The sequence below is a fragment of the Chiloscyllium punctatum genome, chromosome 37 (genome assembly GCF_047496795.1).
Source record: "Chiloscyllium punctatum isolate Juve2018m chromosome 37, sChiPun1.3, whole genome shotgun sequence".
In the NCBI taxonomy this organism is placed as follows: Eukaryota; Metazoa; Chordata; class Chondrichthyes; order Orectolobiformes; family Hemiscylliidae; genus Chiloscyllium; species Chiloscyllium punctatum.
Window position 1 is genome coordinate 31175071 of NC_092775.1, and position 258512 is coordinate 31433582.

Genomic DNA, 258512 nt, shown 5'->3' on the forward strand with positions numbered 1-258512 from the left:
ATCTCCTAACAGGGAGATCCAGTTGAGGCATGGAAAGTCAAAGAAAAGGAAGGAATATTACTTTTACAATAGGTTCAGCCCTTGTCCACAGAGGATCTGAGCGCACCATGACATCCAGAATGTGTTGCTTGAACTATGCCCCAACATTGAGCCACACAAGATTTTCTAAGTGTGTGAGGTAGGCAGGCAAAATTCAACAATATTTTCTTCAGAAGAAGCATTGCCAGTCAGGATAGTCAAGTATCAGGATAGTCCTCCATGGAAGTCTGGGGCCAGAAATTCTTTACTTAAATAACTTAGAATTACATAGAGCTTCTAACATTGCAAAACACCCCAAGACACTTCACAAGGGAGATACAAAAAAGAACATCAGTCATAAATATGTTATGCACAGGGTTAAAGTGTTCCTCTTATCAAAGAGTGCATTTTAGCCAATGCTGAAGAAAAGAGGTGACGATAAGAATTACGCAGCCAAGTTGAGTCTCTGGATCCCAGAAGTGTGCCTTCTCATCTCCTTTTCTAATTTAATTCTGACATTTTTAGATTTGTTTGAATATCCCCTAAGGCTTCATTTATATCCTGTTAAGTACTAGGTTCCTAAATTTCCATTCAACTTGGATTATCAATCTGAAATACTTATTCTAAAAGGTAGAACAATGATAGTAGCAGAAGAAGTGTTAAAATTAGACATGTTCTAATCAACATGTTCAGCAATGTTACTACATACCTCTGCAGTAGGTGGGATTGAACACAAGCCTCCTGGCTCAAAGTTAGGGACTATGCTATTGCATCACAAGAGTCACTTGAGTTTAAAGTTAAGCAACTCTCCTTTCCCAATACTAGCTGTGGCCATTTTAATGCTGGGCAGTTAATATAATCTACTTGAGTCAGACCACTTTATCAATATATATTAATGAGGATTAAGACTCAAGTTAGGGTTACAGGACACAGATCTACCCTCCGGGCATCCAATCGCTGCACAAATGCATGTGTACAATGGCTACAAACTTATGACTTGCCAATATAATTAATTCTGAGGACTGGAATTGTAAATACAACACTGAATTGCTTAAGTAATATTCACTGGTAATAACAATATTAATAACAAACATATGCAGTATAATTAATAACAGTAATAATTTAAAATCAATGTGCCCATGATTGGAACAATTAGTGTTTATACTTTTGTCCATTTGTGACAGCATGCAGAGGTGTATTATTCCCCAAGCATATGTTTTGCCATTCCTCTGAAAATTTCACACTGTCCATTTCTTGACTGTGCTTTTCCTTTCTCTAAATCGTAATTGTCATGGAGCAAACATGTATGAACATTGCTGCATGGTATGGAGAATATGTCAGAGCAATTTTCTTTATGTTTGTCAATATTTTGCCCCAGGCTCTGCTGAAAACAAAATCACTGCACTGGCAATACTTCATCTCAAACAAAGAAAAATGTTTTCCACAAAGCCAAATACTTCACATGACAGATCCATGTTAATCCTTTTAAGACTGTGTGCTTGAACACAGTCACAGAATTCCTCAAATGACATATCATTTGCAAATGCAAACTTGAACATTATGCTGTGAAAGTTGTTTTCAGACAAGTCATATCTATCAAACAAGTACCTCTTGATTCTTTTGAAACAAATTTCTAAAGTCTCTCACATTTTCCTACCATAGTTTCATATTTCATCGTGAACCTTGTCCAGAATTCTTCCTCCAGGTTCCTCATGGCACTCATCAGCTCTGAGACTGAGAGGTTACTGAATAATTTTGCCCTCTAGAGCTTCAACACAGTCTGTGGATACTTTCAGAACATTACTGAGAAAATTAAAGTAAACTCAGCCTCTTCATTGATAAACTATCATCCAAAAAATCTTTTCCATAGCATTTCAAGGCAAGGTTGGTCACCTACACTCTGAACATCATTTGTATCTAGTTTTCAGCATATCAACATCTGGCAGTAGCTGGCATTAGAGAAGGACCACTGATAACCCACAGCATCGATGCATTCTTCCACCTCAGTAAGGTCACTGAAATCCCTCATTTGTTTGTTCTACTCCGAGAAATACTTCAAATTAAATCACACCTTGAAAATAATGTTTTCTGCATCAACATCAAGGTTTCTAACAATGAACCATTTTGCATTGTAAAATATAAGAACCAAACAGTTGGCTGTAACAATGGCTTTATGAGTTCGATTTGAGATAGCTTTGTGTTTTCTGAAATTAAAATTCATTGTGAGCTGAATACTGGAAAGTTTCCCTCAGGTCCAGATCAAAGATACCAGCTTTGGATACTCCTATTGCAATTGCTTCCAAGGTTTCCTTGGTTTCTATTAGATCCAAAACTAAGTGCGAGACTCTCTTCTTAAAATTGAAATGCTGTACTTCAAAATTTAGACAAACACTTATGAATCATGGAATCCCCACAGTGTGGAAGCAATCCCTCTAAAGGGCACTCCACTTATACACACCCAGCTACCCCATCCCAGTAACCCTGCATTTCTCATGGCTAATCCACCTAACCTGCACAAATCTGGACTGTGGGAGGAAACCTGGAGGAAACCCACAGGGAGCATGTGTAAACTCCACACTGAGGGTGGAATCGAACCCCGGTTGCTGGCAGGTGTCAGAGCTAACCACTAAGCCATATGCTGCCTTCTGCCACTGTCCTGTATCACCACCGCACACCCCCCCACCTCCCATGCTCCCCCCACCCCCCCACCCCCCAACCATCACTGTTGGTTGCAAAGGAAGAAAGAGTTTATTGGCTTTAATGGCATGCATAGCTCTATAGAAAATATGGCATTCAAGACTCGCTTAATATTTTTGTGGTTTTCACCCTGACATATTAGGTCTCTCACCACAGAGGAGTCATTGTTGATTTCTTCATCAACTTTTACACTGCGGTTGATATACTCCTATTAGACAGGTGGCTACAAGGTTTCACACCATGGTAAATGTTACAGCTCATCTGCAGTCACTTTTCGGACAACACAGTTGATTTGAAAAAGGAGCTCAACGATGGTGTCTCCGCATTTTGAGTGGTAAGTTTGTGCTGTTTTGATAAAACCTGCTGATTCAAATCTCCCTTTCCTCAGTGGTTGATCTTGATATCACATTGGCATAAGGTAGAGAATGTATAATGCTCTCCCTTTCTGCTTTTTTAATATGAAAACATATTCTCCTGACCATTCTGAATTGAGCAACATCTTTCTCATATGCATTATGAATTGGTGAATGGTCGTGATGGGAATAACATGAAAGAATCTTTTCTCATGGAATTTCCTGACTTCAAAATGACTTTACATAACTGACATTGACACGAGCTAATGAATCTCCTAAGACAACAGCTCAATATTCAACATGATTGTTGAGGGCAATATCTTAAGAATCCATCCTAAGCAGTTGAAAAGAAAGAGAGTGAGCAATGATCTGTTGATCTTCATGAAGGTCAAATTCCCTCTCTTTGAGTTCAAAATGCAATAGTCTTCCTCCACCACAAACCAGATCATGTGGTTTCTCTCTGAAAGCTCTCCAGTCTGTATGACTCCATCTGAGCTCCCTGCTCCTTACTCATGCAAGACTGTTGCTGTTGTACCCAGTGCCTTTTCCTTAGCAAAGTATCCTTTGTTTAAAAATTCAAGACATACTTTATGAATGCATCATCCTTTGAAATTTTTTTTTAGAACTTTATAACAAATCTCACCAGTCAATAATTGACAGTGAATTGGGGAAATGATAGTCCAGTGGTATTATCGCTGAACTATTACTCCAGAGACCCAAGATTCAAATTCTGCCATAGTCAATGGTGGAATTTGAAGTCAATAAAAATCTGGAATTAAGAATCTAATGATGACCAACCTAGTCTGGCCTAAATGTGATTCCAGCAATAATGGTTGACTTGTAACTGTCCAGTGAGCAATTAATGACAGACAATAAATGCTGACCTAGCCAGCAATGCTGTCATCCTGTCATTCGTTTTTTTTGTAAAAGGTACCTGTGAATGATAAACCTTTCCCTCAGACTACCATGTTTTGAACTTAAAAGTACCATACCTAATTGATGGGGGTCAGACGCACTAAAAGTTGACTGTCTGGCACAATTCAGCCACCTTAACTGGGATTTCATTGGAGTGGGATCTTAAAGCAATTTAGCCAGCTTGATGATTAGAGTGACACCATGGTTACTCTGTAACTTTTCGTTGGTCAGACATGTTTTTAAGGCTTCATGCAGATGTAAAGATTTATTTTGTGGGGTTCTGGAGTACTTCTCCAAATTCCATGTGCAAAGTTTCCTGTCGCACTGAGATATCTTTCCCTGACTCCTCTCCCACACTCCACAATGTCCAAGGACAAAACCATTTGAAACCCCATTGCCCTTTCTCCCACAACCAATGGTCTGTGGACAGCCTCTGAGCCATGAAGTTTTTGCTGCATTGAACTTGGACTGACATTAAAATTTAAGGCTGGATTTTCATTTTTAAAGAGAAAGGAATGCTGAGAACAATATGATCAGAGATATTATTTGTTAGCAATAGTAACACATATTTATCCTGCACCATTAATGCCATTCTCTGAGCACTCCTAAAGTGCTTTCCAGGGGCACTTACATTTAGCATTGCACCATTTTCTGTGTTTTGCTAAAGTTATCAGTAAAGAAAAAAATATGGTCCAAGATGTGTGTGAAGGGCCCAAAGTAATTTCTGTTTTATACTGTTACCTAGTCTCAAGTGAGGCAATATTAGGGACATTTTGTATTCTGTGTTTCTGATAGAAGAATATGAAAAGGGGGTTGTTGCTCCTGGTCACTACGGGATTCTGAGGAAAATGTAATCCCAGCCAACAGCCTCAGTTGCTTGTTAACAGCCACCATTGATTCTCACTCAAGAGTAATGGTCACTTTGCCAATGTACAAAGGGACAAGCAATAATCAGTAAACTCCTTCAAGAAAGGAAAACGAATGTGTGCAAAGTAAAAGAAAAAATATATATAAACAGGCAAAAACATGAAGTATGATCATCTAGGTCAATGTTTCTCAATCAATGGGATGTGTCCCACCAGTTCATCTAGGTAGGAGCCCAAGAATTGACATGCAACCACATGCTTCTCACTAATGATGAAATCAATATCTTAGTTTGTTTTTAACAATTTAGCAATAAAACTTACTCTCAGAAAAATCATTGCAATTTTAAATATTCTTCCAAATTTTCATCAATGTCTAGTCTAATGGTAAATGCATGTAAACATTAAAAATACATTTCTTGGAAAAAGTGAGGGTTTGTTTGTTATGGTGAGGCCAGTGTTTTTTGTCAAAATGTTTAGTGGTACGTATGATGCAAAAATGTTTGAGAATTGCTGAAATAGCCAATTGAGTCCATATCTTTCAAAAGAATATCTGCATGTTACAGGAGTTATCTCCAAATTTTCAATGCTTTGAAAGAAATGAATAACTAAAGGGCAAACTACCAAGAAGAGAAATTTTCGTGAAATTTCTCCCTGACTGACAAAGTGAGGGGAAGTTCCAAACTATTGATCAGGTACAGCAATTGGCATTACTGTTAATTTAGCTTTGCTAAACAATCCTTTATTTCCTCTCCTGAAATTAAAATGTTCAACCAAATAATTCACCATTAATATAGACACATACCTTTAGAACTTTCAGTCATGTTTGTAATCAGATATTTGCACAGTTTACCTTTTAGAGATCTTCATCATCATATCATGACTTTTAACCTTTCTTTGAAAAGGCCTAACAGGCCACCACCACAATAAAATAGGAAAAACCCCATATGGACAACCAAAACCTAATTAAACACTAGACATACCAAAGGCAATCCCAGTTCAATCAACCCTGTACAGTCTTTCTCACTAACAATTGATAGCTTGTGCAAAAACTAATAGATCTTCTCCACATAATAGTCAAGTAACAACCTGACACTGTTATATCACAGAATCATACATTTCGACCAACATTCCAGACTCTTCTCCCCATCTCTGGAGTATGCTTTGTCCCACCAGCAGGCCAGACTCACCAGGAGTATCAGCACAGCAATGTATATTTGGGAGGGAGTCTCTTTTTATTCAGTCAAGTGGACACTGCTGGCTGGGTCAATATTTATTGGCCACTCTTAGCTGACCTCGAGAAGGTGGTGGTGAGCTGCCTTCTTGAACCGCTGCAGTCTATGCGTTATACCCTGACCTACAATGATGTTACTGAGGCAGTTCCAGGATTTTGATCCAGTGACTCTGAAAGGGACCTGAGAGTCCTCAACAGTACATTCAAGCAACATGAAGACACATTGTATCAGGACAAATACAGGCACGGAAATCAGTAATCTTTTTTTCCCCTAGCTCATGAGTCAAAACTCCTCTCCATCATTAAAAGAATTTACTTCTAGTTCCACAATTTCGGCCAGCTTCCCCTTTTGCACCGCAAGATATTACGATCTGTATTTTGATTTGTTCAGGCCATTCACTCATCACTTAAATGTTCACTGACTTACAGTTGCTCTTTTTCTGGAAACATTTCAATTTTAACATACTTATCCTCAGTTTCAAACCCTCCATTGCTTCAACCCCACTATATCCCTGTGACTCAGTCTATCAATTCTTTGGAATAACAGTATTCCTCCAATTCTAGCCTCCGTTGTAGCTTTCATTTTCATAATTCCATTGTCACTCATATGATAAGTTGCCTACTTATTAAGTTCCATATTTGCCTTCCTGGACCTCTTTCTGTCCTTCTTTAAGATGCTCCTTAATACTTACCTCTTTGATAAAAATATTTCACCTGCTCCAGTACCTTCTTATGTGGTTTGGTATCAAATTTTGTTTGACAGTACTTCAATGAATTTTCTATTGTGTTAAAGGTGCTACATAAATGCAACTTCCTATTGTAAGTAACCCACAAATTTGCAGATCTCAAGTTCCCACAAAATTGAATAATGGTGTTATATATATTGATTAAATAGTCTCTCTTTTGATGATTTTTGCTGTGGAAGAAAACTTATCTATGATACAAAGAATATTTTCCATTTTATTTCAAATGGTACTCTAGAGCTGTTAGGACCACCTGAAAAGGCAGATGGGTTTGAGTTTAACATCTGCTGACAATGACTTCTCTGACAATGCAGTCTCTTGTAACTTGACTAGGTACTAGCAAAGATTATGCACTCAAGTTTTGGAGTGTAACATAAGGCTAAAGACTTCTAACCCAGAGAAAAAAAAAGTGCCACCAACTGAGTAAAGCTGACATGGCCCTTAGTGGAAATGAAAAGAAAACCTAAAAATGGTAGAAACTGAAATGGAAAGAAAATGCAGGATGTCCTGCTAAAATATTGACATTTGACTTTAGAGATATTAAACGAGGAACGATGTGCTTCCAGTATTTTCTATTTTGCTAAAGACTTTTAATGATATAATTATATATTATTTTATTAATAACTAAGACCTTTCAATGAATGACCATTCCAAATCATTGTTAAATAATAATTCTGACATCTACTTATATGGGAAATAACAAATTGCTGAAGATCTCCTAAAGTTAATTAAAATGAATGTTATTATAGCTCACAACTGTAAATCTTATTTTGCTGTATGTTCTAGCATATTCCAAGCTGCTAACTATGGGTTGTTAACACTTTCCAGTTTTTCTCCATAAGATTAGGTCAATTAAGTAAATGCAAAAGACAAATAACAGATTCTCTATCCCAGGCTGTCAACTCATTGAGGGGTGTTAGCTGTTGGCTGATCCAGAGCTACATCCATGCTTTGTAAATTACAAGTAACTAAAAGTACAGCAGCACCTTGAGGAGAACCATCTATAAACAACATTTGACGCACTTAGCTCAAGTCTTCGGTAAATAAACAGCAATTTGATGCAATAAGTTCATGTTTACTTGTAAAGCAATCTGCTATAAACATCATTTAGGATGATTTTAGGTTGAATGAATCAAGGTATCAAAAAGTGTCAAAAGCATGACAACTGTAAGTGGAACTGAACTAAAATGAATAAACATATTTAAAACTAAATATATTAAAACACAGAGCGAAGAAAATTGAATATCGCATTTCAAAATAACTAGGGTAAGTCTGTGATCTATTTATTATTATGTTCCTTTATTTGATGCTCCTTTGTAATTCTCTGTTTTCCATTCTCCACCAAACTATTAACAATCCTATATTTTACTTAAGCATAAAAACAGTTTATTTTCAAAAAAAAAGTATGTACTTGAATGAGACGTTGCTCATCCAGGGTCACACTCCTGCAAAATGTCATGGGTTTAACTGAAAATAATAAACCGTAGCGGTCATGTTTTGCAACACAACTCCGTGCCGATTCTGACATAAATTATACTCATTAATCATAGCGCTCACGTTTTACATTTTTTGAGAACCAAACAACCCAATTGATGTGTTTTAACAGACAGAGCGTTTACCTGGCATTAGCATTAACGTGTGCCTCAGAAAATGCAGGGAAGAGCTGCCCCTTTTAATAATGCAGTGTGAACTATTGTTTCCCCCTCAGCTTGATAATTTCCATTTGGGGGGGAATCCTTCATTCTGAAAGTACCGGTTGCCATGGATTTTACACAAACCTTCTGAAAGAGCGAGCACGTCCTCCTGGTGGTGGCGTCAGCGGAGTCTTGCTGGAGACGATTTGCCTGCAGCCTGTTGGCTCTGATCCTCTTCCACTTTACATACCATTTCCACTCTCAATACTTTATATGGGCAGGCGCTGGGCGCAAAGTGTGATAGCTGCGAGTTTTTTAAGTAAGAAAACCGCTGTATAAAGTAACTTTATCAAACAGAAACCCAAGGAACTTTCGGCGCGTGAAATTATTTTCCTGGTAAGGCGTAAGTGTTCAATATGAATTACATGTTACAATTGTTTTTACTTTTTCTCTGGATGACGGGGGTGGTATTCGAAATAAACTATTCCCGGTTTAAGAAGGAAACAGGGAACCTGTTTCAAACTTTAAAGCTACTTAACATGAGGAGGCGAGTGGGATAAGCACCTACACGTTCAGTGTTAACCGTTACGTACAACCAATTAATTCCAGTTAAATAAAGCTTCCTAGTATCTAACATGGATTCTTTAATCTTGTACAGACTTGTCATTCTGTTGATCAACTATCATTTCGTTCAGTTTCTAGTAAGAGACATACTTCACATCATGAAGTTAACTGAACAACTGTCCTGCCGCTTGTCTTTACTGTAGTTCGTATTAACCTGTTTCTTGAGGATGTTCGATCGTGTTTTTATCCCTAATCGCGGAAGCAGCACCATCACAGTTAGTTTTGGATTATGATGGCGATGCTCGTTTCGCATGTTACTGCGTACCAGCTTGTGGTGACAGAATATAATGAATCGTGTTTATTACTGAGCGCAGTGTTTAAAAAGCAGACATCTCGCTCAGCAATCTGTAGGTACAACAGGTGGGGAGATAAAATAAACGTGTATTCGTGCTTTGACAATTAAAACAAATCTCTGGAAGTAAAACCATCGCGTTAAAAATAAACTGGTTTGATTTGAAGTTTAATTGAGTCAACAAACGAGGATCTCGCTGGATTTGATTTTATTTATTTTTCTTTTCATTTGTTATCGTCGTGAATTCAGTTCGACTAAAGTCAGTAATTGACAAAATGATGCGTTTGAAAAGCTTAAAGGTACACTGCTGCTTTTTGGCTTTGTTGCATGTGACAATGTTTGTTTAACTAGAGGCCCTACAGAGAGCTGCAAGCTGTCGCTTGTATTCCTTTTAGAATTAGAAATTTACATAAAGAGACCAAGTTCGAGATTTTCAGTTGAACCGTAAAAAACGCTCTGTGATTTATTAATCTTTCAGAAGTTGTTTCAAACTGAATGTCCACACAGCTGAATGTTGCATCCAGTTCTTAGTGTAAGAAATTTTCTGTTAAGTTACTTGGAGCTTCAGTGGGTACTGTGTAACATCTTCAAAAAAAAGTTTTAACTTAAACAAAACTTGGATTTTATTTTTGTATAGTGCTTCTTTCAAAATTGCATTGAGTCTTTTGGAAAGCATCCATACAGATAACAAAATAATTCATTGGTATTGACTTCATTTAGACAAATTTATTGCAATTGACGCCAGATATCCTGAAAAAAATTCATTAATCTTTTGGAACTCATGTGAATTATTATAACTAAAACTGCTGAAGCCTCTTAATGGAACTTTCCAGAAAATTCTGCTTTAAGTATTTTATTAAACATAAATGAATATTCATTGAATAGGCCCTGAGAAATATAGAACAGTAACTTCCTTTTACATTAATAGTTTTACAAATCAATGGAAAAAAAATTCCCTGAATGTATATAAGATTTTTACTTGCATAACACTTAGAATAAAAATGTTTTAATTTTATAAGGATCTGTGTGGAATGATTTGTATCTCATGATTTATCTGGCATGGTAATTCAGATTGGATTAACAATTGAATGTTTCCAAAACAGCATAAGTTTGAAAGGAACTTGGTTTTGTGCACAGAGACCTTTGGAAAACGATTTAGATTCTCCACTGCTAATGACCATTTCTCCTGAGTTTTCACATACGATTGATTACAATGTATCGTATGACTCTTTAAGACACAAGGGTAACTAGCCATGCATGATCTATAGTGGCCTCACATGCTAAATATAAATATTCACGAGTGATTACCTGGCATTGTCAGTGTCTATCTAATTTCTTCTAGTTTGCTGCACTTTCCAAATGCACTGGGCTCGAGTGATGTGAGGAGCTGTATTCAGGATGACGCTGCTGGCAGGAGACAGTTCAGATTATGATTACAGCGCCCTCAGCTGTGCCTCTGACAACTCCTTTAATCAAACAATCTACAATGAAACACAGACTCTGAAAGGTGTGTTTTACAATAGAGCTCACCTCATACACTCTCAAGACTACTTGTATAACCGTGCATTCCCAGAAGACCGCAAGCACCATGTTATAATAAATGTTGGGGGAATAAAATACTTATTACCATGGACCACACTGGATGACTTTCCTTTAACACGTCTGGGGCAGCTGCGATTTTGCCACAATTTTGATGAAATAATGAAAATCTGTGATGATTACGATGTGACATGCAATGAGTTTTTCTTTGATCGGAACCCAGGCACATTTAGGACAATTTTGACTTTCCTTAGGGCTGGGAAATTGAGACTTTTGAGAGAAATGTGTGCCCTTTCTTTCCAAGAGGAATTGTTGTACTGGGGCATTGAAGGTGACAATCTAGAGTGGTGTTGTCGACGCCGATATCTGCAGAAACTTGAAGAATTTGCAGAAATGAATGCTATTGAGGAGGATCTGGCAGAGGGCGAAAGGATGGGCGATTTTGTTCAACCATCGGGATGTAATCACTTCATGACAAAACTTAGGGATATGGTGGAAAATCCTCAGTCGGGGCTCCCAGGAAAAATCTTTGCCTGCCTTTCTGTTATTTTTGTGACTATTACTGTAGTTAATCTATCCATCAGTACCATGCCTGACCTCAGGGCTGAAGAGGATAAAGTAAGTTTGTTTCTACACTTTAATTGCAATGATTCATAATATTATAAATTTACAGTTAAATAGTACATTTTCAAATATTACCTTCTAAATATAATTTATGATTTGGTCTCAACACTTCACAGAATTATGCAATCCCACCATTTAGGAATTTACAAATAAAATCTTAACTCACTTAAATATTTGATTAAATTTATTATTTATTACTATATTCAGCTGAAGTCAAATGTTTAGATATAAATCATGTTCCATTGCATAAAGATTCTGCATTCATTTATTAATTGATGTTATAGAACCTTAGAATCCTACAGCACAAAAATAAGCCATTCAGCACCCCATGCTTATGCTAGTTATTTGTCGAGCTACTCAATTAATCTCACTCCAATATCCCCAATATATTTTACTGTTTCAAGTATTTATCCAATTTTCTTTTACATTACACTTAAAGTTGCACACTCACTTATAGTACTTTTCTATATGCCCTCCCAAATGCCTTGATTTCTCACGATTGAAAAGTGATTTGGTTTGTTTTCCCTGATGTTAAGTGAATGGACTCTCATTTTCCTGTGTTGAGCTTCATCCACTCACTTAGTCAATTTGTAATGTTATTGCAAATTGTGCCCTATATTGCAATCTTCTGTGTTTTGAATAAAGTAAATTAGGCATAAGAGTCAGCCCTGTTTTCCGAATGGGAGTGTAGATTGGATTTGTGAGACATCAACATTTAGTTCTCCAAATTAAAGCCAACTTCTTGAAGAGAACCATTTCGAGTCTCATTTTCCATATTTCTTCCATATTTCTTAATGGATGTGGGCACCACTGCCTAGATTAACTTGTGTGTTACTCACCATAAATTCAACTGAATAACCTGAGGTGAGGGGGCGCTCATACCGCCAGAGGTGTGTGATAACGTTCCTAAACATGTTGATCAGGAAAATAGGTTCAATGTTAAAAAAAAGGGCATAGCTGCTTCCATAAACCACTGTAGTTCATGTGGTTAGATGCAGCCAGTTCTGTTAAGAAGGGTGTTCCTGGTTTTGAACCCAGTGATAGTGAAAGAATGTGGATACTTGTATCTGTTTCCCTTGTCTATTTAGGTGCTAGGGTCTATGGATTTGGGAGCTACTGTCATAGGATGTTTGATAAATTGCTGCAGTGCATGTTACAGATGATGCACATTGTTGCCATTGTGTGCCAGAGGCAATGTTCCCATTGTTTCCGCTGCATGCGTCTCCAGGATCCATGCACAGCAGTGCCTTTCAACAGCAGAAGTCAATGCATCAGCCACTGATCAGCATGCACAACCTCCCAGCAACTGAGAGGAAACACTGGTCTGAGGCACAGAGAATGAATTTTTAAGATAGGGGATGGAGAGCTGCTAAAGAAGGTGCTTTGTCCCAGATAGTGACGAGCTTCTTTGTGTGTTGTCAGAGCCACACTCGTCTAAGCAACTGGAGACTATTCCATCATGTTCCTGACTTGTGCCTTGTAGATTGTGGACAGGCTTTTGGGAGACAGGAAGTGAGTTGCTCATTACAGAATTCCCAACCTCCAAACTTCTCTTGTAGTCATAGTGTTTATTTATATTGGTTTTAGTATAAATAAAGTTATTGACTGACAGTCCATAAATCAAACAAGCACATGTCCATTACATATGCAATTCGAACACTTTATACCCATTCAATGCAAATTTAACCAAATTCATTTGCCTTGGAAGCATGTGGGCTTGGGGGGGTGGGGGTGGGGGGAGGGGGCGGCATGGAGGGGCGGGGAAGGCGGTAGGGATGTGGGTACCATTTTTCAACAGATGCAAAGGAAACCCCTCAGATTATTCAGACACAGGAGCTCTCATCTCTTACATTCCCCAGAACATCTAGAGTAGGGCCTGAATCCATAACCTGGGCAGACCAATGGCACCAATCCACTGTGATTCTGCTTGACATGGTCTTTCTTCTGTGTGGCAGGTGCCAGATGGGGCAGTGAGGAGGCAAAAGACTGTGACTGGGGAATAGGCAGTGACCAACAATGACCATTGGTTTTTGTGTAAAGCCAGGAGGAACAGTCCTTTTGTTTTTTTTTTAAAGACTTACTCTTTTGGGGGCCAGGCTTCAGCATTATGACTCCTGGTTAGGCCACAGGTTAACTTTGACTTTCAGTAAGCAACTGGGAGATGGACCAGACCTACCTCCCACAGTGATTACTGGGTAGAACATTCATGTGCCAGATGGCTGTACAAAGTCCACAGCAGAAGAATCTTAACACCAGTGACTGTACTTTTCATTTTCAGTGAGTGCCTAAAGCAGCAATAGCCAATCCAATGGATTTCTTGTACCATTGAAATCAATGAAAAGGAAACTTGGAGAAGATGTCCAACAGATGACTGATCCTGTCTCTGCCCAAGTTGGAAGTTCAACACTAATGATGCAAACAGATATCGTCATCAGCTTAATATTGGCAGGGGTTCCATTTCTGTCCTCCACATCATTAAGTCATATGTTAAAGACAAAATAAAAGCTGTTTTAATGATTGCACTGATAATCATGTGCATAACTCAGGATAAACAAACAACTACAAATTTAACTAATAGTAGTTGTTCGATAACATGGACTCAAGCCCTTGAATTGCATAAAAGCTAATGAATGGCGAAAACCTAACCCCACTGAGCTACGTTATTGTGCCACTGGCATGGATCCTAAGATGATACGTACTTTTTCATTAGCAATTTTTAAAATAGAGTTACTGAAATTTTTAGGTGTTGTAGATAGTGTTGGGCCCATTATCATAACATAAATTAGTTTGTGCTTGAAATTCAGCACTTTGTAATGTTCAATTCAGTTTGTACTGTTTCTTCGTACAAAACATTTTGAATTCATGGGCTTGTATTTCAAGCTTCAGATATTGGTGCAAAGCTTTATCTTGTAGTACAGATGCTTTGGCAACTCTCCACTGATGCCAACATAATAGTAATCAACCCAGAGGCTGAATCAGCAGGCAAACAGTACATTGGGACTGAAGATGGCATAATGAGGGAGACTTGATCTTTGCAGATGAAGACTGTTAGGGGATCAAGAGATATCTGTGGCCACACACTGTTCCAGTAGAGCCTAGAAGAAAATTCATGCTCTTCCTGTTCCTGTACATTTTTGGCATATCTTATCCTTCGCCACTTGATTCAAGAGGATTGCACATTGTTACGAGGATCTGGGTGAGTTTAGGGTGTAGGTTTGCTCACTGAGCTGTAGGTTTGATATCCAGACATTTCATTACCTGGCTAAGTAACATCATCAGTGGCGACCTCCAAGTGAAGCGAAGCTGTTGTCTCCTGCTTTCTATTTATATCTTTCTCCTGGATGGGGTTCCTGGGGTTTGTGCTGATGTCATTTTCTGTTAATTTTCTGAGGGGTTGATAGATGGCATCTAGATCTATGCGTTTCTTTGTGGCATTGTGATTGGAGTGCCAGTCCTCTAGGAATTCTCTGGCATGTTTTCGCTTAGTCTGTCCCAGGATAGATGTGTTGTCCCAGTCGAAATGGTGGGTTTTTCCATCCGTTTGTAGGGCTACGAGGGAGAGAGGGTCGTGTCTTTTTTGTGGCTAGCTGGTGTTCATGTATCCTGGTGGCTAATTTTCTTCCTGTTTGTCCTACGTAGTGTTTGTGGCAGTCCTTGCATGGAATTTTGTAGATGACGTTAGTTTTGTCCATGGGTTGTACTGGGTCTTTTAAGTTTGTTAGCTTTTGTTTAAGAGTGTTGGTGGGTTTGTGTGCTACTAGGATTCTGAGGGGTCTTAGTAGTCTGGCTGTCATTTCTGGGTGAGTCTTAATGGAAAACCCCAGAAATATGGCAAAGAAGTGGTGCACAAGAATAAGCTTGCTTTCATCAGGTTGCCCTCATTCGAAGAGAATATTTTAAAACACAAACTACTCTGAACATCTTTCAATTAAGGAGAGCTACCTTATTAAGGCACTGGTGCTTGTATTTTGCCTGGGATGTTGAAAAGTTAAATACTTTGACTTTTTTTGTTTGTCTGATTTGCAGACAACTCCTACTAATATCTTGTATCCTTTATGTTGTTTAACTCCTAGGGTTTCATTTACCTGTTCACTCTTCCTGAAATCCCTCAATTCTACTGTGATAATTGTGTCTTTTGTCAATGCTACTGTCCATCTTTGCCAAAATTTCCTGATCTTTTTAACAGGCCTATTGCCCAGAATATTTAGCTTCCAGCCATGGTTCTGATTCAAATATTTATCTGATGGGATTGAGTATTGAGGTTTTTAAAATGAAAAAAATCAGCAATTTTATAGCATGCATAAGGTTTAACAAATTGAAAGTCAACAGAAAGGTTGATCCTGCTCTGGGTTGAATCTCAGATACCAGTTTGCTGAAGAAGCTTTTGGTGTTCCAGAGTGTGAGCTTCACCAAAGCAGAACATTCAAGCTAAACAGTCTTTTTTTAAAAAAAAGGAATAGCAAGACATCTACAAAGTACATTCCTCCACTGACACCCATCCCCTCCCCTGGCCACCCCCCATACCTTATATATAGACTCTTGGAAGCAGGATTTTGATCTCCAGCCTAGTTGGGAATGGAACTAGATGAGAGATAAAAGCTCCACCAATTATGGCATACTGGTTTCTTTGCTCTAATCCTTCAGCTCATTATTCTAGATTATATAATGGATGGGGTGGTGGGGTTACTCATCTAAATCTGTTACTCGTCATCAAGTTGGCACATGAAGAGGTCAAAACATAGAGTATAGGCGTTGAGATGTCATGTTGCGGCTGTGGAAGACAGTGGTGAGACCATCTTTACAATTCTGGTCTCCCTTTTATAGGAAGAATGTTAGAGGGTGCAGAAAAGATTTACAATGATGTTGCCGGGATTGGAAGGTTTGAAGCTGCAGCTTTTCTCCCTGGAGTGTCAGAGACTCAGAGGTGAACGTAAAGAGGTATATAAAATCATGAGGGAATATGGATAGGATGAATAGCCAAAGTCTTTTTCCAAAGATGTGTGAGTCCAAAACTAGAGAACATGGGTTTAAGGTGCAAGGGAAAGATTTAAAAAGGATGCAAGGGGTCACTTTTTCACGCAGAGTGTGGTATGTGTATGGATCAAGCTGCCATAGGAAGTGGTGGAGATGGGTACAATTACAACATTTAAAATGCATCTCGATGGGTAATATGAATAGGAAGGATTTTGAGGCATATGGACCAAATGCTGGCAAACGGGACTAGGTCAGATTAGGATGTCTGGTCAGCAGAGATAAGTTGGACCAAAGGATCTGCTTCTGAGCTGTATGACTCAATGCATGGTCCTCTCCATGTTATCCTTTCCACTCAATTTCAGCTCCCACCTCATTTGTTTTATTTCACATGTGTATAGAACCCTGAGCCATGTAATTGCTTGTACAACTCTCATATACAGTGGCCTTTTTCTCACACATTTTGACTTGTACGGATTTCTCTTGCCCATCTATACTTAAGAATTATTGGTAGTTAACTGTGGCTTGCTGAACTGACTTGTACCTACCTGTTTGGATTCGAACAGCATTTTCAAAAAATGCTCCTTTAAGGATCCGCAGAATTTGCTGCATAATTAAGTAACACTTTAAAAAGGAAACCAGACCATACCATAAACTAATAATTGTTTATTAATTAGAATTCAATCACAAATAATTAGCAGAAAGGTTAATTATTTAAATAAGAGGATCAAAAGGCAAGTCAGTAATGTCACATTATCTGCTTGCTGATTATCAATTTAGCATTGAAATCAGTATTTGTAGTTTTTAAACCAACGTGCTCAGACATGTTATGACATATCTGCATGGCTGATGGGACTTGAACTCAGACCTCAGCCCTAGACGAAGGGACTCTTTGACCTTGGAAAAAGCCGCTCTAGATGAGGCATAAACTCAGTACTATGTGAAACACAGTAACTGATTTTGGTAGTTAATTGGTCGAACATATTATGACATACCTCCTGGAGCAGGTGAGACTTAAATGTGGACACTGTGAAGCTCAGTATTTAAGATTGGTAGAAGTTCTTAAGATTAAGCCTTTTTGCACGTTGATGGACTTGCACTCCTTAGCACTGCAAAATAGATATGATTCAAAGGAGTTGTGGTAAGCTGGATTGGAATTCCTCCTTGGATCTCAGAATAAATTAGGTGAGTTGTGGACAGCCATGTGATTAAATTCTGAGGTGATTGAGTTAGAGATGAGAGTGGTCTTAGAGCTGTCTTCCAACCCTCTAATCCTGCCTGCTTTGAAATATTCCCATAGTTTTAACTTCCCATATGAAATACCACAAGAGGTTAACTAGAATTTTTATATATTCACGAGGGATAATTTTACAATTTTGTTATTTTTTTTAATAACAGAATGTAACATTTTTCTACCTATTGATCAGTCATTACATCTTATAGTTTCTATTCATTCCAGTGCTTGACTTCATGACATCTCAAGCTTTCCTGTCAGTTAGAAGCAGTGCTGGGTTTTGACTCCTCTAATAACTTCTTAGGTTTTTTTTCCCATTTTCACAATTCTTTGTTATGGTAGTGATTGAATAATTTTTCTGTAACATTAGTAAAACTTGACTCCTGCTTTAATCAATAACATAACTTGTTGCGAGCTATCATTGTAAAAGTTAAGGCCAGCAATATATATCTTGTCCATAGATATCATGTTCATAGGACGGCTGTTTTAATCACAACCCTCAATCTGTCTCAAACTTTCAGCAGATAGATGAAAAATAATAGTAACACCACCTGAGTAGCAAAGATGGAAGTTTGCCCCATAAGAAACCTAAAAGTACAATTTTTGTATTTCTGTACAGTTTCACTACCATACATTGACATTTTGCTGGAATGTGTTGATATTGACAGACCAAGGTACTTAAATGCTGCTCAAAGGTTTTCACTTAAACTCTGTGACCATAAGCTTCAGCATATCCAAAAAATATGTTTTTGGCATTTCAGTTCAAATAAACTACATTTTTTAATGTTCGTTAATCTGACAGAAATAGTTTGATAGATTGTGAAACGTGTTTCAGAATCTGTCAATCTCTTTAATTTTTACAAACTGTCAGTAATATTCAAAATTTGGTTGAAAAAAAACTATGTATTGCAAAAGCCATAAGGACTTAAATTGAGCATTCAGCCAAATAGAATTTTACATTGGAGGAGAAGTTGAGAGTGAATTCTCTACCCCATTTAGAGATTTATGGTTATAAATGAAGGAAATTTTGACTTATTAAGGACTGGATTAGGATAGAAAAAATGTTTGTGTGAGAAGGGGCTTTATTGTACTGTGTTTTCTCAAAGCATCAAGATCAGATATTCAAATAAGGCCTAAAGTACATTAAACATCAGGTAGCAATGTGTGTATACAGTGTTGAGAATTTTAAAATTAATAAGTAAATATTTTAATGCTTATCAGGCAAAATATAAAGTGAAAGCTAAGCACAACAAAAGAACACATTGAATGTGAAATTCCAACATTAAGAGGAACATGAGGAAAAATGAATAAAAAGTACACATAAAAGCTGATATAGATTCCTTCTTAAAGGCTCATTAATATCCATTGATATCAAGAATAAATCCTTCCACTTTTAAAAGACCTTTTCTAAAATATATCTATTCAACTATTTAACAAACTTCAGGTTATGTTTCCTGACTCTCATATTCGTTTGTTTTATTGCTTATCTTTTTTTTCTCCTCATAGGGGTGAAGCTTTGGAATTCGGTACCTCAACTGGGACATGGGGTAAATAGAAAGAGGAGAGAGGCAGATTTTTAATTAGTAGTGGACTGGGGAGTCAGTAGAAAAGTGGAATTGAGGCTGAGGTGAGATCAGCCATGGACGTATTGAATGGCAGAGCAGGCCCAAAGGGCTGAATCACCTACTCCTGCACTTAGTCCTCATGTTCGACATAATATTAGAAAATTCTATATATTTATTTTCATTTAAACGGCACTGTTTGATTAAAAGAGCATTACAAATAGACCAATGAGACATCAAAGACACAAGAAAATGATTTGGTTACTAATCAAGTACTTGTTTAAGTATTCAGAAGATGTAGATATTAACATTATAGAACTACTATCATGAACTATATTCTCAAAAAGGAAATGTACCAAAGAGAGAGAATATGGTTGGGATTTTTACCTCTTTTCATAAACACTGCGCTTAATGTTCACAAGAACTTTTAGACTAGTTTCACCAATGCTAAGGAGTTTTGTACAATTTTGATTTATCATGTTTGCTTTAGAGTATAGTTGTTATGTTTTGCTATGACATGATGCTATGATTCATCAGAATGGGATGCAAGTTTAAATAATTTGGTAAGTATAGCAGTCTTAGGTTTTAATCCATGACAGAATTTGGCTTAGCTATGATGGTTTCTCCTAACTACAACTATATATTCTGTTACCATTAACACATGAAAAATGACTATAGGTAACATACCCCATAACGAATAAGCTTCTTCAAAAAGCAAAAGAATGAAACATTAGAAAATGACCACTAGAAACCACAACTAATAGTGGGATGAAAAATATATTTATCCAATTAAGAAAAACCCATAATTCCTGAAGAATGTGGTAAAGATAGTGTAAAGTGTGACAAGACCTTGAAATGTAAAAAGAACCTTTGAAAACAGTCATTTATTTATTGATCTTTATTTGTTTTTTTTACCTGCAGGGAGTATGCTCACAGAAGTGCTACAATATTTTCATTGTGGAAACTGTCTGTGTAGGCTGGTTTTCGCTGGAGTTTGCGTTACGATTCATTCAGGCTCGCAGCAAATTTGTCTTCCTGAGGACTCCACTCAATATCATTGACATTATAGCCATCTTACCCTATTACATTACCCTTCTGGTGGACACCACATCAGTGGAAAATGGAAAACCTGGAGGAGGAAGCAGTTACCTTGACAAGGTGGGCCTTGTTTTGCGAGTCCTCCGTGCCTTGAGGATTTTGTATGTGATGCGGCTTGCCAGGCACTCCCTGGGACTACAGACACTGGGGCTAACAGCACGCAGGTGTACCCGTGAATTTGGTCTCCTCCTTTTATTCTTGTGTGTGGCCATCGCACTCTTTGCCCCTTTGCTTTATCTTATTGAAAATGAAATGTCTAGCTCGCATGAGTTCACAAGCATACCAGCATGTTACTGGTGGGCTGTTATCACCATGACGACAGTGGGCTATGGAGATATGGTGCCTCGAAGCATTCCAGGCCAAGTGGTAGCATTAAGCAGCATTTTAAGTGGCATCCTTCTCATGGCCTTCCCTGTAACTTCCATTTTTCACACTTTCTCTCGCTCATATGTGGAGTTAAAGCAAGAACAGCAAAGAGATCAGAGAAGGTTACAGATCATGATTAAACCTAAACCACAAATGAACATTATTTCACAAGAAAATGAGAACTTATTTTCAAGTCTGTCTTCTGAACCAAGAGAAAACTAAACTACGTTGTTTTGAGTTGAAAAGCAGTTACGAGAAACAACTTTCATTTGTGAAACATGGTGCATTTTCTTTTTGCAGGGAAAGAAATTTGAGTAGCAATCTGATATTTATAATTCATACTTATGAATACGGTTTTTTGAGAATGTAGCAATAGGCCAAATGCTTAAGTGTGATTTCTAGGCATATTTTCTTCAAATCTAACCTAGAACGGATTAGTAAGACAAATTTACATAGTTTTGAATGCTGGGAAGATTTAGAGTGAACAAGCTGAAGAGTTGTTTCAGCATTGAATGTCACTCTAAGCAACCTAGAAATCGTTACCAAATCAAAATCATAACTGTATATTTGTAATAACTCACAACACATCACACCAGTGACTGTCGAAAGTAAAATGTAACCACCTACCATCATTCTACATTAACATGATGTTGATGAGGATTGTCTGAAATATCTGAGGAAGCAGTAGACCTTTTTTTTTAGAAGGTTTAGTTCTAGATTTCAAACTATTTGCCTTCCCAAACATAAACTGCTTCACGTGAACTGCAATCTAATTGGTCAGGAAATCATGGAAATAATCCAAAGGTTGGCATGAATCAAAAACTCCAGTGCTTCAAAAGATTTGCATGGAATTTACATTCTCAGTAGGCAAGGAACCTACAATGAGTACCTGTAAAATAAACAATTTATACAAGATCAAGCTTTAAACCAGAATCTGAGCTTTGAAAGATATTTCACTCCTGAGCACTAAACAGTCAATTTTCAAAAAAATCATGTGATTTTGTTGGCAAACTCTTGCTAAATAGTTGAAATTATAGATAATTTTACTTGACCATGGGACTTCTTTTGCTGAGTTATTTGGCAAATTTTAAGGAATTCCGCAATTCCTGATGAGTGTCTTCAGAATGGGCCACACATTTAACTCTTCATTTGGATGATTCCTTTTGCTGAACTGCTTAAAAATAAAAATTATGTTGGAGACTTGTGTGCTTGCAAGTCTTGTGTGCCTTGACACAATGTCAGCTTTTAAGTTGATGCTGTGACTAGGTTTCTTGTGAATTTGCTTCATTGTTATTTATGTGAACATTGAATGTGCATTTGCCATTTTAGGCAGAAGTTACAAGAGTTGGAAATGTAGCACTTTGGATTCAACTTCTGCCTGGATGGAGCATTTACATAGTGTCAAAAACAGGTCATTTGGCTCAGTTGGTTTGTGTTGTTATTTATCCTCCACACAAGCCACCTTCGAATCTTTTCCATCTAAACCTATCAGTTGTATGAAATTTCTATTCATTCCACCATTATCTGTTAATCCAGTTTCCCCTTAAATACATCAATGCCATTAATAGCAACTACCTTTTTTTGTGATAGATTTTTACATTCTGGGTAAAAATGCTTCTCTTGACTTTTTATTAGGTTGTATCTTGTATTTCCACCTGCTAGTTCCACTCTCTCCCTTAAGACCATGCAATTTGGAGTAGAATTACATAGAAACACAAAGGATAAGAAAGGAATCGCCATTTGACCCTGCAAGCCTACTCCACCATTCATTATTATCATGTCTGATCGTCGAGCTCATTCGACACAATTAGTTTCCCCCGCCATTCAATGGAATCATGGCTAATCTGATAATCCTCAATTCCTACTTTCATGTTATATCCATTAACCCTTGATTCCTTTAATGATTCAAAATCTGTCTTGAATATACCAAACAACCCAGACTCAACTCCCTTGTGAGATAAAGAATTCCACAGATTCACTACTCTCTGAGAGAAGAAATTCTTCCTCTGGTTTAAATGGAAAGCCTCCTTACTCTGAGATTATGTCCTCTGGCCCTAGGCTGTGCCTCAAAGGGAAACAACCTCTATGCATCTACTTCGTCAAATCCCAAAAGAATCCTGTATCTTTAAGTAAGGCCTCCTCCCATTCTTCTATACTCCAATGAGTACAAGCCCAATCTACTCAGTCTTTCCTCATAAGGAATCCTTCTATGGCCTGGACCAGCCTAGTGAAAGTTCTCTGGACTGCCTCCAATGTCAATGTATCTTTCCCTTAGATAACAGACCCAAAATTATTTGCACAATTTTTTAGCCATGATCTAACTAGTCTTTTATTGTTTTTATACTCCATTCTCTTTGAAATAAGGATCAAAATTCTACTTGCTTCCCAATTACTCACTAAACACTAGCTTTTTGTGATTTATACACTAGGAACACCAAATACCTCTGCTGCTGCTTTTGCAGTCTTTCCCTGTTTTAAATAATACTTGGCTATTCTACTTGAATGTGTGGGGCACAATTGGGAAATTTGCAGACGCAGGGTTGGGACCCCGGCTGTTGCTTTTATACATTGATTTGGACTTGAATGTGTGGGGCACAATTGGGGAATTTGCAGATGACACAAAAGTTGGATAGTGTAGAGTATAACTGGAAGCTCCAAAAGGGCAGCGTTGTGGCACAGTGGTTAGCACTGCTGCCTCACAGCGCCAGAGTCCTGGGTTCAATTCCCACCTTAGGTAACTGTCTGTGTGGAGTTTGCACATTCTCTGTATGGGTTTGCTCTGGTTTCCTCCCACAATCCAAAAATGTGCAGGTTAGGTGAATTGGCCATGCTAAATTGCCCGTAGTGTTAGGTGAAGTGGGTCTGGGTGGGTTGTGCTTCGGTGGGCCAGTGTGGACATTTTAGGCTGAAGGGCCTGTTTCCACACTGTAAGTAATCTAATCTAAAAAAAGTATTTAACTCCACACTTTCCACACTATATTTCATCTGCCAAGTGTTTTTTCCCCAGACACGTAACCTGTCTATATCCCTTTGTAGACATCATCTGTCATCTTCACTACCTGCTTTCCCACCTCTTTCTTTTTTGTCCATAGACTTAACGATAATGGTTTAACGTCTGTCATGCAAGTTTTTAACATATACCATAAATAATTGTGGCTCCAACAATGATTCCTGTGGCAGTCCAATAGTTCTATCGAAACATAGAAAACAGGCAAAGGAGTAGGCCATTCAGCCATTCGAGCTTGCACTGCCATTCAATCTGATCATCCAACTCAATATCCTGTTCTCACTTTCTTCTTCTACCCTTTGATCCCTTAACTATTATCTAACTTCTCCTTGAAAAAAATCAGTATTTAGGCCTCAACTACTTTCTATGGCAGTTAATTCCACAGACTCATCAATTTCTGGGTGAAGAAATTCTTCCTCATCTCAGTCTTCTATCCTTAAGCTGTGATCCCTAGTTCTAGACTGTCTGGTCATCAGGAATATCCTTGCTGTATTTACCCTGTTTAGTCCTGTTAGAATTTCACAGGTTTCTGAGAACCTATCCTCATTCTTCTAAAGTCCAGTTAATAAAATCCTAATCAATCTAGTCTCTCTCTTCATATGTTTGTCTTGACATCCCAGGAATTGGTCTGGTAAACCTTTGTCGCACTCCCTTCATAGCCAGATTGTTGTTCCTCAGATAACACCAAAATTGCACACCCCAATGTGGTCTCTCCAAAGCCCTATAGAATTTCAGTAAGATATCTGTGCCCATGTACTTGAATCCTTTCGTTATGAAAGTCAGCATACCATTGTCGTCTTCACCTTCTGCTGCATCTGCATGCTTCTTTTCAGCAATAGGTGTACAAGCACATCCAAGTCTTGTTGCATCTCCCCTTTTTCCAATCTATTGTCATTCAGATAATCTACTTTCATGTTTTTGCTCCCAAAGTGGATAATATTACACTTATCTGCATTATACTTCACCTGCTATGTATTTGCCCACTCATTCAACTTGTCCAAATCACACTGAAGCATCTCCGCATCTTCCTCACAGTTCATTCTCTGATATAACTTTGTGTCATCTGCAATGATTGGAAAAGTTCCTTCATCTAAATGATCAATATATATTGAGTAGCAATTGTCATCCTGAAAATGGTCCCTCTATCCCAATCCTCTGTCTTCTGTTAGTTAACCTATCCTCTATTCATTCTAAGATACTGTTCTTATTAAGTAGCCTTATGGGCAGCACCTTATCCAATGCCTTTTCAAGATCCAAATGTATCAAATCTACTGCTTCCCCTTGTCTCCATGCTTGTTACCTCTTCAAAGAACATGTAAATTTATCAGGCATGATTTTCCCTTCATGAAACCATGCCAACTGTGCTTGATTATATCAAGTTTTTCTGAATGCTCTGCTATTACATCATTTAACATTTTCCAATGACAAATATTAAGGTAACTGACCGATTGTTACCTATTTTTGTATCCCTCCCCTGTAAATAAGAGTGTTAGATTGGCAGATTGACTTTTCCAGAATCTAAAGATTTTTGACAGTTTGCAACCAGTACATTCACTACCTCTTACTTTAAAATTCTAAGGGATTAATCAGCCTTTAGTCTCATGAGTTTCCCTAGTGCATTTTCTCAAGTGATACCTATTGTGTGTATATATTTCCTTCCACCACTCCCCAGGCCACCTTTATCCTTTTGATTATTTAGTATTTTTTGGAAAGCCATTGGTGTGCTCTATCAAGAAGATTGATGTAAAGTATTTATTAAAGTCTTCCTCCATTTACTGCCTCCAAATTGTTATTTCGTCAGTCTTCTTACCTAAGAAGCCTATGTTTATGGTTACCTCTTTCATCCTTGATATTAAAATAAAGCTCTTACTGTCAGTTTTTATGTTATTGGTTTGTTTGCTCTCAGATTTATTTTTATTTTCTTTATTTTTGCATAATTTTTGTTGGTTTTCAAAACTTTCCCAATTCTCCAATTTACTACTGTTTACTACACAGTTTTAGTTTTCTTTCAATTTCATATTATCCTTAACTTCCCTGTTGAACCATGAATGGTTTATACCCTTCTTCCTCACTGGGATATATTATTGCTGTGAGTCATAAATTATTTTGAATATCTGCCATTGTTCTGTCTTTTCTGCTAAACTCTTTCCTCTGCCCACTCCAGTCAACTCTGTCCTCATTCCTGTGTGATTATTCTGAGGTAGGTTCAGCATGATTGTTCCTGACCCAAGTTGTCCACTTTTAAACTGAATGCTACCATGTTGTGGTCATGTTCCCAAGGCAATGCCTTACTCTGAGGTCATTTGTTAAACCTGCATCATTACACATTAACGTAAACAGGCAGACAGACTGCCTGGTCAAGCCAATCTTAGCCTCTTTCAGATCAATCCTCTGCCTTTTTTCTTTCCATGAAAAAGAACTCCAAATCATTTAGTCTGTCGTGATTGATACTATTCAAATGTTCAGGTGTTGTCTTTAGAAATTAAATTTAATCAAATTTGCTCTAAGTTACTCAGAATCTCACCCATGATACACATGAAAACAATGCCTGATGAGATAAAGCTTCACACTGGGCTGCATAAGGTTGGCAATGGTTTTTAAAATTCCAATATTTTAAAACATATTTAGATGTGCACTTGCAGTGCCAAGGCATACAAAGCTATGGACCAAGGGCTGGAAAATGGGGTTAGAATTGTTGGGTGCTGAAAATGTGTTGCTGGAAAAGCGCAGCAGGTCAGGCAGCATCCAAGGAGCAGGAGAATCGACGTTTTGGGCATGAGCCCTGCAAATCTCCAGCATCTGCAGTCCTCACTTTCTCTTGGAATTGTTGGGTGCTTGGTTTTGACCAGTGCGGACTCAATGGCCAAAGGGCCTTTTTCTGTGTGGTAGACCTCTATGACTCCTGTGTTATCCACTGGAATTATATAATCTGCCCTAGTGTGTTAACATTACTGTCGAAGGAACTCCAATAGCGACACAGTAAGCAACAGGATATTTTAATGCATAGTGTGGAGATTCAATACTAAATCAGAGAAATACTCATCAAACTGTGGGTTATAAATGGTGTGTTGCTAATACAATAGTGATTTTTTTTACATTATTGAACTCAGTTGAGAAGGCCTTTGCATAAAATTATCCAATTAATCTTGCTCCCTTAAGAGATCATTATCAAGGGATTTTACAAGATATATTTAGAACCGCAGAAGTTTGCAGCAGAAAAGGAAGTCCTTTTTTCCTTTAGTCTCATTGATGAGGCAATCAAAAACAAATTTCATTCTCCCCATTTCCACACTCTCATATCTTCTAGTGCTTCAAATATTTATCCTTTTTTTTAAAGAATCAATGGTCTCTTATGCCTCACACTCTTAATGACATTTTTAAGTTGATGACAACTTATCATCAATTTCCCAACCAAAGGAGATAGGGGAAAAAAACCACTATGTTCATTCAGTCAAAACTCTTATTAAATCTTCTGTTATATTTCTGTTCAATTGCAGCATCTCATGACTGCAGTCTAATTGTAGTTTCCTATCCATGTTAAGAAACTTTGTACACTTTTTAGATTTAATATTTTTGTAATAGAATACTTAAAACAGCAGAACATTCCCTATTTACATGAATTTGATCACGGTTCAGTGCATGAATTGACTTAGTGGAGAAGCTGTCTTTTTAAATAATTAGATAAGAAGATCTACTCTAAAATAAGTCAGGTTTGTTGGAAGTGCTAGGTAAATCCAATGATTTTCATAGAATTGTTACAGTTCAGAAGGAGACCATTCAGTCCATCTTGCTTGCAATTTTCCTCTGAGCATTTTGACTTGGTGTCTTTTGTGTGTAATCTTGCACATTGTTTATATTTAATTAATTCTTCAATCTCTTTTGAATACCTCATTTGAACCAAAATCCACTATATTATGAGATAGTGCACTCTAGACCTAACTGCTCGCTATGTGAAAAAGGTTTTTTCTTGCCTCACATTTGATCCATTTACAAAACACTTTGAAATGTTGCCTTGCTGTTTCCTGATCCACTTACAAGCAGGAACAGTTTCATCCCCTCTATCCAGATCCCTCATTATTTTGAAAATTTCTATCAAATCTCTTTGCTTTCTCTTCTCTAAGGAAAATAGTCCCTACTTTTCCTCTCTTACTTCATATCTGAATTGTCCCTACCCTGAAACCATTCTCATAGACCTCTTCTGAACTTTTTCCAGTGTATTCACATCCTTCCTGTAGTGTCACACCCAGAACTGTACACAATATTCCACCTGAAGTCTAACCAGTGTCTTATATAAGTTCAGCATAACCTCCCTACTCTTATACTCAGTGTTCCCATTTATGAAACCTAGAATAATGTATGCATTATTAACATCTCTCTCTCTCTACCTATTCTGCCAACTTTATTGACTTGAGTACATATGCACAAAGGTCTCCTGCACACCTTTTAGCATAGTACTCTTTGTCTCTCCATTTTCTTTGTCTAAAAATGCATCACCTCACACTGCTCTACATTGAACTTCAACTGCCACTTCTCTCTCCGCTCCACTAACATGTCAATTTCCATTTGAAATTTTATAATGTCCTCATAGTTCACAATTCTCTCAAGCTTTGTGTTGGTCACAAATTTTGAAATTGTTTTGTTCATACCAAGATCTAGATAATTTATCCATCAGGAAGAGCAAAAATCCCAATGATGACCCCTCGGGAACTTCACTATAAACTTTCTGCCCAAAAAATTCATTAATCTGTATTTCCTATCCCGTCCGCCATTTTGTATCCGCTAATTCTGTCCCTTTTCTTCCGTGACGTATTGCTTTCCCTGTAATTCCTTTGTGTGACATTGTAGGAAACCCATATGCGCCACAACAACATCCTTCCCCTTATCAACACTTTATTTTACGGTGTCAAAAAGTTCCAGCAAGTTAGTTAGACACTATTTTTCCATTAACATATACATGCTGACTCTGGAATCTATTCATATTTATCCATTAACCATTAAGTCTATCTCAAATAGTTTCTAGAAGCTTTTTCAACCACTGATATTACATTGACTGGTCTGTAATATGGGCTGATCTTTACAATATGTTTAACATTTGCAATTCTCCAGCACCACCCCCAACTACAGGAAAGATTGAAATATTAATACCAGTGCCTCTGCAATTTCTTCACTTAATTCCTACATCTCATCTGGTCCTGGTTCCTTATCAGCTTTTAAATATCAGCAGCATTTAATCAATTTTTGATCTTTCTAGAAAGTTTCCTGTTCTGTCACCATTCCTGGGCAGCATCTGACTCATAGGTAAAGACAGATGCAAAGTACTCATTTAACACTTCAACTTTCCTCTGAATATAAACCCCCATTTTTAAGTCCTTAATTTTTCCCTTAATCAGTCTTGTTGATGTGTTTATAGAAGACTTTGCAATTTCCTTTTAAGTTACCAGCTAATCACTTTTTCATAATCCCTCTTTGCTTCTTGTATTTCGTTTTTCACCTCCCTTCTGAACATTTTGCATTCAACTTGGGTTCTCAACTGTATCTACCATTTACCACCTGTCAAAAGGACACAAGTTTTCTTCTTCAACTTAATTTCCATTTCCTTTGCCATCCACGGAGCGCTGAATTTGTTTGCCCTACCTTTCCCCTTTGAGTACCTTCAGCTCCTGTTTTTTCTCACTAATCTTTAGTTCCCATCCATCTGGCTTATCTTTATTCTTGCCTTTATTGATATCAGCTCTCCACCAGTTGATTATTCTTACTGTGGACTGACCGATGCCACTTTCTAGTGTTGTCCTGAATCTTACAATATCATGATCACTATTCTATAATGTTCCTCACTACCACTTGTCCACTTGGGCCACCTCATTCTTAGGAACTAGGTCAAGTTTCTAGGTTTATATACTCACAACTTCCCTCTATATTCAATCTGTCATTTTTTGTTGTTGTGTTTTATTTTCCACATACCCTGATGCAATGTAGTTAAACATGAAACATCATTGTACTAATTTTTCAACTTCTTATATAAGGAAGGGCTCACTTAATTGGAAATAAAATATTCCTTAGAAAGAACACATCAGTAAACTTCACATTGATATTGTAAGCTACTAATACTTTTAACAAAATAGTAAGTTTCATACTAACCTGCTGGCAACTTTTAAAGTTGCCCCAAAGTTGTTTTTATATCATGTATGTGGTGTAATTTAGTTTTCACACATATAAAGTTTAAAATCACAGACACCTTTTCTTTCCTCTTTATAATGTTTGTTAATAAATGCTATAAAGCCTTCTTTAATTTCAACAAAGGGGAGATTGCACCTCTGGCCAGCTGTATCAGTGTTAGGGTGAATATTCTTCAGTGGAATAGTACAATTGCTGAGCAACCAATGCATTTGTACATTCTGTGCTTGGTTGTAAACTTGTCATTTAAAGCATAGAAGCTTTGATCTGAATCATCTGTTCATATATTCTGTAAGTATTTACAGATCTACAGTACTTGTAGTTAGGTAAGCATCAAAATAATCTATCCACAAACGCTAAATTTATTTATTATGTAAACAGTAAATCAAATGGAAATCACAATCATTTAGCTATGACTCATCAATTGTAGAGTCAATATAAAAGAATAAACTGTTTGTTTCTGTTTTCACATTCCTTTCTTTTCCTGTTGATGGATAGTCTCCATAGTTGTAAATGATGCATGCAAAAAATCAGTTATTTGGATAATCTGTGTACCTATTCTACCAAATTATCAGTTCTTGTAATTGTTGCACCTGAGCTTAAAATAAATCAAATTGTAATGAACACTCCTTTCATTATTGTGTTTCCCATATTTCTTTTAAAGAATGATTTGTATTTCTGTTAAAACAGCAGTAGATTTGATAGTAATCTTTATTAGAAATTACTGGCAGTTTTCATAAATTATTTCCTGAATACGCTTGTTCCTAAGGAAAAGGAGTCCAGAGTGGGAGTTGGTTAATTGATGAACACTTTTTTATAAATGTTAAGTTGTAGTTGGTAGGTGAGTGGCTCCATGTGATGTGCCCTTACCCTTTCAATGAAGGCTGAGAGTTCTAGAACTGCTTTACAGGCTGACTCATGCATCAAGTAGCTGTTTATCTGTAATATGAAAATGAAATGTAGTGTTAAAATAACACCCAATCAGTATCAGAGTAACACCTAATACTGAATTGAATAGCACATTTATTTTGAGTTGCTACAGTTTGCCAGCATTTTAAAGATGAATCTTTTATATGAAGGCATTCCTGTACATTTCTGAAATTTGCTGTCTGACTAGAGTTAAGCAAATCCATAGAAATTTTAACAAGTTGACCACTTTCTCACCTATGAGAACTTTACCCATTTTCTAAGAACAGATCAAACAAAACTGGATAACAAGCCCAAGAAGGAGGTATGAGGTGTTGGGTGGCATTCGAAATGATTAAAAGAGCAGGGTGGAGTTATTGAATTAATATTTATCAAATGGAAGGGACATGTTCAAGAAGCCAGAGTCATGGGCATGGTGAATTATGTGGTATTGAGGGAGAGCGCAAGAGACAAGTTGCATTAGAATGTACAAGAATGAGGAATGAGTTGTCTGTACTTGGTGCAGGATAGAAGATAGGTAGCAATTCCAATGAGTTCCAGTTTACAGACAGTGAAGGTGTAGGGAGTAGGGAAGTAGCAACTGAAAGCATTTTGGACATTATTATGATCCCAGCCAATGACACTACTCGACAATACAGATCCCAGAATGAAATCTAGCCCTATAATTCTTCTCCTGTGTCAGTCTTTCATGGAAACAAAGCCCACATGGCTGTAGATTTGGTTTTGACAATAAATCAGAAGTTTAATATTGAAATGAAATAAAAAATAAAATCGAAACTATATATAATTATAAAATTTGAAAGACTTCAGAATTACAACAAAACAAAATCTCATTTATTCCCTAACGGCATGGTCTCACAGTTGGAATACTGCATGCAATTCTGGTCTCCTTCCTATCGGAAAGATATTGTGAAACTTGAAAGGGTTCAGAATAGGTTTACATGGATATTGCCAGGGTTGGAGGATTTGAGCTACAGGGAGAGGCTGAACAGGTTGTGGCTGTTTTTCCTGGAGCGTCGGAGGCTGAGGGGTGACCTTATAGAGGTTTACAAAATTATGAGGGGCATGGATAGGATAAGTAGGCAAAGTCTTTTCCCTGAGGTCGGGGAGTCCAGAACTAGAGGGCATAGGTTTAGGGTGAGAGGGGAAAGATATAAAAGAGACCTGAGGGGCAACGTTTTCACACAGAGGATGGTACGTGTATGGAATGAGCTGCCAGAGGAAGTGGTGGAGGCTGATACAATTGCAACATTTAAGAGGCATTTGGCTGGTATATGAATAGGAAGGGTTTGGAGGGATATGGGCCGGAAGCTGGCAGGTGGGACTGGATTGGGTTGGGATATCTGGTCGGCATGGACGGGTTGGACCGAAGGGTCTGTTTCCATGCTGTATATCTCTATGACTCTAAATATTCCTCCCTTATCAAATCTGTACATTTGACCTAACTGTTTTTTCTCATTTCCTGTAGTGTGGGCTGTGAGGCCTTTTTCCTTTGTTATCTCACACGAGAGTAAATCTTAGACTTCCTTAGCTTTCAATGACCAATGCATATTTCTAACTGAACACTCTTGGTCTGAAAGTTTCACAAACTAAATATTCCCTGAGGTAACTTATTCCTTTAACTGCTCTGAACAATTTTCTGTTCTAGGAGAAACCAAATTTGCATCTGACTCCATTTAGGTCTGTTTCAAACTGAACCCAAAATCTTTTTTTTGAAAACTTTGCTCATCCTCACTTTTGCTTCTGCTAATAGCTGAATATTTTCTCTCTTATAAACCCCACAAAGTTCTGTTAACACTCCAGGAAACCTTGCCGTCATCTGGTCTCTCACAGGCACTGACTCAAAATAATTGTTCTGCAAAACCTGACCTGGTTCAGTATTAAACTCATTTAAAAGAAAACAAAGATCCATTTGCTGCTAGTTTATAGTCAATACTGCATTTAAAAAGATATATACATCTTACACCATTCACCGTAAGATAATTGTCAATAAGAATTTTAGTAACAGGCTGAGGCGGGTGTCGTGGAAGGTATTATAATGGAATGTATAACACCTGAGAATGATGTGATGTTAGATCTGCAGCATCAGTCCTTTATGAATACTAGCAAACACATTAGTCTGTTTTCTTCATAGAAACATGGTGAGTGGACTTGAGTCTTCACCATGTCTAAATAGGGGAAATTTCAACTCATCCAAAATATTTTGTTGGACAATCAGTCTGGCAGCAGAGATGGTAGCGGGTTTGAGAGAGATGATGCAGAGGGGGATATAGGTGTTGTCAGCTATGAATGCTAACTTCATCTCAAAGGATAGTATGCAAAGTCAGGGTTAAGGATAGAACTTTTGGGTTTGAGGATACTGATCTGAATTCTTGGGTCAAACAACACTGTCAGTGTGAGACAGTCCAAGTACTTTGCTACATTGTGCACCACTGTATTCCTGTTGAGATAGTTTGTTTGGAAGTTAATTAACATTATTAACTATTTACAGCATTATAATCTCTCAGATAATTCATAGTCCAGCTTCTGTACTTAACTCATTATTACTGTTGCAAATACATAATTCCCTGACTAAATATAATACATTGACTTTATTGCACTAACAAGGGAGTGACTAAAAGTGAAGAGCACGTTGTGATGTCATGTAGCTTCTTAAAGGTACACTCTCTGAAAGAGGGGAAATACAGCAAAGTTCAGAAACAGTTCATATACAAGTTGCTAGAACTGGTTAAGACTAGCATGTTATCACTTGCTGGCACAAAGGGTTCAAGAGATACCATACGAATACAGTTATTACTTTCGCTGGAATAAGAAGTGATGTCAGTAAATACCTAAGGTGTATATGGTCAGTACAATGTATTCAAATGAACCCTAGTGAGATTGTTCAGTGATCATGTGTTTACTGCACAAACTGCACAAGGTTGTAACTGTATGGTGCAAAGCAGACCAGTTGTAATGTGATTGATATCAGTGAGGTATAAAGCCTTTGTTTACAACTGAATCAATAAGATCACATTCAGTTTGACTGAGACACCTTCCTGAATAAAACTGGTGAACAAAATGACTCAAATCCCTTCTGATCACTGCAGAAATGGAAGGAGGAAAACCTTTCCGTTTTACTGCCTGTCTGCTCTGAGATCTATGAAACAATAGCCCCTTTTCCCTTTAAAGAATGGGAACCCTTTTCTCATACATATGTACATGGATATCATGTACATATAAATAGATACATTATCCCAATGAATTTAAGTAACACCTTAGCAGATGTACAACACAACCAGATCTAGTCTTTATACAGTTATCATCAGTTAGATTTGTGGCTTTGCTCTGTGTAATGCTGGCCTTCACTATGGGTGGATGTGTATCATTTGTCACAGATGTTTGGTCTGGCACTTCGGCGTTGGAGTGGTCATCCAGTCATTGATTACATGCAGCTCAAAACTGTCATTTATTTCTTTGAAGGAGTTGACTATTGCTCATTCTAATATCACATGATCTAAGCCAGACTCAAAAACATGGTATCTTTCATGAATCTATGTTTGTATTAAAATCTCAACCTTTCATCTTGTGACGTAGTTCAAGTTTGGTTAATGATTTGCGTGCTTGTTGATCATGCTCTTGTAATATTTTTTTCTCCTTTCCAACAATGTGTCATGCAGGGACTTGAATGGTGAGTGTGTGGGAGGAAGAACTATGTGGATTTATCTTCCAAACTTGACAGCTCCAGTATATGAAAACCATCGGCCTTACAGGATGTCACATAAATTTATTATAGCTATCAAAAATCTTGGCAAGTTGCTTTTCATTTACTGATCATGGATCTTACTGTACGATAAGTGCATTCTGCAAAGCCATTTGACTGAGGGTGACGAAGAGATAATATGTTGAACACCTTATTTCCTGTACAAATCTTGGCAAGATACACTAGCACACTGCTAAATACAATTGGTTTTGAAATAGTGACCACCATTTTAAGAATGTTCAATGTGTCAGTAACATAGCAATAAACTTTGTGTGAATTAGTCAATCATCAGAAAGCAATTGTGACCTTGGACATGGAAAGTTGGCAATCTTGCCTCAGGTAGGTGATAACATAGTGGCATTGTCACTGAATTTGTAATCCAGAGATTCAGGTAAGGTTATCAAAACTGGGTTTGAATTCCACTGTGACAGAATTGAATTCAATAAATAACTGGAATTAAAAGTCTAAGGATGACCATTAAAACCATGGTTCATTTCCATCAAAAAAAAACATTGGTTCCTTGTCCTTTAGTAAAGGAAAGATTGCTGATAATATCCAGTCTGGCCTACATGTGACTCCAGATCCATGGCAATATGGTTCACTCTTAACTGCCCTCTGAAATGATCCAGAAAATCTCTCTGTTGCATCAACAACTAGAAATTCTCAAAAAAAGAAGCAAAACTGGATGGATCAACAGGCATTGACTAAGGCATCAGAAACATTGCAGCCCTGTCAACCTTGCACATCTGGGAAATAGTGCCAAAATTGGGAGAGCTGTCTCACAGACTAGACAAGCAACAGCCTGACATACCCTCAAAATCATATCTTATGCACAATCTCCAAAACACAATAGTCATCATCCCAGTTGGACAAGCCCAGCAGAGGTAGCAGCACATAGAATGCAGGAGAACAGATATGCCCTGTGAGCCTTGAACATTGGCTCTAGGTTCCAGACTCTATTACAGGTCAAATATGTGCAAGGAAACCTCTTGCATACTTCAAATCACAAACTTCAATGACTTCAATGTCCACCACCTATAAGTGGCTCAGTAGCACCATTACCGACCACATTGGCTGAGTTTTAAATGCCATAACTGATAGAATGAACTGCAGCAGGTGGTCAGGGAACATGCAAGAGGGTAAAGCATACTTGATCTGATCCTAATCAATCTCTCTTCCACAGATGTATCTGTCTAGGACAATATCTACAAGAGTGACACCATACAGTCCTTATGGAGTCAAAGTCCCGCCTTCATATTGAGAAAACTCTACATCATGTTTTGTGGCACTATCACTGTGCCAAATGGGATAGACTTTAACAGATCTAGCATCTCAAGACTAAGCTTCCATGAGGTGATGTGGATCATCAGCAGCAGCAGTATCATACTCCAACATAATCTGTAATCTTGTGGCCTCTCATACCCCACTCTACTATTTCCATTAGGACAGGGGATCAACCATGGTTCAATAAAGAATGCAAGAAGGTCTGCCAGGAATAACAACAGTCTTACATAAAAATGAGGTGTCAAATTGATTAAATTCAAAGGAGAACTACTTGTGTGCCAAGCAGTATTCGCAGCAAGTGATAGAGAGAGCTGAGTGATTGTGCAACCAGTGGACCAAGATTGCAGATAAAGAGAAATCAGCTTGTTTGATTGGCATCACATATGCAAATGTTCACTTCCTCCATCATCAAGGTGCAGCAATAGCAATGTGCACCATCTACAAGATGCACGACAGAAATTCACAAAGGCTCCTTAGAAAGCACCTTCCAAATACGTGATCAATCATATCTAGAAGGACAAGCGATCAGACACATAGAAACAACACCATCTACATGTTCCCCTCCAAGCCATACACCATCCCGTTTTGGAAATATGGTGCTGTTCCTTCAGTGTTATTGGGTTAAAATCCTAGAACTCTCTTCCTGTCAGTATTGTTGGTCTTCCTAAGAAAATTGAAAGTAGTGCTTTGAGAAGACAGCTCATTATACCTTCTCATGGGCAACTAAGCATAGGCAATAGCTATTGGCTCAAACAATGATGCTACAGCCTTGAATGATTTTTAAAAAAATCACACTTGCAAAAGACTCACATGAACTGATCGGTTTTCTCATTCGTTATGGCTGATGGAACTGACATGTTTCACATGTGTTGATTAGTTGATCAATGTCTTTGTTGTTACCTGGCCAATAAATGGATTCACATGCCAACTCTTAATTTTGTTTCTGTGGAAATGTGATCTGTGGCATGGCATGTTTTGATGTGGCGCTTGAGGAGGTAGCACTCATTTGTCTTTGAATATTCCATTCCTGGAGAATGCTAGTTCATCTCAGTATGGCCAGAATGAATGTCCTTGCTCAAACATCCTTTGGATGTGTTCAGGCTACCTTTTGACCTTTTTGAGGTGTTTTAGCTAACCATCATGTGACATAGCTTGCTGAATCCACTCTGCTGATCTGTGACCAAAATGATAGATAACCAGTCAGTTCTTCTGTAACACAATGGTTGTGTTCTTGTGCAATGCCACTTTATTGAAAAATCGCACTTTAGAAACAGTGCTTAAAGTATTGGCAATACAATCGCGTTACAGCCAGTGCACATGCTAAAATTTTGCGCTTTAGAAACAATGTCCTCAATTTGTCAATCGTACTCCAGCAAATTCATGTTAACGAAATGCACATTATAACAGAGTGACTTGTTTTGCAATCTGAAATCTTGGGTGTTGCAACCAACATATTTGTTAGCTCATGGATCTCAATAGATCAATTGGTTATTTTCAGACAAGTAAGTAACAATGTAATTGATCTAATACCTGCTCCAGCCTCATTCAATGATCAAAAGGTTGTGGGTATCCATCCCAAGAAGGTATATAAGAGAGAGAGTCATAGTGAGTCCTACAGCACGAGACAGGCATTCAGCCCAAACTGATCCATGCCCACCAAAATGTCCATCCATGCCAACCCCATTTCCCTGCACTTGGCCCATATCCTTCTAAGTCTGGTGCTGGAAAAGCACAGCAGGTCAGGCAGCATCCGGAGAGCAGGAAAATCGATGTTTTGGGCAAAAGCCCTTCATCAGGAATCATGATGAAGGGCTTATGCCTGAAATGTTGATTCTGCTACTCCTTGGATGCTATTTGACCAGCTGTGCTTTTCCATCACCACACTCTCAACTCCAATCTCCAGCATCTGCAGTGCTCACTTTCTCCATATCCTTCTAAACCTTTCCTATCCATGTATTTGTCCAAATGCCTTTTAAATGTTGTTAATGTAACCCCTTCAACCACTTCCACTGGCAGCTCATTCCATATGCGTACCACCTCTGTGAAAAAAACTGCCCCTGAGGTTCCCTTTTATTCTTTTCCCTCTAACCATAAACTGATGCCCTCCATTCCTTGATTCCCCAACCCTGGGAAAAAGACTGAGTGCATTCACCCTCTCCATGCCTCTCATGACCTTATACATTGGTGTAAGATACCCCTCAGTCTCCTATGCTCAAGAAAAATGTCCCAGCTTGTCCAATCTCTCCCTATAACTCAGACCATTGGGTTCTGGCAACATCCTCGTAAATTTCTTCTGCACTCATTCCAGTTTAATAACATTCCTCCCGTAGCAAAGTGACCAAAACTGAACACAATATTCCAACTGCGGCCACACAAATGCCCTGTACAATTGCAACATAACTTCCCAACTTCTATACTCAATGCCCTGACTGATGGCCAGTGTGTCAAAAACCTTCTTCACTGCCCTGTCAACCTGTGACTCCACTTTCAGAAAACCGTGCACCTGAGGTCCAAGGCCCCTCTGTTCCACTACACTCGTTAAGGCCCTACCATTCACCATGAAACTCCTCCTTGATTTGGCTTTCCAAAGTCCAAAACCTCACACTTAACTATATTAAACTCCATTTGCCATTTCTTGGCCTACTTCCTCAGTTGATTAAGGTCCTGCTGCAATTTCTGGTAACATGCCTCATTGTACAGACTGCCTATTTTAGTGTCATCTGCAAACTTACTATTCATCTCTTGTACATTCTCATCCAAATCATTGATATCGATAACAAACAGCAAAGGGCCCAGCACCGACCCCTGAGGCACACCACTAGTCACAGGCCTCCAGTCCGATAAGCATCTTTCCATTATTACCCTCTGCTTCCCACCATCATGCCAATTGTATATTCAATTTGCCAGATCCTGTTATAAACAATTAAATTATCATGTATGGACTGCACCAAATTGTGCCATTTTCCTGAGTACATCTCATAATGTATAAAGGGATGATATTTGCACTTGCAGCAGTGTCAATTTTGCCATTATTACAACTGTTATGGAGGAATGCACTAGTAACAGAGCCCCGCTCCACTGTGAATTGCACCATTCATGTATATCTTTTGATTCCTTCACCAAAATTGTTTCCCTTTTGATACTGCAATGCAGAATATAATAGATTTTCACCAGGATTTTTTAAAATGAACTCAAAAATCTGCTCATGATAAATCACAACTAGATTCTAAAGGCAAATGGCAAAACTTCCTCACAACTTGTTCACACACTGTAATTCATAATGTGAAAGAAGACCATTTTAATCCCAAAATAAAATCACCCCAACAATACAAAAGACCACACAACTGTGCAGAAATGTTATTTAAAAGGACCAAAGGGAAGAAAAGTAGCTTATTTGTCTGGGGTCTGAATAGCAAAAGATAGAATCTGATGAATTCTCACAGTCCACTGGGTTTCTTGAATTACTGACAAGTGGTAGCTCTTGAAAGAACTTTAATTTGTTGGAAATCAGACCTTGAAAGTGGTAATAGTTCAGCTTTTCACAGTTTACAATGTAGTCAAGAGATTGAGATGTGTTAACTTTGAGGTTCTCATGGATGGAACTTTGGAAACATCCTTGACATTGTTCTTTGCTTGACTCTTTTCACATGGAGTACTGTTGCAGTATGTGACTTAAGTCTGGCCCATTACCCAAGACTACTATCTTCCACTTCATCTGGAGGTCAAAGATGGAGCTGTAGTCCTTACTTCCTCCATGTCCATGGGATGCCATATACAAAGCTCCTTATAAATGAGGCGGGAGAACACACCCAGCGCCACCCTAATCCTGATGGCCACCTTTGTGTGCAGCTGCATCAAGTCATGCGTAGACCATCACTACTCAAAATCCAAGTGTCTCTACGTACTGAGGGTTTAACTGTCTCCATAGTTGTGAAGGATGGGTCTGGCCACTTTGCCGCAGAAGGGCCTGTTTCCACACTTTTGAGGAAGTAACAAAGAGGATTGATGAGGGCAGAGTGATGGATGTATATGGACTTCAGTAAGGCATTCCACAAAGTTCCTCATGGTGGACTGGTTAGCAAGGTCAAAACAATGACTGCAGATGCTGGAAACCAGATTCTGGATTAGTGGTGCTGGAAGAGCACAGTAGTTCAGGCAGCATCCGAGGAGCAGTAAAATCGATGTTTCGGACAAAAGCCCTTCATCAGGAAGGTCAGATCACATGGGATACAGGGAGAACTAGCCATTTGGATACAGAACTGACTCAAAGGTAGAAGACAAAGGATGGTTATGGAAGGTTGCTTTTCAGACTGGGGGCCTGTGACTAGGGGTGTGCGGCAAGGATCGGTGCTGGGTCCACTGCTTTTCGTCATTTATATAAATAGTTTGGATTTGAACATTGGACGTATGGTTAGTATGTTTGCAGAAGCGGTGGAGGTGTAAATTGGAGGTGTAGTGGACAACAAAGTAGGTTACCTCAAAGTACAACAGGATCTTCATCAAGGTGGGCCAATGGGCTGAGGAGTGGCAGATGGAGTTTAATTTAGATAAATATGAGGTCCTGCATTTTGGGAAAGGCAAATCAGGGAGGACTTCTACACTTAATGGTAAGGTCCTAGGGAGTATTGCTAACCAAAGAGACCTTGGAATGCAGGTTCATTGTTCCTTGAAAGTAGAGTCACAGGTAGATAGGTTAGTGAAGAAGTTGTTTTGTATGCTTGCCTTTGCATTGAATATAGGAGTATGGAGATCATGTTGTGGCCATACAGGACATTGATTCGGCCACTTTTGGAATATTGCATACAATTCTGGTCTCCTCCTTTAGGAAGGATGTTGGTGACTTGAAAGGGTTCAGAAAAGATTTACAAGGTTGTTGCCAGGGTTGGAGTGTTTGAGCTATAGGGAGAGGTTGAATAGGCTGCGGCTATTTTTCTAACAGCATCGGTGATTGAGGTGTGTCCTTCTAGACGTTTATAAAATCATAAGAGGCGTGGATAGGGTAAATGAGCAAGGTCTTTTCCCCACATTGGAGGAGTCCAAAACTAGAGGGCACAGATTTAAGGTGAGAATGGAAAGATTTAAAAGGGACCTAAGGGACAACGTTTTCACATAGAGGGTGGTGCACGTATGGAACGAGCTTCCATAGGAAGTGTTGGAGGCTGGTACAATTACAACATTTAAAAGGCATCTGGATGGGTATCTGAATAGGAAGATTTAACAGGGGTATGAACCAAATGCTGGGAAATGGAACTTGATTTATGTAGGATATCTGGTCGGCATGGACAAGTTGGACCAAAGGGTTTTTTCTATGCTGGATATCTCTGTGACTCTAAGTACGTAAAATGAAAAACACACTCTTTTAACCACTAGAGATATCTCAGTCACTGTCTTTCACTACCCTGATTTCTGTAACGAAACCCACATATTATTACAAGAGTGAGATGGCACTCGCCAGGCTGAAACTCTGATGTCTTCACAATACCTCCTGATGTAGGATACTTCTTACAGTGTGAACATTCAAAGTGCTGCTGAACAAAGGGCTTTTTCAAGCTCTTTATACACAAGTCTCTGTGTCAAGTGTATGCCTTATTTGGAATTATTTGTCCACATCAGCAATCCCAAATGTTTTGTCCAAATGTATGCCTTATTTAGTAGAGACAGAAGTTACTGATTTTCTGCAGTTTTCATTTTCACCAGATCTGCATGACTTAGCATAATTCCTTTCATATCGCAGCCCATTGTAAAGCCTCTTATCAGTTCCTGTTATCTTCAGACTTATACAACACATACCATAATGCAGCACATTTCATGGACCAAATGGGAACCTTTTTTTATTAATCTCCAAGTTATCTGTGATTATTGCTACCACATCTTGGAGGTCTGTGCCAGATGCTGTTTATATTCTTGATAACTATCAGGTCCTGCTTCATTTCAAGGGTCAAGTGCCTTATAGGGATGGCTATTCTGGGAGACAAGGGCTATCCTATCCAACCATGACTGAGGGCTATGTTATTGCAACCCTCAAATGAATCAAAGTGTGAGTACAAAGCAGCTCTTTCTTCCATCTGGGCCACTGTGGAGCAAATGATAGGTGTCCTCAAGATGAGGCTCCAGTGTTTGGATCAGTTTTGGGGAGACTTGAAGTACATTCTAGAGAGAGTATGCCACATAATCCAGCATGCTGTTCTCTTCACAACTGAAGCAGGCAAAGAGTGGATCTGATGGAGGCTGAGGAGAGCAACTGTGGTTTTCAAAGAGGGGAAGGTGAGGATGTTGAGTAGGGGGAACATCCCTTTCAACATGTTTTGGGCACAAGCCTGTGATGACTTAATTGAAGACCACTTCCAATAGTCTGATTTGGGTGAAACCCTCATTCATTGACTGTAAACTTTGTGACAATGCTGCTCCTTTAACAAGGCTATGTTGTCCTTGACTTTTATCAGCGGGGTCATGAAGTCAAGGGTTCTAAGATGTCTGGGTACATCCACTTGAAGAAGCTGTTAAGTTTTAAAAAAAACTTGTATAATGAAAGTGAAGTGGCCTATTCTCCCAGCTCAGCTTTTGCCTTGTTTGGTTTGCTTTTAGCAATCTGACTGTTCAGGAGCTGCTGATCAGTTTAAGCTGGGGAATCCAAAGAAACAGCTATAGTGGATGGAAGTTCCATGTTAAATCTCTCTGCCATCTCTCTCTCTCTCCTGTTAGAACGTTTGTCTGATTTTACCTTTTTAGCAAGGGGGTATTTATAGCGACTGTTGCAGGCATTTGGAACAGGATCATTAGGTTGGGATAGTCTGTTGGGTTTTCAGATAGTTTAAGTTACTCTGTATTCTGTTCTCTTTTCTTGTGTTTCTTTCAGTACTCTGTAAATAAATTCTGCTTTACTTAAAACCGAGAGGTTTTGACCAGCTGCATCACTCCTGGAATATTCACTTTATGCCTACTTAAAACAACTAGAAAAGTTAGGGTCTGGGCTATCTTCTTGAAATGTTTTGAATGGGTCTGGCCTGGTCCATAACAACTTGTTGCTTGAAATGAAGCAGCTCTGTTTGGTTCCAAAAATAAATGCAGTGTTGATGTTTGTTCTTTCCTTGCTTTTCCTGTTGTTTAATAAAAGTGAATGTTAACAACAGTCTGAAGACTTTACAACATCTAATGTTCCCACATTCAACAATGACAAAATGTTGTTTTAAAATGGGTGACAGGGAAAGAGTAGCACTCCTTCAGATAAGGCTCTAATAACTACATAAGAATATTCTTTGTAACTTCATTCTTGTATGTGGAGCTAAATTGAAAATTGATCAGATAGATGACAAGTTAAAGTGCCAATATGTTTATAAATATGACCTTCTATTTGCAATGTAATTATCACCAATGCCATCTGTATGCCCTCAGAAAATTCTTTTTGCCCTCTCATTACGTTTAGTCTCCTGGGGTTTACAACCCGTTTGGAGGGAGCCTGCCCTATAGTAGGGTATGTTGGCCTTGAAGTTTTGGGCTGATAAGCCTTGTGATGTTTTAGTGAGAAGGGCCAGATATGTTGATTGTCTGAAACAGATATAAGTTCACTCTCCTAAACTGAACCTTTCCAGGATTAGGAATCACAGGTAGGGTGAAGTGGAGGGGCTGGGCACTCTTGAGAGAAGAGTTCTAGTGGTTCTGTGGTTCCTCCTCTGGCTGGGTGTTCATTAGCCTCACCCCTGTTCTTTGTGAGAACCTGGAATGAGGTTGAAGTTCCTTATTCTCCTGTCACTTTGCTGTTGATGCTCACTACCAATGGCTACAGTGATGGGAGTGCTGGCCTGCATACATCTTTGGCAGCCATTGCCCATTCTGTTGGACATATTTCTCCATGGGCAGCTGCATCCAGAGCCAGCATGGTACTGGTAGTGTTCGTGGACTCCTCCAACTTTCGATCCAGTTTAGCAAGAGTTTTCCTCAAGGCTATTTTCTACTTTTGTATCTGTTTGCACATGTGTAAGAAGTTACTAATGGCCAACATCACTGGGTCCTCTCCTGCTTGTGCTTGAGCAGGAGGTTGGTCTCCAGCAAGCCTCTGAATTGCTTCAACATGAGGCTTTTTATTCCTCAGCTGGCCATTGAAACATGCCACTGTTGTGTTAACCAGAATGTCTTCCAGTGTCTAATCTAGGTAATTATCCATCTGGGTGTCAGTATCTGAGTGGCAGAGAGTTCAGGAGACAGTCTTTCTGGTGCATTTTTGAGGGACCTGTGGCTCCTTCCTCAAAGTAGATGGAGGGGCTGGTCTCTTGCAGGTGGAGACTTATGTCACTGGTGCTTGCAGTAGTTAAGAGAGGGAATGAATTATGTAATAGAGAGAGAAGCTTGAGCATGTTAAGGGTGCATTCACAATGGTGGTAATGGGGGACTAGTGTGGCACATCACATTGCTGGGACATGAAGGACTTGGCATACTCAAGTAAACAGTCACTGTCCTCTCCCATGGGCTCAAAGATTCTCTAAATTCTTAAGAGAAACTAGGCTTATTTTCCTTAAAGCAGAGAGGATTAAGAGGAGAATTCATTGAAGTGTTCAAAATTATGAACCATTTTGACAGGGTATAAAAGGATATTCTGTTTCTAATAGCTGGTATGTCAGTAACTAGGGGGTTACAGTTTTAAGATTATCAGCACGAGAGCTAGGAGTGAGATGTGGAGAAATGTCTTTACTCGGGGAGTTGTTAGGATTTGGAATGTGCTGTTTGGGAGAGCGGTGGAGGCAGATTCCATAGGAGGTTTCATAAGAGAGCTGGATATGTATTTGAACGTGATGAACTAAGAGGGCTATAGAGCTAGGGCAGGAGAATGGGACTAGCTGGATAGCTCTAGTGGGAGCTGATACAGACATGATGGGTCAAATAGCTTCTTTCTATATTGTAAAATTCTATAATTCTATGATTCCTCAGATGGGGTAGAGCAATGATGACACCCACTTCGCAAACCAGCTTTTTGTGTACCCTTTAGGGCCATTTTTCCTTGTGGTGAAAGGGAGGGATTAAATGAAATGAAAGTGGCTGGCACAGCTGATAGAGCTAGTGCAGGTGGAGGAAAGGTGGTGAGACATCCCCCAAGTGAGAGAGCAAAAGGCACAGTGGGCAGAAAGGGTTAATTGCTTAGGAGTGGGTGAGAGCCACTGAGCCAAGATGCTGCAAGCAATAGTGGGAGTGGTAGACCATGAGCTTTTTTGGGAAGTGGATGCAGTACTGGAGTTACAATGAGTGCGAGGCAGCATGGAGAAAATGGTGACACTTACCCTGGCAGAGCATAGCAGATCAGTGAACATCTTGCAGTCCTGCTATGTCTTCGTTCAGAACAGTGACCCAGACTGATGGTTGAGAGGACTGAGACTGGGAGGGGTGGATGCCTTGCGCTCTTTGGCAATCCAAAGCAAAGGTGAAAGCCCTTCTCTGCAATACTCCATCCAACTGGACTTCCAGATTCTGATCAGCAAAGCAGGTTGCTAATTTCCTCTCAGACGTCTTCTTTGTACAGTGGTAACTATTGTGAAGGGCAATTGCTGACTTGCATGACTTGCTGTGTTTGAAATGATGCATAGCCAGAGTTTAAATTATATAGTGCAGGCCAGTACATCTGCCACACAAGATAGCATAAGAGGGGTGCCTTGAAGAAGGACTACATACTTAATGATGTAAACAGTGTAACATTGCTTGAGAAAGTTCACTAGGACTCAAAGACAAACCCTCCATGAAACTCCCTGAAAATGACATAGTTAAATTTTAGAAAAATTCAGCCTCCTGTCTCCACCATAAATTGCCTGTAGGATCAGTAGAATTTGCAGAGCCCATGTAATATGAACATCGACTCTCTTGGCCTTTGAGTTCTTGCTTGAGCAGTGAAACAAAATGAAAAACTAAGCAATAATGTCATGTCATGAGCAAAGAAAATGAAGTGCAGAAAAGGTTGCAAAGCCTTTTTGAATGACCAAGGTTAGCGAATGAGAAAGGGAAAGAGAAATCCTGATCAAGACCGAACATTGCTTTGTTGCTATTGAAATGTCAAATATTTATACACATGCAAATCCATGAATGATAATTGGGTGGTGATTTGATTGGAAATCATGGTCACATTTACACTTCATTAACCCTGGGCTACTTGGAGGCCATTGTTTCTGAGAATATTCAAATGTAGGTCATTTTCATCTACTCAAGATATAACAGCTATACTTTTAGCTAGCAGTTCAATGCTGAGCAATAAATTATGAGGTAAGTTTAATAAAGAAAAAGAAAAGCACAACAGAAATAAATATTTTGTAACCTTTTAAACATGAATCCTCAATGTTCTTTCTGTGATCATAAATCTCAAAAGCACAGTAACAACTGTCATGTTGTTTGAAAAAAATGTACTTAAAATATTCTGATCCTTATAAAACATTGGCAGGAAAATGTAAAACAATTTGTCATTTGGATCCCACTTTTTATAATTCATGATATTTTTCTTTCATTATTTAAAGAAGGAATATTATCCCAGTAAAAAGGAACTGTTTTGCTTATATTTGATTTATTTTCTGTTTAAATTGCCAGTGTTGTGATTTATTAAATCGTGATTCAATAAAAGACATAGCTATAAAAATTAGTAAGGGTTAATAGAGAGAAGGGCAACAGCATTGGTCACTATTATGCTGTCATATGAACCTATGGGCAGAACGGCTTAGGGTCTTGAAGCAGTGAGACCAAACATCTGGTCTTCCTCAAAGTCTCTGTGAATACTTTCTCATCAACCCATTAAGAGATGCTACAACACAATTCTAGAGAAGGTGGGACTTGAACCTGGAGCACCTAGGTCAGGCGTAGGGACATTACCACTGTGCCACACGAGCCCCTCAAATGCTCTGCAACAATTTGTTTTCCCCTACCACACTAGACCAAGCAGGCCCCCTAACCTCCAGAACTCAAAGAAGATGCTGGCAGAAAACTTCATCCTGAGCAGCAGCTCATACTATGAGCTGGCATGCCCATACAATGCAGTAGTCAGCAATATAGATTTAATTTGATTACTCAAACAACACATGATGAGCAGTGGTGTGAGATCTTCAGACTCAGACATAACTTGCCTGGTCATACAGCACTGTCAGGATTAGGGTAGAGTTAAAGATTTTAAAACCCTACAGATAAAAAGACTCACGGAATCCTCAACAAGGAAGAATACACCAGTGAATGGTAAAATAATTTCAGACTTGATAAAAGACAGGCTGCAACATTAGACTTAGGAGAATAATAAATAGTAACTCTGAAGTACATATAGGCTACATTGCAAATTGACAATCTATTGGAATGGACTCGAGTTAGATTGAAGGCTCTGCGAGTAAACTTCAATTCCCTGGTAGACAGTGGAATCATTAGTCCGCACTTCAGGCTGAAAAAGGAAGAAGTTGAAAATCTATCTACAGCTAAGATTGATCGTCACTCCCATCGTGAACAGGCTAGTATGAAACACAGCCACAAAAAGAGATATAAAAGCCCATACAAAAAAAATTAACCCGAGGTTATACAGCCAAGGCTTTGCAAGGTCAATAATTAAAGTGATAACATTAGACAGATTAAAAGTCTAATTAGATCTGGATCAAACAGGCAAAGAAAGTTTGGGTGATGGAATTAAGGCTGTCGAAAAGATGGGTAGATCCATTATAATGGAAAGATGGGAACTGGAAGAAGTAGGAATAATCCAGTAAAGCAGGCAAGACATAGGTTCATTTTATTTTCAATCATAAGATTTGGGCACTAGTAACCACACCAGTATTTACTACTCGTCCCTAATTTCTCTTGAGAAGATGGTGGTGAGCAGCCTTCTTGGATTGTTGCAGATCAAGTGCTCTGGTCAAACATAGTGCTTTATGAAGGGATGGAGTTTCAGCAGGATTTTGATCCAATGAAATACTTCTAAGTCAGGATGGTGGGTGTCATGACTAGAAACGTACAGCTGGTGGTATTCCTATTTAACTACAGCTCTTGATAATCTAGTTGGTAGCGGTGACAGGTTTGGAAGATGCTACTAAGGAATATTGGTGAGTTGTTGCGGTATATCTTGCAGATGGCACATACTACAGTTGCTACTATGCATCAGTAGCAGAAACAGTGCATGACGGAGGTGTTAGATAGGGTATGAAACATATTGATCACTTTATTCTGGATGGAGTTGAGATATTTATTGTTGGAGCTGTACTCATTCAAGTGAGTTGAGAATATTCCGTCACACTCCTATTTGTAGCTATTAGGTGGGGTCGCAGCCAGAGTCCATATTCATAACTGCAACTCTCAAAAGCAGGGCAAAAACTGCATTGCCAATGACTGTGGAGATGACAATGGTGAGGAACGTTTCTATGACTGTCTTCAATTCTTAAGGTATTCATAGGACAGCTTTAAGAACTGAATCCCACTTTTCTCACTGGCAGGTTAGCATTAATTGTCCATTCCTAATTGTCCTTGAGAAGATAGGAGTGAGCCAACACCTTAAATTCAACTGAATGTCTATCTACGCCATCTCAGAGGGCAGCTAAGAGTCAATCAAGATGCTTTGAGTCATGAGTCACATATAGGTCAAGAAGAGTAAGAACTGTAGACCTCCTTCCTTATTGGAAATTAATAAACCAGATGTGTTTTTGTGATAATTTGGTAGTTTTGTGGTTACTATTATTGACACCAGTTTTGTAACAAATTTGTTTAGTTAACTGAATTTAAAATTTTCAGGTGGGAGTTGAACACGTTTCCATATAATTAATCCAGGTCTCTGGATTATTAATCCAGCAATATGCTTCTGTACTCCTCAATATTTTGGAACAACTCATAGGTTGCCACCCTTTCACACAGGTCACACAGCTTGTCGCTTCAATGAAAGTGAAAATGTCATATTCTCACTTGTCAGAGACATGCAAGTGGAGTGAGCAGACAGCTTTACTTGGTTCCAGACTTTCCCATGGTGCAAGGTGCTGTTGATTGCACACACACATACAATGCTCCACTCTACCCCAAACAACAGAATAGAACAGGATTCCATTCCCTCTCCATCCATCTGGAGTGTAACCAAAGTGACAGCCAATACAGTCAATTCACAGTATCACCAACAACAGCTTGTATTTATAGTATCTTTGGCCAAAAAAAACAGCCTGGACACTTTACAAAGTGTTATGGGGTAAACTGTGACAGCAAGCCACTCATGCAAGAAAAAGGGAAGTGGACCATTGAGTGTCGTACAATCTGTTTCACCAATTTGCTTGTCATGGTTTGACTAGCTGGCAGTGGGCACAAGCTAAGAGCTGTAGTTTTGAGACTTGCAGCAATCCACAGCATCTGAAGGCGAGAGAAGCTTCTGAATATTAGATCTAAGTCCTAATTGATAGAAGGCTAGTGATATGAGCATGCAAACATATGAATTAGAAGTAGGAGCAGGCCAAGAGAAAGTGAGGACTGCAGATTCTGGAGATCAGAGTCGAAAAGTGTGGCACTAGAAAAGCACAGCAGGTCAGGCAGCATCCAAGCAGCAGGAGAGTCAATGTTTTGGGCATGAGCCCTTCATCAGACCACTTAATCCATTGAGCCTGCTCAAACATTCAATATGATCATGGCTAATCTGATTACTCCACATGCCTGCCCATCCTCAATAACATTTTAGACACTTGTTTACCAAGAACCTATCTATTTCTTCCTTTAAAATATTCAAAAACTCTGCTTCCACCACCTTTTAACAAAGACAGTTCCAAAAACTCATGAGCCTCTGTGGGAAAAAAAACTCTTCTTTAGCCTGGTCTTAAATGGCTGACCCCATATTGTAAAAGTTCTGAGGTAGGGTCACTCTACCTGAAACTTAAACTCTGATTTCTCTCCATAGATGCTGTCAGACCTACTCGGCTTTTCCAGCAGTTTCTGATTTTGTTTTTAAAAAGTCACCCAGTTCTAGATTCTCCCACAAGAGGAAACATCCTTCCCATATCCACCTTGTCAAGGCTCCTCAGGATATTTTACATTTCAATCATGTCACCTCTTGCTCTCCTAAATACCAATGGATACAAGCCTAGCTTGTTCAATGTTTCCTCAAAGAAACTTCCCTATGCCAGGTATTAATTTAGTGAATTAGTCTTTTGGGAATTGGTATAGTGGTAATGTCAATGGGCAAGCAATCCATAGACCTAGGTTAATGCTCTGGGACAAGAGTTTGAAGTCCACCGTAGCAGATGGTGAAATCCGAATTCAATAAATTCAGGAATGAAAAGCAACTGTGTAACTGTGTAACCATTGTCAATTAGTATATAATCCAATCTGGTTCACCAAAAGGAAAGGAAGTTTGCAGTTTTAACTGCTTACATGTGAATCTAAAACACAGCAATGTGCTTGACTTCTAAATGACCTGTGAAGTAGTCCAGAAGCAAATCAACACTATAGCAAAAAGGAATGGATGCTAGCCTATCTAGCAACATCCACATTCTGTGACTGAATTAAAATAAAATCTTCCTCTGAACTGCTGGCAATTTATTTACCTCCTTCCTTTAAATAAGGAGACAAAATTTGTCTGTAGTACTCCAGATATGGTCCCACCAATGTCCTGTAAATCTGAAGCTATTTTTGTGTTTGATTATCTTTACAATAAAAAAAATCAGTTCGCTTTCCTATTTACACACTGTACCTGCATACTAACCTTGTCATTCAGACACTTGGACACCAAGATCCCTCAATCGCAATTCTCTCACTGTTTACACTATAGGCTTTTTAAAAAATTCTTCCTGCAAAGATGGACATTTTTATGTTTACGTTTTACCAGGTTATACTTCACTTGCTCGTACTTTGCCCAATCACTTAAGATATCTTTGTCCCTTTGTATGCTCCTCGCATCCCATTCACAATGTATTTTCCTACATATAAGAGCACAGTATTACATATATTGGAGGTGTGAAATAAAAAAAAACACACTTCTAAAGTGGCAGAGGGGGTCATAGATCGGAGCTATAGGGAAGTAGTAACTCCAAAGATGGCAGATAGATGGGTGACAGTGAGGGGGACTGGGAGGAAGCAGCCAGTGCAGGGACCCCCTGTGGTCGTTCCCCTCAAGAACAAGTATACCGTTTTGGATACTTGTGGGGGGGACGACTTACCAGGGGTAAGTAACGGGGCTCAGGCCTCTGGCACGGAGCCTGTCCCCGCTACTCAGAAGGGAAGGGTGGAGAAGAGCAGAGCAATAATAATTGGGGACTCGATAGTTCGGGGCACAGATAGGCGGTTTTGTGGGAACGAGAGAGACTCACGTTTGGTATGTTGCCTCGCAGGTGCAAGGGTACGTGATGTCTCTGATCGTGTTTTCCGGGTCCTTAAGGGGGAGGGGGAGCAGCCTGAAGTCGTGGTCCATATTGGCACCAATGACATAGGTAGGAGTGCTGAGGATGTTAGACAGGCTTTTAGGGAGCTAGGTTGGAAGCTCAGAGTTAGAACGAACAGAGTTGTTGTCTCTGGTTTGTTACCCGTGCCACGTGATAGAGAGTCGAGGAATAGGGAGAGAGAAGAGTTAAATGCGTGGCTACAGGGATGGTGCAGGAGGGAGGGATTTCGGTATTTGGATAACTGGGGTTCTTTCTGGGGAAGGTGGGACCTCTATAGACAGGATGGTCTGCACCTGAACCTGAGGGGCACCAGTATCCTTGGGGGGAGGTTTGCTAGTGCTCTTGGGGGGGGTTTAAACTAACTCTACAGGGGCATGGGAACCCAGACTGTAACTTTAGGGTGCAGGACCTGGAGTGTAGGGAGGGTAGGAATATGGTATCAATCTTAAAGGATCGTGCCTGTAAACAGAAGAGTGGCTTGAAGTGTGTATACTTTAATGCCAGAAGTATACGAAATAAGGTAGGTGAACTCGCAGCGTGGGTTGGTACCTGGGACTTCGATGTTGTGGCTATTACGGAGACATGGCTAGATCAGGGACAGGATTGGCTGTTGCAGGTTCCAGGGTTTAAATGTTTTAGTAGGGTCAGAGGTGGGGGTAAAAGAGGGGGGGGTGTGGCTTTGCTTGTCAAAGATAGTATTACAGCGGTGGAAAGGAAGATGGATGAAGATTTGCCATCTGAGGTAGTTTGGGTTGAGGTTAGGAATAGGAGAGGTGAGGTCACCCTGTTAGGAGTCTTTTACAGGCCTCCTAATAGTCCTAGAATCGTTGAAGAAAGGATTGCGAAGATGATTCAGGAGAAGAGTGACAGTAATAGGGTGATTGTTATGGGAGACTTTAACTTTCCTGATATTGATTGGGAAAGCTATAGCTCAAGTTCGTTAGATGGGTCAGTGTTTGTGCAATGTGTGCAGGAGAGTTTCCTGACACAATATGTAGATAAGCCAACAAGAGGTGAGGCCATACTGGATTTGGTTCTGGGTAACGAACCAGGCCAGGTATTAGAACTAGAGGTAGGTGAGCACTTTGGGGACAGTGACCACAATTCGGTGATTTTTACTCTAGTGATGGAGAGGGATAAGTGTGTACTACAGGGCAAGAGTTATAGCTGGGGGCAGGGAAATTATGATGCGTTGAGGCATGACTTAGGATGTGTGGATTGGAAAAGTAGATTCCAAGGCAAGAGCGTAATTGATATGTGGAACTTGTTCAAGGAGCAACTATTGAGTGTCCTTGATAAGTACGTACCTATCAGGCAGGGAGGAAAGGGTCGTGTGAAGGAGCCGTGGTTTAATAAGGAGTTGGAATCCCTTGTTAAATGGAAGAGGGCGGCCTTTGTAAAGATGAGGCGTGAAGGTTCAATAGGGGCGATTGAGAGTTATAAGGTAGCCCAGAAGGACCTGAAGAGAGAGCTAAGAGCAGCAAGGAGGGGACATGAAAGGTCCTTAGTTGGTAGGATTAGGGAAAACCCTAAGGCTTTCTATAGGTATGTTAGGAATAAAAGAATGACTAGGGAAGGAATAGGTCCAATCAAGGATAGTAATGGGAAGTTGCGTGTGGAGGCTGAAGAGATTGGGGAGGCGCTGAATGAATACTTTTCGTCAGTATTCACTCAGGAACAGGACATTGTTGTTGATATGAATACTGAGGCACGAATAAGTCGAATGGATGGCTTTGAGATATGTAGAGAAGAGGTGTTGGAAATTCTGGCAAGGGTGAAAATAGATAAGTCCCCTGGGCCTGATTGCATTTATCCTAGGATTCTCTGGGAAGCAAGGGAGGAGATTGCAGAGCCATTGGCCTTGATTTTTGTGTCCTCTTTGTCTACAGGAGTAGTGCCAGAGGACTGGAGGCTAGCAAACGTGGTTCCCTTGTTCAAGAAGGGGAGTAGGGATAATCCTAGTAACTATAGGCCAGTGAGTCTCACTTCTGTTGTGGGCAAAGTCTTAGAGAGAATTATAAGGGATAGGATTTATGCACATCTGGATAAGAATGATGTGATCAAGGATAGTCAGCATGGTTTTGTGAAGGGCAGGTCGTGCCTCACAAACCTTATTGAATTCTTTGAGAAGGTGACGAAGGAGGTAGATGAGGGGAAAGCGGTAGATGTAGTATATATGGATTTTAGTAAGGCGTTTGATAAGGTCCCCCATGGTAGGCTACTGCAGAAAATACAGAGATATGGCATTGAGGGTGAGTTGGAGGTTTGGATTAGGAATTGGCTCTCTGGAAGAAGACAGAGGGTAGTAGTTGATGGCAAAGATTCATCTTGGAGTGCCGTCACTAGTGGTGTTCCGCAAGGATCTGTTTTGGGACCATTGCTGTTTGTCATTTTTATAAATGACCTGGAGGAAGGGTTAGAAGGTTGGGTGAGCAAGTTTGATGATGATACGAAAGTCGGAGGAGTTGTAGACAGTGAGGAAGGATATGGCAGGTTACAGCGGGATATAGAGAAGCTGCAGAGCTGGGCAGAAAGGTGGCAAATGGAGTTCAATGTAGCTAAGTGTGAAGTGATTCACTTTGGTAAGAGTAATAAAAAGATGGATTACTGGGCTAATGGTAGACTACTTGGTAGTGTGGAAGAGCAGAGGGATCTTGGTGTCCATGTACACAGATCTCTGAAAGTTGCCACCCAGGTAAATAGTGCAGTGAAGAAGGCATATGGCGTACTGGCTTTTATTGGTAGAGGAATTGAGTTCCGGAGTCCTGAGGTCATGCTGCAGTTGTATAAGACTCTGGTGCGGCCGCTTCTGGAATATTGTGTGCAGTTTTGGTCGCCATACTATAGGAAGGATGTGGAGGCACTGGAACGGGAGCAGAGGAGGTTTACCAGGATGTTGCCTGGTATGGTAGGAAGATCCTATGAGGAAAGGCTGAGGCACTTGGGGTTGTTTTCTTTGGAGAAAAGAAGGTTTAGGGGTGATTTGATAGAGGTGTACAAGATGATTAGGGGGTTAGATAGGGTTGACAGTGAGAACCTTTTTCCGCGTATGGAGTCAGCTATTACAAGGGGGCATAGCTTTAAATTAAGGGGGGGTAGATATAGGACTGATGTTAGGGGTAGGTTCTTCACTCAGCGAGTCGTAAGATCATGGAATGCCCTGCCAGTAGCAGTAGTGGACTCTCCCTCTTTATGGGTATTTAAGCGGGCATTGGATAGGTATATGGAGGATAGTGGGTTAGTGTAGGTTAGGTGGGCTTTGATCGGCGCAACATCGAGGGCCGAAGGGCCTGTACTGCGCTGTATTGTTCTATGTTCTATGTTCTATGTTCTAAAGAAATTAAGTAGGTCTAGTAACATCTGTGGACAGAGACACAGTTACATTTTGAGTCTGATATGGTTGTTCTTCACACTCAATGTTCCAGTTTCAGAGAAGAGTCATGTTGGGCTTTTAATGTTAACTTTCTTTCTTTTGTCTGAGATGCTGCCAGACATTTTGAGTTTCTCCACCATTTTCTGTTTTTAATTACTTTCCTAGCCATCCGTGTCATCAAAAAAATTTAGCAAGCATACTGAGTTTGAACTTGTTTAACTAGTGAGACTTCCAGCAGATGTATTCATCAGGACATCAATCACTTCATACATATGTAGGATGATTTCTTCACTTGGCTGAGCTGACCTGCCATTCTTTTACATTATACACTGTTTGTTATAATTAGAATAACACATTAGTTGATAGTAGACTTGTCAGCTATTTCCTTGTACTAAAGTAACAGCCAACTACAGAAGACTGAAAATGAACTTGACCAAACTTTCTCATGCTCACCAAATGCCCACTCTACACTCTGTAAAATCAAATGCAGGCAAGGTAGCACTAAGGATGGTCTTTATTCATTCTTCCTGAGACTAACTATCATAAGCTTCAAAGATACAGCTTAAGCCAGCCCCGAACTGTGGAATGCTATTGATACACAGATTTTCATCAAACCTTACAAAAAATGCAGAACATCCAGTTCAACAGATGGAGTGGAAGGTGATTTGTTGTGGAGGGCTGATTCAAAAATCAAATCTGATCCAAAATGGATTTCTTACAATAATACCAACTGAACTATTTGTCTACCTTTCAGCCTTGCAGACTTGGAGACATGCTTGATTTAAAAAATGGACAGCTGTGCTTTATTAAATTTACCATGTTTTGTATACATTCTTGGTTTATCTCTTAGATATGAATCATTCCAGTAGCCCCCTCAGAATGACATTAAATTGAGGCCCCACACCTGTTCCCTTAGAGAAGTATAAATGATCCCATAGCTCTATTTTGAAAAACTGCAATGGAATTATCTCTGGTGTGCGAGCGAATGTTTGCCCCTCAAAATCAATATTACAGAAACAAATCAGCAACTTGTTAGTATATTGCAAATTTTGGGTCCTTACACAAATTGTCTATTTTTCCCACATTTAAACAATGATTAAATATCAAAAAGTACTGTATTGGTTAAGATGTCATATAAAACACTGAATAAATGCAACCTGTACCTTTTCAACAGCTTGAGGCTTATATTTCATCCTCTCTGACTCTTCTACAGAGATTATTGGCTGGAGTTTGGTTCGTGTCATGGACCCCCATCAAGAAAAAGTGCCAAAAACACAAAATTTTCATTTAGCAGGCTGGGTTCCAGGTGAAGTCTGGCTCACCAATCCCAAAAGAGATATTAGTACAATGTGGGGTCAGGTCAGTCTAGTTCCTCTGTGATTTGATCTTAATTATGCAGGAATAGATTCCAAGCTATTTAAAAAAAAAACTATTTTATGTCAAAAATGTTTAACTTTGATAAATTGACCATTGGGCTGAATCTGACATTTTATTGGCTGTCAGTTGCATAGTGCTTTGGGAGGGTTTCTCATCATCTCATCATGAGGCCAAGTGTGCTTTCTCCCAGTTACCAAACCTGCCTCGACTACCTACCCTGCTCCTACGCAGCTTCTCTTGCCTGATTCTAGCCCCAATCTACTACACACCATTCCTAGAGTAACTCTAGGAATCCCAGAATTAACCAGCCTCCCTGGTACTGGCACCAGCTTTAAAAGACAGTTGTGCATCCAGACAAGTGCTATGAGCCTGGAGCCGCCCTGCAAAGTTCCTGACGTTAGTCACAATCATAGCAAATGGGGGAAATCATTTCCCTGCTTTGTGAGCAGGGACCTGGAGGTCCTGCTCAGACAGGGTGGTGCTGAGATCAGACTACCGGGATCATCAGAGGAGACCAGGGCACCAGACCATATCCAGCCTTGTCTGAGGTGTCATTTGCATCAGTGTAATCTAGAGGAATGCACAGCAATGTAGAAAGAAGGTAAATGATATTCTCTGCTCTGTTAGCATTGTGTTTTCTCTGATACCTCACACTCACTCTCTCTGCGACCGTACCCAGCTCCCACTAAGGCACATGCTCTACCATTCTCACTATTGCCTGCAACATCTTCCCTACACAGCCCAATCTGCAACATCAGAAACCCTGTATGCACTCTGTGCTGCTGACTCACTCACTTGGTACACTGTCTAGATTGCACCTACAGCAATAGATGTGCCATCCCATTCATCTCACTTGATACTTGCTGTGCTCTCCTTCCAACAGGATGACAGGCCACAGTAGTACAAAGTGATTCAGACAGATAGTAGGCTGTCCAAAATTCAGCTCCTCATTCCTTGTGTGGGGTGGATCCTGACTCTGACCATCCCAAATGGCTGACTGTGAGCTAGTCCTTGGACTGATAGCAAACTCTGCCTTTAACTTACTGCACAAGGACCTTCTGAGCAAAGGCTACTTCCCTTGACTTGACTGAAGACTGTCCTGGATTTGTGCCTGCGCCAAAATGCAAGGCAATAGGTGAAAAGCATTACTGTGAGTCTGGTATCTGGCTGAGCTGCAAAGTGCAAACAAAAAAGCAAAGAGATTTAAGGCAAGGATGAAGCGAGCACCAAAATAGGCTGAGAATAAATGAGTGCAATGAGAACACATGAACTGGCCAGAGATACAGAACTGGTTCAGTCTATGAGTGTAAAATGTCCTTACTGTGGTATTATAATGATAGTTGCCAGTGCATTTGGTAAGATAGGAAACTGCATATTAACGAGGAGAGATGTATAATCAATAAGTATGTTAACAAGCACCTCAACAGGTAACTCACTGCTGTTAACAAGACACGTACCTCAATACACAGCAGATGCCTAAATGATGCAGTAAGTTGCTCCTGAAGTTGAGATAGTCCTCATCAGACTTCCTATGTGATTCTGCCCCAATTCTCATCATAGCCCACATTGTTCAGGCACCTTGAAGTTTCATTTTCCTTCCGAGCACAATTAGATCAAAAACTAAGTTAACACTTTACAATGAAAAAGCAGTTAGGTAATTGAACACCTTCATTTTACTGATCTACTTTGGACTTCATATTTACTGTTGCTTTTAATGCCACAATTTCCAGTGGAGTATCTGCAAGTTTCTGTTGAATGGAGTGGAAATGCAGGTATCGAAAGCATGTTATGAACTTGGATGATCTGTGATGTTGATCAAATTTCATCCATTTTTTATTTTGTGAGACACCTTTATCTGTGGAGTTTATTCTACATCATCACCAGTCTTGTCCGATGAAGAAATGTATTTAACTGAGGAGACTTTTTCCTCTTTGTAAAGTGTAACTCAGCTGTGCTCATTCTGCTAACTTTGTCTTTGTTTTAAAATCTTGTAAAAATACAACTGTCTTTACACAAATTTAATACTGCGAATGAACACAGCTTTAAACACTAGATGAAGTTGATTATTGTTGCTTGGTTGTGAAATATAATTGTAATGGTCTTGAAGTGGAGCGGCCTTACCAACAAAAGTTTGGAAAACAGACAAGAGTCAGAAGGAACGCTGAATATGCTTCTTGAAGAATTACCAAAAGAATTAACATGTTCCCTAACAAATGAATTAAATATGCTCTTGTAGCATTTTTTGCACCTAGTTCCACAGGAAGTGAGAAACAAAGTGTTACCCACTAGAGAGGAGATACAGAAAACATTTTAAGAAATCATTAGGAAAGGTGCCATAAGGTTATACCAACAGTTGTAGCAGTTTGATACTTGGCTACAGTGGCAATGTTATCAAATCAGCGGTGTGCATATTCCAATTTATTCAAGCAGAACATAACACTCTTCCAAAAATGACTCTTTGCACACAGTTGGAAATACCACACATAAGAGTGTCAGGACTTGGCAGCAGATACTTTCCAATGAAAGAACATGTAGTATTCTTGTGGTTTAATAGACAGGGCAAGATACAAGCAATATTGCAAATAATTCCATGATGTATTTGAGAGAGCCCTGTTAATTAATCATTCAATCTAACCACAATACTACTCATTTGAAATGTTCCCCAATGGAAGAGTACTTACTGAGTAGAACAACTTTTCATTAATATGACAGAAGAAAAAAATAAAAAGATCTTCAAAGAATTTTGTCATTGTTTTATGTTTGTGATTTTTTTTTAAAATCCATTCATGGGATGTGGGTGTCACTTGTTACCCATCCCTAATGTTCCTTTAGTAGGTGCTATTGAACCACTCTTTAAATGCTGCAGTCCATGTGTTATAGGTACACCCACAGTGTTGTTAGGTATAGAGTTCCAGGATTTAACACAGTAGGACAATGAAATGTTAAAATGATTAGGCCATTTGGCCCCTTGAGCCGACTCCTTCATTCAAGAGGATCATGGCTGATCCGACATTTCTCATGCGCACTTCCCTACACTTTCCCCGTGACTGTTGATTTTCCTATTGATCAATAACTATCTACATAAGCCTTAAATATACACCAAGAAATCTGCCCCCTCGGTTCTCTGTGACAAGGAGTTCCAAAGACTCACTACCCTCCTAGAGAAGAAATTCACCCTCATCTCAGTCTTAAATTAGCGCCCATTTATCTTGAGCCAATATCCCCTGATCCTAGACTTGTCCATGATGGAAACATCCTCTCAGATTTTCCCTATTAAGACCCATAAGAATCCTATATATTTCAAAAAGATCACCTGTCATCCTTCTAAACTCCAGTGAATAGAGTCCCAAACTGTTTAACCTTTGCTCATAAGACAATTCCTCCATATCAGGGATAATCCTAGTGAAATATCTCTGAAATGTCTCCAATGAAATGACATCTTTCCTGAAATAAGAGAACCAAAACTGCTCACAGTACTCCAGATGTAATTTCATCAGCACATTATACAATTGCAATAAGACTCCTCTACTCTTATACTCCAAATCCCTTGATATAAGGGTCAATGTTCCATTTGCCTTTCTGACTACCTGCTGCAGAGTTTTCTGACTACATGTGCTAGCTCTGTATTTTGTATACAACTTGCCTAAATGCCTTTGTGTTGCAGCTTTCTGCAGTTATTCTCAATGTAAGTTATAATGTGTTCTTTTGTTTTTCCCACGTTTTATTTGATTTCCCAACTTTTTGCCCACTTACTTAACCTATTAATAATCGCTCTGCAAAATATTTGTATCGCTTTTACAATGTACCTAGTAACTGTGAAACAATGGCAATAAAAATCCAAGTCAGGATTATGTGTGGTTTGGAGGGGACCTGTAGGTGGTGGTATTTCCATGCTTCAGTTGCTGAGTGTGACCTGCAACTCTAATCTAGTTGAGTACCAACCGAGACTAAAGTTGCTGTGCTGGTGGAGAATGTGGTTGAACACTTTGCAATGTGTCCTTTGAAGTTTCAAAGGTTCGCTCCTGAGAGGTGATGCTAGCGCAAATGGGCTAGATCTTGGTGTGCAGGAGACAACTTTGGTGTTTGCAGTTGATACGAAACTTGGAAGAATTGTAAACTGTTGAATGGGTTAATCAGTTTCAGGTAGTTAATGGTTAAATTTTAATAATAAAAGCAAACAAGAACCACAGAGCATAAAGGCAGTCTCGGACTACAGGAGCCACACTATCAGCAAGATAGCACTGACCTTGAGTGAATTGGAGACAATGTTTGTGTCAACTGTGAGAAAACATTTGAAACATTGGAATTGCAATTCATAATGTTGTAATATTTTGGATAAAGCTGGAAGGTGTCTATAACCCAGCATAGTTAGTTTTACACTTTATCATGATAAAACTAGTTGTCCTTACATGAGAATAAACAATGAGAATTGACCAGTATTCTCAGTTCTCTATCAATTTACCAAATCATACTGTAACACTGACTATGACAGTGTGTAACTCCAAAAGGACAATATTCAAAGCAGTGAGGCAATGCATTTTGTTTGCAAGAATGTTGAAGGACAATATAAAACAGGGGCTAAGAGGGTACATGAGCAAAGAAACCTAGGTTTATATGTACACAGATCATTTCAGGCAGCAGGACAGGTGTAGAGACCAGTGAATATTGCACGCAGTATCCTTGGCTTTATTATTAAGAGATAGAGCACAAGAACGAGGAGGTAATATTGAACTTGTTAAGCCTGTATACAGTTCTGGGTACAATATTATAGATTGGATGTGATGCATTGAAGAGAGCAAGAATAGTTCCAGGGATAAGAAATTTCACTTACGAGGAGAGGTTTCTTTTGGATGTCTTGAATGTTGAGGCTCAACCACCATAGTGTGAGGGGCAGTTCGTGACTTGCAGCATCTGAAGTGGTGTGCATCTAGTCATTAATTATGGATGCATGCCAGTGTTAGGCACCTTTACCTAAATGGCCAAATGATTTCCTGAGAATTACACCCAACAGATTGGTTGCATAAATAGTAAAGTAAAAAGCAGAAAATTGCATGACAATTTCATGCTGGGCCTTGGTGGATTGGACGTCATGAAACCAACTCATCAGCACACTTCAGGGTGAGTCTTCTCATGTTCAATTAATGTTTTACTGTCAAATGTCTATTGCTGATGTTTCAATTTTTGTGCACCTTTCAAAATTGACTTTGCTTATGTGCCTGTGCAAGAGTTATAAAACAAAAAGTATAAGGGAGATAAAATATCTTGGATTTAAGTAACACTAATCAGATTTTATGTTTATGGATTCTTCGGTGCTTAATAGGGTACACTTCACTGTGAATCCTTGCCAGAATCATATAGATTAGAAACAAAAATTAAATGAATTTTTACTTTTCATAAAATACAATTGAATTGTTGTAGAAGATAGAAGGTGAGAGGAAAATTATCAATGATGGTGGGTAAGGATTTGACCTGATGGAGCCTCTGCCACTGACCATTGTTTCACAGTTTTAAACTAAACTATGGGGAATACGTAATTTATAAGTCAAGTATCATGAACGTAAATCAGGCCTTACAGATTTGTAATATAGTGACAACATAATTTAATTCAAACATTATGGCCATTGACTGCCTGTAGATTTTCATTACTGTCTCTCATTTCTACTGAGCTTCATTATGGCCTCAGAAATAATGCAAATGCATCATGCTGGTGGGATTATGATAAGGGAGCAGCTACACCATTAATGCAGAATGAAACAAATTTCAACCACAGATTTTTTTTATATCTTTAATTAGTACGCATAGTAGAACATGCAGCTACAGAGAGTAATAAACATACTGAGGATTTAGAGTGAACTGTGCATTGTGATCATCAACAAATGAATATGTAGCTCATGATACCCTAGGACATGAGTTCACATCTAAAGTTCTTCACATGTTTAAGCTTTGATTTTATCTCTCTGTGATGGAGAGGATTAAGTTAAACATTTAAAAACCAGGGTACATGTCCCTAACCAAGCATGCATGTGCCTGTTGACAATTATGCTAATGAGTTTCCAAACCACCTGATGTTCCCACGTGCTGCTCAGCAGCCGGTTCCTCCTAGTTTTGGGAGGATGTCTTACAGGTGAGGTCCAGGAATATAAACTCTCAGCCTCTCATGTTGCTGACGGGATCTGTTTAGAGTCTGGCTTGGCCCTCATCTGAAGGTTATTGCAATCAATGGAGTCATATTTGGCAGGAAGGACTAAACATATCAAATTTAGATATATTTTTGTTTAAAATTTGAGATAACAGTTTTTTTTCCTCAAATCTGGAATTGACGTAGTCCATGTAGCTTTGTTAACACTCTGACAGAAATACTGAAGAATACCTAAAATTATATGCAACTGTTAAACAGAATATGATCCTCTAAATAACAATAATACATCAAAATAAAGGGAATTTTCTGTACCATAATTCAATTAGTATCTTACTTCAGATATTAAAATAAAGAATGTTTGCAATTATTTAGTGCAGTGAGATTTAGAATGCTAATAAAATTAAACATAATATATTTAATTAGGTTATTCTTAATATTTTAGTAATATTGTGCTGTCTACTAGTCAGCCAATAAAGCAAGCATCCAGTTGAATGATTTAATTTGAAGTATTTCCTTATTCTATTTTCGGCATGTCATAAGAATATAAAACCATATGATGTTGGAATAGAAGCAGTCTGCTTCACCAAGTCTGCTCCACCATTCAATTGAGATCACGGCTGAACTGATAATCCTCAACACCATGTTTCCTGCCTTTTCCATAAAATCCTCAGTTTCCTTTCTTGATTGAAAATCTGTCTATCTCAGCCTTGACTCTACATAATGACCCAACCTCTACAGGACACTGCAGTAAAGAATTTCACAGATTTACTGCCCCATGACAGAAGAAGTTCCTCCTCATCTGTTTTAAAGGGCATTAAGACATTATGCCCTCTGGTTTTAAAGTCCAACATTGCATTTGCTCTCCCTCTTGTCCATTGAACTTGTACACTAGCTTTAAGGTTTACACATGTAGACTCCCAAATCCCTCTATGCTATAGCTTTTTGCAGTCTTTCTCCATTTAAATAATATTAAACTCCCCAATTCTTCCTGCCAAAGTGCACAACATCACATTTTCCCACACTATACAGAGTAACCTTGATTATCTGAACGAGATGGGCGGGCACTGATTCGTTCAGATAATCGTGTAATGCCTCTCCTCTGGGGCTCGGAGTTTTCTGTTATGTCCACTCCCCGTACAGAAGACTAGGCAGCAGCATACCACACGTAAGGCCCCGCCCCCATCCACCCCTCAACCCCATCCAACACTGCCCCCATCCACCCCCACCCTCATCCAACACCACCCACTGTCCGCCCCCAACACTGCCCCTTTACCCAACCCCAACCCCATCCAACCCGCAGCCCTGTCTGCCCCCCCCAACCCCGCCACCCATCCACCTCCACCCTCCGTCCGACCCCCATCCACACCCCGCCCCCTCATCTGACCCAGCCATCCCGCCTATGCCCCCATGCACCCCACCCACGTCAGCCCCTGTGAGCCCCCCATCTACCCTGCCCCACCCCTACCCAGGGCAGCCAGACTGGACATGAACAGTAAGACTGCTGCTGCCTTTGTGGGATGAGTCTCCAAATAGAGCACGCACATACACAAACAACTTTTTGACAGGTTCCACCTTTTCCCTGTACAGGACAATGTTGGAGAGATTATCTGAGGAAGGGGGGGTTTTAGGTACACCCCTGTGTAGAACTCCAGGGAAAGTGTGGGGAGAGAGGGTGGTCCATCATTTGGAGATGGTGCCTGGGCTCCTATCGATGTTCAGGACTGTTCTCGGCAGCATTTCAGTAAGCCAGGTTCATTTTTAATCACTGTAAACAAAAGACGTGATCAGTGTGGGAAACACGTCGGTGATGTAATGTTTCTATCGGGACTTTGAGATCTTCTTCGGATTTTCCAAAATTTGGATAATTGTTATTCTGATAATCGAGGTTCCTCTGTCTTCCATCTGCTAATTTTTTTGTCTACTGCTAAATTTGTCAATATTTTTCTGAAGACTCTGTAAGCACCATTAATTTTCCCTCATCATTTCTTCCTCATTTCATTTGTTTACTGCTGTTTTTCTGTTTTGTACATTCTGTCCCTTCCTGTCCCACTCTAAATGTTGTTATCCAAATAACAGCCTTGTAATGCTGCTAAATGCTTTTACTGTGTAAGACATTTCCCTTCTCTCAAAGCCTCGTTCCCTCTAATTAGTTTAAAGACTTCTCTACAATCTGTGTCATTTAATTTGCCAGGAAACTGGTCACAGGAGGTTCAGATTAAACCCATCCCATTCGAACAGCTCCATCTAACCACGTACTGGTACTGGTGTCCCACAAGCTGAAACCCATTCCACCCACACCAATCTTGCGGCCACTTTTTAAACTTCTGAACTTTACTTACCCTATGCCCGTTTGTCCTTAGCTCAGGTAGTAATTCTGAGATTATTACCTCAGATGTTCTGCTTTTTAAATTTAGCTCCTAACTGTCTTTCAGCAGAATCTCTTTTCTAGTCCTATCAATGTCATCGATATCAATATGGATGACAATTGTTGTTCTCCTCAACTCAGATCCAAAGTTTTTCAAGCTGCAAACACTCACTACTGGTGTGTTCATTCTGGATGCCAGTAGTTTCCTCAATTTGCAGCAGCAACACATTGCCTCTCCTGCCCTCCCTTCATTCTCCAGCCCAGAGATGTCTTTAACCTTGGCACCGGGCAGGCAAGACAGCCTTTGGGATGCCTGCTTACAATAGTGTCTATAACCCTAATTATGCTATTCCCTACCATTACTTTATTCTTAATTCCTCCCCTACTCCCTCATTTGAATGGCTCCCTGTCCAAACAGCCGTAGTCTGTTCATTCATTCTCCCTGCACTCCCCACTCTCGTTTGCACAGCTTATAACGTAGATTGAAATTTGTGGGTACGGTGTTGTGGGTATCACTGACGTGGCTGCAAGGGGATCAGGGCTGGGAACAAAATGTTCAGGTATTCACATCCTATCGAAAGGACAGGTAGATGGACAGAGGGGTCAGGGTGGCCTTGTTAGTAAGAAATGAAATTAAGTCAATAAAATGAGTTAAAATTTAATCAATAGAAAGAGGTGATAAACAGTTGAAAGGCATAGAATTTGTATGGGTAGAGTTAAAGAGCCATAACGGAAAAAAAAAGACCCTAATGGGAGTTGTGCAAATGTTTCTTCGCAGTAGTCAGGATGTGGGCAGAAAGTAAATCGGGAGATAGAAAAGGTATGTAAGAAAGGTACTGTTACACTAATGATGGGGGACTTTCAATATGCAGGTAGACTGGGGTATCAGATCTGAAGAAATTCATAGCATGTCTAAGAGATGGAGCACCTTGTCACAGAACCCACGAGGCAACAGGCAATTTTGGATTTGGTGATGCATAATGAGGCCGACTTGATCAGGGAGCTTAAGGTGAAGGAAGCCCGAGGGAACAGTCACCATATTATAGAATTCACCCTGCAGTTTGAGAGGAAGGAGTTGGCATCAGATGTAATTGCACTACAAATGAGTAAAGGTAACTACAAAGACATGAGGGAGGCAATGGCCAGGTTTCATTGAAAGGGGGGGGGGCCTAACATGTAAGATGGTAGAGCAGCAAAGGCAGGTATTTCTGGAGGTAATTCAGGAAGCACAGCAGAAATTCATCCAAAGGAAGAAGATATATATTTAGGGGAAGACAAGCAACCGTGGCTGACAAGGGAAATCAGGAACAGCAATAAAGCAAAAGAAAAAGCAGATGATGTGATGATGATTAGTAAGAAGCAGAGAATTGGGCACCCTTTAAAAACCACAAATGTTAACTAAAAAAAGCAATAAGAGGGAGAAGATGAAATATGAGAGTAAGCTAGCTCATAATATAAAAGACAATTGCAAGAGATATTTAGACATATTTAAAAAGTAAGAGAGTGCCAAGAGAGGGCATTGGACCATTGGAAAACGAGGCTGGAGAAGTTGTAAAGGGGAACAAAGAAATGACAGAGGAACTGAACAGGTGCAATGCATTGGTCCAATAGCATATCAGAACATCAAGAAAGTCAGGGGGCAGAGTTGAGTGCATCACAAGCAGAAGGGGCTGGATAAGCTGAAAGATTCAATAACAGATAAATCACCTGGACTGGATGGACTACACCATAGGATTCTGAAGGTGATAGCTGAGGAGACTGTAGAAGCATTGGTGATCTTTCAGGAATCACTAGAGTCAGGGATGGTCCTATGTGGAAAATGACTAATGTAACATCCTTGTTTGAGAAGGGAGGGAGGCAGAAGGCAGGAAACTAGTTTCCTGACAAGTTAGCCTGACCTTGGCTGTTGGTAAGAGTTTAGATTCTGGATTAGTGGTGCTGGAAGAGCACAGCAGTTCAGGCAGCATCCAAGGAACAGTAAAATCAATGTTTCGGGCTAAAGCCCTTCATCAGGAATAAAGGCAGAGAGCCTGAAGCGTGGTGGGCAAAGGAAATGACCTGGGAGTTGCAGTGGGAGAGGGACTCCCTGAGATTCTTGTAGAGAGAGGAGGAAAACTTCTTCAAGGCAGGCATCCTTGCAAGAGGATTCGCAGTAGGGTTAAAATCAATGAGGTAAAAACAATGACTGCAGATGCTGGAAACCAGATTCTGGATTAGTGGTGCTGGAAGAGCACAGCAGTTCAGGCAGCATCCGAGGAGCAGTAAAATCGACGTTTCAGGCTAAAGCCCTTCATCAGGAATAAAGGCAGCCCATTATTCCAGAGAAGATTGTGGAATCCTTGGACGATAAACTTCGTCAGGGGAAAGTCATGCCTGACAAATCTTTTAGAATTCTTTGAGTACGTAATGAGGGAGTTAGACAAAGGAGAGCCAGTGGACATGATCCATTTGGATTTCCAGCAGGCTTTTAACAAGATGCCACACAGGATGCAAGTAAATGAAATAAGAGTCCATTGAGTTGTTAGGGGCAAGGTGCAGGCATTGATTGTAGATAGGCTGACTGGCAGAGGACAGACATTGGGATTTATGGTGTCTGTTTCAGGACGGCAGCTGGTGACTAATGGAGTACCACAGGGGTTAGTGTTGGGATCATGATATTCAGTTATACATTAACAAGCTAGATGAAGGAACTGAGGACACAGTTGCTAAGTTTACAGATGATAGAAAAATAGGTGGAGGGATAGGTAGTGTTGAAAAATCGGGATTGCTGCATAAGGACTTAGACAGGCTTGGAGAGTGGGCAAAGAAGTGGAAGATGGAATACAATGTAGAAAAGTATGACGTTACATACTTTGGTAGAGCGGAGAAACTACTTTCTAAGTGCAGAAAAGCTTCAGAAATTGGAAGCACAAAGAGACTTGGGGTCCTAGTTCATGATTCTCCGAAGGTTAACATGCAGGTTCAGTTAGCAGTTCGGAAGTCAAATTCAATTTAGCAATAACTTCAAGACTGCTAGAATTCAAAAGCAGAAATGAATTGTTGAGACTGTATAAGGCTCTGGTCAAAGTGAGGACTGCAGATGCTGGAGATTAGAGTCAAGAGTGTGGTGCTGGAAAAGCTCAGCAGGTCAGGCAGCATCCGAGGAGCAGGAGAATTGGCGTTTCAGGCAGAAGCCTGATTCCTGATGAAGGGCTTTTGCCCAAAACATCTATTCTTCTGCTCCTCGGATGCTGCCTGACCTGCTGTGCTTTTCCAGCACCACACTTTCAACTCTAAGACTCTAGTCAGACTGCATTTGGAATATAACGAGCAGTTTTGGAGTCCTGTATTTTGATTTGATTTTAGTGATTGTTGTCTCATGTATTGAGAACAGTGAAAAGTGTCGTTTTGCTTGCTCTGCAGGGACATTGTACCGTATAATGTGCATCAGGTAGCAAAATACAGTGTTACTGCCACAGAGAAGGTGCAGAGAGAGAGATCAACATTAAAATTAGAAAGATCTGCTCAAAATCTGATAACAGAAGGGAAGAAGCTATTCTTCAATCTGTTCTTTTGTTCATTCAAACTTTTGTATCTCCTGCCTGACAGAAGAGGATAGAAAAGAATATAACCAGGTTGGGAGGGATCTTTGATTATGTTGGTTAACTCTAAAGCTGAACTTTGAAAGGATAGACTAACATGCTTACTTTTAAAAAAAATGGCAAATTCTTTTTCTAAATGCTTTCCTTTTTTAAAAAACTGTTTTAGTAGAGGTGTCTCTAACAATTGGTAAGCTAATATGCTATTGCTTTCTGAGCTTTGTTGCTTTCAGGGTTTTTATGCTAATGAGCTAAGGATTTGGATGAAACCACATGGCCTACTGCTATGTGCAGTTCAACAGAAACAGGCTGCAGTGCACATGCATACATAATTATTTATACCTGCAAGTTGCCATCTGAGCTGTTAAATAAACCTGCACAAGATCTTCAAGTAAACTGAATCCACACCCTTAATCTGTTCAATTTATCAATAACATAATATGATGTGGTGGTAATTTCTGGGCATTTTTCTTACGAAGTAAAGCAGTGATGCAAGCTTGAAATCCACTGGAAAAGACTTCAGGTAATAATTGAAGAAGTGGGCCCCAGAAAAGGAAACTACAGGAGCAATGAGTACTTGATTTGTGAGTCTTCCCGGCAGAGAGTTAATTCCAAATTTGGCCGTAAAAGCAGGCAAGACAAAAATATCTCAAACTGCAATTAAAAACAGTTCAAGACAGAATTTATGATAAGCTGAAGAATCTCAGCAATTGCATTGCTAAATCTCCACATAGAGTAAATGTACAGTCGCAAGACTACTACAAATCCCTTATACATTAATCATAGTTGCAAAACACCCCACAGAGAAAATGAGCAAGGTGACTCTTCTATACAAAGGATGGAGCTATACATTTCAGATTTAGCCATTACAGAACCAGAGAGTAAGTGATGCAAATAAAAGTAGTCAACACTTGAGGTTTCTCATAAGAGTACCAAAGAGAATCTGCGAAGCTACGGGAAATGCTAAAAGTTTAGCTTAGAGTGAAGTGATGTCATAATTCACCATTTGGAGTTGATGTCTTCCACGCACCAATCACGAGAATCAATTGATCATTTTGACAGTTGATGCTGTGACAAGGGCAAGGACTGATTTTTCAGAGGCAGGCCTGTCTGAGCAGATAAAGGTGGAAGTTTGTACTGCAGATGCTGGAGATTAGAGTCAAGATTAGACTGGTGCTGGAAAAGCACAACAGGTCAGGCAGCATCCGAGGAATTCCTGATGAAGGGCTTTTGCCCGAAACGTTGATTTTCCTGCTCCTCGGATGCTACCTGACCTGCTATGCTTTTCCAGCACCACTCTAATCTTGAGCAGATAAAGGGGCTAGTTATAGTTTCAACACCTATAGAAGCTTTCTAAAAAAACCTACTGGATAAAAAAGAAAAGTCGTGACATTGATAAATTGCTGAAAGATGGCGGAAGATATGAAGCCATTGTAACTGGTCAACAACATGTACAAACAACAGGTGAGATTACTAGTATTGGTGTAGTGGCAAGAATGTAACAAGAAAGTAAGTTTTGTGGCAAGTGTAGTCTGTTGCACCTACTACAAAGGTCCTGCATTCCAAGATCATTGCATGTCAGGCAGTGCAAAAGGACAATGGGCAAGAAATCTGGTTATAAAGATGGCACCTTAAGCTCCAATGAGACATAAACTAAAAGCTTTTTGGGCACTCTTGCAGCAAAGCAGAGAGTATGCCAGAGACCTGCATTAATGCAAGTACAGGGGAACTGTACAATATTCCGATTATGCACAAAGCACACACTAGATAATGGAGCTGTGGAAGACCAATAGGACAACACACTGACAACACGTAAGATTCCAACATACCTATAATACAAACATACCCAAGTGTAAAGTCTAAACCTCCAAAAGAAACCATCACAAGTTCCAGAAAGATTGCCAAACCACCTACATATTACATAGATTATTTGATTTTTCAATTCTTGTTTCTGTGTAAACGATTGTGCAATTACCAAAATTTATTAGCATTTTCAATCTTTAGTGTACATGATTTATCTTTGTGAGGGGTGGGAATGGGGAGTGGGGAGAAAGAGGGTGATGTAGAAATGTTCTAATCAACTGTTCAGTTATGTTATTGTAAACACCTCTGGAGAAGACGACACCTGAACCTGTACCCCCTAGCTCAAAGATAGGACACCTACATGTAGGGACATAAAGACAGTAGCCTTTGGGGGAGAGCGAAATAATGTATTATTGCTTTTAGAGCTGGATATGCTAATGGTCAAGGATTGGGGTGAAATGAAATGGCCAACTATCATGTGTAGTTCAGCAGAAAAAAGCTAGAGTGAAGGTGCACACAGTTACCTCTCACTGCAAGTTGTAGTCTGAGCTGTTACTTAAACTTGTATCAAATTGTCAAGTAAACTGAATCCACACTACTTAATCTGTTTAATTTACAATAATTTTAAAAATACATGCGTGTTTACTGTTAATTTCATATTTCTGTAATAACTATTATTCACTTCCATTTGAACTGGTATTGGCACCAATTAGCTCATTACTTTTCTTCAGGCCTTATTCTACTCTTTGTTCTCAAATCCTATTGTTCCTAACTAATTACAGCAAAATCAACACTAGAGGGAGATTTTAAAAAAAAAATCTCCATAACTCGACTGCTTTTGCTTTTCATCAGTACTGGTATGAACTGCAATTTGTTGTTGATATTCAGAAAATATTCATTTGCCTGCATTGAAGAGTGTTGGCTCTTTTTAGGAAAAACACATCTCATTTTTACTTTCCATCTTTCTCATGGCTGCATTCATTACAACAACAATTACTAACTTGAATATTCATGAAATCCAAAAATAAAAATCAGTGTTTAGAATAATGTCTGGCAATCATTGTAGCATCTATCTTACAGCTCTGGTAAAGACAGAAAGTTGGTGAAAAATGTTTATAAAATGTAACAGCATCGCGTATAGGAAAAAACACTGGATTCCTCATTGAGTAGAATTGATGTGTTTTCCACATCAAACACTGGCATGTTACAGAGATTTTGTTTTACTTGCTGGCAGCAGCTTTGTCAGCTAGAACATATTTTTATGAATCAAAAGTTAACATGTGTGACATATTATCGGGTGAATCTCAGCATTATCATTTTGACTTTTCATTGACTAGAAAAGGTGATAAATTCTTTTAGTAGAAATAAATCTAAGCCATATAGGAGTAGGTCAAGTTCTATTCCACTGTACATTTAGGTTATGACTGTCATTTATCTATCTTTGTTCCAGATCCTTGATAGGCTTATGAAACAAATTGGGCTCAATTTTAAAACTTTCAACTATTCACTACCTACAGCCTCCTTGGGGAATGAGTTCCAGATTTCTACTGTCACTTCTGCGAAAAGTGTTTTTTTAGTGTCATTGCTAAAAAGTATTGTTCTCTTTTTAAGAATATGCCTTTCTGTACTGCATTCCCCTATCACATGAAATGGTTATCCTGTATCCATACCATGAAATCCCTTAATTAATTTAATATCTCAGTGAGATCACTGGTCAACTTCTAAACTCAAAAGAAAACAAGCAAGATATATGCCTCATAATTTACCCACTTAAGACGTGGCATCTTTCTTGTGATCTTGCAGTGTGTTTGTTCTATTTTCTGAGGTATGGTGCCCAAAACTAAATATAGTCATCCGTATCAACCAACAGAAGACAGAGAGTTGGGGTAAAGGGATATTTTCAGGATGGCAACCTGTTACAGGGATCAGTTTTGGGGTCACAATTATTTAAAATATACATTAATGACTTGGATGAAGAAAGTAAATGTACTGCAGCCGCATTTGCAGATGACACAAAAAATGTAGGAAGGCAAGTGGTGAGCAGGATATAAATAGTCTGCAGAGGGATATAGACAAAGTTACATGTGTGGTCAAAAACTTGGCAGAAAGAAAGGCAGAACTCTTAATAGCATTGACATATAGAGGAATCTAGGCATACAAGTCCACAGTTCCCTGAAAGTGGCAACACAAGTGAATACGTTAGTTAAAAAGTCATATGGCATGCTTGCCTTAATCGGTCAGGACATCGAGGATAAAAACTGGCAAGTATTTTGCAAATGTATAGAACTTTAAGGTACAGAAACAGTTTACCAGGATGTTGCCTCTTTTGGAGAGTATTAGAACGAGGAGGGATTAGATAAACTTAGTTTGTTTTCACTTGAATGTTGATGGTTGACGGGTGACGTAACATAAGTTTTCAAATTTATGAGAGGCATGGATAGAAATGGAAAGTCAGATTCTTTTTCCCACGGTATAAATGTCAATTACTAGGGGACATAGATTTAGGGTAAAAGGGGGCAAGTTTCAAGGAGATGAGAGAGACAGGTTTTTACACAGAAAATGGTAAGTGCCTGGAATGTGCTGCCAGAGGGGATGGTGGAGGCTAATACAATAGCAATGTTTAAGAGGCATCTTGACAGATATATGAATAGGCAAGGAATAGAGAGATATGGACCATGTAGAAGCAAAACATTTTTAGTTTAGAAAGGCATCATGTGTCAGAGCAGTCTTGGTGGTCCAAAGGGCATATTTCTGTACTGTATTCGTTATTCTTTGTTCTTTGAATGTAATGAGGGAATAGGTGAAGTTATGCACTTTGGCAGGAAGAATAAAGGAGCTGAATATTATTTAAATTGACAAAGACTGCCAAAAGCTACAGAAGAGAATGGTTTCAAAACCCTTGCCCTTGAATCACAAAATGTGAGCATGCAAGTTCAGTGGATTATAAGAAAGGCAAAAGGAACATTAGGCTTTACTTGAAAGAGAATGGAATATAAAAGTAGGGAGGCTTTGCAAAATATTACAAGGCACTAATCAGATCCCACCTGGAATCTATGAACAGTTTTGGACTCCTTAGCTATGGAAAGGCATACTGGAACTGGAGGCAGTCCAAAGAAGGTTCATCAGCTGATACCAGATATAAAGGAGAGATTAAGTAGGTGGACCTGTACTTATTGTAATACATAAGAATAGAGGTTACCTTATTGAAACTGTAGAATAGTTGTTTCCTTTGTGGTTAGAGTCCAGGACCAAGGAGCATAATCTCAGAACAATGGGTGACACATTTGAGAAAAAGATGGGAAGGCACTTCTTCTCTAAGGGTAATAAATCTGTGGAAGTTTTTACCTATGTCATTAAATCCATTCAAGATTGAAAGAGACTGATTTTTTTTTAATTGGTAAGGGAATGAAGGGTTACAGGGAAAAAGCGGAGTTTTGGATGATTAAATCAGGGCGGCACGGTGGCACAGTGGTTAGCACTGCTGCCTCGCAGTGCCGGAGACCCGGGTTCAATTCCCGCCTCAGGCGACTGTCTGTGTGGAGTTTGCACGTTCTCCCTGTGTCTGCGTGGGTTTCCTCCAGGTGCTCCGGTTTCCTCCCATAGTCCAAAAAAAATGTGCAGGCCAGGTGAATTGGCCATGCTAAATTGCCCGTAGTGTTAGGTAAGGGGTAGATGTAGATGTAGGGGTATGGGTGGGTTACGCTTCGGCGGGGCGGTGTGGACTTGTTGGGCCGAAGGGCCTGTTTCCACACTGTAAGTAATCTAATCTTAAAAAAAGCATTATCTCATTAAATAGTGGAGCAGACACAATGGGCTGAATTCTGTTCCTATGTCATATAATCCGAGGTAATCTGATCAAAGCATCATTACTTCACTTTACAAACCATGTTAAGATATTTATCAAGGTTTCAGTAATCGTTTTTATTTCTTTCAGTACTTGTGAACTAGTTCTTAGCAATTTGTATACATGCCTAAATATCTTTGCATATCCAAAGGTCCCTGGCTTTGTCATCTATCACAGAAAAAAATGTGAAATATTGTGAAATATTGCTCCTTTAACTTAAACTACATCTTCTTTAATTTACATTCAGAATGTATATGAGCTACAAATGTACAATAAAATGATTAAATGTATGAATCACATGAATTTCTCCTTCAAATTTGTCTAATAGTTAAACAATACTGCCCTCTGCTGTAGTATTTTGATTTGCACTGCTTAGCACAATTGTTTTAATTCATCTCTCTGGTTTAGTGATAATCACTAACTACATCCCTAGAGGAACTCTTCTGTTCTTCTTGAAGTACTACCATGGAAACTTTTACATCTACCTGAAAAAACAGATGGGGCTTTAACTTAATATTTGTTCTGAAAAAGTCAACAAACATTAGCCATTATCAGCCATTGGCAACGACAAGCGAAATCTTTCTTTGGGGGTGCACATATGCACACCACCAGCAGAGGTCACTAGACTGAAATAAGATCAGCAATGTAACCTAGGATGTCATAGAGTCATAAGACATAAGACTATGAGATATAGGAGTGGAAGTAAGGCTAATCGGCCCATCAAGTCTACTCTCCCATTTAATCATGGTGATAGGCATTTCACCTCCACTTACCTGCACTCTCCCCATAGCCCTTCATTCCTTGCGAGATCAAGAATTTATCAATTTCTGCCTTGAAGACGTTTAATGTCCCAGCCTCACTGTGCTCCATGGCAATGAATTCCACAGGCCCACCACTCTCTGGCTGAAGAAATGTCTCCTCATTTCCGTTCTAAATTGACCCCCTCTAATTCTAAGACTGCGCCCACGGGTCCTAGTCTCCCCACCTAATGGAAACAACTTTCCAGTACCCACCCTCTCTAAGCCATGCATTATCTTGTAAGTTTCTATTAGATCTCCCCTCAACCTTCTAAACTCTAATGAATACAATCACAGGATCCTCAACCATTCATTGTATGTTAGGTCTACCATTCCAGGGATCATCCGTGTGGATCGCCACTGGACACACTCCAGTGCCAGTATGTCCTTCCTGAGGTGTGGGGCCCAAAATTGGATACAGTATTCTAAATGGGGCCTAACTAGAGCTTTATAAATTCTCAGAAGTACATCACTGCTTTTATATTCCAACCCTCTTGAGATAAATGACAACATTAAATTTGCTTTCTTAATCGCAGACTCAACCTGTAAATTGACCTTTAGATAATCCTGGACTAGCACTCCCAGATTCCTTTGCATTTCAGCTTGATGAATTTTCTCACTGTTTAGAAAATAGTCCACGCCTGTATTCTTTTTTCCAAAGTGCAAGACCTCACATTTGCTCACATTGAATTTCATCAGCCATTTCCTAGACCACTCTCCTAAACTGCCTAATTTTTATGCAGCTTCCCCGCCTCCTCAATACTAGCTGCCTGTCCACCTTACTTCGTATCATCAGCAAATTTTGCCAGAATGCCCCCCGTCCCTTCGTCCAGATCATTAATATATAAAATGAACAGCTGCGGCCCCAACACTGAACCCTGCATGACGCCACTTGTTACTGGCTGCCATTCCAAAGAAGAACCTTTTATCCCAGCTGTCTGCCTTCTGTCAGACAGCCAATCCTCAATCCATGCCAGTAGCTCACCTCGAACACCATGGGCCCTCACCTTACTAGCAGCCTCCCATGAGGCACCTTATCAAAAGCATTTTGGAAATCATCCAATGGGTTTCCCTGGTCTAACCTCCTTGATACCTCTTCAAAGAATTCTAACAGGTTTGTCAGGCACGACTTCCCCTTACTAAATCCATGTTGACTTGTTCTAATCCGACACTGCACTTCCAAGAATTTATAAATCTCATCCTTAACGATGGATTCTAGAATTTTACCAACAACCGAGGTTAGGCTATAAGTTTCCATTTTTTGTCTTGATCCTTTCTTGAACAAGGGGGTTACAACAGCGATTTTCCAATAATCTGGGATTTTCCCCTGACTCCAGTGACTTTTGAAAGATCACAAACAATGCCTCCGCTATTTCCTGAGCCACCTCCCTCAGAACTCTAGGGTGTAGCCCATCGGGGCCAGGAGATTTATCAATTTTTAGACCTTTTAGCTTTTATGGCACTTTCTCTTTTGTAATAGCTATCATACGCAACTCTGCCTTCTAATTCTCCTTAATTGCTTGGATATTACTCATGTCTTCCGCTATGGACGCTGACGCAAAGTACTTATTAAGTTTTTCAGCTATTTCCTTATCTCCCATCACTAGCCTTCCAGCATCAATTTGGAGCAGCCTAATGTCTACTTTTGCCTTTCATTTGTTACTTATGTATTGAAAGAAACTTTGACTATCATTTCTAATATTACTACCTAGCCTATCTTAATAATTGATCCTCTCCTTCCTTATTTCTCTCTTTGTTATCCTCTGTTTGTTTTTGTGACCTTCCCAATCTTCTGATTTCCCAGTGCCCTTGGCCACTTTATAGGCTGTCTCTTTTTCTTTGATATATTTCCTGACTTCCTTTGTCAGCCATGGCGGTCTAATTCATACCATCATCACCCCGCCCCCCCCCCCCCCCCCCGGAAAATCTTTCTTGTCTTTGGGATGAACCTCTGTACTGTCTCTTCAATTGTACCCAGAAATTCCTGCCATTGTTGTTCTACTGTCTTCCCTGCTAGGCTCTGCTTCCAGTCAATTTTTGTCAGTGCCTCTCTCATGCCCCTGTAATTACCTTTATTTAACTGTAACACCATTATATCTGGTTTTACCCTCTCTCTTTCAAACTGCAGACTTAACTCTACCATATTATGATCGCTACCTCCTAACATAGCACTAGGTCCAGAATAGCCTGCTCCCTTGTGGTTTCCATCACAAGCTGTTCCAAAAAGCCATCCTGTAAGCATTCCATGAATTCCCTTCCTTTGGATCCATTGGCAACATTATTCACCCAGTCTGCCTGCATATTGAAGTCCCTCCTGATCACCATGACCTTGCCTTTCTGACATGCCCTATCTATTTCCTGGTGCATCTTGCACCCCTGATCCTGATCACTGTTAGGAGGTCTGTACATAACTCCCATTATAGTTTTTCTGCCTTTGTGGTTCCTCAACTCCACCCACACAGGCTTCACATCATCTGACCCAATGTCATTCAGTGCCATACATTTAATTTCATTCTTAAATAATAAGGCAATCCCGCCCTCTGTCCACCTCCCTGTCTTTTCGATGAATTGTAAATCCTTGGATGTTTAACTGCCAGTCCTGAACCCCCTGCAACCATGTCTCTGTGATACCTACCACATCATAACCATTAATCTACTTTGTTACGAATACTATGAGCGTTCAGGTAAAGTGCCTTAATGCTAACTTTCTTACCATTATTAGAGATATTGGAAATCATAAGATGTCCTAAGTTATCCTTCCTTTTTGCTGCATTCCTAGTCTGCCTCAAGCTTAAATCCACCTGCACACATGCCCTCCTGCTGCTTATCTTTCCATTTAACTCCATGCTCCCTGTCACTTTCGCTTTCCCTTCCCCCCGACTCAGAAGTTTAAAGTCCTACTGACCAACCTATCTATACTTTTCGCTGGAACACTGGTTCTGGATCAGTTTAGGTGGAGACTGACCCAATGGTACAGATCCCCTCAGTTTCAAAACTGGTGCCAATGCCCCATGAAATGGAATCCCTCTTTCCCACACCAATCCCTTATCCACGTGTTTACTTCCCTAACTTTCTTATCCCTATGCCAATTGACACGTGGCTTGGGCAGTAATCAGAGGATCTGTACTTCAATTTCCTTCCTATGGCTTGATAATCCCCAAACAGGTCCTCCGCCCTAGCTTTGCCTATGTTGTTAGTCCCAACATGGACCACTACAACTGGATCCTCCCCTCCTGCTCCAATGTCCTTCCAAGCCAGTTGGAGACGTCATGCATCCTGGCACCAGTCAAGCAACACATCATGCGGGAGTCCCAATTCGGCTTGCATAAGACACTATCTGTCCCCCTAATTATAGAATCCTCTATAACAACTACTTGTCTTTTTGCTCCCCCCTCTTGAATGGCCATCTGTTCCATGGTGCCGTGGTCAGCTGGCTCATCCTGTCCACAGCCCTTTCCCTCATCCGTACAGGGAACAAGAATCTCATACCTGTTGGACAAGGTCAAGGGCTGAGGCTCCTGCACTCCTGAGCTCAGAATCTCCCTACCTGTCTCACTTACAGTCACACCTTGCTGTTCCTGATCACTAACTGGGCGGCACGGTGGTAGTGGGCGGCACGGTGGTACAGTGGTTAGCACTGCTGCCTCACAGCGCCTGAGATCCGGGTTCAATTCCCACCTCAGGTGACTGACTGTGTGGAGTTTGCACGTTCTCCCCATGTCTGCGTGGGTTTCCTCCGGGTGCTCCGGTTTCCTCCCACAGTCTAAAGATGTGCAGGTCAGGTGAATTGGCCATGCTAAATTGCCCATAGTGTTAGGTAAGGGGTAAATGTAGATGTAGGGGTATGGGTGGGTTACGCTTCGGCGGGGCGGTGTGGACTTGTTGGGCCGAAGGGCCTGTTTCCACACTGTAAGTAATCTAATCTAATCTAACTGAATTTGAATTACTTAATCTACTGGATGTGACTGCCTCCTTAAACAAAGTGTCCAGGTAACTCTCCTGCTCGCGGATGTCCTGCAGAGCTTGAAGCTCAGATTTCAGATCATGCATTCTGATCCAGAGTTCTTCCAGCAACCAACACATGCTGCAGATGTGGTCACTGCTGTTCACAATGGGATCAGCCAGTTCCCACATTATACAGCTACAGCACATCACCCGTCCAGCCATAACTACTTATTTGATTAACTTTTACAATTTATGTATTAAATAATTTCTAGCATTTCTCTGCTACAGTCTCGTTCAATTAACCAATTAAACTTTTACTCAATCACACGATACACACAAGAAATATAAATTGAGAAACCTTACCTTGACAACACACGAGAGTCCTTCTGGTTGGAGCTCCCACTCTTCCTGCTGCTGGAACAGAAACGGAGGGCTCCACTGGTCGAGATAAGTTTTTTCGAATCCTTAAAGTGGTGAGTCACCTTCCCAGCAGGTTCCCGATCAACACTCCCTCTCTTCCTGCTGCGAGTCCTTCAGTCCAACTAGTCCACGTCGACCAAATTCCCAAACTAAACTAGTCCTACCTGCCTGCATTTGGTCCATACCCCTCCACACCTTTCCTATTCATGTACCTGTCCAAATGTCTTTTAAATGTTGTAACTATGCCTGCATCCACCATCTTTGGCAGTTCATTCCACACTCTAACCACTCTCTGTGTGAAAATGTTGCCCCTCATGTACTTTTATAATCTTTCTCCTCACACCTTAAAATATGCCCCCCTCCCCCCTAACTTTGAACTCCCACACCTTAGGAAAAACAAAATCTTTGCTGTTCACCTTATCTGTGCCCTCATGATTTTATCAACCTCTTTCAGGTCACCCCTCAACCTCCAACGTTCCAATGAAAAACATCCCAGCCTATCTAATCTACTTTTATAACTCAAACCCACCAAATCTGGCAACATCCTGATAAATCTTTTCTGAATCTTCTCCACTTTAGTCATATCCTTTCTATAAAAGGGCAACCAGAACTGCACACAGTACTTCACCAACATCCTAACTCCAAAATTCTCCTAACAGGAATACAGACTACGGGTTATGGTAAGATTCTTGGTAGTGTGGACGAGCAGAGAGATCTCGGTGTCCATGTACATAGATGCCTGGAAGTTGCCACCCAGGTTGACAAGATTGTTAAGAAGGCATACGGTGTGTTAGCTTTTATTGGTAAAGAAATTGAGTTTCGGAGCCATGAGGTCACGTACAAAACTCTGGTGTGGTCGCACTTGGGAGTATTGCATACAGTTCTGGTCACCACATTATAAAAAGGATGTGGAAGCATCGGAAAGGATGCAGGGGAGATTTACCAGGATGTTGCCTGGTGTGGAGGGAAGGTCTTATGAGGCTGCAGGACCTTAGGCTGTTTTCATTAGAGAGAATTAAGAGGTGACTTAAGAGAGGCATACAAGATGATCAGACGTTTAGATCGGGTGGACAGTGAGAGCCTTTTTCCTTGGATGATGATAGCTAGCATGAGGTCATATAGCTTTAAATTGAGGAGTGATAGATATAGGGCAGATGTTAGAGGTAGGTTCTTTACTCAGAGAGTAGTAAGGAATGCTTTGCCTGGAATGCTCTGACTGCAACAGCAGTGAACTCACCAACTTTAAGAGTATTTAAATGGTCATTGGATAAACATTTGGATGATAATGGAATAGTGTAGGTTAGATGGGCTTTAGATTGGTTTCACAGGTCGGTGCAAATCAAGGTCCAAAGGGCCTATACTGCACTATAATGGTCTCTGTTCTATGTTCTTTGTTCTAAAACTCAATGATCTGAGCAATGAAGGCCTTATTAACCACCCGGTTTACTTGTGATACAGATTTAAAAGAATATGTATCTGAATCCCTTTGTTCGACAACACCGCCCAGGACCCTACCATTAATTGTATAACTCCTGTCTTTGTTTGTTTTACCAAAAAGCAATACCTCTTATTTATCCAAATTAAACTCCATCTGCCATTCCTTATCTCATTGACCCAATTATCACAATGTCTTTTTAATCTTAGATAATCTTCTTCACTGTCAACCAAACAACAAATTTGATGCCATCCACAAAAATAGGAAGAATGTCTCCTATATTCTCATCCAATTCATTTATATAAATGACAAACAAATTTTGACCCAGTACTGATCCCTGTGGAACATTGCTTGTCACAGCCCAAAGAAACAACGCTCCACCACTACCACCCTCTGTCTCCTACTGTCAAGCCAGTTCTGTAACAATTGGCAAACTCTCCCTGAATCCCATGTGATCTAACTGTACTAATTAGTCTTCCACGTGGAACCTTGTCAAAGTTTTTGCTAAAGTCGAATATACAACTTCCCCCCCAGACACTCTATTCTTCTCTTACTGGATGTAATTTTATCCCTCAGCTTTGCTGTTTATTTTCTTGATGCGGAGGTTCCAGTGTTGGACTGGGATGGGCAAAGTTAAATATCGCACAACACAAGGTTATAGTCCAGCAGGTTTATTTGAAAGTTTATTTCCTCAACCAGCTTTACCAGTGCCATTGAATGTTCTTAGAAGTATGTTATCACAGCCAGGAATTAAAGGATACCCTTAACCCTCCACTACTTTCCAGTAACTTGAAAGTATGATTTTTTTTTCAGTTAGGAATGGTCAAAAAGAAGGAAGTGACTTTGAAACCACTCACATCAGCTTGCAGTTGCATTTCATCAAATCTTCCCTATTGAAGAAAAAGCTTTGTTTATCAAGCACTGAACATTAACCAACATACCATAAAGGCATTGTTTTCCATTTTGTCACACTTCACAATAATGCTTACTTACAAAAAAAGACTCAAAAGATCATGCAAACATGTAAATTAGGATTTAGAGATTAATTTGCACGTATTCCCCAAGTCCCAATTTTTCAAAAAACAAGATGAATTTTGCTGTTGATTGTTATACTCTCTTTCAGTGTCCCAAACAAATCTCCTTTTAATTTTGCTTTATGCTTTGTTTTCCATGTCTTCCTTTAAGGTGTTGTACGTTAGTTTTATATTCCTCATGTTTCCTTTCAGAATTTTATGTAAAGATTGGCGTAAGGTTTTGGCCCCCAGATTGCCATTTTTCAGGGGTCCAAAGATGTTACAATGTGTTTGATATGGTTAAAATTGTCAAGATGAACACTAGGGTCTGCCATTAGTACATCTGTTTCTGTGCACTGATTGCTAAGAAGTGGGATCAAGCAGAAACTTCCAGTCATATCAGTAATAACTTGCTGACTGATGTTCATTGGGTTTTGCCAGGGCCACTCAGTTCTCAGTTCAGTCTTCCTTTTTTCAAAAAAATATGGACAGAATCCTCCTAGCGCCAAACAAGTTAGGCAATTCCCAAATCAATTGGGAAAACAGAAAGAGTTTTGCAGAAATGAGAATCACAGCATCAAGAAGATGAAGGCTAATTCTCCAACCAAGTGTTGAATGGCAAGTCAAAACTCTCAATAGTGAATGGTGAGAGGCCAATTGCACCTACTTGCATGCAATAATATGCAATTATTACCAAACTTCACCTCATTTATATGGTGTTTTTCATTTTCACACCCACTGATGGAAACAAGGCATTGCCACTTCTCGACATGAAAGTCAGAGTGGTTACCTGGCCACTCCAGTTTGCTACTTGCTCCTCCAGGCCTCCATCTCAGGGCACACTTCACGGGCAGTGACTCCCTGCATCATCTGGCCAAGGAAGTTGGCACTGGAAATGTACCAGTCATATGGCATTCATGTGTCACATCTCCAAATCACTTAAAATATGGTTCTGCATTTAAATGCACACCTGAGAGCATACTGGTGCCTATAAATGTATTGCTACTGCTGGGACATTTGGATGCAGCTAACTCATGGATTCAATCAGGATACATCTCAGGGCTGTATGCTTGCTCTGTTAGCACTCACTCACTTTTTGCCTACTTGGATGTTCATGACATCTCCATTTTGCCCATCTTGCATTGCCTTTTTGTGCTTTTCCCTCTCGGCTAGATCTTAAAGAGTTTCAGTACTTCTGTCTTGCCTTGTCTTTTAGTGCAGACACAAAGCCAGGCAGCTTCTACTGGTTGTTAGCAATGATCAGTCAAGGAGGTGAATATGGTGAATATTGCACCATTTGATGTTAATTTCACAGCTACACCACTTATGTGGCAAACACACTGATAGTGCTTCAACCAAATAGCCATGCCACAATGTCTAAAGAGAGGAGTTGTTAGTCAGGCCAAGGGAGACTGCCTTCAGTCAAGGGGGCCCAACACAGTCAGTCAAGGGCAGTGATGGATACCAATACAGGGTTTGGGTATGGTCAGTCAGCCACAGTGTCAAGGTTCCACATCACTGCAGTCTAGGTAGTGGACCATGCACAACCTTGTATGTCAAATGCAATAGTCCAGGTATTTACAGTATGTCAGTCAGGAACTGAGATCAATTAATGGTCTGCTCACTCAGCAGTTGGAACTGCCCATCCACAACGTAAGAGTTGGTGAAGTGGTTAGGCCACGATGAGTCCTGTTGATGAGCTCAGTGAAAGTCAGGGGCCAACACAATGGTAAGGAAGTTAGAAGTCACTTTTAGGAATTGGATTGCAGCATGCTGTGATGCAAGGATTAATGATTATGATTGGGGCAAATGTGGGAGACATACAGCATTGGAGGTGAAATGTTATACTGGGGCGGGGGGGGGGCGGTGGGGGGTGCATTGGTCAAAACCAGTCAATGGTACCCCAGCTTCGATAAGGAGGACAGTACAGCATGATTGTTGGTATGACTAAGCTGTAGGTCTGGGTTGGGAAAGGTTGGAAGATGAACTCATAACTCAAAGAGGTGTGTAGGAAGATGTGGAAGTCCAGCACTGATGGACTCGACAGGAAATGCCGAGAAGTAACAAGCATGGATGATTGAGGAGGTTGGGAGGGGTGAGGAGAAATTTTGATTGCCAGACTGAGCCTACAATGTATTGTGCCAAGCGCAAGCTGTGTTGCATTCTATACGCACCTGAATTGTAAATGCACACAAGAATAGAAAATGACTGTGAGCACAACTGAAATGGATAGAGTGAGCATTCTTTTTCTGTCTTAGCATGCAGGCTCTATGTGAGCAATGTGAGGCCCTTCAAGGGACAAGCACATTAATCAAACACTTAAACAGTACATGTTGAAGTCACCTGTAATCAGAGCAGCCTTAATATAAAAAGCCTGCAATGTCTAACTGTGCATGATACAAATCCAAATCAATCTTGAATAAGTGAATCTTCAGTAAGACCCTTCTGAGGAAGCGTCACTGGACCTGAAATGTTAATTCTGATTTCTCCCCACAGACACTGCCAGACCTGCTGAGCTTTTCTAGCAATGTCTGTTTTTGTTTCTTGAATCAGTCATTGGTCATTGCAGACCGAGGACAGCCATCTCTGGGAAGCAGGAGTAATCACAGGTGACCTTAAAAGTGGCATCAATGGGTAACTTCACAACAATACACCGAAATCTCACAGGCTACAGAATGACATGGAACTGTAAGTGTTTGTTAACATGCTTTTATATGCAATGCTGCCTTTCTTGATTTATGTAGAGTGTGTGTGTGTGTGTGTCGGGGGGGGGGGGTGGAATTAGGTATCATTAATCACACAGCACTTGCAATCTCCATCATTATTTGTGTGCCATGGCTTGATGCAGTCAGTATCAGGAACATTCACATCTCTGAATGAAGGATAATACAAAACTGTCAAGGGCCAAATACCTTACAAGCATAGGGGTGGGACAAACAACTACCCTCTGTAACCAGGACTGATGATTCCATTACACAACCCCTGACTGAGGCCAAGTGCAGATACAATGCAACCAATTCTTCAATCAGGGCCATTGTGAAGTATACAGTAGGGTTGCTGAGGTGAGGTTCTGATACATGGTTCAGTCTGGGAGGACCTTCCAATCCACTCCAGACATAATATGCCACATAGTTCTAGCATGCTGTACTCTCACAAATGGAGCAGACAAAGTGAGGTTGCAATGGATGCTGAAGAGTTGGGAGAGCTGCAGCAGTCTTCTGAGGAGGAAGCTGAGTACAGTGAACAGGAGGAACATCACATTCTGCATAACAAAGTGTTGCAATTTGTGGAATCCCTAGAGCGTGGAAGCAGACCAATTGACCCACCAAGACCTCACAGACCCTCCGACGAGCATATCACCCAGACTCATCCCCAAAACAATCCCTGTAACCCCTCATTTCCCATGGCCAATCCACCTAACCTGCACATCTTTGGACTGTGAGAGGAAATGGGAGCTCCCGTTGGGAGAATGTGCAAATGCCACTTAGACTGTAGCCTGAGGTGGAACCGAACCTGGGTCCCTGGCACTGAGACAGCAGTGCTAACCACTGAACCATTTTACAATGTTTGATGCAATAAGCCAGTCAGGACTTAACTGACACCTGGGTCCAGGAGATAATAGCTGGGTTCAGTGATCAATCATTGACTATGAATTTATTGCTTGTTGTCCTTGTCTGTTCTCAGAAACAAATGTAGCTTCTGTTGTTTGTTTGTTCTTCACTTTTGCTATTGTTGAATAAATGTGAATACTTTCAACCATTTGAAGATCTTCCACTGTGTAATAGTCCTGCATTGAATAGTGAGATGTTTAGCTGCAATGGTTTCAGTAAGGAGTAGCATTCCCTGAGATGGAGTTCTAAGATGATATGATGTTAAGGATAAGTAAGCTATGGATAAAAACATTGTGGATACCTGCAAACGTCATCACTGTATCTGGCTCTTTCTCCACATTCTTTGATGGAGAATACTAATTATTCAGTACATTCCTCTTCCTGCAGCTCCACTCCTCTCTCAGGGCATAACAGACGAAAACTACACTAGAGACCTGTGAGAGGCATACTGAAGGAGGCTGCCAGATTCATTGAGATATCTGAAACACATTTGAGCAACCCAATGGTTTGTTCTGTTGTTGCACTTTGCACTTTGTTTGTGTGGTTTCTATTATATTTCTCTGGCTCACTCCAGGTTCAGGGTCCTGTTACATAATACAAGATGATACCATTTCAATAAGGAGTGACTCGCTCAGTATCACTGAATGGTAAAAGCTAGAAACGTTATTTGAAGGGACACTGACCTGTAAGTATCCACATTAGTTGCAACTAACAGGAATGGATATTTTCAGCAGTTTTTGCCTGAGAAAACACAGTACATCTGGTTTGTTCTGTTTCAGAATTATCAAATTTTCAGTGGAATGAGGGGGTAAGAGTTAGGGTGACGGTGGAAGTAGAAGTGAGATTGGAAATTATTACATTGGACTGAACATCACCATCAAGATTCAATCTGAAGGAAAAAAGGCAATAACAGCAAAAGGAATTTGGACAACTTCATGGAGTTGTAAATGGGATCTGGCTCTGACCACAAAAGAGTTGAATTATTTATGATGTTCCTAATCTGCCCATAATCCAACAGGAGCTGTGCCAGATTTCTCCAGTTTGCCAGCAGCTGAACGTCAGGAGGCTGTGCCTATGCAGAGCAAATTCCATGGATTATTGCAGTCATTTAGAGGAAGTTCTTTATCTGCCCAACTAGACAAGATTTATCTGTGGCAGTACATATAATAATGATTGGTATCTTATGATACAGTTGTTAGTGTCAAAAGTGCACTCCAGGACTTGATGGCCAAGGAAGGTCCATTCATAATACAGCCAAAAAGTTTGATTATTAACTCAGAAATACTTCCAACATATGCCAATGGCAGGTGATAAGAGTGGGAGAGATTCCTGGTCATCTATGTGATAAAAAGAAATTAGAGTATCTACCATCACTACCCATAGCTCTAGCCGACAATACGCATGCATATGTTACAGGCAAGCTGGCCGGATTTGGTCTGAATCAGATTGATACCGACAGCAGCAGGTTTGATCCCCATTCCAGCTCAGGTGGATTCAGGATCTGCCTACTTGCCCTATCTGTGGAGAAAGTCATGGCGATATGAGCTGGCCTTGCCTTTGGGCTGAGAACCCTAGAAGAAGTGGAGAAAAAAATGAAGCATCTCAATTCTATAACTGTAAGCTCTTCCTAGGCTGCAATGGGTGGTATCTGTCATATTAGGCTGTTTACAGTCCAAACCTACATCCAAAGTCAATCAAGTTACAAAGTGTCCCAGTGATGACTATTATTACACCCATACGAATATCAGAGCAGCTCCCAATCAGTGAACAGACTTCACAAATAGAAAAGACATACATTCTCCTCACATTCACCTGTTCAGAGAGCAACACCAGCTTACCATTCAGGTCTGCAGCTATACTAATATTTATCCGCATAATGCATTCGATTTCCATATGCCTACTCTTTTACCTATCTCAGACAGCTTGGAAACCATGGAGAACTATGTTCATAGCATCACTATGAAACTCAAACCCACAGGCTGAAATCTTGTACACAACCTGAATCTTGCAAGCACTACAGCCTATAGCACTACAACTATACACATTGAGTACACCACTGAGGGCAGATCATTTAAGGTTAGGGATAAAAGAGTCAATAATGGCAAGGGATGAGATTGATAGAAGTGGCTGTATCAGAAGAGACTATAGCAAACAAGAATCAATGAAGCCTGGGATCCTTGGAAATTAGCCCCTTGTCCACTGTAAATCTATATTAGTGGCAGAGTCTTCTGAAAACACACCTAAATTTGGCAAGTTGACACAAAATACAATGCCTGTTTAATTCGATTCCCTGATTTGTCCTGCAGTGAAGCAACTAACAATATATCACCCAATACCTGTGCTGGCTTTTATGGGAGATGGAACAAACTATGAATTATTGTGGGAGGATCTGAAGTGAGACAGCATGCTTCTGCCTACATAAGAAAATGGATTTGCAGCAAGTCAAAACTGTTGGGGATGGTGGAGCTTCTTATGGTGCAGTTTTGCTGATGTGGCTCAGCTGTGGTCAGGGAAATGTATAGCCATCAGTCAGGTTTCCGGGGAACCACATCTGGGGTGAACAGTTACGTCACTCAAGGGTCCATTTGGTCGTTCCGCAGAAACTAAAGGAAAAGGGAATGGTGAGGGTGCTGACACAGGAAGGAGATCTGCTAAGTTATTAGTCATTTAAGGATGAAAGTCTGTAGGTTGGCAAAGTGTGGGGAAGAGAGATGACAAAACAGAACAGTAAGGAAGATTTTATACAGAAGAATATAGTGGAGTTACATGTAGTGGGACAGGAACCCAAGTTCCTGGTTGAGGCTATCCTCTTATACTCCACAACCACCTGATGGAGCAGCACTCTGAAAGCTAGTGCTTCCAAATAAACCTCTTGGACTAAAACCTGGTGTTGTGTGATTTTTAAGTTTGGCCAACCTCATAGGTATGGAACTTGGCTGTCAGCTTCTGCTTGGTGATTCTGTATTGTGTACCTTGAAGGCTGAAGATCAAAGGCTGAATGTCCTTGATCGCTAAAGTGTTCTGTTGTGAAAGCTCGTGATTTCAAATTAACCCTTTGGATTATAACCTGGTTTCCACCACAGTCCAACACCAGCACCTCCACTTTACAGGAATAAGGTAGAGGGCTGAACTGGTAAGGGTTCTTCAGAGGGTTGGTGCAGCGCCTATAGGCCAAACGGTCTCTTTCTACATTGTAGAGATTTTATAATTCTAAATCAAGCTAGGTCATAACATAAGGGGAAGCAATGGCCTAGTGGTATCATTGCTAGATGGTTAATCCAGAAACCCAGATAATGTTCTGGGAACCTGGGTTTGAATCCTGCCATGGCAGATGATGCAATTTGAACTCAGTAAAATCTAGAAGAGTCTAATGATGACTGTGAATCCATTGTCAATTGTTGGAAAAAACCATCTAGTTCACTAATGTCCTTTAGGGAAGGAATCTGCTATCCTTACCCAGTCTAGCCTCTATGTGACTCCAGGCACACAGCAATGTGGTTGACTCTTAAGTGCCCTATGGGCAATAAATGCTGGCTTGGCCAGTGATGCCCTCACCCCGTGAATGAATTTTTTTAAAAATGGAAGGTATCAAAGGTTATGTTATGGCTGTACAGAACATTGGTTAGACCACGTTTGGAAGGAAGTTATGAAACTTGAAAGGATTTCAATTGTTGGAAAAAACCATCTAGTTCACTAATGTCCTTTAGGGAAGGAATCTGCTATCCTTACCCAGTCTAGCCTCTATGTGACTCCAGACACACAGCAATGTGGTTGACTCTTAAGTGCCCTATGGGCAATAAATGCTGGCTTGGCCAGTGATGCCCTCACCCCGTGAATGAATTTTTTTTAAAATGGAAGGTATCAAAGGTTATGTTATGGCTGTACAGAACATTGGTTAGACCACGTTTGGAAGGAAGTTATGAAACTTGAAAGGATTCAGAAAAGATTTACAAGCATGTTGCCAGGGTTGGAGGATTTGAGCTATGGGGAGATTTTGAATAGGCTGAGGCTGTTTTCCCTGGAGTGTCAGAGGCTGAGGGGTGACCTTATCGAGGTTTATAAAATCATGAGGGGCATGGATAGGATAAATAGGCAAAGCGTTTTTGCTGGGGTGGGGGAGTTCAGAATTAGAGGGCATGGATTTAGGGTGAGAGGGGAAAGATGTAAAGGAGACCTAAGGGGCAACTTTTCCACTCAGAGGGTGGTACGTATATGGAATGAGCTGCCAGAGGAAGTGGTGGAGGCTAGTACAATTGCAACATTTAAAAGGCATCTGAATGTGTATGTGAATAGGAAGGGTTTGGAGAGATATGGGTAGGGTGCTGGCAAATGGGACTAGATTAGCTTGGGATATCTGGTTGACATGGACAAGTTGAACCAAAGGGTCTGTTTCCGTGCTGTACATCTCTATGACTCTAAAGAAGAAACCGAGCATTTAAGAAGATTGATTGGACAGTTAAACTGGCTGCGTACTCAGACAAGACACAATATCAGTTCAGACATATTAGAACATAGCATTTTAATTAAAAATATTATACTCAAATAAATACTGAGGACAATAAAACATTAAGGAAATTAAATTCAGATAAGTGTCTACTTGGGGTTCTAGCCTTCGATGGTCAGAGGGATATGAAGTGATGCTTTGTATACCAATCTTCCTGATGGGTATTGAAAAACAGCTGAGTTTATAATACTTTTGGTGAGTGAAAATGGAAAATATTATTCCTTGTTCAAGAAAGCCAAATGTTTGCTAAAAGTGCCAAAGCAGTAGAAACAACGGTTCTAGAAGAAGCATTGGATATGGGGTTTTGCTTCTCCAACATTTTGAGGACATACCCATACATAGGGCACTCTGAGAAGTGTGAATGCTATTCTCCTTAGAATGACAGAATCCCGACAGTGTGGAAATAGGCCCTTCAGCCCAACAAGTCCACACCAACCATCCAAAGAGTAACCCACCCAGACCCATTCCCCTACTATTCGACATTTACCATCTAACCCTATGTACTATGAGCAATTTAGCATGGCCAATCAACCTTAACCTATAGGTCTTTGGACTATGGGAGGAAACCAACGCAGACAACTGTGAGACAACAGTGCTGGCCACTGAGCCACTGTGCCACCCTATCCTCTAACTATTCCCCATGAGAAGTGTACATTCAACAAAGAGTATAGCTTACAAAATGCAAGGATTGACCTTGCTAGCATAAAAAAATGCAAAAAGACATCCCTAAAATAAAATTTATTGATGCAAGTCACCAATTATGTAACAAAAAGTGAATGCTTGCTCGAAGAAATTGTTGGGAGGCCCTAAAATGCATTGTTTTATTAGTTGGCAAATATAAAAATAATCTTTATTCTTTGTTCATGATTATTTGTGTATGTTATAATTGTTTTGTTTAAAGATAAAAGGGGAATTTGTTAACAGTATGTCAATTACATTGTTAAGATATATAAGGTGAAGGGCATTGTTTAATTAACTAGCTAGAGCACCTATATGGCTCTTGTGGCTCAATTGTAGTATCTTTAGCTCGGAATTAGGGAACCTGGGCTGAACTCCCACTTGTTTCAGCGATGCCTCATATCTGAACAGATCAATTAAAAAATACCTAGCTTATCCTAAGGCATCTTGTGGTGCAATGATAGTGTCCCTATCTCTAAGGCGTGATACACGGATTCAAGTCCCACCTGTTGCTTGGGTGTGTAACAACGAACTGAAAAGCAAAACATCCTAGAGCACTGATAAATATAGACTACTGGAAAACAGAGTGTAGTTGGGCAGAAGGCAGATAAATCTAATATCACATTCTACAAATAAACATATTATCAAAAAAAGATTAGTATCATGTTTCATTCTGTACCCTCTAGCTTGGGATTCAACTCACATTTTGGTTCTAAAAGTCAGTTTGATGTTATTCTATGTTCTGAGGTCGTGTAAAATCAATGCATTAAAACCACACTTACCATTTAGCATTTATTAAAAGCTTATCGAGGCACTTGGGAAGGTGCAATAAAATATTTACATGGATAATACAAAAGCTAGAAAGTTGCAACTATCAGCAAAGACTGAACTAGTTGATCCTGTTTTCTCAAGAAAAGCTACAGTGATTAGTGACCCAATAAGTGATTTTTAACAAAATAACGCATTGATATCAAAAAAACCCTGTCACGACAGTTGACTTCAAAAGTAAGAGCTATAAATAAGATAGTCAGCTAATTAGTTAAGTGAGGGAGTACTTAGTTGTGGAATTTGTTACTACAGGAGTAATTGAAGCAAACAAGATAGGCAAAGATAGAATATGCTGAGAGCAACCCTAACCTAAGAAATATGAACCATATCGAATGCCTTGTTTCTGTGCAGTAAATTGAATGCAAATATACATACATATATATATATATATAAAATTTCCTTTCCCTATGATTTGCACCTCTTCCTTCCAGTGCTGTTGGTGCTGGAAGTGATTATCTTAGCGGCTTAGCATAGACAGGAAATCTTGTTCCTGTGAACTTTCCTGACTACAGCAAAAAGTGATTGTTAGATTATTCAAATAGAGTGAGGAACTAATTGTTATGTGAATATAACTTCTGATGGGTCAATGGGCGCTGGAATACTAATCTGGATATTCGGTATACGTCCGCGCAATCAACCCTGATACTTAAGAATTGCTGCACTGTTTAATCCTTGCAGTAACTCGGTAATTAACAGTACACCTCTCTTCACGCCCCTAAACCACGCACTCACTCATTCATTAGTCAATGCTGTCATTCTCACCCACTGACCGACTTGTGGTCTTTAAAAAAAACAGCCGATGTTGTTAAAAAGGAGGACCCGCTCAGTTCCCTTTTGCTGTTCCCTCTCTGTTGATGGTTGCACAGGATCTTCATTGTTCCAGGAGCTGAACTCCCTGCAAAGTGCAGCATAAACTAACAGCAGCGATTTCCACAGTCAGCAACGATGCATTGGCACTGATTTGGATTCATCAACCTTTGGTGCTGCTTGAAAAAAAAATATCCGCTTAAGATCCTACATTGTGAGTCTGAAGTGTGATCATTTTCAAATTAATGGGAAACCAGATCCACCCGAGTGTCTGTAAACACTGGCCAGTGCAGGATTCTCAGAGAAAACAACTCATTGTTTCCTGTCAATAAGACAAAAGCTGACGGTTGTACGCAAACTATTTGTTTTTCTTCCATTTGTGCCACTGTAAGTTTACGGGAGTTGTGTTTTTGTTCTCCATTTGCTATGATGATTTTTGTTTTGTTTGTGTTTGCTCCGGGTCCAGTGTTCGGGCTGTCAGCCCGGACCTTTCAATCGCTCCTATGGTTGCCGGAGGATTTGTTGGAGGTGTGGCACTGACTTCCTGTCCGAGCGGAGCCTCCAACATGGCAAGCGGGGAGGGTGCGGAGCAGCAGCAGCAGCAGGGCGGGGGTGACAAGTACTCGGTGCTGCTGCCCACCTACAACGAGAGGGACAACCTGCCGCTCATCGTCTGGCTGTTGGTCCGATACTTCGATGAAAGGTGCCTGTGCGCTTTAACTGATCCTGGGTCAGCAGGTAAACAGGGAGGTGACAGGCCTGTGAGGGGGGGGGGGAAAGAGGGGACATCCCACAGGGCCACAGCTGGCTGGCCTCTGGGCAGCTGAAGGTAAATGCAGACGCAGCCCGTCCGTTAGCAGACAGTTGGCTGCTTCAACCCACACCAGAAAATGCTGCAAATGAACAACAGGCCGATCCGGGGGGAGGAGAGGGATCTGTCAGTCCTGGCGGTGGGGTGTTCAACCAAGATTTCTGAGACGGGTTCTATCAGCTGAGAAGATGCTAACTGATACGAATGGCTATTCTTTTTCTGTGGGATACGTTGATGGGCAGTGTCAAGGAAGTCAAAGGTGGAAAGTTTTACGTTGCATGTTACTTAACGACTGTACTTCAGAGTATTGGTTGATTCAGCTTTCGTTGTAGGGTGATGTGCGAAAGCTTTCAAGGTAAATATCGCGTGTGTTTACTGCTCGCTCCAGAAGACAATGGATTCACAAAAAGGCGAATTGTACACCTTTCTTTGGAAGTAAAGAGACTCAGTGGATTAATAGGAGTCAGATATTTGGGACTTTGAGTTAAGATTAATTCACTTTGGTATTCTGTGCCCCACAGCGCTGTATGACTCAGTGTTCTGCGCATTCAAGACCATTTTATGCACATTAAGGGAGTGAGGTGGTAAGGTTATAATACAGAGTTGTCATTTACATAGATCAGCTATGGTTTTGATAGGTGGCACTGCAGGTTCTTTGGGGGCTATGTAGTCTGATTCAGCTTCTATTTCTTATGTTAATTGAGTTGCTTCATTTTTGTTTGTGATCCTGTTTAAAACGACAGTGTATATTTCCCAGATTGATATCTATCAACATAGGTTGCATTTTTTTATTCTAAGCATCTTGCTCTTACTGAACAATATTTGATAGATTTGTGAAATGTTTTCTCGTCAGAAAAAGATGCAAAGAAAAGTACATAAGAGACCATTTAAATTGTCTTGTTCAGTTATTCACAAAAATGGATGGTCACCTTCATATGGCATCTGTTTCTACCATTGTTTTTCTGTTATATTTTCACCCAATTGTGTCCGTTTTTTATTTAGTCCTGCCATTGCGCTTTAAGTTGAAGTAGTGTTCTCTCTTTCCTTAGAACATTATTTAAAACTTACTCTTCGGCCAAGCTTTTTGTTACTGACCTTAGTATCTGTGTGGGTGACTGGGTACTATATTTTGTTTGCTGACTCTCCTGTGAAATGCCTTGGTGCCAAATAAATACAGGTTGTTGATGAAGAACCTTTTCTACCTGGTGTCTTGTTTATCTTAGTAATATTTATTGCTACTCCCATATGCCTGTCTATTGCTTTGCTCCTTCCAGTGTTAGTGTGCATAGGGCTGAGAAAGCACAGCTTTGACAAGGGGAGGTCATGCCTGATAAATCTTTTAGAATTCTGAGCTGGTAATGAGAAAGTTAGACAAAGGAGAATCAATGGACGTGATCTATTTGGATTTCCAGAAGGCCTTTGACAAAGTACTGCGCTGGAGGCTGCTAACTAAGGTAAGAGCCCATGATGTTAGGGACAACGTACGGGCATGGAAACAGAATTGGCTGACTGACAGGAGACAGAGAGTGAGGAAAAGGGGTCTTTTTCAGGATGACAATGGTGATGACTGGAGTTCTGCAGAGGTCATTGTTGTGACCAGATAGAAAGGTGCAGGTTTAGGGTGATGGTGGGGTAGGGGTGATGTGCAGAGTGTGACAGTGGTGGGTGCTGATGGCACTTCAGGGGAATATTGTCCAGTGTACGAGTGGAAGGGAAATGGCAGAAGTAGCTTGTAGGATGCATTCAGTTCTAGGGACAGAGAAGTTATTTTTTAGTGTTTCACATTTTTCGCTGCAAGACAGGGTGCAGGAGATGGAGTGTTGTACGGGTGTGTGGTGGGCAGTGGACTTTGGAAATAGATGATGATGATGATTATTTGTAGTGAAGAGAAACTGAGAGTTTTGGTATATTTCATTGGCTGTAAACTTGTTGAGTCACATTTTGAGGCTGTGAAAAACACTATATAAATGGAGGTGTTTTTGCATTACAGGGTGATCTTGGAATAGTAAGCTTCAAATTGAACTAATTCAACTTTTACCCTTATTGTTCTCTTCCCTGTCTGAATCATATGTTCCTTTTCTCAATTTTTTATATTCTGTTTCACACATAGATAAATCAGAAATAATTTACCACTTCTATCTTAGAAAATGAACTCATTTTAGTTAATTTTCACTGTCTCCTTGTTTTTTTTCTTCAATATCTTCCCTCAATCAATTATTTTCCCAATTGGTTTATTCTTTCCCTTTGCTGTCAATTGTTTTTTTTTAATACTTACTTTCTCATTTTTGGCTAAAGTGGTTATCATATCACAGAACTGTCTAGGAAGAAAAGGGGCATCATTTTTGAATATTTTGTGTTTGTTCCCTTGGATAGGGGGATGGTGGGTCCAGAACTAGAGGGTGTAGGTTTAGGGTGAGAGGGGAAAGATATAAGGGGGATCCAGAGGACAACTTTTTCACACAGAGGGTGGTGCATGTATGGAATGAGCTGCCAGGGGAAGTGGTGGAGGCTGGTATAATTGCAGTATTTGAAGGGCATCTGGATGGGTATATGAGGGATATGGGCCAAGTGATGGACTGGATTGGGTTTGGATATCTTGTCGGCGTGGACGGGTTGAACCAGGGGGTCTGTTTCCGTGCTGTGCATCTCTATGATTAATAATCTGGACAAAGGAACTGAGCATTGTTGCAAAGTTTACAGATGACACATACATAAGTGGAATACAGGTAGTGCTGAGGAAGAGGAACGCTTCAGAAGGACTTGAACAGGCTAGGAGAGTGGAGAAAAAAGTGGCAGGTGGAATACAATGTGGGAAAGTGTGAGGTAATGCATTTTGATAGAAAGGGTAGAAGCATTGACTATTTTCCAGATGGGGAAAGGCTTGAGAAATCTAAAGCACAGAGGGACTTGGCACTCCTACTTTAGGATTGTCTGTAAGATTAACATGCAGGTTCATTTGGCAGTTAGGTAGGCTAATGCAATGTAAGCATTCATTTCATGAGGTCTAGAATACAAGTGCAGCGATTTACTGCTGTGGCTATAGAAGGCTGTGGTCAGACTGCATTTGGAATATGGTGAGCAGCTTTGGGCCCTATATCTAAGGAATGATGTGCTGACGTTGGAGGGGATCCAGAGGAGTTTTACAACAATGATCCTAGGAATGAAGGGATCATTGTCTTGTGAATGGTTGGAATTCTGGGTTTGTACTTGGAGTTTAGAAGATGAGGGGTAATCTCATTGAAATTTGATGAATACAGAGAGACCTGGATGGAATGGATGTGGAGAAGATGTTTCCATTAGTAGGAGAGATTAGAGCCAGAGGGCACAGCCTCAGTGTGAAGAGATGACTGTTTAGAACTGAGATGAGAGGGTGATTAATGTGGAACTCATTGCTGCAGAACACTGGAGGCCAAGTCAATGAACGTACGTAAAACAGATTAGTAAGGGAATTGAGGGTCATGGGGAGAAGGCAGGGTTGAGAAACAAACATCTGGCAAAGCAGACTCGATGGGCTGAAAGGCCTAATCCTGCTGTTATATTGAATGATCTTATAGACTACAAATTTTATAACTTTCCCTTATGATATCATATAAGTTTCTTTCAGTAGTGATTAGCTTTATAACTAGTCTCTGTACCATTTCTAGGCTTGAATGCTTTTCTTGTGCCTTGCTGATCAAAGTTAAAAGGATCAAAGGAAGTTACTATAGAATGTTTTGTCCTCACTGCTGCCTGGTTTATAGTCTGTTATTCCTTTCAAGTATGACTAATTTTGGTTTTGCTGCCTCAAAAGTTAATCATCTACCAGCATCTTGGTTCAAAATTGCCAAGTGATTATTTACATATCTCTGTCAATATAATTAAACTTTTGGTATAGCAAGTACAGTATTTAGCGCTGAAAGTATTAATATACTCAAAGAAAATCCCACGGATGTTGTCATGATCGTTTTAACCGTTGAAGCCACCTATGATAATATGCTTTGTACTTTACCTTTATCTGTCCCATGATTCAAGAATTCTAAAACATGTAGCTTCTGTCTACATCCAGAGATTACAATTTTTGTGGCACTTATTGGGAAAAGAATTTTGTGAGTCATTGGGTGAACTATTTACCTATCTTGCTAGCAATATGAATGTTAAAGCAAAGTAGAATTGATATCAAGGTGATTTAATTTACAAAGGAAAAGATATCATCTATCAATTAGTTAAACAATAATACCTCTTAACAAGAACAAATGTCCCATCAGCTGTGTTGCATGATCTATCTTTTCCTTTTAGCTGTAAAATTAAGCATAGTGAAGTGCTTTTCAGATTGTTGCTCCAAAGTTGGAATTTTATGAAAGAAATGGAAGATTTAAGATAGTGTTGAAAAAAATCATGATTTCTGCATGCATGTACATGGTTTCCCTTAGTAATGTTTAGTATATTTCACAGAATCCCTAGTGTGGAAGCAGGCTATTTGGCCGATCGAATCCACACTGACCCTCTGAAGAGCAACCCACCAGACCCAGCCCGTTACCCTGCATTACTAATCCACCTAGCCTGTACATACCAGCACACTAATAGGCAATTTAGCATGGCCAGTCCACCTAATCTGCACATCTTTGGGCACAAAATATTCAGAAAATCTTCCCTTAGTATCTTCAAAATAATCTATGTTGCTCACTTGTTTCTGTGTAGTTTTGTCACTCGGACGTTGGTAATGTGCAGGAGCAGCTCTGTAACATTTCTACAAATGAACTGCAAAGTATCACAAACAGAACTAGGTTATAATGTCCCTAAGTCTGTACAGCTGTTCAGTTGCATGATGGCTGATTTGAACCTCAACTACATGTTATCGCCTTTGTTTTACTTGTTCCTATAAAAGTGGAACAGTGATAGGTCAAGATCTCTTTTTTTGTAGTGACAGCTGCATCACAAAGATTTGTGACTTTTTGAAGTCTAAAACTTTTTTAAAAATTCAGTGATCTTGATGTTTTCATATATTTTAAAAAACAGTTTGCAGTCAATAAAGTGACCAAGTATATGGTTTTGAAAAATCTTTAGTTTTGTCAATAATCCTGTGGAGGCAGCATGGGACATTTTGGTATATTAAAGGTGTCTTATATTGTAGCATTGGACTCTCCCAGGTTAGTAATGTCGAGAGTGGTTTCCTGTGTTGCAGCTCAAACCTCATTACACTACATTAGTATGACAGTTCTTAATTTATCTCCGTCTTGGATGTGATTTGGGAGATCTGGCCTGTGTGCACACAGAATCCTTTGTCAACAGGGAGAAAATTCTCACATTTATATTGTAAGCCTTTGACAACTTGAGCATCATATTGATACACGTCTCCTTTCCTTAATTTGTAAAGATTCATGAATGTACGTGCAAAAAGTCCCATTAAAATTCTAAATTTATTGAAAGAAACATTCCAAGTTATTGAAGTAGCACCATTGTGTATGTTTTGTTTAAATTAATTATTCAAACTATGATTAAGTTAAATATTATCAGTGTGTTTGTTTACATATGGATTTTTCTTTTCTTTTTTTTACCCTTTTTAAAAAATATTGTCATCTGCTCATGTAAATACTTCTAGTACTTCATTATCTGAGCATGGGTCCAGATAGCTGAGTGGGTTAGATAGCTAGCATGCGAAGTTTAGTGGCAACAATGTGGGATTCAGTCCCTGTTCCAGATAAGCTTGACTCCTTACTCTACCCATAATTAAAATAACTTTGTAGTTTTGCCAAAACATTGGTTTGAATAGGGTATTGAAACATAGAAACCAGAAGCAGGAGTAGGCTATTCAGCTCTGTAAGCCTGCACCACCATTCAAGATGATCATGGTTAATTCTTTAACTCGACACCATTTGTGGACGGCACAGTGGTTAGCACCGCTACCTCACAGCGCCAGAGACCTGGGTTCCATTCCTGCCTGAGGCAACTGTCTGTGTGGAGTTTGCACATTCTTCCCGTGTCATGGGTTTCCTCCGGGTGCTCCGGTTTCCTCCCACAATCCAAAAATGTGCAGGTTAGGTGAATTGGCCATGCTAAATTACCCGTAGTGTAAGGTGAAGGGGTAAATGTAGGGGAATGGGTCTGGGTGGGTTGCTCTTTGGAGGGTTGCTGTGGACTTGTTGGGCTGAAGGACCTGTTTCCACACTGTAAGTAATCTAATATATATTCTCAATTTCTGTCCATACCTGTATCCATGTGTTTCTTGAATATACGTAGTGACCTGGCTCCACAGCCTTTTGGGATAATGAATTCCGCAGGTTGATCACACTCTGAATAACGAATTTCAAACCAGGGAAACAGCTCCCTTGCATCTATTCTATTGGAATTTTATACGTTTCAATCAGGTCTCCTCTCATCGTGGGCGGTTCGGTGGCACAGTGGGGTTAGCACTGCTGCCTCACAGCGCCAGAGACCCGGGTTCAATTCCCGCCTCGGGCAACTGAATGTGTGGAGTTTGCACGTTCTCCCCGTGTCTGCGTGGGTTTCCTCCCACAATCCAAAAATGTGCAGGTTAGGTGAAGTGGCCATGCTAAATTGCCTGTAGTGTTAGGTGAAGGGGTAAATGTAGGGGAATCGGTCTGGGTGGGTGCGGGTCGGTGTGGATTTGTTGGGCCGAAGGGCCTGTTTCCACACTGTAAGTAATCTAATCATCCTTCTAAATAATAGAGAATACAGGCCCAGTTGTCCAATCCCATCTCATATGATCATACTGCCATGTCGGTGTCAGCTCAGTTAATCTTAGCTGTGTTTCATGTATGACAAGGTAGGGAGACCCAAACTGTACAGTACTCTTAGTGCATTCTCTCTCTGATAGCATCTAGATGCCTTTGTACAAGCACATTTTCCTAATATATCATCACTTAATTCTGCTTTTCACACTGATTATTTATCCACATTATTTATCCACACCTTCTCATTTATCCACATTATATACTGTCTTCTAATTGTTTGCCCATCCACTCAACTTATCCAAATTGTCCTTGAAATCGTCTTGTATCCTCCTCACAACTCAATCCCATCTAGTTTGTATGTCAGAAAACTTGAAAATATTTGACTTGGATGAAGGAACCAAATCATTATCTATATTGTGAATCACTGGGGCCCAACCTCTGATTCCTGCAATAGCCACCTGCCACTTGGAAAAGGCCCATTTATTTTCCCACTGTTATGGTCACCAGTCTTTGCTCACTTGTAGCACTTCTGTTTCAGATTCAGAATGTGGTTAATTTAGGCCCCATTTCAAGGTCTTGAGTATAATAATCTGGGCTGACATTCAGTGCAGTATTAATGGAATGCAAAAAGTATAGAGGCACTATTTTCAAAGGAGAATGTCAAACCATCTCTGAATCCCACAGCACTATTTTAACCAGCACATTTGAATTCTGTGTTCTACCCAATGTTTTATTAATTAATTAATTCACTCCATCCAAACAATTTATTTGTTGACCACGTTGCTATTGTTCTGTATCTATGGTTGTACAGCTAGGGAATGTCTTTAGGATGTGAAAAACATGTGAATGTAAGTTCAGTCTTACAAGATATTTTAATGTAGTTTTCAGGTGAAACTGGGTTAGATGCCATCATGGGATGAGGAAATGTGGTCCACATTTAACTGGTATGCATTCCAGTTTTGATTTTTTTTCTACTATTTTACTTTAAATGTGCACACTAATATTGGAAACTGCTAAATTAGCATAAAGTCATTTTATAATACAGAAGTGAATTAAAGAACATTAAAGAGGGAAATATAGCTATATATTTTGTTTCTTTTCTGTTTGCGATGACTTAGACATTGGGCCCTTCAACTAAGAGGAACAGCTGCTTCCTATCTACCCAGCCTCTGCCCCTCACAATCTGCTCACCTCAAGAATGTCCTCCCTCAGTCTTCTCTGCTCCAAAGAAACAATCCAAGCCTATCCAGTCCACCCTCACAGCCAAAATGCTCCACCTTAGGTAGCATCCTGGTGAATTTTCTTTGCCTCTTCAGTGCAATAACCTTCTTCCTGTGTTGTGACAATCAGAACTGCATACAGTACTCCACCTGTGGCCTGACCAAAGTTTTGTACAGCTTCAAAATAACCTCCCTGCACTTATAATGTTTAATAACTGATAAAGGCAAATGCCCTGTATACCACCTGAATCGCCCCATTAATGTATCCTGCCGCCTTAAGGGATCTATGGACAAGGACCCCAGGATCTTTCTGTTCCTCTGAACTTCCTAGTGTCATGTCATTCATTGAGTACTCCCTTATCTTATTACTTCCAAAGGCATTACCTCACATGTTTCAGGGTTAGATTCCATCTGCTACTGATCTCCCATCTGACCAATCTCTTGTTATATTCCTGTAATCTCAGACCTTATTCCTCACTAATCACTCAGCCAATCATCGTGTCATCCACAAACTTACTTATCACTCCCCCACATTCTCATCTATATCATTTGAACATATTGGAAAAAATGAGGGACGCAGCACTGATCCCTGTTGTACGGCACTGGACTCTGGCCCCAGTCACACAAATAGCCTTCTACTGCCACCTTCTCTCTCCGACAATGTAGCTAGTTTTTCATCTATCTTGCCCAGTTACCCTGGATTACATATCTTTGAGTCTCCCATTTGGTAACATGTTAAAGGCTTTGCTGAAATCCAAGTTAACTATATCAACTGCCCTAACCTCATCTCTACACCTGGTTGCCTCAAAAAATTCAATTTAATTCGATAGGCATGACCTCCTTTTGAGAAAGCCATGCTGATGATCATTGATCAAACCTTGGCTCTCCAAGTGGAGATTAATTTTGACCAGTTTCTGAAGTTGTCTTTAGATTGACAGGAATTTGTAAATTGCTGACTCCTTGGAGGAAATGAATTTATGAAAATCATAAATGGATTTAATTTCTCAAGCATTACTTTTTCTTCAGTCTTAATTCAAAATTACTTATTTCCCTCCTCAGACTGCAGGGTGAATGATGGATTACAATTTCTTAAATATTATGACTAAGGTTGAGATTCTGGCGAAAGGTGTAAGGTTGGTTCCAGTAGTGATGGGGCCAGGGGTTGCTGGGCCTGGTCTGTCCGAGTAGAAAGTAGGAATGGGATTGATTTTGATGGCAGAGTGGTCAGGTTGGATTCAGTGGAGGTTGGGATCTATTTGGGGGAATGGTCTGGTCCAGTGGTTGCGGTGGGCGAGTGGTGAAGCAGTAGGAATGGGTAAAATAAGAAGCTTGTTAGGCAGCAGGGGAAGGTGTCGTGGGTCAGGTCAGGGCACAGGGAAATGGTTGCACATTAGCCTGTGGGTAAAGGGGGGGGGGGAAGCTGGGTGCAGAAAGGAGTTGTCAGGTTAGGGTTTTGAGGTGTAAAAGGTCCGGGGGGGTGACGTATTTGGGAGTTTGTGATCTGTGCAAGGTATCTATGGAATAGTTACTCAGACAATATATTTCATAGTGTACATTTTCCTGAATAATTTAAGTCCTTTAATTTCTTTAGAACCCTCTGAATTCTTTGATAGAAATAGAAACTTTTGGGGAGTTCCAGGCAAAGAGGAAATGCGTACCAGATCTTCAATTGCCTGCGCAATTCTTTCAGCATCTTCTATGCTGGGCATTCCTCAGGGTTCCGTGCACAACTTGCATCTACACTGAACTAATGACTGCCTGGCTTTGGAAAAACTGGGCAGTTATGCCTAGTTCTAGATTGTCACAGAGGCAAACATCCTGTCCACATCCACCCTATCAAGTCCATTGGGATTTAATGTTCTAATCAAGTTTTTTATGTTCTTCCGAACTCTAACGAATACAAGCCAAATGTATTCAACCTCTCGTCATAAAATAATTCCAGGTTTTAATTTAGCAAACCTTCTCTGAATTGCTTACAACTCAATTGTATCCTTCAATTAGGAGGCCAGTACTGTGCACAGAACTCCAGATGTGATCTCACCAGTGCCCTGCATAATGGTTGTATAACCTCTCTAGCTTTGTATTAAACTTCTGTCACAATAGACAATAACATTCTGCTAGTTTCTCACAAAACCTACCATACCAGTCTACATACCTTTTGCAATTCACGCACCTGGACATTCAGATGCCTCTGCATCTCTGAGTTCTGAAATCTTCTTTATTCTTGCTCTTGAAATGGACTACTTCCAATTTAACCACATGATACTCCACTTGCCATTTCTTTATCCACTCGTCTGTTATCCTCTTTAGTGTCTTATTTCTTCTTCACAACTTAGTCTCCCATCTATCTTTGTATCACCAACAAGTTTAGCAACCATACCCATTGGTCTCTTCATCCAATTAATTTATACAAATTATAAAAAACCTTTAGGGCTTCAGCATTGATTCTTGTGGCACACCACTTGTTACATTTTGCCAGTCAGAAAATTATCTACACATATACGTGCACACACGTGCGCACAATTTGTTGGAAAAGCTCACAACAGGACAGAAAATGGTCCACTCCGATTTCTGAAAGTTGCCCAATCTTTAGAGGCCAATATATTATGACCCTTACCATAAGCCTTTATTTTCTGCAATAATCTTTCATGTAGCACCTGATCAAATGTCTTTTGGAAGTAGAAGTCCCCTTACTTTCCTGTCTTTGTGTTATTAGCATAAATTCTGCGAGTACTTGGTACACATTTGCCTTGGATCTCAGGTGGGCAAGATTGAGCAACTTTCTGGTTTTGTAAGTTAACATTCTCTGTTAATGAGTCAAAGGTATGTGACAGGAGCAAAAAGCACCAAAGAATGTCTGACAAAGCATACAGTACTGGACAGCTGGAAATTCCATGCTGTTGACCGCAGGCTGATTTGGTCCTTATATTGCTAGTTACTGACAGCTGTACACTATTGGTTTGTGTCAACTGTAAGTGCAGCAAAATGACGACATTTAACTCTACCCTGTGCATTAGTAATCTGGAAAGAACTAGAAAAACATCACCTTGATGCAGTGTATTGCTGATTCAATAATTAACAAAATATCTGACGGTGGCTAAGATTTTGCAGCCACTGTTGAAGTGATAGCATTTGCTGCTCACCTTAGGAAAGCATTCCACTGAAATTAGCAATTTGTTGTCATGTGTATTTCCCCTTTCCCAATGTAACTTTTAGTCTGACATTCAGTAATATTGCTGTTTTCTTGCAGGCTGAGCAGCCGATCTTATTTAAGAATTCTAAGACAGCAAACAGGAAATGGTTTATCCTTTTTTAAATCGTCTTGCAAACTGAAGAATGAAAAGGAAAGTACACAGTGTTAAAGTAGAAGATGGAGTAGTATAAGTAGACTTGATTGTGATAAGTTGATATTCCACAAACATGAAGTAAGTTTTCAGGGCCAGAGAAGTTGCTGAATGCTGTGAGCTTTGTATGATGCCTGGAAACTCAATTATGAGTCCTTAAAAATGTGGAACCTTTTTAAAGAGATTTTTCAGCAAGATTAATAGCATAAAACAGAAGTTCATGTTAAATCAAGTAAAATTGACATGGCAAAATTATCAGTGCACTCTCCAAAAGACTGGGGAATCACTGACAGCAACTTCTGGATTTCCTAGTTTCTGGCAAATGTCTGAAGTTGCTATCAGTTTTGTGGTTGTGTAATGACAATGAACACTCGCTGATTTTTCTTTTGTTCCATGACAACCACAAAATTGGGGCCATTATGCCTATGTTACAACAGTGACTTCTCATTCTGAAATTTACATTTGGGGAATATTGAATTTTGTAAATTTTTCCTTTATCGCTTCATGATTTCTGCTTGCAGAATAGTGGAAAAGTGATTCATCTATTAAATGGTACACAATTTTCCTGGGAATTGAAATTTAAAAAGCTACATTTGATTTACGGGAGAAGTATGAATGTAGTAAAACTTGGTTTAGCAAGCGCCAAAATCAATGGTCAGTCAAAAATACCAGGTAACTCTCTGTAGGAAACAAACGAAAGCATACTTTGATGTATACCACAACTTGCAGAGGCTCAGAGCCTCCCCTCCCATGAATCTTTTCCTGGTAAACATTAAGGGAAGAATGCTTCAACCCGTTATTTTACATTCACTTCATACTGGCATCAGTATTACAGCAACTTTGATTCCTTGGGGGCAATAACTGGAGACTCTGGTTGGTCTGGTCTGCTGCATAGGCAGGGGAGGAGTATGGCACATGGCCACCTCAAGCAACTGTTTGAAACAGTCTGCCCTGAAAGTTAAAATGATGTGCCAAATATGTCATCTGTTGATGAATAGTAAAAAATCGATCATGTGATAGTCTTAGGTTAAATGATGCAGGCAGGAAATACACACAAATGTAAGCATGAAATATAGGATAGATTATAGTCAAACATCATAATTGACTTCCTCTTATTAGAAAGTAAATGTCTTTCACAGATACATAATGAATTTAGTTTGATGGTAAATAGCAAAAACTGAAATAGTCACCAATATCCCATTTTGTTCCATAGGTTTGTGTGAAGTACCTTGGGACAGTTTAATGTATTAAAGATGATATAAATGCGAGTTACAGGTATTCTGAGCTCAGTGTTAGGTTGATTAAAATGATTGACAAAAGAGAAATGATTTACCATACTGCTAGCTGTTTTTCTTGTGAAACACAATTCAGACTTATCTCAATGCTTCTGTTACTTGTGTTTATAACACTATGATCATAGCTGCTCCTGTATTGATACAGGAAAACTGTGCTATTGGGCCACAGCCAGCAGTGGTTTTAGTGCCCTAATAAAATCGGCAAGCATTGGTTGTTGTGTTGCTATGACCCTAACATAGCAACCAGTTAGGACAAACGTATCTCCAGATGTGGTAATGCTGGATAATAGCAAACACCAAGTCACGTTAAACAACTATGATAAACTCACTTCAGCCACAGATGTCGTGTGCATGAATCAACTTTTTTCCACAGCCACTTTCAGTTTTCCTAAGTTTTAAGCATTTAAGTCCTTCTGAATATTATATTGTTTCCAACTGTAGACATTTGCACATTTTAAATCAATCAACATTTTGAAGTTATGCTGTCTGTTTAATTAAACTTTAAGTTTTGGGTGATTTTTTTTTCAGGGTGACAGATATGAAGTAATACAAAATGGAATACTGTTCCATTTCAGCCCCACTATTCAACCTCCAATTGATGTTCTGTTAGATTAGCAGAGCAGAACTTTCCAAAGTCTTCCACAACATCAGTCGCCTCCTGACTGATTGATTCATTGTGACAATTTGACTTGACATATATTTGTAGCATTTCTGAATAAGACTGCCACTTAATCCAATCATGAGTGTTGTGGATCATCTTAATTCAGTTACAAAATCATGGGCAAGAAGAACAGCAAGACAAAGACACCGTCTTTTTTTGAAAACACTGGACTTTCTGGGTAAAGAAGAGAATCGCAGAGTAATTTGACATTAAATTTTGCTGTTTAATATATTTGGATTTTACATGTTTCCTCCTCTTCCTGCAATTGTGGGTGACTATAGTAGATAATGCTCAAAATATTCAATTACATGCACTGCATAGCACAAATTTGTCGTAATTCCACTTTTTTGTTAGATTGAACTAAAAATTGACTTTTTTTCCTCGAAAGTAGAATTGCAGTACAAATTAACCAATTTTAATAAAACAGCCAATTACAACATTTTCCAGCTGCTTCTAGTTTTGAAAAAGTTATTATTAGACTTGAAATGTTAACACCTTTTCCATCGCTGCTGAGTTTCTCTAGCATTTTTTGTTTTTATTTGATTTCTAGCATTGCTGTATTTTGCTTTTTAAATATTGTAATAGCACACTGGTTAACCATAAATGCCTTTATAGCAGCTATATCTAAATTCACAATTGGAATTTGAGTGCTCTACAAGATGCACAATTATAGTTCATATATTTCATATTAGTTATGTGTGTAGTTTGCTTCCTATTAACAGCGCGTGTTTTGACAGAAATTTCCACTTAGGCTCCATCTGGATGTTTGGCTTCATTTCAGTCTCCAGCTCAAGTTGTCAGAATTCACTCATAAAGCACAAGGCTTGGCTATTGGGAAGGTTTGTTTCTTTTCATTGATCTGTTTACTGGATTCTGTTCATTTGGGCTTTTCTTCTCAGATCCACTTCTAATAGCACAGTATCCTCCTGTAAAGCACTGCTAATTTCAGTGTTGATTAGCAGTTCCTCAGAATTTGTACTGATACTGAAATAGATTCAAAATTTACCTATTGGCCAGTCAAAACAAATTCATGCATTCAAAACAAGTTCTCTGCCCAGGTCAGTTATTGGTGTCTGTTTGGGAGACCTCAGCTGTTGTTGAACTACTTCAACTTCTTCAACTCCTGCAAGAATGAAATTGTAATGTTAAAAACAATTTGCAGTGATTGTACTTTCAGGTCCTCTGAAGCCAAATGCCTCATCTGTTTCTGTAGAATATCCAATGAAAATGTTGGAACAGCATGATATATGGAAAACACTTCTACACTAACATTTCATGTGGTTCTGTTTCCTATGAATTACAACAACATTCACCGGTTGGATCACAGCTATTTAAGTTAGCTTGAATACTAGAGATTCTGGCACATTCTGGTATGTGAATCCTGCAGGCATCAACTGCCAAGAGAATTTTTTTTCTCTTATGTTGTTTAAGATACAGAGAGTAACAGCGCTGCAAAAACATGGAGAGGTGTGGCTTGCATTCATCACCAATTATTCCTCCGTTATGATAACTATATTTTGTATTTTTCCCTATAACCTGAGCAATTTTCATCAATAAAGCTTGTAAAAAGAAAGGATACACCAACAGTGAAGTTGTTTTCAGATTTATGGTGAAGAATAAGTTCAGGAATTTTATTGATTTGTATTTTTGCTCTTTCTGGGAGTATCTGCCCTAAGTTTAGACCAGTGGTTTCTGTAACACTGATCGAAGAACATAGTCAGTTCTAAATTTTTTTGATGAATCACTTTGGAGTTCTTGAGACGATGGAAACAGATCCTTCTGTCCAACTCATCCATGCCAACCAGATATCCTAAATTAATCTAGTCCCATTTGCCAGCACTTGGCCTATCTCCCTCTAAACCCCTCCTATTCATGTACCCATCTGGATGCCTTTTAAATGTTGTGATTGTGCCAGCCTCCACCACTTCCACTGGCAGCTCATTCCTTTGTATGAAGGTGTTGCCCCTTGGGTCCCTTTTAAAGTCTTTCCTCTCTCACCCTAAACCTATACCCTCTAGTTCTAGACTCCCTCCCCAGGGAAAAAAAATCATGTCTATTTACCGTATCCATGCCCCTCATGACTGTATAAACCTCTATAAGGTCACTCCTCAGCCGCTGACACTCCATGGAAAACAGCACCCGCCTATTCAGCCTCTCCCCATAGCTCAAACACTTCAACCCTGGCAACATCCTTGTAAATCTTTTCTGACCCCTTTCAAGTTTCACAATATCTTTCCTATAGGAGGGAGACCAGAATTGCATGCAATATTCCAAAAGTGACCTAATCAACGTCCTGTACAGCCACAACATGACCTCCTAACTCCTATACTCAATGCTCTGACTTCAGGACAAGTTGAAGTGCAAGCCCTGTCCCTTTTTTTGAAGTATATTGCTGGCAATAAGTAATTATTCTCCTATTATTCTGCAAGTGGATCAATTAATGCAATCAATGAGTTATTATTTTTGGACTACTATTTTCTGTATTGCTACTGCTATTTTATATTGCTTTTGTATTTTACTTCAATGTTTAGGAATGATGGTGTACATCAAACTAACCATCTTCTCAAATGCTCTCTACTTGACAATGCACTGTGCTCAGATGACCCAATCACACATCCTTCAATATTGGTCATGAGATTAAGTTCATATTAGGCAGTGTATTTCGCTGATAAGGTCCTGTTTGGATTGGTAAATTGAATTTGGATTAAAAAATAATTCAAATGTAAGGCACTAATTAAATGATAAACTTCAGTAGAAGGAATTTGTTTTTATATTCCAAGCATGATGATTTATCTACTTATATGCAGACCATTAATTCAGAGTAAACTATTAGTCTAGGGATGTCAAGATAAAGTCACTTAAACTCAGGTCCCTCAATTAGTATATTTACCTATAGAAATAAATTGGAATAATCATCAGATTCAGTTGGATAACTCTTAGGTGTCTAACTAGTTTCCATGTAAACTTATTCAATTATTCCGCTCTACTGAGAATATTAAACCACTTTGCAGTTGTATACCTCTGGTTTTCTTTAACTGGTTACTGAGAGTTGGGAAGTTACTTATTATACAAACAGGTAAGGAAGCTTAATCCTGTTTTTTTTATGAAAAAGGAATATAAGCACATTTTAATTCTTACCTCTCCTCCAGGCTGATAAAAATGAAATAGATTTACTTGAATTATACTGGGGATGAGAGCTTCTGTAGTCTCTAAAGAACTGAAGTTTAAGAGCAGAGGGCTAAGTGGAGATTTGGACTTAATAGATTGCATGGGAAACAACTTTCCACCATTGGAGATGGTCATTAGCTAACAGGTATAGATGTAACTGGAGGGAAAGAGCCATGGAGATAAATAACAAACTATTATCCACAAGAAAGTACTGCATGAAAGAGTAGTAAAAGAAAATTCAATAGTCCCTTTCAGAAGAGAAGCAGATGTATACTTGGAAGGGAACAAATTTCAGGGCTGTAGAAATGAACAAGGGAAGATGACTACTGATAATTATTTTCAATAGTTGGTGTTGGGCTGATTAGCTTCCTTTTGATTATAACATACAATGATTTTATAATTCCTTTGAAAATCCATGAAATTAATTAGGTGCTTTAATATCAAAGATGGGAAGTAATTTCGAGGGTTTGCTACTACTTTTGATGGTCACTTAGACCCCAGAAAACACTAGGTCCTGGATGGTTAACGCTTGTCGTCTTTATATCTGATGCTGGCAAACTTAATATAAAAAGGACTATTAACAAAAATTGACGCCTGAAGAGCCTAAGTTACATGGTCAGGTGTGGTGATACTACATATAGTGTGAGTTCCAGACCTTACTATAACATTTTTGTAAAGCAATATGGTAGGCCATATGACTGGGAAGGACATTTGTGAACTTGGCTATGTGGAGCAAGTGAAATATAGGATAAATTGCCCTGTTTAATAAGGAAAAGCTCCATCAATGGGTATACACCAGTGATTGATGATAATTTGAACAAACTTGGAAATTATGAAAGCTTTTGAATAGGAATTGCTGGAGGAGGTTTTGTATTGTAATTACTAAACAATGAAATGAATATACCTGTGGGGTGGAGAGTTGGTATAATAACATAACCCTTCAATCCTGTCTCATTCTTTACCTGGTTTGCTGCCAACATAATCCTGATTTTCTTGCATAAATGCAACAGCTGGCATATTGGAAATAGTTACCAGAGATGGGATTATAAAGTTAATTTTGAATTGTAAATCAACAAGCAGTTTAAGACTTCTAGCCTGAGGCAACATGTTGTGCTAACAGACCAATATTTTGAGTGGCACCACAGCATAAATAGAATAAATTAGAAAGTGTAATTGCTGCTCATTGTATCATTTGCATAGTATACTTTCCTTTCACATCTAGTTGTACTATACAAGTTGCTGTACTTTTAGATTGCCTATTCATGTACTCAAGTTACTATGATATATTAAATCCTGATTCTATAAGGTTTTACCTTTTAGTGATATTTGGAATTCGACATCTGAAAAATCATGTAATGACTGTGTTCAAACATGTACTGTATTAATGTACAGTAAGTGAAATTTTATATGTCTATTCATAATGTGAGCCAAGATTCTTTCAAAGTAATGAATTAGACTCCTAGCCAATGAAACATGCCTTCCAAAAATGCAGCAAATGTGGTATTTGGCAAATTTTACATAATCTGAGCAAGATTTTCACTTTGTTTTCTGAATGATCAATTTGGAGCTGTTAATAGCGTAGTTCCGAACCTATCTTTCTATATTTTGTGGGTCTGCAGACAGTTTTGTTAACATCCTGTCACAGACAATTTTATTAAATTTTGTTAAATTATAGATTTAATAAAGTTTTTTCTAAAAAATCAGTTTGATGGGGAGTAACTCTAGTTGTAGACCAGTGTCCTCATTTAAAATAATGACAGTTCCAGAGATATGAAGGAAGAGTTGTCTAAAGCAGATTAGGAAAATAGACAAAGGGTAAAGTCAGTGAATGAGCAGTGGCAGGCATTTAAGCAGATAATTCATAATGATCAGCAACGTTTACTCTGATCAAATAGAATGACTCAATGAAAATGATAAACCTAAAAACATTCACATTCCTCTGGCCTATCACTACTTTACTTTAGCATTTTGCCTACCTTAGTTTTTCATTAAATACTCTCCTTGCCCACCTCTTTCAACCAGGGCCCTCTGAGTTCCATGCACGGTAGGAAGTCAATGGTGGGAAGATGGTATTGGCACATTCATCTGCATGTGTGGACCCTGGAATGGCTGTGCAATTCACAAGGAAGCCTGGCCCTAGGATTTTAAAGATTCACTATCTATATTAATACCTTAGAGGGGACAGAATGTAATGTATCCAACATTGACAATATAAAAGTAGGTATGAGGGCTTGTTGTGGTGAGGTCAGAAAGTATTGAACAAAAGCTTGGAAGATGGACTTTATCATAGGAAAATGGGAGGTCATGTGCTTGGGTAAGAAGAATGAAAAGGCAGATTGTTATTTAAATACACAAAAAGGGATCAGAGTATCCTTGTGCATAAAATGCAAGAGGTTGGCATTTATCTGCATCAGTCAATTAAAAAAGACAAATATAATTTTGGCCGTTATTCCTAAGGGGTTGAAGTTTAAAGAATAGGGAAATCATTTTATGTTGTGCAGACTGTTAGCGAGACCGCACCTGGAGTATTGTGTACATTATTTGAAAAAGGATATACTGGCATTGGACGCAGTTCAAAAGCGATTCACTAGGCTTTTTCCTGGGATGAAATGGTTGACATATTAAGAAAGGCTCAACATTTAGGCCTTTATTCATTAGCATTTAGAACAATGAGGGGTGATAGCATTGAAATATACAAGATAATGATGGGATTTGACGGGATAGATATTGGGAAGATGAACACACTCGCAGTGAAATCACAATTTCGGCACCAAATCTACCTGTTGTTCTGTAGCTCACTTAAAACTTGAGATGAAAAGGAATTTCTTCTACAGGGTAGTGAATATCTAGAGTTCTCTACCTTAAAAAGCTGTGGAGGACAGATCATGGAAAATACTTGCAGGGGAGCTCGATTTTTGAAATATCAGAGTTGATGGTTGTGCTCAGCTGGCACGAGAGAGAGACATGAGGATCTGGGGCAGATCAGCCATGATTCTGTTTTGAAAGGTGGGGCAGGCAGCAGGGGCGGAATGGCTGACTCCTGCTCCTATTTCTTATGTTCTTTTCAATTGGTGTTTTTGTGTTCCATTTTTTTTCCATACAAGATTCTGAGTGCAGCATGTTTTAATTTGTAAACCTACATACAACCTAGGGCTTGTATATTTGTTATACAATGCAGAAAACTAATCCTCTGGACTAAGTATATGCAGGCCCTCGCTGTTTACATTTCTGAATGAAAATCTGAAAAGTTGTAGCTTAAAACCTTTTTCAATTTGGCATTGCTGGCAGAAGATATTAAATATTAACTATGATAATGAGTGAAGCAAATATTTACCACCCCCATATAGTTCTACGTAGGCTTTACTCCATTTTCCTTAACTGAGCCTTGTTCTTTTCAACCACCCTGTCAGTAGGATGCACATTGTTATAACAAGCCATTTGGCTGACTCCCAAGTAGCATGTTACAGCAGGAGTCTACCATATTTAGTTACATGAACAATTAGATCACTGGCTTGTATGAGCCCTGTTCGTTCTGTCGTGCTAAGATTGTGGGCGAAAAGCCTGCATTAGAAAAAGTATCCAATCCAAAAAAATGTCTTTTTACCTCCTGAGTATTCAGAGTAGTATTCAGGATTTTGAAAAGCAACTTACTTTTATTAAGGTGTGTAAAACAAAAACACCAGCATAAACTGTAGCTTGTGGGTTAATGTTGTTGAATTAGTGTTTTGCTGCCTATGATTTCTGAAAGCTGCAACATTGAAGACCAAGGCTTTAAAATTGTATCTTTTACTTTCTGAGAAGTGACAGATGTGCATAATTTATCTGGCTACATGTGCTGATTGCCCACTGAATTGCCCTGAAATTAATAACCACTCTGTGCAGTTCACTTTCATTTGCAATGAGGAGCGAAATGACAGTATGCTCTGGATAGTAAAAATGGTGGAGTCCACAGGCTGAAATGATGTATACCAGAACAGCACAAGTTATTTAACTGTAACTTTCACTGGATTTGATCTACCTCTGTATGAAGTATGTTAGCACAATAATGGTGCAAAAACATGTCAGTTTTTTTTTTAAAAGTTCCAACCCAATATAACTTAATTTTAGGCTGTGAAGCAATTTCAAAATTTGAATGGTGGAATTATACACTTTATATTATTGCTTTTCTTTCTTTAATTATAATGCCTGTTTAGCCTTTGAATGTAGCATCTATAAAATAAATAATTCCCACAGTAGGAGCATTGGCTACAACTTATCTTTTGGTAGAGGCTTTGAGTGGAGCATATACACTTTGTCCGGTGAAGTAGAAAAAACTGACGGGCAGGCAACCCAGCAACTCTGAACATTCCAGCCTTTAGTTACAGGGCAAGATTGACTAAGCACTGAGAGTAACTTGGCTGCCTGCCATTTCAGTCAGAAAATGCAGGACCTAAAATGAAGGAAGGAAACCTATAGGAGGAACGTCTTTTTTTTAATAAACTGGATAGGGTGTTAATCTCAGTTGTGTTCAAACCTAATTGTTTAGTTTCCTGTAGATTTGGTAAACATGTAACTCTGAAACTATATAATGTAGCTGCAGGGCAAAAGAAGAATTAAAAATAGACCTAAAACATTAACACTGGCGTGAGCATCATTATTTTTAATAGTTTTAATTTAATAGTTGTATTTTTGTTTCTCTGAAATCTTTACAGATTTTCTTCTCAAAATTTATGACCATCTGTAAGATGATGGAGTACAGTTTCATAGGCACCAAAAAACAAATAACCATTGTTTATATGTAAACTTAAACCAAGAGTCAACAGGCTATTGTATGGTGAAACTGTGAAGAATACTGCATCCAAAATGCTGATTATGTGCACATGTATTTTTCAACAGGCAACTAGGATTAGCAGCTGTTATGTTTCTGCTTCCCTCCCTCCGGGAAGCTGAGGAACCCAAAAATCGGTTGTGAGAAGTACTGCCTTCTACTGTGGTTAATTAATCACAGACCTTAATGTCTACAAGGCTTAGCAACATCATTGTTATATTTATACACTCTGTTATTGTGGTGAAGTTTAGTAATTGAAAATTGTATAACTGAAAGGTTACTGAGCTTCATTCACACTTCTCACAGATATGATCTATAATAAGTTAAAAGAAATATCTTGAATTTCATCATGTATTTAAGGCATTCCAAAATGAGGTACAGCCCATTTTTGTTAAAGCTGACATAATTGTCAGGTTGGAAAATTCATAATGCAATTTGTGCATAGCCAATACTTAACAAACAACAAATCAACAAATGACCAAGTAATCCATGTTTGATAAAGTTGTTTAAGGAAACGTTGTTTGGGATACCAAGAAAAGTCTCCTGTTTTCAAAGAGTGGCTGTTGTATACAGGTCGGAATCTAGGGAGCCTTTATTTATTACCCTCTCTGAAAGATAGCATTTGCAACAATGCTGTACTCCCTCAGTTTTCCACTGGAGTGTAAATTTAGAATATATACTGAATATGTATTTATAGGGTCATCCCGGCCCATATCCCTCCAAACCCTTCCTATTCATATACCCATCCAAATGCCTTTTAAATGTTGGAATTGTACTAGCCTCCACTACTTCCTCTGGCAGCTCATTACATACCCGTATCACCCTCTGTGTGGAAAAAGTTGCCCCTTAGAATATAACCAGAGTGAATTTTGAAACTGAGGCATAACTGGTACCAACTTATCAAACCTAATACTGAGTTACTCTTTATATTAAATTTTTAAAAAGCAGCAGCAAAGTTTGACACTTTGAAATCAGTTTATAAGGAATAATGGGTTTACAGATTAGGAGAGGCAATGAGGCGTTGGCCATATCAGCATAGTTGGTGACCTACTGAGATGCAAAAGAGACGCTTGCATGGTCATGACAGGCTGAGGTCGCAAAAGGTTAATACATGAAGAGCACCACCAAGGATAGAAGTTGTGGCATTGACTCCTGATCTCTCTTGTTCATGTGTAGAAATTAAGCTGAATTAGGTAGAATTAGGCTGTTTGTAAACAAGGCTACTTACTTCGAAACATAGGCAACAATGCAATTTGTATGAGGGAATCCATGTGTGCGATTCAAGGAAGTATCAAAACATATATGTTTGGATGGAGGAGTTAGATTTGAATATCTCTCGTGCAAGTCTCTCCTTTGCATCTCTGTGGGTCACCAACTATGTTGTATATGGTCAACACCTCATTGCCTCTCCTAATCTGTAAACCCATTATTCCTTATAACCTGATTTCAAAGTGCCAAATTTTGCTGCTGCCTTTTTAAAATTTAATATAAAGAGTAACTCAGTACTTGATTTGATCCAAGTATTAGGTTTGATAATCTGGTACCAGTCGTGCCTCAGATTCAAGATTCACTTTGGATATATTCTAAATACATATTCAGCACAATTCTAAATTTACACTCCAGTGGAGTATTGAGAGAATGCAGCATTGTTGTAAGCTCTATCTTTCAGAGAAGGTAATAAATAAAGGCTCTCTAGATTCTGAGGTGTATAGAACAACCACTCTTTGAAAAGAGGAGACTTTTCTTGATATCCTAAATGATAGTTCTGAAGCAGAACTGGAAAGGTTCAAATTGTTGTCATAAGAATGGAGAGAACAAAAAGGAAAAATTAAGTTATATTTGTAAAGATCTCATTGTTTCGTCAAAGAGGGAGGATGTGAGTCATTAGGTTATACTGCACCTGGTAAATAGTTGAAACTTAACATCTGTTGTAGAACCTGTGGTAGTGGTAAACCTGTTAATTCTGTTGGCAGCAGAAAATGATTAAGAATTCCATGGTACATTGTAAGAATTTTAGCAAGGCAGGGAATAGTTAAAATAGCGAATGTTAACATACATAATTTTCATTTTTACAGAGTGCTACCATGTGACTGCTGAAGAGAGGTAATACAATACATTTTAAGACATAATTAAGACATTAAAGGTTAATTGGGTTGAGGGACATGGTGACTATTTTGGGGTGCTAAAAGAAAATGGTAAGTATAACATGAGCTTGTGATTCATAACTCTGAAGTTTATAAGATTTTGAATTATAGGCTAACTGGTTGCCATTGTTGTTTGAAAACGAGATGTTGAAAAGAAATGTTATGCTTGCTACTTATAGCCACTAGGAAACTGGTGGGGTTGGAATCTTGGCACAGTTTTCAAAGATTGCGATCATGCTTCTCTAACCTGATTAAGTTTTTTTTTGAGGAAGTAATCATGAGCCATGGTAGTCCTTGAGGTAATAGTGTTGCTGTGATCTTTTAAGAAAAGGAATTCCAGATATTGACCCAGTAATAACAAGTATTTTGTGTTCAAATCATAATGTTCCATGATTTGAAGAAGATAGTGTTCCCATGATGTTTGGTCCTTTTAGATGGCAGTTGTGGCAGCTGACTAAGAATGACAAAAGTAAGGCCCCTAATAATAATTATAGAAGTGAAAATATCATGGTGATGGAGCAAACCAATATTTTTAGTAGCAGAGATGCTAATCAAAGCTCTTCTTCATTGTGTTGATTTCTTGTGTCGTCTGTGCTTTGGACATTTGACTGGTTTTTACATTAAGAACACTTCATCCAAACGCTCTTGTCAGTGAGGCAGACAGAGGCATATAGAGTTAGTTTGCAGTTCAAGTTGATGTTGTGGTTGTGTTCGCCGAGCTGGGAATTTGTGTTGCAGACGTTTCGTCCCCTGTCTAGGTGACATCCTGAGTACTTGGGAGCCTCCTGTGAAGCACTTCTTTGGTGATGTTTCCTCCGGCATTTATAGTGATTTGTATCTGCCGCTTCCAGTTGTCAGTTCCAGCTGTCTGCTGCAGTGGCCAGTATATTGGGTCCAGGTCGATGTGCTTATTGATTGAATCTGTTTAATCAATAAGCACATTGACCTGGACCCAATATACTGGCCACTGCAGCGGATAGCTGGAACTGACAACTGGAAGCGGCAGATACAAATCACTATAAATGCCGGAGGAAACATCACCACAGAAGCGCTTCACAGGATGCTCCCAAGCGCTGAGGATGTCCCCTAGACAAGGGACGAAACGTCTGCAACACAAATTCCCAGCTCGGCAAACACAACCACAACAACAAGCACCCGAGCTACAAATCTTCGCACAAACTTTGAGTTCAAATTGATTTTATGAACAAAATATTCCTTATTAAAAACACTAAGCATTTCCCAAATTCCCATAATATTTACTCTGTCCATATCTATCTTTCTGAGGATATTGTCCACAATGATCCAAGTATTTGAGCTGGGTTGTTGGAATCTTCCTCTCCAATGTTACATTCGCTTGGTACCACAAAGATGGATCTTCTCCTGGGTCATCTTACGTTGCCCGCATGGTCTTGCTGCAAATCTTCCATGAGGGGGTGACTTCAAGATGTGTTTTTATTCCTTTGCTCCGGACTTTCCTGAATGTTCTGTGGCATTTGGCCAATAGGGTCATGAGTGGAATTGAGACCATCTAGTGGGGTGGTGCCAACACCTTCACCATGCCAGGAAGGTGTAAAGTGCATGTTTCTTAGGTAGTTTTTTGTTTACTCCTGGGACACGTGCGTTGCTGGCTGGCCAGCATTTATTGCCTATCTTCATTGTCCTTGAAGATGGTGATGAGCTGCGTTCTTACACCATTGAAGTCTACGTGCTGTAGGTTAACCCACAATGCCATTAGGAAGGGAATTTCAGGATTTTCACCTAGTAACGGAAGGAATGGCAATATCTTTCAGAGTCAGTGGGTTGGAGGGGAACTTGCAGGTGGTGACATTCTGATGTCTTTGTCTTTGTTCCTCAAGATCAAAATGGTCATGGGTTTGGAAAGTGCTTTCTAATGATCTTTGAATTTCTGTTCAGCTACTGGAAGTCAAGGTGCCAGAAAGTCTGATTTGGAGGTGCTGGTGTTGGACTGGGGTGTAGAAAGTTAAAAATCACACAACACCAGGTTATATTCAAACAAGATTATTTGGAAGCACTAGCTTTCGGGGGGCTGCTCCTTCATCAGGTGGTTGTGGAGTATAAGATCGTAGAACACAGAATTTATAGCAAATGTTTACGGTATGATGTCACTGAAATTATATATTGGTTGTTTGTTAAGTCTCTCATCTTTTAGAATGGGCACTTGGTTTCAATCCTTTCAGAAAGTCTGATATTTCTCCAATTCACAACCCTCAAGTTGGTTGTAATTGATTCCACCTGAACCTTTGTGACCTCTTTGACCTTGGTCTCCACTGTTTTCTGTAGCGATAACTGATGGATCCTGTTAATTTAGTTTGGCCAATATTTTGTCAGGCCTGATTTCTGACTTTGGATCAATTTAGAATATCCTATTTTGGGTCCCCTGATGCTTGACCTCCTGATTTCTTGAATACTTTGTTGTGCCTGTATCTATCCAGGCAAGTGGTGAATATTCTGTGACTCTTTTTTTGATTGGAATTGGTAGTCAAAAAAGAAGACTGAAATGTACAAAATAAGAGGCCATTCAGTTCATCGAGCCTGCTCTGCCATTCAATATGATCATGGCTGATCATCCAACTCAGTTGTCTGGTTTTGCTTTCTCCCCATACCCTTCGATCCCTTTCGCTGTAAAAAAAAACTATATCTAACTCCTTCCTGAAAGCATTCAATGTTTTATCCTCAACTACTTTCCAAGCAGAGAATTCTACAGGTTTACACGCTGTGGGTAAAGAAATCTCTCCTCATCTCAATCCCAAATGGCATAACCCATATTGTTAAACTGTGACCCCTAGCTCTGGACCCTCCATTCATCAGGAACATCCTTCCTACATTTACCCTGTTTAGTCCTGTTAGAATGTTCCAAGGTTCTGTGAGATTCCTCCCCTGCCTCCGCCTCCATTCCTCTAATCTCCAGAGAATGAATCAGTTAGGATTACAATCTCTTCAATCTCTCTCCATACATCAGTCTTGCCACATCAGGAATCAGTCTAGTATTTTTTGCACACTCTCCCCATTATGGGAACATTGTTTCTGAAATGGTTCTTGTTGCACAGCAGATCAACCCACCTCCCCCCACCCCCCCACCCCCCAAATGTTAAGCAGGTAGCCCAGACCCTAACTTTTTTCTTATTGTTACAGGTAGGTGTGAAGTGAGTGATCCAGATGTGATGCCACTGGTCAAACTATTTGATGTTAAGCAAAGTACAATTTATTTAAGCACTGTTTAAACACTAAAGAAACAAAAATAGGAATTTAGAATAACCTGACTATTGGAAAACTTAACTGAATAATAGATACAGTACCTATTACTAATTAACTGTTCCAATATAGTAACACCACATAAACACACCCCTTGGCAAAATGACAAGTTCGGACACAAGTTCTTACATGTAGTTCTCCAATCCAGAAGGAAACAATAGCAAGAGATTTCACAGCAAGTAGCAGCAAGGAGTCATTCACTTGCAACTCTTCTCAGACCCCAAAACACCTTCTGATGCTACTGCTTAAAAAAAAACTTGAAAGCCTGATCTGTGGGAGCTGGCCACACCCAATCAGGCTGCTTACATTGTTCCAACTGGTTTTAAAAACTTTATGGGCCTCACACGCCAGTTACTCTAGTTCTGGTAGACTGCTTGGCGCTTCTGCCTTTGCATCCTGTCTTCCAAAAAAAAAATCAGGACAAAATAACCTTTTAAAGTGACATCATCATCACTGTTCCAAACTTGCTGGCACTTACCCACGGAAGTAGACCTACAAAGACCAGATCAAAGACGACCGTGTTCTAGAAGAACTTTTTATTGTGGTTGTTGTTTATGATTTTCATTAATGATTTTGATAAGCACATTAATGAAATCATCCACTCATCTACAGATGATACAACAATACCTAAAAGAGCTGGATTTTAGACAAATAGTCTAATTTAGATAAAGAAAGAGAATAGGCCCAATTATGACAAACATTCTTCAATGTGGAAAGTACAATGTTATACATCAGTGTCTGGGATTCCCAAGTGCAGCGATACTTGCTAAAAAGAAAATTATAAAACAGGAGAGTCAATTGGAGGTTCTAGCTTATACATTGTTGAAGATTCGCAGAAATGACATGAATTTAACTGTTGTATTGACACTGCTGATATGTCACTGAAACTGACAACAACTTTGGGAATCTGAGCATGCACAAAATCATGTTGAAGTTCAGAAGCCGCAGTCTGTCGTCTTCCTTGGGGCATGATATAAGGATTTCCACAATTTGCAATCTCTCTTGCAATCATAAAATGAGGAAGAGTTCCACTTTCATGCTGTTAATTTTGCTGTAAAATCCTCCATAAAAATTACTTTTTGAAAGGGTGTAAATGGGTTTTTAATGGTCTACTAACTTCATAGTTATTACTAAATACTAGTCTTGAAAAGCTAATTCAGATTTCTGGAGTGCCACATTTCTCCAGTTTTTTTTTAACAAAAACTAAAATCTTTAGTTTACTTTTTTTTGAGTTTTACATTTATTTCATTATCTGAGCACTTAAATAAAATGAAGGATCTTAAGTTGCTGTTTTACTGTGAAAGGATACTTTGGTATGACTGGCTGCTCACCTTGCATGCTGATAACACTGCTGCTATGGACAAAGACATCCCCTTTATCTAGTGTTCAATTTTAAAACAACTTCTTTTTTAAAAAAAAAAGTGAAGCTAGGTAATTTGTGGATGGACCTTTTGTGTGAAGTTTTATTTCCCCCGAGCACAGTAGTGAACATCACTGCAAAATTTGGACCAGTATGGTGAGGCCTTTGGGAAATAAAATGTTGTTTTGAATTGTATGGCTTGTATAATATGATTAGTTTTATCATACCGAGTTTGTACAAGGTTTTGTTAGACTAGCAGTTAGGGTAGCATGTTCATCCTTGATCCAATGACCATTAGCAGTTTTGAGCCTGTTGATTAAAGTATAAACGAGAACAACTAAAATACCAAATCATGAGCCTTTCTTGTCAGGATATGTTTAAACAGTTGGAGCTATTTTTATAGAGAAAAATTGTCATGGGGAGATGCATTGAGATGGCAAGAAACTTTGGGACGTATGTAAAGAACACACAAACAAGTAATTAGTTAGATTAGAGTTCAGAAATTATTTTTTCTCCCAGAGTTGTTGTCCTCTAGGATAGTTTTCCAGCCTATATGACAAGTATAAATTTTCACGACTTTTTAAAAAACAAAACCAAATGCTCCTGAGAAAGGAGACCATTTTAAAGATATTGATTAATTGAGAATAATCAGCATTGTAGGTATATTGATTTCTTGCAGCTTTGCTTTGTGGTCTTGGGGAGTTGAACAAGACTCTTTCTGTAATTGAGTTTAAGCTTATTTCATTTCCCGGATGATTATATGACTAAAGTGGTGGGAAGTAGTGGCACGAGGTAATGTCACTGGGATTGTAATCCAGAACTTCAGGCTATTGTTTTGGGGACATACAGATTAGATTAGATTAGATTAGATTACTTACAGTGTGGAAACAGGCCCTTCGGCCCAACAAGTCCACACCGCCCCGCCGAAGCGTGCGTACCCACCTATACCCCTACATCTATATCGATCCCTTACCTAACACTACGGGCAATTTAGCATGGCCAATTCACCTGACCTGCACATCTTTGGACTGTGGGAGGAAACAAGAGCACCCGGAGGAAACCCACGCAGACACTGGGAGAACGTGCAAACTCCACACAGTCAGTCACCTGAGGCGGGAATTGAACCCGGGTCTCCGGCGCTGTGAGGCAGCAGTGCTAACCACTGTGCCACCGTGCTGCCCACAATTTAGCATGGCCAATTCACCTGACGTTAGAGTTCCACTTGGCAGATGGGAAATTTCAATTCAATTAATAAAACTTAGTCCAGTGGCAACCATGCAACCATGATCAGTTTGTAAAAACTTGTCAGATTGGCTGATTTCTTTTTGGGCAACAAATCAGCTTTCTTTACCCAATCTGGCCTGCAAGTGACTCAGCAGCATTGTTGACTCTGAGGTGGCCTAATAAGCTACTTAGTTGTATTGAAACCGTAACAAGACCTAAAGCAAGGAATGAAACTGAACAGACCACCTTAACACACTTTCAAAATCATGCCTTGCAGACTTCTTCATCACTGTAAGCATAGGGGAATCTCAAACTATGGGACATAGAGTCATAGAGATACACAGCGCGGAAACAGATCCTTCGGTCCAACTCGTCCATGTCGACCAGATATCTCCACCTAATCTAGTCCCATTTTGTCAGCACCCAGCTCATACCCCTCTAAACCCTTCCTATTCATATACCCATCCAGATGCCTTTTAAATGTTGCAAGTGTACCAGCCTCCACCAATTCCTCATTGTAAGGGAATAAGGAACATCCATTTAAAAATTAGGCAAAGCCATTTCTTCTCTTGGGGCAGTGAATGTCCACAATTCTCTACACCAGAGGGGTATGGAAGTAAGATTGTTTAAATTATTTAAAGAGAGATTTTTGAAAGCTGGAGTAGTTGAAGTTCTGATAGCTGACAGGAAAGAGGAGTTGAGGCCTGAAACAGAGCAGACATGATCGTGTGCACGTGTTCTAATCAACCTGTTCAGAGATGATATTACCTATATCTGAAGCAGGTGGGATATATACCTTAGTCTCCTGGTTCAAAGGCAGGTGAAATAACTTCTGTCAAAGTGGTATCCCATCAGAGTTCACCCTTCCACTTATAGGTGGAGAGTCCTTGACACTGATCCAGCTTTCTTAGTGAACAGGATGTCTGATAATCATGTTTTTTTCTGTGCACAAATCTTTATTCAATTTCCACCACCAGGAAGATAGGAAAACACTCGGGTGGCCAGTGACAAGCAGTGCCCTTCACATCAAAGGGCAATGCTGTGTGATCAGTGAAGGGGAGGGCAGGGATTAAATCAAACTAGAGTTGGAGGGGGAAATAATGCACTCCACTCCCTGCGGCACCCACCTCTCCCTGAACAACTCCAGAGTGTTGGTGGACACCACGTGCTCCTTCTCCAAGGACACCCGGGCCCTAATGTAACCGCGGAAGAGGGGCAGGCAGTTGGCCCTAACGACCCCCTCCACGGCCCGCTGCCTTGACCTGTTGATGGCTAGTTTGGCCAGGCCCAGGAGCAGACCCACGAAGAGGTCTTCAGACCTGCCCTCCCTCCTCCGTACCGGGTGCCCGAAGATCAGGAGCGTGGGACTGAAGTGCAACCAAAAGCAGAGGAGGAGGTTTTTGAGAAAATCGAAAGGGAGTGCAAACTCCCACACCTAATATACACGTGGTCCACAAGCAGTTGGGCTGGGAGTCCGTGAACCACCGCAATCTGCGGTTGCATGGGTCTGCTGCGTGTAGCACCCTCCACCCAGATGCTCGAGAGAAAGGGGGAGGACTCCCGCGTAGAGCCCTCCACTGGGGATCCCCACCACCCAGTGGCAAATGGGCACGCCAAGGCGTGTCCGGACGGTGGATGAGGGAGAAGAGGTGGACGGTGTGCAGCAGCAGTCTATATAGGGCCCGTCTTTTTACCCCCTGAAAGGGAACAAAATTAAAATTCCGGAGGCAGCTCAGGTTGTGGGGCACAGGCTCCCGCAGGAAGTACGGGACCTTGGGGCCAATGTGAAATTCCGTCCGGGCTGGGGTGAGCGCGGACGGGATCCCAGTGCACACCTGAGAGTGCACCAGTTGGAGGACAATGTCGGGTCCGAGCTCCGCCGTTTTAAGGCGTTGAATGGTGGTGGCCACGTACTGGACATCTACCACTGCCCTGCTCGCTATGTCCTGCGGCAGCATCCAGCCCAGGCACCCAGCACGTCCCCGACCCTGGTCACCCTCGCTGCCACGGCCCTCCCCTCCGACAGCCACTCGAACCCGCGAGTACGGAGGTGCGGATTCCTGAGCAATGGCTCCCTGACGACAGCCGCTACACCTGCCGGAGGGTAGGCTCGGCGCGATTCGACCATGTTCCAGACAGTGATCAGGTCCTGATAAAAGACAGGCAGCGTCTTGAGGGCGACCTCCAAACTGTCATGGTCAACGAACAGGAGCTGCATGTTGTAGTTGAGGTTACGCACCTGGCGGAAAGAATACGTCGCCAGGGCGCACCACCTAGGTGGAGGCTCGACGTAAAGGTATCGCTGCAAGGTCTGAAGGCGGAACGTTGCGAACTGGGTGCGGACGCACACCAACGACTGACTGCCCTCCTCAATAGGGAGACTCCGAACCTGCGCAGCGACCCAGTGCATCTTTTTGTCCCAGAAGAAGTCCACCAACATTCTCTGGATGTCAGCGACAAAGCCAGGAGGAGGGACCAAAGTGACCAGCTGGTCCCACAGCATGGCGGCCACCAGCTGGTTTATGACCAGCACTCGACTCCTGTAAGATAGCAGATAATCATGTTCTTATCTGTTAGCCAGGGCTTCCTGACTGTGTCTGTTACTGTGGTCCAATCAGGGAATTCTTCCGTGAGGTCTACCTGGCTGACCTTGTTACGATCTCTACATCTTCACATCCCCACCCTGAGTCCAACAATGTAGGTGTTTTTTTTTTTAAATACTGCTCCTCCTGCAGCGTTTTAGCACCATGTCAGGTTCTTCCAACTCTGATACAGGCAGAATGTAATGCACAGTAGCTTGCCTCTTGCACCCTGAACATCTCGGAAAAAATTCACTCTCTTCTCAAGGCAGTAAAGATGTCGTGGTGACGGCATCTGCCGTGTCCATCTCAGATTCCAAGATAACTTCAACACTTGATGAAGAGGGAAAAACTTCAGATTCTGGAACAGTCAGGAAGGCTGTTGAGACACCAGCATGTTTTGCTCCCACATTGTTTGAGTGTGCACCTTTCATGTGACCCATGTGCATATTCGGGACAGTTGCACCTACCTGAACTTTATACATCACTGGACCTGACCTTGCGTTGACCATGCCTCTTACCCATTCAGGGCCAATCCTGTGGTTCCTACACCAAACTTTTGAAATAAAACTGTCTCTCCAGCTTAGTGGAGTCTTGTGGCCATTGTGGGTAATCATAGCAAGCTGAAAGGTAATTAAAGGTAGCTGATAAATACTGATTTAGTTAGTGTTATTCATATATTCTATGAATGAATGATAGAAAATTAAATTTTGCATGTTGTCTGAATGGGATGGGCTTGATGGCGGCCAGGTAATCATTTTATCTGAATGATAAATGTATGTGATGTTACATGAAAAATCCACATAATTTTCAATATTGGAATGTTATTTTTCAAAATAGAGTTCCATAACCACTCAGTGAATGTGAGTTTTTGAATGCTGAGTTGAAACAACCCATAAGGCAGCTTGAAGCAGGTTTTGGGATGGTGGGGAAAGCTGAAGATTCATCAGCTGCACCAGAAATGTTGAAGGAGCTATTTTTAGTAATTTTTTGAGAAGTGGGTCTTTTTTCAAAGGTGGCCAGGGGAGGTATGGCCAAAACTATCTTTGTGGAAACCATAGAGCATTCTTGTTGAACCTGGTCCCACAAATCAAAGATGGAGAGTTAGAAAATTTGGACTGTTCTGCAGTTAATATGCTCTGATTGCTTCAGTCTGGTGGGGAAACAGCTGTAGTCACCCTGCTCAGGCTCAGTTTAAAACTACAGTGAGACCCCCAGTTAGGCAATCAAATCTTAACATGCATTTGTAGAGGGGAACCCCGCCAGATTTTTGCAATAGAAGAGATCACTGTTTGTTTGATTAAAATGTGATTATTTTTGCCATGAAAAGCTTTGCATTTCAATAATATTTTCTGTTGTTGTTTGCAGTGGATTTGATTATGAAATTATAGTGATTGATGACGGAAGTCCTGATGGGACACTTGAGGTTGCCAAACAGTTGGAAATGATTTATGGATCCGATAAAATTGTAAGTATTTGGGCAATATCTGTACAGTAACTGTATATGCTCAGTCCTTTTCTTCAGGGAACTGGGTGGTCTGTTGGGTGGTGTAATCCTTTCACCTCTGGGACGTTTCTGAAATCACTGTAAATAAGATAAAATATGATCTCTCTGTGCCAGCTGCTAAAGATTCCAAGGGTATTGAGTTTGTGGCCAAAGTTGGTAGAACAGAACAGCCCATAATTTGGCACTGACTGGCAGTTTCACTGAGCGAGGCCATGAGGCTAGCTCTTATGGGAAATAGAAATGTTATACTGTAGCAGTAAGAACATAAGAATGTAAGGAATGAGGCAAGGCCACTCAGCTATTCAAGGTCATCAAGCTACTGGAGTTCCATCTAGTGTTTTGTGATATTATAGTTAGGCACTATCTGTAATTCCTTCTGAATTTGTCAACCTAAAACAGCCTTCCTATCATAATTCTGTCCGAGATTTAAACTATTTCACAATCACAACATATTTAGTTCTCTTTAGAAAGAATCAACAGTTTTATCATTCACTCTACAAAATTGCAGCTTTATCCGTGTTTCAGTTCAATGTAAAAATTTTCTTCTAGCATTCAGAGATGTCCATCTCAAATAAACCTGAATTCTATAATGAAAGTCTATATTCTACAGAAAGGAGAATTTGCATCCCAACCTGAAAATACAAAGGAAGACCTTTAGTGGAAGTTGTCAAAGCATATTAATTCTACCAGCATTAGGATCATTGGATTGTGCTGATGTTCAACAGGATCACATTTTGTTCTTCTAAATTTCAGAGAAAATAGGCTACAATGCTCAGCACTTATCCTGTGAGAGCCCTTTTATTCCATCAACTAATCTAGTGAACCTTCATTTCACTGCCCTCAAGGGAAATAGATTCAGTCTTAAAAATGGACACCAAAGCTATGCAAAGTGCTATCGATGTGGTCTCCCCAAAGCCACAAATGTGTCAATGTTTGTTATTTATTCTTGTACTTCCACTTCCCAGTAACAAAGGCAAACATGCCATTTGCCTTCCTAATTGATTACTGTTCATGCATGCTAACCTTCTGTGTCTTTTGTGTGAACACACCTAATCCACTACCTACGAGGCATGAGTCAGGATTGTGTAGAATATTGTCCACTTGGCTGGATGAGTGCAGCTCCAACAACACTCCAGAAGCCTAATAAAATCCATAACACAGCTGTGTTATGACACTGTGGTGTGATGCTGGAAATCAAGCCCTGCTATTCCTGTGGTCGTCACAACAATTCATGTTATCCTAAGTTTCTAATTTACCTGTTTGGTAGACTCAGGTTAACAAACCATCAACCACCTATATGCACTTAACATGATTCTAACCCAGGTAGACAACAATGAACTATATGGATGGAGAGGTAAAATTACTGGGGAAACAATTCAATGGGACTTGTCCTTAGGGTTTGGTGAAGGGATTCCTTTTGTTTTTAAAGCCTTTTTAGTTCTCAGCTTTTCTTTTGAGTTCTTTCACTTTTTTTGAAGGAGAATTAAAGCAACTGGTTCACAAATTATAAAGTCTCTAACTTCTTCTTTAAAAGCAACAACTTTTGGCAACTGGAACGATAAAACAACTGGCTTTCTTTGCTTTCAGTTATTTCTCTGGATAGAGAGGGAGATACCACCACCCTTCCAGAGGTCCATTGGTTTCTCACTATATTGTTCACACCTATAAGCTATTCCCATCTACCACCTTTAGCATTCACTCCCTGTACCATCAGTGCAATGGTAGTGAATGTACTATCTGATGTACTTCGTCAATTTGTGAAGTCTCCTCAACAAGCACTTTCCAAACTCTTGAGGGCAAGGTAGCTGTTGTTTAACGAAGCCACCACGTACAAGTTCCTCTGTTAAGCTAAATCCTTCAGTGTTTCTTGTTTATGTTTTTACTCAATGATCCAGATACTGCCTTTGGTGAACCAGTTTTTCAAGCTGATATGAGGTCGTGCTTTTGAGGAATGGTCCTGCAAAGATTTTTAGTCTTGATGTAAGAAATTGTTACTTTTTAAAATTTGAGGAATGAAGTGTGCAGTGAAGTATCAGACAATGCCCAGTTATAGTGTCATAGAGATGTACAGCACAGAAGCAGACCCTTTGGTCTAATCCATTCATGCCGAGCAGCTATCTAACCTAATCTAGTACCATTTGCTAGTACTTGAGCAAGTTTAGAGGAATATGGGTCAACTTCGGACTCCTTGCAGACAAAACTGATAAAGCTGAATTGTGAATTACAGCAAGAAGATGGAGACTGAGCAATTTGATCAGTGCTGTGAATGCATTCAAACTGAAATTGGGTTTGTGATCCTCCAAATTAAAAGAAATTGCTGCAACACTCTGAGTTCGGGGAAAGTACTAGAAAAAAATCAAAGACAAAGTTGTTGTTCCATTTTAGGTCTGAGATGCGCAAGGAGACCTTGTAGAATCCCCATTATAGCATGCTCTGAAGAAATTGTCTGGGAAGTTGAATTTACTGATGGGTAATTCCTCTACGTATGGAACTGAAACCCTCCAGAAAACATTGCCCACACCTGAGGAAGTTAACAAAGGAATTTGACAGGCGAGTTCAAGAATGAACAGATTATTCTTTGTTTCAAATCCATTCCTTCAAGCAGACATTGGCTGGTTGACTACCGTCACATTTATAATTTACAAAGCTGTGGAAATGATATAATTTTGCACAGCAAATATCTCTATATTCCGCTGAAAGCCAATTCAAGGGACATGATTTTTGAGTACTCATAAAAAGAGAGAAATACCCATTCCTAGCCATCTGTAATTTTAAAGTGAAAGCTTACTTTGATTTCATGTACCTCTGTGGAGACAGCATTTTTCAATAGAACATAATCCAGTCCCAATACTGCGACCTCCTCGGCTGCCCATTTGATGGACTCCGTACCACTGGTATCCTGAAATGGCAAACTAGACTTCAAGGGACTGGCAAATAATATGCAGTCACAGGTGTCACACCAAGTCTTGAGTAGAGGGCAAAATGAATAATTTTGGTTTTAGATTTATATAGTATGCAAAATAAACCATTCAGTATTTTCTTCAGAGTAGATCGTATGTTGCACTTAATTTCAAAAAGTGATCTTGTGCTTAAAATGTTGGACACTACTGTTCTAGCCCATTCACTTAGCCTGTTCTCAAAGTTCTCTTAAAATCTCTCTTCCCACTCTTCACAACTTGTGTTACCGATCTGTTTAGTGCCGTCAGCAAATCAGTGAGCCATCGTGAATCTATCACTTTTGTAGTACCCACTACTAGCAGTCTGCCATGCTGAGAATTATCTGTTTATTGCTACTCTCTTCTATTCAGTAACTGGATGTCCATTTATATTTTCCCAAATTTGTCATTTTATTTTCTAACCTCATGTTACCTTATCAAGGCTTCTGAAAATCTAAATATAAAAATTCACTGATTCTCCTCTTCTATGCTACAAGTAAAACTTTTTTAAAAAAAAAACTCTCAATTTTGTCAAACATGATTTCCCTTTCAGAAATTTGGTTGACTCTGCCCGATTTTGTGGTGTTCTAAAATTTTCCCTTATACTGATGTCAAGCTAACAGATCTGTAGTTCTTCACTTTCCTTCTTCCTCCCTTATTAAATAGTAGGACTATACTTGTTACGTTCCAATCAGCAAGGACCTTTCGTGAATTTGTGATCACAAAAGCTAATTGTTAATGCATCCAGAATCTCTATTGCTACTTCCTTCAACACTCAGGGATGAAGTTAATATGATCCAGGAGAATTATCAACCCTCAATCCAGCTAATTTTTCAAGTGATACTTTACTAACACTATTTTATTTTAGGTCCTCCGTTAAGTGAGTCCCTTGGCTCCCTAGTGTTTGTGGGAAAATTTGTGTGATCTTTTGTGCAGTCAGTTGCAAAGTAACCGTTTAATTTCTTCACCATTCCCTTGATCTCCCCCACAAATTCTCCTGTTCTCCCATCTGTATTGGGCCATTGAAAATACTTGCTAATCTTTTTCCCTTCCACATTTCAAATGAAGTTCATTTTTGTGTTCTGCGCTAACTTGCATTCATGTTCTCTTTTTCTCTTTTTCCTTATTAGTTTCTTGTCTGTCCTTTGCTGGATGCTACATCACTGTTTTGAAGGAACTGTATTGGACTAATAGAGTCATAACAGCATGGAAACAGACCCTTCGGTCCAACCAGTCCATACCAACCATAATCCTAAACTAAACTAGTTCCGCCTGCCTGTGCTTGGCCCATAACATTCCAAGCATTTCTTCTTCACATATTTATCTAAATGTCTTTTAAACATTGTAACTGTACCCGCATTCGCCAGCTCCTCTGGAAGTTCATTCCACACACGAACCATCTGTGTTTAGAAAAATACGTTGCTCCTAATATCTTTTTTAAACCTTTCTCCTCTCACTTGAAAAATATGCCCCTACTCTAGAAATCCCCCACCCTAGGGAAAACACACCTGCCACTCACCTTTTATCTATATCTCTCATTATTTTATAAATCTCTGAAAGGTCACCTATCAATATTCTATGTTCCAGTGAAAAAAAGTCCCAGCCTATCCAACCTCTCATTATAACTCTAAATCTCCAGTCCTGACAACATCATGGTAAATCTCTTTTGAACCCTATCCAGCTGAATAATATCCTTCTTACAACAGGGAGATCATAACTGAACACAGAGCTGAGGATGGGGCACTCGACCTGAATGTTAACTCTGATTTCTGTCCACAGATACTGCCAGAACTGTTGAGCTTTTTCAGTAATTTCTGTTTTTGTTTGCGATTTCCATCATCCGCAGTTCTTTTGGTTTTTATGCAACAGTAACAATATCCTTTGACATTTGATTAATCCTTTCTGAGCATTCTAAAGCTTAAACATGTACCTAATTAGTGGGTTGACTTTCTCAGTTGTGATTAAAATGCATTACAGAAAGAATGTATAAAATTCTCTGAATAGTATCTAGCTTAAGTCATTCCTGATATTGGAGTACTGAATCTTGAACACAGATTTGTGAGAGACAGAAAATAATTCTCTTTTTCTTTGTGTTCTCTTCTTTTGACCTTGATGGTCTACATATGAGAGGTGCAAAACTGCATTTTTGAAACAGGATTTTTGAGTAAGTGGGAGAAAGATTGCCAGGATAATAGTAAGGGACGTGGAAGAGAGGAAAAAATCAGAACCACTATGACTTTATTGAATGACTAAGCAGGCTTGAAGGGTGAGTGGCCTACTCTTAATTAGTTTGTTCATACATAGAATCAGTGGAGTTCTCGATTCATGTTTATTTGCCATTTCCCCATGACATTGCATTTCTTCATCAATATTTATATTTTACCTTGACAAAGCCATAGCTGATGAAGCACAGTATTTCCACAAGAAGAGTTGATGAGACATTGTGCACTGCCAGCTAGGAGAACAGGAGAACACTCTTTGTAAAATTGAGGCAACAGTGTTGGAATTCCATTTTTTGACTCAATTTTCTTCGAAGTCTGGATTGGTGATGGGACTAGGCCATGATGAAGTTAGCCCGGCAAAAAATGTTCCTCCCTTTTTAAATTGAATTCTGGAGTCCCTAAAAATGAAATAAATCATTCCGGGGGCATGAATAGCTCATAAGGTCTGTGATGTCTGTCCTTCTACAAAATGCTTCCCTCAGTCATGTCCACATTTTTACAGTTTAAGTAAATGTCCTGCATCAGATCTTTATTTAAACCAGCTTTTCTTTTGAAATCAGTCATTTTATTTGTCCAAAGCTGAAGAGAGCCGTTTTACATAGTTGCAGTTATGTGTATTTACAGGTGTACCTTGATCTCATCGGCCATTTATAGATCGGCTTTCTCAAAAGCGAGACAAACCTAAGTGTAGGTTTTCTCTTTCTCCTTGGGCTGTTGAACACTAATAGCATTCTTGTAACTGTGGAACGATTATTTTTCTATTTTTAATAAAAACTGAATAACTCCAATAAAAACCATCGAGGGCAGGGAAGAGGAGGCTGGAATTGATGAAGGGCTTTTGCCCGAAACGTCGATTTCGAAGCTACTTGGATGCGGCCTGAACTGCTGTGCTCTTCCAGCACCACTAATCCAGAATCTGGAATTGTTTGCTGTGCTAACCAATTTTTAAAAATCTTCTCTACTTATTCATGGATATGATTATCCAAATCTGTTCTACTGTTATCCTTAACAATTAGTGGATCTAAAACGATGAAAGCTTTGTTGGGAAACCGAGAATAAGAAAAAAAGATGCTGGAGAGAGCAAATGAAAGAAATTCTGTTACAGGCAAAAGCCAGGTTGATAGTTGTGAGGTGATGTGAAGCAGGAGCCCTCTTGTCCCACAATGGTGACTTAAACGAAACCTTAAAACAGCAAGTGAATTTCCAGTTCACGTTGGCATCCACCACTCCAAATCTACCTGAAGCCAGGGCCAGGTATTGTTTCAAGTAATCCTGTAAACACTCTGGATTCATTAAAATTGAAATGCTTTATCTTTATAAAGTAGAATTCCAGTCATTAAAATGCTCTGTACTTTTTTCAAATTCTAACATTGCTGTGTTAACATGGTCACGAGCAAAAAGGAGGAGAATTCTGTAAATTCTGTAAAGAAACTTAGATTGACTTTCATACTGTCTGTTCAGACTCAATAGCATTCCCCCTGCTGAATGATATTCTGCTGGCTAGCTACTACTTTCTACAAAACTATGGGAGGCATAGATAGGGTTGATAGTCAAAAGCGTTTTCCCAGAGTTGAGGTTTCAATTACAAGGGGGCACAGATTCCAGGTGAGAGAGGGGGGAAACGTTTAAGGGAGATTTGCGAGGGAAGTCTTTCTCGCAGAGTGGTACCAGCCTGGAATGCACCAACAGAAGAGATGGCGGAAGCAGGCACATTGGCAACATTTAAGAACAACAAGAATGTCTACACTGGAGTCAGAAGTTAAAAAAATTCCCAGGTCTTTTCTGTGAAGAAGTAATGATTTGACTTCTCTCTCGTCCTCCGCCAACAGGACTGTAAAGAGGAAGAACTTTTTTTTAAATTTCCTGTAATGTGAGGCTCCCAAGCAGGGCCAGTATTTGTTATTTAATTATAACTGCCTCGCTGAAGCCTCATTTTTGAAATGTTGTAGTCTCAGACAAACATATCCACAGTATTATTAGGAAGGGAATCCCAAGGTTTTGATCCAGCAACAATGAAGGAACGAACAAAGAACAAAAGAGAAGCACAGGAACAGGTCCTTTGGTTCTTCAAGCCTGTGCTGATCATCATGCCCTAACTAAACTAAAAAACAAACCCTGTGCCTTTTATTTGATCCAAATTCCTCTATTCCCTCCCTATTCATGTAACCATCCAGATGCTTCTTAAATGTTGCCAATGTGCCTGCTTCCGCCATCTCTTCTGTCAGTGCATTCCAGGCTGGTACCACTCTGCGAGAAAGACATCCCTCGCAAATCTCCCTTAAACGTTTCGCCCCCTCTCACCTTGAATCTGTGCCCCCTTGTAATTGAAACCTCAACTCTGGGAAAATGCTTTTGACTATCAACCCTATCTATGCCTCCCATAATTTTGTAGACCTCTATCAGGTCTCGTCTCAGTCGTTGTCTTTCCAGTGAAAACTATTCTAGTCTTTTTAACCTTTCCTCGATGCACTCAAGACCAGGCATGTTGGTGAACCTTCTCTGCACACTGTTCAAAGCTTCTACGTCCTCCTGGTAATGTGGCAACCAAAAATGCACACAGTACTCCTAACAAGTGTTTTATATAACTGCAATATGTTTTGTCATGTCTTGTACTCCATGCCCTGACCAATGAAGGTAAGCCTGCCATATGCCTTCTTAATCACCTTGGCCACCTGTGTTGCCACTTTTAGGGAACTGTGAACCTGCTCATCCAGATCTATCTGAATGTTAATGTTTTTTATACTGCCATTTACAGTATTATTACACCTAAATTTGATCCCCAAAATGCATCACCTCGCATTTGTCTGGATTAAACGCCACCTGCCATTTCTGTGCTCAAGTTACCAATCTGTTTATATCCCATTGTATCCCTTCACAATCGTCAGTACTACCTGCAACTCCACCAATTTTCATGCCATCTGCAAGTCAGACCACCCACATTATCGTCCAGATCATTGATACATACTACAGACAACAGAGGACCTAAGATTGGTCCTGGTGGAACACTTCTAGTTATGGGTCTCCCTTCTGAAAAACCTGTAGTTCCAAGTCAGGATAGTGTGTTATTTGGAGGGAAATCTTTAAGTGGTGATGTTCTCATGTAGCTGCCACCTTTTATTCTTGATAGAGATTGCAGGTTTGGAAGGTGCTGAAGAAGGAGGTTTTGCTAATATTGTGCATTGGTGATGCAGGGACTAAATCAAGTGGGCACCTTTGTCCTCGATTGTATTGAGTTTCTTAAGTATTGTGGGAACCCTACTAATCAGGCAAGTGGTGAGTATTCCGTCGTCATGTCTTTGGGATATAGGAAGTGACTTACCCCAGAGTTCTCAGCCTCTGCTGCTCATGTAGCCACAGTTTACTCCCCTGTCCTGTTTGGCCCCTAATCTATCACTCGGAGATTGTTTGCAAGGTAGTCCGATTTGCTTCCACTGCTTGTGTGGACCTGGAGGCCTGTTAAAAGTTCTGATTCGCTTTCTCTAATTGAACTTAAGTTGCCCTTAATGATACAGCTCAATGATCCACTGCATTTGGGCAATGGCCCTATCATCCTCCTCATTGTGGGAGTGGGATGAAGCTAGGAAGCCAGAATGTCAGCCAGCAGTGTTTAATGCCTGTCTGTCTCTGATCTCAACTGTGAGGTCCAGAATGTAAGTCCCTTGCTTTTGTTGAGAGGTACAGAGAGCAGAAAAGGTGAAGATATAGGGTCTTTCTCCAATCATAAGAGGTAAGCAGGAGAGATGGCTCTGGAATTGAAAGGGAAACAGAATTAAAAGAAATAATAGAATCATGGAATTAAGAGAAATATACACTAAAGGTACAGAAAGCCTGTGGAAGGAAGAGATGATCGATCCTGTTGAGGATAATATGGACAAGGACTCCTTTGAGATAATCTGAGACACTGGCACACATTCTATGGCAAAGAGTTGGATTTGTCTTTTTGTCTGTGTTTATATTGTCTCTAAGAGATTTGACTACTAAAAGAAAGATTGTGGAAGGATGGTACAATTATTCTAGTCTGGATGAAGTAAATGGAAATAGTCTCTTTGTAGACGTTTGTGTGTCCATGCTCCACTCCTGGTTTGAATATACTGCATTAGTGGAAGTACCATTGTTTGGATTGAGATGATAAATCAAGGCCCGATCTGCCTGTTTCAGTGATCTAGCCCGTGATTAAAGATACTCAAGCACTATTTAAAGAAGATCGAAATATTTTTCTATGCCTTGCTAACATTTTCCCTCTGATAAAATCACCAGAAATAGATCTGACCTGGAGCTTCATTTCAATTTTGTTTGTGGGATTTTAGTGCTGCTACATTTTTCATCATCTTAGTCAAAAAAATAGTTATTAGAAAATAATTGTCATAAATGAAACATCTGAGACGAAAGATGTTGTCAGATGTAATGTAAAAGCAGGTTTGTTTCCAGTTTTAAAAAGCTTATTCCTTTTAAGCTACGTAAACCTTTTAGTAATACTAAATACCTTTGTACAAAGATTTGTAAAAATGAAAAGATGCAAGATTTAAATTCCAATTATTTTGGCTTTGACCTCAAATACCCACTTGGCAATCAGATGAACAGTAAAGACTTCTCATGTTATGTGCAGGATCATTCCAAAAGGAAATGCATTTATCTGAATAATTGAGGTGACTCAGGAAAGTACTATTTATTTTCCAGAAAATAAGGTATATTTTAGAAAGCATTTCTTCTGTCTTGGGCTTATCTGTTACAGATGTCTTTCCAAATTGTTTGAATGGAGGTATGAATTCCAACTTCCAAACCACAGAAATCCCCTCTCATTGGTTACATTGTTGTGATCAGTTTGATCAGTTCCACAGAAGATCTGACAGTAATGACAAGAATCACAGAATCCATACAGTGTGGAAAGAGGCCATTTGGCCCATCGAGTCTGCATCAACCCTCTGAAAAGCATCTTACGCAGACCCACTCCCCCACCCTATTCTCATAGCCCTACAATTATCATGGCTAATCCACCTAGCATGCATATGCCGGGACACTGGGGCAATGGACCATTGCCAATCCATCTAACCTGCACATCATTGGATTGTGAAAGGAAACCGGAACACCCAGCAGAAGCGCACGCAGCCACTGAGAATGTGCAGACGCCACACAGACAGTCACCCAAGGCTGGAATTGAACCCGGATCTCTGGCACTGTGCGACAGCAGCATCGCTATGCCACAGTGCAGCCCCAAACAGTTGACAGTAGTTCCATGTTCAGTACTTTGTTTGCTCTTGATTTACCATTTCACCTTTTACACCATTTGGCTGTGGTGGGATTTGAACCCCATGTTCACAAAAATTTAGCCTTAGGCAAGACTTACTATTCCAACGACATTACCACCACCCCACCTTGTTATCATCTAAATGAGTGTAATCCCTGTATCACAAAGTTGGTTAAGAACAATGCACTGTCTGTAAACTCTGCCTTACTGTAACATGTGACTTTCCAGTTAAATTCTTCGGAATTCTGTTGTAATTATTAGTTCATGTTTTCACAGCTGCTGAGACCTCGAGCAAAGAAGCTGGGATTAGGTAAGAATTACATTGTCCTCTCTATGAACACTTAAGATATTTTCATTGCAGTTTATCTTTTAAGTTACTTGATTTGTATCTTAATTATTTATCATCTGTAATGAAAACAATTAATAAAATGTTCTGATCATTTCTAAAGTTAGAAGTGGATCAAAGCTACAGCATTGTAAAATTGTTCAGATCGTTTGTGGAGGGCTTAATGGTCTTGTTTGACAACTTGAAGTGTTGGTAACATTACTGAACTAGAAATCTACATTAGTAATCTAGAAAACTATAAGATTTTCTTCATTAAAAAAAGTGACTCCTAGTGTCATTTCTATCTGGCTTATATGTGACAACTGACCTCTGAAGTGACCTAGCAAACTTGTCAACTAGGGATGACCAATAAATGCTACTGGTTAAAGGTTTGTGTAATAAAGCCTTATGCAAACCTAAATATCTGTATTAATAGTGAGTTGATGCTAATTATTTAACCATTAGGGATGAACATTTTTCTTTTTTAATTCACTAAGACACTGTGTTCGTCAATAGTACAATAATAAATTACTTCAAAGACTCCTAGAAATGCATGTTAGAATCTTTGAAAACATTTGATTTTGGTTGCTTATTGTGACAACAGGTCCCACATCTGTGTAAAATTCTGAATTCTGCCAATTTAAATATTTTATTTATATGCACATTTGAATTTAATTGTCTGACCCTCCAAACTAAACAATCAAATCAGCTGAGTTTGATGTTTCTGCCTGTCTCAATCTGGAATCCAGGCTGGCTTAAAAAAGACACTTCATTCCTTTTCTTTCTTCCACTTATCACATTCACTTTTATACAAATTGCGACCTTGAACATTTTATTTTTCTGTTATCTTTGGCTACCTCTCAAAACTGACCAGAAAAACGTCTGAAGTTAAAAACAGCTTTAGGAAACATCTTTGTAACTTACTTGTGGGACAGGGGCATCACTGGTTGGCCAGCATTTATTGTCTGGCTCCAATTGCCCTTGAAATAGTGGCGGTGAGCTGCCTCCTTGAATTGCTACAGTCTGTGTGCTATAGGTAGACCCACAATGCTGTTAAGAAGGGAATTCCAGGATTTTGACCCAGTGACAGTGAAGGAACAGCAATTTATTTCCAAGTCAGGATGGTGAATGGCTTGGAAGGGAAGTAGCAGGTAGTGGTGTTCCAATGTGTGCTTTCCAGATGGAAGTGGTCATGTGTTTGTAAAGGGCTCTCCAAGATCTTTGGTGAATTTCTGTTGAATTTACACCTATAACTGTCACTTCTATGTATGTATTTTAGTACTAGTGCAGGCTGAACAATTGTTATTTTGTTTCTTCTCTTCAAGTTTCCCTTAGCTGGTTTGCCAAACTGCTATTGATACTCAGCAAATGAAAAGTGTTGTATAGATTTGTGGGCTGGATTTACAGCATAAGGGAAAGTGAATTTTTTTCAACTGAGTGCTACTCTAATTCACTTTGCAAAATCACCAACATACAATTCAGCTATGAATATCGTTAAATAGTAATTAAAACATAATTCTGTTCCACACTTAACACTGCTTAATACTGAAGAAATGCAAACACCAAAAATGTTTTTTTCTAAAATTTATGTCACTGTTGAATATAAATTTGCACACCTCCTACCTCCTGCAATTCTGTTAACATACTTAATGAGTTACAACTTTCACTCACTTCAAATTGTGATTCTTACGTCAGGCTCTTGTTGCGGCAAAATCCATTTTAAAGTGTCAGCATTGATGACTGTAACATATCAATTATGGCTGTAGGTGGCACCAACATTCCTTTTTGTTGTAGATTGTAGGTAACGCTAAAGCGTGTGGCCCCTTTAAATTTTTTTTGTGTAGTTATACATTCATGATAATTTAAAGGGCTGACTTGGTACAGCCTGTTCAAGGACTTGTATTTGTTAGAGAGAATATTGACTGGCTCTGTGATAGACTTCACTCTATTAAACCAAAAATCTGCATGGCGTTAAATTAGAAGTGTTAAACCAAAGAGGTTTCAGTATTTCATTGTCTAGGTGAACGTTGAAGTTGAGGAGAATGCACAGATGCATGGCTTGAAGGCAGCAGCTGAGGGCGTCAATGATTGTGAAAGGGTGCAATACTACCTACAAGGTTGGGAGATGTTGGTGTCTTGAAAGGTGTGGGTTACTGAATGAGAGGTCTAATCGAGGGCTGCAATCATCCTGGCTTTGACACATTTGAGCGGGGGTGCAGGGGTGCAGTGCAGTACAGTAGTTGGTGTGTTTAAGTGATAGGGCTAGTGATCAGAGGTGATCTTGAGAGATGCTGACATCATTCAAAGAGGTGTGTGAAAATGTCTGGAAGCTTGGAACTGTTGGGGTTGACAGGTGGTGCAACGAAGAAAAGAACATAGAGGTATTGAGGGAGACCCCTGGATCACCAGGCTGAGCCTACAACTCTCACTGCCAAGTGTTTCCTTTCATCCTTGTGTGAATCATAAATACGAAATGGAAAATGGCTTCAGCTACACCCAGAGTGGGTGAAGTAAACCGTTTCTTTCTGTCTAAGCACAAGGGCTTTTCTTGAGTTATGTGGGGGTCTTCAAAGTGGAATTGCATTAATCAGGTAGTTACACCGTACTGGTTGAAGATGTGTGTAATCATTATATCCTGCATGTGAAATATTTGCAGTGCCCTACTGAGGGGGATAAAAGTTATTACAGATAATCCTCTCTGTGAAAGAGAATTAATCACAGGTGATCTTAAAATTCTCACCTGTAGGCCACAGTTCACAGACAATCCAAGATTTCTCGTTATGGAATAGATTTCCTCTCTCCTTGAACTGTAGTTATTTGGCAATTGCTGCCTTTTTGTTCGGTGCTGTACTGATGAACGAGGTTTCCATAATCCAATGCACTTAAAGTCCCTTATTGCATTTGAATATCATGGCTTCAACTGCGCATATTGGAATAGGATTCCCTAGAATGGAGCACTATGCTGAGAGACAAATTTTGATAGCTTTTGTTATTAAGTATCTTCTTTGTTTCTGATATTTCTCACAGAGGTCATTAGAACCATGACCATAATCCATCCAGTGGTTCTTGCTGCTGTAGCTGAGGGCTACAATGGCACAGAAACTGGGGAGGACAGAAGTAACTTGTAGAGTAGGTCAAACAGCCTCCAGATGAAACCACAACTGAAGAACCCCTTGGGATTCAAAAGAGGTACAGAACTTTGATTCTTGACACTACTTCCTTCAGATGACCAAGGCGCATTGTCACGACAGTCTGAGGATGTCCACCGTCATAGAACTACACCAGCAGATGGATTGGGATTTGCGACCTGAAGTTGTGGAAGGTCATGAAGATGACAGCTGCATTAAATTTCTATACAGATGGCTGCTTCCAAGGATGTGTGGAGATATCCTAATCTCTGACTCACAAATACGCCCAAGTTGCTACTCATAATTTATGCCTGATCACATCCACTTAATCTCATTTCCCAGTGATGACGTTGATACTACAGCCTGGGCAGTAGGCTTTGCCAACATAACTGGCTTCCCCAGGTGCAAGGTGCTATAGACTGTACACATGTCATGTTAAGAACACCATAACATAACATAGCTGACTTTGACAATAGAAAAGGATCCTTTTGGGTCAACGTATACATTATCTGTGATCAGAATCGTAGCATGCTCTGCTCTGCAAAACTGGAGCAGGGAAAGAGGAAATTTGAAGATCTATGAAGAGGTGGGAGAGACTCAGCAGTATTCTGAAGAGGAAGACGAAGACATTAAGCAGGAATAGCATCACTTTCAAAATGAAAGAGGACAGTACAACATTGGGCATTACTAGCCAGATAGGACTTAATTGATACTTAGTTCTAATAGATGCAAAGTGGGTGCAATGATATTCATTGACTATAAGTTTCTTACTTGAGAGGCAAGCTGTTCTTGCTTGTTCCCTGAAGCAAATGCAGCTTTTCCAGTTTTAAGGCTTTCCAATATGTGAAGCTCCTGCAATGAACAATGACAAGATATTATGCTCTACTAGGCTTTAGGGAAAGAGTAGCACTTCCATGGATAGGGAAGTAAGATGGTATGCCTTTAAGGATAGGTGACTTATGCAGTGTGATTCTTGTAGCTGCAGTTAAAATGACAGCTGATTCTAAAAATGTTATGATGTAAAATAATAGTACATCTCTGAATGTCAACTTGTATTTGCAATATGTGCTCTCAAAAGCTTTTCTTTTCATTCCCCTCCCACCCGTGTGTATTGTGAAGGGCAGCTGTTGGCTAGCAGTGCTTGATCTAGTTAATGGCTGGGCTTTAAATATGGCATTAGTACCTGAAATCCCTGGAAGTCACAACAGTGATGAGTACTTCCACTATAGCTGAGCACACAATAGTATGAGCGGGTGCTATACAGTCAGGTGCATACATAATGAGGTGAGCTGCAGAGAATCTCCTACAATAACTCACTCGAGCTCAGAGAAAAACCCTCCATGAAACTCCTGAAATTGACACTTGGCTGATTTTTTTTTGGTAAAATATATAACCTGCTACTTGCTGTTTATCAAGGTGATGGTCATGAATCTATAGTTTGACCCCTCTCGATGAATAGTCATGTTAACATTAGTCTATCTCTTAAATATCCTGACCTTTCAATCATAGAATTATCCCTCAATTCTAATAGATCCAGCTTGATGAACATGCAAAAGAAACCCACTAGCAATTAGTCTGTCAACCATTTGATTCCTGACTAGGATGGGCATCAGTGTGATACCAAGAAATGTATGATGGAGCTGCCTAAACTCCAGTACGAAAACTTACACTCTATATTCTTCCCTTTTTTTTTAATCATCCTGCTCCAGTTTCATCACCAGTCCCACTTCTTCTCTGCCACCTTATGAATTTTTGCTTCTTCTCTTCCTAAGCCCCTTGCCTCTAATACAATTCAATTTCTAACATATCTTAGAAGGCACTTGCGTCTATATTCCACCTCTGCCTCCTGTCCTTCTTGACGACTTCTCTGTCTCAATTTCAGATGATAGATTATCAACTACTATTCACTACAAACCCACACACACTCACAGCAACCTCAATCTACACTTGCTCACAATCTTCTTGTCGGGATTTCTTTCAATTTACACAGTTTTCTGTCACACTAGTTTTTATAGCCTGCCATGTGAGTACTTCGGATGGATCTTTCTTTATCCTCAACTGAAGATTCTTACCCATTGTGTTTGTTAGGACCTTTCAGCATCAATTTCACTCCGTTCTCTTGTCTCTTTCTCATCTTCCTAGAAATGTATTATGGGTTCTCTGCCTCGTCTCACCATGATCCCCATATTCAAAGGGTCATTTGTATCATTTTTGTCAGCTTTTGGCACACTAGCTTTCACTGCCCTGTCTGCCTGCGACTCCACTTCCAGAGAACTATATACCTGAACTCCAAGGTCTCTCTGTTCCACCACACTCCTTAAGGCTCTACCATTCACTTTGAAACTCCTACCTTGATTTGACTTTCCTTGACCGCATTATTTGGTCCATAGATGTTTGGAGTATATACGAGTAATTTAGACTTGCGTGTAGGATTAATGATTAACAAGTCAGCAGACAATACAAAATTGACTATATGCTTAGAAGTTGAAGACAACAGAAAGCAATCAATGGACAGGTTAGCTGGACAGCAAAGTGACAAAAGTAATTCAATGTGCAGAAAGAGAAGGTAATGGACTTTGAGAAGGACAAACAAGAACATACAGAATACAGATTATTTTGTATAACTCACGTTTCATTAACACAAATCCACTGTCACGTGATTGATGACTTGGGGACATTGTTTCTAAAGTGTGAACTTTGAAAGTGTGCGTTGGCTGTAGCACGATTACATCACCAACATTTTAAGCACAGTTTCTAAAGTACAATTTTTCTATAGTGCAAGATTGCACAAGAACACAACTGTCTCATTATAGAAGAACTATCTGTAATTGATAGGATTTGGAGACCTGTAGGGAAACAGAGGGGCTTGGAGTCCATGTTCATACATTTTTGAATGTAGAGGAGTAGAAGCATATGAGACATTTTTCATTATTGTCTGAGGTTTGAGTCAAAAAACTGGAAAGTTGTGCAACAAATGTATGAAATGCTAGTTAGACTATAGCCAGAGTACTGTAGGTTCTTCTCATCACTCCACAAAGGAAGCAATCACAGGAGATTTACAAGCATGTTATCAGGATTAGGATAGGTTGATGGTTGTTTTCTTTGAACAAAGGAGGATGACAGCCATTTTAGTTGAAGGGTATAAAAATTTATGGAGCCCCTAAATAGACCAAATAGGAAGGATTTATTTGCTTCCTTAATGGAGAAGTCAATGACACCGATTCAAGATAACTGGTGGAAGGGTTACAGAAGAGTTAAGGAGAATATTTTTTCCACCACAAGCAGGATTTGGAACTCTGTCTGAAAGGGGGTTAGAGGCAGAAATGCTTATCACTGTTTTAAAAAAAAGCAACACCTGAATATGTATTCAAGCTGTCCTAATGTACAAAGAGCTGGGAAGTGGGTTTAAACTGGATAGGTATTTTTCAACGAGAACAGACAGGATATTCCAAATGACCTTCTTGTGAGCTGTCATCCTGAAGTCAGATCTCTGAGCAGCTGTACTCTCTCAGTAGTCCATTAGAAAATCATGATTTACAAAGTTGCTGAAAATCAATCTTGCTACAAGAAAACATTATTACTCGGTATTCTACAGATAACTAACTGCAATTCAACTGAATGCTTTTCACAATTAAAGTGCACAATTTCCTTGAACAGCTAGATGGATTCTTGCAGTTTTCACTTAGTAAACATTATTTTATTGCTTTCTTACACATGTCTATATCAGATGAGCTGCAATATCAAAAGGAAATTTTGCTTTATAATTATGCTTTTATATTTATGGCTGTGGCATACCATGAACAAATGGCACAGCATTGATTCTGCATATTCAGCAATGTCAGGATGTAGAAACAAGAGGAGTTGTAATACTATGTGCCAGCTGCAATACATGCAACTGATGCATATCGTGATTTAAGTTCCTTAACACTCAAACATATAAATGAGGAATAGGCCACTCAGACCTTCAAGCCTGCTATGCCATTCAATATGATCATGGCTGAGCTCATTTTAACGTCAATTCTACATTCCTGCATGTTGTCGATAATTTTCATACCTATGGTAATCAAGAATCTAATTCTGCCTTTTAAAAAAAAAATTAAAAGTTCTGCATCCATTCTCCGTTGAAGGAAATTTTGAAGATACCTGACCCTAAAGAAAAAAATGCTTCTTCTTAGTTTAAAAATAAGAGGCATCCATTTAAAACAATGATCTCTGGTTCTAGATACTCCCACAAGATGAAACATCATTTCAACATCCAACTAGTCAAGTCCCCTCAGGATCTTATATGTTGCAATTAAGTCACTTCTGTGTCTCCTAAACTCCAAAGGATAGTCTTTCCTTGTAAGGCAACCCGCTCATTTCTGGTAAACCTTCTCAGAACTGCTTTCAGTGTATTAATATCCTTCCATTAGTCCAGTTACTAGTTGTGTACACAGTACTCTAGATGCAGTCTCGCCAATGCCTGATAAAAATGATGCATAACCTCCCTACTGTTGCTTCAATTCCCCTTTCAATAAACCATAACATTCTATTAGCCTTCCCAATTATTTGTTGTACCTGCATTCCTTCTGTGATTTGTGCACATATCTTTTTTATTTCTGCCAAAATGATCAATTTCCCACTTTGCCACACTGTACTTCATTTGCCAAATCTTTGTCCACCTCACTTAACCTAATCTTTATCACTTTGTCGGTTTCTTATGTCCTCTTCACAATTAGTTTTCCTACCTAGACAAGACTACAGAGATGGGAAGAGATGAGGCCAAGAAACAAAATTCAAATAAGGATAAGAATTTGAAGCTTTGTTTAACTGTGAGTCACTGTAGGTCAACAAAGGCTTACAAGAGGAGTGGAGTGATGGACGAATGGAAATTGGTTCATTTCTGCAGGTGGTGAACGGAGGCTGAGGTAAAATCCGAATCAGACAATATTATGAAAGCTGAAATATGCAAAACAAAAGAGAAACAAAAATTCCAGGAATTCTCAGATCATGCATCTGTGCAGAGAAACAGAGTTAACATTTCAGATCAACCCTTGAATCAGAATGGAAAGAAGACTGAAACATCAGAATTTTACCAGGATGAACAAAAGGGAAGGTCTGTGTTAGCATGGCAAAATGGAGGGCAAGAGAATTAACTAATAAAATACTCATAAATGCAAGGGCCAAAAGACAGTGATAATGGGCAAATTAGTGAAACAAAGGCTATACTGAGATGAGGCATGAATGGCTAAATAGCAGTCATCGCAATGCAACTTGAAGGGATAAAGAAACAAGCCAGCATAAAACAAAAACTGGGAAAAGAAAAGAGAATAGGACAGGAAACACCACCTACTATCAAAAGTTGTTGAATGCAATCTTGAGTCCCAAAGTTGTGAAGAGCTAAGATGAAAGATATGCACTGTTCCTGGAGGGTTTTGAGCTTCACTGGAACATTGTAGCAAGTCATGGACAGAAATGCCAGAGGGGGAGCAAATTGAAGAATTAAAATAACAGGCAGAGTTTGGGATGCTTTCAGACTGTACAAAGGTGTTCTAGAAAGCAGTCACCCAGTCTATGTTGGGTCCCTGCTGTGTACAGGAGACTACATTGTAAACAGTGAATACAGTACAGGAAACTGCAAGTAGTACAAATAAATCACTGTTTCACTTGGAAGGAGTGTTTGCAGCCTTGGATGATGAGAAGCAAAAGTGGTTCATCGGTTAGGAAATTAAGTTGGAGTTGTACAGGGTGTTGGTGAGACCGCACTTGGAGTATTATGTTCTGTTTTGGTCACCTTGTTATAGGAAGGATGTTATTAAACTGGAAAGAGTGCAGAAGAAATTATCAAGGATTTTACAAGTGCTCAAGGGTCTGAGTTATAGGGAGATGTTAGCCAAGCTAGGATTTTTTTTAGAGTGTAGGAGACTGAGCGGGGGATCTTTATACAAGTGTATAAAATAATGAGCGGCATGAGTAGGGTGAATGCACTCCGTCTTTTTCTGAGGGTTGGGGAATCGAGGGTTAGAGGGGAAAGAATAAAAGGGAACCTGAGGGGCAACTTTTTTAACCTGAAGGTAGTATGCACGTTGAATGAGCTGCCAGCGGAAGTAGTTGAGGCAGGTACATTAACAACATTTTAAAAGGCATTTGGACAAATACGTGGATAGGAAAGGTTTAGAAGAATATGGGCTAAGTGCAGGGAAATGGGGTTAGTGTAGATGAATATTTTGGTCAGCAAGGACCAGTTTGGGTCAAAGGGCCTGTCTCTGTGCTGTAGATCTATGATTCCATGACTCAATTTTATTCTTCTTTAATAATGAACCAGTATAGTCATTAAAATGTTCAGACTCAATAGCATCAAAAATGTTAGAGGGCTATCCTCTACAGCTAGTGGATACAATCTGCTTTGTACATTAAACTTTGTAAAATATATCTTAGTCATAATTTCTTTAAAGTTTGTCTTTTTAAGTAAACAAAATGAACTGTGGCTAACATAATTACTTGTGTATTTGTTTTTGCTTTAGGAACAGCATATATCCATGGAATACAACATGCCACCGGAAACTTTGTCTTTATAATGGATGCTGATCTTTCACATCATGTGAGTTTATCTTCACATTTTTAGTGATTTTTAAAAAAATATATTTAACACATTCAAGTAATCAACTTTTTTTTACTTTTAGCCAAAATTTATCCCTGACTTTATAAAGTGAGTATTATTCTTTCTGCTTTTGCAACCAACTTAGTGTCGGTTCCGCTATAACGCGGTAGTTCCATTCTCATGTAATCCAGTCTTCTAAGAAAATCGCGTAATAGCAGCACTATTTAAACCAATGGGATTGGAATCGCGTTATAACCAATACACGCTTTCAAAGTCTGCTCTTGAGAAACTGTGTCCTGTATTTGTCAAACGCATTATAGCAAATTCACATTAACGAAATGCACATTATAGCAGAATGACTGTAATTAGTTGTACACCAATTGTTAACCTTATATTCTCAAATTTTTTTGATGCATGAATATACTGTAAATGATGAATAAACCAGCTCATTATAACAATCTATTTTCAGTAAAAGCAGTGTGATTTCATACGTTGTTGTGAATCAAACACCAAAATGTAATAAGACGTGAATTAAACCAGTCTTTGGTTAGCCAGTACGGTCTTTGTTAGTCAGTTCAAAACTGCTGTTGTATCTGTCTTCTGCACAAAAACACCACTATTCTATACAGTCATGCAAAATAAGCATGTTACATTTCAGCTGTGTCTCAATAGTTTAATATGGAAATACAGTATTGTAAATGAAATTGGTTGCATTGTAATTTAAGAGATTACAACATATTAAACTACTTATGCAGTTCCATGAAATGATGTTAGCATCTCCAAAACTCTTAATTTACTAACATTATGATACTGTGAATGTTGTGTTGAGTTTTTATTTTATTTACTCTAAGATAATATTTCTTAATTTCTGAATTAATTTTTCCTGTTATATCAAATGATATGATATGTAACTACACAATTTGCAATCCTTAATGGAAAAATGCCTTCCCAAGTCTGTTTTTAATCCTTTTTTCAAAACTGAAATCGTGCCCTCACTGTAAATTCTCCTATCCCTGTTCATTGGGAGGGATTGGGAGCTGTGGTGTTTAAACTTTTATAGATTATGTACGTCTGTTATCTGCATTTGGTTCTGTTTCTGCATTTACGGATAGCTTGCTGATAATATATTTAGTCAGGTTCCTACCATGAAGTAGGCAACCTGGTATAACAATTGCCATGCAGGATCTCCAAGGTTTAGGTAAGCTATCAGTTTAAAGGAGACAAACTACTGGGTCAAGGAGCAAGTGCCTTTTACAGCATTGTTTTGTGAGGAATATTCTAGTCCCCTGAGGAAGCCTTTGGTCTCATCCTGCCAATATTGCAGCCTTTTGCCAACCCCTAATACGAGCACCAACTTGTTGCTCATGTGTATGAAGATCCATTGTGATTTTTAAAAAATAGTAGGAAAAGAGACATTAATATCAAAGCAGATGAAATGTTTTAAAGGTTGTACTGAGAGCATCGCTTGCCCAAAATACTATTTTTTAAAATTGAGGATATCCTTTGTCTGATCTGTTGAATAGATGGGCTAAAGCATAGTGGGTCGTTGCGCTGATTGAATTTACAAACCCATTGGCTTGCTTGCAAATGTAGGTCTGTGTTATGGTCTGCTAACATTATGGAGTGATAACTTATTCAATTATCACATACTACATCTTTCATCGATTTAATTCTAAAATCAGAAGGGGTTTGTATTTAGTAGTTTCCTGGATAAGTTACCTCTGCTATTGTGCTAATTCAATATATATGCTAAAGTTAATGCTAAAGTTACGTTTTTGAATAGATTCTGATCAATTTCCTTTCATTGTTTTCTTTAGATTTATTTTATCTTAGTTGAGTTTCCTGGATCAGCAAAGGCTTGGTCTTTTTGTTTTATACAGAGTAACTAAATAGATTGCCTTGGATGTATGATTTTGTTTTATCATGCTATAACATGACAGTTTCTGAAGGTAGGTGTAGCACATATTTTTACGGTTAGGTCAAGCACTGTCAACAGACTTTAAAAAAATTCTTTGTTTTAAGTTGAAAACCTACTTTAACTGAAATTCTTCTTTATCCATTGAATCATTAATATACAAAAAAACACTGAAAATACATTTCAGATAAGTATTTTCACATCTAGAATACAGGGATACACTCATTGTTTTTCAGGACAATGAAAAAGTACACTTTGGGGAAGTGAAGGAAATAGTTATGAAGAAATTTGAAATGACAAATACAAATACATTTTCCATAGAATGACTTTGACTTGTTGCTAACTTGCTGTTTCAGAGACCTCCAGCTATTCTGTAAAGTTACGCATAATTATGTTCTTTCTTAATATGTAAACATTGCAGAAAACAAAAGGAAGGAAATTATGATGTAGTGTCTGGCACCCGCTATAAAGGGGATGGAGGAGTATTTGGCTGGGATTTGAGAAGAAAACTCATCAGGTATAAAGCACATTATCATAAATACTATACTCCTAACTAAAAGAATGACTGCAGCACTAGTAAAACATTGGAATCTATCCAGGAGATCATTCTTTTAATTGAATTTCATTTTAGCTTTTGATCTTAGCAGTTTCCACAGAAGTGTGGAGTGTTCTGTTTCAGTTCTGCTTTGATCAACCTCAGCGACCCAAAACTATAAGTGACATAATTCAAAGTAGGACTCCTGGATATTTAAAGGTAATAATTCTGAAGAACACTATAGCAGTGTTGAAATTTTTATTTCTGCATTGCTGCAATTACATTTCTTATGAATGCCTGATAAATTTATGAGTTAGTGAGACCTGTGTCAAGTGAATGAAGAACTTTTTCCTGAAATTTTTTATTGTCTCATTAGTGACTCTTAGTGGAAGATCCTTCCCCAGTCCTTCAAATATTGTGTGATCAAGATTGCCAAAGTATTTGCTGTTTGAATGAGTCTTATGTAAAATGTCAGCACAGAAACATGCCATTCAGTCCACCAGCTTAATGAGTATGCTTTACTTTCACATGGGTCCCTCCCATGTGTCTTCACCTAACCTTGTCAACATTATATTTTCTTTTCTGTGCTTAGCCAGGTTGCCCTCAAGATTCATCTATATTGCTCATTTCAGATAGTCCTTTTGGTAGTAAGCTCTGTATTTGTCACAACTGAGTGAAGAACTCTTTTTCCTGAAATTCTCTATTGTCTTATTAATGACTATTAATACTCATATTTCATTTTGGTATCCCAAAAGTGGAAACATCTGAATGTATACCTCATCAAAGTCCTATCAGAATTTTGAAGATTTCCATCAGGTCAAACATAAGCCTTCCCTTTGCTTTGATAAAAATGTCATAAGCTTTTCAGTCTTTCCAGATACTAACCTCTCAGTTTTTATTTTGAACCATTCACAACTTTGTACTGTGGAGCTCAGAGTTCTGCACCATAGCTTAGAGAGGGCAGAGATGTGAATGGTTAAACACCAAAAAGATTGAGTCAGGTTCTGATAAGAAGTTACCATGGAAAGAAGGGTTAGGTGGCATTTGGGGATAGGAGGACTCCCCTCACATTTTCCAGCCTCCATAAATTTAAGCTAATTTCAACCTCTGCTGTAACCCGAACGTGCCCCAAGTCTGTCCTTCTATCATCTCTGTGCTTACTGATTTATATTTGCTTTCATCCACAAGGTGATTTATTTATTAACTTCATTTTAAAAATCCTTCATGGCCTCTCAATCATTAACATCCTCCAGGCCTGCAGTGTCTCTATTTTCTTCCTATCCTGGACTCTTGTTAATCTCTCCTTTGCATCACCTCATATGCCTTCAGCTGTCTGAACCAGTATTTCCCAAATATTTTGCCACTGTGACCCCATTTTGAGGCTAGAAAAAGATTTTATCCCCTGAGTGAAAACTCAAGGGAGGGGGTGAGATAGGAGAACTGCAAGAGCAAGTGGGGGCCTGTTTGTTAATGTGAGATACAATTCTTATGAATTCATTGCTGCCTTGAAGTTCATGGCCTTCAAAATTTCAACTTGTGACCCCAGCTGGAGTTCCAACTTGTACCAGGCTTCATAAAGTATAAGACCTGCTACTCTCGAAGTAGAAGGCTTTCTACTTTCCACCATCTTTAAGATCCTCTTTCAAAATCTATCTCTTTCCTCAAGTTTTTAACCACCTGCCTAGATTCTCCTCTTTGGCTTAGTGTCAGTTTTTGTCTGATTGTTTCATAAAATTGTATACTTTTGAAAACTGAAGTGAGAAAATTCTTGATGATTATTGTCCATCCTGAAAATTTGCTGGATGATATGTGTGCAAGTAAGTATATTAGATGGGTTATAATAAAGTTATATCACATTAAGCTCCTAACTTTCTGATTTATTGTGTTAATCAGCCAGCTATGAGGAAAGGAAAATAATTGCTCCCTTTTAGCCATCAGAATAGTTATGCTTCAATATCAGTAGTCGGGCCTTAAAAGTTGCAGATTTAGGAACATGTGGGTCACTAATGTCCAGTGCTGAACTACCTGGACACTCTCTTTCTCTCTCGAGGCCTCCCAGTTTGCTGATCTTTTTAGTTTAACCATTCAGCTTTCAAGTCTTAGTGTTTAGACTATCTGGACTTGTGAAAGCACAGCCTTGGTCTTTGTGGACTTCTATTCCTCAACCTGCATGCAACATTCCAGAATATGTAATTTTTTTAATATTCTGTCAAAAATAAAGATAACTCTCATGGGACATTATTCCAACTGATTGGTGCACAGCCCTTTAATGGGGATCACAACTCTGATATTAAAATTTGAAGGCCTTTTAGCTTAATAATCATAATGGAAGAAACATAGTTTTTTTTCTTTGTCATAAGATAGCATTTATTACAATACGTATAGAAAATTAAAGCTGAAACAGATTTTAAAAGTGGTGCCCAAAAAACGTATTTAATTAATTTTTATGGAATGAAGTTAGTAGTTGATATTATAGTTATTATAAATCTTCACTTTCAAAAAGAATGCACTTACCCCAATTTAAGTGGAAGTTTGTAAGATCAAGAAACTGACTGTAAATTGAAAAACTCAGTTGTTGTCAATGGCTGCTGTTCAAATTTGACAGCTGCAGCCATCGAGTCCACCAACTACGCTGTGAATAATATTAACAACCTTAATGAGGATATTGTAAGTAGAATGAGTGTGATCCAAAACTGTGAGAGAAAGCAGGATGCTGTGAATAAATGCAGTTCAAAGAGGTTTAGACTTAGCAAATGCCTAAACTAATATTGGAAGCTATTTAATATTCGTTTAAGGTGATGCATAATGTTTCAAAAGTAGAATATGTAAGTATAGTAGGAAGAATATTTAGAAGTGGTAATTATATGGTTTCACAGCATCTAAATAAAGTTATAGATTGCAATTGGATTTTGGATGTTGACCTTATGATACCAGCTTGAGGAGCAAGAGCAAGTCCAAGTCAAGAGATCGTTATGATATCCATGGAGTCCAATAAGTTTGTTTTAAGCAATTTAAATTCTCAGTGAATGACTTAATCGAATTATGTAACAAGATTTAAAGTTTTAAGATTTCTACAGCAATAAACTAAAAATAACTTTGCTAAAACTACACTTAATAGGCAACTAGTACTCTTGATGACAGAAAATATCCATTGTTAATTTCTAAGAACAACTAATAAAACCATGCCATGCTTATATGTTCCACAGCATTCTCCACAGAATTACAGACTTTACAGAACCAACCTGAAATAACATACAATTTCATTGAGTTTTAACATGCAGTATCTGGCAAAAGTCTCTTCAGTCTTTTTCAGAATGTCTGAACCAATGTCTAGCATCCAGGCCCACATTGTGAATCCATCTCCTGGTTTCACCAGTGTGAATTTTCCAGTATTTTTGTATTGCCACAGGTTTCATTTCAGTGACCATAAAACATGCTGCTACCTATGCATGGTAGCAAACAGAACAGTCTTTTCCCCTGCTGTCTCCAACGCACGCACACACACACACTCACTCACTCACTCACTCACTCACTCACTCACACTCACACACTCACACACTCACACACTCACACACTCACACACTCACACACTCACACACTCACACACTCACACACTCACACACTCACACACTCACACACTCTCTCTCTGTCTGTCTGTCTGTCTGTCTGTCTGTGTCTCTCTCTCTCTCTCTCTCTGTCTCTCTCTCTCTCTCTCTCTCTCTCTCTCTCTCTCTCTCTTCCCCTTCTCCCCCTCACACGCTGTCTTATTTTTTTCTCTCACTTTCTCTCCCTCCTCCCTCTCCCTCTGAGTCAGTTTGTCTCAGAGTCTTGTAAGTCAACACAAAATTACTTCCCTGTTGTGTTCAAGTGTTAAACCCGACATCTGACTTTCGATAAGACTTGACCTGGACTCCTTGTCCCCCATGCTAACTAGGTCCTATATACTTACTGTCAACAGGACTAGTCTTCATTTTATCTTTGAATTAAAGAGACAATTTAAAACATGTTAATGTAAAATGTAATCTAACCTAGTGGTTATAACAAGATGAAATGTGAAGCGAAGCAATGAGAGCATATTGCATTGCCACTGGGGAAAGAAAAAGGTTTAGTGTCTTGAGGGAAATATGGGCTTTGAAAAAAAATTTCAGATCATTTTTGAGACTTACCTTTATTTAAATTTCTTGAGCACTTGTTTTTGTGATGTGGAGATGCCAGTGTTGGACTGGGGTGGACAAAGTCAGAAATCACATGAAATCAGGTTATAGTCCGATAGGTTTATTTGAAATCACAACCTTTTCAGCTTCACCTGACAAAGGTGCAGCGCTTCGAAAGCTTGTGATTTCAAATAAACCTGTTGGACTATAACCTGGTGGTGTGTGACTCCTGACTTGTTTTTTTTAAGATGTATTATTGAGAAGTGATTTTTCCCTTCTGTCCAGATAAACAAACTCCGAAACCTCATTTTACAAAACTAACTTGTTTTGCCCCTTTGTATACTCTACACAGACACTCATTGTTTCTGAAAATAAGTCTTAGTGGACTCTGCTTAATAGGTCCAACCAATGCAGAGCATCAATTAACAAAGGCAGTAGAATGTTGATTATTTGGCCAAAATGTTAAAAGTTATGATCAGAGTACAGTGTATTGTTCAGAACCCAGTACAAAGTCTGATTCTTGTCACTGGGACATTTGAATGCTTTAGGCACTTAGTATCGAGAAGAATGATAAGGCTGATACCTAGAGCAAGATTTTCAGCTTCAAATGGGGAGGAGAATGAAGGTGGTCAAGCAGGATAATTTGTGCTGTCATCTAGTGTGTTAATTTGTAAGCACCATAATGCCCCAGGCCATTTTCATGGAGATGAAATTAGCAGCCAAAGGGCTATCTGCTCATAGAAAGTGGGTAACTAATTGAGGATACTTAATGGCCTATTAAGACCTCTTGCCAAAGGCTGAATAAAATTTTTCATTTGGCCTGAGAGCACCCATGAGGTTGGGACCAGCTGACTGAAGATGGCTTCTTTGTAGCAAACTGCAAAACCAGTGCTTTGAAGCTATCTTCATCTGTCTAGCTTCAGATGCCCCGTAAGGGGATCGTTTTACAAAATTTGACCATGTTTAACATGAAATTTGAAGTAGTTTGAGAGTGACTTCAAACCAAAGGCCCTCTCTCTCCCTCTCTCTGGTATTCTAGGCTTTCTCACTTTCTGGGCTGGACAGCCTCCTATTGTCATGAGAGCTTGCTAACTGCCCATAATCAATGGTGAGTCTGTCCCTGGTTAATCCATTTTGGGGAACATTACTTTCAGGTGACTGTTTCCCAAGCAGTGCAAACCTGTGTCCCTCATTTGTGACCGACATTGACGTTCTCATCCAAAAGTTAGTGTTTTTCCCCGAGGATCTGAGTCAAGAGGAAAGATTAGATGGACGTGTGTTTTTGAGTACTGAGATTGTCAAAGTGATTACAGAGTTTGAGTATGGTTAAGATAAAATAGGAAAATGCTTCATCTCAGTCCTGAAACTAAATCAAAGAGACCTATATCAAATCCAGTATAAGATGAATTTAGGATTGTTGTCAATATATCGAATAGATTTCTAGATAGCGTAATAAAGTGAAAGCCCTATAAATATTTCAAAAACAAATTGAATTTGTATTTTTTCAATGGTATAGGAAGAATTGAACTGGATGATCTAGTTTGAGGGCAAGTATATTTCGTCTTTTGGAACTATAAATTAGAATGGAAGTTGGACTGTTATAGCTGGAATACCAGGAATGTTTAGCAAGTTAAAAATCAAATGAGACACATTGTTGAGCTATGAAATACAACGTTCATTTTGGAAGCAATAAGGGACAGTCGATAGAATTAGAATTTAATGAAAGAAATCTGGAATTAAGAATCTACGGACGACCATGACACCATTGTCGAAAAAACCCATCTGCTTCACTAATGTCCTTCAGGAAAGGAAATCTGCTATCCTCACCTGGTCTGGCCTGCATGTGACTCAAGACCCACAGCAATGTGGTTGACTACCACCCGATCACAGAAATGGCCTAGCAAGCTACTCAGTTGTATCAATCACTACAAAGTCTCAACATGAAATAAATCTGGATGGACCACCTGGCATTGACCTAGCATTGGAAAAGTCAATGGCAAACTCCCTGTAAAGTCCTTCTTAGTAACATCTGGGAACTTGTGTCAAAATTGAGACAGCTGTCTCAGAGTAGTTAAGCAACAGCCAAACATTGTCTGTAACGTACGACTATGTCCCAGATACCACCACTACCACCACCACCACTGTCCCAGGATATGACCTCTTTCACTGGGAGGACAGACCCATCAAGAATGGCTTGGTAGTAGCACTAATAATGAAGTTTGTTGGGCCCTAAGGGACATAGCTGTTAGACTGGGTCTTCGGCAGATGATGAAGAAGGAAAAACATACTTGACCTCATCCTTACCAAGCTGCTGGCTGCAGATGCATCTGCTCGTGTCAGTATTGGTAAGAGTTACACCGCACGGTCCTTTTAAAGATGAAGTCCCACTTTCACATTGAGAATACTCTCCATTGTGTTGTGTGGCACTATCTCTAAAAGGGACAGACTTTAAAACAAATCTAAACTCAAGACCAGGCATTCATGAGGTGCTGGAGGTCATCAACAACAGCAGAATTATATTCCAGCACAATCTGCAACCTCATGGCCGACTCCACTATTACCATCAAACCAGGGATTAACCCTGCTTCAATGAGAGTGCAGGAGGCCATGGCAGGAGCAGCAGTAGGCATACCTAAAAATGAGCAGCAGTAGGCAACCAGGACTACTTTCATGCCAAACAGCGCAAGTTTCAAGTAATAGAGCTCATCGATCCCACAACCAATGGATCAGATCTAAGCTCTGCAGCCCTACCACATCCAAATGTGAATGGTGATGGACAATTAAACAATTCTCACTGGAGAAGGAAGAGTCTCCATAAATATCCTCATCCTCAATGATGGAAAAGCCCAACACACCCGTCCAAAAGATAAGGTTGAAGCATTTGCAATAGTCTTCAGCCAGAAATGCTGAGTGAATGATCCATCTCAGACTCTTCCAATGGTCCCAGCATCACAGATACTGGTCTTCAGCCAATTTGAATAACTTCATGTGATATCAAGAAATTGTTGGAAGCTCTGAATATTGCAAATGCTATGATAAAATTCCAACAATAGTACTGCCGACATGCTTCAGAAATTGCTGCTTTCTGAGCTAAGCTGTTCTATTACAGTTATAACACTGGTATTTACTTTCTGCAGTGGAAAATTGCTCAAGCATGTCCTTAACGCAAAAAGCAGGACATATTTGTATCATTGATAGTCACAGGTGAGGTGCCGGAAAACTGGAGGTTGACAAACGTGGTGCCACTGTTTAAGAAGGGCGGTAAAGACAAGCCAGGGAACTGTAGACTGGCGAGCCTGACCTCAGTTGTGGGCAAGTTGTTGGAGGGAATCCTGAGGGACATGTATTTGGAAAGGCAAGGACTGATTAGGGATAGTCAGCATGGCTTTGTGCGTGGGAAATCATGTCTCACAAACTTGATTGAGTTTTTTGATGAGGTAACAAAGAAGATTGAGGGCAGAGCAGTAGATGTGATCTATATGGACTTCAGTAAGGTGTTCGACAAGGTTCCCCATGGGAGACTGATTATTCCATGAGATCTAACCTTGCTACAGGGAGAACTAGACATTTTGGATACAGAACTGGCTCAAAGGTAGAAGACAGAGGGTGGTGGTGGAGGGTTGTTTTTCAGACTGGAGGCCTGTGACCAGTGGAGTGCCACAAGGATCGGTGCTGGGTCTTCTACTTTTTGTCATTTATATAAATGATTTGGATGCGAGCATAAGAAGTATAGTTAGTAAGTTTGGAGATGACACTAAAATTGGAGGTGTAGTGGACAGCGAAGAGGGTTACCTCAGATTACAACAGGATCTTGACCAGATGGGCCAATGGGCTGAGAAGTGGCAGATGGAGTTTCATTCAGATAAATGCGAGGTACTGCATTTTGGGAAAGCAAATCTTAGCAAGACTTATACACCTTTAATGGTAAGGTCCAAGGGAGTGTTGCTGAACAAAGAGACCTTGGAGTACAGGTTCATAGCTCCTTGAAAGTGGAGTCGCAGGTAGATAGGATAGTGAAGAAGGCGTTTGGTATGCTTTCCTTTATTGGTCAGAGTATTGAGTACAGGGGTTGGGAGGTCATGTTGCGGCTGTACATTGGTTAGGCCACTGTTGGAATATTGCTTGCAATTCTGGTCTCCTTCCTATCGGAAAGATGTTGTGAAACTTGAAAGGGTTCAGAAAAGATTTACAAGGTTGTTGCCAGGGTTGGAGGATTTGAGCTACAGGGAGAGGCTGAAAAGGCTGGGGCTGTTTTCCCTGGAGCGTCGGAGGCTGAGGGGTGGCCTTATAGAGGCTTACAAAATTTATGAGGGGCATGGATAGGATAAATAGACCAAGTCTTTTTCCTGGGGTCGGGGAGTCCAGAACTAGAGGGCATAGGTTTAGGGTGAGAGGGGAAAGATATCAAAGAGACCTAAGGGGCAACCTTTTCATGCAGAGGGTGGTACATGTATGGAACGAGCAGCCAGAGGATGTGATGGAGGTTGGTACAATTGCAACATTTAAGAGGCGTCTGGATGGGTATATGAATCGGAAGGGTTTGGAGGGATATGGGCCAGGTGCTGATAGGTGCAACTAGATTGGGTGGGATATCTGGTCGGCATGGACAGGTTGGACCTAAGGATCTGTTTCCATGCTGTACACCTCTGACTCTATAAATACGACCCAGGCAATTACCGTCCTATCAGTCTCCTCTCAACCCTATCATCGACAGTGCTATCAAGCAGTACTTGCTCAGCAGTAACTTGCTCAGTGATGTTCAGTTTGGGTTGTACCAGGGCCAGTTGGTTCCTGACTTCATTACAGCCTTGGTTCAAACGTGGACAAAAGAGCTGAATTCCAGAAGTGAGTTGAGTGTGACAGCCATTGAAATCAAGGCTGCATTTGACCGAGTTTAGCATCAAGAGCCCCTAACCAGACTGGAATCAATGGGTATTGGTGGCAAATGCTCCTGTGGTTTGGGTCTTATCTGGCCTATACGAAGATGGTTGTGGTTGTTGGAGGTCAGTCATCTCCGTTCCAGGACATTTCTGCAAGTGTTCTTCAGGGTAGCATCCTAGGCCCAACCATTTTCAGTTGCTTCAATTATGCCGTTCTGTCCATCATAAGGTCAGAAGTGGGGAAGTTCGCTGCCCAATGTTCAGCACCATTTGTGACTCCTCAGGTACTGAAGCAGACTGTTCAAAATAACAAGATCGGGACAGTATCCAGGTTTGAGCTGACAAGTAGCAAGTACAGTTCGCACGACAAAATTTCAAGTTAATGCCACTCCAATAAAAGACAATCTAACCACTGCCTCTTGACATTTAATGGTGTTACTGTCATTGCATTCACCATTATGAATATCCTCTGGTGTACCATTGACCAGAAACTCAACTAGATCTACTATATAAACACAGGAGCTACAAGAGCAGGTTAGAGGCTAGGAATACAGTGACAAGTAACTGACACCCTGATTTCCCCAAAACCTGTCTGCCATCTACAAGGCACAAGTCCGGAGTGTGATGGAATACTCCCCACTTGCCTGGATGGGTGAACTCTAACAACACTCTAAGCTCGACACCATGCAGGACAAAGCAGTCTGCTTGATTGACACCACATCCATAAGCATCCACTCCCTCACCCACCACTGCTCAGTTACAGCAATGTGTACTAACTAGAAGGTGCACCACAAAAATTCACTCGATCTATAGTACCTCCCCAACCCAAGATCACTTCCATTTAAAAGGACATGCGCAGCGGATACATAGTAATAGCACTACCAGCAAGTTACCCTCCAAGGCACTCACCATCCTAAATCGGAAATATATTGTCATTCCTTCACTGTCAGTGGGTCAAATCCTAGAATCCCCTTCCTAAGGGTCTTGTGGGTCCACTCCTAGAGTATGTGGATTGCAACAGTTAAAGGCAGCTCACAATCGCCACCACCTCAAGGGCAACTAGGAGCAGGCAATAAATGCTGGCCAGCCAGCGATGCCCATGTCCCACGAATGAATAAAAAGTAAATGTAAGACTGAACACCACTGAGAATCTTCTGAGCTAAGAAAGGTTCTTCCTGACAACCGGTTGAGCAGCAGTGTGCTTTAAAAAAAACTTTAAATGCCAAGAGCTGTAGTGAAAGAGAACATATACAGAACTTGCAATTTAAAAAGTTCCAACTTTCCATCGCGTGCTCTGTATGGTCAAAAAGATGGAAAAACCAAGATAGCTGAAAAAAGAGAATTCATACAGGACTCTAGTTCATCTGAAAATAACTCCCACCTGCATTTGGCCTTGTGATCTTTCGAATTTTGTTTACCCACAGTATATGTGTTAAACCATCTTTCCTTTGAATTAATCATGATTAAGTGTCTGTGGTACAGTATTTGGGGCTTTGAAGGGGTATAGTTTAAGTTGCATATTTTAGAATTTGTTTTCTTTTCCACTGTTTTTGTTAATTTAAGTGTGTTACTGAAGAACCAGGTATGAACTGCTTTTGTCGTGAGTATCACTCAGACAAGCAAATTGATCTTTTTTGGTGTCTCATTGAGATTTCATTCATTTACATCTGCATTTACATTTTGCCATGCCTTATGGAACAGTCTGTCACAATTATTGGCACACTCTTTTCAGGTAAATCTTAGCACCAAGATGGGCTAAATTGCTAGCCAAATTTGTAATGGATTTCTGAAAATGATGGCCAAGATTTCAATAGCAAAGTCAATTGGATGGTCTGAATTAAGTTTCTTAACCCCATTTATCAGCATTAAAATTAATTTAGTAAAAAGAAATGAATTTTATTTCAAGGATAAAGTATTATAGTGCTGTAATCACTCTTTTTAAAATATCAAATGCAAAGTAATTTAGTGCTAAAAATAAGATGCAAATTTACTTCTGGTTTAATACTTCGCCTTTTCTTTGTTATCGAGCCCAAAAAAAAGTTTCCATATTTGACAATGGTTTAATTTATTTCACTGTTTTTATATTTAAATTTTGTTAATGCATGCAGCTGCTAAGTGTAGAATTTAAATAAACATTGACGACAATTTCTCGAAGATTAGTGAAATGACATCACTTTGTTTTCATGTTGTAATTATTCACAACTGTTCTTTAATACAGTCGAGGAGCAAATTTTGTCACACAGGTATTATTGAGACCAGGTGCTTCAGACTTGACAGGTAGCTTCAGGTAAGAATGCGGTTTAATGTCTTCTAATTTACATTTATGTGGGTGTAATTTCGTAACTTAAGGGCATGTAAAGAACTATATATAGTTATTAAACAACAAAATGCTGTCTTCCTATTAAGTTCAATCAAACAAATTCTTCCTACTGTACTGACGGTAATGAAAAATAGAATTTGTTTTCTTGAATGACCATTAGAAATTTAAGGCTAATCTTCTAATACTTTACATTTCACTAAACCTACAGAATACCTACTGACATATATCTGACTCTTTGTACGTAGCAGTAAGTTTATGCTATGCGTGGAGTGGAATGACAAGAGTTTTTTTGTCAGCTTTTTTACCACACATTCTCTTGTAAAAGTCAAATTTTTGAGACCAGGATTTTTCATCCAAATCTCTCCGGGTTGATTTTTATATATCAAAATGTTTTGAGGAGTTGATGCACCCTTTTGGTTTGGGCCCAAAATAATTATCACGTGGAATAAAGTAAAAATCAACAACTCGGAAGAATTCATTATTAATTTTCTAGCATTTATCTATTTCATAATACAAATTATATTCATTGCATGCCCTATTAATTATCTAACATTTCCACACTTTATTTACTAAAACTCATTTTCATTATTTATACCCTTTTAAGGAAATCTAATCATGAATATCCCTGCGTATAAACTTTTGATTCAAAAATCTTTTGGGCTTTGATCTTAAAAAAAAACACAAAGCAAGAGCCCACTTTTAGATGATGTATATTAAAAATTATGTGGGGGGGGGGGAGTTTGGCTGAAAATCATCGTACTGACTTGTATATGAATATATTTGGTGTTTCTGTTGTCCATTAGGTATCTATTTAAATTTGAATTATTTGATTGTATTTCTCCTCTAACATTATCCTATTTGTAAAGGTAAGAATGGATGGAAAATGGATGGAGTTTAATCTGGGCGAGTGTGAGATGCTGCACTTTGGGCAATCAAATGTTAAGGAAAAGTATACAGTTAATGTCAGGACCCTGAACAGCAGTGATGTGCAGAAGGATCGTGGGATCCAAGTCCATAGCTCCCTGAAAGTGGCCGCACAAGTATATAGGGTGGTAAAGATGATGTACAGCATGTTGCCTTTATTGGTCTGGGCATTGGGTACAATAGTCAGGATGTCATAGAACATAGAACATAGAACAATACAGCACAGAACAGGCCCTTCGGCCCACGATGTTGTGCCGAACTTCTATCCTAGATTAAGCACCCATCCATGTACCTATCCAAATGCCGCTTAAAGGTCGCCAATGAATCTGACTCTACCACTCCCACGGGCAGCGCATTCCATGCCCCCACCACTCTCTGGGTGAAGAACCCACCCCTGACATCTCCCCTATACCTTCCACCCTTCACCTTAAATTTATGTCCCCTTGTAACACTCTGTTGTACCCGGGGAAAAAGTTTCTGACTGTCTATTCTATCTATTCCTCTGATCATCTTATAAACCTCTATCAAGTCACCCCTCATCCTTCGCCGTTCCAACGAGAAAAGGCCGAGAACTCTCAACCTATCCTCGTATGACCTACTCTCCATTCCAGGCAACATCCTGGTAAATCTTCTCTGCACCCTCTCCAAAGCTTCCACATCTTTCCTAAAGTGAGGCGACCAGAACTGCACACAGTACTCCAAATGTGGCCTAACCAAAGTCCTGTACAGCTGCAACATCACCTCACGACTCTTGAATTCAATCCCTCTGCTAATGAACGATAATACTCCATAGGCCTTCTTACAAACTCTATCCACCTGAGTGGCAACCTTCAAAGATCTATGTACATAGACCCCAAGATCCCTCTGTTCCTCCACCTGACCAAGAACCCTACCATTAACCCTGTATTCCGCATTCTTATTTGTTCTTCCAAAATGGACAACTTCACACTTGGCAGGGTTGAACTCCATCTGCCACTCCTCAGCCCAGCTCTGCATCATATCTAAGTCCCTCTGCAGCCGACAACAGCCCTCCTCACTGTCCACAACTCCACCTATCTTTGTATCATCTGCAAATTTACTGACCCACCCTTCGACTCCCTCATCTAAGTCATTAATAAAAATTTCAAACAGCAGAGGACCCAGAACTGATCCCTGCGGAACTCCACTTGTAACTGGACTCCATGTTGAATATTTACCATCATGTTGCAGCTTTATAAGACTTTTTGGTTAGGTTGCACTTAGAGTATTGCATTCAGTTCTGGTTGCCACATTACAGCAAGGATTTGGAGAGGGTGCAGAAGAGGTTTACCAGGATGGAACTGGATTAGATGATACGAGTTATAAGAAGACTTTAGAAAAACTAGGGTCGTTTTCTCTGGAGGGTGTGAGGCTGAGGGGAGACTTGATACACGTCTGGAAAACTGAGATGCATAGATAGGGTTGAAGGTCAGAATTTTTATCCCAGAGTTGAAATGTCTAATCTGGGAGGAGTTCATGGGAGATGTGAGGTGCAAGTTTTTTTTAAAGTGCGTGATGGTGTCTGGAATGCGCTGCCAGGGGTGATGACAGAGGCAGATACAATAGAAGCGTTTAAGGGGCTTTTAGATAAGGACATGAATATAAATAGAATGGGGGCTATGGACCAAGGCCAGGCAGAAGGGATTAGTTTAATTTGACGACATGTTCAGTACAGTGCCATAGGTGGAACGGTCCATTCCTGTTATATACTATTCTACGTCCCATGAATCCCAAATTGTTCTTGTACTTGCTCTCTTTTTTTTTGAAGTTCTAATTGAAAACACACCATTGTAGCTGATTCTACATAATCCTACCCTCCTCATGAAGGTTAAACACTTTTTTTCAGCAAAAAAATCAGTGGAAAGGAATTATAAGAGTAGCCCTGTCAGATTTCTCTCCCTCACGTTTCTATTCAGGGGAGCGCTGCAGTATCCTGTCCCTTCCTGAGCTGAGACCAACTCTACTATCATGAAATACAGATCAAAAAATGAACTTGTACTCTGTGCAGCTCTGTAATGTCATACACTGCATTTCTTATGAATAATTTCCTCAATACCTTTGTTTCCAGAGATGAAAGCTATATACTCTGTGGACCAGCACTTTGCAGTAATAGTACTTGCAGTTTTGGATTAGCAACTATTGGAAATGCGAGTGTATATCTTAATTGCTTACCTGTCTCCAATATCTGCTTAGAGTCATTCATTTAAATGTATGATGATGTATTTCTATCCATAGGTTATACAAAAAAGAAGTACTGCAGAAACTGGTTGAAAAGTGTGTATCGAAAGGATATGTCTTTCAAATGGAGATGATCGTTAGGGCTCGTCAGCTGGATTACAGTATTGGGGAGGTATGAAATGACCTCTACAAAATAAATCTAAAATTGAATTTCTGAGAATCAGTTGTTCTCCATTACAAAATGTATCATGGGTATGGAACATAATGTCATAACTAAGTTAAAGTTTTTTTTGAGAAAAGCTTAATGATAACTATTGTTTCATTATATGTTTACTGTATAGACTTCAAAAGATTAAATACAGGACAGTGCACTTTTTTACTGTTACAGATTTGTTTTTAATGCTGTCATACATAAGATTTACAGGATAATAATAATGGTTTTCTATCCTAGATAATTAAATGGTAAACTGAATACACACACTGTGCATGTAAACACTTAAGTAGAAAAAAAATTAAGATTAGGAGAACATCCTAATCTGAAAAACTAGTTTAGTGAATCTTTGTTGCACTACCTGTAAGGAAAGTATGTCATGCATTGCAGATGTGGTCATCACAATGCTGCGTGTATTAAGACTTCTTTACTTATATACTTGAATACCTAATCAACATGCCATGTTCATTCCATGTTAAGTTTGTACAAGAAAATATATGGATGTACCTCCTAGAGAAAGAGCAAAACTTGACCTTCTTTTGGGATTCAGTGAGGAAGCACTTTTGGACAAGTGATCATAATTCTTGTTAGTTATTTTAAAACTGTTATGGGAAAGGATAAACGTGATCTAAAATTCAAAGTTCTGAATTGGAGTAAGGCCAGTCTTGATGGTTTTAGGCAGGGACCTTTCTCAGGTAAAGGGATGGTTAGGAAGTAGGAGACCTTCAAAAATGAGATAACAAGAGTTCAGAGATGTATGTTCTTGTGAATGTGAAGGGCAAGGCTGGTAGGTTTAGGGAATGCTGGATGTCAAAAATAAAACTGAGGCTGTGGTCAAGAAGGAGGCATATGTCAGGTATAGGCAGCTGGATGGAGTGAATCCGTAGAAGAGTGTAAGGGCAATAGGAGAATACTTAAGAGGGAAATCTAGATTGCAAAAAGGAAACATGAAATAGCTTTGGCAAATAGGGTTAAGGAGAATTCAAAGAGATTAAGGGCAAAACACTATCTAGGGAAAGAATAGGGACACGTAGGCCATCTATATGTGGAACCACAGGAGATGGGTGAGATATGAAGCAAATAGTTTGTGTCAGTATTTACTGTGGAGAAGGACATGGAAACTAGGGACCTTGGGGCTATAAATAGTGATGTCTTGAAAAGCATCTGTATCACTGAAGAGGAGATCTTGAGGTCTTAAAACACAAAGTTGGACAAATCCCCTGGACCTGATCAGGTATACCCCAGAATTTTGTGGGAAGCAACAGAAGAGATTGCTGGACTCCTTGCTTCAACTATTTGTATCATCGATAGCCACAGCTGAGATGCCGAAAAGACTGGAGTGTGGCTAATATAGTGCCATTATTTAAGAAAGGCTGTAAGGAAAAGCCAGGAAGCCCATAGACCAGTGAGCTTGACGTTGGTAGTGAGTAAATTGTTTGAGGGCATTCTGAGGGATGGGATTTACTTGCATCTAGAAAGGCAAGGGCTGATTAGGGATAGGCAATGTGGCTTTGTGCATGAGAAATCAAGTTGCATTAACTTGATTGAGTTTTTTGAAAAAGTGACAAAGATTGAAGGCTGAATGGTGGACGTTATCTACATGGACTTCAAGGCATTTAACAAGATTCTGCATGATAGACTGATTACAGATTAGATCATGTGGAATGCAGGGGGAGCTATCTAGTTGGATATTAAATTAGCTTCAAGGTGGGAGACAGAAGGTGGTGGTAGAAAGTTGTTTATTGGTTTGGAGGCCTGTCTCAAGCAGTGTGCCACATGTATCACTGCTGGGTCTATTGCTTTTTGTCATTTACATAAATTATTTGGATGTGAATATAGGAATTATGATTAGTAAGTTTGCAGATGACACTAAAATTGATGGTGTAATGGGCAATGAAGAAGGTTACCTCAGTACATCAGATGGGCCAATGGACTAAGGAGTTTAATTCGATAAATGTGAGGTGTTGCATTTTGCTACAGCAAACCAGGGCAGGACTTCTACATTTAACAGTAGGCTCCTGGGGAGTGTTGCCGAACAATGAGACCTAGGGGTGCAGGTGCATATTTCCTTGAGGTTGGAGTCACAAGTAGATAGGGTGGTGAAGAAGTTGATTGGCATGCTTACCTTCACTGGGCAGTGCATTGAGTTGGAGTTGGGACGTCATGTTGCAGCTGTACTGGACATTGGTGAGGCCACTATCAGAAAATTGTGTTCAATTCTGGTCTCCCTGCTGTAAAATAGAAGTTGTTTCACTTGAAAGTTTTGGAAGGGTATGGGCCAAACGCAGGGAAATGGGGCTGGTTTAGTTTTGGAACATGGTCACTGTGGACCAGTTGGACTGAATGATCTGTTTCCATGCTATACAACTCAATAAAGCTACAGTAATAATAGGAGCATATAATAGTCACCAACTGAACACACCAAATTTGCCGTGTAGAGGATGAGTTTATAGAATGTATATCACATTTTTTAAGATAACATGTCAAGAAACTAACTTAGGAACTCACTATCTTGGATCCAGTGAGAAAGGGTCAATTAAAAACTGTGGTAAGCCATAATACAGCAGAATGTGATATTGAGTTTGAAAGCAATTTGATAAATTCAAACTAAGGGTCTTAAGTCTAAACACAGCAAAAAATGCAGGTATGATGGACAAGTTGAAGGTAGATTGATAAACAACATTTAAGGATATGACTTTAAAAAAGAAATGGACAGCAACTAAAGAATTAATCATTTGTAACAAATATATGTTTCTTCTGAGGCAAAAGTACCATTTGTGATTGACAAGAAGCGTTAAGGATAGTATTTTATTAAAGGAATATAATTATAATATTTCCAACATCTGAGCATTTGGAGGATTTTGCAAAACTAAGAAAGATCAAAAATATTGATGAGGAAAGAGAAAGAATGATGAGAATAAGGGATAATGAGGCCCCAAAATCAGTTTGCAATATTACTCGAAGTATGTATTTGGGAAGAAATTGGTGAAAATAAATGTGGCCTATTAGAGACAAAAATAGATGAAAATATAATGGGGAATACTGAAATGACATTTGGGGCTGAGTCCTTAAACAGTGGTGGAGCAAGCAGACCTGTAATTTCTCATCGCTGGCATGCTTGCTTGCTGTATTGTTTCCACTTCCTAGCTATATTGAAGCATGCCAATTCAGGAGTGGAAATATCATCATGCACCATCAAGGCTATTCTGTCGATCCCGAAACGTGATGGGGAAGTAGTGAGCTTGGTCCCAAATCATCAAAGATTGCATCTGGGATCAAGCACTGACATCATGTGTTGAAGAGACCCAGATACCCTACATTGGTGTCCCAACCCAGGACTAAGTCCAGTCCTAAGCATCTGTATTTACTGTGGAAAAGGATATGGAAGATATAGACTGTAGGGAAGTGGATGGTGATATCTTGCAGAATGTCCCTATTACAGAGGAGGGAAGTGCTGGATGTCTTGATAAGGGTAAAGGTGGATGAATCCCCAGGACCTGATCAAGTGTACCCTAGAGTTTGTGGGAAGCTAGAGAAGTAATTGCTGGGCCTCTTGCTGAGATATTTGTATAACTGATAGTCACAGGTGAGGTGCTGGAAGATTGGAGGTTGGCTAACATGGACCCACTGTTTAAGAAGTGTGGTAAGGACAAGCCAGGGAACCAGTGAGCCTGACGTCGGTGGTGGGCAAGTTGTTGGAGGGAATCCTGAAGGACAGGATGTACATGTATTTGGAAAGGCAAGGACTGCTGTACATCTCTATGACTCTATGATTAGGGATAGTCAACTTGGCTTTGTGCGTGGGAAATCATGTTTCACAAACTTGATTAAGTTGTTTGAGGAAGTAACAAAGAGGATTGATGAGGGCAGAGCGGTAGATGTGATCTATATGAACTTCAGTAAGGCGTTCAACAAGGTTCCCCATGGGAGATTGATTAGCAAGGTTAGATCTCACGGAATAAAGGGAGAACTAGCCATTTGGATACAGAACTGACTCAAAGGTAGAAGACAGAGGGTGGTGTTGGAGGGTTGTTTTTCAGACTGGAGGCCTATGACCAGGATCAGTGCTGGTTCCTCTATTTTGTGATTTACATAAATGATTTGGATGTGAGCATAAGAGGTTCAGTGAGTAAGTTTGCAGATGACACCAAAATTGGAGGTGTAGTGGACAGCGAAGAGGGTTACCTAGATTACAACGGGATCTTGACCAGATGGGCCAATGGACTGAGAAGTAGCAGATGGAGTTTAATTCAGATAAATGCGAGGTGCTGTATTTTGGGAAAGCAAATCTTAGCAGGACTTATACACTTTATGGTAAGGTCCCAGGGAGTTTTGCTGAAGAAAGAGACCTTGCAGTGCAGGTTCATGGCTCCTTGAAAGTGGAGTCGCAGGTAGATAGGATAGTGAAGAAGGCGTTTGGTATGCTTTCCTTTATTGGCCAGAGTATTGAGTACAGGAATTGGGAGGTCATGTTGCGGCTCTACAGGACATTGGTTGGGCCACTATTGGAACATTGTGTGCAATTCTGGTCTCCTTCCTATTGGAAAGATGTTGTGAAACTTGAGAGGGTTCAGAAAAGATTTACAAGGATGTTGCCAGGATTGGAGGATTTGAGCTATCGGGAGAGGCTGAACAGGCTGGGGCTGTTTTCCCTGGAGTGTCAGAGGCTGAGGGGTGACCTTATAGAGGTTTTACAAAGTTATGAGGGGCATGGATAGGATAAATAGACCAAGTCTTTTTCCTGGGGTCGGGAAGTCCAGAACTAGAGGGCATAGGTTTAGGGTGAGAGGGGAAAGATATAAAAGAGAGCTGTGGAGCAACGTTTTCACACAGAGGGTGGTAAGTGTATGGAATTAGCTGCTAGAGGAAGTGGTGGAGGCTGGTACAATTACAACATTTTAAGAGGCATTTGGATGGGTATATGAATAGGAAGGGTTTGGAGGGATATGGGACAAGTACTGGAAAATGGGACTAGATTAATTTAGGACATCTGGTCAGCATGGATAAGTTGGATGAAAGGGTCTGTTTCCGCATTGTACGTGACTCTATTGCACAAGTCTGCCTCATTGTACAACACTAAATCCAATATTGTCTGTTGTAGACATTCCACAAATTCCTTTTCTTGTGATCCACTACCAACCTAGTTTTCCCAGTTCACCTGCACATTGAAATACCCAATGATCTCTGTAACCTTGCCTTTCTTACACATCTTTTATCTTTCCTGGCATAATTTATGCCCTAAACATGACAACTGTTTGGAGGCCTGTAGATAACTCCCATTATGGTTTTCTTTCCTTTGTGGTTCCTCAACTTGACCTATACAGATTCTACATCATATGTTCATAGTTCGTCCATTGCTATTGATTTAATTTCTACGATGGTTAGGCTAACTGGCCTATTATTTTCAACGTTCCCTCTTCCTCCATTCTTTCCAGTCCTTAGGAATGCTAGATGATCAAAACCAAATAATTACTGGCTTTCTCTGTAGCCACCTCTTTTCAAAACTCTCGGATACAGGTTGTTAAATTTGGGAGATTTGTTACTACTTCATCCTAATTGTTTTTCCAGACTACTTCTTAGGTCCCATTTAAATCTTTTCCCCCTCATCTTAAACTTATGCCGAGTTCTGGACTTCCCCACCCCAGGGGAAGACTTTGTCTATTTATCCTATTCGTGCCCCTCCTAGAAGTTACCCTGTAGTTTGAGGGGGAGAAGGTGGAATCAGATGTAATGATATTACAGTTGAATAAAAGGCAATGACAGAGGCATGAGGGAGGAGCTGACCAGAATTGACTGGGGGAGGAGCCTGGGAAAAATAGTGGAACAGCAATGGCAGGAATTTGTGGGAGTAATTTGCGCTACACATTAAAAATTCATCCAGAGGAAAAAGAGGCATACTAAAGGAGGATGAGGCCGTCATGGTTGACCAGGGTAGTCAGGGACAGCATAAATGCAAAAGAGAAAGGATCTATGTGGTGAAGGGCTGAGGGAAGCCAGAGGGTCGGGAAGCCTACAACGACCAACCGCGGACAACAAAGAGATAAATAAGGAGGGAGAAGATTAAATATGAAGGTAAGCTAGTTAGTAATATTAGGAAAGATCGCAAGAGTTTCTTCAGATACATAAAGGGCAAAAGTAGCCATTGGACCCATGGAAAATGATTCTGGAGAAGTAGTAATGGGAACAAAGAAATGGCTGAGGAACTGAATAAGTACCTTGCGTTAGTCTTCACAATGGATATTACGAGTAATATCCCAAAAATTCAAGAAAGTTGGGGGGTGGGGAGCAGAGATGAATACATGACCATCAACAAGGTGCTAGAAAAACAAAGGTTTGAAAGTGGACAAATCACCTGGCCCAGATGGGCTATGTCCTGGAGTTCTGAAGGAGATAGCTGAAGAGAGAGTGGAGGTTTTAGTAGTCATCTTTCTGGTATCACTGGAGTCAGGGAGGGTTCCAGAGGACTGGAAAATCGCTAATGTGACCTCTTCCCCTCCCACCCCCCCCCCCACACACACACATAATTTTTCACTTTCTACATTAATGATCTGGAGAAAGGAATTGAGGGCATTCTGGTTAAGTTTGCAGATGATACAAAGATAGGTAGAGGGACAGGTAGCATTGAGGAGACGGGGAAGCTGTAGAAAGATTTGGACAAATTAGGAGTGTGGGTTAAGAAGTAGTAGATGACGACAGCATGGAAAAGAGTGAAGTCATGCACTTTAGTAGGATGTATAGAGGCATGGACTATTTCTAAATAGGGGGGGGAAATTCAAAAATCTGAAATGCAAAGGGACTTGAGAGGCCTTGTCAAGATTTTTCTTAAGGTAAACTTGCAGGTTGAATTGACAGTTAGGAAGGCAAATATAGTATTGTCGTTCATCTCGAGAGGACGAGAATATAAAAGCAGGGATCTGGCTTTGGTCAGACCACATTTAGAGTACTGTGAACAATTTTGGGCCTCATACCTCAGATAAGATGTATTGGCCCTGGAGCGGGTCCAGAGGAGGTTCATGAGAATGATCCCAGGAATGAAAGGCTTAACATATATGAGGAATGCTTGAGGCCTCTGGGACTATACTCGATGGAGTTTAGAAGGATGAGGGGGGAATCTGACTGAAACATTCAGAATACTGAACGGCCTGGACAGAATGGATGTTGGGAAGATGTTTCCATTGGCAGGAGAGATAAGGACCTGAGGGCAGAGCCTTTGAGAATGGAGATAAGGAGAAACTTCTTTACAGAGAGTGGTGAATCTGTGGAATTCATTGCCACAGAAGGTTATGGAGGCCAGATCACTGAGGTGTTTGTATGTGGAATGAACTGCCAGAGGAAGTCGTAGAAACACGTACAGTTTCACAACATTTAAAAGATATTTGGACAAGTATTGGAATAGGAAAGGTTTAGATGGACATGGGCTAAATGCAGACAAGTGGTTTGGGAAACTTGATTGGCATTGACAAGTTGGACTGAAGGGTCTTTTTCTGTGCTGTAAGACTGACTATCTGACATGGTAACAGGATAATTAGAAAATCATGATTATGCAGTGCCATAGTTTTCATAGAGTTTGATTTAATAGTGTTATTTACTTTGGTGGGAAGAAATTAAAAATGGTGAGACACTAGAAATATTTACATGTAGAGAGACCGGATTGTCTCTTTACATGTATCATAGAAAGTTAAAATGAAAGTTAAAATGCAAGTTTGAGAGTCAGAGAATTATACAGTATGGAAACAGATCCTTCGGTCCAACTCGTCCATCCTAAATAAATCTAGTCTCGTTTGCCAGCATTTGGCCCATATCCCCCACAACCCACCCTATTCATGTACTACCCAAATGTCTTTTAAACGTTATAACTATACCTGCATCTACCATATCCTCTGGCAGTTCATTCTATACACAATAAAAAAGTTGCTCCTCATGTCCTCCTTAAAACTTCCTCCTCTCACTTTAAAAATATGCCCCTTAGTTTTTAACACCCCTACCCAGGGGAAAAAACTCTTGCTGTTCAGTTTATCAATGCCCCTCATGATTCTATAGACCTCTATAAGGTCACAATCTTCGAGGAGAAAGTGAGGACTGCAGATGCTGGAGATCAGAGCTGAAAATGTGTTGCTGGAAAAGCGCAGCAGGTCAGGCAGCATCCAAGGAGCAGGAGAATAGACGTTTCGGGCATAAGCCTTTGAAGGGCTCATGCCCGAAATGTCGATTCTCTTGCTCCTTGGATACTGCCTGACCTGCTGCGCTTTTCCAGCAACACATTTTCAGCTCTATAAAGTCACACTCAACTTCCTGCTCCAGTGAAAAAATGTCCAGTCTATCCAGCCTATTTTTATAACTCAAACCTTCTATTCCCAGTGACATCCTGGTTAATGTTTTCTGACCCACTAACAGGGGTCAGAAAATAATATCCTTCTCCAAACAGGGCAACCAGAACTGCCCATGTTACTCCAGAAGAGACTCCACCAACATCCTTTTCAACCTCAACATGACATCCTAGTTCCTAAACTCAAATGTCTGAGCAATGAAGGCAAGCAAACTAAATGCCTTCTGAACCACCCTGTCGACCTGTGATGCAGCTTTCAAAGAATTATGTACCTGAGTCACTCAGTTTCTCTGTTCTATTGTTTCACACTACCCAGGGCCCCACCATTAATTGTATAAGTCATGTCCTTGTTTGTTTTACCCAAATGAAACACCTTGCATTTTTCTAATTAAGCTCCATCTGCCACTCCTCAGCCCATTGACCCAATTGATCAAGATCTCTTCAAACAGCTCCCACACAGAAGCCAGTTTCCATGGCTTTTGGGAGAGGAGAATATTGGGGAGGACTGAAAAGAAAAAGTGAAAATGCAGCCTTAAGTATTTTTTACACCCACCAGTTCATCAATCCTTTACCTAAGACTTGCAGAAGGGGTGAATATTTAAACAAAGAATATGCTTTAATATATAAAATAGTATCTTATGATGACCTTCTTGTATGACATGAGCCTCTTATTTCCAACATATTTCCCTGACTACAACTAATATCTGGTGATGTGTCAACAATATATAGAATCACAGCATTGTTATAGTGCTGGAGGAGGTCAGTAGGATGCAGTTCTCCATGCAATTTTATATTGAGGAAAAGCAGGAGTTGGGCCCTATGTTTTTTACCTTGCTGTTTCTTAACTGCACCCAAAATGAATCTACTTAGTGATTTTCTGAGCTCAACATTCCTCTCTGTTTTATATTCTATCATTTATTATAAGAGCGACCCTTCCTTTCCTGTCTTGCCTATGACTTCTAAAATATCCTTGAATATTTAGTTCCCAACCTTGGTCATTTTACAACTGCACCTGCATATCCATAATAGATGCCAAATCAAGCCTATTAATAATGCTACTGTTTTGCTTCAAAGTTGATGTTCTCTTACATTGCTCACAAACAAGAATAGAAAGAACGTATTCTTTGAGTAGCAGGGAGTGATACTGTTGGTTCTGTACTGGAGCTGCAGCTTTTCACCATCTAAATGATGGATTGTTATGGTTCCATTTTTGCTTAACACAAACTTTTCAAGCTCTTAACAACTAAATGTAGGTTCTGTTCATTTTAAAGTATTACAGGATTGCTCTGCAGACTGATTCATTATTAAGGTCGACAGCTATCTTTGCAAGAAAACACAGTTGCAACTCCTTTGCAGGTTCTGCTGCAAGCTGGTCTTGCACTGGCAATTGGTCTGATTCTACATCCTGGTTACTTGCACCGTAGCAAATTCCCTCTTGAGGTGATCTCCCTTTTTACGAAGTTAACTATACCTACATTTAAAAGTGAAAAATACACTTATATTAGAGTAGTTGTGAGAACTCTCCACATAAAAATAGGTTAGGATTGTAGTGTACTATCAGTGGACTAGTGAGCTACAAGTATTCTTTGTGGTGGACAAGAGTGGACCAGCAGTAGCAGGGTTACAGCATGGAACTCAACCTTGTTATGTAGAAGATTAAAAAAAGCTGTGGTCTAAAATTGCAAAAGATTTATTTCGTATACATGGACATTATTTTCTCCTAGTCTCATTGTTAGGTATGATTTTTTCAGATGTCTTGAACAGACTGAATATCAGACTGTCTCTGCTGTGGACACACTTGAGGTTTCCTTCAACTGTCTGAAGATTGGAAGCTTGTGGTTTCAACATATGGCTTTCCACACCTAAATTTTAGTGTTAAATATCCCAATGAAAGGAACAGGTAGCCCATTATACATAGTTAATTTTGGCTCTATTAGGTTCTACCATTAACTTCCAATAATCCATTACAAATCCTTCAGAGATTCAGACAACTGGTAAGATGTTCGCAGTTACTTCTGTGTTGATTTTGGATGCAAGCTTGTGCGAGACACTTCTTTGGCCATGTGTTTCTGAGTCATAGAATCCCTGCAGTGTGGTAAAAGGCCATTTGGCCCAAGAAGTCTACACTGACCTTCCGAAGAGTTACCCACCCAGACCCAGTCCCTTACCTTATCACTCCACATTGACCTCTGTCTAATGCACCCAACCTACATGTCCCTGAACACTGGGCAATTTAGCATGGTCAATTCACTTAACCTGCACATCTTTGAATCGTGGGAGGAAGCCGGAGCACCCAGAGGAAACCCACACAGACAGGGAGGATATGCAAACTCCACATGAACAAAATCACCCAAGACTGGAATCGAACCCAGGACCCTGGAACTGAGGCAGCAGTGCTAACCTCTGAGCCATAATGTAATGTAATTATTTCATGTGTCACATTCATAATGTGGAAAGCCTGTTTTCCTCTTCCATTTGAAGAAATTTCCACTCTATCTTCTGGCTGGCCTCCAGTCTTGTGTTTGTTTTGGTTTCTGGCATACTCCCCATTGTTACTGCTAATATGGTAAACGACCTTTTGGTTTGATTGTATCTTACTGCCACTGATCACACATCAGGAACCAGATTTCCTGCTTATGTGTGCCCATTATCCTTTCACACTGCTTGATTTGCCAAGGTCTTGGAATAAGTCAGGTCCACAAAAGATGCAACAGACCAAACTTACCACACGACTTACTTACTTTCTGTGTCCTGGTTAATGTGCCAGTATTGACAGCTGCATTTAATGTTTGCAGGTTTTGTTGTTTGGCTACAATGGCTTCATAAGTTCTGCATCTTTTGGTTGTATACTAATATTGTGATCATCTTTTCTCTTAGATCTTTTTAGAAGGTATGATTGGCATTGAAGCTACAACCATAGTGTCATACAGCATTGAAACTTCTGTTCAACTTGTACATGCCAACCCAGTATTCTAAACTGAACTAGTCCCATTTGCCTTTGTTTGGCCCAGATCACTCTAAACCTTTCCTATTCATGTACCTGTCCAAATATCTTTTAAATATTGTAATTGTACCTCCCTCTCCCACTTCATCTGGAAACTTATTCCATACACACACTATCTTCTGTGTGGAAGAGTTGCCCCTCCGATCCCCTTTAAACCTTTCGCCTCTCCACTTTAAGCCTATACCTTCTAGTCTCTGACTCCCCTATCCTGGGGAAAAGACCGTAGCTATTCACCTTTATCTATCAGGTGTTAGATTTGGAGGTAGGTGAGCCCGTTGGCGATAGTGACCACAGTTTGATTACATTTACTTTAGCGATGGAAAGGGGTAGTAATATATCGGAGGGCAAGAGCTATAGGTAGGGGAAAGGCAATTATGATGGGATTAGGCAAGATTTAGGATGCATAGGCTGGGGAAGGAAACTGCAGGGGAATGGGCACATTGAAATGTGGAGCTTATTCAAGGAACAGCTATTGGGTGTCCTTGATAAGTATGTACCCGTCAGGCAGGGAGGAAGTTATCAAGCGCGGGAGCCGTGGTTTACTAAAGAAATTTAAGCTCTTGTCAAGAGGAAGAAGAAAGCTTATGTTAGGATGAGACGTGAAGGCTCAGTTAGGGTGCTTGAGAGTTACAAGTTAGTCAGGAAAGACCTAAAGAGAGGGCAATGAGGAGCCAGGAGAGGACATGAGAAGTTGTTGGCAGATAGGATCAAGGAAAACCCTAAGCTTTCTATAGGTATATCAGGAATAAAAGAATGACTAGAATAAGATTAGGGCCAATCAAGCATAGTAGTGGGAAGTTATGCTTGGAGTCAGAGGAGACAGGGGAAGCGCTAAATGAATTTTTTATCAGTATTCACACTAAAAAAAGACAATGTTGCAGAGGAAAATACTGAAATACAGGCTACTAGACTAGGTGGAATTGAGGTTCACAAGGAGGAGGTGTTAGCAGTTCTGGAAAGTGTGAAAATAGATAAGTCCCCTGGGCTGGATGGGATTTATCCTCGGATTCTCTGGGAAGCCAGGGAGGAAATTGCCTAGCCTTTGGCTTTGATCTTTATGTTGTCATTGTCTACAGGAATAGTGCAGGAAGATTGGAGGATAGCAAATGTTGTTCCCTTGTTCAAGAAGGGGAGTAAAGACAACTCTGGTAATTATAGACCAGTGAGCCTCACTTCAATTGTGGGTAAAGTGTTGGAAACGGTTATAATAGATAGGATTTATAATTATCTAGAAAGGAATAAGTTGATTCGGGATAGTCAACACAGTTTTGTGAAGGGTAGGTTGTGCCTCACAAACCTTATTGAGTTCTTTGAGAATGTGACCAAACAGGTGGATGAAGGTAAAGCAGTTGATTTGGTGTATATAGATTTCAGTAAGGCATTTTGGTTTGATAAGGTTCCCCACAGTAGGCTATTGCATAAAATACAAAGGCATGGGATTGAGGGTGATTTAGCAGTTTGGGTCAGAAATTGGCTAGCTGAAAGAAGACAGAGGGTGGTGTTTAATGGGAAATACTCATCCTGGAGTTCTGTTACTAGTGGATCTGTTTTGGGGCCACTTCTGTTTGTCATCTTAATAAATGACCTGGATGAGGGCTTAGAAGGATGGGTTAGTAAATTTGCAGATGACACTGAAGTCGGTAGAGTTATGGATAGTGCCGAAGGATGTTGTAGGTTAGAGAGACATCGATAAGCTGCAGAGCTAGGCTGAGAGATGGCAAATGGAGTTTAATGCGGAAAAGTGCAAGGTGATTCACTTTGGAAGGAGTAACAGTAATGAGAGTACAAGTTTAATGGTAGAATTCTTGGTAGTGTAGATGAACAGAAAGATCTTGGTATCCACGTACATAGATCTCGGAGTGTTGCCACCCAGGCTGATAGGGTTATTAAAAAGGCATACAGTGTGTTAGCTTTTATTAGTAGAGGGATTGAATTTTGGACCCATGAGGTCATGCTGCAACTGTACAAAACTGTGGTGCGGCCGCACTTGGAATACTGCGAACTGTTCTGGTCACCACATTATAGGAAGCTTTGGAAAGGGTTTAGAGGAGATTTACTAGGAGTTGCCTGGTATGGATGGAAGGATCTAGGAGGAAAGGCTGAGGCACTTGAGGCTGTTTTCATTAGAGAGGAAGTTGAGAGGTGACTTAGTTGAGACATGTAAGATTAATAGAGGGTTAGATAGGGTGGACATTGAGAGATTATTTCCTCCGATGGTGATGACTGGCATGAGGGGACGTAGCTTTAAATTGAGGGGTGATAGATTTAGGACAGATGTCAGAGGTAGTTTCTTTACGCAGAGTAGTAGGGGCGTGGAACGGCCTGCCTGCAACAGTAGTAGACTCGCCAACTTTAAGGGCATTTAAATGGTCATTGGATAGACATGAGGATGAAAATGGAATAGTATAAGTTAGATGGGTTCACAGATCAGTGCAACATCAAGGGTTGAAGGGCCTGTACTGCGCTGTAGTATTCTATGATCCATGTATGTCCTCATAACTTTTATAAACTTCTATGTGGTCACCACTCAGCCTCCAACACTGGAGGGAGAGAAAATGGTTCCAGGCTTATCCATAACTCAAACCCTGAAACGATTTTCTGTACCCTTTATAGTTTATCAAAATCCTTCCCACAGCAAGGCGACCAGAATTGTATGCAGTATTCTAAAAGTGCCCTTGCCAATGTCTTCTACTGGCTCCATCATCTGCTTTGACAGATCAGTTTGGAAGACATTGCAGCCCTTAAAGTCTCAAAGCACTTACTGAGGAACTGATTAGTTGATACTTGTTGCTGTTATCTGTAAAGAAATAAGCTTCAAATGAAGCATTCTAAAATTTACTTTTACATTATGTTGATCCTCCAGCACGTTCCAAAGCTGAATAGAGTCTCTCTGATTCTCCTCAGACTGTGCAACTCCTTTTTTCCAATGGCTATCATTTATTTCCAACACTTGTTTACACAATTCTTCAACTTTTGTTTAAAATGCCTACATTTAAAGAGGACATCTTTGGCTATCTGGTTCATGCTAGGGAATTTGCTGGTCACGTTCCTGATGTACCTGTCTTCTATGAACTACGTTGAGACAACAGATAAACGGTTTAGTGGAGATGAGAAGAAAACCTTTTTCACTCAGAAGGTGGGGAGAATCTGGAACTCATTGCCTGTAAGGATTGTAGAGACAGAAACCACCACAACATTTCACTTGTGAGGCCAAGGTATACAAGACTCTTGGCCAAGCTTTGGAATATGGGAATCAGTAGTTGTTTTTGTCTTGCATAGATGCGATGGACTGAAAGGCCTTTTTCTATGCTGTAGATCTCCGATTCTATTCTGATGTCTAGAGGATTTGTAGTCATGCTACTCCAGGGGGAGATTTAGCAATGCAGTCGCTGTGCGTTTTTCCATTCACTGGTTTGTTTTTCACTGTGGTTCATGGGTTTCTTTCAGTTCCTCATGGTTTTCTCTTGCGTGGAAATGGCAGTCAAGGTTGATTCAAAAGGGAATTAGAGAGAGTGTTCAAGTCGAGGAAGGCCTATATAAGTTGGCCAAAAAAGCAACAGGGCTGAGTAGTGGGAGCAGTTTAGAATTCAGCAAAGGAGGAAAATGGAATGAAGAGGGGATAAATAGGGTATGAGAATAAGCTTATGGGGAACACACAAATAGATTGTATGTGAAAGCAAATGTAGTTCCCTTACAGCCAGAAACAGGGGAAGTTATAACTGATAACAAAGAGGAGTCAGAGCAATTAAATACAAACTATGGTTCTGCCTTCACAAAGGAGGATGCAAATAATATCTGAAATGTGTTGGTGAACACCGGCTAATGAGAGGAAGGAACTGAAGGAAATCAGTATTGATGGGGAAATGGTGTTGGGGGAAACTGAGGTAAAGAGCCAATAAATCTCCAGGGCTGGATAATGTACATCAATGAAATTCACTTACCCTAATTCCATGCACTTTAAGTTCACATGCAAAGCTCTCATGGCAGCCCTTATTGAATGCCTTCTAAAAGTCCAAGCAAACTATATCCATTCGATCCCAACTCCATAGCTTCGAAAAATTCCAGTAGATTTGTCATGATTTTCCTTTTGTAAATCCTTGAAGGAAGTGGCCCCAGAAATTGTGGATGCATTGGTGGTCATCTTTCAAATTTCTGTGGATCCTGGAATATAGTTCCTATGGATTGGAGGGCAACTAATGTAACTCCAAAATTTAAAAAAAAGAGGTAGAGAGAAAATATGTCAGTATAGGCTAGTTAGTCTGAAATTGACAGTGGGGAAACGTGTTAGAATCTGATATAAACGATTTAATAGCAGAGACTTGGAAAAGCACTGACAGGTTCGATCAGAGTCAGCAAGGATTTACAAAAGGAAAATCATGACAAATCTATTGGAATTTTTCGAAGCTATGGAGTTGGGATCTAATGGATATAGTTTGCTTGGGCTTTTAGAAGGCTTTGCATGTGAATTTAAAGTGCATGGAATTAGGGTAAGTGAATTTCATTGATAATGGGCGAGTGACAGACAGGAAACAAACCATAGGATATGTTAATGATTTACATGAGAGGACTAAAGTTAATGTCTCCAAATTTACAAGTAACACAAAGCTGTGTGGAAGAGTTACTATATGGAGGGTGCAGAGATGCTTTGGTGTGATTTGGTCCTCACGTTCCATCCCACCAACCTCTGTGCATATCACACCATCCTCCGCCACTTTCACCACCTGCAAACAAAACCCAGCAGTAGGTACATATTTCCCTCCCCACCCTTATCAGCATTCCGGAGAGACCATTCCCTCTGTGACTCCTTCATCAGATCCACGAGTCCCCACCAGCCCACCCCCTCCCAGCACAAGAAGTGCAAAACCTGCGCCCACACTCCCTCCCCCGAGATTTTTAAAAATTCGATAAGGTCACCCCTCAACCTCTGGTGCTCCAGGGAAAACAGCCCTAGCCTATTCAACCTCTCCCTATAGCCCAAATCCTTCGACCCTGGCAACATTCTTGTAAATCTTTTCTGAACCCTCTCAAGTTTCACAACATCTTTCCGATATGAAAGCGACCAGAATTGCACGCAATATTCTAACAGTGGCCTAGCCAATGTCCTGTACAGCTGCAACATGACCTCCCAATTCCTGTACTCAATACTCTGACCAATAAAGGAAAGCATACCAAACGCCGCCTTCACTATCCTATCTATCTGCGACTCCACTTTCAAGGAGCTATGAACCTGCACTCCAAGGTCTCTTTGTTCAGCAACATTCCCTGGGACCTTACCATTAAGTGTATAAGTTCCGCTCAGATTTGCTTTCCCAAAATGCAGCACCTCACATTTATCTCAATTAAACTCCATCTGCCACTTCTCAGTTCATTGGCATCTGATCAAGATCCCATTGTAATCTGGGGTAACCTCCTTCGCTGCCCACTACATCTCCAAATTTGGTGTCATTTGCAAACTTAGTAATTATACCTCTTATGCTCAGATTCCAAATCATTTTTATAATAAAACGTAAAGTAGAGGACCCAGCACAGATCCTTGCGGCACTCCACTGGTCACAGGCCTCCAGTCTAAAAAACAACCCTCTACCACCAGCCTCTGTCTTCTACCTTTTGAGCCAGTTCTGTATCCAAATGGTGAGTTCTCCCTGTATTCCATGGGATCTAACCTTGCTAATCAATCTCCCATGGGGAACCTTGTCGAATGCTTTACTGAAATCCATATAGATCACATCCACCGCTCTGCTGTCATCAATCCTCTTTGTTACTTCTTCAAAAAACTCAATCAAGTTTGTGAGACATGATTTCCCATGCACAAAGCCATGTTGACTATGCCTAATCAGTCCTTGCCTTTCCAAATACATGTACATCCTGTCCCTCAGGATTCTCTCCAACAACTTGCCCACCACCAACATCAGGCTCACTGGTCTATAGTTCCCTGGCTTGTCCTTACTGTCTTTCTTAAATAGTGGCACCACATTAGCTAACCTCCAGTCTTCCGGCATCTCACCTGTGACTATCGATGATACAAATACCTCCGTAAGAGGCTCAGTAATCACTTCCCTAGCTTCCCACAGTTCTAGGGTACACCTGATCAGGTCCTGTCCTGCCCTGACTGTTTGACTCGCCTTTGTTCTCAACTGTACCGGTCTCGGATTGAAGTCTTTCCTCACTATCTCCCTGGGTCCCCCCGCCCCCACCAATTTACTAGTCTAAATCCTCCTGAGCAGCTCTGGTAAAGCTCCCTGCCAGTATATTAGACCCCTTCCACTTCAGGTGCAATCCATCCTTCTTGTACAGGTCACTTCTATCCCAGAAGAGATTCCAATGATCCAAAAATGTGAATCCTTCTCCCATACATCAGCTCCTCAGCTATGCATTCATCTGCTCTATTGTCCTATTCCCGTCCTCACTAGCTCGTGGCATTGGGAATAATCCAGATGACCTCGAGGACCTCCTTTTTAAATTCCTGCCTAACTCTCTGTAATCTCCCTTCAGAATCTCAACCTTTTCCCTTCCTTTGTCATTGGTTCCAATGTGCACAATGACATCGTGCTGGCCCCTCTTCCCCCATGAGAACATTCTGCACCCTGAGACATCCTTGATCCTGGCACCATGGAAGCAACACGCCATTCTGATTTTTTGCTGGTGGCCACAGAAACATCTGTCTGTGCCTCGGACTAGAGAGTCCCCAAGACAATCGATCACTTGGAACCCAATGTACCCCTCATTACATTAGAGCCAATCTCAATAACAGAAAACTTGGTGTTCATGCTATGTTCCCCTGAGAATCCATCACCCCCAACATTTTCCAAATTAGCATACTTGTTTGAAATGGGGATAGCCACAGAAGACTCCTGCGCTACCTGCCTATCTCTCTTACCTTTCCTGGAGTTAACCCATCTCTATGACTGTATCTGAGACTTACTCCCCTTCCTATAACTGCCATCCATCACATTCCCTTGCTCTCGTAAATTCCTCACTGCTTCTCCAACTGATCCATTCGATCTGATAGGATTCGCAGCCAACCGCATTTATTGCAGATAATAATCCTCAGTAATGCGTAAACTCTCCCTAAATTCCCACATCCGACAACAAGAGCATATCACTCTATTAAGGGCTATTTTTGCTTCTTTCAACCTACAGACCCAGAAAATGGCACTGTTGTATTCCTCTACAAAACACTGCTCCAGGTTAAATGAATACTTTTGGCTTATATTTTTAAGTTGAATCAAGAGACATAGCTCAATAAAACATAATCAACAAAGAACCCACTCTACTCACTACTACTGCTAACTTATTTTAAGGCCACACTTAAAACATCCACTTATCACCTGGCTGTGACCTCTCCCAAACAAGTTCCTCCAAGATCAATTGTGAATTTCAATGTTTTTTAATTTTCCCAGGTGGACCCCAATGTCCAGCAATACATGAATTCAACAGCAAAGGCAGTAACCACTAACTGTGTCAGTTAGCAATGTGGGTTTTGTTCTTTCTCTCGCTCTCTGTCTCCTGCATTGACCTGAACATGTGCTTCCTTTGTCTGTTCTTCTCCCTTTTAAAAGTGCTGCTGTTTTGACTTTTTTTTCCTCCAAAGTTCCAAAACAATGCCACAGCATATAAAATAGTAATTACTGCTTCTGGAATTCAAGGAAATCACCTCCAATACCAAAATACCTCAAAAGAAGGAGTAGTTGTTACAGCCAGAAATTTTTCCCATCCTCCATCTTGGATTGTCCAGAATCCACATGTTGACGTTATATAGGACATTAGTGAGGCAACTTTCCGACTATTGTGCAATGCTCTGGTCGTCCTGCTATAAGAAAGTTATAAAATTGGAGAGGGTTCAGAAAAGATTTACCAGCATGTTGCCGGGAACAGAGGGTTTGAATTATGGGGATAGGCCAGGACATTTTTCACTAGATCATCGCAGGTTGAAGGGTGACTTTATTGAGGTTTGTAAAATCATGAGTTACATAAATAAGGTGAATGAGCAAATGTCTTTTCCCTGGGATGGGTGCATTCAAAACTAAGCGGCATACCTTTAAGATGAGTGGAGGAAGATATAAATGTGATCTGAAGGATAACTTTTTCACAGAGGGTGATTTGCGTGCGGAATAAACTGTCAGAGGAAGCGGTAGATGCAGGTACAGTTACAACATTTAAAAGACATTTGAATGGGTACATAAATAGGGAAGGTTTAAAGAGACCTGGACCAAGCGCAGGCAAGTGGGGCTAGTTTAGTTTTGGAAACTTGGTCAGCATGGACAAGTTGGACTGAAAAGTGTGTTTCCATGCTGTATGTCTCTATGACTTTCTCTCATAGAAAACTATAAGATTCTAATAGGACTATACAGGATAAATGCAGGAAGGATGTTCCTGATGTCTGGGGAGTCCAGAACTGGAGGTCATTGACTAAAGATATGGGTAGGTCATTGTGACTGAGCAGAGGAGAAATTTCTTCATCTGGAAAGTGGTGAGCCTGTGGAATTCTCCGGTACAGTACGCAGTTGAGAGCAAAACCTCAAACGTGTTCAAGAAGGAGTTAGATATAGTTCTGGAGGGCTAAAGGAATCTAAGGGTATAGGGAGAAAACTGGAACAGATTACTGATTTGGATGATCAGTCATGATCATATTGAACGGCAGAGCAAGCTTGAAGAGCTGAGTAGCATATACCTTAGTTTCCATGTTTTATGACTCTCTCAACCCGACTCAAAACTGACTCATACTTCCCATGAATCACTGGTCTGGTCAGCCGACAAATCTTGTAATCAATGTTTAGCCAGTGGTGCTTGTAAAGGGTACTGTCTCTTGGGGTTTCAGTACTCTGTACTGTTTGAATGTTTTTGAGGCTCTTCAAACTTGTGCCACTGCCATCATTATCTCTTAAAGGCTTTGGACACAGTGTCACAAAGCTGAGTTGTGAACAAAGTTATAGCTCATGAAATACAAGTGACAGGAGCAATGCAAAAATGATTGAATTAGAGTGGTTAACGGATATTTTGCAGGCTGGAGTTACCCAGGGCTCATTGTTGGGACACTTGCCTTTCCTGACATATACTAATTGTCTAGTTTTTTGTTGTGCAAGGGACAATTTCAAAGTTTGAAAGCAAGTACAAAACTTGGAAGCATTGTAACACTGTGGAGGACTGTGTGGAACTTCAAAAGGGCATGGACAAGTTGGTGGAGAGGGCAAATGTAGTTCAGTGTGGGGTATTTCATTTTAATGGGAAGAATATGGAGAGAAAGTATAAAACAACGGGTACAGTTCTCATGGGGGCGTAGAAACAGCAGTATTTGGCTGTATGTGTGCATAAATCATTAAAGGAGACAGATCAGCTGGAGAGAGCAGTTATAAAACATTCAATATAATTGGCTTTATTAATCGGGACATAAAACACAAGAACAAGTTGTTTACTAACCACCAAGGTGGTTAATGAACTGTAATTCATTATTTATAGTTGGAGTGTTGTGTACAGTTCTGGGTGTCACACTTTAGAAATGATGTAAATTCATTGTAGAAAGTGCAGAAGAGGTTTACAAAAATAGTCCCAGGGATGATAATAACTTGCCATTCAGAGAAGGATGAAAAATGAGAGGATGCAGATTTTAAAGTGTTTCACAAAAGAAACAAATGTGATGTGAGGAAAAACTCTCTCATACAGCAAGTGGTTTGAATCTGGAAATGTTGGTGAGGCTGTTTCAATGGAGGCATTTAAAAAGCGATTAGATGATTATTTGAATAGAAGGAATGTGCAGGGGTAAGGGACAAGGAGATTTGGCACTCAATCATGGTGCTCATTTGGCAAGCCAGTGCAGATGCAGTGGGTGAAATGTCTTCCTTTACTGTAAGATTCTGTGGTTTGATTCTGCATTTGTTTAACATAAACTTATCTATTTCACACCAGGACTATAAATGAAACATAACTCCTTGAAAGTGGAATCGAAGGTAGGTAGGATAGTGAAGGCGGCGTTTGGTATGCTTTCTTTTATTGGTCAGAGTATGGAGTATGGAGTACAGAGTACAGGGGTTGGGAGATCATGTTGCATCTGTACAGGACCATTGGTTGGGCCACTGTTGGAATATTGCATGCAATTCTGGTCGCCTTCCTATCGAAAAGATGTTGTGAAACTTGAAAGGGTCCAGAAAAGATTTATAAGAATGTTAACAGGGTTGGAGGATTTAAGCTATAGGGAGATGTTGAACAGGCTGGGGCAGTTTTCCCTGGAGTGTCAGAGGCTGAGGGGTGACTTTATCGAGGTTTACAAAATCATGAGAGGCATGGATAGGATAAATAGGCAAAATCTTTTCCCTGGGGTCGAGGAGTCCAGAACTAGAGAGCATAGGTTTAGGGTGAGAGGGGAAAAGATATAAAAGAGAGCTATGGGGCAACCTTTTCACACAGAGGGTGGTACGTGTATGGAATAAGCTGCTAGAGGAAGTGGTGGAGGCTGGTACAATTGCAACATTTAAATGGCATTTGGATGGGTATATGAATAGGAAGGGTTTGGAGGGATATGGGCCAGGTGGGAATAGATTGGGTTGGGATATCTGTGCGGCATGGACGGGTTGGACTGAAGGGTCTGTTTCCATGCTGTACATCTCTGACTATATATTGAGATTGCACAACAGAAACATTCACCATAGAAGTTCAGCAACTATTGCTATAGGAAAGGCTGGGTACAATGCCTCTCACTACTAGATAGGCTGTGTAATGGCTAGTACTCAAATGCATTTTCCTCCTGAAAATGATATCACAGGAAGGATGGTACCACCTATTTTATCCAAGGGACCACATTTTAATGTTTTACTCAAAACCGGGCCACATACTGACCTGTGGTGTTATGCTGGACAAGCCTATTTCAATTTTTATACATTGTCAAATTGTCTCGATCTGAATGGTCACACATGTCAAGTGCATAAATTCCTTCAAAGTTGCAAATGGGCCAATAGGCTGAGGAGTGGCAAATCAGGGCAGGACTTTACCATCAAGTGTATAAGTCTTCGGCACTGTTGCTGAACAAAGAGACCTAGGAGTGCAGGTTTATAGTTCCTAGAACGTGGAGTTCCAGGTAGATAGGATTGTGAAGAAGACATTTGGTATGCTTGCCTTTATTGATCAATGCAGTGGGAGGCCATGTTGTGGCTGTACAGGACATTGGTTAGGCCACTTTTGGAAATACTGTATGTAGTTCTGGTCTCCCTGCTATAGAAAGGATGTTGTGAAACTTGAAAAGGTTCAGAATAAATTTACAAGGTGTTGCTCAGGTTGGAGGGTTTGAGTTACAGAGAGAAGCTGAATATACCGGAGCTACTTTCCCTGGAGCATCAAACATTGATGGGGTGACCTTTATAGAGGTTTATAAAATCATGAGGGGCATGGATTGGCTAAATAGTTTAGGTTTTTTTTCTGTGGTGGTGGAGTCCAAAACCAGAGGGCTTAGATTTAAAATGAGAGGGGCAAGATTTAAAAGGGACCTAAGGGGTAACTTCTTCACGCAGAGGGTGGTACGTGCTTGGAATGAGCTGCCAGAGGAAATGGTGGAAGCTGGTACAATGACAACATTTAAAAGGCATCTGGATGGCTCGATGAATAGGAAGGGTTTAGCGGGATATGGGCCAAATGCTGGCAAACGGAACTCGATTAATTTAGGATATCTGGTTGGTGTGGATGTTTTGGACCGAAGGGTCTGTTTCTGTGCGTATATCTCTATGACTCTGAGTTAATATTATTAACCTTAAGTAACAACATTAGTGGCTGGTCCTCTGAATTCTTGCTGGCAGGCCTGCTTTCAATCAAGCAATTGTATTGAATCCAGTAGGCAGGCTGGATGGAACTTTTGCTGGGTTGGCATCTGGTCAATGCTTCATATTCTGGGATAACGCTAGATTAAAGGAATAAAACTAAATTGTTTGTGAAAATTTTCAGATGACATCTGTAGGAAGCATCACATATCAAGTAAGATGAGAATAGAAAGCATCAAAGAGAGAGGCAATCTGAGTGAATGGGAAAATCTATAGCGGATGAAGGTCAATGTTGGAAAGAAATGACCCTGAATCCAAGAAAGACTCCTAAGAATATTTTCTTCATGATAAGAGATTACGTTGTTCAAGGACCATAGCAATTTAGGTCTCCATGCATACAATTGTGGTCTCCCTGTTATAGGAAAGATGTTGTGAAACTTGAAAGCGTTCACAAAAGATTTAAAAGGATGTTGCCAGGGTTGTAGGATTTGAGCTATAGGGAGAGGCTGAATAATGGGTTGGGCTATTTTCTTTGGAGCACTGGAGGCTGAGGGGTGACCTTTATAGAGATTTAAAATATCATGAGGGGCATGGATAGGGTGAATAGCCAAGGTATTTTCCCCAGAATAGGGGAGTTCAAAACTAGAGGGCATAGTTCTTAAGGTGAAACTTAAAGATTTAAAAGGAGCAACTTTTTCACACAGAGGGTGGTGCGTGTATGGACTGAGCTGCTAGAGGAAGTGAGGGTGGCTGGTATAATTGCAACATGCTAAAAGATATCTGGATGGGTATATGAATTGGAAATATTTAAAGGAATATGGGCGAAGTGCTGGAAAATGGAACTAGATTAATTTACGCTATCTGGTCAGCATGGGAAGGGGAGAAAGTGAGGACTGCAGATGCTGGAGATTGGGGAGACAGTCTTTATATGACATCCTCTATATTGGGGAGACAGGCCGCCTACTTGCGGAACGTTTCAGAGAACACCTCTGGGACACCTGGACCAACCAATCCAACCACCCCGTAGCCCAACACTTCAACTCTCCCTCCCACTCCACCAAGGACATGCAGGTCCTTGGACTCCTCCATCGCCAGACCATGGCAACACGACGGTTGGAGGAAGAGCGCCTGATCTTCCGCCTGGGAACCCTCCAACCACAAGGGATGAACTCAGATTTCTCATTTCCCCTCCCCCCAACTTGTCTTAGTCAAATCCCTCGAACTCAGCACTGCCTTCCTAACCTGCAATCTTCTTCCTGACCTCTCCGTCCCCACCCCACTCTGGCCTATCACCCTCACCTTGACCTCCCTCCACCTATCACATTCCCAACGCCCCTCCCCCAAGTCCCTCCTCCCTACCTTTTATCTTAGCCTGCTGGATACACTTTCCTCATTCCTGAAGAAGGGCTGATGCCCGAAACGTCGATTCTCCTGTTCCTTGGATGCTGCCTGACCTGCTGCGCTTTTCCAGCAACACATTTTCAGCATGGGAAGGGAGCCAGGGATGGACGTTGGGGGATTGTGGCTTCTCAGCTACTATTGGCTCTAACGTGATTTAACACCAATATGCGAAAGGTAGCTTACAATTTCGAAACTACTTTCGCTTACAACTGAAGATAGTTTACAAGTTGTAAATTCAGTATGCAATATAGGGGTATCTACTTCAGACATTGTAATTTCAACAAGAATAAAATCACACTATCATAAAGTGGGAACCACGGCTACTTTCTTGTATCTTACTTGAGGACCTTACTAAGCCCAGCTGTTTCTGTAAAAGTCAGTGTTCGAGCCTGAGATCTTCCTGCTCAATGTGATTTAGCTATTCATTCACCAAATCTACTAAGCTGTTAGGTTGTAGCCCAATGAAATGTTTTTCTTTGCTTCAATCTTTCTTTGCTCCTTCTATAATATTCATTTATTTTCATCTATAATTACACAAAAGGTTTAAATTATAAAATAGTTAGAGTTCACTGATATTTTTACATATGCCTTTGATTCTTTTTATTCATAAAATTGACTTGAAAAGAACAAAATGGGGAAGTGTAGTATAAGGTATTGCCAGTTTATTTCCACATACACATTACCTATGACAATATGATCCAAAGTTTTCATCCAGACATTAAAGAAGGAAGATGGAATTACCACAAAATTAATTGCCTGCATCTAATAGCATTTTGCAGTGATTTTTTTTCTTGTGCAAGATGTGCTTTTCTTAAAACAAAATTTGAGTTCTACAGCGTGTATGAAAATCTATATGTGACATTTTTCTATTGCCACCACAGTCTTTATATGACATCACAAAATATTTCAATAGATTATTGGGAATGTAAATTTTTTTATAATTATATTACCAATGTTTGTAAATACATTATGAATTTATTTACAATAATAAAATGAAGATGTGTAGCACTGGTATTTAATATTGTATCTGTACATAAATAATTTTTAATATTATTGAAAAACAAGCATGTTACTAAAGCTTTTTGTCATGCATTCATCAGGACAAACACAAGAACAGCAAATTTTAAAGGATCACAACAACTTATACTAAAGGAGAAATGAATGCTGATTAGCTGTTAGGTGCTTTTGGCACTTTCTGCAAGTGATGTACAATCACATGCAGTGACCCATTCTCTGCAAACAAAAGGAACGTGTTCAAGCCATGTGTTGCTTTTGAATTATCTGGGAGCTTGGAGAGACCATCATTCCCCATTATTTTCTTCACTGCAGTGCCACAGTCAGTCAGTGTGAATTTGCTAACCAATCAGTAGCATCTTCTGCCGTCGTATAATTTGATGTGATCTTTTGAAACTTGACATTCTTGCATTTGTCATGAAAATCCAAGATTAAAATTTTTGACATCATGTCTCTCTCTTCAACAATATTCAAGTTCTGAGTCTTGAATATTTCCCTCCTTCTGTAATGCTCATGTTTGCATTAAATTAACATGTCTTTTTTCCTTCCCAATTATTATAGGTTCCTATAACATTTGTGGATCGTGTGTATGGTGAATCTAAACTGGGAGGAAATGAAATTGTGTCATTTTTGAAAGGACTGCTGCATCTGTTTGCCACTACATGATCAAAACTAATATTTAGTACTGAAATGTTCTTTGGCCAGATTTGTATTTCGTTACTTCACAATATCCTTGTAAAGTCTAATTTTATACTTGTACAAATCTGTAGCACACTCAGTAAATGAATAGTTGTAAAATATAACTTGAAATAAAATCAATCTGGTCTGAGTAAGTTTTTATTTATTGAATATTAAGTTTGCTTCATTTAATGCTAATAATTCTACCACTTAAGACATATTGTTGTATTATTTTATAGTTGTGGGCTTATGATTTATTACAAACAGTATGCCATTTCCAACATTTTGCTTTTCAGTACTCCAGTAAAACTAAAAGAACGTGTCCTAAGATAAAGGATGTCTCTCTCTTTTGTCACATCAGATGTGATTTAGTCAAACTTCCTGAGTAACTTCCTTTTCACAGATACTCTTCATTACTATCGTAGCTTAGTGCAAATTTTCCTGTGTAAATTGAGTTCTGATAAACCATTCATTCTTTTGTAAAAGAATGTGTAAACATAAAAGATCCAGGGTTATAAAAGTTCATGTAACTTGATTTTGATCTATAAAAATTCCATTTAGCAGAATCAAACAATATATTAATTTTATTTAAGTTTTCTGAAGGTTTCTGACGTCTTTTGCAGTTAATTTAACTTTTTCTATATGGATGAGTTTGATTTAATTGAAGCTATTGTATATCTTTACTCCATCATGTTTCAGAAATAAAGACTAAAATGTCCACAAATGTCCATGTGAACATCTTTGTAATACACCCAATAGCTGGAAGTTCATTTCTTGCATTTTAATGTCCTTGGATACTTTATTGCCTCTAATTTCAAATGCTAAAATTATTTTCTTCTCTGGATCCAACCACATGATTCAGAGATTGCTGGAAAAACTCAGCATCTGGTTTGACAGCATTTGTGGAGAAAAATCAGAGTTAATATTTCAGGTCAAGTAACCCTTAGAACTTATAGTGGCTAGGAAAATGTTGGTTTATGTGCAGAAAATAGGGTGGGGGAATGGGGTAAGGAGTAGATGATAAGTGGGGATAGAGCGCAGAGAGAAGAACAGTTGGACAGGCAAAGGAGTGGATAATGGTTTGTCTAGGACGTGAATACCTATTAATTGGGACTGCTCGTGGCTAACACAACACTGATGTTAGCCACTAACAGTTCCCATTAATAGTTATTCTCCCTCCTAGCCAGATAGTTATCCGCTCCTTTGTCTGTCCAACTGTTGTTCTCTCTCTTTGGGCTCTATCCCCACCTATCATTTACTCCTGTCCTTCTGCCCCCTCAAATCTAACATTTTCCTTGCTAACATCAGCTCTAGAAGGGTCACTCATCACTATACTATTTCTTTCCACAGATGCTGCCAGAACTGCTGAGTTTTCCCAGCAATTTCTGTTTTTGTTTCTGGTTTCCAGCATCTGCTGTTCTTTTGGTTTTTATTTCATAAAGAACTAACTCTTAGAACTATCTTGTTGCCACCATTGAATTACAGGCAAAGGTACTGGTGTGTTTTTTTTTTGGTTTATTATTTCATCATCTAATTGGTGAAGCTCCTAGATTCCATTTGGCACCTCCACCAATCTGGCTGTAAATCTAACTGTGGTAGAGTACCAAATGTAATTGCCATATCTCTCCATAACATCAGATCTTAACAAAAGTAGAAAATGCACAAACTGTGAACAAATTAATAATTTTTCCTATCAGCATACTTGCAGTGAATTATTTGATCAGTTTTTCATACTTATCCAGTTAATTATGTTATTCAAATAGAGTCCATTAATTTTAATCTTGCATTATTTCAGGTTATCAATGAAAACTGCATAGAGATATTTGCTACATGGTGTCATCGGAAAAGCAATTTCAAGTCCACTTAACTAATGTGCTGCTTCAAGTAGTGCTTGGATATACTGTAATTTAAATTCTTGACTTCTTTCAGACTCTTTGATTGACATGAACATTTCTTCATTTGATATAGGCAAAACCAATTATTTCATTAGATTTTTATAAAATTTAGTCAAATGCTGGTTGCTTATTGAAAATCTGTACAAAAAAACTGAGTAATCTTTAATCTTGAAGGGCCAAATGGGCTTTTCCTGATTCTACCCCTTATTTCCTTTTTTCCCCTTCTTGTTACTACCTCATGTACTTATTTATAGTACAATACTCGGCATGTTCTCTTCATGATCGGAGTGTTACAGTAATCTGGGTAGTGGAGTACAATATTTAGGCATTACTTGGTTGGTATCAGAGACTGCTTCCAAGTCCTCTGACTCTGTCCAATCACAGAATCCCATAGTGTGGAAACAGACCATTGAACCCAATAAGTCCACACCAACCCTCCAAAGAGTATCCCACTCAGACCCATTCCCCTACCCTATTACTCTACATTTCCCATGCAACTAACCTACACATCCCTGAACACTATGACCAATTTACCTAACTTGCATATCTTTGGATTGTGGGAAGAAACCCATGCAGACACTGGGAGAATGTGCAAACTCCACACAGGCAGTTGCCCGAGGCAGAAATCTAATTTGAATCCCTGGTGCTGTGAGGCAGCAGTGCTAGCCACCGTGCCTTGATGATTTTCCTGGTAGTGTAGGAGGGGTGGGGGCAGGACTATCCATATGTGACAGCGAATTCATTAACGTTATTACTAGTCTAGTAAAGGTCAATAACCAGGATTTTCCAATTGGTTTCCAGGTCCTTGCAGGCATCATGGCCCATTTGACTCCTTCAGGCTGCCCATTAGAGGAGCAAATCCCCTCCTGCTTCTCAGTGCCCTGAGTGCAAAAGCTATTTTTTGATTTAGATAATTTTGTGGATGGCTCCATTTTGAAGCATCATCTCACTCATTCACCTTCCATTGCAGATTGCTGTTTCTTTCAACCTGGAAGGCTTGTGACTGGCTCTCCACACTCAAGCCCACCATCGCCCATCATTGGAAGGTAACTCTGCCCTCTCATCATTCACAGGCTGCCCTGCGGAAAATCAAAATGACGACTGTCTTTTTTCCTTGCATTGTGCAGGTTCACAGTAGGGTTTGAACGTGCTGTAGAGAAAGTTCTGACCTCAGCATACATTCTCAACGTAGTGAAAAGTAGGCTAGTGACATGTTTTTGATCCTTATACTAGTTCCTATCTTTACATTAAACTTTTCATTACTCTTTCCCAGGGTATCACTGGCTATGCCAATATTTATTGCACATCCATAGTTGCTCTTCAGAATGTGGTAGTGAGCTGCATTCTTGGCCTGCTGTAGTCAAAATCTCATGTGGGACACTCTGTGCTGATAGGGTTGGAGTTCCTGGATTTTGACATAACAATGGTGATGGCACAATGATATATTGCCAAATTATGATGGTGTGTTGTTTGGATGGCAACATACCCATTATTTCTGCCTGCTCCTGCCCCCCCCCCCCGCCCCCCCCCAATCTCTCCTTACCTTGACTCAATTTCTTTCTCCACTTGTCCAGTCCAACCCCATCCCATTTACACCTGTGATTCCTCTGACACTTTGTCAGTGTCAGAATTTCCAGATTTTTTGGGCTCCAGCACCCTCCTCTTTACCATGGCATGCAATCCCTTTACACCATCGGAGTGGTCTCATGATTCTCCACTGCTTCTTCGGAATAAAAGGCCTGAACCATCCCCATTCATCACCAGCCTCCACTGCCTGGCTGAGCTAGCCCTCACCAAGAATAACTTATCTTTTAATTTGTCTCACTTTCTTCAGGTCGGAGGGGTGGCTATGCGTACCCATATGGACCCCAGTTATGTCTGTCTCTTTGTGAGCTACAGGAAACATTTCTTGTTCCAGTCCTCCTCCTGCCCCCACCCACAACTCTTTCTCCGGTGCTGCTTCCCCCCCTCATCTGGAATTGGAAAGGTTTATCAATTTCATTTCTAATTTCCACCCCGCTCTCATCTTCACCTGTCTATCTCTGACTCCTCCCTTCTCTTCCTTGACATAACTGTTGCCATTTCTGGGGATAGGCTGGCCACCAATATCCACTACAAACCAACCGACACTCACAGTTACCTTGACTATACATCCTCGCACCCTGCTTCCTGTCAAGCTATTCCATTTTCCCAGTTCCTCCATCTCCATCTGCTCTGATGGTGCGAAATTTGACAAGGGGGCCTCTGAAGTGATGGAATATTTGCATTCTGAGGAAGGTTTAGCTGATTTCTTTCTACAGATGCTTCCAGACCTGTTGAGCTTTTCCAGCAATTTCTGTTTTTGATAGATTGTGGTATTCCATTACACCTTGAAGAACCACCTTGTTCTTCTAGGTGGTAGAGATCACTGGTTTGGAAGGGGCATTTGTTTCTGCAATGCATCTTTTAGAAAATTCACATTCATGCCACAGTGCATGATTAAGTGAGTGAATATTTAAAATGGTTATTGTGATGCCATTCAAGTGGGCTGGTTTGTCCTGGATGATGTTAAGCTGCTTGGGTTGTTGGAGTTGCACAAATCCAGGCAACTGGAGAGTATTCCATCTCACAGTCTGACTTGTACTTGTTACAGTGGACAGATAGAGAGTCAGGAGCCAAGTTACTTGCTACAAAATTCTCAGCTTCTCATCTGTTCCTAAAGTTACGTTATGTATATGGCTGGCCTAGCTGTGTTTCAGGTCAATTGTAACCACATTTTCTCAAGTGTTGAGAGTGGAGGATTTAGCAAATGTAATACCATTGTATGTCAAGGGGAGGTGGTTAGATTTTCTCATTGTGGGAGGTATCCATCGCCCTCAAATCCCATTAAGGTCAGAAGTATGAAGGTGGAGCCATGTAAAGCCATACTTCTGCTTTGTTGGCAAAGTGACTTGTATGCTGCCTCCAGAAGTAAATGTGTTACTGACTAATAATAGGTACGGAGATTTTTTTTCAACTTTTCCACAATACTAAAAATCCAATTTCTGTTAACTGTTGATTGGCTCATTAAAATCATTCTATAATGCAATTATTAAATTTAAACTAAATGTAACTTGTGGCAGTACTGATGTAATGCTATGCATTTTTGTGTTCATGGGAAATAATATTGCTGACCAATGCACCACAATATGTACAACTATAGCAACTATGTACATCACTTGAATTACCAGAATTCTTATTGGTCAGTTATATTAACACTTTTTAAACGAAGCAATATTAGGTGATTATTGGGACAAAGTTTGTATTTATAATAGATCTCAGGTTATAGATCTCTCAGCAGATAAGGTGAGGTAGTCTCTAACGGGGTGTCTGTATTTTAGCCTATTCTGTCCAAAATTTAAAATTTTATTTAGTTAAGAAATGTCAAAATCAAAAAAAAGGATTTTGATCTCATGCGAGAATCTTATTTTGAAAATGAATATTAAATAGTAATTAAAGAATGTATGAAAACATAATGTGTTCTGAAATGAAACTTTGAAATGAGTTATCACCACTTTAAAAAGTGGTTTCCAGAGCCGACTTATTTATGCTTTACATCAGGAGAATTTTACATTTTGTGATGGTATATATCAAGAGAAGGTGATCAGATTTTTTTTTAAAAGTTAAATTTTGGAGATTTAAATAATCTTTAGCTTTTTTTCTTAGATACAACTAAAGCTACTCTGATGTGATTCAGTAATATGCTGTCTTCACTGTTGCAATTTTAAGTACTATATATCATTGAAGAGAAATAAAGCTCTTCTGTAAAGCTGTGATTTTAGTCTCAGTACTAAAAGTTCTTTAGTCTTCATTCAAGAATAAGTAAAGTGTAACTTTAAGGTAAATTGAGTCATAGAGCCTTGCAGCAAATAAATGGACCCTTCGGTCCAACTTGTCCATGCTGACCAAATTTCCCAAACTAAACTAATCCCATTTGCCTGCAATTGGCCCATCTCCCTCTAAACCAAACTAGGTTCACTACTGTCCTTTTAAAAAAGCAAACTCTTATCCTTACCTGGTCTGGCCTACATGTGACTCCAGAGCCAGAGCAATATGGTTGACCCTTGATCCTTTACTGCCCTATGGGCAATAAATGCTAGCCTATCCAGTGACGTCCTCATCTCGTGAATTTTTTAAAAAAATTCCGATGCATGTATGTATCGGAATAACTTTTAAATGTAGTAATTGTATGTGCCACTTACTCTGGCAGTTCATTCCACAATCAAACCACTCTTAGTGAAACGTTGCCCACTCACATCCCTTCTAAACCTCTGTCCTCTCATCTTAAAAATATGCCCCTAGTTTTGAATGCACCTATTCTAGGGAAAAGACCTTTACTATTCATCTTATCTATGTCCCTCATGATTTTATAAACTCTTTAAGGTCACCCCTTAACCTCCGAGACGCCAGTGAAAAAGGAGCCAGTCCATCCAGCTCACTTTTATAACTCCAATCCTCCAGTTCTGGAAACATCCTGGTAATTTTTTTCTGAACCCACTCCTGTTTAATAATATCCTTCCTACACCAGAGCAACTAGGACTAGTTACCTTAACAACCTTGTCTACCTATGAGGTTACTTCAACGTGCTATATACCTGAAACCCTAGGTCTCTGTTCAACAATACTACCTGGGGTGTTACTATTACCTGTTAAGTCCTGCCCTTGTTAGTTTTACAAAAATACAATAGTATTAGAAGAAGGACTATGAAGCATTAATAGACTTTTTTGCCTCCCGATCAGTTTACTATCATAACTCCACTGAAATGATCGGAAAAAGATTTTTTTAGATTGATTCTTTTTCAAGAATATAGAAGGGAGTCGAGAGTAAGCTGGGAAAGGAAGGATGGGTAGAGGACAAAAACAGCCATGAATTTGGAATATTGAAATTCAAAAATATGTGTGTGTCTAGTCTATATGGTGAAAAGTGCAAAATTTATGAAAGCAAGTTGACAAGATGAGGAACACTAAGGTGGAAACATAACTGCAATTTTCACATTGTATTTTGAACTTGGGAATAATCTGAAAACATGAAAATCCCTTTGAATATAAACTGCATTTCTTGGGATAACTTTCAATTGTTTAAGGTATGTCCTCAATACAAACAGTGAATAATGTATTCAGATATTGGCTTGAAGACAGATGATAAATAGTTTTTCTTAGCTTGGGACCAGTTCACATTATTGGTGCATCCCATCTGTATTCTCAATAAAATATCTGAAGTTATATAAAAGTAATAACATGTTGACGTAAAGTAAGTAACAACTATAAGATAGTGTTAGTAAATTAATGGGTATCATTAACTGCTTTTTTTTGCATTAAATTTGAAGTTTAGATATCGTTCTAATTTTCAAAATGACCTGTTTCTGTTAATCACTGATATGTGCATTCAATGAGTAACGAGCCGCGTGTCTCCCATAACCAATTTAGACAGCGAATGTTTTCAGCCACAGTTAAAGAACACAACTTTCAGTTAAACCCTTACAAGTTCACAATCCATTTAATTTCTGATAAGGCATTCAGAATGCACTTATTCTAAATTTTAAAAAAAAACTTGTGCTGCTTTTATTATAATTGTATGTGCTGAACTTCCAATATAAGATTATCATGATACTTTTGTTATTACGTGTCCTATAATATTGAAAATCATGAGAATGATTACAGCACAGGAAAAGGCCATTTGGCCTGTCATTGTCTATGCCAGCTTTGGCAAGAGTCAAAGATTGTACAGCAGGGAAACAGACCGTTTGGTCCTACCAATGATGTTCCTAAACTATACCAGTCCCACCTGCCTAAGCTTAGCCCATTTCCCACCAAAGCTTTCCTTTTCATGAACATAACTAAATCTCTTAAATGTTTTAGCTGTACCTGCATCCACCACTCTCTCTAGCAGTTCAGTCCATGCACAAAATTTTAAAAAAACCCTCATGTCCTTTCTCCTCTCACTTTAAAAATGTACTCAATAGTTTTGGACACCCTTACCTGAGAGAAAAGAGCTTATCCAAGGTCATTCACCTTATCTATGTCCCTCATGATTTTATAAACCTCCAAGGTCACCCCTCTAACTCTAAACGCCAGTGAAAAATATTCCAGCCTTTCTAGTCTACTTTTCTATCTCAACCCCTCCATTCCCAGCAATGTTCTGGTAAATCTTTTCTGAACCCTCAGCAGATTAAGAAGATTCTCCCTGTAATAGGGCAGCCAGAACTGCAGACAGTACTCCAGAAGAGGCTTCTCCAACATTGTGTACAAACCTAACATGATGTCCCAACTTCATATTCAGAAGTCTGAGAATGAAGCCAAGCGTACTAAACACGTTCTTCACCACCCTGTTGACCTGTGATGTAAATTTCAAAACATTGTGGCTGAAGCCCTCGGTCTCTGTTCTCCAATATGACCCAGGGTCCTACTATTAATTGTTTTAAGACTTGTCCTTACTTACGTTATCAAAATGCAATACCTCATATCCAATTGAAACTCCATCTGCAACTCTTCAGCCTATTTACCTAACTGATCAAGATCTCTTTGTAATCTTAAAAACCATTCTTTACTACCCACTGTGCCACCAATTTTGGTGTCACCTGCAAATTTACTACATACCTCATACGTTCTCATTCAAATTGTTTGTATAAATGATAAACAAAAGTGAACCCAATACAGATTCCTGTGGAACTGGAACTGCTGGTCACAGACCTCCAGTCCAAACAACAACCTGCCACCATCACTACCACCCTCTGTTTCTTATCATCAAGCCAATGTTGTATCCAATTGGCAAGCTCATCCTGAAGTTGATATAACTTTACACATTAGTTTACCATGAGAAACCCTGTCAAAAGCTTTAGTAAAGTCGAAGTAAACAATGTTTATTGCTCTGCCCTCATCAATCTTTTTGAGTACTTCATTTTTAAAAAACCCAATCAAATATGCAACACAGTCTCACTTTTACAGCTTGTTGCATTTTTTGTTTAGCTTTGCCAGAATCCAACTACTTGCATTAGAAAAAGCTTTTCCTCACACTATTGTTGGTTCTTTTGCCAATCACCATAAATTTGATTTCTTCTGGTTCATGACCTCTCTGCCAACTGAAACCTTCTCTTTCGTAAACTGTCTAGACTCTATTTTGAACCTTTGTATTTCAGAGTTAGAGAGTTAGGTCAGTTACCGTAGTCTTCAGTTAAAAGGTTATGTTAAAATTGTGGTATACTTGTACACCAACTTGAGACACTGATACTTACCAGCCAATATATAATTCAAAGAATATCCTTAATAGCATATTACATGATCTCTAAACATTAACCAATACCCTGCATAAGTGCCAATCTCAAATTTCAAAAAAAAACTATTCAGGTGTTGGGCTTGAGTTGAACAGTGCAGTTCTTTAAATCTCCATATCTCATTGTGAAGATAATTGTGACCATTTACACACCTGAGCGAGGGACTTGCTCAAATATGACATATCATATGTATTGAAGTAGGTAAATCCTGAGGTTTGAACATGAGCGTATTTTCATCCCCTTTGTCCATTGCAACTTTCTAGTGTGACAAAATGGAGGACTTCCCACCAAGATCTCAGAAAGTAGTGCTGGAGCAGGCCTGAGGCGTAGTGATAACCCAAATGCTGAATCAGGTTGTGTGCACATATGTGTGCTGAGGTCTGTGAGAGCACGCCGAGCAGATGGAGGCGCCAGATGCCCTAGTTTGCACCTGCGCAGTGCTGCCGCCTGGCCAGTAGTTAAAGGGCGGGTGAGGAATAGCGCCCCTAGCGGTGACTTGAGGGAGCCTCGTTTTCACACGCCCTGCTGCAAGTCTCGCGAGGCTACAGCAAAAGGGGACTTATGCAACATGAACTATCCTTAGTATTCCAGCCACCTGACCCCTTTTCACCACTGTTGGCAGAAGTGGGACAAATAGCAGGGGGCCAGGAGCCCGAAGTTTGCGTGAATTGCCCTCAAAGTAGTGCTCAACTCTGCTCTCTATTGGACAATAGTCCCTATGCAAATAAAGCGCACGCGTCACTTCCGTTCTTTCTCGGACGCCATTTTGGCCAGGGAAGGCTCAGTGAATTATTGTCCGAAAGCAATTGAATCTCTTTACCCCGCTTTTTCCTGTCGTCCCTCCGGGGTTTGCGCCTCGAAAAGTTTTCGATCAGAAAAAAAGTTCGCTCAGTCGGTCGAAGTTTATCTTCGTTTTATTCCCGAGGCGGTTTTGTTCGGTGGCCTTCAGTTGTCTTTTTTTTTCCCCCTCTCCTCCTCTTTCCCCCCCCCCCTCTCCCCTCCCCTCCTCTCCTCTTCTCTTCTCCTGTCCTCTCCCCTCCCCTCTCTCTGTATAAAGAGCTCCCTCTTTCAGTCAGCGCTGGAAGCACCGTCGCGGCCGCTGCTCGCTCGCTCGGGGTTTGATGTGAGGAGATTGAAGCGGCAGCAGGAGGAGGAGGCCCTTTGTTTGCGGCTCGCCTGCCCGCTCCCTCCCTCGCGCTCTTCTCTCACTGCTGCCGGTTCGGCCGAGCGACCGACCGGCCGGCTCGCGCTTAACTGATCAATTAAACCAAAATAAGAAAAAGCAAAAGGAAATCAAAAAGGTGAGAGCGTTTCATTTTTTCTGTCAAAATCTTTAACCGAGATCTTCTATAAATAAGCATAAATCCAGAAAAGACGTTTGTATTTTGCAAAAAAAGTGGAAGAAAAACCTCACAGCAAATGTGTGTAACATGCGAGTATTCTCCTTTATCTTTGTCCATGTATAAAGTGCCGATTGCTAAAGATGCATCGACCATAGGTAGAGATCCATCTGCAACGATTGCTTTATCCTATTTGTTGCCCATTTGCATGATTAAAAATACACGAAAGACCGGATTTTTTGTTGAATTTAGCAAATCCGCTATTTAAGCGATATTGGTTACACTGTCCCATCATTTATAATTGTTGTCTATCATTTGTGTTCATTGTTCTTCAAAACTAGTGCGGGTTCGGATATTAGTATAATTTACTATGTATCGATTTGATGCATATGTGATGGGTCAAGTCATCCAATCGATGTGAGTGTTACCTTTCCCGTTCGCGAAATCTAGTATTTACCTGTGACTGGAGTTGAATGGATCGAGACATTTTAGGGTTTTTTTTTGTAGAAGGCTTTTTATGTTTAGGGGATTGTTTGATCCGTTAGTAAGTTAGTTCTGATAATTTCAAGCCCTTTCGAAATCACCGCTGTTTCGGATGCCTAAAATGTAAAATAGCAATTGTCGCCGGCTATCCTGTGTGCCATCGGTCGTGAATCTGATCGAACATTTGTTTACACATTTGCTCAATACCTTTTCTAGTGCTCTGTGGTCTTTAGACAGCATGCTCAACCAATCCAGACAGCAAGAAACGCCCTAGACAGAAGACGGGGTGGATGGAAACTGAGATTTAATTTATTTGTGAATTCACTAGCAATACCATTCGGTGATGATTCCGGATATTTTATGATGCAGATAATATTGAGGATGGGATAAGTTAATAGTGATATTGTTAAAATGTGCACCTCTGGACCGGTTGCCGGCTGTGACGTTGCTGTAAAATGGCGCGAGTACTGCTCCACTGCAGACATGAATAGATTTAGGGATTCCCAGTTTTGTAATTGCTTAAGTAGAAATGTTTGGCACGTGTTCTTTGGAGAAATTTTAACCGGTTCCATTGTTATCAGGTCTATTGTGTTGTAGATTACGACCCCGAAATGTAAGAAAATGCATTTAGAACTGTTTTGCACAAAATAAAATTGTTTAATAATATTTCTAGTTATTGTGTCTAAGAATGTGTTTTTAAATAAAACTAAGTTTGAGTGATTCTTGATTTCTGTCCCTTCAGCTAATGGCAAAACATTTTCCACTTCTTGCGTGCACAGCCGCCCCCACCCATGTTGTAGTGCAGCCATGCAGAGAATGAAAATCAATACTCAGTGCAGCAGGAGGCGCTCTTCAGAGGCTAGTTTTGAGGCTTCAGTTGCAGAATGAGGAGTTGTTAGTAGGCAGAAGTGCTCCATCAGCAAAATGCTGTCGCTCCCAGTACAGCGCCACCTGTAGCTTGGGCTCCGAATGTGGTGGTTGAAGGTTTGGGTCACATGCAAAACACTAGCTGGCATCATATTCGTGCAGTGCAGTTGAATTATTTCACCAAATACACGTTTCATTGGTATGCCCATACTACTGAAACTCAACTTCTTCTGTAATGCATTTAGTGACAGTTGGTGCAAAGAGAATGTATTAGTGAAAAATGGTGATAGGTATGGCATTTTGGTTATTTGGAAAGTGACTGCATTTGGTTGGAGTGCATTCTTTGCAGCCAAGGGATTGGTCCTGTTGATTCGTCCCATCATCCAAGTATAGCATTAATGATGTGTAGTTCGGTTTTGATTGGATATTTCAGAAAATTGAGCATAATTGGCTTAGTTGGGTATGGAGATTCCTGTCTAGTTAAAATTGGCTAAGTAGTGATCACCTTTTGTCCATGTATCTTGTCCGAAGATTATCTTTCCAATGGTGCAATGCTTAAATCAAAGTTAGAGATTTGACGACACACTGTACCATTCCGTATCAGCACAACATATTGTCTTCAGCTGAATTTTCTTAAAGGTGATCTGATAACCTGAATAGTTGTTTTGTTTGGGCAAATCTAAACTTATTTTTTCGTTTTACTTTACTGAGTTATAAAAGTCTCCCCTCGGGTTTGATGGCCAAGGCAAGTGTTCATAGAGTAGCCAGAGGTTGATTTAGATTAGATTAGATTAGATTAGATTACTTACAGTGTGGAAACAGGCCCTTCGGCCCAACAAGTCCACACCGCACCCGCCGAAGCGCAACCCACCCATACCCCTATATCTACCCCTTACCTAACACTACGGGCAATTTAGCATGGCCAATTCACCTGACCTGCACATCTTTGGACTGTGGGAGGAAACCGGAGCACCCGGAGGAAACCCACGCAGACACGGGGAGAACGTGCAAACTCCACACAGAGAGTCGCCTGAGGCGGGAATTGAACCCAGATCTCTGGCGCTGTGAGGCAGCAGTGCTAACCACTGTGCCACCGTGCCGCCCATTTAGTTATGGATCTGGACATTTTTTCAACATATCCCAAAATTTGGCAGTGGAAAAAGCAGGTTTCTAATCGGCCATGTGAGGAAAAGTAAGTTGGGGCCTCTATCACTGTGTGAAGACTGACTACATCATGGTTGTAAAAGTGCAAGTTACACAGAAGTTCACCCCATAAGTGATCTGTAGCACGACCATATATAAATCCTTATGCGTAGCAAAACTCATGTATTGAATTCATTGCAGTACAAAACTAGAAATTACGACAATGAATGTAAATTTCAGTGGTATAAAATTTAAAATGTCACTTCCTTGAGAGTATGAAGGCTTGGAATTTTCCACTTAAGTTCCATTGACTTTTCTTTTCATAATTTAGGATACCTGTTAAAGAGTTATGTTTGAGATGAAAGAAATCAAAAATAATGAGTTTTGTTTCAAGTCAACCATGCTGAGACTTTGGAGTAAATCTTGCTTACATGCTATTATACAGCAAGCTCATTGGCTTTTGCCTCTGTTGAAGTTTTGCTTTCACTAGTAGTGCTCATGTTTTGTAATTTATTTTCCTCCTTTCTCTCTGTGAATGCATTTAGCTCAGTGTTTCAGTTACTACAGTATAACATATTTTAGAGGAGATTGCTTCTAAAAAGGAACAAGAAAAATACAGCAGTAGTCTGGTGAAGTGTATTGGGGCCTTTATTGGCTTTTGAAGTTATTGTGTACTTGCATTCATCTTGTAAACTATTTTCCCAATTTTTTTGTTTTGTCTTTTTAAGCACGATATGAAATGGGTTTGCTACCTTTTTTTAGTGTTGTGAAGATGTTTTTCCACAAGGTTCATTGCAAGTAACTTGATGAGAATTTCATAACTAAATCAGGCTTTATTTATATGGCAGGGATTGGTGGGAAACTAGTGAATTCATTACCTTCCTGTGTTGACTAGCTTTATTGAAATAATTTTAATAGCAGAGAATAGGTGAATTGGCTCACATTTGTGACTAAACCTGAGACACGAAGTGCTTATGGCCGAAATGTAGATTCTCCTGTTCCTCGGATGCTGCCTGGTCTGCTGTGCTTTTCCAGCACGACACACTCAACATTTTAACTCTGTTACTGTCCTTTAACAGAGTAGATCAGCTGAACCACTGGGGTACTGAAGAACTAACTCTTAATACCTATGTCAAGGTTGCTTTTAATCACTGCAGTTCCATGGAGTGGCCAATATCCATGATTAGTTTGTATTCTGATTGCAAAATTATTCTGGCTTGGGAATCATTTTTATTATTATGTCTTTGTTATGAACAATTTTTTAAATATGAAATTCTTCACTTTTTTTATTTTTATTAAAATTTTCCTGAAATTTTAGACAGATGAACATTAATTTGAGATTTAGTTAAAAATCAACAGGAAAGGTCATTTTTTTAAAAAGTTGAGTGGAATAATTTAGACTGACTTTTGGTATTTAAGTATCAGATGTGTACATATAGCCTCAGCAGGGAAATTTCGGCCTGATCCGAGAACGCATTGTTTAATACTCCAAGGGTTGCTTATGTAAACTTATTGAAAAAATTTTGTTGGTATTTTAAAAAAAATTTCATCCTCTTAACCTTTAAACTCAAATTTGGCATCACAATGCTTGTGACTGGTAAGTTTTTGCTTAAATAAGTTCTAATTATCACCTGTTCAGATAATTAAGTGTACGTTAATTGCTGAGTGTTTCATTGCAAGGTTTGAATATTAACTTTTCAGGCAATTCTAGGTCACAGTTCTAAAAAAACTCATTAGATATTGGAACACATTTTAATATTGTATGGTTAGTGCATCAAAAAATGATGCACACTATCAAAATGAGATTTTGCCTTCTACTTGTAGCGGGGTAAAATTACAGCATTCGCAAGAGTGGGGAATTCTTAAATATTATAAAATCTGACGTTATGGAAATATTTGTCTACATATATATGCATGTGTTCATGCTGCTGGTTAAGAAACAGTTCAGGTATGACTTGTCCAGAAAACTTAGTTAAACAAATTCTTAACTAATTACATATGATCTTCTGTAAACTTGACAGATTTCTTTTTGTGCATACTTCTCGGACATTCATTCATTACTTCAGTTGTACTGTTCAGACAAATTTATTCAGTATCTTAAACGTAAATATCAAGTTCTTAAATATAATATCTCTTCAGGTTAAATGCACTTCAAAAGGCAAAGCAACTTTTAAAGCTTCAGGTTTAACGAAATCAATGTAGAATTGACAGCTCCAAAAATTAAAAAACTGCTTTTCTAAATTCTCCATTGAAAGAGTTGATTATTTGAAACATGGGAGTTACTCCTTTTATAGAACTAATTTTCTTGCTAGAAAATAAAAGTTTTCACTGGCAATTTTTAAAATTTTCCTAAGTAGTTAGTGCAAATGAAATGCATTGTGTCATGTATTGTTTGCAGTCTTAAAAAATTTAAGATTTTGTTTTGCAGCCTGTTTTATAGCTCAGATTTGAAGCATTTAAAATCCATTCCTAACAACTGATGTCATATTTCAAATATCAGACAAAATATTCTTGTAAATGGGAATGTCCAAACATATTCAGCATTATGTCCTGGTATACCTATTTTAAAATTACATACGCTTATATGGTGGCATGTCTATAAGATTTTTTTGTCCAAACTTAAATGGGAAAGTCCATTGATTCAAAGCATGTGGTTAATGTAAATTTGCATTCCCTCAGAATGAAAACAATGACTTTAAGCATAATGATTTGTAATAAAAATTATTGGACACAATGGTATATGGAATGCAATGACAACTTAAAATTACATTGCAGGTTTCTACTAAAGTCCCTGTATTATAAAGTTAATCTCCTCTAATACAGCAGCATGGGTGTCTTTAGTTATCCTGAATGCTCAAGTTAAGGGCGAGGGAAAAAATTGGGTAAAGGTCCTGTTATGGATCATTTTCTGATAAATTCTCTTGGTGTATGTGTACATATTTGATGAGTTTGTACTTTGCTAATGCTCCTGCTCTTGATCATTATGCTAAGGGCATTAAGTGTTGATTTGGGAAGACTGGCATAATTGTAATTTACCTGTGGCAGAATCCTTGACATATCTGACCATACTCGAGTAAGAGAATTTGCACGGTTTCTTAATTTTTCTATGATTATGCTTTTGGAACAGTTAAATATAAGTTAGAGAATTCACTTCAATCTGGTGTTCAGGCAATGAAGAATAGCAGGAAGCAACTTGAAGTAACTTCACATGAGTTGGATATGTTATGGGGGTGGTTCAAACAGTGGGAAAACAAGTATGATAAAAGACCTTCACTATGTATTGCAAATTTTTGTGTTATTTAAAAATAAAATCTGCAGAAATTGACAGCTTTGTAGCAATGGTATGGGCTGACCGTTCCAATACTGTGACCACTCATTGCTTTGTAAGTAGTTTATGCAGCAACATTGTTTAGAAGCTTAGTATGTTTTTTATTTTAAATTAACTTTATTATGATGCCCATGGTGTCAAATTAGGGCATATTTTGGACATATACTTGCATATGGAGCAGAAAGTTTGAGTAAATTGATTATTGCTTTCTTACTCTGCTACTTGAATTGTCTACAATGGGAATGGAACCATTTGAAAGTTGGGGCCAACGAGGGAATGGATTAAAATTTCAACTTTAATACAGCAGCTTTTAATGGAAATACAGATTAACCTGCTCATATTCTCAAAGTCCCATCAACTTATTTCTAAAATAGTCCAATAGAATGGTAATATCATTGGGCTGACAAGTCCAAGCTAATGCTAATGAGTTCAAATCCCACCTCAGTAGCTGGTATAATGTACTTTCCAAATTTTAATATATTTAAAGCTCATTTCAGTAATGCAGACTATCATTGATTTGTTATAAAAACCCCACCTGGTTCACTTTCAGTTACCTAATGTCCCTTTCAGGGAAACAAATTTACTATCCAGGTTTATCGCTCCTTGAAAGTAGAATCGCAGGTAGATAGAGTAGTGAATAAGGCATGTTGATATGTTTTCCTTTTATTGGTCAGAGTATTGAGTATAGGAGCTGGCAGGTCATGTTTCAGCTGTACAAGACATTGATTAGGCCATTTTTGGAATATTGCATGCAGTTCTGGTCTCCTTCCTATCGGGAGGATGTTTTGAAACCTGAAAGGGTTTAGAAAAGATTTACAAGGATGTTACTAGGGTTGGAGGATTTGAACTATAGAGAGAGGTTGAATAGGCTGGGTCTTGTTTCCCTAGTAGTGTCTGAGGCTGAGGGGTGACCTTTATAGAGATTTATAAAATCATAAAGGGCATAGATGCAGAAAAATACAAAGTAGTTTCCCTGGGGTGGGGGGAGTCCAGAACTAGCAAGCAGAAGCTTAGGTAGGGTGAGAGGGGAAAGATATGAGACCTAAGGGACAACCTTTTCACGCAGAGGGTAGTGCATATGTGGAATGAGCTGCCAGAGGAAGTGGTGGAGGCTGATACAAGTGCAATATTTAAAAGGCGTTTGGAGGGATATGGGCTGGGTGCTGGCAGGTGGGACTAGGTTAAGTTGGGATATCTGGTTGGCATGGACGAATTGGACTGAATGGTCTGTTTCTGCACTGTACATCTCTCTGGCTGTAGTCTGGCCTATGTGTGACTCCCAGATGCTCAGTGCTGTAATTGATTCTTAACTGTTATTTGAAATGGCCTAGCAAGCCATTCAATTCTAGGGCATTGGGGGATCTGCAATTGCAGTCTTGCCAGTGGCACTAATATTTCATGAATTAGTTTACTTTTTAAACTTTGATTTAATTCAAATTCTGATATCCTGGCTTTCAAAATATTATTCATGAGTTGATAAGTTCATCAGAACTTACATTGTAACAAATTATGGTTGTGATGAATTGTGTTGAAAGCTGTTTTGTTTCATTGATATAGGCAATCATTGTGTTCTGGATATTGTTGAGGAAATTTTCATTTAGCCCTGGAAATGACAATGTAATTTTAATATCTAGTTTGTTGATCTTCTTGCCTGTACATGTTGTTAATTCTCTTGTCAAACTAATTAGATTGGTGCTTTTTTAAAATTGGCATTGTCTCAAAATTGAACTTTTTGAAAACAGACTTGCAGAGTAGGGAAATGAGATCATGGATAGCTTACACACTGTCATACAGCATTTGTCTGCATTTGGTGTTTATCCCTTTAAACTTTTCCTATCCAAATACCTGTCCAAATGAATTTTAAATGTTGTAATTTTACTCTTGTCTGCCACTTCTGGCAGCTCGTTTCATATACATACCTCCCTCTGTGGGGTAGAAAAGTTAACCCTCTGATCCCATTTTAAATCTTTCCCCTTTCACTTTTAAACCCATACTCTCTAGTTTTTTGGACTTGCCTACCCTGGACAAAAGATCTTGTCTATTTTATGCCCCCCTCAATTTTATAACCCCTATAAGGTGATCCCTCTGCCTCCTACCCTCCAGGGGAAAAAGATCACAGCCTGTCCAGCTGCTTCTTATAACTCAAACCCTCCAGTGTCTGTAACATCCTTGTTAATCTTGCTTGCACCCTTCCAAGTTTAATAACATTTTCCCTATAGCATGGCAACAAGGACTGTGTGCACTCCTCCAAATGTGACCTTACCAATGTCTTGTACAGCCATAACATGATGTCCCAACTCCTATACTCCGTCCTCTGGCCTTTGAAGGCAAGCATGCCAAATGCCTTCACCAGCCTGTCCACCTGTGACACCACTTTCAAGGAACTATGGGCCTGTCTCCCTAGATCTATTTGACAGTACTCCTCAGGCCCTACCATTAACTATGTAAGACCTGCCTTTTGTTCTCTTACCAAACTGCAACACCTTGCATTCGTCTAAATTAAACTTCATCTGCCATTCCTCGGCCCTCTATTAACAGTTGAATTTTAGACATTGATGACTAGTTTATCCTGGCAGCATAGACTGTATACATTTTGAAAAATAAAGGTGCCATAATTAGCTGATTGTGTGCTAGCCTGTGGTCAGAAATCTGACTTGGCAGTCACATCCCATTATCTGTTTTTCGCTGGGTTGTTGACCTGAAGAATATGATGAAATGAAACAAATCTCAAGTGTGGGTTTCCAAACACATCTTTGTGGGGGTGTGGGAGCAAGGAGAAGATTTTTTTTTGGTCATTGTGCTTTTATTTGATTGTGGACTTCTCAGGAAAGCTAGTTTATTTATTTGTAAGCACATGAACATTCTTAACATTTTTAATGTTTTGTAAAGCAAGGTCAGATGTATAGACAAAATGGTCTACTTAAAAGTACAATTATATTACCCTTAATTTAGGCATGAAGTGGATATATGGATTGCTTCCCTCTTTATAGATTAAAGTAGTTTCTCCCTGTGTTTTCAATTGTCTTTGTGTCTCAACATTTCTTTTTCTATAAGACAGTGTATAAATTGGTATAGCTACACAACTTTGTTTTTCTGCAGCCTCACACAGCTTATTACCTGAAATGGAGATAGATGTATTATAATTGGCAATTAATTTCAAAACCCACCCTTCTACATATGAGGCTAATTTGAGATGGATTTTCTAGTCTTTTAAAATTTATTTTCATATAACCAAATAGAAAAGGAAGCTTTGCTTGATTGTGAATTCAAAGAATCATTTAGAAAATACCCAGTATTGCTTTAATATCCAGGATTAGACTTGCTTGGTTTCTTGGCTAAGGATATCCGTACTAAGAAATATCATGTTTAAAGAACATGAGAAGGAAGAGGGGGAGCAAGCCTTTGTGTATGTTAAGGAGGCTGCTTTTTCCCCTCTGTTCTGCCAAACAAGTTACTGAAATATGGTCCACTTGTCAAACTATGTCCATTTTTGAATTTTTTTTCCAACTTGAACACTCCACTCTGCAAGCAACTTTGAATCTCCAATTTGAGGGAACCTGTTGTCAGTGTAAATTCAACGGATGCAAATTTCTTGGCGCTGACTTATTTTTCTGGTTTCATTGTCTTTTTTTGGCTAAAATGGTAATTTTTGGTGTAGCTTCAGTAGGTGGATAGGTGATCACAGTAGCCACTTGAGATCAGAAAAATCACTTCACTCCACTAAGGCCTTGTAATTCAAATCAGATTATGGAAGCTAAATATACATATTTCCATGTTTACCATTATTGTAATAGTATTAATGATATAGAAAAGATGGAAATAAATGCTGGAAGTCTGTTGTAAAAACTATTTCATGCGCATACAATTCTAAATAAGTAGGGTCCATACATTGTGCAAATATATTCTGCGTAGATCAGCAATGTTATGATTATAATTGCTGTTACAGCATCCCAAATGTGAAATTAAGTTTCTTTGAAGCCTATTACTCACTTGTCTGATTGCTGTAACTCAATTTTGCGAATAATGTATTTTAGCAATTATAGTGATGTGGAATTTTGAAATTCATCTTGGATAACTTTTTTACTTTCAGACAAAAATTGGTAATTTCCGCAGCTGCTCTTTATGGTGAATGATTTGCTATTTTTACATAGGTAATTGTTGTTGTTGCTTTTATATAACATGGATTTAGTGTGCCATTTTGCAAGTCTTCTGTGATGGATTTTTGGGTATGGTATTTCCTGACCTATGCAACTTGCTGCAAAATAAAGTGAGTTAGAGTGGGACCTATGCAGAGGAGGGAGGGTATAGATTACAAAATATGATGATACTGCAGGAATGCTGAGTAAAGGCAGCTGCATTATTGAGCAGCAGAGGCAAGACCATGGAAGAATCCTTTTTTTAAAAAAAGAAAATTTTACATTTTTAAGGAGCTTTTATTTGCAAGTTAATCTCCAACAGTAAGGGTGGAATGATAGATTGTGTCACAATTTTTGATACAATTTTAATGTAGAATGGTTGGCAAAAGGATGAATGAGGATTGTAGTAGTGCACTAATTCCTCACTTAAAGTTGTGGTTGTGATTCTGAACATCATGACTTCGTGAATCTGAGGTTTTTATACGTATCTGTGTTTAAACCAGAGTTAGGTTCTTTTTGGACATGTCTAGCTGGTGGGCAGGGGGAGAGAGAAGAGAGATCTTCTTCAAGTTAAGATGTGCAGTACTGTGTAAATTTCTAGCTGAAATAACTTGCAAACCAAAGTCTATCACTAAATATTAAGGGTGTATGAGATTGAATTAATAATACACACTCACTGTAATGTATGTTTTAGACCTAGGCTTCATCTAGTGGTAGAAGTTGGTTGCTGCAAGTACTTTATTAGCTTGTCCCAACACTCTTTTCACTGACTAATTCCTACCAGTAGATGGAGACCTAGGACTTTCTTTGTCACATAGCATCACAACACAACAGACTCTTCGGTCCAACTAGTCCATTCTGAACATGTACTTTTCTGAAAAGTAAGCTAGTTCCACTTGCCTGCATTTGGCCCATATCTTCCCCGCCCCCGAAACATTTCCTATTCATGCACTGATCCAAATATGTTTTAAATGTTGTAACTGTACCTGCACAGTACAGTTACAACATGGCTGTTCATTCCACACACGAGCCATTCTCTGTAAATACATTGCTCCTCGTGTCCTTTTTAAAACTTTGCCTTCTCAAAACCCCTAGTTTTGAACTCCCACACCCTAAGGAAAAGATCCTTGCTATATTCACCTTATCTATGTGCCTCATGATTTCAAATCTCAATAAGGTCACCTCCCAATCTGCTATGCTCCAGTGAAAAATGTCCCAGCTGATCTCGCCTATTTTTACAACTCAAACCCTCCAGCGATGGCAATATCCTGGTAAATCTTCACTGAATCTTCTCCAATTTAATAATATCCTTCTTGCAGCAGGGCAACCAGAACTTCACGAGTACTCCAGAAGGGGCAGCTCCAACACCCGGTATAACTTCAACATGCCATCCCAACTCTATACTCGCAGTGAAGCAGTGAAGGCAAACATGCGAAATATTGCTTTAACCTCCCTCAAAGTCTTGACAGTTGGTAGGAGAAGTAATAGTGATGAGAGGCAGTTTCTTGCAGTAGTGAAAGGCAGTCTGTGGTTTTGATTTTTTTTATTTTGCCAGAGGAACTTACTGTTCATTTAGGACTAGCTGTTCTTAGTCGTGAGCATTGTGCCCATGTGCAAACTGACATATCCTGTGGATGTCACCAAGGATCAGCATTGAAGAGGATGGGGCCACACAGGATTGTTCCTTAAGGAAAGTTGACTTTTAAGATAATCTGTTCTGTTTCCACCACTTCAAATATTTGAATTGTGCTAATTTGAATGTATTACTTCAGAAGTCTTTGTTTTTGGACTGGTGCTATCTACTGGTGTATTTCTGCAGACAGAGTGCGTTTGTCCCATCAGTTCTGGTAGCATTTTTCATGAAAATATGCTACTTGATCAAATTAATCATCCAGTTTTCAAATGTTACCTTTCACCTTTCATGATATTGTAAATGTTTATAAACTCATGAGGGGCATGGATAGAGTGAATAGCGGAGGTCTTTTCCCCAGTGTGGGGGAGACCAAAACTAGAGGGCATAGGTTTATGATGAGGGGGGGAAAGATTTGAAAGGGGCCTAGGAGCAATCTTTTCATGCAGGAGGGTGGTGCATGTATGGAACAAGCTTCCAGAGGAAGTGTTGGAGGCTGGGATGATTCCAGCATTAAGGGCACCTGAATGGGTATATGAATAGGAAAGGTTTAGAGGGATATGGGCCAAATGCTAGCAAATGAGACTAGATTAAGTGAGTAAACAGGAGAGCCTAGATTATCCGAACATGATGGGCACACTTCTGGGGCTCGGAGTTTTTAAAGTCTTCTCGTTCAGGAGACTGCAGCAGCACAGTGTGCGCGACCGTGCCCCCATGCAACATCGTGCCTCCTGTCCTCAACCCGGTCCAATACCAACCTCCTGTCCCAAACATTCCTGCCCCCAACACCCTGTCCGACAGTACATCCCCCCAACACCTCACCCATCCAACACCTCCCACCCAATCCTGTACACACCCGCCCCTCTCCGGGGCAGCTGGACTGTACACCAACAATAAGACTGTTACTGCAGTTGCCTTTGTGGGGTAAGTCTCCATATAGCGTGCACGCAGCCACAGCCACGCACTTTTTACTGCAACATTTTGACAGGTTCCACGTTTGCCCTGTACAGTGCAGTGTTGGAGAGATTATCTGGGGACGGGCCGGGGGTGGCTTTAGGGTACACCCCTGTGTAGAACTCCAGGGAAAGTGTGGGGGGAAAGGGCAGGCAGTCCGTCATTTGGAGACTGTGCCTGTTTTATCACTAAACAAAAGACGCGATCTCTGTTGGAAACATGTCTTCGATATAGGGTTTCCATCTGGACATCAATCTCCTTCGGATAATCCGATTTTCGGATAATTGCTATTTGGATAATCGAGGTTCCTCTGTATCTGGTTGGCGTGGATGAGTTGGACGAAAAGGTCTGTTTCCATACTGAACAGCTGAGTGTAGTATTCCTGTTGTATTCGCAGATTACTGAGGAAATTATTGCCATTTGTTGTAGATAACTCTGTAAACCAGGGTCCTAAAAGGCAAATGGTCCCAGAACTCAAAAGTAAATGGAAGCCAAGCTATTGTGCTTCACATTATACCTCACCGCTATTTGCTTAGCTTCTCTGTAGTATATTAATTCTTTACAATGGTTCTTCTTTGCCTCATCAATTACTCTAGCTGTCAAATGTGACCATTTTTTTAAAAAAAACTTTTTTGATTCTGATGACTTAAGTGTGTAGCAAGAATATAAAATGTGATGTGAATAGAAGTAAACTTCCTTGCTATTAACGATGTAACTAACAATAATTTTTAAGCCTCTGGTCATTTATTACTAATGGAGTTATACTACAAAATAATGTCAAATTTTATATTTTTCCCAAAAGGATATTTGCTTCCCAAAGAGTTTCATAATCATTGCAGCAATGATGTGGCAGTAAACAAAATGGCCATTTTAAACAATAGAGAAGAGGCTACCTTTTAAAGAGCATGTATGGCTTTGGCTACATACTAATACTCTACAATCAAAGTATCTGTTAGTGTATTAACATTTTGGAATTTAAGTTTAATTGAAAGTGAAACCTAAAACTTTTTATTGTGGTCTGATACAATTGTTTGTATCCAGAAAAACTGTTGCAACCAAATCTTTCCATCTGAACATCCACAAGTGAGTACAAGGAAGGCTATACTCCAAAGTGTGCTTGGAGTGTCAGGCAAAACAGTTAAAACTGACAACGTTATTTCAAGAAAAGTTGATTATGGCAGTTGACTTTTTAAGTTGTGTAGCAGAAGGTAGAATTATGTTATGACATACTGTTTTTCTATAAATCTTGGTTGATTGTGAAAGATTTCATGTACTGTGTAAGTGATTGAGAGAATGGCTCATGTATAATATCGAAAGCTAGAGAAACAGCAGTTAATTGGTTAATTGCAAGGCATTGTTCATACTAAAAGTCAGTGATGGACATTGGATGTTGACTGGGTTACTAGTAGATGAGATCAAACTCTTCTTTCTTTAGGTATATATTTGTATGTGATTAACCATAGGTTGGAAAGAAAATGTAATTCTTTTTGGGAACCTACTTAGGCATTTTGTCTTGTGCAAGTAGCTGTTTGCGGGTCTAAATCTCACAGCATTTTATACTGATAAGTATTAGCATATATCTAAATTGGCTTAATTTTGTGATCTAACTTTAGGGCAATACTGTAGTTGTTTATGGCAGTGGAATTTTAGGAGCTCTTTTGTTTGTGATAAGTGGTTCCCCTTGTACGATGACTTAGGCTTAAATTTGTCTTTGTAAACAGGTATGTATTGCAGATAGATTCATGGTTATACAGGTGGAAACACATACTTGGGTCAGACTTGACCCTGCAGACCAGATGTCCTAAATTAATCTAGTCCCATTTGCCAGCATTTGCGTGTGTTCCTCTAAATCCTTATTCATGTACCCTATCCAGATGCTTTTTAAATGTTGTAATTGTACCAGGCTCCTCCACTTCCTTTGGCAGCTTGTTCAGTGCACGCACCAGTCTTTGTGTGAAGCTGTTGCCCCTCGCGTTCCTTTTTTTAATGTTACCCCTCTCACCTTAAACCTGTGCCCTCTGGTTTTGGATACCATCACCCTGGGGAAAAGACCATGTCTATTTATCCTATTTGTGCCCCATATAATTTTGTAAACCTCTATAAGGTCACCCCTCAACCTCCGACACTCCAGGCAAAAGGCCCCAACCTATTAGAGTCATAGAGATGTACAGCATCTCTTCAGTCCAACCTGTCCATGCCGACCAGATATCCCAACTCAATCTAGTCCCACCTGCCAGCACCTGGCCCATATCCCTCCAAATTCTTCCTACTCGTATACCCATACAAATGCCTCTTAAGTGTTGCAATTGTACCAGCCTCCACCACATTCTCTGGCAGCTCATTCCATCCACGTACCACCCTCTGTGTGAAAAAGTTGCCCCTTGGGTCCCTTTTATGTCTTTCCCCTCTCACCCTAAATCTATGCCCTCTAGTTCTGGACTCCCCGACCCCAGGAAAAAGACTTTGTCTATTTATCCTATCCATGCCCCTCATAATTTTGTAAACCTCTATAAGGTCACTCCTCAGTCTCTGATGCTCCAGGGAAAACAACCCCAGCCTGTTCAGCCTCTCCCCAGAGCTCAAATCCTCAAACCCTGGCAATATCCTTGTAAATCTTTTCTGAACCCTTTCAAGTTTCACAACATCCTTCTGATAGGAAGGAGACCAGAATTGAACGCAATATTCCAAAAGCGGCCTAACCAATGTCCTGAACAGCCGCAACATGATCTCCCAACTCCTGTACTCCATACTCTGACCAAGAAAAGAAAGCATACCAGACGCCACCTTCACTACCCTATCTATCTGCGACTCCACTTTCAAGGAGCTATGAACCTGCACTCCAAGGTCTCTTTGTTCAGCAACACTCTGTAGGTCCTGCTCAAACCCTCCAACCCTGGCAACACCCTTGTAAATCTTTTCTGAATCATTTCAAGTTTAACAGACTTCTTTCCTAGATCAGGGAGACCAGAATTGAATGCCGTATTCTAAAACTGGCCGAACCAATGTCTTGTACAACTGCAACATGGTATCCCAATTCCTACACTGAATGCACTGAACAATGAAGGCAAGTGTGCTAAATGCAGCCTTTACCACCCTATCACGTGTTTTAACTTCTGCCATGAACCACTTTAATAGGATGTAATGTATAGCAATTTGTAAGTGAACATTGCTTGCTGTCAATTTGATCCAGTGTTTTAAGCATAATTTAATTGTATTGAATTTGTCACCCCAACATTTCACACACCGCCCCCCCCCACCGCCTTTTTTTTCAACAATGAAATTAGTTCCTGAATTCAGCCTTCATAACATGAAAACAGAAAATGCTGGTAATGCTTTAGTCAGGTAGCGTCTATTGAGAGAGAAACAAATAGTATTTCAAGTCATTGATTTTTTTTGCCAGTTTAGTCAGATCAATGTCCTCACAAAAAAGGCCAGCATGCCAGTTTTCTTCCTAATTGCTTTCTTTACCTGCTTGAAAGCTTCTGTGTTCCTTATGAGTATAATCAACCTTTGTCTGAACAGCATATAAGCTCAGCCATTGTTTTTGAAAAATATTCTTTCTATTTCTGATGAATAACCCCTCCGATCCCCACTTCATATTCTGTCTGCCAGCTTGTCCACTCATCTGACTTTTATTATCGCTTTGGAGTCCTCTGACCTCAGCTTTTGTTTTCATTATTTTGTATTGTTTAAAAATTTGAATCCATTAGATTTTTGACTAAGCTTTTGGGTTCCAGCACTACTGCTAAAGATGCTCCAAATATTACAGTTGTCTTGCTTAAAAATGCTCTGTTAACACAAACCATAACTTGATAGATTGTTATTTTGCATGTGAGCCATTTGTTTGCAGCATATCATTTTTGAAGTTGTGTATGCTTCACTTTGTGATTCCCTTTTACCTATTGTACTAGCTACATCTTCAGGTTAAAAACCTTTCTATAAATTTGTCATACATATTGCTGCACAGATGTGCCCACCTGCGCTGCCAAGGCTTTGGGATAGATTCATCTGCTGCGACACAAACAACTTTGTCCAGCAGCTTCTCAACTGATGTCTTTGATCTTTTTGTTATAACCAAATGCTTACATTTGAGAGCTCTATTGTAAATACAGGTACATCGCATAAAACTTGTATTAGGACTCTGAATTATGCTTCCAAAAAATAATGTTTGAGCTGTAAAATTTGAATGTGTTTGAGTTTTTGTGCGTTCAAGAATCGCCAATTGAGTTGTTTACATTTATTCTCTACATAATCTCTTGAATATTTAACTGCGATCATGAAGATTGGGTGCCACTGCCATGTCACAGTGGTTAGATATTTAAAATGGCAAGTGTAACATGCTAAATTCCAGGGAGGCTTACCACAAACACATCTTTTGAAAAGAGTAGAGCAATTTGTTTGGATGTATAAAAATTACCCTTGTGTTAGTCCAGTGCATCATTGAAGACAATAAACACATGCGCCATATTAATTTCACGTGTGAAATTTAATGGTTGTTGATCAGTGTCATCTTTCAGACTGTAACTGATTCATTGTGGGCTTGTTTAATTTCCCAGGTGGTTAAAGCATTGTAACCTTTAAACTGTTCTACCTCCCAAAAAAAAACTTTCTACTGCAGATTCATCCATTTAGTTTATAGTATTAGTCAAAAATTGTACTTTATTTCCCACAGAAATCCCTTCATTAAACTATTAAACCTGGGGACAGAGGTTCAGGTGAGATGTTATACTTGAGGCTGCAAAGTATTCAAGCATTTAGGCCTTGGTTAAGCTGGGAAATTTGGCTGAAATGTAAGCCTCAATATTGTCTTGTCTTCTCAATGTATTAACATTTGTGTATAAAGTTTTTTTTTTATCTGTAAGTAATCTTAAATATTTGCCAGGATGCTTTTGAAAAGGCATCCCAAAAATGGGGGGGTTTGGTTAGTTCAGTTGGCTGGTTTGAAGTGCAGGGTGATGCCAACATGGATTCAATTCCTGCACCTGTTGAGGTTACCATCGGTGGCTCTACTTCTCAGCCTCTCCCTTCACCTGAGGTATAATGATCCTCAGGTTAAATCACCAGTAGTTGTTCTGCTGGGGAGAAAGCAGTCATGTGGTCTGTGAGGACTGTGATGAAGCCCCAGGAGTCTCTTGTACTTTGCCCAAGTTTTATGTGAAGCATAACTACATTATATTTGCTGTTGCACTTTAGTTAGCATCATACTTATCCCCCACATGCTTTTGAGCAACGGAAACCAGTTGAAAGTGCTGGTACTAATTGTCTCCTCTCGCTCTTGCGCTCTCTCTCTCTTTCCCAACCCTGCCCCCCCACGCGCACAATATTTCTTATTGGTCAGGGAAGATTAATTTAGGACTACAGACCTTGTTGTATTTGACAGAAAAATGTAATTTTTAAAAATAGATTTCTCCAGAATTATAAATGCTTTGCCTGTTCAGTAATTTGCTTTTTTATTGTTTGCCTTAGTCGAGTCTGTCCTTCCCTCCACATCCATGAATGTTGGATACTAATCAGAGACTGAGGGTTGTATAAAGTATGCCATGTATTCTTTAATTGATACATTTCACCGTGCTCATACTAACTTATTCGTCAATATGTTCTAAAAAAAAATAAGACAACGGCACTGAGAACTGCTGTTTCAAAACCTATTAAATTCACAAAATTTGAATAAATTAAACTAGGAAAAGTAGAATTTAAATATGGTTAAAGTAATTTTCTGATCTTTTTATAGTGGCTTAGTTTCCAAGAAATATGGGTTTATTGTGGTGTCTTTATGGTTGGAATTATGTTCGAAGGGAAACAAAACAATACAGTGAATTCTTGGTAGTATATGCTCTACAGTGAGTGAGGTAGGGAAATGAAGCAATCATCAAAATTAAAGGGATGAACAGATTGATACTATTAAATGCATCTATTTCTGACTTTAAAAAGTTTTATTTGTTAGATTTTAATTTCATTCTTATCCTTTTTTTTAAAGCAGTAGAAATTGTCTGCAGGAGTTTTTTTTTAATTTCAGTTATTAAATCAGGAGTAGCATCAGGCATACCTGAAAAATGAGGTGTCAACCTGGTGAAGTCACCAAACAGAAATACTTGCATGCCAAACAGTGTAAGCAGCAAGTGATAGAGCTAACAGGTCGCACAATTAACAGATCAGATCTAAACTCTGCAGTCCTGCCACATCCAGTTGTGAATAGTGGTGGGCAATTAAACAACTCGCCAGAGGAGGTGGCTCCACAAATATTCCCATCCTCAGTGGTGGAAGAGCCCAGCATATCAGTGCAAAAGATAAGGCTGAAGCTGTCACAGCAATCCTCTGTCAGAAGTGCCAACTAGATGAGCCTCATCTAATGGTTCCCAGCATTACAGATACCAGTCTTCAGCCAATTCAATTCACTCCACATGATATCCAAGAAACTGTTGGAGGCACTAAATACTGCAAAGGCGAAGAGCCCTGACAAAATTGCGGCAATAGTACTGAGGGCTTGTGTTCCTGAACTTGCGACACCCCTCGCCAATCTGTTCTAGTACAGTTACAATAGTGGCGTCTGTGTAACAATGTGGAAAACTGCCCAGGTATACCCTACATATAAAAAGCATTTCAACTCTGCCCGCAACAGTCTACTCTTGACAACACCTTCCATCACTGATCATCAGTAATGCTATCAAGCAGTACCTCCTCAGTGATGCCCAGATTGGGTTCTGCCATGATTGGGTTCAACTCTTGACTTCACTACAGCCTTGGTTCAAACATGGTCAAAAGAGGTGAATTCCAAAGGTGAGTGTAGCTGCACTTGACAGTGTGGTGTCAAGGAGCCCTAGTAAAATGAAACGGGTGTTGGGCCACACTGTCTGATGGCTGGAATCATACCTGGCACAGTCATATTTGGGCATTAGTCATCTCAGCTCCAGGGCATCTCTGCAGGGCAGTGTCCTAGTCTCTCCATTTTCATCTGCTTCATCAATGATCTCACGATAGAAGGAAGTTCACTGTGCCCAATGTTTATCATTTTGTGATTCCTCTGATATGAAGCAGTCCATGTTCAAATGCAACAAGATCTGGACATCATCCAGGCTTGGGTTGACAAGTGGCAAGTAACATCTGCACCACAAAAATGATTCTCTTATTAGTGGTCATAGCCTATCTAGCCATTGCCCCATGACATTCAATGGTGTCCCCATCATTGTCCCCCAACTATCAACATGCTGGGGTTATCATTGACCAGAAACTCAACTGGACTCACCATGTGAACTCTGGCAATAAGAGCAGGTCAGAGACTAGGAACACAGTGGTGAGTAACTCTTAATTCCCCAAAACCTGTCCACTATGTGCAAAGCACAGGTTGGGAGTATGATGGTATACTCTCCACTTGCCTGAATGAATGCAGCTCCAACAATACTCTAGCGTGACACCATTCAGGACAAAGCCTGCTTGATTGGCACTTTGTCCACAAGCATTCATTTCTTCCGCCACCACTCAATGCCAGCGCAGGGAAGCAGTCTGGGAGGAAACCTACCTCCGAGCAGCTGAGAGCCGGTGCAGAGCAAACTAGAAGCTTGGAGTAGGGACTGTTGTTGGTCTGACAAAGGTGGTCAGACTACATTTGAAACTCCTATGCTGAGCTACTACTTTGTAATGTTTATTAGTACTGTTGTTTATCGACTGTCAATCCATTAAGTCTGTCTTACCTCCAACCTATTCTTTTAAATACTAAAGCAATGCAACTACTTTCTTATTTCTCTTTTGTATCTAATATTTGTACCTAGGTACTTATACCAAAAATGGCGCAATAAGAGGCGACACTGTACAGTCAGTTCTGCTGAAATGTGTTTCTTCACTGCAAGTAGGCTGTAATGCGATAGAAGAATTTTGACTATTTGTCGAATGCAAACTTTCCATACCTCTGTTATAACGTGATTCTGGTCCCATTAGTTTAAATGGCACCCCTTCTCAAGTGCAAATAGGGATGGGCAATAAATGTTGGCCAGCCAGCAATGTCTACATTCTACTAATGAATACTTTTTTTTTCAATTCAAACTTGTATTTAACTCTTGGCCAGTTTCTAGCTTTCCTGATTTTGTTTCCAATCAATTCTCTAATCAAGAAGCTGAAAATTGAGGGTGGTGCATGAGATTCTCTCTGGTCACCACTTGAATTGTGTTTGCAAGGACAGCATTATTGATGGGGTATATGGAAACCTCAAACATGGAGCCAAAAAAAAAAGTTTATTTGGTCTCTAGAATCCCACCTATTTAATCTGAGAGAAAATTGGGCATAAATAGTCTTTCATTCCAAAATATAATTTAAAACACCAGAATATTAATCCACATCTCCACTACTGAAATAAATAGTAGCATTGGGAGCCTTTGCTTCCTGCAGAGCTTTTACCTTTTCAGATTGCAGGTAATCCTGTGGCTTTGTCTGCCTATTATTCCACTGTTTTGAATCCACCTCTTTGAAAGCATAAGTGTCTTGAGAATTTGATCCACATATTCCATTCTCATTGTGCCACAACATGTTACTGGATAGTGTGCTGCTACAGTAAATCCTTGTACTGTTGCAAGTCACTCACAATGTGTAGCAGAAGACTGAAGACTTTTCTGAATTTCACGAGAAAGATGTTGGCCTCTGCATTGCTATGATGAATTGCTAAACAGTTCTGATAGAAAACCTAGTCATTGAATTGTAGGCATGAATGTTTCATCACTATGGTCACGATCTTTCAGATGTACTAGAAAAATGCTTCCATCGCATTGAAATCCACAAGATCACCACGTATATATGTTGTCTGGCTTTTTGCTCTGCACACTCGCAACTTTACTCAGTTTGTAATTGAGCTGAGCTGAACTGAACTGATCTGTGTGCAGTTCACCAGTTCTTGAATCAGTTTACTCTTTAAAATTGAAGACAGCTGCTGATAAAGGGTCAGGAAAGCAGGAGCAGTGCCAAAAAAAATTAATGTGCAAATACCTGTTACTTTTTACCAGTACAGAATTTTCAGTTCTAATGATTTAGCATGCTCAGTTAAGTCATATCACACGAATCATGTTGAAAATACTGTACCTTTTATTGTTCCAACAGAAACTATGTACCAACTTCCTGTCAACAACCTTGCAAATCTAAGAAAGGCTCGTAAAACAGTTAAAAAGATCCTTACAGATATTGGTTTGGATTATTGTAAAGATCATATAGAGGTAAGCAGCAATTCAGGGATTCTTTTCTCTGTCAAATACTGTTGTGAATTCACTGTTGCTAAGTTTAAAAGACAATGAGTAATTTTTGTAGGTTAAGTCTTCCATATAGTTGAATTTACTGTTTGGAACCTATAGTTTTATGTAGCAGTTTATAATGTTGCCTGTGCAGGGAGAAGAAATTTTCACCATTTGGATTTTGCAAAACTGCCTTTTGGGCTCATCTCTCTGGCCTTAGGAGGCTTTTTTAAATTTGATCTGTCTATGGATTTACTCAGGTTGCAAATTTGTGGCTGGGCAGATTGGAAACCATATTGAAAACAGTTTGAATGTTGAGTGAAATTGATTAGGTTTCTAATGTTTTCAGCCTAACTTGCTGGAAATCCATAAGTAACTGTCAGTCGAGCTCTGTTTGGAGTTATGCTTGGCACAAAAAAAATGCTTGTAGTTGCTGGTCAATCGTCTCAGCGACAGGAGTTCTTCAAATTCAGTGTTTAACATCTCTGAACAGGTTAATTTAATGACCCACCTCTGGAGCAGGTGGGTCTTGAACCCAGGTGAATTACTCTGGGTTATTGCCCTAGTCCCAACTATCTTCAGCTGTTCCCCTGCATCGTAGAGTTTGGTGGGGATTTTTATGTGTGATTCTATAGTGTGCAGCGTGTTGTCATTACTACTTGAATATGGAAACAAACGATGCTGAAATCCAGCAGGACCGAGAAGATATCTGCACTTGGGCTGACAAATAACAAGTAACATTTGTGCCAGCAATGACAATTTCCCAACAAAAGAACATAACTATCACTCTTTGACGTTCATGGCTTTATCAGTGCTGAATTTCTTCTCATCAAGTGGGTTACCATTGACCAGAATGGAATGGAGTACACCTAAATTTTGTGCTGTTGAAGCTGATCAGAGGCTAGGATTCTTGCAGTAAGTAACTCACCTCCTGATTCCCTAAGGTCTTTCCACCATCTACAAAGCACAAGTCAGGAAGGTAATGGAATACTTCCCCCACTGGCCAGGGTATATGCAGCTCCAACAACACTGAAGCTTGACACCATCTGAATTAAGCAGTCTGATACCACTTCCACAAATTCCCTCCACTATCACTGCTCAGTGGCAGTGTTGCCAGGTCAAAATCCTACACCTTTACCCCAACTAGCATTGTGGGTCTGTCCACATCAAGTTCAGACTTCAGCTTAAGAAGGCTGCTCACTGCCAACATCTTGAGGGCAACTAGGGATGAGAAATGTTTGTCCAGCCCACGATACCCACATCTCATGAATGAACAAAAATAATTGCAGTGGAGACCTGAAGTAATAAATAATCAGTTGGGAACAGAGAAAGGAACGAAGATTCGTCAGTTTAGGAGTGAGCTGTGGTCAGGAGGGCTCCTATTGGAGCAGCTATGGCCATTGAGGCACTTGAGTGGCAGGTATGAGGCACAACAAATGTGGATAGGAAGGCAAGAGAAAAAGTACAGTGAGGCTGAAACCATCAAGGAAGTTGGATTATTGAGGTCTCAGGTGATTTTAAAACAAATGTTTTGGTTCATGGTCTTGGTCGTAATAAAAGCAAATGAAAGAAAAACTAATGTTTCTGTATAGACAAGGTGACCTGGCTGCGTTTACCCAAAAGCTGTAACTAAATGATATCTTGCAATGAGAAATCAGACCTCTGATCACTGGCCATTCACTTCTGCATTTATTCACCTGAGGGGTGCACATTGCATTTTGATACTGAACAGAATTGAGATTTGTCTTGTTGTTTCTTATTGACTGTTGTTTCTAAACTTTTAAATTTCAACCTGCTGCCTTAGCAAATTTTATACTCCCATCCTGCATCATGAACCCATGCTGGTGTGCAATATGTTTCTTTGTCCATTAATTCTAGTCTGTGTACAGATTAGGTTTAGTTGCATTTGACTTTTAAGACCATACCTTGAATTCGTAACTTAATTTTGCTATGTTTGGCAAAAGTACTTCTTTTAAAATAGTCTTCAGAATAATTCTGTCTGTTTTTGTTCATTGTAAATTTTCACATTTTTAGTCAGTTTGAGGAGAGTATAGTTTTTCTGTGCTTGTCTGGTCATTTTACCATTACCTCTCAAAATTGTCTTTGTGCAAATTTAACCTGAACCAACTATATCACACACAGATTATATAATTAATTTTGATCTTTGGTAAAAATACTCAAACCTCATCATTGAGACCAGCATTTATAGGTGTTTTGACTCACTGCTTCTTAAGAGTTGAATGAAGATAAACTGATATGCAGTGCATGTTTCTTCATTCTCAATTTGCAAGGGAGCTGAATTAAGATCTGAGATTGTTGCTAGATATTTCAAATGTACTAATTTTATACTGTTTAACCATGGAATGCTTTCAATGACTTTGTGTAGGGGTTTGAGCAGGCAGCCACCCAATCGAACCCAACTTTTGTTTTTATCCCCCGAGCTCAGAATAAATGGTTTTAAACTTGTTCATTGCTAATTTGTATGCACATCTTAAGGAATTTACTGACTACTCTGCAGCCTAAACTCTAGGGTAAAATTGCACTAAATAGAGTTTATTGACAAAAACATTTGCATTCACAATTAGTACCTTAATTGCAGCAATGCTTCTCTAAATATAGGCTTTATGTTATTTAACAGGCAAGTGACCTCATTTTAGAGAAAGCTACATAAAGCTGTCTATAAAAAAAAGTAGGCGAAAAGGAGGACTGCAGATGCTGGAGATCAGAGTAGAACATGTGATGCTGGAAGAGCACAGCAGGTCAGGCAGCATCCGAGGAGCAGGAGAGCCCTTCATCAGGAAATGTCAACTCTGCTGCCTGACTTGCTATATAAAAATAGTGACCTGGGAATAGAAATATATTTTTGTCAACAGACTGAACCTTGACCTTGTATATGGCAATAAAAATAACTGGAAACTGTGTTTTCTCCTGCATTGAAAAGGCATTTTTAATCTGACAGGCTGTGTTATTCAGGGAAGAATTGTATATGCCATTTTGTTGCACTTAATCAATTCTATCAAACTCCATTCTCCCTTTCCTTTCCAGAAATATATGCTCCAAGAAATATATGTTAACAGGCTCCCCTAATTTGGCATGGTTTTTGCTTCCCTTTTAACCTTTCTTATAATGCACCCTGACTGTCAACAGTTGGCAGCCATGTGAGCATATCTTACTCCAGGCATGCACCAGGCACTGCTTGCCATCAGGTGCACCCCTAAAACAACCAGTCGAAATAGTCTGGACAAACACAAGTCAAGCATGCTGTCATATTATTACTTGATTTGTAAAGTGATTGTGATTTTTTAAATTCTTTTTTGGGGAACAGAAAAGTAGTGAATGAACATTTATTGATTTTTAATGCACAGTTCCAGTGGGACTTGAATAAATTTTTAATCAAAATTATTCTTTCAGGATTTCAAACAGTTTGAACCAAATGATTTCTACCTGAAGAACACTACATGGGATGATGTCTCACTTTGGGACCCTTCTTCTACAAAGCTACAGGTTAACTTATTTCCTGTGCTCAAGTGTTGATTCTCTTTCAGTTTATTTTAAGATGCAACTCATTCAGTTATTAGCCAGCAAAATAAACTTTATTGGTTAAAATAGTTTTTACAAAATTAAAAATTGCATGTCTGCAACTAGTTCTTAGAATTTGTGATTTTGTTTGAAACTCAAATCTCTAGTAAATCTAAAGCAGTACTGGGATAGTTATCATTTAGATATTATTTCTGTGGTGGTGCAGATTTTATATCAATTGCTAAATTTCATTCTATGACTAGATAACTTTTTTAAAAAAACATTACATAAATGGAATATGATGGTCAAGGAACTTGTATCAAGAGCATCTCTTATTGAATAGCGCTGGATTATGCTATTTGGTCCAGTAAATCTCCTTCACAAAATCATATCAAGTCAATCTTAAACAGTCCTGATTCTGATTCCTGGGGTTTCTACAGTTTATGACCCTGGAATTAAAGGTTTTTAAACTGGATCTTCCCTGACTTTATGCACTGTTTTCATTTCTGTTTTTCCAATTCTAGCATTCTTTTCAGTTCTCCTTTCTTTCTCTTCCCATTCCATTGCTCCTTCCTTTTAATTATTTTCTATTTCTTTTATCAATGCCCTTCAATCTTTCCCTTTCTTCTTCGATTCAAGTCATTATTCAATTTCTCACTGTGCCTTAGCTACATCTAGCTGTGGCATCACAAATTTTTAGGTTTCCCTCCTAATTCAAAAGGTAATCAGCATCATTTCTTTGCAATACTGCTTTAATTCCTTCATTCAAATTTTCTGCTCTCACCTAAACCGAGAAACATTCAAAGATGGTTTTGCAAATCCAATCCATGAAGTAGACACAAAACAACAACAGAATATCCATGCACCTGTTTCTTCAAGAGACAATGATTTCCCCCTCAAATTCAATAAATTCAAATCCTGGATTGACAACGTCTTTGTTTTCATTCCACCTAATGGTGCTCCTGGACCAGCCTGATGTCAAAATTAAACCTGGCTTGATAGATCTTTTTTATTTAGTTTGTTAGTGTGGTTAAGCGCTGCAGAACAGACTTGGGAGTTGCTTAGTGGTTAGCACTGCTGCCTCACAGTGCAAGAGGACAGAATTCAATTCCATCCTCTGGTGACTGTCAGTCTGTGTGGAGTTTGCACATTCTCCCCATGTCTGCGTGGGTTTCCTTCTAGTGCTCTGATTTTCTCCTGTGGTCCAAAATGTGCAGTTTAGGTGGATTGGCTGGAAAAATGTAGGGTTATGTAAAGGAAGTAGATCTGGGTGGGATGCTGTTAGGAGAGTCTGTGTAAATTTGATGGACTGAATGGCCTGCTTCCACACTAGGGATTAAATGCAGAAGCAGTTTTTAAAAAAAAAACTGTGTATATGATAGCTAGAATGGTCTTAACGCATGCCAAAAGACAGTTTCAAGCTGTTTCCAAACACACTTTGCAGAAACCCCAGTCAACAGAAGTTACATCCCGATCTCAAATTTAAGGTTCTACTTTACTGGCTCCTGGCACTTTCCTTGTCAGCGATTCTGTAGGTAATTGAATCCTGCGCCTACACCCCCCCCACCTCAAGACCCCAAAGTAGCCTTCCACATCCATCAGTTTCTCCTGCACTTGTACACATCATTTACTGTATCCGTTGCTCCTGATGCAGTCTTCTACATTGGGGAGGCAGGATGCCTACTTCCAGAGGGCTTCAAAGAACATCTCCCGCTCACCGAACCAATCAACACCATCACCCCATAGCTGAACATTTCAACTCCCCGTCCCACTCTGCTGAGGACATGCAGGTCCTGGGCCGCCTTTATCGCCACTCCCCCTTACCACCTGACACCTGGATGAAGAATGCCTTATCTTCTGCCTCAGGACCCTTTAACCTCACGGCATCAATGAGGCCTTCACTGGTTTCCTCATTTCCCCTTACCCCAGTTCCAATCTTCCAGCTCAGCACTGTCCTCATGACCTGTCCCATCTGTCAATCTTTCTTCCCACCTATCTGCTTCACCCTCTTCTCCGACCTATCCACTTCACCCTCACCTACATCCACCTACTGCACTCAGCTACCCCCCCCCCCTCAAAAAACTTATCTCTCCATCCCAGAGGCTCCCAGCGTCGTTCCTGATGAAGGGCTTTCACCCAAAACATTGATTTTCCCCCCCTTTCCTTGAATGCTGTCTGACTTGCTGTGCTTTTCCATCACCATTCTAATTTTGATTCCTTTTGTAAATCTGCTGACTTGAACTTCTCCAAAATCTGCATCTCAGCTTTCTCCAGTTCTAATAGCAGTGCTAACCAAACTCTTCTGGTTTGAAAACTTCACAAAATCTTTCTCTGGTAACTTGCACCCTACTTGCTCTAATCCTCTTCCTTGGATAAAAACTAAACTGGTATTGATGCTTGTACCTTCTGAAACGTAGAACATTCTCAAATCTAGTTTATTAAGTGAAATAAAATAGCCTTGTATGCTTGCTCTACCTGTGATAAGCACAACAGTAGGGGTATCTTTCTACTAATACTCACTGCACCTTTTCCCCCTAATTCTTCCTGCTGCTGCACGGACCTCTAGTCCGTCCATAATGACAATGTCTGGACCCAGAAAATATATGCGGATCAAGTGATGGACCCTCTGGTTGCGTGGTACGGGGGTCTGCAGTCACCTGGTGTCTGATTTTAAATGGTGGATTTAAATCATTTTTCCAAATGGGTATTCTGACCTGTTTAATACCCTTCATAGCCTTTATTTCAAAATGCTGCATTTTAAGCGTGGCACGGTGGCAGTGGTTAGCGCTGCTACCTCACAGTACCAGGGTCCCAGATTCGATTCCAGCCTCTGGTGACAGTCTGTCTGTCTGTGTCGAGTTTGCACATTCTACCTGTGTCTGTGTGGGTTTCCTCCAGGTGCTCCAATTTCCTCCCACAATCCAAAGATGTGCAGGTCAGGTGAATTGGCTATGCTAAATTGCCTGTTAGTGGTAGGAGGGAAATGGTTCTGGGTGGGTCATTCTTTGGAGGGTCAATGTGGACTGGTTGGGCCGAAGGGCCTGTTTCCACACTGTAAGGAATCTAATTTTATCTAGATTTGTATTAGTATTATTTGTACACCTTTCATCACTTCATTAATGTAGATTGTAAATAGCCAAGGGCCACTGACATACTCATGCAGTTTTTCTTTTCCTTAACTAATCTTTAGTCCATACTAACATTGCCTTTAGTATCATTACTTTTAATTTTGCACAGCAATACAGCGCCTCCAGTTTCTCATGTTCCAATTGAGGTCTTGAGAACTGCAACTTCAAATTATTCCGTTTTGTCCTTTTTATAATCAATGTAAAAGCTTTAAGTTCTGTTGGATGTTTCATGATATTGAATCCTTACGCTTTGTACTCTTTAAAACTACGTATAACCAAATTATTTTATTTGTAAATGAAATACTTTTTAAAAATAAATTTAAAGATTAAAAGAAATGTTCACCTGACTCCTGCTTATCACTGACCGTCCTGCTCGCCGCTTCCCTCTTTTGAATCCTTGCACGTAGCAAGAACTTGAGAGATAAGTGGCAAGAGGCAGGAAGTAGCCTATGGAGTGAAAGCAGTTTTGAGTTGCGGAGATGAACTGCATGATGGTGGAATGAGTGAAGACATTGTACAGCAAAAGATTTTAGTAGATGCTGTTCCATCATGGCACTGATTTGGATCACTTGACTGTGTGTCACAATCAGCATGAAGCAATTTTAATACATATCCAGCATGCTACACTTGAATACCAAACCTACAAAACGTGGAATTGAATGAAAACTGTTCAAAAAGGGCAACTTGCTGAAAATTTACCAATGAATTTTTTACTCTGATCTTTCCCTTTTCATAAATCCATGTTGACATTGCTTTTGCTGAATCATTTTTTTTTAAAGTCCTCTGTTACCACATACTTGTTAATATCTGCTAGCATTTTGTCCACTAATTTAGGCTGGCTGGCTTCTGGTTACCTTTCTTCTTCCTCATTCCTCAAAGTACCTTACAAACTGTTCTAGAATCTTAAATTCCAGAAGTTCAAACTAAATGCAGCTATTATTTCTGCAGATACCTGTTGTAAACTAAGGTGCCTAAGATCTAAAGATTTTATTGTACTTAGTCCCATTAGCTTCTCTAGTACTGTTTTTTTTCACTTAAACGGATTTCATTTTCATGTTCTTAACTCTGTCGACCGTTGATTCATGATTATTTCTAGAATAATTTGTAACTTTGGCCATGTATTGAAAGTAGCTTCACATTCTTGATATTTTTCTTTATTTCCCATTATGTCACCCTTATACTTCCAGAAATCTTTTCCTTTTCATGTGGTTACCATTTTATGATACAGAGGTAAGTAATTTGGCCCTTCAATTTGATGATGGCAACCTATTAAGCAACTGAGTAGTCCCTGCATCCCTTCAATTGTCCATCTAATTTTTTTTTGTATCTACCATAAATTAAGCTGAGTTCTGGGTCGTTACCACTGGCTAAGACAATGAAGTTCTTCCTGTTGTTCATCCTGTCTCTTGTCTAAAATCTTACGTGTGTTCCCTTGTGCCTACATCTAATGGAAAGAAGTTATCCCTATCTGCTATAACTAACTAGGTTTGTCATAATATTGTATACCCCTCAAATCTCCTCTCAGACTCTTCCCAAGGAGACAATCTCTGACCTTTTGGTTGCAAAGTTAGGTTTCAGCGCTCTTGCAAAAAGTAAATCCCTGGAACTATTCTAGATCTATTACATACCATAAAAGGCTAGTTAATCTCTTTGAGAGAACTTTTCAGAGATGAATAACTGTAATATAATAGAATTGTGTTACTTAAAAGTGGAATTGCTCAATCTAAAGCCAGTGTGTTAAATTTGAACAAAGGAAATTATGAATGAGGGGAAGATTGAAGATTATAAATTAGGGTGGTACATAGGCAATGGATAATTATGAAAGCATTTACAGCAATGCATGTACCTTCAAGATGCAAAAAGTATTGTTGGTCAACTGTGATTAGCAAAGGAAATTCAGAATTTCAAAAGAAAAGGCCTAACTTACCAGAAATGATAGTAAACCCAAGAATTGAAGAGAGTAGAATATAGCAAAAGGATAACCAAGAAATCAATGAAGGGAAAATAGGATATGAATATAAACTCTTAAAACAAAATCTGTTAGAACTTCTTTCATTATGCAAAATAAGCATTTAGATCAGACGAAATGGATCTATTCTGGGAAGAGTCAAGGTAAATTTTAGAACGGTGAGAACTTAAATGGTTACTTAGTATTTATATGCTCTGAGGAAGATGCAAGATGTCCGCCAGTATTAAAGATACAAGGGAGCAGGAAGTGTGTGTTAGAAGGTCATACTGAGGGCATTGACTTTGAAGTTTAGTACTAGGACATCATATCCCACATCCCAGAGTTTGAAACCAGTAGGTGTAGAAAGTGGATGATTGATCATTGCATAAATTCTGAAATGGTTCCTGCACATTAGGAGGTAGCAAATGCCTTCTCGCTATTTAAGAAGGGAGAGAGAATAGAAGTGAAGAGCTAAAGATCTGTTGACCTTGTGTCAGTCGTCATGAAAATGCTAGGACCTGTTATTGGTACATTTGGATGCTGTGGCATGATTTTGTGAATGGATAGTGCTTGGTGAGCTTGTTTTAGGTTTTTAAGGACTAAAGAAAATTTGATAACTGGTAGCAAAGGCTTTTGGTAAAGTCTGAGGTTGCTTAGCAAATTAAAGCACGGGAAGGAGGTAATGTACTGGCATGGTTTAAGGATTTGTTAACAGGTAGATCATTCCTGCATTGCTAGGCTTTTACTTGTAGGGCACTGCACAGATCTCATCTATTCACAATAATTCTCTATGGTTTGGATGTAGCAACCAAATATTATAATTCCTTGTTATCAGAACATGAGATGAAAAAATATAAAGTGGCTTTGAGAGCATTTGAATCGGTTTACTGAGTGAACAAGAACATAAATGGAATATAATGTGGAAAAATGAGAAGTTATCCACTTTAGTGGGAAGAACAAATTTGCAGAGGATTTCTCAAATGTTCAAGTTGAAATTGTAGATATATGACTGGGAACCTGGGTGTCCTTGTTAGTAACTTGATACAGTTGCAGTAAAGGCTGATGGTATGGAAGTCTTTATTGCAAGAGAATTTGAATATGAGAATAGTGAAGTCTTGTTTAAATGGTATAGAAACTTGGTTCTGCAGCACTGTATACAGTTTTGGTCCCATTACCTTCTGGCAGATGGCACTGCCAGAAAGGGACTGTAACAGAGATTCTCTAGACTTGTTCTTGAGAGAGCAGAATTGTCCTATGAAGAGAGGTTGGAAAACCCCACTTCGTATCCCCTCGCTTTTTGAAGAATAAGAGCTCATCTTATTGAGCCCCACAAAATATTTAAAGGGCAGAGCATGGATTAAGCTAAGAAGTTTCCTCTTGTTGGGGTGTGTAGAACTAGAAGATATTATTTCAAAATACGGGGGAACCTAGCAGATCTGAGAATTTTCTTTTTATGAAGGTAATGAATCTTTAGAGTTCTCTATCCTAGAAGGCTGTGGAAGTTCAATCATTTGAGTATGTTTACAGTTGAGATTGACATTGCTAAATATCAGTAAATCAAAAGAAAAGGAGAATAACATGGGAAATGACATTAAGAGTAGATGTTAAGCCATGACCGTATTGGTTAGTTCTCCTATGTTCATAAATTTCCTCAGCACCTTTCTCAGAAACTGCCTCATCTTCCATAAAGTATGGTAACCAGAACTGGGCGCATTCTAGTATTTTCGTTGTGGCCTAACTAATGGTTTCTTCAGTACAGATTCATATTTAATTCTCTATATTAAATTCCTTTTGCTACTTGTTTGCCCACGCTGAACTCCTATGTCTGACAGTTCAGTTATACAGGATGGGCAAATAATAAATCTTATCTTGCACTCAGTGACTTGACGCAGACAGTTGAGACTCAATCAGACGAGCAGACAATGGCAGCTTGCTTTCCCTAAAAGCCAAATGGGTTTTTATGACCATACTCTTCATTGTCACCATGACTGAGACTGACTTTTGATTCCAGATCTGTTAAATGCAAATTCCACTAGCTGCCACGATGGCATTTAAATCCATATCTCCAAAGCAGTGGTTGGAACCTCTGGATTATCACTCCTCTGTCTCCACATTCATAGTGTTTTGCCAGTCCTCTTTTTAACTTTGGTGTAACTGACAAATATTGCAATTTTAACCTGTATTTAAATATCCAAATCATCTTAAATTTAGCAAAAATTAACCCGTGGTCTTCTCGCTGACATTTTGGGGAGCAGTGCTCCTACCACCATGCAGCTGGCAATATAACCATTTTACTATGACTTGCAACTTTGTCCTGAAGCCAGTTACTCATGAACTCCCATTTGTTAGCTACCTTTTATTTTCTTACATCCATATAAATGGTATCTAATGGATTCCCTTAATTTACCTTCTCCATTCCTTTTAAAAAAAATTTCAGTTAGGTTAGTCAAGTATTGTTTGCCTTTTATAGATCTGTGATGGCTTTTCTTTGCTGCATTTAGCTTGAGCAGGTGTGTTGTTTGTTAAAAATTAGAATATTTAATTATCATCCATTTGTATTAAGGTAATTTTTGGATGACTTGTGAAAATGACAAATGACAGAATATTGTTACCTCGTTTACTTGATTAAAATCCTGAAATTCCCTCAATACTAGGTATATACTATATGGACTACAACAGTTCAGGGAAGTGTTAGTGCTCTGTGGGTAGGGCATCAAATACTAGCCTTGTCTGCAATAGCCATATCCTATGACTGAATTTAAAGGTGAGCATTTTAATGCTGATGGAGCACCATAAAATGTAGGTGAAAATGTTTGTCTCTTTTGGGCCTTTACACTACATGCAGTATAAGGGCAATATGTAAAAAAAACCTCATCCTATCCCATTGTTGTATCAGATTCTATTGAATGTAAATAGGATGCATGTAATCATTTTTGAAGATTTTTTTAGAATATATCTCTATGTTCCAATATCCTGAGCTGCATTTAAGTGAAGGACTGTGTACTGGCAGACAATCTGCGTATACAGTCTAACTTTGTTGTCAAAACAATTTGCTTCTGTACAGATTGAATAATAACTATTGCTGTTTTACATTTGCAGGATTATCGTACAAAACCGTTTTGTTGTAGTGCTTGTCCATTTGCGTCCAAATTTTTTTCTGCCTACAAGAGCCACTTCAGGAATGTTCACAGTGAAGATTTTGAAAACAAGATTCTGATAAATTGCCCATATTGTCCATACAATGCTGACAGGAAGACCTTGGAGACCCACATCAAAATCTTTCATGTTCCCCTATGGAAAGTACCCAGTGGAGGCAAGAATGCACACAATGAGAAGTCAAAGCAGGATGGCAATCTTAAACTGAAGCACGCCGATAGTGTGGAGCAAGCAGTCTATTACTGTAAGAAGTGTACCTACCGAGATCCTCTATATGATGTTGTCAGGAAACACATTTATAGGGAACATTTTCAGCATGTGGCAGCACCTTATGTGGCAAGAACAGGAGACAAGTCGGTGAATGGCACATTTTCTGCCCCCAATGGAAGAGATGATGGCACAGTACATTGCAAACGTTGTCTCTTCATACCCAAGACATATGAGGCCTTGGTGCAACATGTTATTGAAGATCATGAACGAATAGGATATCAGGTAACAGCAATGATAGGGCATACTAATGTGGTTGTACCACGATCAAAGCCCTTGATGCTGATCGCACCAAAGCCACATGATAAATCTTCTCTAGCTGCTGCAAATTATCAGAGTATTAAAACTTCAATGCATCAAGGTATGGGCCGTGTATCCATGTCCAAAAACGCACAAAATTCTGCAGTCAATCTTATGTCAAGTACTGGTCGCCTGCCACCAAAATATGCTATTTCATCAATGGCACATAACTATCCTTTGGGGCAACAACTTAGACTCCCACTGCCAGGTGGCTTACCAGTTTCTCTTCAACAGCGGTCACAAACAGTAAAACAACTAATCTCTGGTGGCAATGGAAGACAGTATGGAGTTAGTGAACAGAGGCGCCCATCTCAGATGCAGTATAATGTTCAGTCAGGAGGCTTGACCGGTAACAGTGCATCTAGTCAAATGTCAATGAAACAGTCGCAGTACAGTATTTCTCAAGCACAAAGGATGCAAGGATTGCCCACCTCAGCAGTAAAATCATTAACTTCCCCTGCAAGCCTTTCTAATTCTGCTCCACAGGGTTCTGCATTAGCTGGTTCTGCTGCTCAGAAATGGAAGATCTGCACAATGTGTAATGAGCTTTTCCCAGAGAGTGTATATAGCATACACTTTGAAAAGGAGCATAAAGCTGAAAAGATCCAGGCTGTAGCTAATTATATTCAGAAGATCAACAGTTTCACAAGCAAGTGTCTTTACTGCAACCGTTATTTGCCCAGTGAAACATTGCTCAACCATATGCTTATACATGGACTGTCATGTCCCTACTGCCGTTCTACTTTCAATGATGTTGAAAAGATGGCTGAACATGTACGAATCCTTCACATTGATGAAGAAGTGGGACCTAAGACAGAATCAACTTTAACTTTTGATTTGTCTACACAGAAGGGTAGTCGCAGTAATATACAACTCCTTGTAACTACATACAGTGTTTCTGAGAGTGCCTCAATGGAAAACACAAACTATCGACCCCAAAGTCAGAATTTAACGTTCAGAAAGCCGGAAGGGCAGTTGCAGCAGCCAAAACCACCAGTTAAATCTAAAATAAAACCAGATTTGAATTCTATACCTCAAACCCAAATACCCTACAAGAACGATGTTGGGAAAACTCTTTGTCCTCTGTGCTTCTCTATTTTAAAGGGCCCAATATCAGATGCTTTGGCTCACCATTTGAGGGAACGACATCAGGTGATACAAACTATTCATCCCGTTGAGAAAAAACTGACTTATAAATGCATTCACTGTTTGGGCGTCTATACAAGTAACATGACTGCCTCTACTATAACACTGCATCTGGTGCACTGTAGAGGTGTTGGAAAAGCACAAAATGGTCAAGATCGAAGTCTTGCTCATGCCAAGGCAACACACTCTCCGAGTGCAATGCCCATGAAACGTGAATATGAGTATGAATATGGGGACTTTGCTTTAATGAAAAAAAGAAAATTGGATGGTGAGGAAACTGTTCAGAGTTTTACCTTGGGAGAAGATAAACCAGAGGAGCCAGTTGTTTTAGCAATTGATCCCAAGGGCTATGAGGATGAATCCTATGAGGCCAGAAAAATGTTCCTCACAAACTACTTTAACAAGCAGCCCTATCCAAACAGAAGAGAAATTGAAAAGTTGGCAGCTGGCTTATGGTTGTGGAAATCTGATATTGCTTCACACTTCAGCAATAAGAGGAAGAAGTGTGTACGAGATTGTGAGAGATATAGACCTAAGGTATTACTTGGATTTAACATGATGGAATTACGAAAAGTAAAGCACAATATGGATTTTGGACCTGCTTGGAACATGTTGAATAACAAAGAAGTAGATGGCAAAGATTCTGCCAGTTTGAAACCAAACTCAGAAAAAGCTAATCAAAAGCCAGATAAAGAGAGAAGAATTTTGAATCTGGGATCAGAAAAGGTGGAGGAAACTGTTTTGGATTTGAGTTCTCAACTAGAGGAAAGTTCGTATTCAAGCTTGGAAAAGATGGAGGGAAGTACTTTGAGCCAGAGAGCGCTTAAAATGAAAGGTGGTGCTTTAGATTTGAGCACTCCGATGGAAGAAAGTCCTTCAAATGTGAGTTCAGAGATTGAAGGAACACCACTAGATTTGAGTGCTCAAATGGTGGAGCAAAGTCCTTCAGTCAAGAGTGCTGAGATGGTGGAGGCAAGTCCATCATATTTAAGCTCTGACATGGTGGAGAAAAGTCCTTCCAATATGAGTTCTGACATGGTGGAGGGAAGCGTTTTAGATTTGAGTTCTCAGATGGTGGAGAAAAGCCCTTCAAATATGAGCTCTGAGATGGTGGATGGGAGCCCTTCAAACATGAGCTCTGAGATGGTGGAAGCAAGTCCTTCAAATATGAGTCCAGATACAGTTGAAGAAAGTGCTTCAAATATGAGCCCAGATAATGTGGAGGGAAATGCATCCGCTACTTGTGCAGATCAAGATTTGCCACCAACTGAAATGGGTGAAATAGGCTTTCAGCCAAGAGAAGAACGTTCCGAAATGATTACTGAAGAGTTAAATAGTGACTTGCAAAAACCTGTACTTGCAGAAACGGCAACATTGGAATTGAAGGATGATGAATCAAATATGGAAGAAGAGCAATATCCTGAACCATCTTTAGAATCAAAAGATAAAGAATCAGAAAGTGAGGATTCTGAAATATTCTCAGAATGTAAAGATGGTGCTTCTCCAGTTGAAGATGGACTACCATCTTCGCAAGCATCTGATCAGGAAGATGTTTCAGCTGAACTCAAACAAGAATTTTGGATCAAACGACCGTGGACAGATGATGCATCTCAAAGTGAAGACGAGCAGGAGCCCACACAGCCTTCCAAAACCAAAGCTGAAGTAGAAACTGATAGACAGAAATGGACAGAAGGGCCAGCTGAGTGGAGTGGAGAACCATTTCAAAATGAAGATGAAAAGTGGGCCAAAGAACAGCCTGAATGGAAGAATCATTCACCAGAGAATGAGGAAAGTTTATCAAATCCATTGTTGGAGTGGCAAGGTAACACAGCGGATAGTGAAGGTGAAGAGCTTGATCAACTCCTTGATCAGTCAAATGATGGTCTTTCAGATAATGTGGCAGAACCTGTTTGTGGCTCATCCTCTGGTGTTGGGCTAAGTAGTCAGCCTGCATAGAAGTTTGACCTATTTGAGTCCCTTGCTGTGAAATGTGTGCAGTATCTTAATGAAAAGAGCCAGTGTATAAAATTTGAAGGACTATTCAGAGGTACAGAATTACAGACGAGGAGGTTTTAAATGCAGCAGATTTAGTTGCATTTGCCTCTGGGTTGCTTTACAGTTGTACAAAAATGGCATTGTAATTTACTTTCTAAATGTTTTCTCATTTACCCACGGTAGTGAAAAGGCCAACATGTACTTACTGGTTAACAGTGTACTGTACTATAGATTTCAAGACCTTTAAGTTTGTTTTATTCATTTACTCGGTCTGCGTAGCTGGAATGTATATTTCTACAGTCTTTTAGAGCCATTCTAAGTGAAGCTTATCGTATAGGTCTTGTGTACTTGTTCTAGATTTACTGTATGATTCACCTTTTTTTAGTGATATCCCTGCTGTTAAATAAATGCAGCATTTAGTTCACTTAACTGCTTGAAGGAGGTTGTGCTGTAGTGTCTGTCAACATTATTATAAACTAGTTTTTATTGCACATATCCTTATACAACTTTGGTAGCATTTGGCCAGTAGCTTACTGAACATAAACTGGCCTTACTGTAATATGGCAAATTGCTGTTTAATGTATCCTTTGCTCCAATATTGATGGTTACTGGCATTTCAAACGTTAATGCATTTTTAAAGTCTCCCTTCGACCTAAATTACTTACAGAACTAGAAATGAAATTCATAATATGCTGATTTCACTTACTTGTGTTTGGGATCAGCGCACATGAATTGGGTAAAACACAGCAAATATTTAGAAATGCTGGGTTTTGCCTCTTTCAAGGTTACATGTTAGGGATAAACACCACTGTGGTGTTTGTATACATTGTATCATCTATGTAATAGTGTCTGTGTAGTAAATTTCATTTTTGTGATCTTTATTTTCCTTTGTACTTTTCATTTACACTTCTGGAAAATAAAATGCTTTATCGTACTTAACTGTGTATCATATTTACGTGCATTTTACATTGGGACCAGACATAGATGTTCTAAAAATAAAAAAGCAGCTCCCCCTTTAAGATGTTTTCTCAAATATTCATTTAACTTCCAAAATAAATGCTGTTTGCTCAGTAAGTGTAAGACACTGATTTTTTTTTGATACGCTTGATTAAAATTTTCTAAATTATGTTGTAATGCACCAACAAATAGGCAGGAATCTACTTTCCTAGATTTTTTTTTAAAACTGTTTTCAGTTGCTCCTGAATTCCATCAGTTTTGTATTATGGAATTGTATATATTGAATTGTAATATGTACATTGAGTTATAAACTGTCTTCATTAGATGATCTGTATAATTGAAATCTCTAGAAAATTTATAACTTTTATATAAAGTTGGGTAACATGCATTCTGGCATGTATAAATGTTGTCAGTATTATGCATAATTGTTCAAAATTATCAATAATTCAATTGAGAGAATGTCTATTTATAATGTTAAAACTCCTAGAAGATGGCTGTGCTAACCTGCAGCATTAGATTATTTTCAGTTGATCCATTTACTTGTATAGTCTTTTTTTAAAACTTCTTTTGGATTGTTGTGTCCATTGTTGAGTATCCTGACCAATGTCATGGTTCAATACTCCACCACTCTTGCATAGAGAAGGGATTGAAACAACCTTGCTTTGGCATTTTTATAAAAAGGCAAAATCTATTTTTGGTTACATTTGAGAGATTTTGTAGATTGGTTCTAACAATTGTAGAAATTACTCTATTGAAATTTTAGAACATGTTTAACTATATAGCAATGTTTTTGATTTTAAGTAGTGTATAATTTATTCTGATTGGACGGTTTGACATTGATCACATGCTTACAATACCTGTCACTTCATATTGCCCACAATATCAAATCTGTAAATTGTCTGAAAAACTTCAACATTCTTGTTGCTTTTGGGTTAAATGGTTTGTATTTCTAAGTATAAAGTACAGCTTGTGATTGTTAACTGCAAAAAGTGAACTTCTCACTCAAGTGCATCTCTGTTCTCTGTTCTGTAATTATCTGCAACCTCTTCTGCACCAGCTTACATGGTACAGGACTCCATTCAGGGCATTATCTTAGAATGGAATAGGATTTTAAAAAATCAAACTGAGACATTTAATCTGTGTGAATTAACCTTCAGGTCAAATCAGGTGTGAATGATCACTGTTTTGGAAATTTATTATTGATGTCTACATAATTTAACTTTGAATCTGAACATAAGTGGCTTTAGTTTGTTGCTAAATATACTTGGCCTTTATGTATTTACTGCACTGATATCATTATTGATTTGATGACCTGTATTTTAATTTTAATAGGTGAAGCTTGGATGTTGACTGCAACTGCCTTTTATAAAAGATCTATAAACATTTATCATCCTGATTAGCACCTGTCCCCAGCTGATATTTTGATAATGCTTTCCACTCTTGACTCAGAAGTTTCTAGGTGATGGTACAATAAAAGTAATAGGGCTGATGGTCAGATTTAAGATGCTGAACAGACTTGAAAATGTAGGCTTCCTTAGCTTTCAAACCAAAATGTCTATAAAAACTAACATACTCGGGCTGTCCAACACCACGAACGCTTTTCACTCCAGTTGTAAGATTTAAATTACTGCACTATAATTCTCAGGTCACTGTTCTTTTAGGCATTCGGAGATCTGGCGCAACTATACGTCTAGCTCCATTATTACTGGAGAGACATGTTGGACTGTCACAATGACTTGTGATCTCAAAAAACAAAACACCATTTATATAGGAATGTTTTATAGCCTGCCTGACTGACTGTATAGAATAACAATTTATGCAACAAGGGGTTTGAGTGACCTGGGCTATGGTGAGATCAGTGTGGCCGTATCAGATGCGAAGTCTGGCTTGGCTCATCTCAGCATTTTGGAGTATGTTTTAATCCTTTTTGACACATGTTGCCATTTAAGGGAAATGATTGTATGTTGATGGTGCAACTTATCATTTGCAAAGTGTAGCACTGGAAATGCACAGCAGGTCAGGCAGCATCTGAAGAGCAGGAGAGTTGACATTCTGGGCATAAGCCCTTCAGGAATGTGGAGGGGAAAGGGGCTGAGAGAGAAACATGGCGGGCGGGGTGGGGGTTTAAGGGAAGGCAGCTGGGAAAGCGGTAGGTGGATGCTCTTCAATCAGACCTGTCCTGTCAACCTTCCTACCTATCCCCAGTGACCTATCACTGTTACCCTCTACCTGCATCCATCTGTCACCTTTTTCTCCTTTCTCCATTCTCCCAACCCCCTTCCCCTTCCACATCCCTGATGAAAGGCTTATTCCTGAAATGTAAATTCTCCTCAGATGCTGTCTTATGCTTTTCCAGCCCCACACTTTTTGACTCTGACTCTCCAGCATCTGCAGTCCTCTCCTAGTTCTTTCTAGCTTACCAAACTACTTGTACAAATTAGGCATCATAATTTGACTTAGAAAACAAAGCAGGTAATTCAGCAGTTCACTTCCATTGTAGGAATTCTCTAGGCATAGTTCATAAAGATTGGCATCAAATATGTGCCAATGTTAAAGAACATTTATGTTCTGTTGCCAATCCACTTGCACGCTTCTACTGGACTTCAGTGCTGCACCTCCAGCAACTATCATTCTAATGCTGCAGCAAGTACACTTTGCACTCCGTTCACGGAATGGATGAGGCAGCATCTCTGGGATCTTGGCTGATTGTCATAACCTTCACTCACTCAACCTACCTGGATGTTTAACTCATCCTGTCTTTTGTCTTGCCCTTGTGCACTTTGGTACCTCTGGCTGGAAGGGGCAATTTAATTTTAACTTTTCAACACTGGTGCAAACAAAGGAATCTATCTTTGTCGTGGTCAACAACAGGCCTCCGTTAAGGCAAGGAATTTAGCCTTCATTTGGGGTCCCAATGTATGGTAGCTTCTTGGTCCAGGGCAGCCTCTAATTCTGGCAGCCTGAGTCAGGATGCTGTCCACACAATAGATGAGTTGAATGTCTGGCAGCCCACTACCTATGCTGACTTTCACTGTATTGGGATTGCTTACTCTTGGATGAGAGAGAGCAGTATAAAAGGAAATATAAGTGGATAGTACGATTGTTATTTTTGGTATGGGTGGGGAGGTGTTCCAAACAAATGGTCAACCAGTGATGAGAAGGTTTAGTGCTGTTGAATTGGAGTGGGTGATGGCAAGTGAGTGATTTGAACATGAGTCGTGGTGGGACGTTGGTACAGTAGCAGAGGTAGAGTGAATACAAAGTATTGGAGAGAAGATGGTGGCACTTGTGCTGACAGTGGAAGTGGTCCTGAGTATTCCTCCAGAAATCTGAAACCACTATAACCTGAGTGTGGCAACCTCTGGCCAGACTATAGCCTGCTGATACTGGGAGAAGAGAAAGTGTTTGGATGTAGGTTTGCTCGCTGAACTGAGAGGTTCATTTCCAGATGTTTTGTTACCTTACTAGGTAACATCTTCAGTGGACCTCATGCATAGCAATGCTGAAAATTCCTGCTTTCTATTTGTTTGGGTTTCTTTGGGTTGATGTCATTTCCTGTGGTGAAGTAACTTTCTGTTCCTTTTTCTCAGGGTGGTAGATGGGTCTAACTCAATGTGTTTGTTGATTTGAGGTCTGGTTGGAATGCCATGCTTCCGTGAATTATGGTGCGTCTATTTGTTTGGCTTGTCCTAGGATGGATGTATTGTCCCAGTCGAAGTGGTGTTCTTCTTCCATCTGTACATGAGGATACTCATGAGAGAGGGTCATGTCTTTTTGTGGCTAGTTGGTGTTCATGTATCCTGGTGGCTAGTTTTCTGCCTGTTTGTCTGATGTAATGTAATGTTTGTTACAGTCCTTGCACAGTATTTTGTAAATGGCGTTAGTTTTGCTCATTGTATAAGGTCTTTCAAGGTCATTAGTTGCTGTTTTTGTGTTGTTGGTGAGTATGTGGGCGACCATAATGCCCAAGGGGTCTGAGTAGTTGGCAATCATTTCAGAGGTGTCTTTGATGTACGGGAGAGTGGCTAGGGTTTCTGGACACTTTTAGGTCTGTTTGTTTGGGTTTGTCGCTGAGAAATTGGCATACTGTGTTCATTGAGTACCCATTTTTTTTATTACAATTCAAAATATGCCCTCGTCAATCTTCTTGGTTAGTTCCTCTCAAAATACTCAGTTAAGTTTGAGATATGATTTCCCTCCCATAGAACCATGCTGGCTATCCCTAATCACTTCATACGTCCCCAAATGCTTTTAAATCCTATCCTTCAGAATCACTTCCAGTAAGTCATTCAAGTCAGACACAAGTCCATAATTCCCAGGTGTCTCCTGACATTGTTTCTTAAAGACACATCAGCAACTCTATAGTCATTTGGCACCTTACCTGTATTTATAGATTAGGGAGGAAATTGCATAAATTATAAGACCATAAGACATAGGAGTGGAAGTAAGGCCATTCGGCCCATCGAGTCCACTCCGCCATTCAATCATGGCTGATGCGCATTTCAGCTCCACTTACCAGCGTTCTCCCCGTAGCCCTTAATTCCTCTAGACAACAAGAATCTATCAATCTCGGCCTTGAAGATATTTAGCGTCCCAGCTTCCACTGCACTCCGTGGCAATGAATTCCACAGGCCCACCACTCTGGCTGAAGAAATGTCTCCGCATTTCTGTTCTGAAATGACCCCCTCTAATTCTAAGGCTGTGTCCACGGGTCCTAGTCTCCTCGTCTAACGGAAACAATTTCCTAGCATCCACCTTTTCCAAGCCATGTATTATTTTGTACGTCTCTAAGTCTCCCCTTAATCTTCTAAACTCCAACGAATACAATCCCAGTATCCTCAGCCATTCCTCATATGCTAGACCTGTCATTCCAGGGATCATCCGTGAGAATCTCCGCTGGACACTTTCCAGTGCCAGTATGTCCTTCCTGAGGTGTGGGGACCAAAACTGGACACAGTACTCCAAATGGGGCCTAACTAGAGCTTTATAAAGTCTTAGTAGTACATCTCTGCTTTTATATTCCAACCCTCTTGAGATAAGAGACAACATTGCATTCGCTTTCTTAATCACAGACTCAACCTGCATGTTTACCTTTAGAGAATCCTCGACTAGCACTCCCAGATCCCTTTGTGCTTTGGCTTTATTAATTTTCTCACCATTTAGAAAGTAGTCCATGCTTTTATTCTTTTTGCCAAAGTGCAAGACCTCGCACTTGCTCACGTTAAATTCCATCAGCCATTTCCTGGACCACTCTCCCAACCTGTCTAGATCCTTCTGTAGCCTCCCCACTTCCTCAGTACTACCTGCCTGTCCACCTAACTTCGTATCATCGGCAAACTTCGCTAGAATGCCCCCGGTTCCCTCATCCAAATCATTAATATATAATGCGAACAGCTGTGGCCCAGCACCGAACCCTGCGGGACACCGCTCGTCACCGGCTGCCATTCTGAAAAAGAACCTTTTTATCCCAACTCTCTGCCTTCTGTCAGACAGCCAATCCTCAATCCATCCCAGCAGCTCACCTCGAACACCATGGGCCCTCACCTTGCTCAGCAGCCTCCCATGTGGAATATTTGTATAAAATTCCCACAAAATCCTGGGATACACAAGATCAGATCCTGGAGATATATCCACCTCTGTACATTCTAAGACCTCTAGCATTTTCTCTTCTGTAATGCAAACTATTTTCAAAATGTCGTCATTTAGAGTCATAAAACCTCTAAGGAAACAGACCCTTCAGTCCAACTCTTCCATGCTGACCAAATACCCTAAATTAATCTCCTCCCATTTGCCAGCATTTGACCCATTTCCCTCTAAATCCTTCCTATTCATATACCAATCCAGATATCTTTTAAATGTTGTAATTGTGCTCGCCTTCACTACTTTTTTTAGCATTTCATTCCACACACGCACCAGCCTCTGCCTGAAAACATTGGCCCTTAGGTTTCTTTATAAATCTTTCTTCTCTCATACTCCTATGCTCTCTAGGTTTGGACTCTGTGACCCTGGGGGGGATCCCTTTGTTATTCACTTTATCTCTGCCACTCATGATTCTATAAACTTTAAGGTCATCCCTCAGCCTACAACACTCCGGGAGAAATAGCCTCAGCCTATTCAGCCTCTCTATAGCTCAAACCCTCCAACCCTGGCAACATCCATGCAAATCTTTTCTGAACCCTTTTAAGTTTCAGAATATCCTTCCTACAGCAGGGAGAGCTAAACTGAACGCAATATTCCAAAAGTGGCTAACCGATGTCCTATAAAACTGCAACTCCTATACTCAAAGCACTGACCAATAAAAGCTAGCATATCAAATGCCTCCTTCACTATCCTGCAACTTTACTTTCAAGAAACAATGAACCTGCATTCCAAGGCCTCTGTTCAGCAACGTTCCCCACAACCTTATCATACGTGCCTTTCCAAAATGCAACACCTCACATTTATTTAAACTCCGCAAGTTGCGTTCTTCAACCCATTGACCCATCTGATCAAGATTTTCTTGTGTTAGAAGGTAACTTCCTTGGCTGTCTACTACACTGGGATAAAAGTGAGGACTGCAGATGCTGAAGATCAGGGTTGAAGAGTGTGGTGCTGGAAAAGCACAGCCAGTCAGGCAGCATCTGAGGAGTGGGAGAATCGCTGCTTGATGTTCCTTCGACTCTTCTGCTCCTCAGATGCTGTCTGATTAGCTGTGCTTTTCCAGCACCACACTCTTATTTACTACACCACTAATGTTGGTGTCATCTGGAAACTTATTAACTATATCTCCCATGTTCACATCCAAATCATTTATATAAATGGTAAAAGGTGGACCTAGCAGCCATCCTTGTGGCGCACTGCTGGTTACAGGCCTCTAGGCTAAAAAGCAAGCGTACAGTTCTCCCTGTATTCCACATGATCTAACCTTGCTAAGCAGTCTACTGTATAGAACCTTGTCGAATGCCTTACTGAGGTCCATATAGATCATGTTCACCACTCTGCCTTCATCAATCCTCTTGATTACTACAAAAAACGTAATTAAGTTATGAGACACAATTTCCCATGCACAAAGCCATGTTAACTATCCCTAATCTGTCCTTACCTTTCCAAATATGTAAATACTGCCCCTGGGGATCTCCTCCAACAACTTGCCAACCACAGATGTCAGGCTCATCAATCTAAAGTTCCCCTGGCTTTTCTTCTTCATCTTTCTTGAGTAGTGCACCATATTAGCCAACTCCTGTCTTCCAGCACCTCACTTGTGGCTATCAATGATCCACATATCTCAGCAAGGGGCCAAGCAATCACTTCCCACAGAGTTCCAGGGTACACTTGATCAGGTCCTAGGAAATTTATCCACCTTTTATGCATTTTTCTTCCCCCCCCCCCCCCACACACACACACACAGTAAAACTTGGGCAATATTCATTTGATGTTGCTCTCCTCTACTGAGGTTTGATGCAAAGATTACCTTTGATCTTTAAAGGGCCCAACTCTCTCTCTAGTTGCTCTTAATGTACTTGTAGAATCTTTTTACATCATCCTTAACCTTATTTGCTATCCTGATGCTCTTACACTTTGTTATATTGTTCAAAAGATTCATTTGAACCCAGTTGTTTAATTTTTTTTATTCTTGACTAGAATTTAAATGTCTTTATTCATCTGTTCTCTAATCTTACCAACCTTTTCACTCTAACAGAAACATAATGACTGATAATTGGAAGGCTTTCAAAAAATATCAGATGTCTCCTTATCAATGAACACACTACTACAATTAATACCATCAAAATTTGCCTTACTCCAATTAAAAGTTTTAACTTTTATGGAAGGCTTATCCTTTTCCATAACTATTTTGAAACAAATGGAATTATGATCACTAGACCCACAGTGTTCTCCTACTATCACTTCAGTCACTTGCCCAACCAAAGGTCAAGTTTTGCTCCTCCTCCAGTCGGAGTCTTTACATATTGATAAAGAAATTTTTCTTGAACACAAATTCTTCACCATCCAAATCTTTGACTGAGACTGCCATAGTGTTAATGTTTGGAAAATTAAAATCACCTATTACAACCTTGTTATTCTTACATATGTAGAAAGTTCCCTCTACTATAGACCTCCCAGTAGTCAAATCACATCAAAGTGATCATTCCCTTTTTCTAATTTCTATCCATACTTTCACTGGACAATGTTTCAGAAATATCTTCTCTGGCTACAGCAGTGATGTTTGCCTTAATCAAAAATGCGACTCCCCCTCCTTTTTTGCCTTTTTTTTCCTTCCTACAGTATCTGAAACCAGGAGCATTGAGCTGCCAGTTTTGTCCCTCCCTCAGCCAAGTTTCGGTAATAGCCATGACTTAATCATGGTGAAATTATCAGCAACGTCTAATAGTCCCTTTCTACTGTCAGTTTACAATGCTTGTATCAGTCATGTTTGCCTTGGTTCAATGAATGTAACTTCCCAGAAAAAAACCTTGAATGTGATTTGTGTTCAACAAAAGAATTCATGAACAGAAATATGCTTCACCTTCATCTCAGTGCCCCATTGGAATATAACTGTGGGCTGCAAATCCAGAACTACATCCTAACAAGATGTCAAATGCTTTTCAAACAGCACAGTAGAAGGAAGGTGAATAAGCACATCTCAGACTTGCAAATTAACGTAAAAAGTAACCAAAATCATTTTTTTCTCATTCTCCTTAAGGAATTTGCTGTTTCTAGGTATCAAATCGGTAATCAATTGAAGATAACAAAACTAACTTTATAAAGGCATTTATAAATAAGGAAGGGAAGATAGCATGATCAACAACTATCAATGTCATGTAAATTTTGAATAATATTTCTGGAAATAAAATGCCAGAAGGGATGGAAATAATCCAATTCTAGAACAATACTGTAGAAAAAAAATCTTTCAGCTGGCTCTGCCTCTGTTGTTTCATCCTCCATCTGACATTTGTGTCCGGTGCACCAAGGAAGACACAACTTTGCAGAAGTTATGCTTTTAGATTTTCTTTTACCTCGTGCAAAAGTCAACAGTCCATGCCCTTAAAAACAGAGGCTTACATTGTAATGTCACAATCTAATTTGCAGATAGCATGAGGCTTACGAAATATTAAAATCAATTGGGACAGAATAGTTAAGAGTTATATACATGAAGTCCAACAGAAAGAAATCACTCAACAACTTGCAATTACAATACACATTTCATACAGTAAATTTATTCCAAAGTACTTGGCACATGTATGATTTTTTTTTTAAAATTCCAAACCAAAAATAAAAGTTTGTGCTGACTTGGGTTCAGCTAAGGTGGTGATAAGAGATACAAAATTGATCTTTGTGTGCTAGCATACGGGGCTGGAGGGATTGAGAAAGACTTACACTGGCTGAGATTCCACTCCTGATTCTCATTTTGCAGTGCAGGTGAATTTGTGGCAGATATGGAAGGATCCCTTGGGGCCTTGGAGGGAAGTAAGGGGAAAGGTGTGGGCACAAGTTTCCCATTTCTTGCAGTTGCAGGAGAAAGTGATGTGAGTGAAGGTTGGGTTAGTGGGGGGTGTGGACCTGACGAGGGAGTCACGGAGAGTCTTTTTGGAACGCTGATAGGGGAGGGAAATATATCCCTGATGGGGTCCGTTTGGAGGTGGCGGAAATGACCACGGATGATGTGATGCATATGGAGGTTGGTGGGGTGGTCGGTGAGGACCAGTGGGGTTCTGTCCTGGTGGCAATTGGAGGGGTGGGGCTCAAGGGCGGAGGAGATGCGGTGGAGAGCTTTGGAGGGTCGGTGTTGACCTGTTGGGCCAAATGGCATGTTTTCATTCTGTAGGGTTTCTATGATTCTATCATCCTTACTAAAGTAACTGTGGGAATATTGAGTGAAATAAGTTCAGCCTCCATTGAGATGTCTCTCACAATCTTGCTTACATTCGTAATCTAGCCTGGCCAGGCAGCTGCAATCAAAATGAAAGCTAGCTGCTTGGTGTAACAACCCTTCATTAAGTCATTGAGGACTCTAATCTAGTCGGACCATATTCCATGTATTGATGAATCCACTTGGGATTGAATGAGAGGTAATCTCATCGAGAAAGAGAATTCTTGAAGAGTTTAACAGGGTAGATGCAGCAAGGATGACTCCATGGGGGGAGGGGGTGGGGGAAGTGTAGAACTAGGGAACACTGAGAATAAAGGGCCATTTAAGACTGCAATGAGCAGGAGGAATTTCTTCACTTGACACAGTGCAAGTCTTTCTCAATCTTTTGTACCAGACAACTGTGGAGACTCCGTCAATGAGTTAGTTCAAGACAGAAATGAATTGATTTCTAGTTATTAAACACATAGGAGATGTGGGATAATGGCATTGAGGTAGACCAGCCTTGTTGGCTGAGGTACAGGTTCAAGGGACCAAATGTTCAATTCCTATATGTGATGGTTTCCTCATAATTGCCAATGCTATATAAATGTTTGACCTAGATACTTTTGATGTGTTGCAATAAATATCTATCCTTGGAGATTTAATATATTCGATTCTCCTCAATCTAAGTCTTTCATGTACATTGAAGGTGTTCATTTGTAATTTCTATTTGAGGAGGGAGATTGAGGAACTTCTTCAAATAGAGAAGTGAGCCTGCAGAATTCTGTCACAGAAAGAAGTTGAAGTCAAAACTCCTGAGCTTTGGGTGAAGGGGATCAGAAGGATGTGGAGAAAGCAGGATCAGGGTATTTGGCTGGATCATCATCCATGATCCGAGCAAATGGTGAGTAGGCTTGAAGAGCCAAATGACCTGACTAATTTTTTATGTTACCATTATCCATACTTGTGAATCGTTCATCATAGAAAGATGTACAGCACGGAAACAGGTTATTTCAGTCCAACTCGTCCATGCCAACCAGATATCCTAAATTAATCTAGTCTCATTTTCCTCAAACTCTTCCTATTTAGAAACATGTACACGTCTTTTAAATGTTGCAATTGTACTAGCCTCCATCACTTCCTGTGAGTTTATTCCAGACATGTACCACCCTCTGCATAAAAAAGTTACCCCTTAGGTTCCTTTTAAATCTTTCCCCTTTGACTTTAAACCTATGCCTTCTGTTACCCTGGAGAAAAGACCTTGGCTATTCACCCTCATGATTATATAAATTTCTCTAAGGTCACCCCTCAACCTACAACATTTCAGGGAAAGTAGCTCCAGCCTATTTGGCTCAAACCCTCCAACGTCCTTGTAAATCTTTTCTGAACTCTTTCAAGTTTAAGAACATTTTTCCTATAGCAGGAACACCAGAATTGGGCACAGTATTCCAAAAGTGGCCTAACCAATGTCCTGTACAGCCACAATATGACTTCCCAATACCTTTACTCAATGCACTGACCAATTAAGGCAAGCACACCAAACGCCTTATTGACTAGTGTCTACCTGCAACTCCCCTTTCAAGGATCTATGAACCTGCATTCTAAGGTATCTCTGTTCGGCAACACTCCCCAGCACCTTACCAAGTGTTTAACTCCTACCCTGATTTGCTCTACTGAACTGTAACATCTCATTTATCACAATTAAACTCCATCTGCCAATCCTTGGCACATCAGATCAATGGCTCTTTGTGTTCGGAGATTTATCTTGGCTGTCCACTACACTACCAATTTTGGTGTCCCCTGCAAACTTGTAAACTACACCTATATTCATATCCAAATCATTTACATAAATGTCAAAAAAGCAGTGGACCCAGCACATCCTTGTAGCATACCGCTGGTCACAGGTCTCCAATCCAAAAAGCAACCCTCCACCACCACCCTCTGTGTTCTACCTTTGAGCCGATTTTGTATCCAAATGGCTAGTTCACAACGCCCTTTCTCTATAGCAGGGAGACCAGAACTACATGCGGTATTTCCAATGTCCTGTACAGCCACAACATGGCCTCCCACTGCATTGATCAATAAAGGCAAGCATACCAAATATCTTCTTCACAATCCTATCTACCTGGAACTCCACTTTCTAGGAACTATAAACCTGCACTCCAAGGTCTTTGTTCAGCAACAGTGCCCAGGACTTATACACTTGGTGGTAAAGTCCTGCCCTGATTTGCCACTCCTCAGCCTATTGGCCCATTTGCAATTTTGAAGGAATTTATGCAGTTGACATGTGTGACCATTCAGATCGAGACAGTTTGGCAATGTATAAACATTGAAATAGGCTTGTCCAGCATAACACCACAGGTCAGTATGTGGCCCAGTTTTGAGTAAAACATTAAAATGTGGTCCCTTTGGATAAAATAGGTGGTACCATCCTTCCTGTGATATCATTTTCAGGAGGAAAATGCATTTGAGTACTAGCCATTACACAGCCTATCTAGTAGTGAGAGGCATTGTACCCAGCCTTTCCTGTAGCAATAGTTGCTGAACTTCTATGGTGAATGTTTCTGCTGTGCAATCTCAATATATAGTCAGAGATGCACAGCATGGAAACAGACCCTTCAGTCCAACCCGTCCATGCCGCCCAGATATCCCAATCCAATCTAGTCCCACCTGGCCCATATCCCTCCAAACCCTTCCTATTCATATACCCATCCAAATGCCATTTAAATGTTGCAATTGTACCAGCCTCCACCACTTACTCTAGCAGCTTATTCCATACACGTACCACCCTCTGTGTGAAAAGGTTGCCCCATAGCTCTCTTTTATATCTTTTCCCCTCTCACCCTAAACCTATGCTCTCTAGTTCTGGACTCCTCAACCCCAGGGGAAAGACTTTGCCTATTTATCCTATCCATGCCCCTCATGATTTTGTCAACCTCGATAAGGTCACCCCTCAGCCTCTGACGCTCCAGGGAAAACTGCCCCAGCCTGTTCAACCTCTCCCAAAAGCTTAAATCCTCCAACCCTGTTAACATTCTTATAAATCTTTTCTGAACCCTTTCAAGTTTCACAACATCTTTCCAATAGGAAGGTGACCAGAATTGCACGCAATATTCCAACGGTGGCCCAACCAATGTCCTGTACAGACGCAACATGATCTCCCAACCCCTGTACTCTGTACTCCATACTCTGACCAATAAAAGAAAGCATACCAAACGCCGCCTTCACTATCCTATCTACCTGCGATTCCACTTTCAAGGAGTTATGTTTCATTTATAGTCCTGGTGTGAAATAGATACGTTTATGTTAAACAAATGCAGAATCAAACCACAGAATCTTACAGTACAGGAAGATATTTCACCCACTGCATCTGCACTGGCTTGCCAAATGAGCACCATGATTGAGTGCTAAATCTCCTTGTCCCTTACCCCTGCACATTCCTTCTATTCAAATAATCATCTAATCGCTTTTTATATGCCTCCATTGAAACAGCCTCACCAACATTTCCAGATTCAAACCACTTGCTGTATGAGAGAGTTTTTCCTCACGTCACATTGGTTTCTTTTGCGAAACACTTAAATCTGCATCCTCTCATTCTTCATCCTTCTTTGAATGGCAAGTTATTATCATCCCTGGGACTATTTTTGTAAACCTCTTCTGCACTTTCTACAATGAATTTATATCATTTCTAAAGTGTGACACCCAGAACTGTACACAACACTCCAACTATAAATAATGAATTACAGTTCATTAACCACCTTGGTGGTTAGTAAATAACTTGTTCTTTGGCTTTATTAATCGGGAAATAAAACACATGAAGTTGAATGTTTTATAACTGCTCTCTCCAGCTGATCTGTCTCCTTTAATGATTTATGCACACATACAGCCAAATACTGCTGTTTCTACACCCCCATGAGAATTGTACCTGTTGTTTTATACTTTCTCTCCATATTCTTCCCATTAAAATGAAATACCCCACACTGAATTACGTTTGCCCTCTCCACCAACTTGTCCATGTCCTTTTGAAGTTCCACACAGTCCTCCACAGTGTTACAATGCTTCCAAGTTTTGTACTTGCTTTCAAACTTTGAAATGGTCCCTTGCACAACAAAAATCTAGACAATTAGTATATATCAGGAAAGGCAAGTGTCCCAACAATGAGCCCTGGGTAACTCCAGCCTGCAAAATATCCGTTAACCACTCTAATTCAATCATTTTTGCATTGCTCCTGTCCCTTGTATTTCATGAGCTATAACTTTGTTCACAACTCAGCTTTGTGACACTGTGTCCAAAGCCTTTAAGAGATAATGATGGCAGTGGCACAAGTTTGAAGAGCCTCAAAAACATTCAAACAGTACAGAGTACTGAAACCCCAAGAGACAGTACCCTTTACAAGCACCACTGTCTAAACATTTGATTACAAGATTTGTCGGCTGACCAGACCAGTGATTCATGGGAAGTATGAGTCAGTTTTGAGTCGGGTTGAGAGAGTCATAAAACATGGAAACTAAGGTATATGCTACGCAGCTCTTCAAGCTTGCTCTGCCGTTCAATATGATCATGACTGATCATCCAAATCAGTAATCTGTTCCAGTTTTCTCCCTATACCCTTAGATTCCTTTAGCCCTACAGAACTATACCTAACTCGTTCTTGAACACGTTTGAGGTTTTGCTCTCAACTGCGTACTGTACCGGAGAATTCCACAGGTTCACCACTTTCCAGATGAAGAAATTTCTCCTCTGCTCAGTCACAATGGCCTACCCATATCTTTAGTCAATGACCTCCGGATCTGGACTCCCCAGACATCAGGAACATCCTTCCTGCATTTATCCTGTATAGTCCTATTAGAATCTTATAGTTTTCTATGAGAGAAAGTCATAGAGACATACAGCATGGAAACACACCTTTCAGTCCAACTTGTCCATGCTGACCAAGTTTCTGAAACTAAACTAGCCCCACTTGCCTGCGCTTGGTCCAGGTCTCTTTAAACCTTCCCTATTTATGTACCCATTCAAATGTCTTTTAAATGTTGTTACTGTACCTGCATCTATTGCTTCCTCTGACAGTTTATTCCGCACGCAAATCACCCTCTGAAAAAGTTGTCCTTCAGATCACATTTATATCTTCCTCCTCTCACCTTAAAGATATGCCCCTTAGTTTTGAATGCACCCATCCCAAGGAAAAGACATTTGCCCATTCACCTTATTTATGTAACTCATGATTTTAGAAACCTCAATAAAGTCACCCCTCAACCTGCGATGCTCCAGTGAAAAATGTCCTGGCCTTTCCCCATAATTCAAACCCTCTGTTCCCGGCAACATGCTGGTAAATCTTTTCTGAACCCTCTCCAATTTCATAACTTCCTTATAGCAGGACGACCAGAGCATTGCACAATAGTCGGAAAGTTGCCTCACTAATGTCCTATATAATATGTGGATTCTGGATAATCCAAGATGGAGGATGGGAAAAATTTCTGGCTGTAACAAATACTCCGTCTTTTGAGGTATTTTGGTATTGGAGGTGATTTCCTTGAATTCCAGAAGCAGTAATTACTATTTTATATGCTGTGGCATTGTTTTGGAACTTTGGAGGGAAAAAAAGTCAAAACAGCAGCACTTTTAAAAGGGAGAAGAACAGACAAAGGAAGCACATGTTGAGGTCAATGCAGGAGACAGAGAGCGAGAGAAAGAACAAAACCCACATTGCTAACTGACAGAGTGAGCGGTTACTGCCTTTGCTGTTGAATTCATGTATTGCTGGACATTGGAGTCCGCCTGGGAAAATTAAAAAACATTGAAATTCACAACTGATCTTGGAGGAACCTGTTTGGGAGAGGTCACAGCCAGGTGATAAGTGGATGTTTTAAGTGTGGCCTTAAAATAAGTTTGCAGTCGAAGTGAGTAGAGTGGGTTTTTTGATTATGTTTTATTGAGCTATGTCTCTTGATTAAATTTAAAAATATAAGCCAAAAATGTTCATTTAACCTGGAGCAGTGTTTTGTAGAGGAATGCAACAGTGCCATTTTCTGTAGATTGAAAGAAGCAAAAATGGCCCTTCGTAGAGTAATATGCTCTTGTTGTCGGATGTGGGAATTTAGGGAGAGTTTACGCATTACTGAGGATTATTATCTGCAATAACTGCTGTTGACTGCGAATCCTATCAGATCGAATGGATCAGTTGGAGAAGCAGTGAGGAATTTACGAGAGCAAGGGAATGTGATGGATGGCAGTTATAGGAAGGGAAGTAAGTCTCAGATACAGTCATAGAGATGGGTTAACTCCAGGAAAGGTAAGAGAGATAGGCAGGTAGCGCAGGAGTCTTCTGTGGCTATCCCCATTTCAAACAAGTATGCTAATTTTGGAAAATGTTGGGGGTGATGGATTTTCAGGGGAACATAGCATGAACACCAAGTTTCTGTTATTGAGATTGGCTCTCATGTAATGAGGGGTACATTGGGTTCCAAGTGATCGATTGTCTTGGGGACTCTCTAGTCCGAGGCACAGACAGATGTTTCTGTGGCCACCAGCAAAAAATCAGAATGGCGTGTTGCTTCCCTGGTGCCAGGATCAAGGGTGTCTCAGGGTGCAGAATGTTCTCATGGGGGAAGAGGGGCCAGCACGACGTCATTGTACACATTGGAACCAATGACAAAGGAAGGGAATAGGTTGAGATTCTGAAGGGAGATTACAGAGAGTTAGGCAGGAATTTAAAAAGGAGGTCCTTGAGAGCAGGAATATCTGGATTATTCCCAGTGCTATGAGCTAGTGAGGACGGGAATAGGACAATAGAGCAGATGAATGCATAGCTGAGGAGCTGATGTATGGGAAAAGGATTCACATTTTTGGATCATTGGAATCTCTTCTGGGATAGAAGTGACCTGTACAAGGAGGGGGGATTGCACCTGAAGTGGAAGGGGTCTAATATACTGGCAGGGAGCTCTACCAGAGCTGCTCAGGAGGATTTAGACTAGTAAATTGGTGGGCGCGGGGGGACCCAGGGTGATGGTGAGGAAAGACTTCAATCTGAGACCGGTACAGTTGAGAACAAAGACGAGTCAAACAGTCGGGGAAGGACAGGACCTGATCAGGTGTACCCTAGAACTGTGGGAAGCTGGGGAAGTGATTACTGAGCCTCTTACGGAGGTATTTGTATCATCAATAGTCACAGGTGAGATGCCGGAAGACTGAAGGTTAGCTAACATGGTGCCACTATTTAAGAAAGACAGTAAGGACAAGCCAGGGAACTACAGACCAGTGAGCCTGATGTCGGTGGTGGGCAAGTTGTTGGAGAGAATCCTGAGGGACAGGATGTACATGTATTTGGAAAGGCAAGGACTGATTGGGCATAGTCATCATGGCTTTGTGCGTGGGAAATCATGTCTCACAAACTTGATTGAGTTTTTTTTGAAGAAGTAACAACTGAGTAGCAAGGTTAGATCGCATGGAATACAGGGAGAACTCACCATTTGGATACAGAACTGGCTCAAAGGTAGAAGACAGAGTGGTGGTGGTGGAGGGTTGCTTTTCAGACTGGAGGCCTGTAACCAGTGGAGTGTGACAAGGATCCGTGCTGGGTCCTCTACTTTTCATTTTTTATAAAAATGAATTGGAATGTGAGCATAAGAGGTTACATCAGATTACAACGGGATCTGGACTAGATCGGCCAATGAACTGAGAAGTGGCAGATGGAGTTTAATTTAGATAAATGTGAGGCTGTATTTTGGGAAAGCAAATCTGAGCAGGACTTATACACTTAATGGTAAGATCCTCGGGAGTGTTGCTGAACAAAGAGACCTTGGAGTGCAGATTCATAGCTCCTTGAAAGTGGAGTCGCAGGTAGATAGGATAGTGAAGGCGGCGTTTGGTATGCTTTCCTTTATCGGTCAGAGTATTGAGTAAAGGAGTTGGGAGGTCATGTTGCGGTTGTACAGGACATTGGTTAGGCCGCTGTTAGAATATTGCGTGCAATTCTGGTCTCCTTCATATCGGGAAGAAGTTGTGAACCTTGAAAGGGTTCAGAAAAGATTTACAAGAATGTTGCCAGGGTTGGAGGATTTGAGCTATGGGGAGAGGTTGAATAGGCTGGGGCTGTTTCCCCTGGAGGACCCAAGGTTGAGGGGTGACCTTTATTGAGGTTTTAAAAATCTCGGGGGAGGGAGTGTGGGCGCAGGTTTTGCACTTCCTGCACTGGCTGGGCAAGGTGCTGGAGGGGGTGGGCTGGTGGGGACTCGTGGATCTGATGAGGGAGTCAGAGGGAATGGTCTCTCCGGAATGCTGATAAGGGTGGGGAGGGAAATATATACCTACTGCCAGGTTTTGTTTGCAGGTGGTGAAAGTGGCGGAGGATGGTGTGATATGTACAGAGGTTGGTGGGATGGAACGTGAGGACCAAATCACACCAAAGCATCTCTGCACCCTCCATATAGTAACTCTTCCACACAGCTTTGTGTTACTTGTAAATTTGGAGACATTAACTTTAGTCCTCTCATGTAAATCATTAACAGACAGGAAACAAACCAAAAGATAATTCACTCACCCATTATCAATGAAATACACTTTAAATTCACATGCAAAACTCCCATGGGAGCCCTTATTGAATGCCTTCTAAAAGCCCAAGCAAACTATATCCATTAGATCCCAACTCCATAGCTTCAAAAAATTCCAATAGATTTGTCATGATTTTCCTTTTGTAAATCCTTGCTGACTCTGACCGATCCTGTCAGTGTTTTTCCAAGTCTCTGCTATTAAATCGTTCATATCAAATTCTAACATGTTTCCCCACTGTTAATTTCAGACTAACTAGCCTATACTGACGTATTTTCTCTCTACCTTTTTTTAAAAAAATTTTGGAGTTACATTAGTTGCCCTCCAATCCATAGGAACTATATTCCAGGATCCACAGAAATTTGAAAGATGACCACCAATGCATCCACAATTTCTGGGGCCACTTCCTTCAATACTTGAGATGTACATTATCCATCTCTGGACATTTATTGGCTCTTTACCTCAGTTTCCCCCAACACCATTTCCACATCAATACTGATTTCCTTCAGTTCCTTCCTCTCTAGCCAGTGTTCGCCAACACGTTTCAGATATTATTTGCGTCCTCCTTTGTGAAGGCAGAAATTCTCATACCCTATTTATCCACTCTTCATTTCATTTTCCTCCTTTGCTGAATTGTAAACTGCTCCCACCACTCAGCCCTGTTGCTTTTTTGGCCAACTTATATAGGCCTTCCTCGACTCAAACACTCTCTCTAATTCCCTATTGAATCAACCTTGACTGCCATTTCCACGCAAGAGAAAACCATGAGGAACTGAAAGAAACCCATGAACCACAGTGAAAAACAAACCAGTGAATGAAAAAAAGCACAGCGACTGCATTGCTAAATCTCCCCCTGGAGTAGCATGACTACAAATCCTCTAGACATCAGAATAGAATCGGAGATCTACAGCATAGAAAAAGGCCTTTCAGTCCATCGCATCTATGCAAGACAAAAACAACTACTGATTCCCATATTCCAAAGCTTGGCCAAGAGTCTTGTAGACCTTGGCCTCACAAGTGAAATGTCATGGTGGTTTCTGTCTCTACAATCCTTACAGGCAATGAGTTCCAGATTCTCCCCACCTTCTGAGTGAAAAAGGTTTTCTTCTCATCTCCACTAAACCGTTTATCTGTTGTCTCAACGTAGTTCATAGAAGACAGGTACATCAGGAATGTGACCAGCAAATTCCCTGTCCTCTTCAAATGTAGGCATTTTAGACAAAAGTTTGAAGAATTGTGTAAACAAGTGTTGAAAATAAATGATAGCCAATAAGCACTACTCAATATATGTATGTAACTCTAATCTGGTTATGTTACTGTGTCATTTTACTCTTGTCAATTATGCAAGGGGTCAGCATGCATCAATGAGAAAGCCACTGATACTAAACAATGGATGCAAGGTTTTTTGGTGCAAAATATGTCTGATCTACAAAACTATAAGAAATAATAAACCATACTTTTAAGTATATCGTTGCCAACATTTTTTATATAAACTGTATTGAAAATAAATTATTGCAACTGCATGCATCTCAAGTGCAAATTTTGAGCAACGTGTCAGTTTTCAAATTGCACATTTTGTAACAATGAATGACATTGTCTCTAATGAATCTGGAGTCAAATTTGATCATGTTAGCGAAAGCAGACAGATTTTACCTGAGTTGGATCCATATATCCTGAGAGCAGTTGACAAAGTTTGAATCTAGCTGAATATATGCAAACTAGAAACATAGCTTCATTTTTAGGAGATCTATGATGAATAGATTTACATTCTATCAAATATACTTAATTAACCTTTGAACTCATTTCCATTGTAATTAACTGGAGTTTGTATGTTTATAAATTTCATTATAACTCATCAGATTTGTGTCCTTGGTTGCAATATTTGATGGGCAGAAGGG

General features: G+C 39.8%; 3 protein-coding genes and 1 long non-coding RNA gene across 9 annotated transcripts; 3 read left to right on the forward strand and 1 right to left on the reverse strand.

The window, feature by feature from the left end:
- Positions 1-8650: 8650 nt before the first annotated feature.
- kcng1 (potassium voltage-gated channel, subfamily G, member 1) lies at positions 8651-20989 on the forward strand. Of its 2 annotated transcripts, none has more exons than XM_072556533.1 (3): positions 8651-8853; positions 10716-11530; positions 20225-20989. In XM_072556533.1, exons 2-3 carry the CDS (start codon positions 10772-10774, stop codon positions 20987-20989), a joined length of 1524 nt encoding a protein of 507 aa, XP_072412634.1. In that variant the 5' UTR covers positions 8651-8853; positions 10716-10771. The 2 variants fall into 2 exon arrangements, with proteins under 2 accessions (XP_072412634.1, XP_072412635.1); XM_072556534.1 differs by lacking the exon at positions 8651-8853 and adding an exon at positions 9578-9672.
- Positions 20990-24696: 3707 nt separating this feature from the next.
- LOC140462970 (uncharacterized) lies at positions 24697-91832 on the reverse strand. Its single transcript, XR_011954566.1, has 3 exons — positions 91720-91832; positions 30819-30887; positions 24697-24837 (listed from the first exon to the last, which is right to left on the reverse strand). It is a non-coding gene; the product is annotated as an uncharacterized lncRNA (long non-coding RNA).
- On the forward strand, positions 91819-189706 carry dpm1 (dolichyl-phosphate mannosyltransferase subunit 1, catalytic). 3 transcript variants are annotated; one of them, XM_072556535.1, is made up of 11 exons: positions 91819-91970; positions 92223-92494; positions 115809-115836; positions 125682-125781; positions 136500-136533; positions 146180-146256; positions 146339-146364; positions 148593-148688; positions 159959-160027; positions 163238-163352; positions 189439-189706. In XM_072556535.1, the coding sequence occupies exons 2-11, from the start codon at positions 92260-92262 to the stop codon at positions 189541-189543; spliced, it is 885 nt and encodes a 294-aa protein (XP_072412636.1). In that variant the 5' UTR covers positions 91819-91970; positions 92223-92259; the 3' UTR covers positions 189544-189706. The 3 variants fall into 3 exon arrangements, with proteins under 3 accessions (XP_072412636.1, XP_072412637.1, XP_072412638.1); XM_072556536.1 differs by lacking the exon at positions 115809-115836 and having other exon boundaries at positions 92223-92459; XM_072556537.1 differs by lacking the exons at positions 91819-91970; positions 92223-92494; positions 115809-115836 and adding exons at positions 103864-103883; positions 106496-106597.
- A 1635-nt stretch (positions 189707-191341) lies between these two features.
- On the forward strand, positions 191342-238221 carry adnpb (activity-dependent neuroprotector homeobox b). Of its 3 annotated transcripts, XM_072556541.1 has the most exons (5): positions 191342-191457; positions 192421-192496; positions 221701-221813; positions 225240-225332; positions 233523-238221. In XM_072556541.1, exons 3-5 carry the CDS (start codon positions 221706-221708, stop codon positions 237246-237248), a joined length of 3927 nt encoding a protein of 1308 aa, XP_072412642.1. In that variant the 5' UTR covers positions 191342-191457; positions 192421-192496; positions 221701-221705; the 3' UTR covers positions 237249-238221. The 3 variants fall into 3 exon arrangements, with proteins under 3 accessions (XP_072412642.1, XP_072412641.1, XP_072412640.1); XM_072556540.1 differs by lacking the exon at positions 191342-191457 and having other exon boundaries at positions 192346-192496; XM_072556539.1 differs by lacking the exons at positions 191342-191457; positions 192421-192496 and adding an exon at positions 199487-200039.
- Positions 238222-258512: the final 20291 nt, after the last annotated feature.

Bases quoted from the DNA above. Each gene is read 5' to 3' on its own strand.
- kcng1 (XM_072556533.1), top strand. From the start codon at position 10,772: ATGACGCTGCTGGCAGGAGACAGTTCAGATTATGATTACAGCGCCCTC. The intron at 11,531-20,224 runs GTAAGTTTGTTT...TTTTACCTGCAG, and splicing joins TCAGGGCTGAAGAGGATAAA to GGAGTATGCTCACAGAAGTG.
- dpm1 (XM_072556535.1), top strand. From the start codon at position 92,260: ATGGTTGCCGGAGGATTTGTTGGAGGTGTGGCACTGACTTCCTGTCCG. The intron at 125,782-136,499 runs GTAAGTATTTGG...ATGTTTTCACAG, and splicing joins TTTATGGATCCGATAAAATT to CTGCTGAGACCTCGAGCAAA. The intron at 146,365-148,592 runs GTGAGTATTATT...TAAACATTGCAG, and splicing joins TTTATCCCTGACTTTATAAA to AAAACAAAAGGAAGGAAATT.
- adnpb (XM_072556541.1), top strand. From the start codon at position 221,706: ATGTACCAACTTCCTGTCAACAACCTTGCAAATCTAAGAAAGGCTCGT. The intron at 221,814-225,239 runs GTAAGCAGCAAT...TTATTCTTTCAG, and splicing joins ATTGTAAAGATCATATAGAG to GATTTCAAACAGTTTGAACC. The intron at 225,333-233,522 runs GTTAACTTATTT...TTACATTTGCAG, and splicing joins CTTCTTCTACAAAGCTACAG to GATTATCGTACAAAACCGTT.